Source organism: Danaus plexippus, chromosome Z (assembly GCF_018135715.1).
Source record: "Danaus plexippus chromosome Z, MEX_DaPlex, whole genome shotgun sequence".
NCBI lineage: Eukaryota > Metazoa > Arthropoda > Insecta > Lepidoptera > Nymphalidae > Danaus > Danaus plexippus.
In genome coordinates this window covers 14411004-14629909 of record NC_083559.1, presented here as the reverse complement: position 1 = coordinate 14629909, position 218906 = coordinate 14411004, and the positions used below count along the sequence as shown (strand labels likewise).

At 32.0% G+C, this 218906-nt stretch overlaps 21 protein-coding genes and 2 long non-coding RNA genes across 30 annotated transcripts; 11 read left to right on the top strand and 12 right to left on the bottom strand.

Moving 5' to 3' along the window:
- The first annotated feature begins 568 nt into the window (after positions 1–568).
- Positions 569–21911, top strand: LOC116777421 (protein spinster homolog 1). Its single transcript, XM_032670955.2, has 11 exons — positions 569–774; positions 11357–11473; positions 13072–13195; positions 17440–17583; positions 17837–18119; positions 18482–18587; positions 19217–19348; positions 19655–19793; positions 20288–20427; positions 20635–20832; positions 21068–21911. The coding sequence occupies exons 2-11, from the start codon at positions 11365–11367 to the stop codon at positions 21211–21213; spliced, it is 1521 nt and encodes a 506-aa protein (XP_032526846.2). The 5' UTR covers positions 569–774; positions 11357–11364; the 3' UTR covers positions 21214–21911.
- On the bottom strand, positions 19141–20289 carry LOC133319904 (uncharacterized). Its single transcript, XR_009753364.1, has 3 exons — positions 20021–20289; positions 19614–19876; positions 19141–19412 (listed from the first exon to the last, which is right to left on the bottom strand). It is a non-coding gene; the product is annotated as an uncharacterized LOC133319904 (long non-coding RNA).
- Positions 21912–22174: 263 nt separating the features above from the next.
- On the bottom strand, positions 22175–23499 carry LOC116777422 (uncharacterized). The gene is made up of 4 exons (XM_032670956.2): positions 23342–23499; positions 23127–23277; positions 22756–22925; positions 22175–22332 (listed from the first exon to the last, which is right to left on the bottom strand). Exons 1-4 carry the CDS (start codon positions 23454–23456, stop codon positions 22193–22195), a joined length of 576 nt encoding a protein of 191 aa, XP_032526847.1. The 5' UTR covers positions 23457–23499; the 3' UTR covers positions 22175–22192.
- Positions 23500–23971: 472 nt separating this feature from the next.
- LOC116777983 (mitochondrial import inner membrane translocase subunit Tim22) lies at positions 23972–25160 on the top strand. The gene is made up of 3 exons (XM_032671816.2): positions 23972–24419; positions 24496–24759; positions 25013–25160. Exons 1-3 carry the CDS (start codon positions 24191–24193, stop codon positions 25093–25095), a joined length of 576 nt encoding a protein of 191 aa, XP_032527707.1. The 5' UTR covers positions 23972–24190; the 3' UTR covers positions 25096–25160.
- Positions 25161–26148: 988 nt separating this feature from the next.
- On the top strand, positions 26149–28495 carry LOC116778098 (uncharacterized). The gene is made up of 4 exons (XM_032671971.2): positions 26149–26729; positions 26907–26999; positions 27180–27286; positions 27823–28495. Exons 1-4 carry the CDS (start codon positions 26532–26534, stop codon positions 27902–27904), a joined length of 480 nt encoding a protein of 159 aa, XP_032527862.1. The 5' UTR covers positions 26149–26531; the 3' UTR covers positions 27905–28495.
- A 1063-nt stretch (positions 28496–29558) lies between these two features.
- Positions 29559–34976, bottom strand: LOC116777364 (uncharacterized). Its single transcript, XM_032670871.2, has 7 exons — positions 34581–34976; positions 34419–34496; positions 34068–34316; positions 33218–33298; positions 30964–33146; positions 30647–30844; positions 29559–30164 (listed from the first exon to the last, which is right to left on the bottom strand). Exons 1-7 carry the CDS (start codon positions 34687–34689, stop codon positions 30117–30119), a joined length of 2946 nt encoding a protein of 981 aa, XP_032526762.2. The 5' UTR covers positions 34690–34976; the 3' UTR covers positions 29559–30116.
- Positions 34977–36265: 1289 nt separating this feature from the next.
- Positions 36266–38377, top strand: LOC116777791 (phosphoglycerate mutase 1). Its single transcript, XM_032671508.2, has 5 exons — positions 36266–36461; positions 36545–36777; positions 36965–37156; positions 37991–38063; positions 38138–38377. The coding sequence occupies exons 1-5, from the start codon at positions 36359–36361 to the stop codon at positions 38302–38304; spliced, it is 768 nt and encodes a 255-aa protein (XP_032527399.1). The 5' UTR covers positions 36266–36358; the 3' UTR covers positions 38305–38377.
- A 4238-nt stretch (positions 38378–42615) lies between these two features.
- LOC116777497 (protein lethal(2)k10201) lies at positions 42616–47203 on the bottom strand. Its single transcript, XM_032671079.2, has 4 exons — positions 46945–47203; positions 43742–43884; positions 43159–43357; positions 42616–43031 (listed from the first exon to the last, which is right to left on the bottom strand). The coding sequence occupies exons 1-4, from the start codon at positions 46966–46968 to the stop codon at positions 42708–42710; spliced, it is 690 nt and encodes a 229-aa protein (XP_032526970.2). The 5' UTR covers positions 46969–47203; the 3' UTR covers positions 42616–42707.
- On the top strand, positions 46539–57503 carry LOC116777496 (nucleoside diphosphate phosphatase ENTPD5). Of its 3 annotated transcripts, none has more exons than XM_032671075.2 (11): positions 46539–46884; positions 47910–48033; positions 51239–51382; positions 52119–52207; positions 52764–52927; positions 53472–53563; positions 53868–54024; positions 54270–54416; positions 54606–54778; positions 55196–55359; positions 56039–57503. In XM_032671075.2, the coding sequence occupies exons 1-11, from the start codon at positions 46861–46863 to the stop codon at positions 56123–56125; spliced, it is 1365 nt and encodes a 454-aa protein (XP_032526966.2). In that variant the 5' UTR covers positions 46539–46860; the 3' UTR covers positions 56126–57503. The 3 variants fall into 3 exon arrangements, with proteins under 3 accessions (XP_032526966.2, XP_032526965.2, XP_061382186.1); XM_032671074.2 differs by lacking the exon at positions 46539–46884 and adding an exon at positions 47560–47754; XM_061526202.1 differs by lacking the exons at positions 46539–46884; positions 47910–48033 and adding an exon at positions 49037–49130.
- An 818-nt stretch (positions 57504–58321) lies between these two features.
- On the bottom strand, positions 58322–107562 carry LOC116777319 (uncharacterized protein CG3556). Of its 5 annotated transcripts, none has more exons than XM_032670799.2 (10): positions 107387–107562; positions 64236–64310; positions 63815–64002; positions 62263–62372; positions 61128–61375; positions 60853–61013; positions 60345–60561; positions 59859–60006; positions 59458–59669; positions 58322–59095 (listed from the first exon to the last, which is right to left on the bottom strand). In XM_032670799.2, exons 2-10 carry the CDS (start codon positions 64303–64305, stop codon positions 59034–59036), a joined length of 1416 nt encoding a protein of 471 aa, XP_032526690.1. In that variant the 5' UTR covers positions 64306–64310; positions 107387–107562; the 3' UTR covers positions 58322–59033. The 5 variants fall into 5 exon arrangements, with proteins under 5 accessions (XP_032526690.1, XP_032526691.1, XP_061382218.1 ...); XM_032670800.2 differs by having other exon boundaries at positions 62263–62360; positions 107387–107561; XM_061526234.1 differs by lacking the exon at positions 107387–107562 and adding an exon at positions 64435–64482.
- Positions 107563–113291: 5729 nt separating this feature from the next.
- LOC116777320 (gustatory receptor for sugar taste 43a-like) lies at positions 113292–117185 on the bottom strand. 2 transcript variants are annotated; one of them, XM_032670802.2, is made up of 9 exons: positions 117076–117185; positions 116810–117003; positions 116306–116453; positions 116079–116234; positions 115762–115860; positions 115489–115674; positions 114660–114769; positions 114135–114296; positions 113292–113789 (listed from the first exon to the last, which is right to left on the bottom strand). In XM_032670802.2, exons 1-9 carry the CDS (start codon positions 117122–117124, stop codon positions 113727–113729), a joined length of 1167 nt encoding a protein of 388 aa, XP_032526693.2. In that variant the 5' UTR covers positions 117125–117185; the 3' UTR covers positions 113292–113726. The 2 variants fall into 2 exon arrangements, with proteins under 2 accessions (XP_032526693.2, XP_061382220.1); XM_061526236.1 differs by having other exon boundaries at positions 115762–115863; positions 116810–117180.
- Positions 117186–129835: 12650 nt separating this feature from the next.
- LOC116778087 (protein ABHD11-like) lies at positions 129836–131286 on the top strand. Its single transcript, XM_032671955.2, has 3 exons — positions 129836–130312; positions 130467–130834; positions 130929–131286. The coding sequence occupies exons 1-3, from the start codon at positions 129875–129877 to the stop codon at positions 131065–131067; spliced, it is 945 nt and encodes a 314-aa protein (XP_032527846.2). The 5' UTR covers positions 129836–129874; the 3' UTR covers positions 131068–131286.
- A 4646-nt stretch (positions 131287–135932) lies between these two features.
- On the bottom strand, positions 135933–137768 carry LOC116778085 (2-(3-amino-3-carboxypropyl)histidine synthase subunit 1). The gene is made up of 2 exons (XM_032671953.2): positions 137410–137768; positions 135933–137316 (listed from the first exon to the last, which is right to left on the bottom strand). Exons 1-2 carry the CDS (start codon positions 137648–137650, stop codon positions 136298–136300), a joined length of 1260 nt encoding a protein of 419 aa, XP_032527844.2. The 5' UTR covers positions 137651–137768; the 3' UTR covers positions 135933–136297.
- A 3678-nt stretch (positions 137769–141446) lies between these two features.
- Positions 141447–146590, top strand: LOC116778086 (phenoloxidase subunit 2-like). Its single transcript, XM_061526625.1, has 12 exons — positions 141447–141636; positions 142596–142791; positions 142884–142992; positions 143063–143183; positions 143466–143674; positions 143763–144015; positions 144152–144304; positions 144450–144584; positions 144705–144886; positions 145192–145334; positions 145727–145959; positions 146137–146590. The coding sequence occupies exons 1-12, from the start codon at positions 141526–141528 to the stop codon at positions 146365–146367; spliced, it is 2076 nt and encodes a 691-aa protein (XP_061382609.1). The 5' UTR covers positions 141447–141525; the 3' UTR covers positions 146368–146590.
- Positions 146591–150436: 3846 nt separating this feature from the next.
- Positions 150437–156264, top strand: LOC116778083 (phenoloxidase subunit 2-like). Its single transcript, XM_032671952.2, has 12 exons — positions 150437–150625; positions 151434–151626; positions 152174–152282; positions 152355–152475; positions 152693–152901; positions 153024–153276; positions 153663–153815; positions 153993–154127; positions 154217–154401; positions 154995–155137; positions 155369–155604; positions 155884–156264. Exons 1-12 carry the CDS (start codon positions 150515–150517, stop codon positions 156112–156114), a joined length of 2079 nt encoding a protein of 692 aa, XP_032527843.1. The 5' UTR covers positions 150437–150514; the 3' UTR covers positions 156115–156264.
- A 255-nt stretch (positions 156265–156519) lies between these two features.
- On the bottom strand, positions 156520–158358 carry LOC116778088 (uncharacterized). The gene is made up of 4 exons (XR_004354103.2): positions 158267–158358; positions 157363–157521; positions 156897–156931; positions 156520–156705 (listed from the first exon to the last, which is right to left on the bottom strand). It is a non-coding gene; the product is annotated as an uncharacterized LOC116778088 (long non-coding RNA).
- A 2243-nt stretch (positions 158359–160601) lies between these two features.
- LOC116777427 (MOG interacting and ectopic P-granules protein 1-like) lies at positions 160602–165155 on the bottom strand. The gene is made up of 2 exons (XM_032670963.2): positions 164905–165155; positions 160602–164129 (listed from the first exon to the last, which is right to left on the bottom strand). Exons 1-2 carry the CDS (start codon positions 164924–164926, stop codon positions 161488–161490), a joined length of 2664 nt encoding a protein of 887 aa, XP_032526854.2. The 5' UTR covers positions 164927–165155; the 3' UTR covers positions 160602–161487.
- Positions 165156–165830: 675 nt separating this feature from the next.
- LOC116778135 (protein unc-45 homolog B) lies at positions 165831–168895 on the bottom strand. The gene has a single exon (XM_032672040.2). The coding sequence runs from the start codon at positions 168740–168742 to the stop codon at positions 165938–165940; it is 2805 nt and encodes a 934-aa protein (XP_032527931.2). The 5' UTR covers positions 168743–168895; the 3' UTR covers positions 165831–165937.
- Positions 168896–169665: 770 nt separating this feature from the next.
- LOC116778136 (T-complex protein 1 subunit zeta) lies at positions 169666–172063 on the top strand. The gene is made up of 6 exons (XM_032672041.2): positions 169666–169885; positions 170065–170264; positions 170349–170488; positions 170558–170705; positions 170860–171053; positions 171149–172063. The coding sequence occupies exons 1-6, from the start codon at positions 169749–169751 to the stop codon at positions 171923–171925; spliced, it is 1596 nt and encodes a 531-aa protein (XP_032527932.1). The 5' UTR covers positions 169666–169748; the 3' UTR covers positions 171926–172063.
- On the bottom strand, positions 172061–175182 carry LOC116778137 (CDP-diacylglycerol--inositol 3-phosphatidyltransferase). Its single transcript, XM_032672042.2, has 4 exons — positions 175018–175182; positions 174806–174940; positions 173081–173398; positions 172061–172843 (listed from the first exon to the last, which is right to left on the bottom strand). Exons 1-4 carry the CDS (start codon positions 175064–175066, stop codon positions 172686–172688), a joined length of 660 nt encoding a protein of 219 aa, XP_032527933.2. The 5' UTR covers positions 175067–175182; the 3' UTR covers positions 172061–172685.
- Positions 175183–175914: 732 nt separating this feature from the next.
- On the top strand, positions 175915–195297 carry LOC116777695 (uncharacterized). The gene is made up of 10 exons (XM_061525992.1): positions 175915–176310; positions 186331–186441; positions 186877–186993; positions 187243–187378; positions 187705–187846; positions 187938–189459; positions 189683–189781; positions 189942–190007; positions 190259–191498; positions 191578–195297. Exons 1-10 carry the CDS (start codon positions 176143–176145, stop codon positions 191631–191633), a joined length of 3657 nt encoding a protein of 1218 aa, XP_061381976.1. The 5' UTR covers positions 175915–176142; the 3' UTR covers positions 191634–195297.
- Positions 195298–195765: 468 nt separating this feature from the next.
- Positions 195766–208464, bottom strand: LOC116777118 (oxysterol-binding protein 1). Its single transcript, XM_032670486.2, has 13 exons — positions 208222–208464; positions 206704–206892; positions 205192–205462; positions 204954–205122; positions 202022–202143; positions 201871–201948; positions 201263–201370; positions 200796–200907; positions 199868–200054; positions 199231–199318; positions 198739–198912; positions 197796–198124; positions 195766–197716 (listed from the first exon to the last, which is right to left on the bottom strand). Exons 1-13 carry the CDS (start codon positions 208362–208364, stop codon positions 197368–197370), a joined length of 2319 nt encoding a protein of 772 aa, XP_032526377.2. The 5' UTR covers positions 208365–208464; the 3' UTR covers positions 195766–197367.
- Positions 208465–209973: 1509 nt separating this feature from the next.
- LOC116777509 (apoptosis-inducing factor 3) lies at positions 209974–218230 on the top strand. The gene is made up of 4 exons (XM_032671103.2): positions 209974–210048; positions 210222–210308; positions 210452–210783; positions 215354–218230. The coding sequence occupies exons 1-4, from the start codon at positions 209991–209993 to the stop codon at positions 216650–216652; spliced, it is 1776 nt and encodes a 591-aa protein (XP_032526994.2). The 5' UTR covers positions 209974–209990; the 3' UTR covers positions 216653–218230.
- Positions 218231–218906: the final 676 nt, after the last annotated feature.

Here is a 218906-nt window from a genome sequence, read left to right as displayed (position 1 = left end):
GTCGTAGTCTACTAGTTTCACAATTTCAGCAGTTGTAAAAATGACATCGGACAAAGAGTTTGCCGATGGTAACTGATAAAAGAAAAAAGAAAGTTGTTTACATTTTTGTATCAAAATGTTTGTAAACAACCGTAAAATAATGAGAGGTAGTTATTTTGATGTCAGACTAAGAATTCATATTCGTTTGATTTTGTACATTTTATATAAATGCTGTTTAATTTGTGCAGACAATAAAAAAATATATCAACCAAACTACTATTAAATATCGAATTTCGGTGTAAAATGTTAATTTTGTTTGTTTATTCATCAAAAATAATCAAAATTATATTTTTTTAACATGACATAATGGAATAACCATTCCGTCATTAATTATTTTAAAAATGTCCCCTTCAGTAACGTAAAACTCAATAAACAGCAAAAAAAAAGTAATGTTTTTTTTTTACTGCCACCGACAGAAAATAGGTTATATACTTTTTGCAGCCAATGAGACAGAATTTTTTTTTTTGTATACCAATTGAAATAAGGAATGTAAGGCTTAAAGCTTCAAGGTTCGTAAGATCAGAATCCCAGTTAGTAGCCGCCGTGCGAACCAGCTCTGCGCACGCGCCAGCGACCTAGTATAAAAAAATATAGAGGTTGCTGAAGAGATAATTTTTCAAATAAGTTATCTATTTTCTTATCTGTAACATTAAAATCCCGCGCGCTTTTTTTGGCGGGTTTTTTTTAAGTGTTGCATACAGAATATATTTGTGTTTTGACATACGCAATCTAAGGGTGAGTTTTTTTAATGTTTATTTATAAACACATTTTAACACAATAATAAAACCTTGTATGGACGTAAATGAAAGTTTTCGACCTAGTTTCACAAATAACAATACAACAAAATACAAATGTTTTTAATTTTCATACAAATATATCAAAATATTATACCATATTGATATTATATATAAATAATAAAACTATTAAATTTACACAGCGTATTCTAACTAACTTATATATCTCGCCTTCATTTCTAGTTGTCAAACATTTTTTTACTCGTATATATAGTAGACGCAAGTTAAAGAAAAAAATAGATTAAACTATTGAAATATATAGATAATTCAATCAATAAATCTGAAGTTAACTAGATTCAATGTGATCGTTTTACATGAGGCGACAAAAAAAATATAACCTTAAAAAACATATAGTACTAGGTAGCTTATATTTCAATAAATTTAATGCGAAACCGTATCAATCTATTTTTTTTTTTTGTTATCATTTTTCCGCTTGTCAATCCCTTTTACCTTAATACTGTTGACGATTTTTTTACATAAAAAAAAAATTAAATCGCAGTACGATTTGTGATATCCAATATTTTTAAAATCCCTAACGGTCGAATGGATTTAAAATACATATTTTTTTATTATATATGCTTTGTAGCGAACTATTTGTGTTACGAGCTAATTATTTTTTATACAAAATGAGCTGTGCGACTTACTTGAAAAATATTATATATATATATATATATACATATTAGTTCTATTCAAATCATATATGCGAAAGTTATGTATGTTTGTTTGATACTCCACTGCTCAAAAAACTACTAAACTGTTTAGATATTACAAAGAAAATCCAAATACCAAAGATCGCAGTAAGCCTAAGTGACACAGAATTAAAATTAATTGATAAATTTCTTAAATACTTTATTCCTTTGTTGTATATACACGAGTATATTCCTATATGTTTTTATATTTCATGAGATAGCATTTTTTAATAATTTGTTAACAATAAACAGTAATTTCTGATTATAAATATTAATGTTCCGCTAACACTTAGTTTCAATGTTTCTTTAAAACAATGCCAACGTTGTAGTCTCTAGATATGTAGCACACTGTACAGGTTACAGGTATACCTACAACAACTAGTCATTACGCTATTAATTTATGCGCTTAAAATAACTTCAGATTACTATAATATTATATTTTCCTTATAAATATAATTAAAGGATATTAAAAAATAATATAAAATTCATATTTGACATAAGATAGATAAAATTATCTATCATATGTCAAATATGAATTTAATTGTTGTATAAAAACAAATTATTTAAATTTCGAATGTTTAGATCTGTTTGCTCAGAAAATATGACATCGCATGAAAGAAGAAATCATTTTTAAATATATTAAAAATAATAATAAATAATAATTTCTATACTAACTGATTTATAATTTAAAAAAATGGGAATCCCGTTGTTTTGGAATTAAATTAATGATGAAATATTCATTTTAAAAATCATTCATTTTCTATGAGGTCACCATGAACGACTTTAATAAATCGAAAAATAAAATGAATGTTTTCAATAATTTTCAAGGTTGATTTTTAAGTATAAATATTGATTAAATTTTATTTAAATTTATTTACATCACTGCCGGGTATTATTGTATTAATTCTGGCTGAGCGGAGCAAACCCTCTGCTCCAATGGAGGGCAAATAAACAAAAGGTTTAGTCGTGTGGACAAAACGACCTTCGGCTTTTAAAATAAGAAGCGCCTATGCGTGAATTATGATATATATTTTTTTAATCTGAATATTGTCAATGACACTATTTGACACTATTTTTTTTATTTAAAAATTAGCGCCGCGACCCATATTATAAGGCATCACATACATCAAAAGATATCTCGTAAAAGTCAGCGTAATGAGAACTTGAACTTTACTCCTAAATTTAAAAGAAAAAGTAACTTTAATTTAGAATGTTATTTGAATTAAAAGAAGAACATCAAAAATATGTTCTCCGCTCGCCAAAGGACGCAGTCGGCCATGTCAGTTTTAATAGCATTTGAGTTGTGTATACTGTATAGTGAAACGAAGAGCCAGTCGTCCCTGGAATCTAGACTTGGCGTGACCCTGAATGAGACGTAAAAAAAACGAATTAAACTTGTTCTATAACGTATCCTATGGTTGCTAAAAATTAAATAAAACTATAACACTTTCAGTTCAAAACTAGTAACCGATTTACAGTTTGCATTTAAACGAGTATAATATATAGGTAATGCATTTAATTAAATATTTCTATGATGGTAATTTGTAAATATAAATTATTTTTGATTTAAATGAATTTCTTTTTAGTAATATTTTCTTAATATTGATTTGCCAAGGAGTTAGCTCATTGGGGTAAGGTAGCTTTTTACGGAAGGCCTTTGTCCGACAGTGGACTGATTGATCTTGCAATTTTCTATTTTAATCATATGGCATCTACCATTAAATGTAATATTGCATACGATTTTAAGCCAACATTGTAATTTCTTTCTAATTTCGTTTGCTTTTTAAACTTCACCATTGTATGCTTAGTCCAAGTTTCCTCCTCACGCTACACACGGAGCTTTAACAGTTTTTCACTATATAAACTCGGACTATGAACTGATAATATCAAAAGTTTTCAATATATTTTAATATTCAACTAGTATTGACAACTAGTAAGTAAGATAATAAAGAGAAACCTACAGTTCATAAAGATTAATAAAATACAGTAAGACCTCTTCCGTCTAAGTTGCCATCAAAAACCGAATTGTAAAAATCTTTGCCATGTTATAAAACGGTAGAATTATATCCCAATAACTGATGGCTTATACATCCCTATGTTAAGTTAGTTTGTAACTTACTTTCTCATTAACATAAATAACGTTAAACTTATAATATAATATCAGAACTTTATCAATGATCTTAAATGTATTTAATATAGTTTTTATTGGAAGTTTTGGCATTGAGGAGGTGAGAGGTTTTGCAATGGAACGCCAGCACTCGGGTCAATATCCGTAACAAAGATATAGATCTGGACGACGTTATGCAGTAATATAAAATAATTTAAAAAAAAATGAAGCAATATATTCCTTTGAGAAATTAAATATAACTATTGCTATTTAATTGTAATTGTTATGAATTATGGTGAATGGAAGTACGGAGTACAGTATCCCTTACAGACATTGTCATTCATATTAGTTCGCCACTATGTCAATCAAAATTTCTTTAAATCTGACAACATATTCCACAATTATTTAAAGATAATTCATAAAAAAAAAACAGTAGCAGAAAAGTTAATTATATTATTAATTAATTGAATCTTCTAAACATAAAAATATTACTTGTAATATTTTTAGCAAATAAAAAATTAAAGTCTTATCTCAATTCAATCAAATAAAATATTTTAAACAAAGTTTACTTTTTTATTATTTTATGAGAAAATTATTCAGATTATTCACTTCAATTGAAACTGTGATAAATTTTTTGTTTATGTTAGAATAGTGACGTGTTGCATAACGCCATCAATTCCTTTCACTCGGAGCGTTGAAGTTCAGGATCACTCGTAATGCTTAGTTTGCGGCAGTCGTTTTAATATAACTATAAAAATATTATATTCAAACCATTATTTTAGTGAAATACGTTAAATGTATAATATCGATTCACAATATCGTAAACCGTGGCCGTATTTTTGATTTCAGAATAAAATATTTATATAACAAAACTTTTTTGATTTTATATCGTAATATGTTATTTACCTTTGCCTAATAAGGAGCAATGGCGGTAAATGAGAGTATAATTTTATCATACAATCAGACGTTTAGAAATAAATAAGTAAAACCGTCCGGGTTTTCCGCTGGTTAAATGACAGTATACGTCATATATAAAGATTTTTTTTATACATATATTATGATATTAATTATACATATATATGTTACTGTAAAAGTTCGAAATACCAGAAATATTAAGATTTTTCTGTAAAGCTCAGGATTTACCGATATGAGTTGGTAAATGCTGAAAATAGGAAGATTTTTTAAATTTTTGACCTTTAGAATTCAGTATATGCTAGATTTTACTGCTGCCAGCTGGTAGATGTTGTTTTTAGGAATAAAACAAAAAAGAATTCTTAATGATTTACTTCAATAAACCTGACCTACCCTAAACTGATACATCTTTCGGACTTTCGCTGATAAGAATTGGTAAATCTTAGGCTTTACTGGATAATCTTGGGGTTCACCGTAGTTCGAACTTTGACAGTAACATATGTATTGTTTTTTATATAGTGTCGTATTAATAGTCTCCAAGAAATATTTTATATATATGTCATAGTATCTGATACAACCTTAATGGAAGTACCTACTGGTCTCTTAAGACTCTATTCTGTCTGCTCTTTATTGTCTGTTTGTATTATTAAAATAACCGCTTTTGAAGTCGCACTTATTGTACACGCGTGGATAAAAATTTTTCAATGAAATTTTTTTCAAATTTTGTCCGTTCGTTTGCTGCGACTAATCTCTGAAACGTCTGTATCGATTTTGTTTGATTTTCAATTTTCAGCTAACTTAGTAATAAGGACTTGAAGAATGTCATTTTATTATAATATAAAAACGAAAAATCCATCGAATTCGCGGTCTCGGCTACTGTTTGATAAAAAAACCCTAGTAAAACCTCCTTTTTATATCGATTGATATTTTATACTCTGTATTTAAACAAAAACTATAGAATAAATACTTTTTTCTACGTAAGATAGATAAAAAAATGCGTTTACAGCGATGACTAATGTCTCATAAACTAATGATTGACTAATACGCAGTTGCTTTGAAATGTTGTAGGTAAGTACGATGTTAATTATACAAAATTATTCTATGAAATTTCAATCTCAATTATATTGCACTGATCAATTTATCTAATAATTAATACTAAAATGATTATACGCTTAGATTTGAAATGAAACTAGTATTATTCGGATTTACTACGTGAATTTTATTATTTAAAAACTACATAATCACTACAGACGAGGTGTCTGCCCGTGATCACGGTTGCTGCAAAAGTAACACAAACGTAGTTTTTAAATAATAAAATCCGCGTAGTAAATCCGAATAATACTAGTTTCATTTAAATGAATACTCGCGAAAATCTTAGATCTCATTACGCTTAGATTTTTTTTAATGAATCAAGAGAAACGTCAGAAAAACGGTCAAAACTTGGAAACTAGTCATCAATTTAAATTGTAGCTAACGAATTATACACTATAGATACAATATTAAAACATTGAGAAAATAATATAAAAAAAGCTTGTGTTCCAACGGCTACAGATTATTTACAATATATTTTGATATTACATTTGCCTCTGGGTAATATACACAGCAAGGTAATCAAGCGTTCTGATGAAGCAAAACAATTTAATCCAACAAGCAGTAATCGTGTTGATTTTACTACACGGTGGATAAGCATAACTTTGTTTACCGCGAGGATAGCTTAACGATTCTCTCAGTAAACAGAATACGGAAACGATAACAGCTATTTTAATATAAAATTCATATAAATATTATGCAAAAGTTCGTTTATCAATTGCAATACAGAATCGGAATATGAGATACAAATAAATCGATTTATTTCCTATAAATAAAACGCGTTGTGTTATTATAATTATTATAAAATATCCTTGATACATACCGATACTATTTGTATTTAATTAAAATACCAATACTTTGCAAGTAATCGAAACAATTAGGATATAAACATGTCGATTATCTTCACGTAATACGTCTTAATGTACCCGTTCGTGCGTCACGATAAAAGATGTTTTTCTAGCTGAGAATATTCAGATATTTAATAAACGGTAACCATAGTAACGGTAAAACAATTTATGGTCGATATATAACTAAGAGTTTCATTGAGTCTTGACCTCTCGAATTTGTGACGAAACCCAGTCTTACTACAATCCGCCACAAGTATATCGTCACTAATCACAACACGAAGTTACCTTGTCTATACTAACAAGAGTGAATATTTATGAATGAAAGACTGAGAACGCTACGTATGTAGTATGTTGGAAACTCGTGTTCAGGATACAAACGATGACGCAGTATTAATGAAAAGTGTTCAAGATTACCTACAGATTTATTACTGAAAATTTTTCATCACGTTAGAACTGGTTGTTTTATGGGTTCAGAACGTTACACCGTCCGTGTTTAAGTAGTATATGAACTGTTAATAAAAATGCTACGCCATTCTTATTACGCAGAGACTTATAATAAAATTTCTTGAAAAATAATCAAACAAAAGTTATTGAGAATCACTATGTATTCCTTTTACAAATAACTAAAAAATACTGGCAACAATACCTACAATTCGTTTCATAGAAATTGATTCATTGTTCTGGATAATAAAAACATTCAATATTTGTATGGATTCGTTTTCACTTTGATCATACGTAATAAAATAAAAATAAAATAACCATAACAATGAACACTCGCAAACTATTTGATTATACACTTTAATGATTTATGTATTAAAATTAATTTATAATAATATATTCATAGTGAAAATCATATGTAGATTAATGCACATTTTCCCGCGTGCACCGAGTCTATCATAAGGTGAACAGTGGCAACCCTGACCGAGTTATTCAGCTCAGTAGTGGTGACCCACGGGCATTGTTCGTTGTCTATGATATTAAGTGACGTGTGTAGTGTTCTTAAATAACATGATGTTACAATTTGTTTTACAACTTAATAATTACTATTATTTATTACATAAATCCAATAAAAGTAGAGTTGATTTTATTGCGGTTATTTTATTTTATAGACTGTAAATTGTCTTTTGTTCGCTTGGATTGTGAAATTTGTATCGCAAAGAATGTACTTATTCAATTCCCCTTACTTATGTCTTTGTTAGAATAACATACGCTTTTAGAATACGACACTTCTTGTTTTTATCTAACTCAAATATTTTATTATGTTGTTAGAATATTAAATGTTCCTTATTTCATTCGACCTAATCTGTACCAATGTTAGAATGTGGGTTTCGTAATTACGCACTGTCCAAAATTTTAATTCCGCTTGGTTTTAACATTTGTGATGACCTTCAGAAAATTAAGTATACATAAGTACATATAAATGTCGATTTGTATACTACAACGTATTTAATGTTGCTTGAATTACTGAACGGAATTTTAAATAGTTTTAGACGACCTTTGTATGACTAGACAGTTGACACAATATATTGTAAGTAAAATATGACTAAGGAAAAACATTATGATAAGAAAGCTTTCTTAGAACGAAGTGATTTTTTTTTAATATAAATCAATCAAAGGTAGTATTATGTACGGAACAAGAGATCTATCAATAAATACGCATATATAATGACAGGTATATGCTAATATTGCAACTAACATAGAGATACTGGCGGAAAACATTATTTCACAAGGTTATGCAAACAATGAATTGACCTATATTTAAAATAAAAACCATATAAATCAATACAAGAACGACGGTCAGCTTGGACGTAAATCTTGTTGTAATAAAACTTAAAAAAATAAATAAATACGAAAACAATTTCATATTGTTACGCAATTTACAACAAATGAATTGTTGTTGTCGAAGATTTTGTAGATTTTTTTTTTTCATTTACATCTACCAAAGAGGTTTATATTCTGACTGTAGTTAATTGAAACGCGAAACACGTTTCCCATAACTCATTCTACAGCCTATGATAATATAATGTGTGTAGTATCATGAATGAGAAACTACTGACGCAGCGTGTGTAGTGTTGTTATACAAACTTAGTGTAAGCACACAATATCCATAAAACATGCGCACTCATTACTAGACGTGAGCCGTTCTCGACAGCCATATACACCTATATGTTATTGTGTCAGAAATGTTCAAGCGTATATGTTAATAGTTCACAAATAACTTTAATAGTAACATTCAAGGTTACAATACATTTCCGCGTACAGAATCGATTTCATAAAAACACACGCATGTCCAATGTACGTACTTAATAATTGGTTGGATATTAAAAAAAAAAAAAATAGATTATCATAAAAAAATATGGGCGACAATATTCTTCATGGTTTTGGGGACATTGGTGAATATGACCTATATTACTTAATAGTATATTTTCTGCTGCAACTACCGAAAATATTTTTGTTTTATTATTAATCACCTACTTCCTTTAGTACCTAACTATATACATATGTATATAATTTACGTACGCGGACTCGAACCTAGACCTTTAGCAGGATATTGTCAAGTGCAAACTTATTTTATATCATAGCTTAACAACCACTCACGGTGTTTTTATTAATTGATACTTTGAAAAATCCTTGTATTTATATCATTCAAAAGTATATATTAAAAATAAAATGGTAATTTTATTACCCAATTATATTTGATTTCAAAACATGACCTTAAACAGATGCAAAATATTGTCCTTCGTATTTTGATTTTGGAGACGGTCGAATAAATAATGTTGATTAAATTTATAGCATATTATTAGAAGTAAGCACATCTTTCAGCGGCTTTAGCCGCTTTAAAAAAACGCATGCCAAAATCACATAGATAATCGTGTGTATAGTCAAGGCTTTAAGCCCTTAAAAATATATTTTTAGAAATAACCAAGTTAAAAATAATGTTATCTGTCTACGGATCCGGCGTTAAATTGTTTCTTTCCGTCCCTGGCGTGTTTTTAAAGTGTTTTTCGTGACTTGTTTATTTCAGAGACAAATATTTAGTTATTCCTTAATTCGCATAAACGCAACATCGACGGAACGCCCGTTACTAATTCAATTTATAATAAAAAGCCGTTTACAACCACCAAAGAGGTCAAACATATAGAAACTATTTCGAATATACATACACTTATTGATCGGTTTAATTTTGGAATACCCGGCTTCTAAAGAAATAAGAATGACTCTTAACGCTAATAGTGTAGTTAGTTATTCATGATATAAATAAACCTTACCTATGTAGTGTCTTTATTTCAATACAGAGTTAATTATACCGATTTAATTGATTTATAACTCGCAATCAGTTCCGTTTATTTAAAAATTCTCATTAGTCAAACAGTTGTGTATCGAATAAGGAAGTGTAATTAATCTGAACATAATTACGCCTTGCGATGATCCAACATTTAAAAGCCAAGTTCAAGGGCTTGTTGTATTTTATTTATTCTAATAAATTTAAACAGGCATATAATTTTATAAGTAATTGATTATCTTTATAAAAATGTGATTTACATCATAATGAAAGACATATTAATTTATGTGTGTGGAAATACACAATAACAGCAAAAAAATTGTTAGAAAAAGGTTAAGTGCTGGTGAAACAGATAACATATTTATTATAAGTATAGAAAATGTCTGGTCTATTCTATATTTAAATCGGAAAGCGTAGAGTTTAGAAAAATCTCGATGTATACAACAGAGGTCCCTATAATTAATACTGAGTGAGTAGTTCTTAGTTTAACTGATATTACGTAATACGAGATTCTATCTTGCAAAATTTATGATACAGCGCAAATGGCTAGCAGCACGAAGCTTGCATTTATTAATAATATCAAGATAATCATTATTAATATACAGCGTTATTTTTATGATAATGAACACTTTAAAGATTCTGGACGTCTAAAAATATGTCAAGAACCCGAGTTCTTCCAAACTGATTAAAGTGAACTGAAACGAAATCTTATATTCATTATTTATTACTTGAACGAAATTTCTTGTGAACGTGCAGTATTTTGAATGGATTTTTTTTTCGCTGTGTGAATTCCAGACACCTATTTTTTTTTACATCCTATGACATAGACGATGAGGAATCCCAAAAAGCGTAATTTGTTATGACTTGCTACAAACATTTTCAACTCTCATGTCCATGAAGCTGCCGTGGGCGGCAATAATTACGGTATTAACTATTAACGTCAAATAGTTTTCCGCATTTTCGTGTCTTTTCAAAGTCATTCACTGTCAAACTTGACGCTGCATATTATTTTTTTTTGTAAATGTTGCCATGAGTATTATATCAAAAATAAATTATAATCATATCCTGAGATCTAAGACTTTCGCGAGTCATTTAAATAAAACTAATATATTTTCGGTTTTTGGCTAAATTAATTTTTATTGCTTTAAACTACATAATCCCGACGTTTCGGTTACTTTTCAGCAACCGTGATCACGGGCAGACGAGATGTGTTATGTAGTCGACGGATTATGTAGTTTAAAATAGTAAAAATTCGCGTAGTAAATCCGAAAAATTATTCGTTTTATTAAATTACATCCGTTCAATCTATTAGAATCGGCTGTCAAATCGTTTCCCAATTTAAATTAAATATCGATTATACTTTTCCTAAACCGTTGAACGTCAAGATTTATTTTCGTTAATATAATGGAAATAAAATTAAACATTACCATGTTTATCTAATTGTTCAGACCAATGATTTTATTACAAATATGAAAAATTTAAAGAAAAAAAAGGAAAAGCAAGGAAAAAACCATCGAGGTTAAAAAAAAATTAATCATAAATGGTGAGGTGATTATATAAATTAATGGATAAATATATCCTTTGAATAATTCCAGGATAAACAATGTTCCACGGAGGCATATTGACCAAACTGAAGAGCTTTTACAAGTGGTACGTGCTAGGACTGGTGTCGGTTGGCTACATTCTTGGAGAACTGGGACACTATCTCATTGGTAAGACAATTCATGCACTACACCTTCCAAACAAATATATATTATTTAGATACTAGAAACGTATACATTTTCGTATTGTTTGTTTCCATTGACGGCATTCATCGGTGTATAAAATGTACTAGTTATATCCTGCCATCCTTGAAATATATTAATTTTTTTTTTGTACGCTAATCTTAAGATTTAAAAAATATCACCATACAAATAGACGACCAACTCATCTTTGCATCGCAGTATATTCGATATCACCTTAATTAAAAATTTAAAACTAATTAACAGTTACATTACTTCTGTAGTTTATGTTCATGTACATTTGTAGCTCTATTTAATTATGAATAAATTATATATACATATAATTATTTAATTGATATAAATACGTACAAACGCTTTTTGTTTATTATATAATGTTATCAAGTATTTTTTTACCACGTTAGGATTAAAGGAGATAAGTTAAAAAAGTTAAAAAAAAAAAAATAACCAGACGTGTTACGTGACCTCGACATGTCTTGCTCTGAATCTCATGGTCTCTCATGTACTTAGTGTGGACTTAACACAAGTTTCAAGTTTGCGTGATAAACCAAACACGTCCGCGTTTAAAGTTACCTTTGTGAATAACTTTACTTGAATACAAATAAACATAAATAATAATTACTTAACTATCAGAGTATGTTTAAAGAAACTCGTTATATGTATCTCATTTATAACTTCCAAGTATAGGTACATTATAAGTTGAAACTATAGTTTAATTCGATCCGGTGTAACCTTTTTCATTGCCATTAATAATAATATATTTTTATTCTATATAGTCATTGTAAATGATATTCAAACAGTCATTGTGGTTATTAAAACTTAACTCTATACAACGGATACACGTCCATATTGCTATCGAAGCAACGAAGAGTTTGACGATGAAAACTCACTTTGCAAGCGTGATAACTATGGGTTGCCATAAAAGAAGAGTGGAATTGTATTTTGTTTTTAATAGTTTATTTACCAACAATTGCGACTGCACTATAAACTTGTCATTATATAAATTGTACTCAAAGATTCTGTTACGAAAGTATCTTAAATAATTAAAACCTATTACATCAACTTTATTATTTTGTTCCACAGAAATAATTGTTCCAACTAATTAATGACAGATGATAATAGTTTTTTTAAATAATATTTTTATGTTATAATCTAGAGACGAGACTTTGACCTTCGGTTTTTATTAGGATAATAAATATTATTATTAATTATTTCGGCCAATTAAAATATTAAAGCCCTATCGTGGCCCCATTTTAACCTAAATTGGCCTTTCCGTAATAAATTTGTTTTGATTATTCATTGGTGACTTCGATTCCATCTTATTGATATTAATCATTTATGAGATTTTAACACTATCGAAAATTAGACATTGACAGCTAGATTATATTTTTAAATTTTTAAAGTTAAGTGTAGCCACAACAAAAAATATGAAATGACTCCTCAAATAATGTCAATTACTTTTTTTTATGCTACGGCTTCATTCGCACTAGTATCGTTGAATATTCTGCCAATGTGATAACTTCTTTTTAATTTATCATTCAATCTAATCTAACTTTCACATTTTTATCCAGGTACCACGTCGAAGGTGACAGCGGATGACTTGCATTATGGTGACAAGTCGTGTATGCTGAACGCGACACATTTATCACTAAGTCAACTCCCTGTCATATGTGAGAAAGTCAACTCGAGCGAAATGTTAGTACAATAATACAATTTACTGTAAAACATCGTTAGTAGAATTGCACTATAAAACTGAATTGCATTGTGGCTGCTATGATTGCAATTATGACTTAGCTTGAGGTTTATTCGAATTCCTGATAATTTCTTTCGTTCTTTCTCTGTCCTATTCTTCGTTTTCCGTTCTCTTCAATGTTTTATTTGTTTCGTATTTATATTTATCGCCATCAATCTGATGGTTACCATAAAAAAAGGTTCTATAATAGCACATCTTGAATCGGAATTAACATATAAAACCTTTTTTTATTTTAATTATGTTTAACGAATCTTTTTTTCATGCTTTTGCACCTTAAACAGAGAATGAGTAAAAAATTGAAACTTCTCATTCCTCGACACACTATGTTACATGATATAAAAAAATAATTTAAGAATCCTTCTAGTTTAATACGACTTTATATTAAGTACCTATACCTAAACACTGTAAGTATAAAGTTTTTCATTCAAATATGATTCATAATCTTGGTAATTCCTTCAAACTGGCCAGTCGTATGTAATGTACCAAAAATATATTATAGACAAATCAAAACTTATGTAGTTAAATCAGGTATATGAACTTATTTAACAAATAAAAACATTTCGTGACTGACTGACTTTTAGACAGAAAGTCAACGATTTAATTCATACCATATCCAGCCTTAAAATGTTTATTATTTAAAACATACTTACATATTATTGCAAGAAAAATAATATAATGGCGTAATACTTCGAAAAAATTTAAGCGAATTTAAGCAAAAACAGTTTCATATTTCAGTTTCAATAAAAACAATTATTAAATACGTTTATAATACCATACTAAGAACATACATATATTAATTTCGTCGAAATAAAAAAAAATGTCCCGCAGCCCATATTCAGATATTAGTTATTTAAATGGTTGCAATATCAAACAAGCAATTATTAAGTAACCCATTATATTCGTAAAACGACGAACGAAAACAGATTGCTACATTTATAATGAAGAGAGGTAATACAACACTTAAACCGGGTAGAAATTATTAATTAATTTGTCCCTGAAATGTCACACGCATTGTATATAGAAGCTAGAAAATTTAATAAAAACGACTCAAATTAAATACGGCTGTTCCACTAAATATGACGATTTCATCAAATAAATTTCTCGTATTAATTAATAACAACATCCATCTTTATTAAGCCGACGATAAATAATGAAATATTAAAGATGACAGAATGATGCCATGCGACAATTAAAAGCAGTCATTTAGATGTCTTTATTTAATGTCATCTTGGGAGAATTTGCTCTGATATAGTTATTGTTCGCAAAAAATTTTTAATAAATTTATGTCTATATAAAATCTCGTTATCCCAAAGAACTATATAAACACTATAAATTGCAGCTTCCTTTTGCATCATGAAAAAATGCCAACTCTCTCATAATAAAACGTATTTCCAAACAGTAATGGCATCCCAAATATACTTCCTAAGGAGAGCATTGCCACCTCATGAACTTTGTTCTTGTTCCAATTTCCAGACCCAGAAACCGGTAGCACCTAAAATGTAGACAATTTAATATTTAAAAAAATAATTCCATTTTCAAATTGAATGCTTTTTTTTCTTACCCTTTGATTTTATGAATTTTTTTTTTCGTCCAGTAATCTTTACCACGAATCAGACGTTGCTACAAGCAAAACACATGATCGATAAAAAATATTTAAATTAATGGCAACCATAATGATTTAAAAGTTAAATTATTTTTGACATGTTGTATTTAGTTTAAAAAAAATCCTTTATTTATATCCTGGATTTTAATACGTTATTACTTATATAGATAAGGCTATTGGAAAATTGCATTTTTAAGTGATCATGTCACTATGCAACTTAATGAATTACAAATGCTTTATGCATAATATTACAAGTAAGTGGTTGTCTCGTGTGACTTAGTCTGTACAGCCGGATGTAGCAATATTACATCCTGTTCAGTGAATTATTTTCCCCTCTTGCTAGTAAAAGCAATTATATGTTTTTGCGTAACTTACCAGCATCCATAGATCAATAAAATCGCAAAAACACGACTCAGTTTCCATATAATAAAGACTATCAGTATAGAAATTAAATAAATTTTAGAATACGATAAAATAGCTCTGTGCTCTAAAATAAATATTTTTAATTTTCTATAATCTCTCTAGTCATATGCAGCGTGCTTATAACCGGCCAGCAACTTATCTGATTAGAAAATTAAAAAAAAAAAAACAATAAATAAACAATAAAAAAAAAATATTGCAATTTATCAGAGACAACATTAAGCTCGGCCTTGTAAAACGTCAAGTTCAATATATCGATGACTAAGCTCTCTACAGAACTCATTTTACGGCCAGCAGAGCGACCTTGATCACGTTGATTGTCATTTCAATTAAACACAGCCCAGAGTTTAAAGTTTATACAAAACAAGAACATAAAGAAATCAATTATCTACTCATTACTTAATTTATAATTACACACGTAGTTTTTATAGTGTTAATGAGATACTAATTTTTATCTCTATATTTATCATAAATTTGTTTTCTCAAACAATAATCTAAAATAATACTATGTGTGAATATGTATACATATAAAACAGTCAACGCTCCGTGTGTAGTGTGATCAAAACTCGGTGTAAGCATGTTGATCGATTTTTGACCGTCCGTTGGTATTTATTAGCGACTGAGCGAACTTTTAAAACGGATTTCTATTGAAAATTATGATCTCTTTACAATAAATATTGTTAAAAACAAAATATGACAAATTATTAAATTTTTGAGTACGTCATTGATATTACTACAGAATTAGCTATTACCTGCGTAAAAAAATTACAATGAAAAAATTTTCAAGCGCTGTATGATATACCTCCCATTCGCGAGTGATAATCTTTAATTTCGGGAACGGGATTCGAGATCAGGATAAAAAGTAGTCTATGTTACTCCTTATTGTATAGTTAAGTCGGAAAAAATAGACGGCCAGACAGACGAAAAAATTAAATAAAAAATATTTTGGTGTATGTACCATATATATGTATATGCGGTAATTTCAATTTTACAAACGGACACTCGAATTCTATTTATATGTATAGATATTCTCTCAAAATGACGAAAGTGATTCTGTCAGAAAATCATAATTGAAAAGGCTACGTATTACACTAATACATATCTCTACTTTGTTTTATAGACTTCGTTGCAGTAACAATAAAAAAATAAGCTTCAATTACAACATTAGCTTAATAAGACGAAAATTACAACACACCTATATCTATATACTTAAAGAAAAGTCGTGTCAGTTACACCATTTATGACTCAAGAACAGATGTTTAAATTTAACTGAAAGTTGGTCGGGAGGTAGCTTGGAACAAACAGACGGACCTAATATACATTTTCATACCGTGGGATCGATAAAGAAGAAAAGATATAAGTCAATAAAATCCAAAATCTGGTTATTTACTGACTCCAAAATAGAAAAGAGTTCGTCCGGACAACCATACATTGCTAAGTCTGAAGTTGACGCGGACGAAGTCGCAGTCGAAGGAGTGTCTGTATGAAAGCTGAACTAAAAAAAAATATATCATGACAATGAAAACCACATCGTCAAGTTGTCAATGTCTTGATAGCAACACGTAGCCATTATTCATAGTTTGGTTCGTGAACGTACGACCTTGTCTTGCAAGACATAGACTTAATAAAACACTCATTACATATCCGTTCATAAAATGTTGACACTGGTTTATTATTTAAAAAAAAAACATAAAATAACCCAAATAATCGAAAGCATATATTTTTTTCTATTATAACTTGGGCGTCTTCAAGAAAAGGTTGAATAGGCTGAGACTGATATCGTGCGTTCACTGCCTACGGCTTAATTTCCACCTTCCAAAGGGTGGAAAGTCAGTCACTAACTATCCAGTAGAAGATAAAAAAGACTGAATAAAAGTGTACCATTTTATATATGTTAGTGTACGTGAAAGTAACATTATTTTGTACGAGTGGAATTTGTACAAATAATAATTGCAATATCATAGAAAATAACAAGCAAAGATCACTATAACAAAATATCTAAGACTTCTAACATATAGCGCTGGAAATATCTCTAATAATATCTACAAAATAAACTACATAAAGAATTAAATCTAGATTGATTCTCTGCAGCACATTCCACTTTTAATTTCATCTTAAAATTCTTTTGTAAGGAGCAATTTTAATCTGATAATATTCTTCCAGATGCGAATCTCTGACCCTGAACGGCACGAAGTATTGCGAATGGGGCTACAATGGGCTGGGGCTCGACTATCAGATCCTCGCTGGACCAGCTTACATGGCTGTCTTCACAGTTGTAGGAGTCATTCTTGGCGTCGCAGCTGATAGGTCAGAAAACATTTTTAAACATTGACTATAACCTCAATTCACAGATCTTCAGGGAGAGGCTGAAGAACTTAAGACCGCGTGTTATAACTAAAAATTTACACACAACCGATTTAAATAATTTCAATCAACCGATTTTCTTCATTTAACATTCATCTAAACAAAAACGATACTCATCTCACTGTATTATGGGATAATCAAGATATGGCAAAAAAAAAAGGGAAACTTTAATATGAAAATGTATATAATGTTTCAGATTTAACCGAGCTCGTATACTCAGCGTTTGTACCATAATATACGTGTTGGCGATCCTCGTTATGGGCGGGGTGAAGGAGTACTGGCATCTGGTGCTGCTGCGAATGATTATGGCCGCGGGGGAATCTGGATGCAATCCTCTAGCTACAGGGATCCTTACAGACCTGTTCCCAGAACACCAAAGGGCGTTGGTGCTGTCGATTTTCAATTGGGGAATTTACGGAGGCTATGGTATTGCGTTCCCCGTCGGACGCTACGTCCCACTGGTTGACGCTTGGGGACTTGTGAGTTGTATAAGTCTTTTATTATATACTACTTATTGTCGGTCATTCTGTTCGAGTTTTACTCTCTCTCTCTCTCTCTCTCTCTCTCTCTGTCTTTTAGTTAGTGGCGTTTCCTTACAGACTTCGCCAATGTCACGCGTCGATATCAGTCTGAACTATGTGAAGAGGGAAAATTTTTACAATATTCTCAATATCAGCCAACTAACTATCTAAATCAAAATACGTTCGTGTAATAAGTGACACATGGATAGCCAAAAACGTTGATGTTTTTTCCTCTATACATTTTATATTAAAAACTGTCGTTACATATTATTAATTGATTTCAATTTAATAGATTTATATTTATTTATTTATATAATTAGAGTTGGCGTGTCTGCTATTATGGAGTGGGTGTGGTTGGCATTGTTATTTCAATTCTCACATTCCTGACACTCCGCGAGCCTGCAAGAACTACGATCGGTGAAGAAGGTACTAATATATATATATATATATATATAATTCCATGTATATGTATGTTTATATATATAGTTAAGATCTCTGACCTGCCTATTATGAAACCTCGTTTAAACTTTGCTACCCACAATACCTACTTATATTTTTGATCGATTGAGGAGAGCCTCATTGATCCTTGGACGATTCCAACATAAGAGCGATTACGCTTCCTTTTCTTTGACCTTTATTTAGAGGGTTATTTTTTTATATTATTCAGTAAATACTGAAAAGATTTAATGTCCGTTGAGTTTTGTTGTTTGTCGTCGTTTTTACGTAAGTTTATAGTCTGTATAAAATAACTGTATATAGGTATACATTTTTATTAAGATTGCTACAAAAAATTTACTAAAAACAAAGAACAGCTTCTATTTTATAGGGAGAATAACAACAAAAGAAGTCTATCTCACTATCGAAGTGCAATTTAAAATAATTGCCAACGTAACAAACAATAATGTTGTATCAGATTTCACTAAAGGACTAGTTAAAATCGCTAATACTAATACATATCTAAACAGGACAAGTTGCACTGTTCTCTATAAAAGAGACTTCTTAGCACACGTGAAAGTTGCCCTAAACTGGTGTCACAATGGTAAATTTTACAACAGGTACGGGGACCAACAAAGGTGGTGACGCAACATTGGAAGCTGGCAAGAAAATGCCTCAAGTCACCATCTGGCACGTGATTTGCCAACCGAGGATATTGCTGTTATGCCTTGCAGCCTCTATCAGACACTGCGGTAAGTTGGACCACTTAATCACAGTTCGAGGACCCATGTTAAGTGGACATAGTGTTGTAACAACCTACAAATATCATTTGATTTCATTTAATTTAAAGTCACTACACACTCAGCGTTTCCAATTTTCATTGACAACCCTGAATTCATACTGTAATCTGCTAACTTTTATTAATAAAAATAGAACTATGTATATCCTTAGACTATGCAAGATCGTGACAAAAGGTTGTGTTGCCTTGTCTTTTGCGATATTGAAGGCATTACTTACCTGACCTTAGTGTAGCTATTAAATACCGAATTTTCCACCAGGTGGTATGACCTTCGCTTACAACTCCGACCTGTACTATCGCGACTATTTCCCGGACGTGGACCTAGGCTGGTGGCTCTTCGCCGTCACAGTCGTCATCGGCTCTGTGGGAGTGGTTGTGGGGGGCGTTGTGTCTGATAAGTGAGTTCATAGAAACTATTTACTATTTTTATATCCCAACAACATCAACATACATCTCTCATTAGTCTAAACAGTTAGTTGTTCTGAAATAGGAACAATTTTACACGTTATTGTTGCTTATAGTTCTGTAAATTTAAATTAATTAATATAATATATTCAATAAACACATTCAAAACTACAATTTAGTGTTATCTGATATGATTATAGGGTTATATTTTTTTACTAACATAGTAACATCCATAACAGGACATAGCACTCAAAGCTTCAAATAGTTCCCATGTTTAGAAAGTAGTGCAATATTTTGGTAGTATTGAATTGATTTAAGATTTCACTTATACTTCTTTCTTGTAATGCTCAATTTAATTTTTTAATCCTTTATTATGATGCTATCATTAATTGTACATATTTTTTTGATATATCCGTATGTACAAAAGTTTACTCCACATAACGTACTGTAAATATTTCATTCAATTATGAACTGTGATCGTTCTAAGGTTTGTCTCTCGTATGGGAGTTCGATCTCGCGTGCTGGTGTTGGCTCTGTCCCAATTGGTGGCCACGCTGCCTGCCTTTGGCTCCGTAGCATTCGGACCTCTATGGGCCATGATCACCCTCGCCATATCCTACTTCTTTGGTAACGTTCAATACAGTTATTCGTAGTCTTAAACGTTTTTGATTTAAATTTACTTAACGTCATTGCGATATTTCCTCATCTGTTTGGAAAACTTACATAACTTCAGTTATATATATATATTTTTAACAACTAACTATAAATGTCCCAAGATGATCAAGCAAATGTCTTTTCTATTGTGCCAAAATAATTATTAATATCTTTTTACAGCTGAGATGTGGTTTGGCATAGTTTTCGCTATCTTGGTGGAGATAGTTCCTCTATCAGTGCGCTCCACCACCGTGGGCGTGTTCCTCTTCGTGATGAATAATGTTGGGGGTAATCTGCCCATATTGGTAGACCCCGTATCCAAAGCTATCGGTTATAGGGGGGCCATTATGATCTTTTACGCTGGATTTTATGGCATAAGTAAGTGAATTTTTTGGATGACATTAGTTTTATATATATTAAGTATTGTCATTCTTAAACTATTTACTTTTTTTTACCAATAAACGCCTGAAAGTATTTTCTTCGGATACATCTAGTATTGTAGAAACGAATGATGACTGTTAAAATAACATATTATTACTATTATATTTTAAATTAAAAGAATTTGAAGTAGGTTACTAGCTAGTTATTCTAACTTTTATGTAATCATCAACAGGTAGTATACTATTCTTCCTTACAATGTTCCTCATGGACGGTCCGGTGGAGAGTAACGAGAATAACCCCACGGGCCTCGACAATAAAGCATACAGCCACGACGAGCTTCGAAGCAATAGGAATTTACAAGAAAATACCGGACTGTAATAAAATATTCGGAATTATTAAAACTTTTTCGATCAGATTTTTAACGGAATTGTAATCATTTTAGATCAAGAAAATGAAGAGCTCTTTGACAAGTGTGATAATTTTCTAGAAGACATTCATATTTCAATCAATTCATAAAATCTCTATGTATTTACCCGACGAAAAGCATTTGTCACATTTAATGTTATAGAAGTTCCTAACATTAATAGTTATTTACCTTTAATTTGTATTTGGAACAATTCTGCTATATCACTCTTGCCGCGACGTAAAGCTGCTGTTTTATACAATTCCTTTGTATTTTCATACGTAATTAAATGTACAAATTTTTTATGTGGCAACCCTTCCAGATGACATTTGATTCATTTTTTTTCTTCTCCTAGAAAATCAATATAGGCCATATGTAATAAAAAGATTTTCGGTCTCACTCGAAATACGTACGAGTGAAAAAGATAACAATCGGTATGAAAAATCAGTATAGGGTCCACATCAATATTCGCCAGCCACGTAGTTAAATTGTTGTTAATGAAACACTACAATCTTAGTTGTTTTGTATTTATTTAAGTTATTAATGTAAGTGTAAACCTTATGTTGTTTATAAACGAACAAAAATACAAAAAAAAAACATTAAGTACATAGTACTAAAGCAGTGATTTGTGATAAAAATATTGTAAATAATAAAATTTTCATTATATATTCAATGTGTGTTTTTCTAAATGTTCCTTATATTTGAAACAAGAAGTAATTTGGTGAGATAGAGAGATAAGCTTAGCCGTTAGAGGTGAGCCTTTAACGAGCGTTAGATAGGGCCGTTTAACCCTACATGTGGGTCCCAGCAAGTCCCAGGCACTGTTGAAGCTCCTCTCCCTGCAACAAAGGACTCGGCACCCACATGGTTCACCCATGAAATACTGAGAGGTTTCTTCTCATGTAATAATCAATTGTAATTAAAATAAATGAAAAATTAAATTGTTTTATATTTTTATTCAATGGCTGTTACAACATTACTTTTGCCGTCGGATCTATATCTGAAAAGTTTCTCCTTCCGCCTAGATTTCCACATCTTTGTATCTGCCTTTGACAACACATACTCCCCGCTCAACACAGCCATCTTGAACTTATCTGGTACATGAAAAAACATTTGTAAAAATTATTATGACTGAACAAAAATATACATTTCCGTTACATTAATAATTACTGTAATTTTCATTTAATTCTTATATTTACTATTTCTTATTGAGTGCTGGTAGTACAAATTCACAGCCGCATGTAATTCCTCTACAAATCCTTATACATTACCAACTTGGACAAAATGTAAGTGCAATGAAGTTGTTCACAAAACTTTTAGAAATATGACAATTGTTGTGGAGCAGAATATGACATGAGTGTGAACACACATGATATACCTATCATCTTTTATTGATAAGCTGATCAGAGCAACATTTAGTGATCCTCTTAAGATCCGTAATAGACACTGCAACCAAATAACTGTGCTGCTAATATGTAACAAGCCTGAATAAGTACTAATGGCCAACTTCAACTCACCACTTTCACTTGGATCCAGATGTTCACAAAGATCATGTTTTCTCATTTCTTTCTTTATTTTCTTATATCTAATGTTGTGTAATGCTGTGTATGTGTCTTCAGCATCCACGGATGCTAAAAATTGTTCTGAGTTGTTGAACAATTTAACACAACTATCCATTATTTCTTTTCTAAAATAAACAAAAAGAAAAGTACTTATAAAAACAACACTACATAACATAGAAGCAGCACATCTCAAAAATCGTTAAATTTTCAAAATAATATTGTTTTCTTTCGTCTTAATACGGTATAATAAATCAGAAAATCGGCAATCTGATCGAAAACAAAAAGAGACTGAGAGGAAAATCTATTGAATGAATATAAAATTTTACCTCGTATTGTCACTAAGGACATCGACAAATTTCTGCTGTTTATTGATTATTGCAGACACTCTGTTACCGACACGTTTTTGAAGCTCTTCCGGTACCTTTACATCATTGTAGTGTGCGGATTCGTCTAGGTACCGAACATCGGAAGGTTTGTCTAGAATATTTATATAAAAGTTTAAGTGTCATTTCCATTTTCTGATAACAAATAATTTACGTACCGTTTTTAATATGGTTTTTTAATTCAATCCATGTTTTATTTATTATATTTAAAAAAGAAATGTCAACTGCTTCTTTAAAACGTGAAAGGTCTTCGTCTTCGGATGAATCGGACATTTTATTTGTTTCATAAGAATAAAATGTTTATGACATTTACTTATTTGTTTATTAACCTTAAAATTATTTAAACAATATGGTGAAATATTTACATTAATATATTACAAATATTTTTGAAAACAAATTATTCCGACTTTCCGAAAATTTAAATCAAGCGAAATAAATTTTGCTAAAAACAATAAAACATTTCTATTTAACTATTATACTTTTAGTTCTTACGCTTCTAAACAGTAATGAAAATAAAAGTAAAACTTTTAAAAAATGGCCCCATATCTAAGATTTTTTTTGTTATTACTCTTTTAATAAAAAAAAATTTGAAACATATTGTTAATTTTTTTAAATGAAACTAATATTTTTCGGATGAACTACGCGTGATTTATTTTTGTAAAAAACTACATACTCCCGACGTTTCGGTTACTTTTCAGCAACCGTCATCATGGGGCAGACGAGATGTGATGTGATGATATTTCATGTAAATGAATAAAACTCGCGTAAATCTTAGATCTCATTATATAGTTAATTACTTAATTTGCGATTCTTTACTTTAAATGAAATTAAAAGTATTTTTGTTTTCAAACATAACAGAACAAAGTTACTGTCGATGTCACCCGTCTCAATGAATGTCACTTGTACGAAAACATTGAGGTTATGGTTTTACATAGATCCGGATGTCATATAAATTTTGAAACATTGAAATCATTAACTAACGAAATTAAATATTATAAAAGAACAATATGACTGAATATAGGAAACCTCCCGTCGACCCCGATTTAATTAAATTCTCAGAGAAAGATGACTACGACTCCCTTGCAAAATATTTAGTCGGTAACATATACCGATATCGTGAAAACATAATCATACCCAGAGTATTGGGTCCTGTTATCATTAAAACAAATGAAGAGAAGATGATCGAGGCCACTGTTGAAAGTTGCCCATTTAAATCTTTCACCAGTTGTGTTATAGGTGAGTTGCTAATATTATAATTTCTTCTATATATGAAATAACAGAAGAAATTTTTATAATCAATTACCATTTACAGGTTATGGTTTGGGAGCTGCTGTAGGCTTATTCACTTCATCGCTTATGCCTAATATGAGTGACCCAATGGCACAACAAAATCAAACAGCGAGGGAGATCTTGAGAGAAATGAAAAACTCAATGTTAAGCTATGCCAAGAACTTTGCTATACTCGGTGCAGTCTTTTCCGGGGTCGAATGTTGTATAGAAAGCGCAAGGGGCAAATCAGATTGGAAGAATGGGACATACGCTGGTGGCGTTACCGGTGGGCTTATAGGTTTAAGAGGTAAATATTCTCTAAGTAAAGTAATTTAATATACCATGGTAAATTATCTTACATCTCTAAATACTGAAAATTGATATGGGCAAAGATTAATTGATTTAGTCAATGTATTTAATATGTTGCAGCATTCTTTGTTGAATTTTAATGACACAATAACGAAATATAAATAATTTACAAATATATGTTGTTCATACTTCTTTATATTTATTGAAGAGTAAATACTCCTTTCTAATGCAAAAATTTTTTTTTTTTTCAGGTGGTTTAAAAGCTGGTGTATTTGGTGCTGCAGGTTTTGCTGCATTTTCAACTGTCATTGATTACTATATGCATCAACGCTAGTAATTAATAAATTATTGATACTTTAATTTAATGTTAGTTAATAAATGTAGAAGTGTTATGTTTAATTCTTTTGTGTCCAATAATCAATTAGCTCCATCAATCAATAATAAATGGCTGTTTGTTGCAAACCCTATGTGTTAATACTGAAAAAAAAAAAAAAATTCAAACCAGTGTAATATGTGTACATAATAAATTGAATTTGCTTTATTCATTGTTCTTCATAAACTAATATGTATTTATCAATAGACAAATAAATGAAAAGTCCTAAAATACTTAAAATAAAATCAAGACTTAAGAGCAGACAATATTTTATAAAAATACTTTACTAAACAATTTTTTTGTAATTAAGCTTAGTCTGTTGCATACTGAGAATAATTGAAACAGAACATCAAATATCTGATACAAAATGGTGGCTAACAATATTTGGGTTAATAGCCGTTTATGACAGCATTGTTTGTGGTGTAACTTGCCTGATCAGTATACATCAAAGTCCACACATGTAACAACATCTATATGATATTTAAATAATATTTGTGATACATAAATATTCCTGTGATTTTTATCAATAGCCTGTTATTCCATTGAATTATAAAGGTTGCATTTGTAGCAACAATGAAATGAAAAACGGATGACAATTTTTTTTTAGCTAAATAATGTCAAAGACTGCTAACTTAAATGCTGAGAATAATTTTAATAAGATTAATTAGTTCAGAATATGGAGAATAACTTTTTTACCAATTAAAGGTAAAGCCTTATTTGTGGCAAATGTATGGTTATACAAAATAGACAATGAGATATAAATTTCCATATATTATGATAGTTATTTAGTAGTTCGATTTCTAAATATATTTAATTTTATGTCTTTAACACTGTCAGTTACCATATTCATTGGCTTTAATTAATGATTTAATTAACAATTATTAAATAATATGGAATTTTTCGTTTAAAACTGCTAATATTCATAAAAATATATAATATATTTATAAACAAGGAAAGCTTTAATAAAAGAGTATCCCATAAAATGAATTGAAACTTAATTTTTTATCCAACAAATATGTTGGATAAAAAATTAAAAGTGAAGGGTTTAAATGTATAAATAAATTTTAATAGCACCTCACACATTAAGTGGTAGTTGTAAATCTTATTTATTTTTCTAATAAAACTTTAAATGAGTAATATTCAACCCGTCAAAATAGTATGGCAACACTAAACACAACAAAAAAAAATAACGACCGAAAACGGAATAACCAGTAAGTCCAGTAACCACCAACATAGTCTAGAAAAGCGAAGCGCGTAACGTTTTGCTTCATTGATTTTTATTAAAATATTACAAATAATGTATTAATACGTCCCGTTTTTCTATATCATATTTAAGAAGTTAATATAAGGTACAAGTTGTAGTTAGTGAATTAGAAGTTTGGTGCAAGATTAACAAAATGAAAGATCCTTTTGTAAACGACTCCGGTATCGATTCTCCCGCACGGGATAGTATGAGAAATATTGAAGGATGTTACAATAAAAACATTTTTAAGGGTAAATCTTTTGCTAATTCACGTCGTGCCTTGCAATCTGGAGCAGAGAAGATTACGAGGACGTTCAAGAGCGTTAGAAACACCTTCGGAAATTTATCGCAGGTATACATTTACGTGAATTTAATTTGGCTATTTCTTAATAACGTATATTATAAATTGATGTTATTATTTTTGCTAACGTTGTCATATATAATTTTAATATACTTATCATTTAAAATCAAACTCAACTCAACTGTTTATTTATTTCATCCGTATTGAATTTTTTTTTTTTTTAATCAGCATTTTAGACTAAGCGGTCGTAGAAGACATCGTCTAACTGAAGTTGGATCTCCATGCCGTATGCCGACTACACCAGTTACTAAAAAGAAACAAGTGTGTAAAATTTTCATACATGTAATAGTAAAACAAAGCAACTGTGATAATTGAAATGTTTTGCAAACATTCCCTTTTAATCCAATATCTTTTATTCTCTAAGGTTTTTCCTTCACAAGCAAATAATTTTGATTATATTTAGAACATACATATGTTTAAAATAATTTTTCCCTTATAAAGTTTTCAGGACGTAGCCCGACCAAGCTATACAGTCCGTTCGGAATCGAGACTCCCCACAACAGAGACTTCAGAATGTCTCCATACATGCCTGATACTCCTGAAAATGGGTAATTATCTTTATTAACTTAAATAAAATACTAATCCATATAAAGATTTAAGATTTTGCAATTTATTAACACACATTGACTTACAATACAATGCTTTTCTAACTCAATCAGAGCTCTCGTGCTAGATTATATCGTAATTTATACTTTTATATTGAAATTTTTAATACTATAAGTACACAATATAATATGTACACAAATTCCAGGACCCTATTATGACCGAACTGTGATATTTGATCAGACGGACAGATATTTATGGAAGTATTGATTTAATCATATGCATTTTACTATTGAACCATCAAAATATTCCTTTAAAGTTTTTAAATTAAACAAATTGCTTTGTGATTTGTATGATTGGAATATCAAACTAATGTAAAAAAATAATATTTTTTGATTATTCTCAATAAGACAGTGACAAAATATATATTAATAGATATTATGAACAACAGGAAGTATTGTTTAAACCAGTTAAAAAATTGCTAACTAACAAAGTTGTTTTGTGTATATGCTATATATATGTGTATGTTTTCACGTTTCAGGCTATCTCCAAAGCATCATAAGGGCATGACACACTCCTGGCATATCCTGGCCAAGAAACGTCCGAGAGTGCTTTTCCATTAACATTATTATTAAATTACCCAAAAATATATAATAATACCCACCGCTTATGTCGTTAGTAACAGCATTTTTACTGCATTTATTAATGTATTCTAATGTCGTTTTGTTATACATTATAAGTTTGTCTTACACTTACTTAGCTAGTGTGTAATATTATTGTAACGATAAAAATGTATGTCCTGCTATAAATGACCGCAGAGCCTCCTTTGTCCAATTCTGTAAGTGATACAGATTTCTGACATGTATATGAAATGATCTACAGTTATATTGATTCACAAGTTTTTATTGTGGACAAAACTCACCGTACAATTGTAAAATGTAACTAACTAATGCTCAAGTAAACAAACATTAGATTTTTTAATGTTTTGTTACTGATTTAGGTTTGATTCTACTCTAAAATACGTCTCCTCGTGCAAAACTATGGATTTTACAACATTTTTCATCACTAAATATATTGATGATGTCCAAAACATTTGTTTCGGGACGGTAGGGAAATAATTTTTACATGAAGTGAAAAGTTACGGCGGCTATGATAACAGTATTATAGTTATATTATAAAAATATGTACGTTTTATTAAAAATATATAGCTATTTCTTACGTCTCAATATATTTGCTGCATTCCACCGTCTTAATTGGCTACGATCATATTTAAAATATATCATATGATTGGTGCTACGCTGGCTTTGTAATAATCGTGTTGTGTATTTATATATATTATTTACATATATGCAACAATTTTATTGCATTTTTGATATATAATAACAATTTTTATTGAGCTTTTTTGATTAGTAATAAATAACATCCAGTATTAAATAGGCAAAAATTTTTTATACATTTATTATAGATTTTTTACACTCGTGACAATATCCATCACTCGTTTAGGCTAAGACCGACAATATTTTTTCAATTTCTATGGAATTGTCCCCAAAAAAACCCACACCCAACTTAGTGACTTAAACAATAACATCATTTTCTCTATATAGTAAGTGTATATGAGGCTTAGGTGTTTGTAATTTTTACAATATAAAAGTTTTTATCTTTGAATTGAACTTTTCCTAGTTATAAATATTATAAGACTGAATGTCTACCATTGACTTTAATTTTATTCATTCACATTACTTATAATTCGTGTTTTTTTCATGTTATTCTCAATACGTTGACCATTCCGATGTAAGGTTAACTTTTTAAGGACAAAAAAATAATATTGTATAATTTTTATTATTGTGTACCTAGAACTCCTCCGCGGCTATGCTTATTGTATTGTGTATAAAATGCTACACATATAAAATTTTTTTTACATACCTATTATTCTCGTTTTATTTTTATGAGTGACGACATAAATTTGAATAGATCTTTTATCCAATACCTAAAAATTTCCTATATAAAAAAAAAGTTTTTTAAAGGAAATTTTTGATATATTTTTCGAGATAACCGGTGAAAGTTTTCACATTCAAGGCATAACTCTTACCTTGGTAATAATAAAATATTTAATTCACTAATATTTAAATGTGCATTGTCTGCCCGTCTATTTTATGGGTTTTGTACTGAAATATATAAAGACACCTTAACATAGCAAGATTTACTATAATAACAACATTAGATTAGATGAATTTGAAAAGCAAGAAAAAAAAACAGGTTATAATTAAAACAAAAATATAATCAATCATATTTTTTTTATTTAAACATAATCTTTTTTAAGTTGAAAAAAGAACAACTGAGACACAGTAAAAATTTTCTCATAAAACTACTTCCAGAAGTACAATGACTTGTATCGAATACAATCACTGCCATCTACTCATAGTTTGGCATTGTAGCTGCAAATTAAGTAAAGTATATAAAAAAAAATATATACTAGCACTAAAAAAAAGCGCCTGTCTAGATAAATGATCTTAGTAAGGACCTTTCAAGTTTTACGTAGAATTAAATTACATTTTCGGGTCCTTATATTTAAATTTTATTATAATAGTTACATGAATGTCACATCGCAAATAATAACAGTACACTATGTCAAATATTATATAATCCTAACGACGAAAGCAAAATTATTACAGATTTTAAACCTCTATTAAAATGAGCTCAAAATTTTATGTCCGAACTATAAATAAACACAAGTGAAGAGGTTAACAGAGACACAACAAAATAACAAAATTTATTCTGATAACAAAAGTTTGAGTAAAGCTAAGAAATAAAGTACATGGTAACAGATAAACACATTCAATAATAATCTTGAAAGTATTTAGACGCAGGCGTTCTTTGACATTTCTGAAACAAAATAGTGAGACCATTAATACGTGAGGCGGGAAATTTGTATTCCTTTACAGTTTTTTGTTTTACACAGTCAAAGTTTACAAAGAGAATAAGTGTAAAAAGCTACAGCTGCGTATTGCAAAAACATTTAATTATTTAAAATAAACATCACATAATACGCAATACGTGAAGATTTCTAAACGTGTGTATTGTAACTAAATTTCAAACAATGACGTTTCTGTTCTATTATTGAACATGAAATAATCGATTCCAACAACTAAGAGAGATGGAAATAATCGATTAATTATGATCAAGTGCGAGCGTTTAACGATAAAATATTTAAAAGTTAAATGTATATATCAAACGAAATATGTGTTAAAATTTACTAACAATTAAATAGCTTATATGGACGATGTCTATTTTGGATTTTTTCTCACTTTTCTTTTATATGAATGTTTTTTTTTTCTACTATAAAGCATTATAAACATAGTTCTTACACTCGGTCCCGCTTTTGGAAACTGCTCCAATCTGTATTTTGATCCTAGCCAGCGAGGTGTCGTCACTGACTGGTCGAAGCGTCTCTGGCTGATATTGTCGAAAACAGACATGTTTGCTTTTGCCGCTTGAAGTCTTAAGTAGAGTCCTAATTGATTTAAATCAACAGTCCTCATTAGCATTGGTTGCGACGCATTATTCTGAAATGTTAAATGTATTAAAATAATATAATCCTATATTAAAAATTTGAATTAGGAATCAGTTAAGGAACGATGAACCTGTAACATTCATCTCTCATAAACTTCTCAAAATCACTTACCAGTATTTTCGTGGCTATTGGAGATCCGATAATTTTATTCAACTTAATGCTATTAATTTGCGTTTGGCCGGAAACTTCTGTATGTGCTTTGTTGTTAGTGCGTTCAAATTTCTCGGAGTTGGCTAGGGCATTGTTTTTGAGTCTGATGAGCTCGTTATATAAGTTTAAATTCGAAAATCTCAACTGTGTCTCAAAATAACGCATCAGAGGACTGGAGAATATAATTTCATCCGTTTTTTTGATGACCTTTATCATTCCCAACGCCAAACCTTCATCGTACGGCAGAATACTGATCCTTTCAAGCAAGAGAGTAGCGGCGTCCTGGTCGAACACCCTTTGTAAATGGGACATAAAATCCGCCAGTTTTATAAAAACAGCCTTGAAACGGGAAAAGTTCTGCGACTTCGATATAGTCGACAGGAAGAATTCATATAACAAAACGCCGCTGTACTCCACCTTGTATGTTAGTAAATCAGTGAAACGTGCGAGTTCTATATCGTTCAAGTAAAGCAACACTTTCTCGGCGACCTCAGTTTTCAAACGTTCGTCGTCTGTGGAACTGCAATTGGCTTTGATGACGAAGTCTATGGACATTTCTACCAGCATCCTTGACAAGTCTCTGTTTATGCATTCGTCTACGAAGCACTGGCCGTATCTCCGTCTCAGATGCGGCCAACTTTTAACCAATATATATTCCTCCAAGAACAGATCCTCGCTGAGGACTGACAGTTTCTTTCTGATATCATCTATTTCAATGAAGATGTGAGGAAATTTACAGTAGTTATTCTTACAGCTTGATATCAAATGGAAGAAGCAGACGCCTCTAAACACCACGCTCTTGACGCCCTGTATCGGCTTATATATCGAGGATATTAATATTGGTTGTGACATGACATTTCCACTGCACGTGGCTTCCTTGTTGAGGATCCTATTCTGATTGCCATACGCTCTGTTACCATATGTTATTTTCCTGTCCTTGCAGAAGGATGTGGAAACTGTGTTTTGTATAGGACTATTCAGGTTAGAGATCAGGTTAGGTTCAGCTGCTTTTGTGTTGGAAATAACAGTCGGTTGGTATCTTACTTCTGGTGTTTTGAATGGACATTTGCTTATAGGTTCCGGGATATATTCTTCTGTAACATTTAAATCGTCACCAGCCCCCGAATCGTTCAATTTCGGTGTGTCTAAATCAGTTATGCTTTCAGCGAACAATGATATTGTGTCTTCATCATCAGAGTCTGCGGGAGACAGGTTAGCGTTATCATTCTCCGCAAGTGTACAACACGGTAATACATTTGTTTCTTTTGTATTTATATCCTCTCCTGTTTCAATTACTTCATCAGATTTTTCTTCACAATCATTCCCTTCAGCTGTTTCTGTATCTGCTAAATTCTCATTCGTCGTAACCTCTTTGGGTTCCAGTAAGACACGATTTATTTCTCTGCATGTCACTAGAACGTCTCCCTCGTCTGTCAAGAAAATGCTTTGGATTTTTTCGTTATTCAATAAATCACTATCATGACTCGCATCCTCATCCGCAGTATCCGTCCAGCTTACCATCTCAAGTTCAAGCGATTCCAGGTTAGACGATATTTTCTTTAACGTCTCACCAAACTTATCAACAGGTTCCGAAGTATTTTCTGAATTATTCGTGGAACACGTATCAGAGGATGAGGTGCTGAGATTCAATGATGGCAAGGAAATGTCAATGTTTGTGTCATCATCGCTTCCTTGTAAATCACCCTTATTCATCCCACTTGTAGCACTATCACTATCAGTATCACTAATACTTTTTCCTTGATTTACTTGATTAATATTAACTGGATCCTTAACGGCCCAGTCAATACTTATTAATCTGACAAGCGGAACTTTATTATCGATTGCGAAAAAATCATTAGGAGACACTGTTATACAGCTCGTTGTGGCGGAACTAGAAATATTTTTCGTCCACGACAATTCTGATGAACGGGAATTACTCCTCAATATCAAGGAACTCTTAGAACTGCTCTTATCCATGTCAATAACATCAATTTTTTCTTTCAGGGCCGGTTCGCTGATGTTATCATCGAGTTTGTTCTCACATGTTTCTTCGGGTTTATGCTTCATTTGTAACTTCCTTCTGGCAGCCCTTGATTTTGTCTGCTTTTTCTGTGGTTGAAGTTGTTTTTTGTGATTATCTTTAGCTGAAATACAAATGTTGAATATATAAAATGGCTATAATCGGTCATCCATATTAAGGGCAGAATATAATTACCTTGAGCCGATTTGTTTGCTGTCCGTCTACTTCTGAGTCTATTTGGTATAGATGTTTCTTCTTTAACTTGTACAGACTCATCTGTAAGAGAAATATGGCTTTTAAGCACCACAATATCTCTCTTATTTTTCTATTTTGTTATACAACTTGACCGTTCCTAACTATTGATGGGAAATGAAGCCATCTTGGTAAATAAATTATCTCATCAAGAGTCTGTTCAATCTAGGATGGAAGACATCCAAATTATAGTAAAAAGGACACAGAGGCAGGCAAAAATACAAATCTTTGCTTGTAAAATGAGGTATTAGAAAGTATAGTTTTGTCAGAATGCGACAAAGGTCTACAATCAAAAGCCGAGGGCATGAAATGCGTCAAGATGTCTAATGAGAAATGTGGTCACAATCATATAACAGAGAAAGATCAGAATAACAGACATAAGTTAAATCATATCTGTATACTTATTTTTAATTTAATTATTAAGTAATAGGCAATGAATATAAAAATTGTAACAATTTCTTAACTAAAGCCTAAATATTATTTCATTTTAATTATAAAATGTTCCCAACACACTATTCAATAGAGTTATTTAAATGTGTACCTATATGTAGTAAAAATAATTTTTTGGTAAGATAACTACAACTTAGCGATGTTAAGTTATGATCGTATATATTAAGTATTACTGAATAATTAATATATTGGCTATTACAACTTAAAACTAAAGTGACAAGTTTTATATAAAATAAGAGTTCTTTATACCATGAAACTATTATGAAGAGGTTTTTTAGAATACGCACTTATTGTAAAGATAAGTATATGAATTACTTATACAGTGATGAGCAAATAAACAAACCCTTTGATGTTGTACAAGTTGTGTTGATTCCAACGATTTCATTTTCCTGTCTTTTTAACATTTTACTGCCTTTCTTTGTATCAATTGCTGTCTTACTGCAATCTACTTCGCAGTCCTTAGCATGTTGAACATTATCTGTTTTATTTACTCGTCTTCTGTTCGTAGTTCTCGTGTTTGTTTTTTTAGGTACATCAATTTTTGAAGTATTACCAGTCCATGTTCGTTTTTGAGGGAACTGAGCTCTAACAACTATATTAAAGGGACATCTTGTAAGTATATGATTTATAAGAATGTTCCTTATCAATTATGCATTTTATTTAACCGTAATGAAGAATTTAATAATGATCTTACCTTCATTGGCTAACATTATTTTAATATCATTTTTGGTGAGTTTGGCTCGTCTGACCCGGGCATTTTCAGCAAGAGCACCTTCGAAATAAAATTGAACATAACTCACAAGCCTAAATTACCATGCCATACAATCTATTTAAAATTGTAATAGAATATATTTACTTCTCGTTTTTTTCTGCGGTATTGTATCTTTTACTACACTTGGAGTTTTTCGTAAACCTTTTTGATTTTTTGGATGACCTTTTATTTTTTGCGTCGTAGTTTTAGTCATTTTAAAATTTATTATTCAAGTCGAATAGTTAATTTCAATCCAGATAAATTTCAGCCGACACAGTTTTAAGTCCCTATTACGGGGTTAATATCGTAATAATGAAACATATCTAATTCTAAGAAACTCAATAATAAAAAAAAAACTTAGATTATTATATTACAACAATGATTAGAAATAGTCAATAACTCAAAATTTTACTTAAATACTAGTGCTTAAATTTTAATAGTCTTTAAATATCCACAAAACAATGAAAAACTATTATTTTATCTCCCACAAGTATTTACTGTTTCAATAAATTCACAAATAATTTATACTAGAAATGGGCGAATATGAGACATCCTAACGAAATCATTCGATTATGAAAATGTCTCGAGATAGCTCGATTATAGCAGTTAGTAGTCAGTCAAAAGTCGAAAGTGGATTCACATTTCATACTATTTATTAATTAATTAGTATTTACTTTATTTGCGACGCCACGCCATACATAATAGTGTTCTTGTATTATGTTGGATCAGACTATTTTTTTTTATATAAGCAAATTCTAATACAATAAAGTGTAATAACAATAACACTAGTAATATTTAAAATGTTTTATTTGTTGCTTTAGTGTTTGGGTTTATGGAGCAGGAATATAATAATATATGAGAGAACTGTTTAAATAAATAAATTGATATATGGACTGTTGCATCACAACATATTTTTGCAAATATTCATTTACATGTAAAATACTGATATTTAATGTCATTAATTTGTTTTCTACATGTTTAAACCATTTTTTAGTACATTGAAGATTATTTTATGTAAACTTTTATTAAGAAACAGGCTGACTTTGCGGGTCAAACTTGATAGCTCAGTTGGTTAGTTAGAGCATCGGCGCTGATCGCTCAGGTCGTGGGTTCAAACCCCAACCGGTTTCTGCAGTTGATTTTTGAATTTCTCATGAAATATTTAGACATTAATAATTTGGTTGGTCTTTATCACAGCTATATTAATTCAAGCTCAATATGTACCTATTCTGTTGCGTTGTTCTAACAGCTCAAGTAATGTTTAATTAATAGCGATAGGCTAATAATAGGTAATTGCAAGACTTGAAAGACTCTAGATACAATAACAAGACCATACCAAGACTGGCCATGTCTCATCTTGTTATAGCATTTGAGTAACACTACATATAATATAAATGATAAAACTGAAAACACGATTAGTCGTTCTTGTTACTTATATCATTCGATTATGAAAACATATTAGTTACTAATCCCATAATCGATTATCAACATTTGTAAGACAAAATAAATCGATAATGCCAATATCTCATAATCGCCCACCTCTAAGTCTTTTACTGTTACTTGGAGTAAGGGACTTTAATCCTATTTACAAAGCTCAAGTCCATGTGTTACGTTATCATAAAATTTTTAAATGTTTTGTTAATATATTTATTTCAGATATATAAAGTACTATCACATATTTCAAATAAGTATTTATATTATAAATGGTAGGTATATATGAAAAGTGCAATATTTTGACTCATGTAGACATTAAAGATGTCCTATATCGGAGCTGGCAACTCCGACCTTTTCTTTCTTGAAGGTCGTTGAGGTTGCTAATGTCAAAGAAAAGGTCGAAGTTATTGAATTACTCCGGCAACTAAGTACCGTATTACTTTGTCAAGATGCCTGCTAAATATAAAATTGTTATGATCCGTCATGGAGAAAGTGAATGGAATCAGAAAAACCTCTTCTGTGGCTGGTACGACGCTGACCTAAGCGACAAGGGTAAGTTCTTATTTAATTCATTACTTAATAAATTTTGCATTCCATATAAAAATGTTAAGCTATATGTATCGAATGAATTTCAGGACGTGAGGAAGCTGTGTCAGCCGGTAAGGCTTTAAAGGCAGAAGGCTATCAGTTCGATGTAGCTCATACATCGGTTCTTAAGCGTGCCCAAATTACTTTGAATAGTATTCTGCAAGAGCTTAATCAAACTGATATTCCTGTTAACAAGACGTGGCGTCTTAACGAGAGACACTATGGTGGACTGACTGGTCTCAATAAAGCTGAGACGGCCGCAAAATATGGTGAAGCACAGGTAGGAGTTGTAATTATATAAAAATATTATAACTTATGTTGGTTGGTGTAGTGTAGAAACAATATAACTCACACATGTATTTTACCCCCCATAATCAATGTTCAATTAAACAGGACAATAGCTTAAACATTAACTTAGCCTGAACTTAATACTATTAAGTCCAGTTAAAAGGAGTATTATTTCACAGGTGCAAATTTGGCGCCGTAGTTTTGATATTCCACCACCAGCTATGGAGAAAAACCATCCCTATTATGAGACAATTGTGAATGATCCTCGCTACGCTGGTGATCCAAAACCAGACGAATTTCCGATGTTTGAGAGTTTGAAACTGACTATTGAAAGAACATTGCCATACTGGAACAATGTTATCGTTCCTCAGGTAAACTAATATATATAATACATACATATATCCACAACTTCATATATAAAAGATAATCATCTATATAATTTATATCAGTGGGTATAAATAAAATTTTTCATACATAAGTAGCCAAAATTACTTCTTGTACGACCTTTTTGCTAAAGGGTCTTTGATATCAGTGTAGTTGTATCTGAGGTCAGATAGAATACGAGGACAGGCTGACAGTAAAATTGCAGAAAAAAATATTTAGTACATCTGTCACAAATACATCCATGGTTTTACCCACAGATACTTCCGGTTCATTTATATTATAGCTTAGTAATATTTAACAAGGCACAATCAGTGTATTACCAAATTAAAGCATCATTAAATTTAATTGCACATTAATTTTTGTAATATTTTGACTCCCTATTTGAATACTGTGCGCCTGGAACCCTGTGATTTCAACAGATTATATATTGCCATAAAATAAAATGCTAGTGAATAATCTTTTTAAATATATAGTATCTTTAAAAATATATATATATATAGTAATATTTTTAATTCTGTCATCTAAGTGACCTTAACAAGGCAAAGATTATATATGTTCACCTATACTTTTTTTTATGTATGATAGCATATATATACTTTTTCTATACAAGTTACCTAAATAGAAATATCTATTTAATTTTAGTTGACCTTATCATATAATAATTCTGTTCTCCTTTGATTTTATGTTTCAATATAAAAAGTCACTTTACCCTTTAAGATGTTATATCTGTTCATTATTTTCTCATTATTATAGTACATTTGCTTAAAGTATATGTCATTAACATTTGTATTGTGATAACAAAAATAGTTTTTAACTTTCAGATAAAGGAAGGTAAGAAAATCATCATAGCTGCTCACGGGAACAGTCTGAGAGGCATTGTCAAGCATTTAGATGGTAAATTCAATATAATGCATGATCATTCATATCAGTAAGTAGATGTTTTTATTTAAAATGTATGTATTACAAAGGTTTGTCCGATGCTGCTATAATGGAGTTGAATCTGCCGACTGGTATTCCGTTTGTTTATGAGCTGGATGAGGATATGAAGCCCGTCGATTCTATGGTCTTCCTTGGGGACGAGGAAACTGTTAAGAAAGCTATGGCCGCCGTAGCCGCCCAGGGCAAAGCTAAATAGACAAAGCTACAAATAGATTTGTTTGAAATTTGGATTAAATGTATGTGAAATAAAGATTAATTTATTGAGTGTTGCCAGTCTTTTTTTTTTGTGTGTTATGTATAATTTCTATGTTATTAAAAAATATTTTTTTTTTAATTTCTAAAGATATAATGTCCCAAGGGTGATGTGTGTAAATTATTTATTATATATTTTTTTTAATGGTTCACATAACTTTCTACAATGCGAATGGGATTTTCGGCATAGAAATAAAATTATAACTTGCAAATCAAAAAGTAACATTGGGTATATAAAATGTTTGCGAAATTAAAGGCTATCATCGTTTCCACAAGCAGCGCTTTGAAAAGCTAGTTGATGTAAAAATTTGCACATGATTATTACGCAGTTTTACATAAAAATTCACAATTATTATTTATTTATAAAATTTTGATTGTCGTTTCAAACTTGATCCGACATGTTTGTCTTATAAAGTGTGAAAGAACGTATAATGCTCTTGCAATGTAATTATAAACTAGCTTTGCCCGCGAATTCGTCCGCGCCGAATGTGTATTTATTATCATCTATATAAATGAAAAATATTTATGTCGAAAATAAAGGAAACTATTTCTCCACATTACTCCAGCCATCTGAAGTCTCATCAAAATCAGTCCAACCGTTTCATAGATTGGCCAGTGCGAACAAAAAATAACTTCGAAATTTTATTTTAGTACTTGAACAGTGCAGATATCCATATATTATATGTATTTTTTTAAATAGTTTATGTTAATATTACATACAGAACAAAAAATTTATGCATCAAGATGATTCAAGAGCCCCTGAAACATCTCGCGAAGGACTTGGCGAACGTGGATATAAAAAAATTAAATAAATATGTAATAAAATGCATAATTTGTGTAAAATAAAACTACATTATGTGATGGCATTTACCTCGAATCCAATCAAAAGGTAAATTTATATTTGTGTCACTTCTGTATTCTATATTTAAAAAAAAAAACGACTGCAACTTTTTTCATACGGTTTGTAATTATATTGTATTGTTGTTTAGTCCCTATAAAAACGAACCGTAGAATATTATTATTAGTAGCTGTGCCCGCGACTCCGTCAGCCTGCAACTCCTTTTTTGTTATTAATTTAATGTATTGCTAATATTGTTTAGATCATTTTCACAGGCTGAAGTACGTATATACGAAAATAATTCAAAGCAAGGCTTCCGGGTCAACTATGTTGAAAGTTGACCCGTCCAGCACGTGAACATAAAGATTTCTAGAACTGCTAACCCGGGAAAGAGCGACGTATAAGTGACCATGCGTAAACAACTGACACCGAGATCTACTCCAGCAACACGAGAAGTCGCTCTTGAGCCTTATTAATTGTCACCGGAAATTGCTTTCTTTTAAAATTGGAACGGAAAATTATTTGGTATTATGGGAATTCTGGGAATAAAGACGGTTTCTCGTGCACCGTAACCTGCTAAAATTTGAGCCTCGATTACATTTTGTTGCAACTGGGCTACTTTTAGGCGAGTTCCGTTGCAAAGTTGGGGTGGTCTTAAATTTCGGAGCAGAATAATCGGAATGCCAATTTCTAAACAAATTTCACGAGAAGGAGGTCCGAGCATATTAAACGAATTTAAAAATTCTACCGTGTAATTACCCTGTGGAAACGGTCTCATAAATTCTCATAACTGATAGATTCTTATATAAATCTGTATCAGAAATTTTTTTCAATATTATAAATATTTTTTTAACTGATATATTCTGATACCCAGTTAGCTGTTTTGTATCAGAATTTATAAGACTTTTTCCACAGGGTAGTGGCTTCTTGTTCATCGGCCATTTTATTTATTGTAATATAAACCTTGCTTTTCTCCTGTTTATTTGACAGTATTTTATTATTAATCACAGATGCCTGGTCATTGCGAGGAGTTGAAATGTACCTTTCGCATAGCCAAGAATTGTCCCTATTTAATATATTTGCACCATACAACATAACTCAGGCGTTAGAATAAGTTTTTCTTGGTGTAGTTGTGGATACGTATCAACAGCAATATTTAATAATATATCAGAAAATAGTAAATCAAAGGATATCGCAAACTGTCTAAGCCCTGTGGGTTTCGAAAATACGTTGCAAACGACTGTCTCTGGAACAGATAACGATATCACGCCTATCACATTCCTGGCTGAATAATACTACAGCAACTTCATTCGTGCAAGGAACTTTATGACGCCCAGGTGTTCCTGAGTTGGACGCCTATCGGCATTTAGAACAATTTTATAATTGTTATCACCATCTTGAGGAAAAGCTTCTAATTCCGATTTAAATCTACATACTTACAAATTAACCTGATGCAACATGTTCTGAAGTTGGGAAATGAGTTCAGTATTTAAATTTGGAAAATATTGATTTACATTCCACTGTTCTTTGTAGTCAGATACAAAATATATTTGAATAAGTTTAGGTTGGTCTTCAGGCAAAAGGGACCCTATAAAATGGTAAATCTGACCTTGTATCTTAAAAGTGGGCATTAAAGAACCTTCTTTGATTTATTGAGCACCAAAGGATGTCATTTGAATTCACTATTATAAGTTCGAATATTGTCGAAGAACTTTTTAGATTGCACATGTTCCCCTAATACTATAAGTAATTTCAAAGGTTCTGGTGGGTCGAACGAAGGCAAATTTATTTTACCTCCAGAACAACAGAAACCAGCAGACTCTTCACTCCACTTTGAAGCTACAAAAAGACCATACTACGTTCATATCGCCTATTACAGAAGATGATTTATAATCAATTGAGACGTTATAAGCAAACCCACTTTTATATTTGTTGGACCACTCCACCGAATTTGTAGATTGATTTCCTATGTGTACATCTATCATGAAGTCTATGTCGAAATCTGTCTGCAGTCAGACGTGTCTCTTACTGTTCGTCTGTTTCAAGAGACCGAATATTTTCAATTCTTAATCTTTCAGTAGACAAAATTATTAATCGTTCTTGTCTCAAAGAGTTGTTCATGCTCATGTTCATCTTCAAGAGATCGAATATTGTTATGATGCACCCTATCATTTGTCCAACGGTCTTCATATTGACTAAAAAATTTAGATTCTCGAGATAAAATATGATCAGCTGAAAGCCGTAATTCCCTCTCAGTCAAGGTTTCGGACTAGCGAGATAAAGTATGAAGTTCGCAGTCAGCCGTGAGCCGCAATTCTCATTGTTTCAGTTTCAGCTTCTCCTGATAACGCATGTTGTTCTCGGTCAATGGTACGCCTTAGTTCTCGTTGAGAAAAGCTTTGATACGCCCGTGATGTAGCTCGTCCCGCACTGTCAGCTGATAATCGCATCTCTCTCTCTGGAGAGCTTTCATTGGCTCGCGAAGTTGAGGCACTAACTCTCATAGAGTTTAACCGATGTGCTCTTTCCTTTGCCGATTCTGGAGAACGCGTAATTCTCATCCTTAGCTTGACTCGAAGTTCGAGATAAAGGTAGTCGTTTTTTAGGTGGCATTGTGTATTTTATTTTTAATCGACGGTAACTAAAAGGCTGTCAGTTCCCTTACAAAATAAGTTACGTTAGAGGTCCTAACTATAGCTACCATACACTTAAAATCTAAGTGCCTATTTAAAATAAAATTTTCTTATAGAATTAAACCCAGAAATATATACAACTTACAACAGAAAAAGAAACGCCTGCGCAATACTATCTACCTATATCCACTTCACTTAAAAATAAATACCTATAAATATTAGTACTATAGGTAAGTAATAAAAGTACCTACTAAGTAATTTCTCTTGTTTTCTCAACATTTCCCCTCACAGCTCTGCTCCTATTATTTGTAGTGTGATGAAAACCATACTATAACCTGCCCAGGAGTATGAAGAATAATTGCACCAAGATTCGTTAAAATCCGCCGACTAGTTTTTGTTTCTATAAAGAACATACAGACAGACACAGATTTTACTGATAGCATTTTTGGCACCAGTATCGATCACTTATCACCCCCTGACAGTTATTTTGAAAATATATTTCATGTACAGAATTGTCCTCTCAACAGATGTATTATATATATATATATATATATATATATATATATATATATATATATATATATAGTATATAAATGTAGTTATTTTTATAAGGAGTTAAATTAATTATTAAGTTGTTGAAATAAACATTGTAATTAATAAAAAAAATTAATGTTTTAGTCTAAATATGAAAAAAAAAATTGTGTGCCAGTAACATCTCTACGATCGAGTGAAGGCCCAGTTACATGCGGTTCTAACTTTCAAAACGTGTAGAACAAAAAAGATATAATTAAAAATCTGATTATTTATTTATGTCAAGTAAATAATAGTATGATAATGTTTATTAATTAAATTAATTAGATTCACAATAAGTATTTACTAAGAGGGTAGACTCTCCTTCAGATCTGCCATAGCTGCATCCATATTTATAGAAGCTGTGGAATTTTGCACATCCTTAGTGAATTTATTTCCTGTAAATTTTATAAAACCTTTTTGCTTGCTATTATTAAACCTAAACTTTGTATCTTTTTGGCTCGTCTGTTCGTTGTCTATGACCATAGCATTGTCTGCTTTTTTATTTTTTTTCTGCGACTTTTGGTGATATCGAAAATCTTTGGGTAATTTATGCACTTTCGTACAATGGTCCATTCTATCCTCCGCATTTATGAATTTTTCCTTGCATTCTTCAATATAACAGCAGTACTGAAAACAAAAGATTATATAGAAAAAAAAAATTACGAAAATAAAAAAAAGCTTTATTTCCTTGAGCTGGTAGGATAAAGGAGAAAAAAAAAAGTATTCGATAATTAATAATTTTTTTCTTACATACCGACGGCTTTTTAAGCGCCATAACAGCGAAGAACGAATCGTGTTTCTCTTGTATATGAAGGTCTAGCAGATGTGGTGACGGCAAAACCTTCTTGCACTGGCTACACGAGTATCTGTGAGTCGCATTGTAATGATTCTCGAAGTCTAGCAGCGAGTCCGTAGAAAACTTGCATCCGGGAACAGCGCAAGATGTTTGTATACTGAAATTTATTAAAATAAAAAAACTTCCATATAAGTCGTAGATCCAGTTAAAAATACATACTATAATGATTATAAAATTTGCACTTAGTCGAGATGTATGCATAGAAGCACCACTTTTTCTAAAACACATTATATTTATTATTTAATTGTTTTCGTTATTTAATAATATGGATTAATTTATTTAATTATCTTCTTTTTTTTATATCATAATTATTGTTTCAGAACTATCAAATGAATGTAATGTAATTTTTTTTATTTTTCAGTCCTATAATTTTTTTTAAACTGAATATTATGTTGTCTATGGTTACTATTTGGATGAATGTGATTAAACCTTTGAAGGTTAGAAGTAAGAAAATAAAAATTATATATTGGTTATTACTAACACAGAATGACATAATTCTTCATCGTCTACGTCATAGACGCCGAGTCGTGAAGGTGGTTTGTCTTTATTGAACATCACGTCATCAACTTTCCGACGACCGACGCCATACTGTTTTAAAAGTTCTAGCAACTCCATATTGATTATCTGAAACAAAATTACGATAATTAATTGAATTATTAATGAAATGATAACGTTATTTATACATGTCACAATATACATTAATTCCGTTTCTGTTAAAGAATTATATGGATATAGAAATAATAATATAAAAATAATCTTTTGACTGAATATTTGGTTGCTATGATTCGATATCTTCTAATATATAAAATTCTCGTGTCGCGGTGTTTGTGGTTGTCCACCGAAACGGCTTTCCCGATTCTCATGAAATTTTGTGTGCATATTGGGTAGGTCTGAGAATCGGCCAACATCTATTCTTCATACCCCTTAGTGATAAGGGTTGTTCACCCTTAAACTGTTTTTTTTAATTTTTGAACGAAATTTTTTGTTTTTATTTTTTTATAATGTGGCATCAAAAAAATACATACAACCCCAAAATTTTTGCCTTTTTATCACCAACCCCTATTTTTTTATATATATGTAAACACAATACGAGTGTGTGTTTGTTTCGGCTAATATCTAAAATGGCTGTACCGCGTTTAACGGGACTTATTGGCAGGTAGCTGATGTAATAAAAAGTAACCTAGGATACTTTTTTCAAGATCCCGAATGACCATCCCGAAATTATAAGGCGCGAGTGGGAGGCAGGGCGCATACGGGGCTTTAAAGTTGAAAGTTTAGGGTAGTTGAAATTATGAGGTGTCACCCGCATAACCACCAGCGGAGCCGCCTGTGCTAGTGTAGTCACAACAATGAGTGTCAATTGGTATAAATAGAGGCGAGAGTACAGATTACGGGGATTCATCCGATGTCATCCTCCACTCCAACGACGTCCTAAGCTGAGGTCCGGCTTCTTAGAGGCACCCTTGGGACGGGCGTATACCCCGTCGTGCCCTTCGGGCCCGAATTAAAATGGGTTGGCCCCATCGGGCCACCCACCCCTTCCCGTGACGGTGTAACAGCCATTAGGGCTAACAGCAATAGACAATTCGAAAAAAAAAAGATTACAGGGAATCTCGCTCAAGCCATTGCAGGGTACGGACCTCTTCGAAGTAAGGGATTCGTCATACCAGCTATGGAGTTACCTTCAATAGCCTTACGAGCCTGACTGATATTTAAGAAAAGTCATTGGTGACGTCAGTTATGCTGACGTCACTCTTTTTAAAAATGACAAACTGTTCCTACTCTGAGATATACATTCAGTTTAAATCAAAGTTTCGGACGACATGTAAAAAAAAAATTACTAAAGAATTATTTTCTATAAATCTTCGAAACTAACGCAATTCTATTTCTAAAAACTATGTATATATTGTTGGAAATATAATGAAGGTTAAAATTTTAGGTCGAGAGAAGGTATTTCATAGCTACACACCCTTTGAAGTTTGAACCATGATTTTTAACTTTGTACGAGAAAAACAATCGGGTTGTTTTTAAACGTGGTACAAAATAGTGTCCATTTTTAAACTTTCGGCAATCGAATAAACATGTGGTAATGAACTGTAATTATTTTTAAGCAATAAAACATGAAGTTGCTGATAAAATGCTCATATTATTTTGCATATAGATATAAAGCACTAATTTTAAACGGTATAAAGAACAATTTCAGTAACGAACAATAAAAGGACTATTAAAGTTTAATGTAGTGACCTGTGATCTGTGATCAGGTCATTGTGTGTAGAAATAATAGTATGAGATGATTTTTTTTTTTTAATGCCAGACAACAGGTGATACGTTCAGCTTATTCGGTTTTATAGTGGCTGTCATCAAAAATAGGTTGTATATATATTTAGAAACAGTTGTTAAATGTCGGCACAGTTTGAAATGAAGGTAAGATATATATTACGTTTTTTTTTTGTTATAAAACCTTTTTAAATTATCAATTTTAAAATTTAATACATTATATGGACAATAATTGCTGTATTCTTTGTATTGCTATTGTTAAAAAATCTATTATGACGCATAGTCAAAATCAAGGATATCGTGACAGGCACAATAGACGTATTAATATAAACAAATGTATTTACCTTAATTATATAGCGTATCGTATATGGTACTTAATATTTATAATACAACAGACCGATTCCTCAAATTTAATATTTCAATGGAAATTGACATATTTGAATAATATAAGAAAAAAATATAAAGAGACCAACTACATAAAATTTATATATCTTCATACTTATATGTGTATTTTAATCAGTCCCGCTCGCGTGTTCTAGTTTACAGTATCTCCGTTTCAGAGATCGATATAAATTTGCAAATTTTTATTGAAATCGGTTCACTACAATGTATATGGGCAAATGAGTTTGTATAAAATAAAAAGACTTAGATTCACATAATGTTAGTTTAACATAACTGAAAAAAGGAACCGAGTTTTTTATAAAGAAAACGAGTTCCAAACAATCACTCAGAATCGTCTTGGTAGTTGTAATAAAGAGAATTTGATAATAAATTCTATGTTTAATATATATATTTAAGATTTTATATATATTGTGTAAATTTAATTGTCATCCTTACGTTTAAATTTTATAACCTACTCTTATGTCTTATCACTTAGAACGTTACAACAGTTGATATAAAATTGATGTAACAAGGTCATTATTATACACTCTGCGTCACATTACTTTTAAATAACGAGTCCTAAATTATAAAATACTCAATTATTTTGAGATCCAACACGACTCTGCATGTAACAAGTCTTTTTTAATCATCATTACCTTGGATGATAAATCTAATTGCTATTAAAAATTATTACAATAAAAAGTCGTCTACGATATTATTCTTTATCTTAGATACTTAGGTCTCAAGGTGACCACGCTATACCCATCAGTGGAGTTTGCACCGCAGATCAAATATATTATGTCGTATTAGCAGGCAACCGTAACAATATAAATCCAAATAAATCCTTTTAATATATTATAGATACATTTTTCAGTTAAAAACTCGCGAGTGTATGTGCCATAATAAATTAGTGTGAATAGTGGTAATATATTAATCATCACCATGTCGGAAATAAGGCAAAGAAAGGTAATTTATAATAATTATAACCTCAAAATAAGTCAAAATAAATACAAACTAAGTACTAACCTGTTCAAAGCAATTTAAATCCATTTGTGTAGTGTCTTAAGTTTCTGTCTGTTCTTGTATGTAAATATGTGTTATTTCTAAGTTTCTTAACGTTGTACATTCATGTGAATAATAAGAAAGAATAGTTTTATAAATCAATTTTGTTGTCAAGATAACCAATTGTTTTAGAACTTTTTATTTACGAGTGTTTAAACATTAAAACAATAAAAAAAGAAGCTTTTCGTATGTTATCGAATTTAGAAGTACTTGTAAGAACTTCACACTTCAATCGATAAACTGAAGTTCTTAAGAGACAATTATAATAATTATCAATAATCCAATGAAAAAATTTACTCAAGATTTTTTTTCCTATTTTAACCAGTGAATGGCAATAACTAATTCACATTTACGATTCATTTGTGAATAGTTGATGAATCATTATCTACGATCGTGAAAAAATTACACTTTTTAATAAATTATAAACTATCATAGATATAAAGAAATATATTTATAAATCAATTTTTTATAAACTTAATTTCAAAAACAAAATTATGTGTTTCGATCTGAGAATGGTTATACATATGTAGTTTTGAAATTAATCACTCTATCAATTTCACGAACATAAACGTCAACTGTCACTATTTTGACTCTTTATAAAATCGTTTTAACTTTTTCCCTGAGAGAGTTTTTCCATCTTTGTTTATACAGAAAACAAAGAGAAATAAGAAAAATTGTTCTCAGGTGCACAAAAATTCATACTTATAGTAATTAAGGTTGTGATGTTTATTATAGCCCGATATGGGCAAATTCAGTACGTACAGATATTTAGAGGTGAGGGTTTGTTTTCATAATATATTATTTTTTGTCGCTAACATAAATTAATGCATATAAATACTTTTTTTACTTGTCGACGCTTTTATTAGTAGGGCTTTTTAATATGTACATTGGTAAGTTTTTAATTGGTATATATTTTAATATAATTACAGTTAAAAGATGAAACACCATCTCCACATATCAACGTAAGGAGCCGTTCTGTGCCACAGCCACGCCGGTTTAAGAAAATATTTATTGTGTTGCTTGTTTTAGTGTTATGTGTCACATATTTTTTGGGTGAGTTTAAAATCATGTATGAATTTTATAACATAACGAAAATTTTCCTGCAATTTTATTTTATAAAAAATAAGTGGTTTCCCTGATGATGGTTAGAAATCTAAACAGTATTGCAACAAGTATATCAGATGTAAATGGTTCTTAGCTGACATCATAGACACACTTTAATTCTATCTCAATGGTCGTTGCTAAAAATCCAACATGTGGTAGTGAATAATTTTAATGTATAAAATATCTAACAAAGTTTACAATAGGTTATGAAACGTAAATTAAATGTGCCTACTAAGTAGTTTACTTTGTTAAGTGCAAACGAAACGACTATACAAAGCATATATTTACATCAACTCCTGAATATAGTTCTAACAGAGTGAGACTCACATAAAAAATATTACATTATTTTTTCATCAATTTTTATGTCTTACATACCATTCTTAATAAAAATAATAAGGTAATTAAAAATTTATTTCTCTTCACACATTCTCGACTGTAAATAATTTCTCATTTAAAACAATGCATTGTAAATTTTTTATTGATCTTATCCTAAATGGATGTAGGGTTATACATACAGATATATATTTTTATATTATTATATATTATTCTTTATGGAGACTAAATATGTATTTTTAACCTATTTCCCATTATGTGAACAATTAAATTAGATTCTCACTGTCATATATAGATATAACATCTCTAAATAAATATTATCTCATGCTGATAAATGCTTGCAAAATTTTTCATACTACTAAAATTATGTGAACTAAATGTCAATGTATGTTTGTATAATAGTTTTGTGTAGCTCCTAAAGCGTCGAGTATTTCATATACAGCATTATATTTGCCCTTTATAAACAAGTTTTTAATTTCATAGTTTCCTTAAAATAATACATATCTAATCTCCAATTCAAATCCTACGATAGTGGTGTGTTTTTTTTTCCGGTTACCAGTTTTCATGAGAAATACTCGTTTTGGCGACCTTGATTTTATTTCCTCCATCTTAAAACATATCAAAATGAGTGTGAAATGTCATAGTTCCGTGTCTCGATATGTTGTAATATTGTTTGATTTGCGTTCAAATGAGGTTTTTGATTTTGATACTTTGTGAGTATTTTAAATCTACTTTGAAAAAAGAGGAGGTTGTAAATTTTTATGTTGTTTTTTTCATGTAACCTCTTAACACCTGATTGATAGTATAATATTTAAGGTTATTTGCACATTCATAACTCTAGCAGTAGTATATATATATATATTGTTGGTATGTTTATAGATTTTTTCAGGTCAGTACCTAATCTTTGAACATAAATATTTTATTTTGATTCCATAGAGTATTTAACAATTTTTTACCATAATAATTATTAAAATCATACAAAATTATTTATGTACTTTTTTTTCTAAAGACATTGTGTAATAGTAATTCAAGTGCGGATTAATCATGAACCACCATGTATTATGTTACTTTTACTGTCTATTTTATTGTAATTTTTTTATTAACTATGATATACTGATGTTTGTTATCTAGTCACCTAGCCATGATTTTGTAGACAGACAGACATACATACATACCTACACACATATATATAGTGTCTTTCTATTAATATTACATCTGTAGAAGTGTTAGCAGTTTTTAAAATCCTCGTCTCAAAAACAAATATTATTTTTTTGATCCTGCATATATATGGCCTTCAAAGTCATTAGTACTATAACAAAAGTGATCTTTTGCATCATTTTTATGATATGATGCTTACATTTCTAAAATTTTATATTTTTATGATTCAGAACTCAAAGGTTTTGTTAATATTAGAGGCAAATTATGCATTGATTTAACACAATTTATGAAACAAAATTTTTAAATATGGAACAGATTTAAAAACAATTTTTCAAAAATTTATAAAACCTATTTTTATTGCATTCCATTCCATTTTTGAAATTGTGAAGGATTATTGAATTATAACAAACGTAGGTTATATAAGCGGAATCTGTGAATTTATCAAAGGCTGTTTAATTTTAGATAATATTATTAACATAATAATAATTGTAAACTCTTAATGTTATATTTTTTAAACAGACAGGCTTTACATTGCTATGAATAAGATCAATTTTATTTAATGTTTACTTTATATTTTCATACAAAATTATAGAATTAAAATAAATAAAGATGGCAGCTTCTTTGATTATGTAAAATATATACACATCATGCAGGCACTTAAATGACTCGCACTACTTCAGATGATTAAGATAACGTCTTAAAAAAGATTTGCTTTTACATATATGTCTTTACTTGAGTTAATTTTTATTAAATAATAATCAAATAAAAATTAATAAATTATTCTTTTTTTTAATAAATAAGTATTAAAAAAATCTTTATTATTATATCTGTCGACATTTGCCAAGTCACTGATTTATCTATTAATAGTTATTCAAATTGTATAACAATAGAGAATTGTATGAAGAAAGTTTTTTCATAACATCTGTCGTATTAAATAACGTATTTCTATCACTGTATACGTGCCCCAACAATTTTAACAATACTCAATTATTCTTATACTTTACGACCATTAAATTAAAGTTGATTTTACAACGATGCATAAAATATGTCAGACAGAACCTCTCCAGACATATATAAAGTTTTGTTACAGATACAAAAATTACAAATAACAGAGGTACAGTTAGCAATGAACGTTACAGTTGTTCGTACATTACCATTACTCGTCACAGGTATTGAGATAGTTGTATAGAGTTCTGCCGCCATTTTAGATATGAATAAAAAAAAATTAACAAAGGAGGTTGTGTATGTTAATGAAACTTTGTGGTCACTTCATAGTGTTTTATAAGTAGTCTTGGTTTGTAATAATTTTTGGTATGAATGATTACAATTGTTTCCTATTTTTAAGCATTGTTCTTTGCTCGTTTTAGGGTTGACTGGACTGCCTATCAGTTTTTTTGTGATGTAAAATTTTTTAGAAATATGCCTTTAATTTAAGGCTTAAACGTTCATAGTTGGCATTTGTTGTTAGTCATTGTGGGATTCGCTTAGTGAGAAACCAACAGCTTATTTCAGTTTATACTTAGTTTTTTTTTTTTTAGTATTCATAATCTATTTTATAGAAATTATAAACGAATGAGAGAAAAAAACTACGTCGATCACAAGCAGTTGATATTGAGAATGTTATTTTTTTTCTTGAATGCGTATATAAAAGTGTGGCTTTTAGGTCTTTTCGCGGGCCAGACACAGTGGTTCGATGGGATCGCGAAGAGTTTGGGATATGAGAGCGTCTACCACCACGCCGTCATCATTGACGCTGGCTCCTCCGGTACGAGGGTCCTAGCTTACAAATTCAGAGTACCCTTCACAGGTGAGTGGTACAATATAGTTAAATAGTCACAGTTCGATTTAAAAATAAAACCTTCACCGTTAAATATGATTGAATGTTCTTAAGAAAGAAAAAGGAGGATTTATAAATTAGACGTTGGTTTTTTTTTTTTTGTAAATGAAATTCGATTTCGTCGATGTTATTTTTATTTAATTTGCAAATTTCTGTAATTTTTTTTAAATATATGTATATATTTTTTTTTATTAAAGAAACTTTTTTTATATTGTCCCCATGTTACTGATCGGCTGAATATTTATAAACTGTATCGCATTGTTGATGAATAGAAATAAAAAAAAAATTGTCTTTCTAAACGACTTTCACAAATAGGTTCGATCTGAGATTATATAATGTCTGAGATTGTTGAAAAAATGTGCTTGAGAATGTATCGACTGTATACGAACGTAGTAATCATTATTGAAATAGAAATTGACAAGCCATTATTTAAATTTATTAAATAGTTAAAAAAAAAACAATATATATATATATATATATATATATATATATATATATATATATATATATATAATAGTATAATAAAAGTCATTTCGCACGCCGATGTTAAAAAAAATATATATTTGTCTGTTATCATTGTTTAAGATAAAATACAATCGGACATAATGCTAGGGTTACTCACGACGAGAATATTTAGGAGAAAATTGTCACAGATAATGTAAGATTTTGTTATCTGTGTTTTTAAACGAGATTATTTTTTTTTTAGTTTTCGGCCAAATCAACTTGGATCTCGTGGACGAGTATTTCGAGGAGACTAAACCGGGGCTCTCGTCGTATGTCGACGAACCGGAAAAGGTAACGTGTTGTTCAGTGACGTAACTCGTATTTAAACGTCCGATCTAACTAGACCCATGACGGTAGATAACGATTTTACACTCACAGTTCAATGTAACGGCAATTTTATACCTCGTGCATGAGTACAATACTATTTTATCTTAATTTGAAAAATTATTTTCGTAATGCCTATTTCGTGATTGATTATTACGCTCGTAATTTACTTTGTCTCGTAAGCTTACGAGAAGTTTGCATCGTTACACTAAATACGGCGCGTTTATAGTTTTTCGTTAATAAATATTTGTACATTGTAGCGTTTGCGTATGTTGTTGAATGAAAAACTAAAAACTCTCCGTATGTGATGTGCTCATACAAACTTGGAGTAAGTATGTTTATTGTAAGATATTGACGATGTATGTGGAAGTTTTAAGAATTAAAATGCCATGTATATGTCACACACATGAACACACACACAGGTGCGATATCATTGTATTTGTACAAAATAATCTGTGCCTATCAATTAGACGTTTAGGTTATTTTTACGTTGAGATAGTTCAATGGAAATATTACTTTAAAGGGTGCTGAGACAATAGTCCATCTTGTGAAACGAGCCGGTCATTTGATACCAGCGGACCGTCGCTCACAAACACCTCTAATAGTCCGAGCTACAGCGGGCCTGAGACTGTTGCCGCGGGATAAAGCTCAAAGACTCATCGACGAGGTCGCCAAGGCTATATCTGGGTCAGTGCTAAAGATGTTTACGTACGGTAACACATTTTACGAATGGGAACGCCTGGTAACGAGATTTAGCTGCAAGCGGCAACACAATGATCGACCTACAAATTAAAATTTAACATTTAACAAGCGTAGAGTCCATCAAATGCTGCGCTATTATATTGCCCAGTATATTCTGAGCTGATCTGTGACGTGTCCTTGAACAAATATATCCGAGTCTCTTCCTATGAAATCATTCGACTAATAAAAAATAAATTATTGGAATTATTTTATAATTAAAATGCTGCTGGATGCTGCTAGCGATATATATTTTTTAAATTCAACTGTTTTCATATATATCAATGCTATAGCCATTGCTTGCTCTTTGCGACTAATGTATTTATAAATGTTAAATACGCTGGATTTGTGCGAACTTCATTACAGACTTGATCAAAGCTCTAACTTCATTATGCTCGCGGCTCGCGGTCAAATCAGAAACCGTGCTAATGACATTTTATTTAAATGATTTTTAATATATATATATATATATATATTTTTTTTTAATTTGCAGCTCGGGTTACGATGTCGGTCCGAACAGCGTTGAGATCATGGATGGTTCAGACGAGGGTATCTTCATTTGGTATTCGGTTAATTTATTGCACGGTTAGTTATTTATGTTTTTAATATAACTAGTATGTTAAAAATATCCTCTTATAATTTAAATTAATAAAAATCAGTTTAGTGGTTACGGCGTAACATTGAGACAAACAATCAAATAAAAATGTACCGTGTTAAACGAATGCAATAAAATATTTAAATATTTTTTTATACAATTTTATAAGAAAAATAGTTGAGGATTAATATTTGACTAAATCGTATTTTAATGGTTTGATATCATGTCACAGTAAAACTCAATAAATTAATGTATTTATTAAATTAATATAATGCAATTATTTGTATGTTTCAGATTTGATGGGTGGCGAGACTATGGCGGCGTTGGATCTCGGCGGCGGCTCCACACAGATCACATACCAGTTAAACGAGAAAGACACCAAGTTGTATCCCTCAAACGACCAATATTTGGTACCGGCCGGCAAGAACAACATTTCATTATATACGCACAGGTAAAGCAATAACACACACACACATGCACATACAGTATATATATATATATATATATATATATATATATATATATATATATATATATATATATATTGTAGTGTATATTTAATCTTATAAAAAATATATTGATATTTTTATTGTTATTGGAATATTCATATGAATTTGAATATTTTCTAATGAAAAGAATAATAAAATTATTATTGTATGCATGTATATATGAAAGTAGCTTGTTTTTTTATAATAGCTACCTGAAGCTGGGTCTATTAGCTGCCAGATACGGTGTCTTCAGAATGGAGGCGAACAACGACACGAACCACTTCACGTCGGTGTGTGTCGACCCTATAGTCCAGAAGGAGAAGTGGACATACGCTAACAAACAATACTCTATCGAGTGAGCGAATATTAAATTATTATTACAAAAAATAAAAAACATTAGGTTGCAATTTATAAAATATATTATGGTGACATTGTATGATACATAAAATATTTTCGATTCTGGCAACATCAATTCTATCAATCAAAGTAAACTGTCATTCTCACTGTTACGTTTAATGCTATCTGTCACTGTCACTGTCACCAGCGGCGCGTCACGTCCGTCCAACATGAAGCGGGAGGGTGTATACAGCCGATGTCAGTCGCTGGTGTCTCGGTACACTCGGGCGACTATCGACTGGGAGCCCTCTCAGCCGCCGCGGGGAGCCGTCGCTGCTATGAGCTACTTCTATGATGTGGCCGCTGATGCTGGGATTATAGGTTGGTTGTGAGATGTTTCATAAATCGGAAATAGTTCTGATATATGAACTTTTACACCATTGTTATAGAAAAAGAAAAGATTTTTCATTCGTTCGTTTGCCACAGATAGGTTTCTAAAATACTAAAGTCATTATAATATTTTTTTACAACAGAATGCTAGTTTATCAAAAATAAACATGGGTTAGTTATTAAAATACATTATACATATTTTATAATTAATTTCAAATACCTTGTATATCCCTAACAAACCAATAACTCAGGATGTATTTTGTATGAAGTCACGTGTCAAACACTAGTTGGATACCATATCTATTTTACTTAAGGGCCCAAGCGGACGAAATCGAAGGGTATACTGATTTCAAAAAGTTTTAATAGCGACGCCCCCTATCGGAATTTCATCGAAAGATTCCCTTGCAGATGTGATGCGCGGTGGCACGGTATCTGTGTCTCAGTACAGGGCGAGTGCTCTCCGCGCGTGCTCAGCATCTAACGTGGACCAGCCGTGGGCGTGCATCGACCTGGTGTACGTAGTGACGCTGCTCCAGGAGGTGTACAAGATAAAGGACACCGAGCCAATATCGGTTAGTCGTTCATAGCATCTCTCAATAATTATAAGTCTGTGGCTGTTATCGGTTAGTGGTTCATGGCATCTCTAAATAGTAATAAGTCTGTGGTTGTTATCAGTTTGTAGTTCATGGCATCTCTAAATAGTAATAAGTCTGTGGTTGTCATCAGTTTGTGGTTCATAGCATCTCTAAATAGTAATAAGTCTGTGGTTGTCATCAGTTTGTGGTTCATGGCATATCTAAATAGTAATAAGTCTGTGGTTGTCATCAGTTTGTGGTTCATGGCATATCTAAATAGTAATAAGTCTGTGGTTGTTATCGGTCAGTGGTTCATGGCATCTCTAAAGAGTAATAAATGTGGTTGGTAGGAGAAACTGAACTGATCATTGGCATACTATAACCACTTTATTATCTTAGTGTTTCTTCACATATCTTCTGATAAGTTTCCTAAAATAAACTCTGTTACTCATTATTACATCAGCTATTTGTAAATGAAAGTCCCATTAAAATTGGTACACCCGTTTCGTCAATTAGCCGGAGCAAATATACAGACAAATATTGTAGTAAATGTCACTATTAATATTATATACATCCATAGGGAATATGAATTTAGTGTAAAGCGATATTTTTATTTATTGATAAAATCAAGATACTTTTTGTACAGTTTTAATATATAAATGTATTTTATTTTCAGTTGTTTAAGAAAGTGAACGGTCACGAGGTATCCTGGGCTTTGGGACTCGCATATACAACTGTAATGAACAGGCTGGCCCGAGCATAAGCTTATATACATATATATATATATGTATGTATATATATAAAATAGTTATTAAGATTTTCTGCCTGTTTTATATACAAGTTACAAATTATTATGATTTATGATGTGTTTCGAAGGACAGATATATTTTTTTGTTTGCAAAAATTTTAAATATTACACATATATATATATACATATATATTATTTGTGACTGTGAAAATTATTATATAATATTATTGGTACATCAAATATAATTATACTGTGGTTGTATAGAATTTCAGCGCAGTGCGAAATACAAGTGATCCCGGGTCGGTTTAATGATACTATTTTTAAATAGCAATTAATTAATATGACATTATCAAGACATTTTACATTCCGTTTAGTATATGTATGTGTATAGTAAAATTATTACCACCAGAAAAGTGCCGCAAAAGAGCGAGATGTGTTTTAAAATATATAATTATTGTATATTTTTTTTCCTATACGAATTAATTAATTTTAATCATGATATCTGACCTACCATACTGTATCGTTGCGCTGAAACAGATTGTTGTGTAGTGGTGAATTTAAAAAAAAATATTTTTGTCTGCGTAAGTTTATATATCTATACTAAGTAATGTGTAATTTTTTTGGGGTTATATATATATGTTGAAAGGTCCTAATATGATGTCTCAATGTCCGTTTCATTTGTATGAAGTCGGTTTAATTAAATCATTTATTGAACAATCTTGACACCAATGATATGACAATAACAAACAAGATGCACCTTGCATTATTATAATTGTATCTTTTCAAATTATATCTCGGGTTATATGTAAATGTTTTATCAGATGTATTATTTTGAAACTCTTCCTATATATATATATCTTGATATATCTTTATATGTCTTTACATATCTTTTACATGTAATTTCAATGAGCCGTTTGATTTTTTTTTTCTTCTCACATCGACTGTGGTTGTTCAATAATATAAATATCTATATATATAGAGGTAAATCTACAGAATAAATGTATACATATATATACATCTATATATATGTAATTTTCTTTTATATTGTGTATACTGTTATGATTAATGATATGTGTCACTGACATATGTCCGAATGAAATTCTAAAATATATAACTAGTTTGATGTATTCCGTGTTTAATGTTTACATAAACTTTGAATATGATTGTATTTTGTAATGTTTATGGATAACATATATTATTTTTTACATACAACACGTACGAGGGTATCCAGTATTATTTACACCGCACATGTTTTGTATGGTGATATTTTTATGAATCTATACCGACTCAACTTTGGACGTTCATGTTTTGCATAGGCTTTCTTCGCACTGTATGTATAAATTATAGTTAAGATACATTATTATATATAAATTATTAAATGTTGAGTACATTTTATCGTTTTTTTATTTAATTTCTATCTTTTTTTGTTTCTTATATATGCCAGCCTTATTATAATATATAAACAAAAAAATAATAATTAAAAAAGCCTCTTATATCTTACAGAAAATACAAGATTCCAAAATTAATTGATTCGTTGGTGCCTTTTTTTTTCAATAAACGTAAACAAATGAGTATATTATTCTGTAGGAACCCTCTGCAGGTAAAGGCCTCCTCCAACTTGAGCTAGTTCTCTCTGGATTTCGCCGTTTGCCTTTTTGGTTGGGACCCGCTATGCGTTTTATTTCGTCCTCCCATCTGTTGCAATGTCTCACCTTCTTTATTTTCCCTCTGGGCACCTCACCCCCTCCATTCTGACACTCTTCTTGTCCATCTTTGATCTTGCAGGCGTGCTGTGTCCTGCCCACTACCATTTTAATTCAGAGCTTGTGCTAACCCATCTGTTGCTTTTGTGATGTCGCTTATTTTATTTAGTAATAATTTGTTATCTGTTAAATTCTAGCTATAGTGTATTGTAGAGGCCTGTGCTCAGCAGTGGGCTCTGATGGGCTGATGATGATGATAGGGTATTATTTGGGCATACCTTCTAAAAACTCACTGTCTAAACTTAGGTTGTCATGCTTTCAACACTTCTAGGATCTCTTATTTTTTTCTCAATTTCCTTCATTGATAAATAAAATAATATTTATATAATAATATTTGTATTATATGGATTTGATCAACAAACCTTTATGTGAAGTTCAAATGTATCTGTAAGCGTTTTGTTACATAAAATAAATGTATGGGAAAATGGGATATTTAAATAAAACATCGTTTTATTAGTCATATTTATTAAGAACGACGTAGTTACAATAAAAATGTTCTACGATAGTCACTTCAGTCTCCTAAAAAGATAATATTAAGGAAATCTATTGATATATGTATTCTTAACTACCGCTATGTTACAAGAATCGACTCAAAGCTGTTGTTGTTAAGGTCTATATCGGTAACGCCGTCAACGAGTTGTTAAAACACAGATGACAGATCTTGTTTAAATCTATTTCATTTCAGATCGAATGCATATTATAAAGAGATTTCTATAAACAATGCAGGAGACAAATAACTATTTTAAACACTACGTCAAAGTTGAAACGTTAATATTTTTAATTGTGTCGACACATTAAATATTGCACGTCAGAAGCTAGAGACAAAAAGAGAGTAAAACTATGCTATTTCTATTCTTTGGTATTATTAGTAAACCTCTGTGCTGTACAGCTAAAATAGAGGTGGCGTTAGCCGTTAAAAGTTCCATTATATTTAAAAACTAATCCTAAGATTATGATTATGTATAGGTTGTTAAACCTCTTTGGAATGAAGAAGGTACCGGTGACAATGTTGCCAACATTAACACCGGTTTACAGTAACGGTATGTCTAGGGAGAATTTATTTTAAAAATTGTTTTAATATTTCATAGGTTAAAAAGTGCATCGAAATTACACGTTTTAAATTAAAATCATAAATTATGCCATTGGGATGTTGAAGCGGTTTACAGCTTCTTGTACCAGAACAAATAATGTTCTCCGTCTTCCACCATCAAGTCGTCCACACCTGGAAACGAGACATAGAACATCAGATTCATACAATTATATTAGAGTAAATCTATCAAGTCCTCGGGGGTTTGAAGATTTTGTATACTTTTTATATATTAACCCTAACTTATAAAGGATTTCCGATTAAAAGTTCTTTTATTGCTAATCTGTATTTTATAATTATTGCTACTTTTAATTGATTCAGCAAATTACTGGTTAATGTTCCTCGGTGTTTCCGAACCGTCTAGCATTAATATATCCGTTCCTTACAATCGGTTGATTTAATGTTTCTAAACGACGGCACCTTTGTGTGTATTTTTTACTTGGTGTTATGTGTTCAACATTGAATTTCTTATTGTGTGTTTGTGTAAATTTCCTTACCGACAGGAGCGACGAGTTGGTTGCCGGGTGGGCTGGCGGGGTCAGGGATTTCTGGCAGACGGTAGAGCAGCCAGTAGTGATATCCCATGGGTTCTTCCTTGTGACCGGCGAGGGTGTGAACGTAGTGACCGTTTGGCCATTCGCTGGCTTCGAATTTGAATTTCGGTTCCTGCTCAGCGGCCATTTGCATCACGTGGTAGAAAGAGATGTTCCTGTTGAATTGTTTTTTTTTTTCAATATTATTCAAGTATAGGACCAAATTTGAATACTCAACAACTTATTTGATTCAAATTTTACTTTTATTTTGTACAGAATTACTGCTCATGCATATAAATTTATAGGATATAAAGTACGCATGTATATGTGAGTTTATTAGGCTGGTACCAGTAACGTCTACTAACCTCGGAGCTACCATATACAGGGTGTAGTTCTCAGTGACATTGGTGCCGAGCCATAGAGTGTAGGTGAAGGAAACATTTCGCGCATCGGAGTCGTTTGTAGAGTGGGATTGGTATGCCAACTTCAGAGTTCCGTCACCGCCGTTGTTGTCTGTTAACGAACATGTTTAACTCAATAATAATTAATTCTTCAATTCGTTGGAATCAAGCTTTATATAATGTCTGTCGACATTTTTTTTTCCTACATTTTTAATACAGGAAAATCTTGTTTAAAATTAATTTATATCAAAATTCAGTGGTCGAAAATTAAACTTCGTAATAATTTCAGTAGATGCTGTCATTCAAAAATTGTATTTGCTGATTCATTTGAAAATCCGCTGTTGATTTCGTTTCAGGAATATTAAAGTCGTTGTATTCTATGAACCAAAACGGAACGTCACGTCTAGTTATGACCGATTTAATTGAATGAAGATCGTTAGTATATCATACCGAGTGGTTCATGGCGGCTGTCTAGGAGTTTGTCGCTGCAATGCGGTGGTCGGACAGCGGCCAGTGATGCTGGCGTGAGAGCGGCTACAGCGGCTGCTGTACTGGAAGCGTCGCCCCAACCTCCGTCCGAAGACTGACACTCCAGAAGCCACTTGCGGGCAGCCGGTAGACTCCAATGTTGATGGGCACCGGGACCTGTGTCGGAATCTTCCAGAGCCTAGAATAATTTGAGCATTTGAGCATGATATGGTTTAATATTTTTTTGGAATGCTATTTTTTTTTAACTAAATACTCCCGACGTTTCGGTTACTTTGCAGCAACCGTGATCACGGGAAGACGAGAAGTTTGGACGGCGTTTCGTCTGCCCGTGAATCCGAAAATATTAGTTTCATGTAGGTATAGACTGACTTAACGAATTGTAACATCAGCTTAAGAGTTGACTGACGTGCAAATACATTGCTGTTGCACGAATGAGTAATGATTTGAGACGAGATTAATCTAAACCTACTTGTATGGCCAACGCGGTGGTGGTCAGCGACCCGAAGCTACCGTCGGGGTGTTGTTGACGAGCCAGGCCGGCCATAGGACGGCGCACGAAATGTATCAGGCTACGGTGACGATGATCTTGAACCACGCAGCGCAAAGCCAGGATCACCATCGATATAGTATCTGATAGATGTAACTTATTACATATCTACACTCGCATTAAAATGTCCACCGAGACATGGGATATATTTGTTTTTATATTTTTTTTTATATTTATAAAATTTATTTAAAACGTACCGAGGCTATGATCGGCTGCAGCGTTGGCGATATCTAGAAGTCTCCTGATGTGGCGGCGTCTTACATGAGCCGCTGAGGAACAGGCTGCTAAAGTGGCGTAAGCGAATTCGAGGTCGTGGGGTGGTTCTCGATGTAGGAGAGCGGCTACCAGGTCCCTTCCGTGGAAAGAACGAGGATCCTTGCATAGCGCTCCCAAGGCAAGCGTGTAGGCAGCGAGACGCCCTAGCGGAGGAGGGGACTCATGGTGCCTGAATAACGGGTTAACAGAAGTGTCACGGACAAACAAAAATTCAATTCGATTTGACGACAAATTCAGAAATTTAGATCGATTCATACATTGGTTCTGATAATACGTTCAAAGTAATCATAAATGTCACAATGTCATGTTTTGTGAACGTTGAGAATTATTGTTTAAACTTAATTAATGAAGCCGCACATTCGCGTAACAACTCAGTAAACAACCGTTTGTACAGCCATTAGTATGTAAATTCTAGTGACCCTATATAATTGTTTCTAAACCTACATCTATAAATATACCATACATTTTACGTCGCTATTTAGCCGGACAAATAATTTTGATTTTCTAAAACAGGACTTAATTTTTGTTCATTAATACAATACGTATATGTTTTAATATTTTTATATCCGCAGTCCAATTGTCTACAATGTATTTAATAAATGATTATCCGAGTAGCTATTTATTTTATCGTTACAACGCCGGAGAAAACTGTTTAGGCGTTGTCTTATCTTAAGTGAAAGGTATCTCTGGGGTGCTGCTATCCGAAACATCTTGTTTTTCTTTCTCCATCCCTCGCTTGTATCATTTTACCCTTTAGTAGATACTTTATATTTTATTGCAAATTTGATTGTGCCAGCGGCTTCCTTCACAATATATTGTGTAGTTATTTTTATAACACTTATACATTTGTACAATGATTTGGATGTTTTTTAGGACTCATAATAATAGCAGATTAATGTGTTTATCTAATCATATATATATATATATTACACTGCCTATAGTTTTAAACTCGTCATTGTGAAGTAGACGAATTGTTTTAGACGAGGGCTTTTAAAATAGTTAACTTACTTAGAGTCAGACCAAATCTATTCAAACAATAGTTTTATTTGTACTTACTTGGACATCATGAGCAGTATTTCAATCTCCATTTGTTTGGCCGACAGCTGCATCTCCAATCCTTGTTGCTCTATTTCCTTCCCGGTATTATTTGCTAACTGTGAATAAAGCTAAGAATGGTTTAAAAAAAAATACAAAACAAAGGAAATATTACACAAAAAACCAGGAGATGTTAATGTATACGAATTAAAATATGTTGGCTAGTATCTATAAAAAATAAGCTTATTTTTTATTCATATTTTCAACATAGTTTTCAATGAAAGAAGGAAAAATAACGGAGAATTGCCAGAGAGATTTGGTATAAATTTAAAATTGGAATCAAATTGAAAGAAAGAATTTTTCATAAAATTGTTCAAAACTTTCCGCCTGAATATGTTATCCAGTGAAAAGGTTAGCATTTTTGAATGGACACATTCTTTTAGTTTCGGTATTTTGCTTCGCTTTCGGAGGGTAAGCGAATTCTTAGTATGCATAATTTCTGATTCGCTGACTCTACATCTAGAACATATATTGTGGGTCGAACTTCAAAGTTTATGTGGTTATTGTAAGCCGCCTCATACAGTGTCTTGCGAGTGGGACCGCTTCCAAATATTATAATCGTAAATTAATCACTTGCAATATTCAATTAATAAGATGAGTTCCGTGTTGTGAAAAAGTCATCGAACCAGTCAGTCCCAGTTACCTATAATGCGGATCATTATACTAGGATTTAACTTATTTGAGGGATTAGAGTGAGTGAATTAAATTATTTCCAATTCTCCTCGACAAAGAACCGTCAAAGGAATAAAGGGATTTAATTTATCTTCGTGACTTCAATATCCAGATGATGAGATAGATACTCATAAGGATTCCCGTATTATTGGAAAGCAAAAATTTAATCTTTTGTATTGAATTTTATTACTTTATTTCCATGAAATAGGTTTGCTCAACTATATGTTCCTAATTACAATTTAAATTTTCTTATCTTATATATATTTTTTTAAATAAGCACGTGCAATCACAGTATATATGAACAAAAATATATTTTATAACCCAGATTTAAATACGGTAGCAAGTTTAATAGTGAATTTATAATAATTTTTACCGTGCATTTAATCTTCGTCTTGCAGGCGCTTTTCGTGTTGGTGTAAATAAAATCTCGTTTTTGAGATTTCATATAAGGCATGTACAAAAATTTTGCACAATATTTTTATTGTGCAATAATATTGAATACTCTCTTTGAATCCAAACGTTCAGTAATGTTTACCGATAAGATTGTCAAACCATTCACGTGACTGAACCCATCACGACCGCTCAAAACAGTGAACTGAAAAGATATTGCGCAATACCAACTCTACACAGTACAAGAAATACTTATTGCCCAATAACGTTTGAGCTCGCTCGAACTTCTGTTCAGTCATTGCGCAATTCTTCAATATCATCCCTACACTGCTAATAATATTGTACAACCAACTATATTGCGCAATATTATTGTAGATGTATGGGCCGCCTGACATAACATTAATTGAAACATCAATATAATGCTTAATATTTACAATTTGAACACTCTCACCTGCAAAGTCAACATAACGTGGTGGGTGTCATTGCCCCAGCCCCAGTCGGACTCGCGATGATTCAGGAGATATTGGAGAGCCTTCTGGATCGCCTGGCCCTCGTTCAAAGTCTCCGACTCCCATGTAGCGGTAGTGGGAGCCACTGTGGTCACAGCCTTAGTGGCCACAGTGGTCGTTGGTTCAGTTTCTAATGACATTTTAAAGATTTAATTCACAGTCTTCCATCAAATAAACTAATAGCAAACAAATGTTGTCTAATAAAAATTAAATTAAATTATATTCACATTTTTTTATTTCGTTAACAGTTTTTTAATCAGTTTCCATCAACATTATTATTTTATAAAGCTACTTAGTAAACTAGTAAATTTTAAGGATTATGGATTAAAGAAATATAGGATTTTTTTAATAAAAGATACATACCAGTCTGTGCTTTTGCGACAGTAAAGTGCAAAAGCACTGCGCACAACACATACAGACGTATAGACATCATGGCTTCTGTAACAAGAGAATTCTATGTATCATTTACACATAACAATTTATTATTACTTACATAATAAGAAGAAAAAATATTCCATAGGAAGTTACGGAGCTATCTGTTAGTAATAATTTTCCACTCTACACTCAATTTGTTTGCATGAGCCATCGTCATCAATGTGTAATACATTAACAGGTTGATTGTCAATTTAAAACGACCTCACACTGATCTCAAACACGGATACATCACGCAAGAAAGGCAGAATTGAAGCGAGATAAGGAGGTGTGTTCACATTGAATATTTATAATGCATGAATATTTATGAGCACGTATCTATAACGTTTGTTCCAGTTTATGTGAAGCCACAAGGCGAGCTTTTATTGCAAAGGTGAAGTATTGCTCTTGAAGAAAAGTAAGCACATAAATAAGTGTTAGCGAAATCAGTTTCAGTAAATATGATATTAAAAAATTATTTTTTTTATAATTTTGACTATTATTATGTCTCTTATTTTTATGAGTTAGAGTGCGTCTTAGATGCGATATCCTTGTGGTATAAATTCTTTTACCTAAATACATTAAAGGTATCGCTAATAATATCAATGCACTCCAGAATTAAAACATGAAAATAAAGCTCTTAATAGCTTTCGTATTACATCTTGTATGATACGTTTCGTAAAATCTGTTAATAACGTCATAATTCTGGTATTATTGTTATAACTAATAAAGAACAAACAAAGGTCAATGCATATACATATATATATATATATATACATTATAAAACAGTCACTTGTTATAATTTAATAAAAAATAGTTAACCATTGTTATCTAACTTTTTGTTTATTTTATTTTTCATTTTTTTTTCTACTGTACTGTTCTGAATCTATCCTCATTAAAAAGGGTATCTGCTTTAGCGTACCGCTTCAAGTATCCTCGCAGCCGGGGAGATTGTAACATCATTAGTTTAAGAGTTGAACTAACTTAAAACACGATAATTTATAGTATTTTTGATTATAAATTACATTTTCATATCATCCAAGTATACTTCAATAACCTCTTCAACGATATATGTACGTGTGTTTTTTTCATTTAATATGAATATACACAATATATGTATCTCAAAAGTGAGCATACATTATTTACGTATGATTGAGTTACAAAGACGTTTTATCCATACGCTAACGTTCCCTAATTCATTCACCTAATTGATGTAACTCCTCAACATGTCTGTCGGCCTGGTACTTTTATTTTATCGAAGAATAAATTTAATAAGGGATTTAATATTTGTTACCAAAATCTTCTAAGCATATTTATTTATTTATATGTTGATAGAATATATACATTTATATTTAAAAAAAGGCAATCTACTAATTAAAGTGTTCAGTCTCAAGATGAGCTCTTTTTCTTTTCAAAAATTTTGTAAGAATTAATTTGTTGAATTATATTAGTTAAACCATGAGCCTTTTAAATAATGATTCTTAAACAGTAAATAAAAAAATAACAGTAAATGTTACTCTAATAGTATCATTTCAAATTACAATTAAATTATTTTTAACAACTTTAGTCATTTTACAATTTTAATTTTTTTCTATTTAACTTTCGATTTCGACGTGTGAGAAATATGAATCGTTGTTATTCAAATATACAAATAAAACTATTCCAATCCTAAGTAATTTCAACGAAAATAGCAATTATGGTGGGATATTAAAAATTAAAGGGTAAAGTGAATCACGCTCGCAATCTAGTTTACCCCCGGGCTAATTTTCCGTCTGGTGCACTAATTGTAAGCTCTGCGCATTCGAGCCTGTCATTTTATTGAATCAGGTAAACATTCTAATGAAGCTATTTAAGTGTGCCATTAACGGTGAAGATCAAATTGATGCTTACTAACTTATGTAAGCTACCGTTTGATTAAGTGTGAGTTTGAACCATGTTATTGCTTGTTACGCAGGCAGTAACATTCAATTTGCAGAAAAATATGTTCGGATTCCGAATCCACTGACATTAACTAACGGCTCAATTGTTTTACTATCACAGATTAAAAATAATGCAACATATTATTTTTAATCTGTGATACTTAAGTATTAAAATAATATTCGCATCAGTTCTTAGAAACTTTTATATTGCTAATGAGAAGCAATGTTTGTAAATCAAATTTAAATTTGAATTTAAAAATTTGCTCTTACATATTTGAATGTTTTTTTTTTTATATATTGCAGTGTTTTTCATCGGAATTACTGTTAAATAAAAATAGTATTTTAATTTTGTTAAACTGATGATATTATATTTAATCTATAGTAATAATAATATTGAAATGTTTTACGAATATCCTTAAGATAATTAACGTTTCATAGCTGTGGTTATTTGTCTCGCTGAATATTGCATCAAAGTTAGGTATTCCGTGCACTTTCTGTACCACAGTATCGACATTATTAGAACCTAAGTTACATATTTTTATATTAGGTTTTAAAATTTTGTACTCACTTTAGTTATAAAATAAGGTACGTGTTATATACAATCTACCTAAAGACAATACATTCAAATCAGACTCACAGATACACACACGCACAGACGCTCATAGCACATACAAAATAATACAGAATATTTTAGAAAATACATAAGTTGACTATATAATTTGCAGTAACAATGAAAATGTTTATCCAGAATTATAGAAGTTACAATAACAAAACGTATAGCATTGTTATTTCACATACAAAATTTACAAAATGATATGCTAACGATACCCATTGAACGATAACATTCCACGTGTTCACGGCGGAAAGCCTCATTAAAGCTCTCAGTGTTCGGTCACGTATCCTAAGCCGGGGTAAGAGAGATTTCGCAATTATATTTTTACCCCACAACAGTCACCCTTTGAATAGTAACGTTCAGCGTTTCAGCAGAAATTGTTTCTACAGGATTAGCTTTGTGTAATTGTCATTTTTCGTTTGGTGTATTTACATTATTCTAGTGGATATGTTTTAAGTAAGGATAATAGATTCAAATAAATTATAAAAATATGTATACTGAACGGTCTATTGCTGTGGCGTTTAAAATTATGACAAGATGTTAGTCTAAAGAGATCATTCTAGAGTTGTAGACGCTAGGCCCTTGTTTGGTAAACGATTTGGGCGTGTAAGTTAAGTACATTACTTATTCATGTCGATTTCAGGTAGGATTTTCCTGTATTACATTTTTTTATGAGTCACGATTTTCATATAATGTTATATAAAATTCAAGATAACACTAGACAAAGCGTCTAATATTCTGATAAAATATTCATGGCCCTCTCCCGACATTTTTATCTCCAGCCTAGAGAACAAGTTCGTTTCAACGCTATTACCTCGAGAATTTTTCGTAACATATGCAAATATGTTTATCGGGATGTGTTATTATGTGGAATATGCATAGTGTTACGCTCAATGGGACTCATGGAGGATAATTTGCATTTTACCGGGACTCATTATCTATGAAAGCTTTTTTTGTAATAATTATCGTTTGTCAGAGTTTAATAACAGCGAATATTGGGAATATTCTTTATTATTCAGAATTGTTTGTGTAGCCAAGCTTTCACTTCATAACTTTGCATATGATAGTTTTGACGTCTCGATGAAACATGAGCATGGGTACACTTTTCATCCAGAAATGAAACGAATCCTGATTTTTTCGCTTTATTTTCATCAAAAAATATAATCAAATAGAAAACTTTATTATTAGTTTTGTGGTATATTACAAGTTAAATACCAAACATCACCCGGGATACTGAATAGTTCTACATCGAAAGATATTTCAAATCCCGCCGCCATGTTGGCTTTTATGGGTCAAGTTTGTGAGTCTTTTGAAGTTTATTTTTCATTTGAATTTCATCAAATTCATTTTATGTTGGTACAACAAATAAAGCTTGATTTTTATTTCGTTATAAATGATTAATTTCATCAATGCTACCAATATAAATATAAATATTTGACAACGAAGAAATTTTCTCATATAATATATTTACTTCGAACCGTCTGTATGAATAATTTAGGTATTGTACAAAGCTTTGACGCTGACTTCTAATACGGGGAAGTTATAAGGTTAAGTGTGCACTTTACTTTATATTACAAACATAAGTCTTTAATGTGTTTGGTCCTTTATGTGAGTTTAGAAAATGAAGAGCATTTAACAAAGAGATGAAGCATTCACCACTATTGATGGAGATCTGTCAATGGATGCTGTTTTGTTTTCGTGAGCTTTATGATCACAACGCCATTTACGCATATGTGATATAAAATATTACATTGATCCTTAGTATCGAAACTGCGATTATTAATTAAATAGATTCAATGTTCAATACAGGCTGGTACTTATCGTTTCATTTCAGTGATTGCATTCGTCCGCACATATGTCCTCTGATATTGACACTCAAGTGTTTGCTGTGTCAGATCGTACATTATATACATAAAGCCTAGAACACACAGTTTGTTGATTAACGTTCACACAATATATGTAAACACATATCATAAATGTGTATATATATATATATATATATATATATATATTATGAATAAACGTCTATTTATTTGTGCACGACGTATTTTATTACGAAATTTCAATTACCTATAGCAATCTTAGTGGGATTGATGCAATTATGCAAATGTAAAAAAAAACTCATAAAAGCGAACTCAAAGACATATTTTTTCATGCCTCCTATATATTTGAAGCGTGGAAACGAAAATGAAATGAGAAATATATAAAAAACAAATACGAGGGAATTAAAATATATGATGTATAGTAATGTCAATGTTGATCATATTATAGTAGAGTTTGAGGAGTCTCTGTCATTACGTATGTGAGGGGTAAGCTGTTCGCTGTTGGAATTCAGCCAGCTCGCACACTATCAGGTTCGAACTGACCTATTTGCTTTGACACATTGCATCATCTATTCCTGGCGTTGATGTATTTAATCATGACTTCTAATTACGTCAATAGCAATTTTTCTGTACCATCTATATTGTTTTAAAATTATTATAATACGTCTATCCAAGTGAAGTGTCTCGTTATAACAAATGGTATATTATAAAGACGTACTTAATTTAATCTAAATTGTTTGTTTTATTTTCTACGTTTCACAAATATTATTCTTGCACAGACATGCAGCTGGCATAATTTATATTGTGCACGAATCCTTGTAAATTTTAGGAGAATACGTATAAATTATACATTGTTTACTGGCACGTGGTAAAACATTAACTTTTTTTTTAATTTCTCGTTAAAGAAGTTTTCACTGTTGGGATGTATTCCCGTGATTAAGTTTGTACTTTAAAAACAATTCTTAATATAAAGCAACGCGAAGAACTGTAAGGATTCACCTAAGAATGATTGTTCCCTTATTAAATTCAAATAATAATTAATATCATATCACAAATGATGATTATTTATATATTTTATTGTATGCTCTGTAACCAATTCATACATATTGAGATGACGAATACGTATTGAGAAGGGAAGAAGTATGATATGATATAATATATATAAGTATATATAGATGTAAGTATCTATATATAGCTGTAAGTTGCGTATGAAATTATTTTTTTTATTATTCTTCACCTGATAGTGCACTTGAAAAAGGTTTTGCTCGAAAATTATTAGGTGCGATTTGAATATCTCAGATAAATCTCCGTCGAAACATTGTATTTACCGAACGAAAAATAATGAAAATTCATTTTATATCGGAATATTTTTTTACAAATCTCTCTATGTATATTAAAATCAAATGATTCACAAAAAGGTACACGCGATTTATATAAAATTCTTTGTAAAAATATGCTTCAAACCAACTTCCATTAAAAATTCCTTTTATATATTTTATGTTACGCTAGTTCTGTTATATTAAATTCATGAAATTTTATGTTTCAAAAATAACATGTACCTATACATATTAGAGCGCCCATTCGCTTCTTGATCCATTCAGTACAAAAACATTACATTGAGAATACATTAGTAGGTGAAAGGCCGAAAAAATTAAATATCGGAATGTATTCCTGTATATTATTTTTTATAATAACTCTGTATTTAATATCAGATAATTATTATAATGAAACTTCAAAGCAATGCTACATACTCGTGTAAGGCTCTATATATTGTACTTTCGAAGTTTCGTTGAGAATGTGGCGTAATTAAATCGTGGGTCAACTTGTTGCTTTGAAGGCTTTACGTATTCGGATTGTGAAACTATTATATATATATATATAATGTTTACTTTAACAAAGGATTATAACGTCAATACATATCATATAATTTATCACTTTATTGAAATTTTAATTATTTTTAATGATAAACTGAATATTATCTTACGCTTATATAAACATTTGTGAATATTAAATATCGTGCCTGCTACATCGCTTTCAGTCCCTTTTCATGTTTCAGAGGCGTACAAGTTACTGGTGGTAAAAATTATTAAATGTAATTCCTACAAAAAAAAAAATGTTTGTATTTTATTAGTAATAGTATTAATATCGTATGTTAACTATTCAACGGCTGAATAACTTTAAATAATATAACCGATTTATAAATATACACGGACTTTTAGTAACGAGAATTTAGACTGTTAGTTTTAGTCTGTTAGTTGTGATGTTGTAAAATTTACATGCGGTGTACATATGGGACGGAGTTGAGATTCAATGATTCAAGTACTCAGAATACCTAATGTATAAATGTCTCTAGAATACGATCTTCATTTCGACTCATTTGATATTGATATTAATATTTTATTGCTATGAAAATACACTTTAAATTTATAATAACCGACTAACACAAACGTCTGTCACTATTGATTATTTCGTTAAGAAATGGTATTAGATTAGGATACACGGACAGTCTGAGAAACTAAGCAGTTTTAAATTTAAACCACATCCACACTAGTCTAGCGAAGGGCCATAAAAGTGTACCTAATAGTTAAAAAAAAACTTCGAAGTAAATTTTAAAGAATAACTATAATGTACTATTTCTATCTTAAATAAACTATACATAGAGGAATTTTATCACCAAGAGCATTGAAATAGATCCATATATTTTACGAGGATTTTATAGGTTTACATAAAATATATAAACATCAATTTTATTGCTCAAGTGCATTCCCGTTTTATGGCTTGCACTAAAAAAATATACCGAATGTGTCTTAAATAGCGGGTACCGCATCCGAACGCAGTCACATTAAAAGTTTTCATTTCTTTGTTATTTTTCAATTCATATGTGAATTTTTATGTTTATTCAGTCCGTTAAAATATGCGCATTACTTCAGTTCCGCTGAATGACGTTGTATGAATGTAATGTTAGTAAGTTATATAGGAAAAGTTGTTGAAATAGCTTCAGTTCTTCGACCGCTGTGTCGTGGGTCGAGAACGGGCTCCGAGTGGTTCAACACTCGACATGCATTCAGCCATATAATGATTGAACTCATCGGAGAGATGGAAATGGAGTTGTTTAGACGATCAACAATAAAACGATATTTGAAATATTTCAATTAATTTTAATGAGTATAAAAAAATTAATGAAATTTAAGTAATAATTTGAATATAATTTTTTTTTATGAATACAATTATCATCTACATATAAACTTACTTGTATGAGTTTATTTCAGTAAATTTTTAAAGATTTTTTTTTTCAATGTTACATAAAATCTCTTTTTAAAATTAGAATTTAAGGTGATCAAAGAATCTATTAGTTGGGAACAAGAAGAATTTTTATCACGAATTAAGTTAAATTATGCGGTATTAAATATATAATATTAAAAACTATTTCCTTAGCTTATTAATTCACTTTAGCTTTAATATCATTTAAAAAAATAAATATCTTTAATGCTTATAATATGAATAAAAATGTTTAAATTACGAAGGATTAATTTACTCAACCCTAACCTATGTAAGATAGTACGATTAAAAAAAAAAACTTTATAAAACAGACACCATCTTGATATAAAAAGCGGTATGTCTATTTGTTTATTTTCCTGAAGACAGCAGTGGTCCTGGTATCAGAAGTGCTCGTTACTCTGAAGTGGGTACACTTAATCTAGTATCTATACTTTACTCTATTTGTTTATTGAAAACAGACGGAGTTTTTTCTTAACACCGCTCGATAATCATTGTGCAGGTAAAATGTATATGGAAACTCAAGCACAGAGTCCTGCAGACCACATGATTTACAATGTCATTATATTAAATTCGACTCATTGTTTCATTGAAAATTAATTTCGATGTATATTCATGTATTTCGTTGCCATCGCTTTAATTTTAGTTCAACATTAAAAGCACTTGTTGACGTCATTGTGACCGAAATTACTATTAATTTTGCCTTCCGTTCTGTAATGTAAATTGTGATACATTCATTGTGACACTTATCGTCTGACAGCTTTATTGATTATACCGCGTCCCTTAGCTTATATATGTAAACAGGCTGCTCGTACGTGTGTATGTCACTGAACTGCTCCGAAACGATCCAGCTCGACCGATTTGAATGATTTTTTTTTGTATACATTTGCGTGGAATCCCCGGTGGTTTGGGTTCACGGATCAATCTGGCAGATGGCGCTGCATTCGGTATCTAGGTTATAGAAAAACAACAGCCTGCGACGTAGGTTACTATAGGTATTGTTTTAAAAACACTCATTGTACGCTTCTCTCGGAGCGCAACTCGGATATTCGCCCGAACGTAGAAGCGAGCAAAAGCTAGTTTATTATATTTTTTTAACATTGAAATAGAATGAAAAAAGCTGTGTATAACAGGTAAATTGGGTTTATATTTAAACCCATTCCTGTTGTACTTAATGTACACTGCTATAATTTTCTAAGATCTATAATTGAAAAGCTGTTTCTATCAACTTTTCCTTTCATGCTCATATCAAAACATATATTTTCTTTTAATTTCAACACTCCTGTAAAGGATAGTTTGAAACTAATTAATTTTATTAAAAATCTTGACTAAATATAAAAGCCGTTTTGTTTTTGCAAGAACGTTCAGATTCTGATATTATTATTGTCATTATTCCCTTAACATTGTCACGTCTATCAAGACCTCTCAAAAGAGGCTGAGTCTTCTTCTTGAATAGGCTCTATGAAGAACGGAAAGCGGAAAGATTACAATAGTTTATTAAACAATCAATCACTGTCAGAACATTTGAATGCGTATTTATAACAAAATAAACTCGTAATAGCATATTTTTAATACAAATTACGTGAAATGATTACTTCTATCCAATTCATTTGCTTTCAATAGTTATATAAATTGTATTTTCAATTCACTTTAAGCTCATTATCGGCGGTACTTCCCATATATACAAATTATAATGCTTTATAATAAATATAAAAGCTACGTAAATTTGTTTTTCATGTTTATGATTAGAGTGTTATATCACAAAGTACTTCGGTAACATTGTTGTATGTTTCGTTGAGAATTCGGCGTAATTAAATCGTGGGTCAACTTGTTGCTTTGAAGGCTCTACGTAGTCGGATTGTGAAACTATTCATGTGGCTTGTATAATGAATATCTCTTTTGAATGTTTACTTAAACAAAGGATTATAACGTAAATGTATAAACATTTTAATGTTACGTAATTCTCGTTTTTTTTTTTTAATTTTTTTTTTAATGATTACACTTACAGATACTTTCTTCTAGATGAATCTCCACAAAGGTTTAATATATTTTTATTTTCCTTATAAAAAATAAAGCGACTCGTCATTAAAAAGGTTAAGGTATAATTTTGGGTTTTACATCTGGTTAGTAAAAAGAAATTTCAAAGCCTTGTTCCATGAACGTTGGCCGATGTCTTATAACAGAAGCGTATTACCTGATACCAAAATATTATGCTATTTTTATCAAATATGTATTATATTTAAACATTTGATTTCCTATACTAATATTTTCATTGAAATTAAAACTTCTCTATTCCATAATGTGTGCTACTTACCATACATATATTTATATAACGTTTATGTACTATCAATATATATTGAATTCTAAATTATTTTCTCAGTATTCTGTGGTTGTGCGCGGCGGGAAAGGGTTTCCGTAGCTAGACGATCCGCATACACAGACCATCGCATGGGAGTGAAGCTAATATCTAAATTCTTCACATAGAATAAGATTTACGTTACCAGTATTTATTGGATTAAAACATTTTCTACAGGAAGTATATATAACATTGTTATTAAAAAAAAATACATAAAACAATATTTTATTAACATTTCATTTATCACTTATCGTTAAAGTAATAAGATATGAAATAGTCAGTTTTTTTTTATTTAAACTGTTATTTTGAGAATGAAATATGTTTTAAAAATGCGTATTTTATTGTTAGATCGATATATTGCCAGCTAGAGCTCGCGAGGATCCTGATACGTCTATAAAACTATTGTTGGTCCGTTATATGTCAAATGTCAGACGGTCATTTTTATTGCAAAAGTGCAATTTCCTGTTGATTCCCTCTCGCAGTATTTTATGGCTAGGCCGGATCGCGAAGTTGAAAGCCATAAGATACGTATATAAGTTGACAGCAATTTTTAAATTCTGTTACGTCTTATGCTTTGCTTGTATAAGACTCGTATAAATATCATGTCTGATTTGCGGAATGTTTATTGGAAATTCATAACCAGGGTCCCGTCTCGTCTGGTCAATCGTAAAACGAAATTTACGAATGTTTTGTCTAGACTTCAGATTCCAGAGCATTTTTTTAAATATATTTAATTTTAAATTTTGGAAAATCATCAAGACTGATGATATTGGTAGTATATTTTTTTTATTAAGAGATATATGTATTTTTTATATTTATTAAAATACAAGCTAATATATGCAATCAAAAATCAATGCTCTTCCTAAGCACGAATAATTTGATCTTTCATTAGTTATTTTAAAAAATTGCTTAGCATAATTGACATGATAGGGTCAGATATTTTTGTTTTAATTCGACAAATGAAAACTTATTCGTTCGAAACACCTCATTTCTTCTAAATGAATATATCGTAAAAAACAACGTGTAGCATGTATAAATTTAAGATAGGTTATATAATTAATATAACAGGTATTCATACTGCCTACAAATGGTTACAAAGCCTTTTTTTTTAAATAACAAAACCAACTGACAAGCCTTCCAAACGTCATGTCGGATAAAATGGAAAATGTGAAAAGAGTTTCATTGAAACAACGGAATAAGCTGAAAAGCAACGAAAATGTATATTTTTATATTTATTCAAATAGTTCAAAGAGATTTCATTTCGTACAGGTTCCATTTAAAATTTTGTTTTCAGAAATATCAAAATACATTTTTGTTTTGTTCGTCTACGAAAATGGCTGTACTGTAATATTCACACTGTATAGATGCAAAATCTGTGAGTGTGTCAGTTCTTCGACCGCTGTGTCGTGGGTCGAGAACGGGCTCCGAGTGGTTCAACACTCGACATGCATTCAGCGATATAATGATCGAACTCATCGGAGAGATGGCAATAGAGCTGTTTAGACGATCAACAGTAAACAAGTTTTTATTATACCTGACACTAACCAATCTATCTTAAAAATTTGAATTTTAGAACCACCTTTGTTCTCGAAAAAAAAAAAACATATTTAGAAAAAATTTACTCATTAAATGAATTTAAAGCACACAATAGTCTTAGTTAAAAATATATATATGTCAGAATCGTTAAAAACTAATGTCAAATGATATTAAAAATATATATAAACGTATAAAAAAAAGTTCTGAAGGTTTAACGAAGCTTAACTTTTTAAATCCGATTAACACAAAAGCTGAAATATTTATAAAATATTCTAGTTAGGTACGGTTTACTCCTGTAGCTTGGTGGTTGTTACGAGAGGGATGTAATTCATAACGTACCTGACGTCCCTGCGGAGTGCTAATCCAATGACCTTTAAAAATATAGACGCCATATTGGACTTTTTCGTGTCTAGCCCGGAATTTCCTCATATTTGTTACTGCTTGCGGCTATGACATCGAAAAAAAATGTATGTTGATTTTTTCATTTCATTTAAAAATTATACAATATTTTAATACTTTTTTTATAATCTTTTAAATTTCATTGATCGAACTCTTGAGCTTAGTTTTTTTTTATTATTTATAGAAAAGAAGTTGTAAAGGACGTGGAGAGTTTGAAGAACAAAGATTATGAAAGGATTAACACATCAATCACTGTCTGGATATCTGAAGGAACAAAAAATATAATAGAATTACAAGAGCTCCGAAAATATGTAAAGTTGCCATAACAATACTATTCTCTAAACAAAGTATTAAAATCGTTGTTACGGAAAAAATATTCGTTCGCGACGAGTCATGAATTGAATTGCATAAAGAAGATAATATAAAGATAAATAAAGGAAAGAAAGAAAGATTATTTTGAATGTATTCGACTGGGGTTTCAACTTATATTCGCATGTGTTCTCACTCGTCGCGATACAAAATGGTTTGCCCGCTTAAATTCCAGTTTCGAAGTGCATAAAGCTGAATTTTCACGAATTCTATTCACGTTATAATACAAGTACGTATATTTCTGTGGGATTTAATGAACCAAAACGATCCACGGACACAAAGGAACTCAGAGGTAGTCTTTATATAAAAATGTATACATAAACTCAGACCTAAACTTATCATATTAAATAAAGCTAAATTGAGGCGAGATCTAACAAAATATATATTTGTTTTATTGATTAAACAAGTAACTATTTACACACACATATATATATATATATTATATAACTACATGTATAAAAATATATATTGTCTATTATTTATTGACAAAAAGGTCACTATCTCCGTTGACTTTTAATTGCAAAGGTTTTATTTTCATAACATATTAATAAAGCGGCTGTCGTTTTAATATATAATATTATGATATATTATATTGAATATAGAACATAGCATGAATTTCTTTTTGTTTTGAAAGATAATTTAACTTATTTTAAATATATTGTTGCTATCACATCAAATTTATCAGTCACAGAACGTACATTTTAACATCAGACGATTTTAAATAGGTACTTGCTTGATTTATCTAAATTATCATTCCTTATATACTTAGATAATATATTTTTATATAAACTAATACATCGCAAACTATGGGTTTTTAATAATAAAAAAATATTAGATTTTTATCGTAATCAGGACTATTAGGATATATTATCTGTTAAATAGCAGTATATTACAGCTGTAACGAAAAAAAAAAAAAAACACTATTGGAGAGCCGTGATTACAATTAATGATATTGTTTTTATAAAAGTTACATAGGAATAAATTACCATTGGTATATTTAAACAGTGAAATAATTAGAGGAAGATATAGTTGAACTATCGATATTCGATCATAATTAATCGATTATATCTAATTCAATAGTAGAACTTAAATGTCATTTTTGACATTAGTTAAAATATACGTTTAGGAATCTCCATAGATTTAGACATTACATGTGCATCTCAAATTGACAGTAGAGTGTGTAATTCGCGTTTTATAATAATCTATGTTTTTCTTACACTCCATTTCTAAAAGAAAATAAAAATTAGCTTTGATCACTTCTTTTCCATTCAACCTTAGTAACTTCCACATTCATCAGTACGTGTAATCCTATTAAAATAATAGAAATTTTCGCTTCACTCATCAATATGATGATAAATGTCCGTACCATTTTCATTTTCGTCATAAAATACATCAATACTAGGTACATAGAAATATCACAGTAGCAATACTTTCAGATTAACCACACCTTACTCATCATTGAATCATTGACAATATTGATTTAAATGAAACTAGTATTATTCGAATATACTAGGCGGATTTTATTATTTAAAAACTACATAATCCCGACGTTTCGGTTACTTTGCAGCAACCGTGATCACGGGCAGACGAGGTGTGTGAATCCGCGTAGTATATCTTAATAATACTAGTTTCATTTAAATGAATAAAACTCGCGAAAATCTTAGATCTCATTATTGACAATATTGTCCTATCACAATATTGTCATACTATTTAAAACACGTTGACTAACTCGTTATATCTAAACGATGCTGGACCGCTGTGTTTGGAATCCAATTTCACGTTTTGTTATGAATGTCAAACACAAAGCTCGCAGCGGCAGTCTTTGTGGCCGTAACGCTTTGTAATCAATCGAGGCTTGCTTTGTACTTGATATCGTTTATATTCAATACGATATAACTCATGTACTATTAACGTTTTAGTCTGAGATGAAAATAAATGTACCTTTTAATTGCGTTCGATCTTTTGGTTGAAATTAATTTATTGTTTTACCGTGATCACGGTTGATGAAAAATAACCGAAACGTCGGGAGTATGTAGTTTTTTACAAACATAAATCAAGCGTAGTTTATCCGAAAAATACTAGTTTCATTTAAATGAATAAAACTCGCGAAAATCTTAGATCTCATTAAGTTAAGGTTTATGTGTTCACCATTTACATTGTATCACATATATAATGTATGTGAATATATTTTTTAAACTTCTGCTACACAGGATCAGTACAGTGAATGTTGTTGATGAAATGAAAAAAGGTTTTATTCACATTCATGGCTTTTCTGTAGCGTATTTTTAAAATATTATTTTTTATTTTGAGTAAAAAAAAACGGATTTAAATTCACAATAGCGGTTTTAAATATAATCAAGCTATATATTATTGTTTCAGATATAAATAAGGCTATAGATGTTTCACTGTGAGTCATAATCATTGGTTAGTGCTTTTTTATATCAAATAAGTTATGCTACATTTAGACTCTATACAGAAATCACATCACAGACATGTTTAAAACACATCACTTCTGATACGACTAATGAGACCTTTCACTGTTCTATTGATGTGGGTTAAGTCTTTATCCTTAGGGGTACCAGAGGGCAACATACGAAGGGGATAAATGAAATAAGCTTAGTTACAAAATCGTCACGACTTGCGAATGTTTTTAACGACTTGATCTTAGTACTTTTTAATGCCTTTCCTTTTTCTTAGCGACCAGATATATTTTTAATTTTATTTATTTAGAATTCAGCCCAACGGAATAGGTTATATATATATATATTTATTAGCTTGGGAAAAATTGTAAAAGTCCATGATTGATTGCATGAAAGGACAATTCGATTTCACAATAAATTCAATCTCTAAAAGCCTGTAGTTTGCATTTATATACGTTAAATTTTAATAGTGTTTTCATCAGTCGCGGGATGACGTAACAAATATTTTTTATCCGATCCCATTGTTATAATCAGCCAGTAGTAATTTGATTTAAAGAATTTATGAAGCTGTATGTTGTTAGTAAAGAGACATTTAAATATAGACGACCGAAATGTTATGAATCTGATTCTTAAAAATTTACTAAGCGAAGACTAAGAAGTTTTTTTTTTAACAGAATCTTTGAAAATTCTAGTGATTTTATTTTAGAGATTTAATTTAATCATTTAAGATGCGGTGATATAATCTTTTTTTTTAATAATATAAAAACATAATGGAAACGTTTTTTTGCTGATTCAATAAAAACAACGAGAAAAATTAAATGAATGAGATGTTTTATGAAATAAATTAATAACAGCGAAAGAATATATTACTTCTTATGCATTTTATATGTAGTAATCATTATAAAAATAAGCTTTCCGTGAACCGTGAGGATTGAGTAACGAACCTCATTACTTCTACCTCCTTCATCGTGTTGCTTTAACATTTCGTTCTGAAATGCGATTTAAATCACCAAAAAGTAATTATAATTTCATAACTATCAGTAATAAACAAAGAATCGACAAATATTTCGGCATAAAATATAATAATTTCTAACGAAACTGTACTTTAGATCGATTGAAACCTTCCGAAATAGAATTGTTAGGGTATCTTTGGATTGGATTCTAAATCTTTTATAAACGATATGTAAATGTATATAAATATATTATAGTCTGTTAGAAATTTTTATAAAATAAATAAAATAAAACATGTGCCTTTAAAATATTGTAATAATAATAAAATTTTGTGCTTCTGTGCTCATCGTAAAAGTAGCCCCAGTCACAGTGACACGGTCCGTGATCAAACAAGCCGGTGACGCGAACATGTCCGAGAGAACAAATAACCCAAGCAAAACTTTCAACCTAAATATATAACGATCGATTTCTATAAAATCATATACAGTTATTTGAATTTATTTAACATATAAAATTATTTTTTAACACAAATAATGTACGTAGAGACTCACTTATTATCTATTACCACTTTCATTTCAAACTGAATAGGCCAAAATATTTGTTCGCATATAAAAATCTAATTAACGAAGTGCTTGACAAACACTTATCAAACGATCAATTTAGTTGATGGCACCAGGTTAACATAATGTTAATCCATATTAATGAACTAGTTGAATCCCAAAAATCATAAACGCCAGCAAAATAACGTGTCACGAAAGTGTACTGAATTAGGCTCAGATTATAATTACACTACTACCACGATAAAAAAAAATCTCTTATATTTCAAAACCAGCTTACGTTAGTTATGTTTGCATTTAGATTTCCCCTTTTTTAGCTAAGGATAGGTCCACTTCAAATATAATGGGACTATCTGGTATGATTTATGCGGAATTATATATCAAATAAATTTGTATAGAACCTTTTTGGTCTTTATATAATAAAATGGACTATCGTGAGAAAACTCTCAGTTAATTATAGAAGATACAGAGATTATTTTATTTCATAATTCTGAAAACGTAAATGTATTATGTAGACGTATCGCGAAAACTTTGTTTAAAGATACTTAATTAATTTGCAGAAACGTTGCGAAATGCGTAAAAAAATAGAGCCATCGAATAAAACACTTTTTTTTAATTAAGCAGTTGGTTGGATTATTTCCATCAAGCCCTTTCTTTGATATCCACATTGTTATGTAGGAGCACTATAATATACGTGCACCGCCATCTTGGACGCTGTAATATCGGATCTAGGCTGACGTCACCTACCTAACGAAGCGTTATCACCGAAACCTAACGTATGTACAAAATTTCTGCTCAATCGGTGGAATGGATTGGATATCTGCTTCGAAAATTGAGTTACAAGATTTCATCCGAACCAACCTAGTTACGTACATATATATACATAGCTACGTTGATATTTAAATAAAAGCTCGCTTTAATGTATAAAAAAAAATGTTCTTATTATATTTTAAATCAATTATCATTACAATAATTACAAATAAACAAGAGTAATATATGTATATATGTATATTTATATATATATAAATAGTTTTAATTATGAATTAATATTATTACTTTATATAAAACGTGCCCCTCGGTCAGTTGATTGACTCGTACGCCCCACTGCGTTGTTTGACTACAGAGCGTATAATATTGATAAGTCACTGTTATTTTCTTTGGAAGCACGGTATCGGAAAAATGTACGTATTGTTTACATGAGAAATATATTTTTAATTGCATTACATACGTTTAAACATTAGTCATAACGATATTTGTTCAATTTTAGTCAATATTGATTAATTGTTTAGTTAGAATGAACATGACATGTTATATTTTTATTGTTTTTTTGTATTGTATCTTAAATTTGATGTATATATAATAAAGGTGAAATCAAGGTCAAATGCGCACCGCTATCATGACCAATAGTATTTACATCTCCCCTCATGAAATCTATTGAAAGTTTCCTTAAACGGCTTGCCAGTTTCGTTTTGTTGCCAGAGGTTAATGAAAGCTCATAACAAAGTTTAATATGTTTTTGACCTGCCTGCTCGTGATATTGCTTGGCACACAGCTCTCAGCCACACTAAAATGTAAGTACGCCAAATGTTACATTATAAAAACAGAAATTGAAACATTTTTAGAGCAAATCCTAGGTAGATTTTTTTTGATCTGTCACTAACTTTCGTTCTGAATTTGACGAGACGAGATCGGGATTTTACTTTCAAAGCAATATTTATTTTAACTTTCATTCTGAAATTTTTATGTTATTGCGGAAAAGTTTAGTTTGAAATAAAATGTTTATACGGTTGTGAAGCTGGAGGTATATTTTAGAAGAACTAGGAACTGGAATACTTTAAAGTCATAGCAATAAGGTTCATTTTCCATTTGAAAAACAATTATAATTCCATTTTTCTCATTGTAAATAGTTTACGAACCTCGCTCTAGTTTTCTTGAATACTTTAACAGAGTATGCTTTACGAGAATAATCTCGAGTGGCAAGAAACTGTCTGGACTTTAAGATTGTTTTATCTACCTCAGCTCCGACAGTACTAAGGTTTTTGTATTATAAATATTAGGATATAGTGTAAACTATTTAAATCTTTAACGAGTATTTACATAAACTTTCTCTTTTACAAACTCATAAAACATTCGTGCTCTTGATGAAGTCGTTTTACAATCATGGTATTGTAATTGTAGGATTATTTGAAAGGGTTTCAGAAACAGTCAGTATGTCTAAAGATATTTTTAGAGTTTCTTCTCATCCAGTCACTCAGTGAAAGAATGGCTTCCGACACATTTGTATCCAAATGGCCGGAGAGATGGAAGGCATTTTTCTGCATCAAAAGCTAAGATTAACTAAAATATACACCATGTTCATGCAGAATGTGTCATAATTCTTATTTATTTCAACCAAAAAAACTTTATATTAAATAAAATATAATATTCGTGAGTTTTTTTTTATATAGAAGATATTATGGCACAAGTCAAGTATAATTGGAGAATCAAAGACTTGTGCTTGTGAAATAGTGGCCGTATACGGAAAGCAAAAAAACTAGTCCGAATTGAGAGAAGGTTCGAGAGATATGAGTAAATCTATTGTATTAAGCGAAGTTATCACAGCTAAATACAGACACCCTTTTTAACATTCCTATTTAAAAATATTATTCCTTCCCTATCACAAAAACACGAAAATCTATCCAGCACTTTTAGCTACTTTGACATAAACTGTGCTAAGCAAACTCGCAAATTTGACTGATGAATTAATTATTTTCGACACATAGTTATGATAAATATTTAATAGGAAAAATTATTTTTAAATGACAGAACATATAATTCTATTTTAGTTGCCTCGTTGTTGACAAGCTACTGGACTAATTAAATATAGGCACTTCGCGTCACACGCGACACTGATGTAATGAACCGCTTTTTAGTCGCGTTATTCTTATTATAATATTTATAACTGTGTTGCCTAACACCATAAAACAAAACTGTAAATAGGCCAACAGTATTCAATACTTATGGTATTTTACCTTATTGATCCGTTAATTATCTTTAATTTCACTGCTGCTGTCCTTGTTACAAAGGCTACTGTTTCTCCGAAACCTTTGACCAGAATACCAATGAGGAGTACGAAGCAGTTTAAACATGGTCAATGACTGATAATTACACAGTACGCTTCTAATCATGGAACGGCATTTTACTAGCCGTCTTTAATAGTCTACAAAAGACACAAAAATGGCGCAGGTTGCTTAGAAAGGAAACTAAAAATAAAATGTGACAGGAATAATACGTATATAAAATGATACTTCTTAATGCGAAGAGATAAAATATCTTACTGTCACGTATATTCTTCAGAGCTTAATGAGGAGTCGGTCATTGTCACACTTGCGCTAATGGGTCGCGTTATGGCTCGGAAGCCAAAATGTGATGACAGAGCTATTCTGTTTGATCGTTAAAATATGTATCCCTGAAATATGCCATATAAGTCCACCGATACATTGACAAGAAAAAAATATAGTGTTAAAGATAAATAATGATTATTATACTGTCATTCTAAAGACAAGACAGATCTTCCCAAGGGAGGCAGGAACGGGGTTCAGTACAGGAATATATTCAGGCGTTCCCGTTTTAATTAAAGGTGCTTTAGTTTCTGGAATCTGCTCGGTGGGTATTTTTAAAGGTATTTCTAGAATCCTATACTGTGCTGTATACATTTCGTTTAATTGGATTTTATACTTGCATCCGTTGAAGAATATGTTTAATTAATTAAATTTCAAACACACTGCAGTCCCTTTCAAGCTAATTGTATTTAAAGTAAAAGCAATGTTTGTAACAAAAGAATTATTGGTTGAGCCGTTGTTTTTATTTCGTTATTATTTTAACATGTATGTAAGTCATAACTTTTAATCCTGTTAAGATTATTAATGTAAAATCTGTATGCGTGTGCGTGTGCGTGTGTTTACATGTGTGGGTAGTTTCTATTGTTACTATTAGACGAAAGTGACTTAAGTTACTGTTAAAAACAAGTCTTTTATTATACAAGTTACAATATTTAATACGAGTTCTCAATTCCTACTTCACAATTGCATTTAGTCGTTCATTCCTGTCATTTCTTTCCGGATATTGGACCCTAATTCATCCGGTGAAATAGATTTGCCGCTGTTACTGGGTATAATGGAGATACTCGCACAATGACAAGAATATACCGACTTACATCTATTATAAAGCTCAACAAATTGTTATCGTAATGTATTAAAGTTAGGACGGCATTAGCTAGCGTTCTCGAATTATGTGATCACAAATAACATTACATACAAATTTAAAAGAGAAATTTATGATCTTTAATATCGTTGGTCAAGAGGAAAAAGGACGGAAAGACAATTTATTTGTTTGAATGGAAGTATAAATAATAGGTCAATAGAAGTAGGTAATAAATAATGAAAACAATGAAAATTATACGATTCATGTAACAATTCGATTCCCTTTTAACCGATACAGTTAAAAGTTAATCATACTATAAAAATGAACTTTTGTTTACTAAAGAAACATTATTGTATCAAATCATTCAGTTTCCTTGGCTGTTGTTGTTGAAGCCTATATTTCATACACACGTTAACATATAACTCAGAGCTATACGCCTACACGTTGGACGTGAAATCTTAGACACGGGAAAGTTTTTTTTCGTAAACACACTTTTTTACATTATTTAAGAATAAGACGGAAGGAAAATTATCACAAACGCTGAGGGTTTTCCACGGAGAACAGATAAATTATCCACACAAGATGGATACGTCGCATGATGAATCTCCGTACATCCGGTGACATAAGATTGGGTACTTTATTAATTAAATTCTCAAAAACTGAAAGCGGATAAATATATTTGTTATACACATGTGTCAGTCACATTATAAAGATAGAATTTCTTTTTTGACTCTACTTAAAAGCAATAACCAGTAACGATAAACATACGAATGTTAAAAATGGTGTAGAGCTTGAAAAGAATTTATCGAAATTGTTGGTGCTATTAAAGTTATATTAAAACATTGTAATATCGATTAAGATTAAGATATAAGACGTGTTGACGGACGCGCGGATCACTATTAAGCTACACTAGTTAAAACATGTTTTAATAAATCATATATAATGTTAAAAGTATTTTTCGTAAAGAATGAAGGTGTGCAGGATCAAATTTTATATTAAAAAAAAGTATTTCTCTCACTCAGGTGGTGGATACGTAATCGATATCGCTGGGTACATTTCATGTAATGCCTGACGAAGGTTATATTACGTGTCAAATAATATAATGTCGTAATTTATTGAGTGGGAAATCGAAATAAACGAAATCGTTTGATATTGTGTCACTATTTTTTTGTACAGATTTTCCATTCTTATATACGGTACCGATAAATTGTTATAGGTAAATATTGTATTTACAGGTATCCGTCTAACTTTGACATTAAAAATAATATTTTGACATAACTAATATTCGATGTTGCTATATGAAAAAAATTGCTTATTCAAGACACAATACCTATTCAAGATGACGAATCGTTCGAAAATGTGAGCTGTCATATATTTTTCATTAAATACAGTCTTTAATTCAATCCTAAATTAAATATATTTATTTACAGTTAATATTATCACATTATTAATGTTTGTTATGTTTTAATTCTTAATTAATATCATGCAGAATAAACACAGCTTCTATATAACGTTATACACAGATAAAAAATTAAATATTATCATCCCGTGATATTTTTTCATATCATAACACAATTTCTAAATGGATTTTTAGAAAAATAAGTATAAAATACATTCAACTGAGTACATACATTTTAATTAAACCGGTTTCTGTTGAAGGTTTTGAATTAAAAATGCAATACGCTACTCAAGTAGACACTACCTACCCAACTTTAAATTTATAAACCGTTGAAATGCATTAAAGGAGAATTATTTAAAATCTATTAGCGTTATAAAACACTAAGATATAACGTGTTATTGTTGTTATAAAGATGTTGTTCAATGAATATGATGTTAATAAAATATATATATATATTTTTTTTTTATTAATTTTTATTACTGAATTTTAAAATATACCATTTTAAGGCAATGGACTATTTTCGAACTTCATTAATAGAAGAACAATGCAATCAACATTGCAATTTCTTTTTAATCTTTAATCTAGTACTGATATATATTTTTTTTTTATTATGTGGAATAATTTGATGCTAACGAGATGTTTTTAATTATATATTTTCTACATTCATTTGTATCCGCAACATCTCGGCTCAGTCGTGGTTAATTCTGGATTATCTTGTGGCACACCAAGATTAATGAGATACAGGTTTCTCATACAGGACTTAAATATATTTGTGGGAGAAGCTTTTTCTTGTCGTAGCAAAGCTTACATGATTATAAACATCGAGAGCAGGCGTAAACAAACTTCCCATAATGAGTGTTGAATAGTTTTTTTTTTAAATACGTTACCTCTTAAACAGCATTGATTTAGCATATTTTTGTTCTATCTTTTAATAAACTAAATATACATATATAGGCAAGCAAGATGGCGGACACGTATTTGACACCGGCCAGTTATATCTCATATAAATATTGACTTGACGAAGGTTATATTACGTGTGAAATAATACAATACAATACTTTATTGAGAGGGACTCGAAATGAACGAAATATTGTTTTCGTTTCATATTTATTAATTCCATTCCAACATACAATAATATTTATGTAATCATTATATATAGAGTATATTATGGTAGTGTAAAGAATAGCATAGAATAAAAATTAAAAAGTAATAGAGGACAGAAATAGTTTGTGGTTCATTATAAAACTCTTTAGGAGAAAGCGGGAGTCATGATGGAAAACCCTCCACACAATTTAATTAAAAATGTTTTCCTTGAAGAGGTAACACTCGAGCATGAATAATTTTATTGTTAATACAATAGAGCCTTTGGAATATGTTTTGAACATCACATTTTATATGAAACACAAGGGAATAGAATGAATATATCGACAAATATCTCTTTGTCAATATTAACGTTTCATATTGCTATAAGTTTAGAACGTACTGAAATTTAAATTGCAGCATTTTGCATAACAGCAGATGTTTGCTTTTGTCTCTGTAGAATTTTTCTAACAATTTCAATATACTTTAATATCATTCTACCATATGAGTTTTAATAAAATATTTTGTTTCGCTGTCGTTAAGGTTATTTTTAATCTACATATGTGTTTTATTTTTTATCTGTTTTCAAAATATGAAATCGGTTAGTTAAATAAAAAATATATATATGACGTGTGTGTGCTACGTTTTATAATATGGGATGCGGAATTCATCTTCGCAAGCAGTAATCCAACCTAGGCTTCCGAGTTATCCCCTTGGTTTCCCTATTACAGACTCCTTCGTGTACGTAAGATGATTTTTCTTTCATTATATATTATACAGACTATTTCGTGAATCAAATAATATACTCATAATGTGTAATAGTTCCTTTCTATATTTAAATTATGTAATACTTATATAAACTATTTTTAATATTCGTGTCTTAATAACATTGTGATAACTAAGAACAGTAACTGTACGACATTTACACTGCTTAGATCCCGTGCTCACAGAGAGCGGTCAGGAGTTCCGTGTTCCGAGTTCCGCGTTCAGCTTTCAACGCACACAGAGGGCAGCTGACCGCTCTCTGTGTGCGCGGGCTCTTAATAATTGTACTGAAAAATTATCATGTACCTAAGTTTTCAATATTCTATCGAGAGACACGTAATCACCTTACCACGGGTGGAATGACAGTCACCACTATTCATCAGGAAGTAAAAAGAAAAAAATATATTATTTGTCTGACCAAGTGATAGCATTGAAAAATAAAGATCGCTGATCCGGTTTGTATGTGACTAGGAAACTTATATATTTCGTGATTAAATCTTTGATGTCTTTTTTTTGTATCCCGATAAATATTAGCAAAATTATTATATAAAAAATGGGTTATGAAAAAAGAAGCATTAACATATTAAAATGTTACAAAAAATTATAACCATACAATTTTTATTATAAAAATAATGTTATTGCGCATTTGAAATAATAAATCAATAGCGGGTATGAGTTAGGTGTAAGCGTAGTTAAAAGGAGGTATGACCATGACTTATTCGTGCGTGATGATATGGCCGTCTGATGCGTGTTCCGCACACAAAAGTAAAAAAAAATATATAAAATTATTATCAATTAATTTATTCGTGATCTCCCCGTCTTAGTGCAAACATTCTTTTAATTAATTTCTCTTAACCGAACCCTTAATCTAATGCAATATTAATATAATCGCGTCCTTGTACCTTCCTTTGTATCTACATAGTTCAAACAAAATGAGCTTAGAAATTCTTATATCATTTAATAAAATGCAAAACATAAAGTATAAGAGGGTGTTAATTATAAAGTAAATCGCATAAAAACAAATTAAAGTGCTCTCACGAAACTTTAAAACTTTCTTACGCTACTTTAAGTTGACTGTTTTTTATTAATTTTGTAAAACAATTTCGCTCTGAGACGTTAATTTTTTATTGAATTAATTAGAGTTTAATTATTAATTTATTTGATATGGCAATGAATTTTGTTACGTACAATGAATATAACCGAACGAAACACACGTAATTTTTTTTTTAATTTTATTCTTTATTCAGGTATTACGAGATTTGGAATTATGAAATAATGTCAAAATAAAGTTCTTACTAGGATTTTTTATTTAATATTTGACTTTATCATTGTACACATTTGAAAAAACCTCATAGCCGTATGAATTATTAATAAATTACGTTCCAGAAGTTATTTATGGTCACCTGTTTTGTTGGATTCATCCACTCCAGTGAGCCGTTTGATCGCTTACCGTGTGATTGTAATGACTCTCTCTACTCGTTAGATGATAATATATTTTTATTTATTAACAAGAAAATATAATAAAATCACCTAAATGATTTTAATTAAATACTTTGTCGTATAAACGCTAAGTAATTTATATTTATCTCTTTATATGTAGTTCTATTTTACGTGTTATGTCACTGAATTTATACGAAGCGGCTGGATCGATTTGAGTTAATCTTTTTTGCACTCATATAGGTTAGCCCCAGACGGTTTCGATTCACAAATTAGACCGGCAGATGTCGCTGCAGTCGATATCAATGTCATTTAAAATGAAAGGGCTGAAACGTAGGTTTTGTTTTAAGACACTATACATTTCTCGCTGAGGGCAACTCTTATGCATATACAGATATATGTGTATATATATATGCTATGTCTTATATTACTGTTTTTAAACCCTGGTGGTTCATAGCGAGAGCTTTCTTTCTTATTTGGACATCGACGTTATTCGTGTGTAGTGATTATATTTGGTCTACCTTTGTCTAAGTTTTACGGCGTGTAATCTTTCAGCACCGAGGATCACGCCAACGTTATGTTTAAACGTATTCGTTTTAACCTCATACCTTTGCAAATGACACGATATATTTTGAAACCCATTTGCCTTTGATGTAATAATTATGATAAATACAAGTGATTCATAATAACGAGGGTTTTCATAAATTGATATGGGTGTTTTGTTATAATTGGGTGTATTTGACCATATTTCTATCTAACGAGATTCAGTTTAACAGAACGTATTGTTATATAGTATTTTTGTGGCCGTTTTAAATTTCAATATATTATTTTATATAACTATTTATACGAGAACTACACAGTGGTCATTGTAACGATCCTTCAGACGTCGAGATTAATGCAGAACTCAAAATTGCGGAGTTAAATGTAGTGGATTTGAATCTATTGAAATTATTTCTATTATAAAATATAGGTTTAAGTTAAAAATTTATGTTGTTACATATATATATATATATGTGGATTTTCAGTACTAGAGTATAAAACACAAAAAAAAAGTTCCGAGCGGCATTACGTACGTGCATTTTTAATCCGTTGACTAAGAAGATTAAGCGATAGAGTTTTTTTATAACCAGGGTGGAGTTTATGGTACTGCACTGTTGCTGCGAATCGCAATGTTTATAGGAGTCTGATAGAAGGTAATGATCTCAAAGGAAATTAGCTTAAAAAAGCTAACTCGATGCCATTACGTCGGGTAAGAGGAAAATCCTGAAGTCTTAAATCCTTAATCCAATTGTTTCGTTCATTTTTTTTTAAATCACAATGGAAAATAGGTTGAGATGACAGCTTCTTTTATTATGTTCCATGTAAATATTTCGTAAATTAATAATCAAATATGGCTGCTATGATCGTTTGTTTAACTAAGTAAATCAAATGTCTCGTCAAATATAAGATATTATATAATGTTAACTACAATGTGTGATTCCTGTATCAATATCCACTTTATACTGACTCACTAGACGTAAAACTAGCAAGACGGGAGCCGTGTTAAAGTTTATATAAGGTTTTTTCAACGTTACCAAAAGATATGTTATCTTCACGTAACATAGTTTATGGCGTTTTTTATGAGTGCTACAAGCATGATCAAGACTGAGATAAAGGGATTTATCTTATAATATGTATAACATGTCAGAATTCATCCGTTCTGCTTTATAACCATTGAATCATATCAAAACTCAAATAAGATGTGTGTATAATTTTTATTTACACAAAACAAATCCAACAGCATCGGATAAAGAAATAAAAGCATAAATTCGAGCTAATTATGTTGTATGTGAATGATGCTCAGTAATGAGGTAATTCTTCAAGTCCGTCGAGAGGATTCAGGAACAAAACTCACTAATTAGTTTCAAGTGTATTGTTAATATTTTATATATGTGTGGTACATTTGGAGTTTTTAGATTTATTTTCAACAGAAACCCTGAACCGGACCCGATTTTTATATTTCTATTATTTTCTAACAATAAGACATTTCGGAGCGTTAAGCAATTTTCTGAGTCTTCGGTAACGTCAGTGCCAGATGCTTTTCCTTGTATAAAGTCATTTCGGAGATTCCCTTTGAAACGCATATTGTTGACGTTGGACATATAAAATATGGGAGATGGTCTAACATTGTGGTTATATATAGGCAAAAATATGTACAAAATATGAAACTCAAAGCCATGATACAATTGAATCCTTTTCGTGTATGCAATGTCCTCTTTAGAATATAAATTTTCGGCTTCGTTAGAGAACTTTTACTTCTGACAAAAAAATTTTTTTTTTTTTAAATATGTGTCATTTAGCAATAAAAGAAAATGAGGGAATCATCAAATATCAAACCGTTATAACGAAAACGATGCCGTAATGAATAGGCAGAGACTGGCCAACGAATTAACATCCCACTGCCAAACGCCCACAGCGACTTTAATTGGTAATGCGAAAATTTTAACCTTTTCTGCCCATCAATTAAATATAAAATAAAGTTAATTATTTAAATAGATTTAATTAAAGCTACGCTTAAAAGTTTTTGGGTACGCCGCAGATAAATAGCTTTGTAACGTTAAATTTTAATTACTATTATGTTGTTTACAACGAATCATCTTAGACAACATATTGGTGAAACAAAAACCTGGAATAACCGGCTATAATGAATCCCGTAACAGAATCGCGTGTGACATTGACAAGTCAAACACACACACTATTCTTTAAGAAAACAATGCTTGACGTAAGTTCCGAAATTTTAATTCAAATCTCCATAATAAGAACATCCGTTTTTATTATACTCAAAAATATATTATGTTAGAAGTATTAAAATATTTCCAACAAACATCCAATATATGTTGAACAAAGACTAGATTGGATTGGAATTTGATAACATTAAAAGCCTTTCAAACATCATGAACCGTAAAACATAATATGAATGCGTTTGTATTTATGGATAAATTAAAATGAAATCTGAATAGTAATATAGATTTATAGTTATATAACACAAAAATATTTTTAAAATTCAATTATCGAAATTCCATAGCATATTTTCTTTTTTTATTTAATAAGTGTACTCTGAAGGGCGTCTTTAGATTTACGATCAATTCTAAGGAATCTTCTCGATTCTTGGTGACGTCATCCCCAGATGTCCTTTATAAGTGATTCCAGGGATGTGACTCTGAGAGCATATTGAAAAGAACGTTCGCTAGAGATAAGAATAGGTCTCCAACAAGGATTTAATGAAAATTTTCGCCTGGTAAAACTATTTCAATAATAAAATTCCTGTTAAATGAAAAAAATATAATAGAGGCTGGTGTAAATTATTTCTAATACTAAAAAATTCAGTTTCGGTAAGATTCGTTCAAGTTTTCAAAAAGAAAATGGGTCGATTATTAGAACAGATATCAAAGAATCTATTCTTGCTAACTAGGTTAGAACATACTTTTGCTTTTGCATTCAAACACTAGAGATGTACGAAAATACGTGAAACTATTTTCGGTAATGGAGAAAGATGAAAATTTAATCGGTTCAAATATAAACAAACTAATTGACATTGTTTTATACAGTTTTGTCATAACCGATATATGGTTAGCGGGAACGGTCTGTTCTGAGGATATCGTGTAACAAAAAAAAACGTTGTTTCATATTGGTCAAGGAAATTCAACTTGTTTAATCCACATAAATAATTTTAGAAATAAAAAGCTAGTTTTGTGTACAAAAATAATGTTTAAAAATACTTATATATAAGAATTCATTCGTTTAACTTTCTAAAAATCTGTGCGGTTCTCAAATAGGTTTGATTGAGATCTCTATTATATTATATCTGTATTTCTTGCTGTTCGTCGAATTAGAGTCCGTTTCGTATACCTCAAGTTCACCTACGAACTAACAGCAGGTAGAAATCAAATAGCGCTCGCTTAAATTAATTTTAATTAATACAAATTGCATTGATAGTTCGAACAAGCAGGACTTAAGAAAACACTCCGACCAGAATGCAATTAAACCAGTCCGCGTAAAGTTGAAAGCACAAAAATACTCCACACAGCATTGTTAACAACTGCTTTTGAAAAAAAAAAGAAAAAAAAAAAAACCAACTAGTCCAGTATGTACAATGGAAATTAATTATGCGTTTCAATTAATTTGATTATTATTTTTTTAAAGTTTCTTAACGAACTCTCCTCCCGTTAAAGTCCTTCGGGTAATTAATTTGTCAATTTGATATAATACTCTTTGTAATCCGACCCCGTGGAGATAATTTAATATAAGGACACATTAATGATTCGACAGTTAAGTGTGCTGAAATTAATGACCACTTAACATTTTAATAGATTAATCGAGGCGACGTGTCCGTTCGTTTCCGTGAAGTACTTCATTATTACGATATTCTTTTAATATGAAATATTAAAGCAGACTAGTTTAATATAAACGACGTGGATTGATCTGTTTGCGCCCGTGGTTCTCCATTAGGGACGGCAGATGATCACCAAGCCATTCTTGACACCAATATAAAGAAACATCTCCTTAATTAGTTGCAGTTTTCGTAAGGACTAATACATTTACGTCATAACGCTGATAAATGATAGAATTAACGGAGTGCTACACGTGAATTGATTTTAAATTAAGAATTTCGTGTACATACATCATGAAATTATTTATGACATTGCATTGTTTTTCCTACTATAATCTATAATTGGAATGTACTCGTTCTGTATGCACGAATTTTTTTTTATTGTTAACGCGATTAATTATTAAACGCATTGATTAAAATATGGCCTGGAGGTTAAGGCCACGACTTCATTTAACATAATATTATCCGATAATCATCATTGGATCGATTTAATATATTTTTCATCAATCAAGGACCAAAAAGATATTGATCGGGGGCCAGTGACAAGGCGTAGACATTGTCATGATAACTAACAATGATTCAATAATATACAATGACAAAAAAATTAACCCTTATTACTCAAAAATAATATGTATTCACTCAAACATAACATGCTGACCAGGATTGGTTAACAAATACATATAAAGTGACCAATACTCAGATGTCCCTTATTTATCATTTTCTAAAACCATTTCTTTTAAATAGCTTCACACGTGAAAGTCAATATCTTACATATATCCATGTATAAGTTTTGTTATACAAATAATAATCTACTAAACTGAGGGATAAGAACAAATATTTTGATCACAAAGTTCATAAATAGGCAATAAACGTACCCCATACATTCGTGCTTTAAGATTAGTTTCCCACTGCATCGGATACAAGCTGGCTAGTGTGTTTAAACTCAAAGCAAAACTTCGTCTAGACTATGTATTACACGGCACATGTAGCTATGCACGCAAATAAATGGCAACGAATATGAAAATTTTATGTTGACGCTACGTAAATACATTAAAAATGCATGCACATTGCTTATGCAGTTTTCTTAGATCAAAACAGCGAGGGAAGAAAATCTTTCTGTTTCTTTTTCCGTTCCCACTTGAAGCTGATTCAAAGGATAGAACTTGGATACAAATAACTTTAGTTTAACCACTTAATCACCGAGAGCGGAAGCGACGGAACCAGTGAAAAAAAAATGCACAGTTTCAAAAAGAAATGTGGAGGTTATTTAAACTTAACGAGTACGATTCGCGTCAGCATCGTTGCAAAAAAGACCTTTACGTTCCTAACTACTTGTCTAATATCGATTTCGTTCCGTTTTATTTGATTTAAATACAATCGGACCTAAATACTATATAAAACTAATACGAGTAAACATGACAAGTGATAAAATTAAATTAATTGCATCTCTTGAATGCCTTTATTTCAGTTACACAAAAAGAAAATCCCCGGCCTCTTTATTATCTTCCGTTCTGTTTAAAATTGTCTTTCCTAACAATTGAACATGTGGAATTCGAAGGCTGTATTTTTCACGAACGTACATTATGTAGATGACGCAGCCATAATAACATTAGCACTCAGTCTTGCTTTGGTCCACGAATATTAAATTTTTCGAGGCACATTCATAAAGCGCTTATAAGAGCATGTTTGTTATTGCCCCGATTTACTAAGACACAGTATGTCATCTAAAAATTAGCCGGGCGTTACTATGCATTGTTATGTTCACACTAGTTTTAGCTTGTGGTTTTTCTTGATATTTTCAATTGGGAGCAGTTAATAGGTTAAATTATTTTCTAATCAAACGTATGTTATTCTATTTTTTATACGAATTATCATTCAGAGCAAAAGCTTATGTTATGCTATAGAATCTGGAGTTTTTGCTTTACTAGAAAACTATAATGCATGTAGGACCTACATTCAAAACATTTCAAGAGCTTTTCATTTAATAAAATACTTCGAATGGAATTCATTTAATTTTTATGTGAATTAAATCTGAGATAACGTTAAGATTGATAACTTTGCACACGTCATGTATACGAAAGCATTGAATTTAAAAGCCTCTTAACGCTCAGGGCTACGTCATATTTCAGGCAGCCATCTTGGATGCATTTCCCAAGTAATTCCAACTTCACACTATCCGTCATAGTTATGGGATCACATTATGAACTTATTAAAATAACAATCACGCCTTTGTGTTAAAAGCTTTGTCTACTATTTTGTGGATAAAGTCTTAAATACTGAAATATTATTTAAATTAATAGTTCAAATTTTAAATATAATAATAATAGTTGAATATGAACTAAATCTAATTAATAATGAAATAAAATTTTCAACGATCAAATTATTATAAACAAAAACAAGAAATTAATTACAGGCAGTAATTATTTTAATTTGTATTATGAAAACGGCGAGCAATTTTAATATAAGCCTTACTTATAATATTCTTTGTAATAAATTACACTTTAAAAATTAATATCTGAGGTATTCCAGCCTTTGTTGCCTCAACTTTACTGTAGATAAGAAATATAATGAAAGGTTTACTCTACCTGCGGACGTTACTCGGGACAGCATAATTTAAACTCGTGCAAGTTTTTCGTTTTGTGTTTGTTAACATGATTAATATCCAAGTTTGTTTTATGCAAAAGAAAATAATATGTGGATTATTCTCTGTAATTTATTTCTATATATAAAAATTGAGGAATCATACACATATAGTTATACATAGACATATATAACGATATGGAATTCTTCACATAGTTATTTATATCTAACGATATCGTGGAAGTGAACTTTGTAGGTGCCCTTAAAAATATAAGTACTTACCAAAACCTTTTTTTCCCGACAACTTAATAACCCAGATAACAGCTTTAGATAAATATACTTCGGCTAACATTAAAATAGGGTTATACGCGGGAGAAATGAGGTAAGTTTTTCTATTGTACCATTAAAATACATTTACATTTATAAAAAGATTTTGATGAAATATTATAATAATAAATTTTATAAATTAAGTTTTTTCCGATTTATCCACGGTAAAAGTTTTAATGATGAAAAATAACAATGTCGGAAGGGGAGATATTGAAAAGCAAAATCCATGTATGTAACGAGTAAAAAAGGCAAAAAAAAAAATGAATTGTGAACGTTATATCCCGGTACATGACCGATAACATCTTCAGCGGGCCATTATTTTAAATAAAACACCACGAGCCGCTGGATATCCGGAAACACCTGCATCGTTTATGCTCTCCCGGTATCCGGTATCAAAGCAATAATTTTCAATATTTTCACTATTACCTCACAGGTCAAAAGTCAACTCACAGCTGATAATAAAATAAATAATTACTTAAACGTTCATTTATTTTTATTATTGAACATTATCAGCGAATTATCGGTAGAATTCCGATCAAGGGAATCGTATTTGGTTGCAGATAGCTGCGTTTAATGCACTCACGATTTGTCTATTAGAAAATCTGAAATACGGATTCGTTGGCTCGTTGCCATACTTGTGAATTCATGGGCGGCTAACTTGTATAGTCGGCAGAAGAGACAATATTATTTTAAGTTATATATTCAGCTGTTATGTGCAGTTAAAAGTTATTTAAATGATATTATAATTAATTTGTAAACGGTATGAAACATTTTGCTTAGGCTAAAGTTTTAGAAGTTGTTTCGTATAGGCATGAAACTTATTCGCGCCTACATTAATTGAGTTACTGAGAATGTGGGCACATCGAACAAATGAATTGTAAAGAATCCGTTGATAAAGTTATGGAATAAAGGTTTTATAAAAATCGTAATAAGGAATAGTTAATATAGGATAAGAGATTTTTGTGTATGGTTTTTAAAAAGTGACATTTTCTGAATCGAAATATTGCTGAGACAGCGAAATAGTGTAGTATTTGCTTCTCTCAGTGCCAGAAACCCTAATAACACTGTAACTTACTTTATATCAATATAAAGTTCTTTCCCCAACTGTCCATAATCTTTACCTTTTAACTATCTAGTAGCTAAACCCCATAAGACGCACTATCAGATAATATATCACTTAAATGTAACGAAAGCAATGGTAAAATTATACTAATTTTATGACAGAATATATGCATATTAAAATGGCCATTCCAGTAAATAGCTAAGGCTAACCAAAGTCCCATATATTTATATGTTAACGCTACCATCCACTTGTCATGAGCGTAGGTTGTATGTGAGTCTCAAGCGGTCGAACAATAGGCAAATTGCGACTGCGCCATACTGGAATACGGATTTAAAGTAAGTTTTATACCCAGAACATTTAGATCGCGAATATGCAAAATGGCTAACGGACTATTTTTCGTTACCTGAATGTGACAGGATATGAAAAGTTATACAATAAATCCAATACGAAAATGCTGGAATAGTTTACGATCAGATCAAATCCCTTGAAGATTTTCAGACTAACCTGCAAAGGCTGCAATATCATCGTCATCAAATCAACTCTATCGTTACCTGAACATTAACACAGACGTCCATGATGCAAAACGCTTAATTCACCTAGTTTGAATCTATTAATTTTAAATTTGAATAGTGCCGTTTTAATGTTTCACAGCTCCACTTTACGAACGTAATTCTCGTATAATTTAGTTAGTTAACTGAGTGCATAATACCCTCAAAGAGAATTGAGAATTAATGGAATTTTGAGTTTAATTTTGTAAAGGGATTGCAGCCGTAAGTAAGATTCCCAGTGGCCAGTGATTGGCGCAAATTATACGAGCTGGCGCGACGGTATAAATTTATAATGTATATTTATGGCGTACTGTGTGACTGTGTAAGTGTTTTGGATGTGGAAATTAAAAATTCTATACGAACATATACATAAAATTTTCGTTAAATTAATTATTCAAAGTCATATATATTTATTTATAAAACTGTGAAACCAAAGACAAATAAATGTAAACGTCACATTATATTTCGTACCATAGACAAAACAGAACATCGTTATCTCTTGCATTTCATACCATAGACAATAGCACAGACGTAGATAAACTGTTAATTGGGTGGAACTGCTACATCCTTGCATTGTTCTATCTACATTGTTACAGGCTTCTAATTTCAACTCCTAAATACTAATAACGGTTTTAGTTTGTCATGGACACATGCCAAATATACTTAAAGTTCGATAGAAACGTAATAAGCCGTGTTTGCGAATTATTGAAGTGTTGCAGCCAATTCTTAACCGAAAAATAAAACCAATAAATATAGCCATGTAATTGGTTTACTATTTAAAAACATCTTATTATTATTATAATATCAATAATTTATGTTATTTTTAATAAAATCACAATCTAATACAGCCCAATAACCGTCCCCCTTATAAATGGCGGGCAGGTAATCCAGAGTACGGCACCAACGTAATATAATTCAAATATTATCACGTGGGTGGAATGAACGAGATAGAGGGAGATAGAGAAAGTTAGAGGGGGATAGAACAAGGGACTCAGATATATTTATGCCAGTGACGTATTGCATATAAATTGAGCAATCTTGTCATATTTATACATATATGCTCAGTTGACTACTGATATCCACCGAGGCAACATCCCCTCCACGTATTTGTATATATATATATATATAAAAGTAGCTTTTAGATAAGCTGTATAGAATAGCATAGAATATATCCTTTGCATATAAGGTGGTTTTGATAGCTAGATTTTAAGCTTGAGATGATACCGCTTTGTAGTTAATTTATAGAATTTACATTCATGTTAAATGTACATGTAATGTTTGTTTCGAACAAATTATGCAATCATAACTTATAAATAATACTTATCATCGCAATCAATTATTAAGAACGTTCTGTAATAACGTTTCCATTTTCATGGGATGTGTTTTCATTTGCTGATGATAATATTCCATGGAGAATCTTACTTCAAGTCTATATGTCCAGAGTCCAAAATAAACACATAATACTTTCCCCTAAATCCTGTATTTCCCCCTGAAGTGTTCACATAGAACATAATGCTGCAATCCTTTCAGCTGCCTATAGAAACCATGAAGTGCGTCGAAAACAGGTCACCGTTCAAAGTGCTAGCAAACTTCAAAGAAACAATGGCGTGTGTATATTTTCCCATAAACCGTATAGGTCTTAGTTATATAAAAATAAAGGCTATAATCCAACAGTACCAAATAATAACAAAGGTGCCAAGCCATTAAAGTCTTTAGGGTGTTAAAGTTAAGTCCCACTTAAATGAAATGGCATTTGAAAACTGGAATAATTATACTCGATATATCTATGAGCATTCCATAATAAATTTTATATTAATGGAATAGAGCTTAGAATAGAACAAAAGAGATGTATTATTGTCCTGGGAGCAATATCAGTTCCCATTAAGATAGGTTTATGATCGTGGATATTATTATAAGTAAATGTATTTCTATATAAACTCACTTATATTTCTGAACTTAAACTGTATATCGCCTGTAATCACCGTTCAGAAATCAGTTAAGACAATTTTATTGTCTATAGTTCATTTCTCATAAGCTAATATAATTTATTTTGAGAACATAAAAAAAAATACATCAAATAATGATTAGAATTTGTTTTTTACACACAATAGAATTGAACGCTCTCAATAATAAAACGATTAATAAATTCCTTTGTTTTTCATTTGTTGAGTTTTAAACCTAACAGACGTTTTGAAAATTAACGATGGAAGTGTAATAACATTATTTAGGCTTTCAAATTATTGATCAATCTATATCACGCTGTGTTAACAAGAAATAACTTTCAATTAGTTAATTCATTCACGTTTTAGATAGCACGAATTATAGCTAACTAATTTTCAATACTAAGTGGGAGTGGGATTTTTAATAGCTTTATTTTCACTCCAATGCATTGTTGCAAACGAATGAAGTCAACTAACTGTCTTATGATTGGTTGCCTGCCAGAAGTGGTATCGGGCAATAAAAGATTTTAAGTTCCTTATTGCTGACGACTTGATCACTTATGTATTAATTCTATATGAAACTATTTATAATGTATTGAATGAAAAAATGTCTTTTTGTTTCACCTGGCCAAATCGGACACACAAACTTGTGTTTAATACGATTTAACGTGTGCTCGAACATTCGTTATAAGTCACGCTCTAAGGCTGGATGTACACTATACATAAAAGTGTCCCTAACACGTGTTCGCATTATCAAATTAAAAAAAAACTGTTTTCTATATTTCTTTATAAAATTATTATTATTTAATAAACATCCAGACATCTAAATTACGCTCATAATGTTTTGAAATATAAGCCCTTGAGCTGTTTTTCATGAAAACATCGTATTATATACAGCAGTAACCGTGTATTTAATAAAGCCTTCATTCAGGAGAGGCGGATGAAGTTAGAAACGAGAAAGAGCTTTTTAAGGTATTAATTAATATTATGTCCAGGCTGTAAAATAAACTTAATCAATACCAAGAGTTTACTTAATAAATAATAAATATATGGCATATGTATATATCTGTTTTGAATCAGGAGAAGTACAATACATTTGCTTATTTATTATTTAAAAATTATTGAATTTTATAATTCATATCTAAGTAAAAAAAAAAAAACAATCTTTAGGAATCAAAGAAAACTGTGGCAGCAACGAAATAAATAAATATTTAAAACTATTAAACCGTTATAAAAACATTATAACGGTCCTAGTTTATTAAAACAAAGGCCACTGGACAAAATGTAACAAAAAAAAAATGCTATAAAATAATAATGCCAACTGAAAAATCCGTTTACAGGCACGATTGAAAAAACCAACAGAAAAATATTTAAATTAAATTGAAAATTGCTCCGATTCATTGTACAAGCAATCATCGTCCGGGTTAAGAGTTTGAAATGAAAGGTTTACCATTACTGATTACATTGAAATAAAAAAAATATACTTAAAAACACGAAAAAAAATTAAGTTTTACTAATATATTTATTTCCTGAATATGACCATGGTTCGAAATAATTTCACAGCACCATCACGTTATTTAGCTTGAGAATGATTTGTTATAACGAAAAATGTTGCCATAAATTCATATTTAAATACAATAAATTGTTGTAACAATGCTATTAAACCTCAGTAAAAATTTACTCGACGCCCGCTAAGCTCCATGCTTTTTTATAAATTCTGACATTACGTACGTTCGGACAAACAAAATGGCGGTGAGTCATTATTATTTGCATAACCTGGTTATAACGTTCGTTAATAATATCGCTATTACAAAAATATGTAATGAATTAAATTCCCATAAACTTACAAGCGCCTACGACATGTCTTTGTTGAAGACAAAGAAACTAAGTTATCGTACTGATTTGTTAGAACCGCACAAATGAATACAGAATCAAACGATTTAAAAAATAATATACGCGTAACACTGGACTTAAAAACTTTTAAACAGATTCATGTTATAGGAAAAGCTTTAAGTATGTTTATCCTCGAGGCTTCAATTATTAACCATCTCGCCGCGGCCGCTGTCTCTGGAACTAGTTAGCACCCTTAATTTATTAAAATTAAAAGCCAAACGACGGACAAGGTACATTTTTAAATAAGGACGAAAGTTTGCAGTAATTCATTTTAAATTAACTGCTTTATTTCATTTACGTTATACAATTTATAAAGTTAGAATTTTAATACTGTTTAAGTAGAAATATATATTTTTTGTGATAATTTAATAATAAATTTGCGAGCGGAATCACATTTTTAAAGAAAATCGACATATTTTTTTTAGACTACGTCAGGTTTATAAAATGTTGGTAAAATTCCCCATCGCATTTTGTAGCGTTTTATTAGATTATAAACCAGTCGTGCATTTTTTTACGAAAACGGCAAACATTAAAAAATCCCGACTGCTTTTTTTTTTAAATAATTCTTTAATATTAACGTATGAATAATAATAAACCTTATTTTCTAAATCATAGAGTTCTTTCAGACTTGTAAAAAAAAGCATACATTAGTATAGGAATACTTAAATCCTTAACCTTATTTTAATTAACAAAGCAATGTTTTCATTTTAATATATATGAATAGACTCGAACAAAGCATTTATATAGGAGAATATATTTCGTATTTACTTTGAACTTCAATCCATTATTATAACTACATTATCCGTTACACCGCAGATAAAAAAAAGCCACAATTTTCTAAGAGACAAATCTTTAAGAACTATTAAATATTGACATTTGCTGTGAAACAAATAGAGTCGCTTTTTCTATAGTCCGTATTTTCTCGGATCACAAAACGTCTAGAGGAAAGCGGCTGAAGTTAAATTGAGTTGTGAAAATTAATGCATTGTTTCTTGCGGGTCAGACAACAGAGTAAAAATATATATATTTAGTTCTCAACATGTAAACATTTATTACGAGAGGAATTCCATATGAAAAGATCGTGAAATTATTGCCGTAACTTCATCCATACTATTCATAGACAGTTGCTCATAAGTAAAAACGGATAAATTTTGTTAAACAAATCTTTTATATATACAAAGGAGATTAAAAATTTATATTATTTGTAAAACAAATAACAAGATGAAGTAATTTTTTAGCTCGAGATAAAAAAATACATAATTCAGCCATTTTGTAGTTTAGTGATAGATGGGGGTAAGGGGTCATAATATCTAAAATACCCAACTGTCAACGTCACCTGCACGCGCCGCAAGGCAACAGTTACTAAGTAGAAACTGTGGTGCCCCCTGCTAGATAACTGGCGAGGCTCTGGCGACCGATCATGAGCGGTATATCTATCACTCCCAACCGGTGACTCGTTATCGGCTGGAAGAGGTTTCAGCGGCCGTGGTTGTTAAATACGCCCAAAAATGTCTGGTGCAGAAGGAAACGGGAGACCACTGCATTATTATCCCATGAGAGTCATTATGGTAAACGGAAATAACAAAGCGATTTTGTCATGCGATCCGGCTGACGCCCGGCGCCACCAATCCGGGTATGGTGGTGTAAAATATACTACCGGCCATGTGCATGTGAATCAGGCATCACATGGACCCTATGCTACTGATAAAAACAAGTCAGCTCGACAGCCTCATCGCATCAGGACTTGAAATGTACGTGGCTTAAACCAACCTGGAAAACTGCATACGGTGGAAAATGAGATGGAGCGAAAAGACATCTAGATATTGAGAAACAGCCAATGTGATCCTTCGAAGGAGAGAATTAAAGAAGCGAGGTATAACTCTAGCACAAGATATAGAAGCGTATGGCCAACTTAGTAGTGAAGTGCAAAGTCTTTGTCGGAAAGATATCATAAGACCAGTATATCAATAACATATGCTCTGAGCTAGAGGAAAACTCAAACAGGCATGAAACGAAGGATCTTTTTAGGAAAGTCAAAGAGCTGACTAAATGTCGCAATATAAAAACATATGCTATTGCAGACGAAACTGGTTATTGCGAACACCTTTATGACACCGGAGAGCCCATCAAAAATGCCTCGCAAAGAACAGAGGTTACACAACTGGAACCAAATATACTACTGTCAGAAGTGCAATATGCTATAAACAGCCTTAAATGTTGCAAATCCCCAGGTAAAGACGGAATTCCCGCAAAATTACTTAAGAACTTGGGCATGAACACACGGGAACAAATTTTGAATGTCCGCCAAGTTATCGAGAAAAGCCGAGAGTTCAATAGACCCGTCATTTTATGCTTTATTGACTACGATAAGGCATGCATGCATTGCTTGTGTGCAATCGGAAAACCTATGGGAGTTCCTTGGTGATACGGGTATCCCGGAACACTTAATAGACCTTATCCGCAACCTCTACGTCAGGGCTGTATTTTATCTGCCCTGCTTTTTAATATATATGGAGAACACATCATAAGGAAATCCCTTGAGAACTGGAATAAAGGTTTTTCAATTGGTGGTAAACGCCTGTCCAACTTACGCTACGCAGATGACACAGTTCTTCTATCTACAAACATTCAAGACATTATCACCATATTAAATAGGTTAGAGGTGGAGAGAGGAAAATGAGGTCTAAGAATAAATCGTCAGAAAATAAACTCATGATAGTTGACCGCGCTTTCAAACTATCAAATGCTCAAACTATCCAGGGCATTAAGAAGGTTGACAATTTTGTTTATCTGGGCTCAAAAATCTGTAACGATGGCAGCTGTGTTCCAGAGATCCAACGACGCATCAGAATGGGAAAAGTTGCCAAAACGCGTCTCCAAAAAATCTGGAGAAACCGCGGAATAGGCTTCAATACAAAATCTCGCCTAGTGAGAGCATTAGTCTGTCCCATCTTTATTTTCTTTCGGGGCAGAATAGTAGACGGTACGAGCTAGAGAGAAATAGAGAATTGGTCCATTTGAGATGTAGTGCTGGAGGCGTATGCTTAAAATACCATGGACCGCAAAACGCACAAATGACTCTATTTTCTCTCAACTCTCAATCAAACATCGGCTATCCACTACCTGTTGTCAACGCGTATTGACATACATACTTTGGCCATATTATGCGAAAAGGAGGTGAAAACCTTTAGAGTTGGTCGTAGTGGGTAACATAGAGGGCAAAAGAGCCGGAGGTCGTCCACCTACTCGATGGGCTGACCAAGTTAGGGAAGCCACCTCAAAAACTTTTTACCAGGCTGTAAGGGCGACAGCGGACCGGAACAAATGGCTTCAGATTGTTCGTTTCGGGATGCCACATGACCACAATCCTCAGTAATGAGGGACCGACAAGAGAGAGAGTAATATATGAAAATATTTCATATTAAATAAATCCCATATCGAATTAGACGGTAAGTATTTTATTACGTCCGAATAAATAAAAGAATAACTCAAATGGGAAGCAATTTCCTGGATGCGAATGAAAGAAGCTGATGCACACGCGTGTTATGGATTTCCAGTTAAATAATATATATGTTATATTACACTTGATGGTTTTCATATAACATAACGTTTGAGCTCGTTTTTACCACAGATACCACAAATATTTTCTGACATATATTTAAAGTATTCACAGAGAGACGTAGCAATCAGGTTTTATTTGGTAAGTATTTTTACCGTGATACTAAGGAGTTTTTACTGATTTACTCATGTCTAGAAACCAAGCGTTATAATAATATTTTATTTATAACCTGTACTTATAATATCATATCATAATAGATCCCGCAACTTTAATTTATTAATCGTTTAAACGATTTATTGTTTAAAAAAAAAAAATTCGTTATCTGTGTTAACAAATAAATTCTTTTGCAATAAAATAAAGATAATTAATTTAAATTATTTAAATAATTAGTAAAACAGTATCAGAATTATTTCATGTGAAATGATTTTAAAAAGAAGTCACTAGCTTGTATGTTTTAAACAACAAGGTATGTGGTTTATCACTCAAGATGAAGTAATGATAGCGGGACGGATGTGCGTTATTGTCTCGGCTGCTAGCTCTTGTAAACTTATTGAGAGTCTTACCATAAATATTACGTACAGTATAAAACATAAATCACATACGAATAAGCCCACAATGAATTTGAAGCGACCATTGGCCGTCGGTTAAACCAAGATAAGTACAACAATCGTACTTAATTTAAAGATTTATACTCATTAAATATAAGTTGAATTTGCTTTCCGACCGCATCATTTAATAAATTGTTTTGCTATTCGTTATCATTAAATAGTTTGTATAAAAACTTTTTCGTTTCTAAAAACATGAAAAAAAAAAAACAAGCTATTCCATTTTCAATATTATAATAATTGAGTATGTATGTAATTTTATTGGTCACTATGATTTTTTTTTATTAATGGCAGTTGGTATTAATTAACATTTTATTTCATAATGCAGTATTTTTTAAATAAAGCTTTATTTTTTTATCGAAGAAACAAATCAAAAAGCAATGTTGTACTTTCAAAACCTAGCGGTCTTTTGTTAAATGTTATAAATACATAATGTATTCTATTTATACGATTAATGTGTTTCTATTAAATCGAATATTTAGAATAAAACTATTTAAGACGAAAGAAATACATATCTGTTAGGCTAGCGAAGATGCCAGAGATCGTAGCAAGTAGTCGAAGCGTCGAGAGAATTTATATCACTAACTAATATGTTCATATTTTGTAACATCATCGATGTTACTCGTTAATCCAGTAAAAATCCGCTTGACAAAATCAGACCGAATGCCATATTAGCCTGCCTCGCGAATAACCAACGGCTTTACGCCGTTTAAATACCGTGCTTGAAACTTTTTTAATAACGAACCCCAGTAAATAAAGCATTAAAGTTTAAGGAAAGAAACGGCATTAGAATTAAAATTAAAGTCGTCTGTAATAACTTTTCATGTGATTTAGTTTGTTACAAGAATATATTTTTCATTTTTCATTTTATATATCAAGTTTGGAAAATATGTAACTAGCCACAGCGCAATATCAATAAGAGTTTATTTATTATTTTACATAAATAATGTTGTGTTAAAAAAATAATTAAGAAGTTCAATTCAAAAGTAAACATATTTTCTATCGTAATTCAATAGAAATAAATGTGTGTAATTACGTTTTTAGATGCATCGTTTCCGTATAAATACAGTCGCATATCGGCTCATTTAAATATCTGGCAGTCGCATTGTGAAAAAAAATACGAATAATTTTACTTACCGTTCAGTTTGTCACTCGGCTTGTACAGGCTGGGCTGCTTCACCCGTCGGGACTACCGCTCTCGTCGGCTTCGGAACGACGACTGTGTTTCTGGAGGGTTGTTGCCGTTACCCCCGGTGCAGGAACAACGCCATGCACATATCCATTCGTCATTAACTGAGCACACTACAGTCCACAGTTTTGACCTTCTTGGTACTGATTCAGAACGTTTTATAAATTACCATGTTTACTATAGCAAGTCAATATCAACTCAATATATAGGTGACAAGGTGTTAAATAGAACAAACATTTTATTTTTCAAACTCTCGCATTCTGTTTTATCCTGGCGTAGGCGTGACAAATGAATATATGAATAGCTTACACGGTATATGACAATATTGGTTATACTTTCCAGCGATCCTTTGTTGTGTATTGATCGTGACAGCAGTTATTGTCGCAGTATAAAAAAAAAGTTAAATCATTTAAAATATCCAGGTTTAGACTTAAGTGAAGCGAAATAATGTAAGTAATGTTTATGGAGACATTGATCTTTAAACAATATCCTATATGATTTGGTAGCGGTGCTTCCTTTGTTTTAGGTTATTTCTCAACACTCATGTATAGACATACATATAAAGAAAAAAATAATATTGTTGTTATATAATGTCTAGATCAATTTTATAATAAAGTACTGCTGTTTGTTTGATACGTTCTACCAACAATAAACATTTAAACAATCAACGTGATGCGGTGGCGGAGAAAATTTGTGACAAAAGCTGCCCGCATCTGAAACTCATTGTCACTGAAACTATACAAAGCAGTTTATACAGCGACTGGCTTCGTACAGGATTTATCTGTTCGTCAAAAATACAATAATATTTTTTCGATGTACATATATGTTTTATAAAACAATAAAATAAAGTTTCAGAATTATTAAAGCATAAATTTATATAGAGCAATATAATTTTATTAAGTGCACAATAGCTTCAGGTTATTTTGAGCGAGTGGCCACAACATTGTTACTGTTATTAATTATTTCGGTGTTTTACTAATGTTTCAGTATATGGCGTCGTAACATGGGAACCATTTTGCAAATAAGTACGTGAGATACTAGTGATGTGATATGTTATCGATATATCAAGACAAGTTTTATAATATAATCGTATATTAATGCATCTTTTTTTTTTTAAATATCTATTACATGTCGCATTACAGACGGCAGCATAGTAGGGTTAAAATGAGAAGCACACAACAGCAAAACTTTTTTGACAATTACTTATATCTGTACTATATTAGAGTTTTGAAGGTGGTAGAGTCTGGCTGTGGTCAAGTAATTAAAGCTCGAACATAGCCTGGCCGGAGCAGCACCACCCTCTCACAGAAGATCGGCGCGAAGTAGTCTTTTATGGCTGCGTTTTTTCCGATGAGGGAGAAAGCCGGTTGCTCCTTTCATTTGCCCACCCTTTCCTGTCCCGGGATGTTGATGTGCATAATGACCTTCTGTACTGCTTGAGTCTAAATATTTTTGAGATGTTAAGAGTGTCTCATTGGAATGAGGTCCCGGAAAACCCTGTTACTGCAGTTCAGATCGGGGGCAAATCCGTACCACTTGCGAACGACACAAAAACTCGACTCTCAATTCAGACATAGGGCAAAACTCTTTGACAGGATGGTTATTGGACCATTAGCGTTTTTCCATCCTCCCCGTCACCTTAAGACTGGCGACGCATCCGCAACACTGAAATGCAGATGACCATGGGCGAAGATAACTATCTCCCATCTCCTCCAAAAAAAAGTATATACATATATCCTTACTCGTTTGTGCAAGTGCTTTTATGTATTTCTATGTTTCGAGGGTTTTAAAAAACAGTGAATTTTTTTTACAACTATTATTATGAATTGCCGAAATTGTTCAGTACAGTGCTTACGATCTCAAAAATTTAGGAGTTATTTCCAGTAAATCGATATAATTCACTTATTTTTATATTTTAAAGTTGATCCGACCGTAAAACATATGACTTAGAGCTTAAAAAATATATACATTCAGGAGATAAAAATTTAAATCTGCTTCCTATCGATATATTTCAATCTCTAATGTAACCGTGCAGGTTTAACGACGTGCTGTCTGCGATTGTGTCAACGCACGCGATTTACAGCCACAGGACAACGTTGTACATGGCAGCAATGTCAGACTGAGATAGGGCTTTACACTTAATTTTTTTTAAAAACATTCCCAACCAACAGTAATGGATGCTCAATGGAATTTCTAATAAGGACAACTATTTAAAATCTCTATCCAATTACATCGGTGATTTAATTTAAAATATATGAAATAAATAAAATGATCTTTTAGATTGTGAGCTAGCAACACTACTCATAATGTATTTTTTGTTAACGGTAATAATATTACTATATGATTAGCGATGTACGTAGCTTGTATGTATGAAGCGAGATAGTTCCCAGTTCGTTGTCGTAAATAGATTACCTTTGTGCTTGCACGTAAGCCTTTAAGTCGTAAGACGCTTTTATCGGCTGTAAGTTAATTAATGGCTTTGTGATAAAATTGCACTAGTCTACATAGTACGGAAGTGGGGGAACAGCGAGGGTCGTGATTTATGCAAAAATTGCTGAAGCTACTTAAAACCACAGGCCGCAGGCGATTTAGACTTTTCTTTTTTCAGAAGAATATATAAAAAGAACTATTCGTCTTTCACTCTAGGTTCTTTTCAAATCTGATTAATATATTATGAAATGGTTGTGTAGGAATGCGTCGGATCTAATTTAGGCAAGACTAATGTGAATACAGCCGCAGCAGAATAAAAATTAATAGACAAAAAAAAACTGACATTTTGCAATATTATTTTTCTTATATGAAGCTATTGAAGAACTAATGTGTTCCAATTAAATTCGTGGCTTGAGACACAATCACAGACAGTGTTATTAGAAGATGACTTTAACAAAGTCAGAATTTATGCCCATTTTAGGTGATAAAATTTTGTTCACAAACGCAGCCTATCTATAAGCTTCCTACATGACTTTGAACTTATATTGACTGTTAAACGTATCAAAGAGCGTGATAATCTACGCGTGTAATCTCCCGTATGTAGTACATTGAGTAATCTATATCCCACATTCGTCATTATAACTTTCATACATGCAATTACATTGTTGTAATAGGTAATGTGCTACACAATATCGATTGGTCTTTGATCCGGATGCTCTCTCACACCAACTATCCCGGTAGCTCGACTTGATGTACAGCCGCAAATGGCTAAAACGTTCCTAAGAGATACTCAGTGCTGTGAAGATTTTTTATGCATTAATGCATATTGTATTATAATAATCATTGATGTGTTTCTATGAAAAAAACCACTCGTACTTCTGTTCGGACGCGGTGCGTTACTATGGTCACATTGTACAAGTATTTTTTAAGTTATTTCCAATAAAATAATGACTATGTTATGAGAGAAAATAATATGTTTAGTTACTTCACAGCGGTTTGAATTATATTTTGTTTAAATAACTGTATATGTATTTCAGTATGTTATTAAAATGAAACAAAATTTTAATATTAATATTTTGACAGATTTTACCGTGTTACTGTAAATAAGAAACATATATCTCTGTAAAGATATGAACAAATATTACTTACTTCGCTTTACCACCTTAAAATAGGTTTCTCCGTAGAGGTTATATATATTTTGTTACGGTGCTAAAGTCATTCGCATTAGCTCATATTTTTCAGAGCAGATGAGACATTCGATGCTTGTAACAGCTAATGTGAAAATCTCCTAACGGGATTACGTCACTCGATATTTCTGGTTTCCAATTTTCCTTGACGTAATAACCGTCTATAAGATTCATCTACTCATAGTTGAAAAGAAAAAAACAGTAAATTGAACACATAATTATCTATATCTTGTCGGTTTTAATATCAAAAATATTATGAAAAAGATCAATGAAATACTTTCAGTTAAAATTCAATAAATATCACATTTAGCGTTTGTTATAAATACGTAGTATAAAATACGTATTAAGAGTCGCTTTGCCCAGTACCCAAAAATATTAATATTCCCAACGAGTGCGTCCAATTTACCTTGTCTGTCCCTTCTCTACATCCCGAGCCATTTTCCATACTAAATCTTACCTAATATAAATTATTGTTATTCAAACCTAATTCACTATAAACATAAGGCAGTTAAATTTAAGATGATATAATATTAAAAAAAAAATTAATTCCTTTAGTCAAATACTACAAAATTTTTATTTCATTTCTTACTAGCCGTGTGTTGTACAAATTAAACTTACATCTAGCAGGTGGTGTTTGAGACGGTAAGAGTAACGGTAGTTACTTTACACTTTTAATTTATGTCGTTCTCTATCAACCATTTGCATACAAAATCGGAAAGTATTTTCACCCGATTACACAGTACGCTAAAAACTCTAAAGTATTTCTATAATTTTAAACACTCATAGTACGATTAAATGTATTTAATCAAAGAATTAATTTTTAAATTAGACTTAAAGGTATTATGAAAATGTTTTATGAAGACATAAACATAAATGTACATTTAGATTCCGACAGCCTTAGAAATATAAATGTTTTAAACGTTCGAATTTTAAATTAAAAATTAAAATTCGATTTAAAAAAAAAAATAATGAATGCGAGAGAAGAATTTATGTGCAAAAAGTTTATTAAAGGAGACTCGTAAAAAAAAAACAATCGCAAAGAGACGCCTCGGACTGTGAATTTTTTTTAAAAACTATACACTCCAATAAAAGTAATGCATTTACAATTTTCGAATGGAACCAGATCTCGAATTGAATGATGGAAATTTTAAATAAATATATGCGTTTAATTCAGTCTGTATAAAAAAAAGATACTACGTTCATGATTCTTTATTTCCACGGTCTTCAACAGTATAGTAAAATTATATTGTAATATTGAAAAATTGCTATGTTAAACAACGAATATATCGTAAACCTTTTTAATAAATAACTTACAACATCGATGTCGAGGAAGACATATATAATATATAACCTCGTAACTATAACTATATTTCTACGTAATACATATACGCTAACTCTATAAAAATAAACACAGCATAACAAGTGTCATACCATCAATCAACTATACACTGAGATGCGTACATACCCCGTAGATTCTAGGGCGGATATTAGTTTTCTTCACAAAACACTATCTAACCAAAATCACCCAAGAATTACACGAACTCCAATTCAAATCCAATAACCAAGTTTCAGAGACCGTGGCAATATACTAGCTAGCTGGTTAGTACTAAACTTGGTTAGGTTATACTCGTTTCCGTCTTTGATTTAAACGTTTCAGTTACTCTAGCTGCTGGCTGTTAGCACTTATTTGGGTTGTTCGTCTGTTTATAACCGGTTATCAGTTATATTAAAAAAAAATTGCTTTTCATCTATGACGTATTTTACACCTCGTATTCTTTATCTATGTCACTTTTTGTTTAGTTTTGTTTAGAAATCAAACATTTAGCTCTATCAATGGGCTAGTTGAATTTATATGTAAATTTTAATTTAATGAAATTTAATTATTTTTCTCATTGTCGACATAAGGAATCGATAGGTGTATTTAATTTAGTATTTATATGAAGATACGATTATACTTAGGATATTTTAAATAATCATTTAGTAAATACAAAATCCCGGTTAAGATACAGTACGTATCTTCATCTGGGATTACATCCCTTAAGCCACATTCAATTTAGTCGTGATAACATGAAGGTGTAATCGTTTCTTTTAACTACAAACGCTACTCCGTTGTAAATGATAGTCAATTTATTTCTATAATGTATTAATTTATTAAAATTAATTATATCTAAGTAATAGTTAAATAAATAATCCTTAATATATATAACATTAGTTTCTACAAACAGTGTTCGTGTGTTACTATAAATTTGTTTGCTAATTAAATAAATAAAGTTACTTACAGCGATACTTTTACTTAATATAATATTTAAATATATATATAATTTAGTGGTAATATCGAAGGCATAAAGTAATTAAATAGTCTCTTTAATAAATATTCTTTTAAAGGGATTATAGCTTTAAAATGGGAGCTTTAAAATGATAATTGATAATCCTCACTAAACCCTTTTGAATCAGATATAATATAGTTGTATTTTCATTTTGTCTTATATTTATATAATAATAAGATTTTGTTTCATTTAAAATTAATTTCTCTTACAATCTTAATATTCGGATTAATTCAGTATTAAAAGTAATCGTTAATTATTATTTCTTTTTCTAATATTTCTGAGATCCAATCGCGAGTGATATGTTTTCAATATTTTGTTTAAATTGAAACGGCTATAATAAAATTTTATGTATCGTATCTCTGAAACTGTATTAATATTACTAAGTAAGTTGTCACAGCTCCGAGCACCTGAAAATTAATAACGACAAAAATGACAAGTAAAATACATTTTACATTATAGATTAATTAAAAATATTATATAAATATTATTTTGTATGACATTTCAACTGACCTACCTTAGACATCACGATAACTATAGGTTATAGTTTAATTAGAAGTCCCGTAACATAAAGAACATATCACGAAAATTGTGTTTATATAAAGTGGCGTGTCTAAACATTATTCATTACCTTTTGTTATATAGATTCTACATCTAACGTTAATGTATTGAAAAAAAAACAAGACCAGAATTGATGGTTTTATGAAGTCATATATACATATATATATCAGATGACAATGAATATCTGAACGTACCGAAGCGACGAGCGGTCGATCGAGAGTGCACATTCCCATTGGAGTGTAACTGATGGATTGCAGCATGAGCTGTCTCGAGAACAGCTCCAATCTCGATGGTAGCATCCCAGTGGACGGAGTGGACGTCATCAGCCGACACACCAGCACTTCGGTTCTTCGACTCTGATTGTTGACAATGAAATACTTATAAAGTCATATATCACGAGACTAAAACATATATATATATATATAGTAAGGATGCATCTTCGAAAGGATTTTTAATACATATCCACGTAATGTTTTGTCTCGTAAATATAGATCCTCAGAGCACTGACAGAGGCAGATTAAGCGGAAATTATTACGTCCTTATCACTGCTTTTCCTTTTCTCCTCGCAATTTCCGCTTTTACCATAGCGTTTTTCCTTCCACGACTATAAATAAAACATGTAGATCCATATGGAGATTTGAATAGTTTTGGTGGAATCCGTTGGTCACTACGTGTTTTGTATGTTATATGGAAATCATACAAATCTTCTCGATTCCTACCTCCGTGATGGTGTAATGACAGGGCTCCACCACGACGAACATCCGTATGAGATGGGTCATGCACCAAAGGAATTGTAACACCAGAAAATGTATTCTATGTGCTGATACGACTGCGAAAAAATTTAGCATTATTAAGTGATTTGTAAAATTTCGAAGTCTTATAAAATATAAGGTGTGAACCGGAAATGGTTTGAAAGGTTGTCAGTGGTACATAGTTATACATCATTTTGAAAATTTCAATGATTTTATCGTTCCCATTGAATTAAACATTGGAAACTAAGATAGCATTATCCTATAACGCTCCCTAGTAGAAGTTTCTAAGACTACAGAAATATTGGTGGATTGGATGAGCGCCATCTCTCGGAAATCTATAGAACTGGGAAGTAACATGATATATGAGCCATGAGGGATCGAGTCAAAAATAGCAACTAATCTTATATATATATGTTAAGTTGGTTTGTGTCTGCTTCGAAGACTTAAAATGTTAAAGTGATACACCGTTTCAATTTTAAAGATGGCGTTTTCAATTAGATTGATGTTCGCAGTCATAATAAACAAAACTCAAGCTCGATCTTCAGAAACGTGTTGTCTAGATTTGGATGTGGAGCGCTTCCCGCATGGACAGACGTCTGTTGCGTGTTCCCGTGTTGGAAAACCAGATAGCCTCTACATCCTCACAAACAACGGGGAAACAAAAAATATTGTATACCCACAGCGAAGCGTGCCAGGGCACAGCCATTTATATAATATTGATAAAACTATTTTAATTACGATAACTTCCTTAGCTTTTTAGGTACATAGGTAATTTAAAAAATATATAATTGCTTACTAATTTCCATGATTAAAAAATACGGTGTGACAATCAAGTGCAGCAACGTCGATATGAGAATCACTATCAGCGGTAGACCATAGCTGTTGTCGATACGGTGCACCACATTACACAGAGATCCGTGGAGGCTGGCTAGACGTCTGATCGCCTCACACGGTGGAACTATTAACTTCGGCTCTCCGCTCACTAGGATCAAAGGGAAACATAGCACAAGACATGTCTTAAAGACAGTTCTTTCTATGATATATTTTTAATGCTCGTCATGGGACGAACCTGTATTCCTAACAATGACAGGATGTGACTGCGGCTGCTCGCGACGCTCTCCAACTTGGATCGCAAACATGTTCATCGGAGTTTGTTCCTTCACCTTCTCTACTAAGAATATATAGAACATTATTATTCCCAATGAGCAATTTTTTTAATATAGTAAGTTTGAAGTAGACAAAAAGATATCGCTTGTGAATATTCGGTTTAGTCTTCCTATTTGCTAAATATTCTTAACATAAAAATTCGTTGGTCAATAGTTGTAATAGCTAAACATTAAACAGTTCTGTTGTTGTAAATACTGACGGATAGACCTAGCGACCTACCAGAGATGGACACGTGCCTCGCGGTCAGAGCAAGCGCGTCGTTCACGGCTTGGAATCTCGCTCGCACTGAAAGCGCTGTGAACGCAAACTGCAACTCCAGAATCATCACCACATACCACAGCAAGTAGAAACCTATGTAGTTGGTGACGACCTCCCCTGAAATTTACATTTTTATGTGAATCTACTTTTACACCACACAAGTTTCAATAATATTTCAGTCTACGCACACTGTCTGTCAAATTTTTTTGCCTGCAGCGCATAAAAACAGAAGTCATCGGCGATAAGTACGGAGAAAAATATGAGTATGGCGAGCAGGACCGCACACAACTTCCTCTCAGCGACCAAAGAGTAATGTGCTCCGATACTTGTATCTACCTGTTCATAACAAAACTTAGGACTGAATAGTCTGAATTGAAATACATGGAAGAATCAATTTGGACTCGATTTTTCTTAGTGAGTTCGAGATCCTCCTATACATCTTTAAAGATATCCTATAATGATGAGGAAATAAAAATTATTTTCGCAACTTATTTGGTTAAAATCTTATATAAAAAAAGTGATTTAGGATCCTAGAAAACGTGAACTTGGCAATAGAGAATTTTGTTCCTCTATTACCTGCAAGGTCTCAAAATATAATAAAAAAATATTATTTTCAACAAACAAATATTCCAATTTGTTCTTAAATCTTTCTTTAATAGGATGATATCATCAATTAACCTAGATATACTAACAGAAGCGACACTCTCCATGAATTTTAACATATTTCTCATTCTCTTAGGAGCACCGTAGACTCCCGCTCCAGCCGTAATCACCACGACTAAAACGTCGCAAGTCGACACAAACTGCGACATCGTAGATGACATACGTACAGACATCTCGACGCCGACGTTTATTTCAGCCACTAAACCGAACACAGTGCATATTACTGAAAGGAAAAATCAAAAACATCAAAATCATGCCTTAATTTAAATGAAAAGAATGTCCGTCATCTTTTTACCCAAGACAGTCACCAGTATGTAACTGTATATGCACATCGGGTTCGACATTCTCACGGAGAAGCCATGACTCCTCGACTCGAACCTCAAGGGAGCGAGCCCGAAGAAACTGGATATCTGGTTATAAAAAAATACTATTGATGTACCATCCAAGACGACTTTAATGTCCAAATAATTTAAGGAAGTGGTAAAATAATATATATATATATGTCGAAGCGTCAGAATTAATTATGATTTTATTTCCATTTTATTTTACAAATTATTACGAATTAGCTGGCAACGTCAAGCAGTTAGCTTGAGTGAGGTCACCCCGGTGTCGGTTTTGACGTTGGACAACTGACAGAGAAAAAAGGGAACGTCACCGACATTTTTTGGAGTGGATGAACTCGCTGCGTTACCAACTAAATCTTGTTCCATCGTTCACTAAGTCTGATAACGAGCTATCTTCTGATCTTCCGTTATATATATATATATATATATATATATATATATATATATATATATAAATGAATATAGAAAAAACATGAAGCAGTGTACTCAACATTGCATGTCTGTGTTAGGAGTAACGTCAGTACAATATTGGAAGATAACAAAACCTGGATTCAGGGCTTCGCCTTGTTTTAAATTATTAACAAATCTCACATGTGATACATTATCTTATCTCATCTTCTTTTATATAAATCGTATTGTTAAAGATAGCTTAACTGTCTCATTCACTATAAATATAAGCTAATGTTATCCGTTAAGAGACTAAGAAATTAAAAGATAAATAAATATAACCAAGTAAGTTTCACGTCTATCGATTGAAAAGTGTCTTCTTCATTTCAAAAAAATCAACTTTTGACCAACAGATAAAACTAATATTTTCTGATAACTACACGTTGTTTCATTATTTTAAAACTACATAAAAAAAACCTCTCGTCCGCCCGTGATCACGTTTGCTGCAAAGTAACTTAGAGTTCGGTAGTGTGTTGTTTTAATATAATAATATAATGCGTAGAAATCCGAAAATATATATATATTTTTAATTAACACTCGAATAAGTCATAGATCACATTTTGACTTACAGTTTGATTAAACATTATTCCGAATTCGTATAATACCGCACACCTACAAGAAACCAGCAATAACCTCGCTGACATATTATTTCTACGCGTCAGCTGTACTAATACTGTGTGGACGCACGACGCTTCCCCGGCTCTCTGATTTGTTTTTACACCAGCCTTGCGTTACAAGTCAACTCGATTTAGAACTAACTTAAACACGAAGGTGCAATGATAGCAAACAAATTGTAACGGTAATTTAATTTAAGATAGCCTTTGACCTTTTTTCAGTTTCACGAGGAAATTCATTAGAGATTTTTGGGTTCACCGAATGCAGAGGATAAATATTATCATTATGTTTTTACCGTTAAGTTCGATTATTTTGTTGAAAAAAGAGAAGAAGACTGATTCGATGTAATATTGAGTAACGTACACAATTAAACCTATATTTATGGGAGCTTTGTATACTCGCCCTTAGAATGAAAGCATGGGCGCCGCCCACGACGCAATACATGACTTTTCCGTTCTGGCCGCTCTCACCATCTGCTGCCACAGCAGCGTTTTCTACTTTTGCCGTTTCCGCACCTGTAAAAAATAAATCAAATACGTAATTCAATCAATAATCTAGTACTCATTATGTATATTGAAATAGTATTCTTTTACTTTTATTAATCGTTACGATTTAAGTCAGTATCCGATAGAGAGAACTCCACAAAAAACTTACTTATTACTATAACATATTACAAAGTACTTACTATGTCCAAAAACAAAGAAGCCTGTGTTCACTATTTATTTGTCATGAAAGAAATCTGGATCACTGAATTTTGTTCAAAACACACATTTTAATTTTAACCTATAAATTTTATAAATGCCACTTACCGTGAACCAAAGCTTCCTAATTTACGGACTTTTACACAAACAGAACTAACGTCACAAAATTTTAAAACAAATAAAAAAAAACAATAATAGGAACCTTATTAATCATTACTTTTAAAGCATGGATGCGTTTAAAAATATACTATATATAATCCTAAACACAAAATATGAATGAATCGCAAAATTTACCCAAAAATATTTACCTTATTATATTTTAAATTAATATTCATCGGTCATTATACTATTAACAGATCTCTTATATCCAGATAAGTTGAATTTAAACAAGCTACAAGAATTAAAATGGCCGAAAACTTCCCGCGTTATATCTTCATAGACTGGCTTAGAACGTTTCATAAAATGTAATTTATATCTTATCTGTTACTCCTATTAGTTTTACAAGCAATAAAAACTTTTAAATTGCAGCCCTGGGAAGTGTGTCAGGTGTTGCTAACGAATCCTGTACACAGATTAAACATGAAGATACAGCTGATATTTTAATGTATTATAAATTCTGAATATCACGTCTAGTTGTTAAGCTGTGATATTAAATAAACGTCTTTTAATTTATTCGTTGATATATTAATATACTATATACTTGGCTTGTACCATTCGTTTAAGGTTGTTCAAAAATATAATGATTAATAAGTAATTTATCAGTAGATATTTCAACAATTTCGACTTAATATAATTGTTATTTTATGTGACTTAAATTATATTCAAATCAAATTCAAATACTGAAAAGACGACACAGCTGTAACGACATTTCGTTTTGTATGTCCAAAATAAATGACAAATATTTCTATAACGTTCGAAACAATTTAAAAACTTATAATAACATCAGAGCACTAATTCAATTTCTTTTTTTTTCCATTATCTGTCAATTACCTGCCATTTATTAAGTTGAAATTGGTGGACATCAGAAAGGAATTAGTGTCTAAAGCTTTTGGATACAATATCATTACATCTCATTATTATAATAATATATAAAAATATAGAAACAAACAAGTAAATGATCAGATTAATTGAAGTTTAAATATATTTTTCTAAATTCTGACTTAACAAAAACAAAGAATACATTATAATGTCTCATATATATTTTATTGATTGTAATTAAAACTCTTTTGTTATTAAATAAATGATTACAAATTCATATTCAATGGAAATAAAATTAAAGGAAAGGAAATGGAAATTTCAACCGACTCTACCAGTACAACCTCCTTGTGAGTCACGAGCATTAATCTTAAAAAAAAAATATGCTTCTATTTCAAGACAGCTGAAAATCATACTACGCGCTGAAATAATCTCTTAGCTCATAGCGTTAAAATCGTTCAACAGAAACAATTGAATTTCTGAAGTTAAAAAATTTTACAAAAGTAAAAAATACCTTATATGCCGATACAAATTAAATAAATATAGAGAGAATAAACAACATTGCATTTCATTTATATATATAAATACATTTTGATGCCATTCGAATTAATAATTATAATGGGAACCATCACCATATGTAATTTTTTCAATTTAATATTAATATTTTATTAATTAACTACTAGAGCTTCTTTGCCACAAACTTATTCATTGATAGATTAATGTATATGTTGTAAACTAATGATATCCTCTTAAAAAAAGCCTACAAACTTTCAAAGTTTTTTAACTGGTTACATTCTTGAATACACGATTTACGGAGCTTCTCCAGTTACCATTCATTATGCTTAGTCTGAGTCAACAACAAAATACTACATACGGATCGTTTACAGTATTTTTTTATAAGTCATTGCAGTTATTGAGTGAGAAACTGGAAACGCTCTGTATGTAGCAAGTCGATGCAAATTACGAGGTAAGAATGATTTTTAATCTGTTGGTAATTTTATTCGATAATTTACAGGATACATTCACATTGCATGCATCACACGATAAATAGAAATATAGTTGTGTTCGTGCGGCGTTTGATTATATTGAACCGTGATTATCACATAATGTGACAGTGGCTTGAGTTTATAAAAGGTGATCAGATAAAATAGAACGTATTTCAATATTGTATGTTAATGAAAATTAACAAACAAAATCATCATCATCATGGTGTCTGACTTTCGCGTGTATTGATTTTAATAAAACTAATATTTTCGGATGTACTGTCGCTTTTTTTTTATATTATAATCTACACAATCCCGACGTTACTTCCGGCTGACGGTTGCTCCAAACTCCGAAGTAACCGAAACGTCAGGAGCACATAGTTTAAGATTTAAAAAAAAAAAAACGAGTAGTAAATCCGAAAATATTAGTTTTATTTAAATAATGAGCATCTACGAAACTATCAAATTTGGATTTTTCTATCAATAAAGAACCTCTTGAGGTTTATTTTGTGATCAGACGAAAAGAAACAAGTAAATAGATCTAGGTTTCCGACCTGACGTGCAAAACATTTGATTTTTTAGTTCTATTTCGGACTTAAAATCTCTTAGAAGTAATTATTTGTATCAATTAATTTATTTAAAATACCTACAACAAAAGCTTTATTTAAAATATTTGAAAGTTACCAAAACGAACAACTTGATTTATCTTGTAATTCCCACCTTTCACTTGTTGTTAGCTTTTGTTACCTGTCTCATAAACCTCGGAAAAATTATTATAACCTTTTATTATTAAGTTATTTTATAAAGCGTACATAATTTTTGATAAAGGTGAAATAGAATCTAGAAATTCTGTTGAAAAATTATATATACACGTAATGTGACATTTGAATCTATACAGAATATGATTGCTTCTATTAAAAAAAAATAATCAACGCTTTTCAATTCACCCCTAGGTGTATAAACTTAGCTATGTATAACATTATAGGATATTACAAGCTTCGCGATACGCTACGGTTAGTTACCATATAATACTTATATATAAAAATAATACTTGAACCAGAAAAATCTATTAATCTATTAAAAAATTAATAATAGTAAAAAAAAATAAGTTTGAAAATATGCTTAAATAAATATAGAGAGAAGCTTAGCTTTTATTAGGAATTAGTAATGGAGATTTTATTTTATTTTTTTTTTGCTAATTATACGGTTTTAATATATACACACCCATAAAGGAGGTTGGTTTCAATTCAATCGACCATTATATATATTTTTTCATTTCATTGAATTTAGGAGGTCAAGTCAGCAAAGCGGCGCGTCAGTGAGCCTCGCGCGCGGAATGTGCACTGGCAAGTTCTAACAAATATTCTCATTTAAACATCCCAATAAAATGTTTATTAGGAAATTACAATGTACCTTGTTTTTTTGTTACTATTTATTCCAATACATATCGTTTACTTGTTTATAAAATAGACATGTTCTCTCTATAATGACTTTATAAACAACGGGTTGAATGTTAAATAAATTATAGATAATAAAACAATGCCCGTCAAATATTTTTTTTCAAATGATATTTTAATTTATCTGTTGAAGCTTTTTATAATGAATTAGTGTACAGAAATTAAAAAAAAAATGGAACTACTCATCACCGTGTCCTAGTATGGATTATTATTTATTTTGCATGGCTGTATTCAAAATGCTTTGATAACAGTGACGTCATAACTGTCGTGTCATAAAAAAAATAATGTTCGATAGCATTCATTTTTATTATTGCGGCTTCTTGGGCTTTTTGTGGGAAGTAATAGAGTTTTGAAAAAGACATTAGTTACATTTGATGCTATTAAAAGGTATACGTAAAAATATATATTAAAATAACGAAAATGCTCTAAATCATTTTAAACGAAGATGTTACCTAGATTATTTTTTTTTTTGTTCAGGCTCAAGTTTAGCATTATATCGTATATAAAAAGAACATTGTGATGTTTTATTAAACTAACGTAAATAATTCTAGGATCATTTGGATGTACAAATTAATGTTTTTTCCTTTACTAACTGATGCTATGAACTAAATTATAAATAGGCATTCAATTTTCAAGCCGTTGAAATGATGCGAACAGTTTGTGTTTATAACAACTGGATTAATGGAGACTTTGGCACATCTCCGCTCACAAGAGAAGAAATCAATGTCTTCTTAAAACTTCAATAATATGAATACTCTACGAAGGTTTAAATTTAAAAAAAAATATGATTTAAACTCTTTTATTCAAATACCTATTCCTGTACATGACAGCTACACCTAAAACTTAAAAATCCTTTCTTGGATGAAACATCCAGTATCCACATTAGTTTCGATTAAAGAACATCTTTAAAGTCCTTTAGAGAAATAGCAAATATCCTATTTACATGGCCCACTGAAACACTCGCACTTCTGGATGCGACAGTCCTTTATTTCTGTTGAATCGATTGCTCTTATGTCTATTAAATTTTGTTAGTAATCCAACTTACTAAGCAAAACATTGTCTAGACATTGCCAACGTGTTCGGCCAACAAGCCTTTGTCTAAAATTAATTATCGTAGAGCAAAAAAACTACGCATTGAACTTAAAGCAGATGCTGAAAACATAACGAATACAAGGGAAATGTCTGATTAAGAAAAAACAAGACATTCCGTTGGTCCCAATAATAAAGGCCTTGGTAGAAATTTTCTTGGGATGATGCTATTGGATACGAATTTTGTGTACACGGGTTTTGTGTGGTCAGCACATTGTCACTCTTGTCTTCACCGTTATACTGTGTATGACAGAACATATTTCGGAATAATTATTTTGATTTATAATTACGGGAAGAAGTATTTTTGAATAATAAACAAATTATTTAACACTCCGTTGAGCTGAATGATTGGTTTATATACAATAGAATTGTTATAAATATATAATTTGGCTGACTTAAATACCTGACATTGATTAAAAAAAAAAGCCTTTTCACAGTTCGGTGACTATTTGTATAGAAAATATGAATTAAATTAGATACCTATAGATATGTCGTGGTAGGTTTTATTTTAATTATCGATACTTTTGAAAAATAATGTTAATATTAATATTTTAAATATTTGAATTTATGTTGCAAAGTAAATAATATGTCCGTTTATATTATCATAATAAACTTGTTTTTCTATAGTCTATAATATTAAAGTTGATTTTCAAATTTCGAACTGTTTGTATTTACGTGTGATACATAAAATTAAGATGGGTACATGTCTAAAATGCATTTTGTGGTATTTTAAAAATTCTACTTTGTTTTTACTTATATTTTTCAAAATTGTTCAATTTTCATCACTGACACGGAACCCCAAATGACCTTTATCAATTAAATTACATCTCATAGATAGCGTTATACATTAATTTTATCATATCATTGTTTTAATCAAATCAAATATAAATTTATATGAACTATTTACTACATATATTTGACTTTACGATTTAAAAGGGACGTCTTATTTGTAAACAATTTTATAAACAGTAAAGACTTTAATATGTCGCGTGTGGATGCGTTCACTTTTAAGAATATTATATTCCACGCATTTTATTTAATTATTTTTAGTATATTTATATTTCCGAGGACACACTGTGAAAAGGTTGTTTATTTATAAAATAGCACAAACCCAACCAATACATTACACGCCATCGATAGAGGAAACTCCAAAGGCTGTGGAAAATAAAAAAAAAATTTAATCTTTGTCGTTTTACAGAAACAGTATTTCAGTTTAGAACATCCGAAGATTTTAGTCTGCGATCCGGAATACTTTGAAGGATTGGTTTTTAAATCATGGCGGAAATCAAGAGTGAACCCCGTCCACTACGTCGACATGAATGTTACCATACTAAAGACATTAGACAGCAAGTTCAAGGTGACCTAATTTAATAATTTATCGATATAAAATTCAATTCCATCCAAACCATCGATATATACCTAACTTCAATTTAAAATTTGCATTTTAAAATTGACTTAATCAGACAAAAATGACAGAATTGCGATAATTAATATTTTGAAAGGACGTCTCTAAAGTCCCACAGGATAAAAAAAAATTGTATAATCAAAGTTGTTCTCTATATAAGAAACATTTATTATTTCAGCTCATTTTATCTTTCTATCAACTTTTATCTAATGTGTATAAACCGAGTTTTGTTGAAATCAATATGACGCTTTGTGATGTACTGAAAAAGGATGTCCTAGTTGCCCCGGCTTTTATAGAGGGTTTCAGACGAATGCCCAAAGAAATAAGACCTATACCGGATTTACAATGTCCCTTATTGCCAGTAAGTAAAATTTTTAAATAACTTCCTTCAATGACGTGATGAAATCAAAAAAAAAAGTTATTTATAATTTAGTTTTAATGTTATTAAAAAAAATATATTACTTTTTTAGGGCCTGTATTCGTTTCTAAACATGTATATACCATTAGACAATATACCAACAACATTTCCCTTTAAAACTGGAAGACTATATGGCAACATGACGATAAACAAATTGATTATTGGAAGTGTGTACATCGATTTCCAACTGAAAACCATAAATGTTTAAAGTTCATATTTAAATAACTATTATAATTTTGTCTTGTATTAATTTCTTGATTATCTTCTATATATGAAAAGCTACAGTTCCTTTTTGTTTTATTTCAGCTATATTTTTTTTATTTTTGTTAAGAAGGTCAATAAGTCTAGGATTTTACATTTAACTCACCGATAATGTAAAATCCTAGACTTATTGACCTAAGTCTAGGATTTTACGTACATTTTAGTGTGGCCTTTCTCTGTACGAATTTACGACGTGAAAGAAGAATATTGTCATTTTCTACGTCAAAGATTTTTATTTAAATATCTTACTTAATTCATATAATTATTTTTTGTTATTAAAATTCATATACACTCATAAAATACGATTCGAAATTTTTTAATTCATAAAAAGAAGCACAAAAAAATATCATCTCCTTTTACATTTTCTGTGCACTTGTGTTAAAACCTTTTATTACTGAAAAAAAAAAAAATATTTTACTTTGTGTATTGTCTGTGTGAAATGAAACCTGCATAAAATGTAAGGATTAAGAAATATAATTTAAATAATAAATTAATTTAGGTTTTCCTCTTTTTTCCATGACTATTTCATATTACTCGTTTCTTTTTTATTATAGAACGACACTATGTTTGGTCAAACAAGCAGACCTGAATCTAATTTATACTGCTATCATTATATGTGCCATTTACTTTGAATTTTTGTTGCGAATGTCTGTCATTAGCAGTTTACATATTTTCATATTATTTGTAATATCCTCATAATTATATTATTTCTCTCTGAAGCGAAGAGTAGATTAAATTAACATTCGTTTAAAATCGATATTTTGCATTTTCGTTACTATCTGACAAGCTTAATTCACACGCTTAACGTTTATAGCGATAACTAATTTTTTTTTTCAAATTGGGAGCCGTATTCATAAAATTTAATTGTACAGGTAACCTGTAATACCAATCTCTTGTGATCACTCGCTTAAAATAATAAAAATTAAATGACCTAATATCGAATTTAGGTACTTTTTTATTTTTTAGATATAAATTTTTTTTATATACAAAAATCAAGTAACATAGACTCAAAAAAAATTTGTTAGTCACAATTAGAAACTTATAAAACTATGTTAATATTGTTATTGCTGCTGCATCCCACTAGAGATGGCTCAGCAATGATTTATGTAAGCACAATCAAGCCTACTACATATCATATTTAAGATGCTGTTGGTGCTGCCCCGTAGTATTTGTATTAAAGCACCACACTGCATATTCACCCTCGCCGACAACGCCCTCCGTTCTTTCTCAATATCGGCATCGTCCTTAAGGCCGGGTGTCAACGCATGCCCAAGACATTTAAATTGGTACACTCTTTCGAGTCCATTGCCATTGAGCAAAATTAACGGTGTTATGTTTAGTGCTTTACCCCATGCCTCAAAGAGCATCACTACACTGTTTCTTTCATTATAGATACGACCGTGCCCTCCCGCATAAGCTTCACCTATCGTTATCAGCTTCCTAAGATCAAAAATTGAGGCACTTAATAGAACCACATCGTCAGCATAACTTAGGTTATTAACACAAATGCCATCTATATGATAACCTAACGTAATGCCACTAAGCCAATTAAATCATTTACGTACAAGTTAAAGAGGGTTGGTTAGCTTAAACCCCCCTGTCTCACCCCGCATTCCAATCCGTGCGGACCTGATAAAATTCCCGCCCAACGAACATAGTTGACTTGTCTACTGTACCAGTACTTAAAAAATGTTTACAAGTTCGGATGGCATATTGGCTTGCTCCATTTTACCCCATAATACGTCATAAGACACTAAGTCAAATGCCTTCGAAAGGTCCATAAAACAGGCGTAGATTGGAGTCTTCCTCGTTGTATAGTATGTGACAGCATGCTTAAGGCTCAAGACGGCACTTTCCGTAGACAATTCAGGCCGAAATCCAAATTGGTTGTCGAGCAAGCTGATGTATTTATTAAATTGATTATTTAGCATACTATCCAATACCTTCGAGGTAACTGTAGTTAGAGAGATTGGCCGACAGTTGTCCTTATCAGATAAATCACCGGTTTTGTTTTTCGCAATAGGCACAACGATCGTCCGCAAATTCGCGGCAGAAGAATCCGAGGCAGAAATGGGCCAGCATACTTGAGATGCTCAACGCTGAGACCATCATGTCCTAGGGATATACTTTTCGTCATACATGTAATGATTGGCGCGACTTCAAGTGATTTAAACTCCATTTCCCTGTTGGCCTCAGCATTAAGCAACGAAATAGAAGGCCCCCGCAGCGATCTTAAATGGTTCATAAAAAAATTAGAAATTCGTTCCGGTTCACACACGCCACTGACGCTCACGGGAAGGGAAGATCGAACATTCATCCTGCTCGTAGCTTTCCAAAATACGCAGAAGTTATTTTTAGAATGATATGAGGCCAGAGTGTCAATTTTTATTTGCTCTTCTTGGTTTTGACACCATTTAAAACGAGACTTGAAAAAATTTCTAACCTCACACTTTCATTATAAACCTTACCTACGGTAGGTTTACCCGACTCAAGCCATGACAAAAACTTTTGCCTTGTCCTCCCGTGCGCCCCAGCCACGTGCTTGTTCCATTCCAAACGACTTTCTTTTCTTAGCACAATTATTGCTTCTACGAGTCACCACGGTGTACTTCCCCAACGCTTGGACTATATTATTATACATTTTAGTAATGATATCTTAATGTTACGAGTCGTTACAAGTACGACCGTAACAATCGCAAAGCTCATGCGGGAAGTCGATCACAGTTAAACGTTCATGACATTCCCTACGGTATATGTTATTTTCCTTATCACTTCTCTCTCCCCAACAAAACAGACTTTAAGAAGAATTTGGAATAGATGTCTTTAACACTAATGTATTTAAACTGCATTCCACAACCAAAGGAAAATGATCTGACCACAATACACCTTTTAAAACAAAAACGTTACAAACAGAGTCCTAAGCGGCCTTAGTAACTATACAATGATCCAGCCAACGTTTTGAACCGTAAAAAAGCAAAAGTGCCCGATTATAAGCCGAGCATATCCGTATCGATACAACATTTCTGTTCTGTGAAAACTGACAAAGTTCGTGAAAAAAACCGTTCCGACGGGTGGTCATTATAGTCTCCCAATATATAAGCACAAGTCTCTCCATAAGAGTTTATAATTGCACTACCGAGCTGAGCACGTCCGAAAAATCCCTCAAATTAGCCACTGCATCCGTAGGCATATACACACTAAAGATTAAAAATGATTTACCGTGTAATACCGCACATATATAAGAGTTATTACACTCAACCACAGACACATTTTGAAATACACTACGCCTCCATAGCAGTGCGACACCCCCATATGGTCTTCCACGTAGAATACCTACAGACGTATCTATTGCAGCCACTCCTATGGAGCTGAAGTCGCTGCGTAACGTGTCAAGAAATGACATCTGTTCCTGCATAAGCCACGTCTCCTGTAAAGCTATTATATCACAACTTTTACATGGTTCTTGATTATGTTGTGCGGAGCGTTTGACACTTTTGAAGTTAAGGGAAACTAATTTACATATATTTATATTCATTATTAATTTGCTAGTTTGTCGCTCGTAACCTCAACCGTAACCGGTGTTTCAGTAGATTTCTTCGGCTTAAAATGCACAAATTTTCGAAAAATAGTTCCCGGGAGCCATAGATTTTCATCTAGGTATAAGAGCAGCTTGCTTAGAGAAACAAGAAGTTTGTATGTATCGTATTGACAAAGTCGCTTAATAAGGATTTTTTCTAAACTGACGTCTTCTTTGGTTTATTTTTTTATATGCGTAATTATATCAATTTCCGATGTGTCTTTATGAACATTTGTTATAAACAATGGCCACTTACGGTCGGCAGCTCTAAACTTTTCTTCCAATTCTTCCAATACGTTTCGCATTTTACCTATTAAACCGTTTTTAAATGTCTTCGACTTTTTACGTTCTACAGTCCAATGCTCATTAGCATTATCGCTCTTAACCTTTGACGGATAAGTCTGCTTTTATAATATCATGGAATGTTAACCGCTCATCTTATTTATTAACAACGATGACTAATTCTCGTCGACAGTTTTTTGCTGCAGCCGGTGTTAACATTGTATCGTTCAGGTTATTGTTGAAATGCGTTGCATCGTATCTTTATCTGACTACCCTCTAGATTGTTTATATTTAAATCTCTGTAATTTAATAAATTCTTCGTTGGCGATGATGTCTCACACTACCACACACACCAAGTATTCCGTTGGTGACCACAAACGGCTGAAAAGAAACATTGTAATTTATTGCAGTGTTTTACTATAGTTTTAATTATTGAAATTACTTTAGAAAATATTTTTATACACATTTTTGAACGTTACAATGCCAATTGTCAAAAATGTCAGCTACTGATTAAAAAAAACTAAATTATACAACGTAATAATGTTAAATATTTTAACGATGATGAAATATAAAATGTTTAGTAGATTATTTACAAAAACATGCTTAATAACACCGCCGACTCAAATAACAACGTACTCTACAACATCTGGTGCGGAAACAGTTGATTTAGCATATTCTTCTTACGAAAATACTTCAGACGAGAATAGTAAAACTCCTCCTGTTATTATTCTACATGGTTTATTAGGTTCAAAGAACAACTGGAATAGTATGAGTAAAGCTATACATAAAACGACGGGAAGAAAAGTCATCAGTATAGATGCTAGAAATCATGGAGACAGCAAACATTCATCTCAACATTCTTATCTGCATATGGCTCACGATGTCATGAAGCTTCTTAAAAGCTTGGATATAACGAAAGTTTCACTATTAGGGCACAGTATGGGCGGACGTACTGCAATGGTCCTTTCACTGCTATGTGTGAGTGCACAATAATGTTAAAATTATAGATAAAAAGAAGTAAATAAATTAAGCATTGTTTGAAAAGAATAATTACTTAGTAACAATTCAAATCTTAATTATATTCCCTAGCTTCTCAACATTGTTGGAAAATAACGATTTTACTTGATTTCAGTCTGATCTTGTGTCTAGTATGATTGTGGTTGACATTTCTCCAGTGAAAATAAGCCCCCAGATATTTTCTATGATAAACCTCTTAGATGCCATGGCAGCTGTGTCCATACGTTCAGGAATAGCTATGTCCAAAGCAAGAAAACTTGCAGATGAACAGCTCAAATCAATTACGCCGGATGTCAATTTGAGAAATTTCCTCCTTACAAATTTAGTACAAACGAACACCGGATCATATACTTGGAGAGTAAATTTACCGGCCTTAAAAGAAAACTTTCAACAAAATATATCGTGTTTTCCCGCCAGTTTGAAAGGTCTTCAATATTGCGGACCGACATTGTTTATAGGAGGTACTCTTTCAGATTTTATAGGGTGGGTAATTTTGTCTCTATTAAAAATTTAAATTTTATCCTGTATGATAGAAATACATGACAAATAATGATTAAAAAAAATTATTTGCCGTCAGGAAAAAAGATCTACCCGCAATCCAGGAATATTTTCCACTAGCTGAATTGAAATTTGTTGAGGGCGCTGGCCACTGGGTCCACAGTCAGAAACCGGAGAAATTTCTAGAACTTGTTTGCGGTTTTCTTAAAGATACTTAAATAATATAGATTTAAGAAACATATCTGTGATCATGTCTACAAGTTGACATTCTGTAATCAAAATTTAGCTCACTTTTGTTCGTGTTTATATAAAATAAAAAAAAATTAAAAGAAGCTATACATTTGTTAAATAATATATCTAGTTTATTATTTATTTATTTTTGATGAATTATTTTGATGTTCCTTTTTGTTAGTAAATAACATGTTGAAAAAAATCAACGGCAGTTTTATTATTTTTGTATGTAGAAAATTAGACTACGAAGAAAAAACTACTAATATAATGAAATGGAATTTTGTTATAAGTCATTAAAATTATAATAACATTAGCATTTATAGTGCATCGACAAGTAAAAAATTGCATAATTGTGTGTTGGTAATTTTATTATTGCCTGAACACAAGTCTCAGTTGTGTATTGGCTCTTGGTTATCTATTTTAATAGAATTATAAAACAACTTTATTGTAAAGAGAGCACAATTATATGCAAATTTACCTTTTCTCACAAGAATTTAATGTCCTCAAATACTTCAAGGTTGCCTATTATCATAAAAATCTGTTTACATATCATTATGCGCATGCAAAATTTTTAATTACGTAAGTACAGCTTATTTTATTCTCTTATCAAAAATTACTTCAGTAGGTACGTGTCTCGTTTATACAAACATTTGAAAGAAAAAAAATTGATTAAATTGCTGTTGTTTTTTTTTGGTAGCTAAAGTACGTAAACGTGATCCTGAAATATGATAATCATTTATACAAAAACATTGAAATTTTTAAACTGATAACCTCTAATTTTATTGGTATTTTAAAGAACAATTCTTAATAACACAATGTAAAATAAGATTCAGGTGAACTTATTTTTATTGTTATTATTGTACATATAAATTTATTGTTTTTATTTTTGTTTTTTTTTTACCTTTATAAATGATTGTTGTAGTAAATTGTATGTTTGTTAGTACTTGCTGTTAATGTTCCTGCTATAATAATGTTTTATTATTATTATTATTTCTAATGTAAGGTGTAAAACACTCCATGTCAAAATAACTGTGGAAACTGTTCTGGCGTATTTTTTCCCTACCGAGACAATTTATTGTATTATAAGGTGTATGTTTTCCCATAAATATATAATAATCGTGAACATATTTATTTAGGTATGTAAGTTTAGGTATAACTGGAAAAAGAATGGAGTATTCGTAAGATGGGAGACTTAAGGATGTCAGTATTTATTTTTCGCCTTGTGATTGTTAATTTTTTTTACTAACACATCTTATAATTTAAATTTTTATACGTCCGTAACATCCGCGGTAGCCATGATTGTGGTGAATTACCGAACATTTATAATCTACTAAAACAGATGACAAAATGTCAAAAAAAAATTCTGCAGGTATATAGGTAATATTTCTTAAGGTGAATTTGTATCTTTTCTGCTTTCATAATAAACTTCAAGTTTGCAATAGGATTTAAAATAGGCTAATGTGTTTAACGCTCACTTTATTATCTTAACTTTCGCAGACAAATATATATTATATTAGTAACTACATAGAAGTTATAGAAAATTTTAAGGAATTCACTTGATTGAAAACTATTCTTAACATGGTCAATAGTATCAATTTTAAATTGAAAAGTCATCTATTTATCTATATATCTATGACAATTTTACACCTTGTAGTATTCCTATCAAGTATCAATTAAAAGTAAGATTCAGTCACCACAGTTTTTTTTCTCGAGTTTCTTGGGCTACTTGTAGTTGGTAAATAATTCGATTGGGCATAAGAAAGTACTTCTTTCTAAAACGATCACTTCGTTCCAGAAACATATTGCATCCCTTAACTATAAAGTCTATGAATTTGAAGAGGTACTTTTAATTATCTTATACGAAAATATTTCATAGATACTAACAATAAGTTAGTATATACTTCCATTTAAGAAGATCATACTTAGAGTTACTTTCTTGAGTTAGTTAATACTCACAATAGGAATAGAAATGCATTATAAATATTAATTGTGCCACCTTGACTGTTCGACTGCCTTAGATCCAGTATAAAATCAGTTTTCTTGCATTGTCATACAAACTTAATGTCTTTAGCAGAGCCCACTCAGCTTAATATATCTATGAGAATAAAAAACTTGCTAGATTCTCCCGCACAAAACTTTAACCTACCAATAACGTACGTTAAAAAATGTGAAAAAATTATTGCAGCACCTAATTTATATATTACTGTTTATACTCAATGTTTATTTGCATTTCCAAGATTTATATAAATATATTAAAGATAATTTATTTTACAAACAAAAATATAGGTAGGTACGGTAAATGACAAACATATGTACAATATTTTCCTGTTTATATTTTCCTATTACATTTCAATAACCACTTCCTCCCTGTGTTTAGAATATTTACATAATTATAATCAAAATATTTTGACAATAAAAAGATTGTGGTTTTGAACAAAATTTTACGTTGCACAGCGAACTAATTTTCGGGTATCTTTATAAAACCTCCAGTTAAAAGAAGACATTGTTATTAATGCTTCACTAGTTATTCCATGAAGTCGATTTGTATTTAATACATTAATTTAAATAGAAGTAAAAATGGAACAGGTTTTAAGAAGCTTTGACTTACTTTTTGACCGTCCCAGCGAACCGCTGATAACTCCGAAGGGAAGCTAAAGCGGTGTTCCAGTTGCAAAAGAGATTTTGATGAATTTAAAATTAATGTTATTTACATCTATACAAATAAATAACATTAGAGTGTCTGATTAGTGATTATAATATTAGAATAATCCTCTTTTGACAATTACATGTGGTTTTATACAAGATATATAAATTTTAGATTTTTTTTTATTCACTGTAACCACTGGACCGGTTTTGACAACCCTTAACTGGCCAATAGCTAATGTAATAAGAAGAGCTTCTATTATCTCAGAAAATTATAATTTTATTATAAAAATGATTCCACGCATGATGTCCCGGGAACAAACAATGGGGAATTGAACTGTTTTCTATTAAGAAAAACCATATAATAAGCAATTGCTATTCGCCCGTTTATTACTTTAATTCTATGTCACATCTTTGTCGTTATGAGGAAACAAAATATTATTTGACAACATTCTACGACCCGGATTGCAGCTTCATAGAACGATAGACTGCAAGCCCATGGGAAAAAAATACCTGTGAAATGAACCAACGTGAATAACGCTTAGAAGCTCAGAAACCGAATAAGGCTTTTCAGAGATGGGGTCGAGAACTAGTGGTCGCAACCCTTATCTCTGACTAGCATAAACGAAGGTGATGATGATATAGAACGATATAAAATTAAAAAATCTGCAGAGTACTTCATGAGTGGACAATATTTTCCAACATGTCGTAAAATTTTTGTGGGACAAATACATGCATGTGAAAATTACTACCGTCCAAAAAGACTGCCTTTCCGGTGCATTTTTCTGTACTGCAATAACATAGGTTTCTAACTCTTTAGAAAATCCACGATAAAAGATAAATGCCTTTTGCCAGTTTTGACAGTCTGAAAATATATACGGCGTTCATGGGATAAGTATGAAGTATTGTTTAATGGGATATGTATACAAAAAGATTTACACAAATGCCGTACCGTAATAAATTACCTATAATTGCTTCTACAATTATCGGCGAACTAAAAATTTTGCACTAACTTCCTGTGCCACCACTTCCGTACGGCGCTAGGTTTTTCGATATTTATTTTTAATAAGCTATAAAAAAAAGTCGTACAATAAAACTTAGTATAAATTCGTCCCTTATTCCTGAGAAATTCCATTTACCCACTTACTCACCTGTAATGCTCAAAAAGCACGGCATAGCACTCAGATATTTTATATAGAGTACCTAACAGACTTCTAAGGGTCATTCACATTTCACATTGTTTCATTTCACGGGTAAATTTTTTCCATGGGCTTGCAGACTGAGTTTAATTGGAAATTTTATTAAGATACCTCGTGACTTTCTAATTAAAAATTCACAAATTCAAAATGTGCTCGCATATTATTTTTCACTCTAGACTATTCCTTGCAATTGCGACTAAAATTTTATTAAAATTTAATCATTTTAAGCAAGTATAACTTACATTTGAAAGATTTATTAGACCAATATATATACCGAAAGTATTTCTCTAAATTATACATAAGAGCTATTTTGCAATGACTGAATACTCAAAAAAGATATTTTTCCTTGACCCGTATGGTCGCCACAAATTGGGATAATACATACGATGTACAGTAGCAGTTTCCGTCTCATTGTTACATGAAATAAATCGTAGAAGGTAAATGGTTAAGAATGTTAACCATCTTATTTAAAAGCTACGTTATTAAAACTTTCCACTAATGAATGATCACAACAATACATCTCCACTTAACAGTTGACACATTAATAATTTTAAGTGAACAATTACAATATATTTTACGTCACAGCTTCACGGTGCTTCGAAGTTACGAAACCATTGGGCTATTTTTATTTTTCACGTACAAATAAAAAAATTATCAGTTAGTATTAAGGTATTAAAAATTTTAATTTTAAAGGTGTTTTATATCTCCTTACTAGTATTGAATTTTGATTATTTATATATCATAAATATAATGTATGTGGGTGTAAGGTAGTTTCATAAACTGTTTTCTGTATAAAAGGATAAAGATTATCAGAACAATGGCATTGAGATCAACAACCGTTTTGGAGAAAAAGCTACTGACTTGATACCGCTGAAGAACTTGAACAAACTACCAGATTTCCCCAAAGCCAGCAAACTACCAAAAGATTCTGAATTATCATTGTTCCTACCGAGCCACCAGGAAATGGCAAAGGAGGTGATGGAAGCACTACAAGGTAAATGAACTCACAATTAATCTTTCAATAATTTTATTATATAACATTTCAAATATAATATAATGATAAATTAAATTATCTACATTCCACAGCCATCCCCGAGAATCAATTGCAGAACCTTCTGTCGACTTGTGCCTATTCAAGAATACATTTGAACCCCCAACTCTTCAACTACTGCTTTTCTTTCGCTCTAATGCATAGGTCGATATAAAAATACATTTTATACTAGATTAAATAATTGTTTATTCATTACAGACAAGATACTAAGAATGTCCAACTTCAGAAACATGTTGAGACTTTCCCGTCAAAATTCATGAACTCCCAGGTTTTTGGTCAAGCAAGAGAAACTGCAGCCTTACAAGCGAAGGGATCGCCGGTAAATTATTTTATAGATTTTTCTTTACCACCGCAACAGTTTTCACATTTTTTGTCGGTTGCTGAACATAAAACTGGTTTATAATTTGGTGTCCAAGGCCCTAGACTATCATTAGCATAAAAATCCATAGGATATGTGCCATCGTCTTTAAGCCACTTACTATTGCCTAGTGCCACTGAAAATTCATATGGAGTTAGCAATGGCCTTGCAAAAGCTGTGCCCCAGTCAATTGATAGTCTCGGGCAGGCTATTTGGACATAGGCATCTAAATCGAATAACGCCAATTTACTAGGAAATATCTCGGATAACAGTATCTTAACATAGCTTTTATCAGCATTTTGTATTTGCTTTTCCAAGTTAGCTAAAACCTTTGTACTACCTTGTCTTCCCAAAGTGCCAAGAATGAGTCCAAAACTTGCGGCATTTTCTGCGGTCTTTATTTGATTCCTCCTGTTTGTTTGCATTAATTCATGCTCGTAAGTTTCCAACGTAAATTTCTTGTCATAAGGATCATATTTATAAGCGGGAACGGTTGGGTTTGCTATCATTATAGACTCTAAATGAAATCTTCCGTCGCCAAGGTATACGATGACATCAGCATTCAATTTAGGTGCAGTACAACCAAGAATTTCACCAGGTGACAGCGGCTTACTCTGAGGAACTGAGACTGTATAACCCTCATTTCTCAAACTTTTAGCAACAGAATGTAGCGTCGTCACAAACTGAATCGTACTAATGATAGCCAAATGTGTTGGTTTAGACAAATTTAACTTTATAGTTTCTATGAAATGAGATGGATCTATTTTTATGTCTACAAATATGTATAAAACCTTTATGTTGCTTGTTTGATCAATGGGTATAAGGCACGAGTGTCCATAGTGAATTAATAAATCAGCATCCAAGGAAATTGCAGTGAAATCGTCAATACAACATGCACCATACGTCACATCACCCATAATTATAGTCTCGGCTTCAGTAAATGCCTCAATTATATCACACAATGTAGTCGCAAACATCGTCAAACCTGCAAAAAAAAGTAGAACATTCTCTGTCAAAACATATCACTTCCTGTATGTAATGTTTTGACTATTTTAACAATTTACGATTTCTTACATACCTTCAGGTAGCTGTAGAGCTACTACTTTAGAACCAAGAGATCTGATCCTCCATATCGTCTTGTGTATCTCAAAATTATAATTCTGAGGTAATGCTTCACATGCTCTGTTTAAAAGCGGGTCATTGAGTAACTCATCGGGAATTTTATTTATCGAACGAATGTTTGGTTTAAATGTTTTCCGCTGTCCTTCAGGCTTAGCACGGACTACTACGACACTATGGTTTGTTTCAAGAATCTCCATTTTTAGAAAATCATAGTAATTATAATATAAATACAATTTTCCACAGGTTATTTATTTTGTTGAAAACAAACACGCGCGAGCCGCGAAGTTTGGCCTACGTGACTTTTGCCTGGAAATACGTTCCGTTCTAACAATACGAATAATAGCATTTTTACGTTACAGAGTACATACAATACATAAAAAAATTACTTATTATAATGAAACAAAGATTCAATTTTTATTTATACTCATAATACATATAAGAAATACCAGCAAAACAAAAAATATTTAAAGATACTATATGATAGGACTGACTTCCGCTCCAATTTTTTTTCTAAAATTGACTGTTGTTCTTCCTTTCTATAGTACATATATTGTTAAAATGTTTTGTTTTGTTCGTAAAGGTTTCCTAAAGTTTAAAAAAACTTAGAAATCTGATCGTTTTATATTTTAATCCATTTGCGAATACATATTCGTACCAATATAAATTTTTAATTAATTTTGGATACAATGTATTTATCTTGTGTTTATTTCCTCAATAAACACCGGAAGGCATATTTTCTTATAATTGGGTCAAAAATTTTTTTCATTATTTCTATTAAATATTAAAAAGAATAGTCTTTATTGTAGTGAAATTATATACGTCACGCTCAAAGATCGAAAACGCTCAGGGAAAGGAAAAATAGCTCTAAACGCGTTGTGGTCACAGTAAAACATCCACATGGCGAATTCGTGTTATGGCTCTAAAGAAAACGCGCACGACGCATTGTGACAATCACAGAAAGACAAAATAGCGAAATTCGTATCGTAGCTGACACGCTGTTCGATCTAAACGCGTTGTGGCAATGAACTGGTATAATATACTTCTACAATGGACAATATATATATTTTATCATTACCTTTAATTTTTTTTTATTATATGCTTTATTATAAACATATCATTCCGTTTAGCAAACTTATTGTTTTCAATACGCCATTCTAAATGTATGCATGCATTTTCATTACTTATGAATATGATAGCATTTTTAAAAACGTTTAAAATTTTATAACGCATTAGTTAGAGTTCCTGAAGTTGATGGAGGACGTGAACTCGTGTTGTTATGAGTATTAATGAACTTACACTTTCAGAAAACAACTTTTTTTACATTTATGTACCCTCAACTACGTCATTAGCACTTCGCTCATAATCTACATATTTTATTTTCTAGAAGTAAGCAAGGGTTAATAATATGCCACTCCAAAAGGTACTGTATTCATAAAAAAGTGTTAGTGTAAAAATAAATAGCTTTGAAATACGTACATATTTTTCATGATTATAGCAATTTCTAATATAAGTTCATTGTTGTTGTTTTTTGGTGATCAATAAACATATATGTTTGTCTTAATCTCCTGACTACATAAAATTGGATTTATGGAATTTCTTTCAAATTTTTTTATTGTTTGCTACTTAGTTTCCTAGCATACATGGAAAATTGTATATAAAAAATTATGTCGTTAGAATTTCGATTTCCTCTACGTTCTTTGTATAGGACAAATTGATTGTAATAGGCTTGTACTATTCAAAGAACATAAAAGGATGTTACTTTTTATATACCAAATTTAATTTAATTTTAAAGGGAAAAATAAAATAAACGGATATAGGAAACGGAAAGATATTCCTCTATTTCAAAAAATAAAAGGTCAATTTATATTTAATTGAGTTCAGCTAGCAATTACTGCAAAAAAATTACAAGTTACATAATAATTACGTAAATTAAATGTGATTGAACTTACTTCTGCTCGAGCGCATGTTGACAATTTTGTTCTTTGACGCCATTTTGCAAAAAACAATCAACTATCATCGTGTCAGTTGATTCATGTTTACTTTCTTAAAAACGAATACCAAAACCAGAATAATATCGTATAATTAATTCAATGTATTTCAAGAATTTCCTTATTTTTTAGATTTAAGTAGCAAAATTGTGAAAGCCTGATATACTAAGACTTATCTGAATGTGTACATATGTTGTTGTATCTAAAACTAGTTGTATTATAGTGACCTTCTAGTGTTAATAAATTGATTAAGAAGCATATTCACACGTCTTTCATTGTCTTCTTATTGATTTATTCGTATTGATAAATAATGAGTATGTTAAAAGGCAAAGTTTTGTATATAGAACCTCGTCGCCTTATCAAATTTGACAACTTTAAAAAAATATTAGTGGACATGCTCTTCAACCTTTCCTTCTTTATAACAATAATAAAGTTTCTCTGTTTACAATCAATAAATAAATAAATTACGATACAGTTGAGTCATTTCTCTTTAAATTTGTAATTAATTAATATATAATACTTGTTTATTATTCAACATGTTAAATAATAATTTTTGTCATATTTTACCTCATCACCCGATAGTTGGAGGTCTGCTCTTGGACCTACCGTCTTTGAAGTTCTGGCCTAAAGTGTCCCGTCGTTGCAACATACCAAAGTGGGGCAAAAGGAAGACCTCGGAGCAGAGAATATACAAAATAATCTTTTTTCTCATCTATGGACGATATAATATGGACAATAGCGTCATCCTAATGACTACTACGGCCTTGTATACCCTTCTTTCTATAGTATAGAATAGCCCTCGAGGTGTACTATTCTACCATACTTTATTCGGTTACCTTCCCGGGTTAAGCTACCCACCCCTGAGAATTGTTTACAGATATGACAGTTTAACAAAAATATTATTTATTCTTAATTTACTACCTATATAAATTGACAACTACTTAACAAAATTCTTTCGTATATCATATACTCGTATATATATACATAAAATAACGTAGGATACAAAATGGAAATTAATAGTAGACAATTTTATATTAATAATGAAGGTAAAGAAGGGAGAAAGTTTGGAAAAACGAAAACTTTTAGAATTTTCTTTAAAACGTTTAGACAAGGCACTCTTTAAGCGAGAGGCTTGAGCAGTTAAGGAGTTGGCATAGAAAGAAGTTCTTGGAAAAACGAAAAGAACGGACATGGGAGTCCTTGAGAACCTCAAACCGATACCTCAGTTAGTGGGAAGTTACTTCAGTTAGTGTGTTCAGATAGTGGGAAGGAGAGAGAGAATAGGCAAATGGATTACACGAAAAGTAGACATATATACGTAAAATAAGTAAAGTGACTAAATATTAACAAAGAAAATATAAGAACGTGCAGTTTCCTAACAATATAACGACATAAAACTTTATCATTACACTGTACAAATTAAAACAGTTAGTTATGTATATTTCTAACTTCCTTAAACACTAAACTTCAGATATTCGGATTACTTAAATTTGAAGTTTTGATGATTTAGAAGAGGTGCTTTTAATTATCTTATACAAAAATATTGTATTGACACTAACAATAGTATTTTGTTTTCTTATAATATAACCATACTTCCTTTTATTCATTTGTTTCATCAGACCTATGCTAACGCTGTCTTTAAATTAGTATGTCATGTGAAATCTAGAAGCAAAAGTTTGAAGCAATGCCTAACATGACTGTATACACTCAGCTTAGTATTGATTTGCATTACCAAAATTTATACAAACATATTAAACATAATTTATTTTAAAATTAAAATCTAAGTACGATATCAAATACACGTGCAATCATTTCCCGTTTATAGTTTCCTGTCCCATTTTAATAACCACTTCTTCTCTACGTTTAGATAATTAACGTAGTCATAATCAAAATGTTATGACAATAGATATACCCGTGGAATAATTGTGGTTTTCCACACATTTCGATTTTGCACTCGGAACTAATTTTAGGGAATCGGTATAAAACTGACCGATATGACAAGGTTACGTCACTGAAGCTTCACAATTCCGTGAGGTCGTTTGGTATTTAATATTTTAAGTATAACAATTTCTAATATATTCAAAATGGCAAACGTTTTTAGAAGCCTAAACTTGCTGTTTGACCGTCCTAATGAACCTCTGATATATCCTAAGGGGGAAACCGAAACAGTGTTCCAAGTTTCAGAACAGTTTTTGGTGAGTAATATGTATATATAATTATTATTATTTCTGCGTATCTATACTTTTGTTCCGGCTAGTCTCTGAAACCGCTGGACCGGTTTTGTTAAGCCTTTGGTTGGTAGATTGCTAATTTTATAAGGAATAACAAAAGATCCCTTCATTTTAGAAAATAAAACTAAAACTATTCCGCGTATGATTTGGCGGGAACAATTAATGGGGAAGCGACCTATTTATATTAATCAAAACTGTAAAAAAAATCTATTTCAAATGCTTAAGAAAGCTAGTTATTACTTTTAATCATTTCCTATTCAGCCATCTATATCATATTTTCATTATTACGAAGTCATAAAATAACATTGACAACATTCTAAGACATGTAAATTGTAATGCAGCTTGACACGAATGAATTTTATAGCGAAATTTTATTTAGAAACCTCATTTTTTTTTTGCTATTAGACGAAAAAATATATATTTAAAATATGTAAAATGTGCTCGCATTTTATTTTTCTATCTTGACTTTTCCTTGCGATTGCGACTAAAAAATTAAAAACCCAAGGTGTTACTGTAAATTATATATAAGAGCGACTTTTCTATGTATATATATATACATGCAATCTTAATAGACTTAGTTTTAGAGTCAATAGCATTTAAAAAGATGCTTTTGATTGACCAGTACATATGTTTCCCACAAATTTTTATTGTCACTCGTAATTCTACATACGAAACATTTAACTTTTCGAAATCAATGACCTCGTAACAAAATAATATTCAAAGATTTTTGAAAGAAGATTAATAAATTATTTTATTTTACACCATAACTTCATGGTGCTTCGAAGTTACGAAAACTCTGCGTTATTATTAATATTTTTCAAATTATTTAAAACATGTTTACTGCTTTTGATTTTTGAATTATAAATCATAGATGTGAATATGTGGGTGTACGTGTGTTTCATAAACTGTTTTCTGTATAAAAGGATAAAGATTATCAGAACAATGGCATCGAGATCAATAACCGTTTTGGAGAAAAAGCTACTGACTTGATACCACTGAAGAACTTGAACAAACTACCAGAATTCCCCAAAGCCAGCAAACTACCAAAAGATTCTGAATTCTCATTGTTCCTACCGAGCCACCAGGAAATGGCAAAGGAGGTGATGGAAGTACTCCTAGGTAAATGAACTCACAATTAATCTTTCAATAATTTTATTATATAACATTGCAAATATAATATAATGATAAATTAAATTATCTACATTCCACAGCCGTCCCCGAGAATCAATTGCAGGACCTTCTGTCGACTTGTGCCTATTCAAGAATGCATTTGAACCCCCAACTCTTCAACTACTGCTTTTCTGTCGCTCTGATGCATAGGTCGGTATAAAATATATTTTATACTTAATCAAATGTAATGATATGATAAATAATTGTTTATTCATTACAGACAAGATACTAAGAATGTCCAACTTCAGAACCATGTTGAGACTTTCCCTTCAAAATTCATGAACTCTCAAGTTTTTGGCCAAGCAAGAGAAACTGCAGCCTTACAAGCTAAGGGATCGCCGGTAAATTATTTTATAGATTTTACTTTACCACCGCAACAGTTTTCACATTTCTTGTCATAAAACTGGTTCCTGAACCTAAAACTGGTTTACAATTTAGTATCCTAGGCCCTAAACTATCATTAAAGAAGAAATCCATAGGATATGTGCCGTCACCTTATAGCCAGTTACTATTGCATAGTGTAACAGATAACGGGTATTGGACCCTATTTTTTCTTTCAGTGTAAAGAGGAAACTAAACATTTTTAATATGATGTATCACTAAATTTAATGAATTCTTTTTAGCGTATACCAATCATCATTCCAAGAGATTTCACTGCTACGGATTTGGATGTTGAGCATCGTTTGGCGTACTTCCGTGAAGACATCGGCGTCAATCTACACCACTGGCACTGGCATCTTGTTTATCCATTCTCTGCTCCCCGGAGAGAAATGGTTGCCAAGGATCGTCGCGGAGAATTGTTCCTCTACATGCACCAGCAGATAATAGCTCGGTAAATTATAATTTGAGTACATTGATTCTTAACCCTAATACACACGAACATAAACATTTGTGTGTTAACTGTGTTAAATCTCCATCAGATACAACGGCGAGCGTCTCAATAACATGCTACCAAGAGTTAAGAAATTCAGTAACTGGTCGGAGGCCATACCCGAAGCTTACTATCCGAAACTTGACAATCTAACAACCTCACGAGGCTGGCCGCCGCGGCAAGCGGGTATGAAGTGGCAAGACCTGGATAGACCGGTGGACAATCTGAAGCTGACCGTTGGAGATATGATGCGTTGGAGGCGAAACGTGGAGGATGCTATCTCCACCGGCTTCGTGATTCTAGTACGCTATTAGAATTCTTATTAAGTGGTGAAAGTTAAAGTCAATTAAATTTAATACATGGCTAGACTACAGAACATACTGTATTTGAGAAAAAAATACTTGAAATCTAAAATAAATAGTATTTGTATGATATCAGCCGGACGGTAGTACTCAGCCTCTGGATGCGGACACTCTCGGTAACATGGTGGAGGCGAGCATTCTGTCTCCCAACCCAGAACTATACGGAGCGCTTCACAACAACGGACACAACTTCACAGCTTACATTCACGACCCACAACACAGATACTTGGTAAGTATGACTGAACTAGGTTGGAACTAAAACATGTTCCATTAATTTCCTTCAGTAGATTTCTAAAAGTAGGTGTAGAATGTAGACACTACAATTATATGGAAAAATATCTCAACTGGTATTGTATATAGTATAATCTTTATAGGAATCCACGAGCGTCATGGCTGATGAAGCTACCACGATGAGGGATCCTTTCTTCTACCGCTGGCACGCCTTCGTCGATGATCTCTACCAGAAGTTCAAGGAGTCTGAATCTGTGACTAGATACACGCGCAGTCAGGTGATGATAATTTTCAAATTTATTTCGCATACTATTCTTGGCTGCTCGGTACTATTGTACATTTATTTTGCTGTTTATTTATGACTAAGTAAATCTTAAACTATTTCTTTCTCACACCAGTTGGATAACCCCGGTGTACAAATAGCAAACGTCCGTGTAGTCAGCGACTCTGGTCCTGATAACACACTGAACACTTTCTGGATGCAGAGCGACGTTGAGCTCTCGAAAGGTCTCGACTTCTCCGAAAGAGGATCAGTTCTCGCGAGATTCACTCATCTGAACCACAGAAATTTTAGATACGAGTAAGAAATTGATATGAAGATAAATGATAAGCAAAATAAAAAAACAAAGTTACTTTTGTAACTGTTGTTATATAATATATAATAACATATTATTTAAGAAAAGAGAATTCTGAAACGTATTTCAAGGACTGTTGTTGATAAATATAACTATGATTATCATATTTATTTATAATATTGACCTGACGTTTGGATTACTTTACAGCATCCGTGATCGATGTCACACGAGATGAAAGAAACTTTTTTCGCAGAATTCTTGGATATTATTATTTTGTTGATAACTTAATTTAAACATAATTTGTTATTAGAATCGACGTCATGAATTCTGGTGAAGCTCGTCTCACAACCGTGAGAATCTTCATGGCTCCCTCAGTCGATGAACGAAACTTGCCGTGGATATTAAACGACCAAAGGAAAATGTTCATAGAAATGGACAAATTCGTTACCACTCGTAAGTCAGCTACTGAGAAAACTAACTGTACTAAACATATTATATACCTGTTAGCTTCAAAAGCTAATATCACTCTCTGACTTTCTTCACTACATAAAGAATCCCGAAAGAAATAGTTTTATTTACGAAACCAATCCCAACACAACTGTGACATTCGAAATTCAAAATCAAATCTCTTTACAGTTGTGGGATTCAAATATAAATCAAATCTCTCCACAACTGTGACATTCAAAATTCAAAATCAAATCTCTTTACAGTTGTGGGATTCAAAATTTAAAATCAAATCTCTTTACAACTGTGAAATTCGAAATTCAAAATTAGATCAAATGTGGCAATCACATTTAGAAATTCCATCCCTTAATATAGTTAGTAACACTTGTAATTCAAACCAGTGAACGCCGGGCCGAACAAGATCATTCGGTCATCCATGGAGTCGTCGGTAACAATCCCGTTCGAGCAGACGTTCCGCGACCTGTCCCGCCCGAATGACCAGACCACTGGGGAACTTACATCCACCAGCTTCTGCGGCTGCGGATGGCCCCAGCATATGCTGGTTCCCAAAGGGACGGAGGCCGGCGCGCAACACGACCTCTTTGTCATGCTCTCCAACTACGATTTGGATAGTGTTAGTACACATTATTTAGATGACGGATTTTCTCATTCATTGCTCAAACCCAAATACAGAGACAACTTTTCTTACAAGAACATATGCGACCTCGAATCATGATTTTATTAATTAATATGAACTCCTTTGATATTATTCTCTAAGCTCATCCAATATATAAATATTGGTGTGTTTCAGGTGAACAATCCAGATGGTTCACAAATGACCTGCAAAGAGGCTTCCAGCTACTGCGGTCTCAAAGACCGGCTCTATCCTGACAGACGCAGCATGGGCTTCCCCTTCGACAGACCATCCCGCAATGCCGCCAACCTTCAGGACTTCCTCCTACCCAACATGTTCAAGCAGGACATAAGAATCGTATTGCAGAACACCCCCGTCGAGATCAATCCGAGAAACCCTAGGAATTAAGCGATGTGTACCGAGACGTGTTAATTAAATATAACCAGGATAATATCGTATAATTAATTCAATGTATTTCAAGAATTTCCTTATTGTTTAGATTTAAGTAGCAAAATTGTGAAAGCCTGATATATTAAGACTTATCTGAATGTGTACATATGTATGTTGTTGTATCTAAAACTAGTTGTATTATAGTGACCTTCTAGTGTTAATAAATTGATTAAGAAGCATATTCACACGTCTTTCATTGTCTTCTTATTGATTTATTCGTATTGATCAATAACTATTAATGAGACGAAACCTCTCAGCATGCCATGGATTCTCCGTGCGGGTGCCGGGTCCATCGCGTTGCAGGGAGAGGAGCTTCAACAGTGCCTGGGATTTGCGACCCAGGTGTAGGTTTAAGGGGCCCCTATCTAACCAACGTTAAACGCTCACCACCACTGTCGAAACTCCTCTCTCTACCTAACCAAATTTAATTAATATACCTCAAGCTAAATGCTGATCAATTTATAAAACTCAGGGACAAGGAGATTGTTAAAAGACAAAAGTTTTATTTATAGAACCTCCTCGCCATATAAAATTAAACAACTTTAAAAAAATATTAGGATCTTGCAAATCATATAGTGGACTTGCTGTTTAACCAACAAAAAAGTTTTTCTGCTTACAGTCATAAACAATAATAGTTAAATAATTGTATACAGTTGTGTATATAAAAATTGTTAGAATTTAACACATTACATTGTGTTTATTTTTCAATATTTTAATTACTAATTTTTAGCTTTACGTTACCGTATCACCGGAGGTAGTTGTAAGTCTGCTCTTAGACCTATCTTTGAAGGTCTGGCCTGAAGGGTCTCGGGAAGAACATACCAAAAGTGACTTATTTGACGTTTTTCACAATAATTTTAATATGCATATCATCGCTAACGGTACCAAACTATGGACTGCTACGTTTTCGTAAACACAACCACCGGAAGCGTGCAAAAGCTCAAGATGTGGGATATTTTGCCACACTTAATTCGGTTTCCATCCAAATTTAGAAACCCAATTCTAATGAACACGGTCTACAAATTGAAGTAAAACAACACGATGCTACTATCGATAAAATTTACATTCAAAAACACAAATGTTTAAACAACAATATACCTATAACAAAATACAAAGTATTATATAGTTGGTTTCCAAATAATTAAAATGAAAAAACTAACTAATACTTACCTAAGAGCAATATAGTATATATAGTAATGGCACATTTCAGCTCAGACCAGTCGAAAAATTGCTGGTTTTTGATCAATTTACTAACATCTTCAGGAATGCAGTTAAACTTTATGATGTTAGCAAGACATCAGTTTAGTTTCACACGTGCCATGTAATGCTGGTTACTTAAATAGAAAATGGTTTATTCCTTTCACTCAATTGTATCTTCAAAAGAAATATCACAATACTTTAAAGCTGAACCGTCCCGATTCTGAATGGAAATGAAGCTGTGGGTTTCAATATATCTCATAGACCAACGACAAAACTGCCCGTGTTTAGTGAACCAAGCCAACTAGTAAGAAGCGTGTTGATCGAGTTCCTTAGAATCTCTTAATGTTGAAAAATAATTAAAACAATAACAATAATAAGAAACAAGACAGAATTTATTAAAATGCATCAGAGTAATTTAATCGTATACACATAATTTAATGTATGTATGCACCGCTTTGAGCACGAATAGTGTATCTATTTTCAAACATTATCACATGTTTACAGCAATAAGATTTACATGTTTGCTTTGACATTATTGACAAAAAAAAAAACATTTCTGGCAAGATAACAACACTTAACCAACACCTTCGGGAGAGAGAATGAATACTCGTGTCAGCTCTGTATATGTATATCTCTTTATCGGCAAAGAGATCAATCCGAATAACTTAAACTGTTTGCTGTTTTTTGAGTAAGATTTTAAGAAAAATTAAAAGTTTCCACTGTATTAACACCTACGGTATGAAGTTTACTCCACGGAGTATTTGATTAGTTACATGTTCAATCTTTTATAGAAATATAACACCAAATGTAAATATTACAATAAAAATTTAAAAGTATAAAAAACTTTTGACTTAAAATTAATAATAAATTTCATTATTTTTACCACTATATACATAAAGAAAACAATCACATTATAATAGTGAATATGATAAATTATACAAAATATAGTGCTTTCAACCCCCGTCGCAAATAGAGGGGTGTCATAAAGTTTGACTGTCTGTAGCATCCATTGGAACTGCTCCTCTGATGCGGTTTTTTACATTTAAAAACCGGTTTTCTCATGGTAGTTCTTAGCTTTAGTTTGTTTAATATCATTCCAGCACTATAAGGGTGTCAGCTCGTTTCTGGCAAGTGATAACTAAATTGAGTGTTATATGTACTCAATTTATCGACAGTTTAGTTATCTGTATGTATCTATACAAAAACAAATCGAACGCTTCGTACGTAACGTGACGATGTCAACTTGGACTTAGCATAATTCTTTAGAATTATAAATATTTTTAGACTACAGCAACATCTTTATCGTTTTTCTTTTAAAAGTTGACCGTGAAATGACCGTGATCATCCGGTTTTTGATAAACGGAAAGCTATTTCGATATGTTACTAACTAAATGTACCACAACATAGATAACATGTCGTGCATTTATCGTGGTAACTGCAATTTACGTGGGCGTCTCATCAATTTCTGTTTTTATTATTTTTATTTTCATATAATTTACTCGAGACTGAAATCTCTGATTTAATATGATCTCCAAATAAGACGAATGTGTATGGGAATTAATATTCCGCGGGTATCAAAATAGTCTTATCTAACTTTTTGTACTAATTTGACTTATAAAGACATTAAACACTTCTGAAAAATGAAAAACTCATTTCAATGCTGTAATTGTAAAGGATCTGTCCTTGGATATAATTTACTTTCAAATATTTTTCAGGACAGCAAATGCAATAAATAGAGGAACAGTATTCTTTATTTTAAAAATAACAGCAACTCGCATTTTTAAGTGCTTTAAAAATGTCATATCTATGCTCTCAAATGATAGTAAATATTCAGTAACAAAGGCGCATTGCTTGCTAGGGTAACGATTTTCAGTTATTAAATAGATGGCATATGACCTCTATTAAAAAATAAACGACTTGAATTAAAAAATCTAGTTCTTAAATAGCCTATACGAAATTCAAAAATCAATTTAACTTTGAACCAGTCACTGAACAAAATGGCCGGCTTTATCATTTTTTATCGATCGGCAATCTATTAAAATAACTTAATTACTATATAATCCTACTAAGTATATCCGAATCTTACTGATATATTCGAATTTTTTATAATCTTAAATATCTTCCCACGTTTTTGTAATAGAAACTCCATATATGTATAATATAATGTAAAATTAATATTGTACATGAGTGTGTTACTAAGTCGCCTTCACTTTAGTGTTATTAAACCATAACAGTTACTGAGACGAGATCTGAGTGAAAATACTTTAGACAGAATTCATCTCAGATTATCCATTAGTATATTGCGTGGGGAGTCTATACGTTTGCACATATTGTTTTTTAATTACTATCTATAGGAAACATTATACGAATATGGAGTATAATAAAGAAGCTTATTTAGAGGTAACAGAAGTACCTAAAACGTAAAAAAAGATGAATACAAGACTTCTTCTATAAGATAACTTAGATTTCTCTAAATTAAATAACTTTGAACTGAAATAATCAATAAAGAAGTAGATTTTCAGTTCAGAAACCTTCTAATTTATGCTAATGAAATTTTATAATTATAAACAAGACAAATAAGAAATTTTATTGACTTTCTCTAGCAAATTTTCTTTAACCGCGGAAGTATCCTATCTTTGTCAAATCCATTCGAAAAAGATCGGGTAAACCTACAAAATAGTTTGTGATTTATATGCAATGCAATAAACAAAGAATAATTTTATTAAAATAACTTTTTATCGCTATGCGGTTTTGCACACTACAGACGCTATGTAGTTTTGCACCCGTGCAAAATGTATGGTATTAACTAAGTATAAATATTGTGACATTTTAGAACAGCCAGGATTCACTGCACATCAGTCGTGTGGTAACCGTTATTTAAAATTGTAATAGATCAAATCTAAAAATGGCGAACATTGTTACAGCTTTGAAGTTGTTGTTTGACCGTCCTAATGAACCCATGGTTTCACCCAAGGGTGACAATCAAGTTGTCTTTCAACTCACAGAACAGCATCTCGTAAGTAACTTAACATATATATCTGTAATACATCAGTTTCATAAAAAGTGTCAAAGAAATCGCAAAAAAAATTGCCTAGCAGCTACTCGTTAATTTAGAAATTGATTATTCTATGTGCAACGCCATGTTCCAGTTTACGCTAAGGTTATTTCGTCATTTAATTCAAATTAAAAATATTGTCTATGCCCAGATAAACTATTTTATATGCTTCTTATATGCACACAATAATAGATCTTGGACTTAGTCAATGTTTTGTTTCTTAATCTTTCTGCGATCATTAGCCTGCTACGTTCTTTTAATTTATGGCAACACTTGCTTACCTTATTTTTTGACATGATTTATTTATTTATTTTTATATAAGAACTTATACATGAGGCGAATGCTTATAAAAAAATCTTATTTAAGATCTGTTGAGTCATATTTATCTTTTTTTTTATTTTTTCTATATTTGTTTTTTTTTTATCATATTTAATTTGTTACACTATTCACAATTACTTACTATGGTAATTTTTTGGCTTGTTGACGGTTTCCATTTTTAACTGTATATAAGATAATTATATTTAGTAAGTAGGTAGTCAATCACGTAATTTAGTGTCTCGAGTATAGGAAAAGGTCATAACAAGGTAATATTTGTAATAAGCGAACAATTGCACTTGAAAGGAAAACAATATATTTAATTATACTTCGACTAGGATAATGTAATTGTAGGTATATTAGATACTAATTTCCTTAATGTATATCATGTTGTGTTTTTCTATTTAAATATTTTTTATGGTTGTCTGAATTATAATTATTTTTTATCTGTAAGGACGATAAATACAAGAGCAATGGCATCGAGATCAATAATCGTTTTGGGAAGGACAAACCAATTATCCCGTTAAAGGAACTAAAGACACTTCCTCAGTTTCCAAAAGCTAAACGGCTGCCAAGCGATGCCGATTTCTCTATTCTTCTGCCTGCCCACCAGGAGATGGCTGATGAGGTCATTGATGCCCTTCTAGGTATTTAAATACATACCAGTTATTGTCGTTTATGTTTATATTGGTTTCAGATCATATCAGACCTTTAGTACCTATAGGACGTCTTTTTGAAATATGCTATTTTGATTTATTACAACGCTATTGAATTATTCTTGTCATATCTGCGATAACGTTGCGAAATAATCAGTGTTTTATGACTATATTGAGAACCGGAAATGCGCTTTTGGATTTACGCGCGTTTTCCTTGATCAGCCCTGGATCAATTACAATAATCAAAATTAGTTTAATTTGATTTTATATTAAGTAACATACTTTTAAAATTCTTGCTTCACACACAAAACATGGAATATTGTATAATTGTTACCATTACGAGCATATATATCTAAATTTGTCCAATAAATCAAAACTATTACCAATAAGCGAGTAGTAAGAAGCCCACGTGACAGTTTTATTATCGGTAAACAAGCTAGAATTAATAGTCAAAAACCTCTTCCTCGTTTGAAATGGACATTTCTTATCCTTTTAACTTAACTTATATATTATGATATTTACCGCTTACTTGTTTCAGCGGTGCCTGAAAACCAACTACCCGAATTTCTATCGACATGCGTTTATGCGCGTGTGAATCTGAATCCTCAGCTATTTAACTACTGCTACTCTGTGGCTTTGTTGCACAGGTAATGAAATTAATGTGAGTGAACATGACGAGATACAACTGCAGACTAAGAACATATTAACATAATTTTCAGGAAGGACACTAAAAATGTTCCACTTCAAAACTTCGCTGAGACCTTCCCGTCTAAGTTCGTTGATTCGAAGTTTTTCAGTCAAGCACGCGAATCCGCCGCCCTTGCCAAACAAGGAGCTCCGGTAAGAAAAAATATCATAAAATATGGTAATATGTATAGGTTAGGTTAGGCTTTTTTTAAAATCTTAATTAAAATAAACAATAATACATATCACATGCTCTCTTTATTCTGGGAGAAACATTATTTTGTATCTTTGTAATTTTTAAGACCATCCAAGTAAATATTTTCATTAGCATTACAAATTATAATCTATATCTCTATGTCCAAATCTCTTACAGCGTGTGCCAATAATAATCCCGCGCGACTTTACCGCAAACGACTTAGACATTGAACACAGACTCGCTTACTGGCGCGAAGACATCGGAATCAACCTTCACCACTGGCATTGGCATCTGGTGTACCCATTCAGCGCAACTAAAAGAGAAATTGTGGCTAAGGACCGTCGTGGCGAACTGTTCTTCTACATGCACCAGCAAGTCATAGCCCGGTAAATCATTGGATGATTAAGATCGACAATTCTTCTACTCGCATTTCAATTATTACCATGATATTTCTGAGTCTAGAGCACACTGCTGGATCTAATACAATATATATTTTTATTAATACTAGATACAACACGGAACGCCTGGCTAACCAGCTCGCACGTGCTAAGAAGTTCAGTGACTTCACGGAACCGACTCCTGAGCCGTACTATCCTAAATTGGACAGTCTCACATCATCCCGCAGCTACCCGCCGCGGCAGGCCAACATGAGGTGGTCGGATCTCAACAGGCCCGTCGATGGTCTCGTGGTCACCATCGCCGATATGAACCGCTGGAAGAGGAACCTCGAAGAGGCCATCGCCACGGGCATGGTCAAACTGGTAGCCAAATAAATTTATAGTCTTAAATAAACTAACAATGATGTCCCTTATTTGCACACAAATATTTTATATATACACATATATATATATTTTTTTTTTAACTTGAGACTTAATTACAAAGACATTGAAACCTTAATTTTCACGTTTTACTTTTTATGCTACAGTTAACTTTTGGTATTCAATAAATAATGAATTTAAACGATTCACTGGAACCGTTAAAATATAAAAGTATATATTTATTTTAATTTTCTCTGAGGATTCGATTACAGCTGAACCGAAGTTCCAGAAACTATCGTTTTCTTAATTCAATAGTTATATTATTGACAGCGCTAATTCAGATATAGGTATTATTGTACTAAATAATAAAAAAATATGAATTGTTACAGCCAAACGGCTCGACCCAGCCCCTGGACATAGACACTCTGGGGAACATGGTGGAGTCGAGCATACTGTCACCGAACAGAGATTACTACGGAACCTTGCACAACAACGGACACAGCTTCGCTGGATACTTGCACGATCCTGACCACAGATATCTGGTATATTACTGCCAAAATATTCTTCTATACACTTATATGAACTTTATCATATTCAGAGCAGATGAGATTTTAAAATTATTTCTTTATTAAAAAATAATAATAATAATAATTTGTTTATTTTGAGGGACTGTTTTTGTAATAACTTTTGCCATACTATTTACATTTGAATGGTAACAGGAATCCTTCAACGTAATAGCTGACGAGGCGGTGAATATGCGAGACCCCTTCTTCTACCGCTGGCACGCGTTCATTGACGACCTTTTCCAGAAGTTCAAAGAGAGCAACAACGTGAGACGATACACGAGATCGGAGGTGCTCATTCAACTAATGAATTAAAAAAAATATCATATTATTAGCCAGAGTATGAATCTTAGCTTAACTTATATTTTATTTGTTTCCAGCTTTCGAACCCGGGGGTGCAAATCACGAATGCCAAGATCGTGAACAGCAATGGCGCCGCGGACAACACTCTACACACGTACTGGATGCAAAGCGACGTCGATCTGTCGCGCGGACTCGACTTCTCGGACCGCGGGCCGGTGTACGCGAGGTTCACTCACCTCAACTACAGGCCGTTCAGATATGTGTGAGTGTTAATAATTTAGAATATTAACACTGGCCAGTGTACATATTCTAAATTTAAAAAAAAAAAACATTAGCTCGCTAGCCACAGGATGAAGAGATTTATTCTGTCTGGCCTAGTTCAAGAACTGGAAGACTTGCTATTTTTGAAAGCTAGACATTTATTTCTTTTGTGCTTGTTGACATGTAGGATATAACTGCAACACGAACGGGTCTAAATCTTACACATCTTGAGCAAAAAATACAATCTATATGAAAAAAATATTGGGTTACTTTATCCACATCCTCGTGTACTTAGGAACTGTTTTTCTTATATTTCCCCAACTCAGCAAATTATTTAAAAAAAAAAACCTGAATGTGGTTTACATTACCATCGATCGATAAACATTAAATAATTTATCCTATCTAATACACTTTTTTTTGTTAATATTCTACGTTTCATCATCATCATCAACTTTATCCCTTTCAAAATTAGAATTTGCTTGTTCTGAAACAAACGAAACTAATCTTTTTTTTTTTTTCATTAAACCAAAGAACGAAGTTGGTTATTGCCTCAGTAGAGTAGGTACTTAGACATTCAACAAATTGGTTCCATAGCATCGACGTAGACAACACGGGCAGCGCTCGCCGGACAACGGTCCGCATCTTCATAGCCCCCAAGTTTGATGAACGTGGCTTGCCGTGGATACTATCCGACCAACGCAAAATGTTCATCGAGATGGACAGATTCGTTGTGCCCTGTAAGTGATTTTATAAAAATCCCTAAATATTCCACCCCAAAACTACGCTATGAGCGGGTTTTGTGAATATCGATCATAGATAATTTACAACATCGTTGACCAGTATGCAAAGAGAATTTTTTTATTCACTATTATCGTCAAGACTGTCTTTGTTAAGACCAAAGTTTTGAATATAAAATTCACATCTTATATTTTGTAACAAACAGCAAACAAAAATTTACTTTCTTTCAGTGAACGCGGGCAAGAATGTCATAACACGCGAGTCTACCGAATCCTCGCTGACTATACCCTTCGAGCAGACCTTCCGCGACCTCTCCAGCCAGGGAAGCGACCCTCGTCGTGAGGACCTCGCTAGCTTCAATTTCTGCGGCTGTGGGTGGCCTCAACACATGCTTGTACCACGTGGCACTGAGAGCGGCATGCTGTTTGACTTTTTCGTTATGCTGTCAAACTACGACCTTGACGCCGTAAGTATTTATTACCTCATTGCTGAACATTTTTGTCTATACAGAAACTCTGCCGCAAGACACAACGATACAAATGTTCACAACCTCCTTACGTATTTAACTATGAGCAATTAATAAATAAAATGCTTTATGACATAAATTAATTTAAATTAATAGCTTAGATGTAAGTCCTAGAACAGTTTCTAGTCCCTTCTCATTCATGTGACAAAAAGTCAATAATTATCTAACATAAGACTGAATTAGATTAGATTATTAAAATATATTTTCTTTTATTTAAAGATAACTCAACCAGAAGGTGTTGCACCGCTGTCCTGTACAGAAGCTTCTAGCTTCTGTGGTCTGAAGGATCGTCTTTACCCCGACAAGCGCAACATGGGCTTCCCATTTGACAGACCTTCCAGCAGTGCTGCAAACATCCAGGACTTCATTCTGCCTAACATGTTCCTTGCTGATGTTAGCATTCGTCTACAAAACACCGTGGAAATAAATCCCAGAAATGCTAAAAACTAAACTGTTCAAAAATCCACTAATCACTATGTAACATTTATAATCTAAAATTTAAAAGAAAGACTAATAGATTAAGTTTATTTAATTAGAATGTACATAATTTAATGATAGTTTTAAGTTGACCCATGCTAGTTTTAATAAAGCATCAATGTATATAGCGGTTTTATTTCAACAAATTATTACAGATAAAAAATAATCATGAGGCATTTCTACATAGAAATATTTTAATATCGCTTAAGTAAAAAAAAAAAACAAATCTTTATAAACATTTTTTTATTAAAAAATAATTAAACACTTTTTATATGAAGACAATTATGCGATAAGTGTTCTTAATCTATTATAAGGTACAAGGAAATTGAAGGTTCCACAAATATAGGACATGGAATGACTTTGTATAAGAAAGAGACATTATAATACAGACACTTTATTTTAACAAATGAAAAAACATTTATTAATTAAAATCTATTGTTCCTTATTCCATTAAAGTTTATTCCGTTCCATTAAAGCATTCCATTTGAAGTAAAAATATGAAAACCTAACACGTTTTAACAAGAATTACTTACAGTATCCTTCCAGCATATTATTTCTTGGGTCCTGCAAAAAATTTTCAAATATTAATCAAAGAATTAAAACAGAGTACAAATTATTATTAGGATATATATCAGACCTATCATTCAATATCACTTAGTTATCAAAAATAACACATTTCGGCTCGTGTTTTATTTCATCATTTTCAGTAATATATTTTAATAACGTAATGAAATTAATAGTAATAAAATATTCACCTTTGTAACAACCGGCGTGTACACCTGAAGTTCAGCTGAAAATTAAGGATCAAATTTTAAAAAATGGTTATTTAAAACTAACTAGGATGTTAGAATTTGGAATGATCAGTCCTATCATTAAAATATCACGTGTTTATCATAGATTACACATTTCGGCTCGTGTTCTTTTATCATCATTCAAGCTTCAGCCTACCTACCACTAATTCCGCTATTTCATGACTTATCTAATCTTTAATAAAAAGCAAATAAGAGAATTATTGAATATCGCAATTTTATTTGTCAATCAAATGACAGTACGCAATTCAAATAAAATAAAATATTCCTTGCAGATTGTGTTACCACGTGGTTATCTTGTCTTAAGTAGTGGTCATTAATAGCATTAGTTTACAACAACAACAAAATACGTGAAAATTGCGACATTTTAGAAATAGAATTCGACTTTTATCATAGTGTTTTTTCTACTAACCTAAAGAAACTTGAAGTCGTTAACTGGCTGCACGCGCTGCGCCTGTCGAGTGTTCGCCGAGTCCATTGTCAAATGGCTTTGGGCTCTGAGCCAAGTATTAAGAACTCGAATACGCCACGTGCTTGATAAGCGTCTAATTCAGGGCGTTGGAGGGAGGTGCTATATAAGTCGTGCCAACAAATCAACAGACTATAAAGTACATACAATTATTAAAATGGCAAGTAATATTAATATTATAATTTAATAAAAAAGAACATATTTTAATAATTATTATAACTAATTAAAATTAAATAATAAAAAATATTTATATTTTTTAATATTTGGCTATCGCTCAATATTCGAGAAAGAAAATTTAAAAATATATGTAAAACTAATAAAATCAGTTATGTGCATTTATTTCAATTCTCTAGTTTAATTTTTTTCACAACAATATTATATTCTTTCAAAAGTTATGTTATTGATAATAATCCGATAGTTATAATAATCTACAAAAATATGATAATAAAAATTTGTTAACTGAAAAGGAAACATGATTGATTTTCTATGATCAAATTAATTGAAATTGTGGAATCAATTATTAATGATTAATAGAGTTAAATGACTTACATAGTATTTACGACAAAAAAGAATTGCATCATAGAAAAAAATTGTCATGAAAATCTAAATATTTAAGTTATATTATTTTTTTATAACTAAATGTATTGTAGTAAAGACATTATCAAAGTTTGCAATCATTATTCCGTCTTAAAAAAAAACAGTTATCTTGCACTATATTTATCGATTATCGACTAAAGTGCTAAATAAGTTATTAGAAAATATAAGAAGATGAAACCTCAGCCTCTATTTGAAGCAATTGCGTCTAGTAAATCGGAAATTTAATGTTTTTTATATCACAAGAACTTACATGTCAAAGAGAAAAATATTTAGCCAACATCACTAACCGAACTTCTTCTCTCTGGTAATACTAAAAATACTTATTTTTAGACAAGCATATAGGGGTGACAACACTAAAAGTAAAAAAAGACAAACTCTATACTTTCCAAGCATATATATATAAACGTCTCGAAGCCAAACAAACCAGCCATGTTGGGAAATAGAGGCATACTTACGATTGGTGTTTTATGTTAGCCAATGACCACTTCAATAATTCGGGAGCGGCAAATTTGAATGTAATTTTGGAGCATTCAATTGTTTCACTGAGATTAAATTCTGGATTTACCTTATGCACAACAATATTAATAAGAATATTTGAAATTAATTTTAAATTAGCAGCTTATACTTGTAGTTTTTCCATCTCACTACTATATTATAATGTTAAATACTACAAATAACGGCTCGCAAATTTTACTTAAGCCGCGTCTATAAAGTTAAAATGTTCCCTTTAACAATGGGTAGGGTTTTGGGATCCATACTTATTCCAGAGGTTTATAGAGAGCTATGAACAAATATACCTGTAATTTGATGAGGTCTTCATACTGGGTCAGGCTGAAAAATCTATAAGGCGTCAGGGTATGCTTCATATCTAAAAGTCTCATATTGTTGTCAGCGCTGTTAATCCGATGGATTTGTTGCTTTAATATGAGAATGAATGAATGAGAATATAATGCCGTGGGATTTGTGCATTTCGTTAGAAAGTAAATTCCTAGTGCATAGGAATAGTCCAATGGGGTTCTTGATTTTTTAATAAATAATAAGTTAAATGTAGTGAATTAGTAAGTTATGTTACCTTGTTTTACTACGGAACACAACCAACGAATTCAATCTTATCTTTTCAATAACAAACAGTTTTCCTATTGTATGCATTTCTTACTAATAATTAACGTCACGAATTTTGGATATTGAAAAAGGTTTTAACTTTCGCTAAGTTTTATATTTAGAATTACTAATTATTTCATCAAAAGATCTACGGATATTTTTTTACGAGCCCTAGTTAGCTTTTCGTAATCGACCTTAGGTCAGTTACCGAAAGGACAAATGCTAGTGATTAATACGGTTTTAAAGCGAAGCTGACGATTTATTTCATTTTTTATTTCAATTTAATTTTTTTCCTCTGCCCACTTTGTCATTTTTGAGTCAGATAAATTATGGTATAAAGTCTTTCTAGTGGACCCAGTCTAATTACACATGAGACTTCGGTTTTTTAATTGACAAAACACTTTAGCCTAAATAAGACCGACGATCAGTCGTTGCCAAATACCTATTTAAATTTCTTACAAGTAATAATAATTACAGAATGAATTGTTATTTTCAAGGACTAGTTAGGGTTTGACAAGGCTCCTAATAAAGTCAGTAACACATAAATACGTGACGTATTTACGTGATATTATAAATAAGAATATTTACGGTTTTGCATAAGGAACAGTGAATCACAACGCTGACCTCCTCGTGCGACATTACGTCATTTCTTTTCCCATAGTTGATTATGAAAAATGTAATGGCGTCGCCGGTACTTCGCTCCCCGCACCATTATTTACTATGAAGCACAAATTCGCCTGTGCGATAATCATAGAAATACATAGTACATACACATAGTAATCTCGTAAAGCGGCTATTTCTTATAAACTAAAATATCCCATAATACTATCTGTTCTTCAATAGCATCAGTCACCCACATACGCAAACCTATATGTTAGAATTACTTATAGACCATACCGTCTATTTATCCCATGTCTACACTAGACGTTAAGTTTGTTTAAGTGTTGAAGTCTTTTCCACACTAACCTTGATCTATAACAGACTACAATCAAATGAAAAACATCTCGTTATATAGCAAGGCTCGCTGTTTTTACGATGTGGAAAATTTTAGCAGCCAAGATGAATATAAAAAATATTTTACGTCTAATAATTAGAACAGTTTTCTGTAACCCACGGTCACATGTTGCATTAAGGCTTTCATTTATGAACAGTCATGTAATACCATTAGTCGAACTAGATAATCTTTGCAATTTAAGTTTTCATAAGTCTAAGTCAAAAGTTATAAGTAGAGAACACTTGAAATCAACTTTTTTATATAAAGTTTATATAAATAGCAACTAAATGTTCACAAATATTCAATAACTGCGTTGTTGATATTACGTAATAATATTAATATATTAGTATATTTTTTATATTCCATGATTTTCTTTCCATCCACAGAATAATGCAATTACTTTCGTATAAAAATTAATTTTAAAACCTAATACTCTTTCGATATGTCAGATTATTGTTTAATTGAAAACCGATGAAATAAAAAAATCATAATACTTACAGTGGTCTTTTTTATTAAATAAAAAAAAATACATCATTCTCAGTTCTATAAGTACGTTAACAATTTAGTAAACTTTTACCAAATCAACACTCCAGTCTAGCCTGAGATCAGAATGAAATGTCTAATGTGTCTTGTAGGTGTATATGGCTAGTGCAGGCGTTTGGGAGTGGAAACATCATGGGGTCAATACATTGTAACCTTAATATTATACCTACCGTTAACTTAACTAACACCTTACATTATACATCATAATTGATTTACATTTAACATTAATGTCTACCTATAATATATTATAATACATCCTGAAAATAATCCGGATTATAACAAGTATTAAAAATAAAATAAAATAGGCAGACAGTAATCTATAATTGTCACAGATTATACAAGAGAAAGGTATTTTTTTTTTTTTGCAAATAAATTACTTATCAATGATTAATGAAAACTAACGGCTAACTTGCGCATTCAAACTTTCACCAACTATTATACAGTGAAGATGCGTATCTTACTTTGTTATATAATTTGTGACAGAAACACAGCACACACAGGTCACAATTACACAAGGGGCTAACACATAGAATGGTTACAAAAATTTATATTTTAATGATTATTCATGTTTTATACACTGAATTTACAACTTACAGATACTTTGAATTTATTTAACTTCCATCATTAATAAAAATAACACATTTGCTTGGTTAATGAAAATAGTCAGATTACTTATCGACCTCCTACTACAATATTGGTAATAAGATTGGTTTTACATGATTTATAATAATGTACAGAATACTGCAACTACTACCTTGGAAGTGCATCACTGACAAAGCAATTCGGGGTTAATATTGTGAGTCCAACTGCAGCAACACTTCCAGGCTTTATTGTTATTTACCCTTGGCGGTGATGGTTACTGACGATTTAGCAGGCTGAGGTATTATTGTGATCTCATCGCTTATTTTGAGTGGCTTAAGAAGTGGATCGCTCTCTGAGGGCTTGGCTGTAGGTGGGGTTGTTTTATTTTTATCGATCACACGTTTTGCAACGACGCTGTGAGCAGAATATACATGATTCTCAAACTGTTTGTACATACCAAATGTTGCTGTACAAACTGTACATTTATATGAGAGGTGGGCAGGCTTGAGGGTCATGTTGTGATCTCTGGACACATGATTGAGCAACTTCCATTGATAAACCCTACCACAGACTGGGCATCGGCCAGCATCCTTACCCTTATTAGCTGCTTCTTGCATAGAACTCGTAACCAGACCATGAGACCCAAGCAAGTGTCTTTCAAGCCCTTGGTCTGTGAAGAACCTGAATTGACACTTTTGGCAATTCAGGGGAGGTCTATTGTATATCATCTTAGGATGAATTTTAACTTTATGTATCCATTGCATATGGTTCCTTAACTGTTCCAAGTCTTTGATGTAGCCATCACATATTTCACATATCACAAAGGTCGCTTTAGAATTGTGAGTAGAATTCGACGATGAAGGCTGTGGAGCCCGTGGCAAAGGTGTAATCGATATCTTAGGTGTAGCTGATTGATTGCCTTGATTATTTTGCATGATAGGATAGTTTGAGATAGTTGTTCCACTTGGAGGATTGTTGTGCATGATCATGACACCACTTCTAATGATAGGAACTCCTGCGACCGGAGCCCGAGCCGGAGCAGATAAAGGCGGGCGCCCTCTCGGTCTGCCAAGTACAGGCATACTGGGAATGACAGAATTTGGCAGATTCAAAGGAGGTCGGCCGAGAGGGCTCATTCCAACTTGAGATCTATTGAAATTAGATTGATATGGTGCCACAGCATTATTACGTGCTCTTGTAAGCTTCGGTATTTTCGCTGGCGGCTCCCACTCGATAGGCGGTCCCAGATTGTACTCAGGCTTAAACTTTTTAGCGCACGCTATAAGATGGCGGGCGAGTTTCGTTTTGCTGTTATCCTCAAAGTGACAGCTGGGACATTGCTGATAGGCTGGTGCTCTCTCTAATCTGCCTCGTATGTTGTGCTCGGCTTCCATATGGTATAATATGTCATGTGGACTTCGGATTTCGAAAGGACATGTATTACATTTGTAAATATTGTTCTTCATGTGAGGTGCTTCTAAATGATGGGCCATTACTAGAATTGATTCTGTTTTAAAACTACAAAATTCGCATCGTTTCTGTTCAAGAGCGTAAGGAGCGTTAAGTTTTTTACTGTAGGCCAAATTCTGTGTAAGTGACGCTATAGCACTTTCAGTCGCTTTAGTGCTGCGTCCAGATTTCTTTTCTTTGTAGAGTTTTCGATTTTGTGTTTTTAACAAATCCGTCTGAACATACTCTTGAACCAAATTTATACCAATATTTATGAAGAACTGGCCTAAGGAACAATCAAAATAACTATCAGTTTTGCCAGACTTCTTCATGATGTAACTTACAGGATCATACACTTCTTCTACTGTGTCATCCTTATCCTTTATGACCACAGTATCATCATCACTCATCCCTTCTTCTTCAGACTCAGTTGATGACTCCCCATCCCAGGAATCATCATCGTCTTCAGTCCTACGTTTCTTCTTCTGTTTCTTCTCCAGCTTCTTCTCCTTAGCTGCTTCTTCAGCCAACTTTTTAGCTTCATTTTCACTTCCCATCTCATCCTCAACCTCCTCACCCCTGGCGATTCTTTCTTGCCTCAATTTATCCCGCTTATCTTTCTCTACTTTCTCCTTTTCCACCTTTTCTTGGTCTTCTTTCATTTTTATCTCCTCCAGCTCCTTGCCCAATTTGTCTACAAACTCTCTGAAGGGTTTTACAGAAGGCTTTTCATATACATAGGGTACAATAAATGATGGGGCCTCCACAACAAACATGTCATCCGTCAAGGAAGGAAGTATATTGGGTTGGGAAGTGACTATGCTACTGTTCTGTATTTGTTTAGAAGAGCTATTACTTTTACTACTAATGGGAGTGATTGTTGTTCCTCTAGCGGCAATACTCTGACACAAATTCTGAGCATCTATAGCACTAGAGTTTATTTTATTCGGCATTTGTGTAGAAGTCTTCCCAGATAAAATTGAATTTGTGTCAATAATAACAACAGTTGGTTCCTTGTTTTGTTCACCATCATTTAGATCTGATTTATTTCCCAGCTCTGCCAAACTTTTAGTGTCATTGATAACAATTGATTTATTTTTATTTTGCTGGCATTGATTCAATGGATCCTCGATTGTCACTTCTTCAATATCAGATTCCTCTCCTCCATTTTCACAGGGCTGTTCCTGCTTATCTTTCTCCCTATCTTTATTGCTCTGCTGTGAAGCATCAGAACTGTCATTAGAGTCACTACTAGAATTAGATGATTCATCATCATTAGTCACAACACAGTCATCCTCATCACTGGTTATCTCGTGGACTTCGGGGCTCATGGAGCCCCCGTTTTGGTTCTGTGAGTCATTTTCATTTTCGTTTTCAGAGTCACTGCTTTCTTCCTTTGGTTGGCTTCCCTGTGATGTATCATCATCTCCTTCGGTGCGCTCATCTGTAATTTCAAAATTTACTTTAAATATAAAACAATTCTAAATTGTTTAATTAAATATATAATCCTGATATTTGTGACACAAATATAATTTTGAAATAGCAAATTCAGTCATGTAGCTTTTGGTTATTAGGTTAATTATGTTTATTTGTTGAAAGCCACTAAAAACCTGCACTTTATTCTGCATTTAAACTCACAAATTCTTAACTAATTATTTATTATTAATTGTAATGTTTGTTAGTATTTAATTAAGGCCTACAAGAGTTTTACAAAATAAAATCATTTGTTAAATATCAAATTATCGTTTACCCTTTAAAGATGAAATATAATATAACATTACATAAAAAACAAATTTAAAATGAAATACAAATAATATTGATTAAAAGCAAACAATAAGCAAACGCGAAAAGACGATGCTTGAACGAAATTTAAGTTGAAAGTAAGTTCTATACGCTGACTATGTCTGGCGTCAGCGTTCACCAGACGCCAGAAAGCAAAAAAAAAAGTAGTACATAATATTAACCTAACGTAATTTAAGGTATACATTTAACCTAAAAATCGGTGTATTACGAAAGGAATTATAAAGTTTTCTATATTAGACCTGCTAATCATATACTTTCGTAAGTTATGTAGCGTCATTAAATCATGTGGAGTAAGGACCGCCATATGGGATTCCATGGCATTACTCCGAAAACATAGTTCCTCAAGTTTGATCACAAATATATTATAACACACGAAAAAGTTAGTAATTATTAACGTATTTATAATAATTCTGTACCTGTAGCAGTAGATATAGACATTTTCCAGAGATTTTAAACGAAAAACCAAAAAAATAGCACAATAGCACAGTAGCGGAAACCAAACCAAATCAAGCTGTCAATTTAAAAGGTTCTTAACAACGTCATTTTCTGGCCATAGAAGAGACGCGGTGTTTGATTATTTTATTCTATGATCAAAATATTATGAAACTAATATTACATTACAATGACCATAACTTTCTGTTGTAATTTTTTTCTGATTTTTAATGCGATTTACTAAAAATTTGTTTTAAATAAAATATAATTTTGTTTCGAAAACCGACACAAAAAAGACCTTTCTTAAAAAAGTAGAAGCGAAAGAGATCTCAGAGGGGAAAGGACGCGGAATTCTAATGAATAGATTATATATGAAAAATAACGATAGAGAATAGTGAATCGTTAGACATGTTAAAAAAATATTATATTGACAAAACTTTTATAATAATATTGTATACATTTAATATATTTATTTTTATTAATATATTTATTACTTTTTTAAATATTGGAACGTTTATATTTTTGCTAATCAGCTAAATATCGAATGTTGCAGGTATTCATATAATAGTAAATTTAAAAAATCATTTTATTGTCATATATGTATATTTATTTGTAATGAGTTGAGAATCTCATCTTGAAAAATGTTATTTAAATCTATATTTCAAAATATTATATGATTAAAGAGAGTATATTTAATCTAATTTATTTATATATTTTGAATTTCCTGAACTTTAAGGATCTAGTTTAATTTTTGAGAAATAATTTGAGAATATATATTTTTAAATATTCGAATCTATGGTAAGCAAACCGAAGTATAAATGATATATACCTTTACTCCTCAGACATATTATAATGAGTATGTTGGAAAGGGACAGCCTTACAATTCAACTGAGGGTTTAATAAAAAAGCATTAAATTGATAAAAATATATTTAATTATTAACGATGTTAATTAAAACAATAAATATAAAATGAAAGTATTGTTTACATAAATATTGATTAGTCACACACATATAATATTAATCTTCTTCTTCGACAATCTCTTCAATGAGAGCTGAGTCAGGTTTTCTAATAACTCCCATCACCTCTGCCTCTGCCAAACATTTTTCTGCCAACTCTTTAGTTCTCTGTTGCTCGACTTCAGTTAATTTTGTTAAGGCCATCAATATTTCCATGATATCCGTTTCAAATATTCTACTCGAAGTATCTACATCATCTTTAATGATATTGTGCAGCATATAAGTACCTCTATATTGTATTTCATTATTAGGATTGGCTAGTAAACATCTCAATGTTTCCAACCAAGACTGTACATCAAGCAATTTCCTGCAGCATATTTTACTCACAGTTGTCAAAATACATAATGCACCGACCGCTGCCATCACTGTGTCCACATCTTCCTCTTGACAAAGTACATACAGATACTTTGTTTTATCGTTTTTGCCCTCATAAGTCTTCACAACTTCCTCTGATTGGACCAAATTACACACACATTGTGTTGCAGCTCTTTGCAACATCATATGATCTTCAAATAAGTAATGTTCTATTTTCGAGAGACCACCCTCTTTCAATATTCTATTTCTTGTTGTTTCATTCATACCTGCTAGATTACAAAGGGCCATGAGTGCTTCAAAGTTTTCTAAAGCTGTGCAATCTGGATGTAGTAGGGCTATTAATGGTCTAACTACCTCCAAATTCCTCTGTCCAGGATAAGCAACTTCTGGGTTTATTGTTATTCCGATTCTTGCCAATGCCTGGGCTGCTTGTTTCTTTCCATTGTTAGTTCCTTCTAATGCCATTGGTATTAATACTTTAGCACCACCTTGCTGTACTACAATACCCCTTAACTCTTGCAAGCTGCATAAAGCATTAAACACCCTTGCTATCAGCTCTCTTGAATTGTGACTCTCGGTTTTTGATAATGCTACCAGTCCACTTGTTACGCCGGCTTTGCAAAGTATTGTTAATCTCTTGTTGACGAAATCAGGATCATCTAGTTCATGTTGTTCAGGAATGTGATGTTTAGCAAATTTAGCAAGTTCCAACATTTCCGGCATCACTTCCTGTTTTTCATATGCGTTGCATAAGTTGACTAAGGTTGTTACTACACCATATAAACAGGATTGATCCCCGGACTTTGCCAATTCAATGAGTGCTTGAATTGCTGGTTTGTCATCTACAAGTTTTTCTTTTACATCTGCATCCAATGTCAAGTATGAGAGCCCTTCGGCTGCCCACTTTCTCATATCTTTATCTTTTGCAGGGTTAACCAGAAACTTCCTACAGGCTTCTGCCAATTTTTTTGTAGATCCGTCAGCAAACGGGCGAATAGATGCATCATCACCACCAAAACTGCCGATCTTGCATAGACCAACCAGGGCTCTGACTCTAACAGCATCATTTTTACAGGAATATAATTTTTTCAAAATATCAACCCCTTTGTTTATAATGGTCCGTGCTTTGTCCTTCTTTGAGGCAGCGGCTATCAGACACTCGCAGGCAACCTTTTGCTGTAATGGATCTTCAGTTTGTGCCATCACCAAAATCATATCTATTATGCCTTCTTTGGAGATAACATAATTACCAACATCCAGTGGTCCTCTTAATAGTGATGTAATGGCCACAGTTACTCTTACTTTAGACTCAAGGTCAGGAGAAAGAAGTTTATCCTTTATAAATTCATCAACATGGCCATTGAAGTTGTCTCTTGCTTGATCATAATACATATTTTCATATACCCTGGCTAAGCACGCTGCTGCTATAGTTCTTGATGAATCAGTGATATTCATGGCAGATTCATATTTATAGTCTTCCAATTCACTACAAACTTCAAGAAGCCGCTGTAAGCCTCTTATTTCCACAAACCGTTCAGCCCAATTAAGAGTTGTGAAGTGACAGTTTCTCATAATTAGCTCTATAATTGCATCTCTGGCCTGTCCTGTAATTACTCTATTAGTGATAGAGTAGGTGAGGCATGTTAATAATGTGTCTATCTCACTCTTGTACTGCTCACATAAACTAGGGTCGGGTTTAGTTTCTTTCTTTGTGTCCATACCAGAAAATGTATTTAATATAACTTGTAGACAGTACTGACCAGCATTCACTCTCTCGTCGTAATCACTATCTATGATTTCTAAGAACCAGGGTATACCAACTGTTTTGATTATATCAGTAGTTCTATCAACACTTCTCTTACAGAGCTGACCAATCACTCTTATGCAATTAACATAAATTTCTTGATTCTTTTCAATCTTCAGAAGCTTTTGTATTTTATGTACAACACCATTTTTCATCATGATGTCAGCGCCTGTAGATTCCTTTGCCAAAACTATTAAGTTTGCTACAGCTTTTTCACGTTTGCTCTTATCTTCACTAATATCAAAAGCTAGTTTGAACATTTGCTCTACTTTATTACTTGTTTGAGCAGCACTTTTTGCTCTTTCTTGAACTACAGTGTATAGACGACCTAACATGGGTTGAATTGCTTTATTAGATGGATCAACAGTTAGTATAGTTTTAGCATCTCTATATGCCTCTTCAAAACGTTCAAGGCTTTCCAACGCCTGAGCGCGCCGAAACAGAGCCTTGGGATCTTCAGGCACAATTTGTAAAGCTTCATCGCAATCCTTCATTACCATTTTATAATCTTTTAACTTGAGATAAGCCGCCGCTCGGTTTTTCAGGTAGGTGGATAAATCTCGAGAATCTTTTTCAGCTAAATTAATAGCTTTGCTATAAAGAGATATGGCTTCTTCATACTTTTCACTCTTAAAGGCTTCATTACCTTGATTTTTAAAACTCTCCGCCTCTTTGGAATTAATCATCGTTTAGTTTTCAATGACAATTTATATTGCACTAAAGTTTGGCTCGAATCACATTAGTTTTTATATTATTAGTGAATTTTCTAGCAAAACCTCGCACATGCTCGAAGATCCAATTTAAAATAGAACATTTATTTATAACTGGGCTACTGAAGAATACGTCTCATGTTATATACGAATAAAGACATTGAAGTAAATATGACACTGACAAAAAAACGTCAGTGTCTTGTTTATTATTAATAATGTTTATATATAATTTTGTACTTACTATTGTTAAATTATAAAAAATAATATTATATAATTAAACTACCAATTTTTTATTTATAATTTTCTAGTAAGGTATGACTACATTCTATAGACATTTCTGGCTAAAAACAATCCAAATCTTACTCATTGTGCAAAGAATTTCATACGTTTAAGTTTACAATAGGAAGACAAAAAAAGAATTACTTATTTTACTTACTAGGAAACTTAGTTATTTAGTCAAAGTTTTTATAATCTCATATTTAAAACCAGCCATCATCTTAAGTATGCGCCTCTAAAGTATTGAACATAATTTACTTTTACAATTTTTTGTAATTCTTTTTTTAATTACAAAATATGCTCACTCTTATAAACATATCATGAGATTTTCTATATATTTAGTTCAGAGGACTATTTATCTTACATTTTAAGCAAATGTGCAAATATTTTTATTTTTTTTTTCTATATAGATTTTTTAATACATAAAGTATAGTAAATATGGAATAGTTCTGAAAATGGGATATATATTATTAAAAAACTCAAACAACAAAATGTTTAGTTTTATTCATGTATTAGAAATAATTCTAAAATGATGTTCCATGAAACAATACATCACTGATAGTCTAATCTATGGGTATAGCTTTATTGTACCAGGATTGTCTATTACTTTTTATTCTTTTAGTTTTATAATCTATAGTAGAAAACATATTACCGTGTGATCCCTTGCTGTATTCTTAGAAATATTTCATAAAATACAAACTATAAAATGTCAGCAATAAGCTTATTAAATCCTAAAGCTGAATTCGCTCGCGCCGCCCAAGCTTTAGCTGTAAACATCACAGCTGCGAAAGGAATTCAAGATGTAATGAAAACTAACCTCGGGCCGAAAGGTACCATGAAAATGTAAGTTACTATAAAAAATGCTACCATTCTAGATGTTTCTACATAAAACTTAACATTTTTACTGTTACCTATCTTTTCAACTATAAATATGAGGCTTTACTTTTGTAGTTCCATAAATAGCGACGTTTTAAAAATCATGTGTTTCGGACCGGATGCGTAATTTTTTTTAATTTGTACAGGTTGGTGTCGGGGGCGGGGGATATCAAGATAACTAAGGATGGGAACGTTCTGCTTCATGAAATGCAGATCCAGCATCCTACCGCGTCTCTGATAGCTCGCGCTTCCACAGCTCAGGACGACGCCACAGGCGACGGCACAACTTCCACCGTGCTCCTCATTGGAGAACTGTTGAAGCAGGCTGATATTTATATCAGTGAAGGTTAGTGGAAAAGATTTACTTACCATTAATAAGACATGAGACTTTCCTGTAGACTTAATATATGTATAAAAATATTATTTTTAGGACTCCATCCAAGAATAATTACTGAAGGTTTTGATGTAGCCAGAAACAAGGCTCTTGAAGTTTTGGAATCCATGAAAATTCCTATTGAGATCAAAAGAGAAAACCTCATTGATATAACCCGTACAGCTTTAAAAACTAAGGTATATATTTAAATTTTGTACAATATAAGATTTGTTCCTTCTTAATTACAATATTTATGATATCATCAGGTACATCCAAGTCTGGCTGAAGTTTTGACTGATGCTTGTGTGGATTCAGTACTGGCTATTAGAGTTGAGGGTAAACCAGTTGATCTTCACATGGTGGAGCTGATGGAAATGCAGCACAAAACCGCTACAGAGACTATACTTATAAAAGGTATACTTAATGATACATCACATTTATTGTTATTATTATCACATTAGCACATTATCTTTACAAAAAAATCTCTAGGACACAGTAATCTACAATTTCCAGGAATGTAAAGGAAATGGTATATAAATTGTTATAATATTCCAACAATCTTTTCCAGGTCTGGTAATGGATCATGGAGCTCGTCATCCTGATATGCCGAAACGTGTAGAAAATGCATACATCCTGACTTGCAATGTTTCACTGGAGTATGAAAAGACTGAGGTCAATTCTGGCTTCTTCTACAAGTCTGCTGAAGATAGGGAGAAGCTTATTGCAGCTGAGAGAGAATTTATTGACCAACGAGTCAAGAAGGTATGCAAATATAAAAATTTTGCAAAATCTTATGCTAAATTTGTACATTGTGTGCTGTACATTATTATATATTTATCAAATAACTATTTTCTCAGATTGTAGCTCTGAAGAAGAAACTATGTGACGGCACTAAAAAATCATTTGTGGTCATCAACCAGAAGGGTATTGATCCCCTTTCATTGGATGTACTTGCAAAAGAAGGTATCATTGCTCTGCGTAGGGCTAAGAGACGTAACATGGAGCGTCTAGCGTTGGCCTGCGGAGGCATTGCTATGAACTCTGTCGATGATTTGAGTGAAGAGTGCCTCGGCTATGCTGGTCTTGTGTATGAACATATTCTTGGAGAAGAGAAATACACTTTTGTAGAAGAATGCAAGAATCCACAGTCTGTAACCATCCTAATCAAAGGCCCTAACAAACACACACTCGCACAAATTAAGGATGCCGTAAGAGATGGCCTTAGAGCAATCAACAATGCCATTGAAGACAAATGTCTCGTACCTGGAGCTGCTGCTTTTGAAGTGAAGGCTAACAACGAATTATTGAAGTTCAAGGACACGGTTAAGGGAAAGTTGCGTTTAGGCATACAGGCTTATGCCGAAGCATTGTTGGTGATTCCAAAAACTTTGGCCGTGAACTCTGGATATGACGCCCAGGACACCATTGTGAAGCTACAAGAGGAATCTCGTTTGAACCCTGACCTTATTGGATTGGATCTTAGCACTGGTGAAGCGATAAAGCCAATTGATTTAGGCATTTACGACAACTATATTGTTAAGAAACAGATCCTTAACTCTTGTTCAGTTATCGCTAGCAACCTCCTCCTTGTGGATGAAATCATGAGAGCTGGGATGTCCAGCCTTAAGGGCTAGAACATGGCATTATAATTAACATATTTCATTTTCTTTCATCATTAATTTTAGTATAAAACTTGTTTAAATTGTATTCCAATAATACACACTAATTCTAAATGTAACCGCTTTGAAAGCTTAATAAAATGAACCACACTAGTTTAATATTTTATTTATATCCTTACATAACAACATGGTAAATATATTTTTTTCTTAACAAAGTTATACAAAAGAAATTTAAAAAAGTTCATTAAATGCTGTTAAACATACAGCCACTGACTAGACATTTCATTGAAGTAAACAAATTTCAAGAAATAATTTATCACATTATGGAACAGAAAATACATTATTAAAAAACAATCATTTTTGTGATGAGAAATATAATAAAAACATTAATTAATGAAGCGGTATTTTTTTTTTTTTTATTCTCGTAATATAACAGGAACGACTCCTACCACATATACTTTTTCACTATGACACTAAGTCATACATCTAATAATTATAATGAGTAAATGCTTTAAGAACAACACCAAAACAGTGCAGAATAACATTACATAGACTTGAAAGCCTACAAATCTACCGTGACACCTACATACACTAATAAAATTTTGGCAAACATTTCAAAACGGACAAATAATCTGGAACTTCTATTAAGGTAAAAGAGAAGTAAACGTAAACATTACGTGTTTATAATCTACACCAACAAATGCGTTAAATTCATACAAAATAAAAATTCGAGCCACGGAAGCTTTGACAGTGAGGACAGAGACAGGTACATGAACTATTCATCCTTCTTAACGAGGGCGGCTCGTTCATTCATGTCAATGATTGACAGGTTGACGGAAGCCACAATGCCGTGGAGAACGGATATGGCCGCCTTCACTACAGCCACCGGCATTGATACCAAAGCCAGTAGTTTGAACAAACCGATACCAAACACTGAAACAAAAGTATCATTTAAATAACATACATTCCATTGAGAACTGAAACTTTTAGAACCAAAGAAAGAATATATTAAGATATAATTATTATAATATATAGAGTATTTCTGAATGGCATTAAAGTTTTTCCGTCATCTGATTGTAAAGAAAATTATAACATATCAATGTAATGGCCATCATAAGTTGAAAATATATTATATATACATTAAGGCTACATTTTAAAGCATACACTCACCTATTGGACCAGAATAAAAGTGCATGACATAGAGGGCAGCATAGAACATTTCGTTTCCGGCACACATGAAGAATAGTACATTTTTGTTTGTATAATACAAGTGCATGATGGGATTCTCCGACATATCAACAAACTTGTGGGACGTCCTCCCTTGCAGAGTTACAGTGTGGAGGTAGAGCCAGTGGCAGGTGATGTCAATGGCCAAGGAAATTTGAAACCAGAAGGTATACTTTGGATACAAGGTAGCCAGTGTCATCATAAGCCCGGCAGTTCCCGCTCTGTCTGTTAGCTGATCGAGCATTGCTCCAAATTTAGTACCTGGTGGAATTCATTAACATCATCAAAAGCTAAACAAACTAGTACTGCAGTCATATTAAGCGAATAAATCAATATTGTTGTGTAGTACAGTTTGGAAAAACATTATCAACATTCAGTTCAACGTCATAAAATGATATTTCAGGGATAGTGCTAAAAAAATTAAGGATAGTGCAAAAAAATATTATTCCCCCTACCCATTTCCCAGTCCCCCCTACACATTTTAGAAAGAAAACTAACTAGAAAAAATTTCTATTACTATATAAAATATATAAAGCCGGTTTAAGTATTGCATTGTAAGCAAACAGGACTTCAAGCTAGTGTGTTTTAATATCATTACCTTTCTTTTTCAATACTAACAACTTTAGTTACTAATTACTTTGAATTATTCCAAATTGAGTCTTAACTTTGTGTTGAAAATTTTAAAAGTGTCCGTTTAGTAAGTCATTATGATTATCAATATTAAGACTTAACATATAATTTTATTATTGTTCCATACTCGTTTTTGTGTCAAAAGTATTTAATTTATTTATACTAAGACAATATATATATGTGTGTGTGTATTCAATTTACAATTGTCATAAATGACATAATATATAAATATTCTTCAAACATTCTAAGAATTATTAAATTTTCAATAGCATATTGGAGGCATATTTTTAAATTGGCGTTTGAAATTAAAATCAAATACATGAGTATTAAGTGGTACATCATTTTCAGTTTGTGGCAATTTCTGTGCTTGAACCATTGCAACTAAGATATCCGATCAAGTTTTCTTTGAAGGCAAATTATCTCAGTATGCGACTTCATTTATAAGTCGCTTGTGGGTCCGATTTTGCTTTATACTAACGATAGTCCTACTTATAAAGGATACAACAGGTGTAGCTATAGTATTTTTATATAAGTAAATATTAAACGGAAAATAGAAATAAAATATAATTTTGTTAAAATCTAATTATTGATAATAAAATGACTGTGCTATAGATCTTAACAAAAAATATACATACATAGTAATCCAAATAATCTTTATTAAATTAATATATAGATTTATATTGAATCTACACGGAGAAGTGAAGCTAGAGGTGAGCAGTCAACAGTAGTAACCTACTGGTTGGAGGTTTTTAAAATATTTATTGTACCCATTATTTAAGTAAGACGCAATTAATGTTATAGAAAGATTTATTCAACTGCTCTTATTAATAATGTTATATACTTACGCCTAACAAGAAAACAATATCATCAAATTATTTAATATCTGCTATATAGATTTTTTTTATATTGTAAAAAGTTCTGAAGAAGTTAGGGACTTTTAAAAATAAGTAGTAGTAAAATGTACGCTTATAATCTCGGTCAATAAGTAATTGGGCGTTTACCTAATTAAATTATGCGAAAGATACACCATTTACTTACTTTGATTAAAGTATCGGGCAGCATGTCCGTCGAAAGCATCAAGTAAAGCTGATGTAACGTAGCAAGTACACGCCAAGATGCAGTGTGTCGGCATAAAATAGAAAGATATAATTGCAAGGATTACTCTCGCAAAGCCTGAAATAAATTAAGTAAACAATGAAATGACGTCTCTCACTAAAAAGTCAATACATTAAATCATTATTTATATCTACCGATCAAGTTAGGAACGAAAAGAAATATGTTTTCCTTGGTTTCGGACATTTTAAAGTTAAATTAAACACAAATACACTAAACTTATAATGAGAAATTTAAATGAGTGAGTGAATTAAATTTGTCTAAAACACTCTTCTATCAACTTCAATGAACGATGATAATGGATTACGCCAAATGAAAACATTGTTACCATCTCTAAAAATACGTTTTCTCCTAGAGCCAAAGTTAAAGGTATCTAGAAAGGCCATAGTTACTTCGAAATCCACTTTTTGCAAGTAAGACTAATTAAAAAAAAAAAAACAATTACAATTAAAACAATAAAGCTCCCTGTCCTATCTCTTTGCGAATCTTAATAGATTTAAGTGATGGAGTACACAGAACATAGTTAAGGAAAGGAAAAAGAATATTTTCTTTGAAAAGACATTGTAATAAAACTTCGAAAATTGTTAAATTCCTAATAAAAACCTAGATGAAGTAAATTTCATCTTATTTAAGGGAAAACCTCAAAAGTTGGGAACCCTGTACGTAAATTGTAAACTAATTTTATCTGTAGACGGTAAAATAATTAGAATGCTAGATTATATTCATTTAAGATATTTATATATACATAAACAAGACACATGATGTATAATAAATAGTAGTAATAAGTATTTAATATTTATAAAAAAATTGATATTATGTACATACTCATCACAGGCAGTGATATGACTAAAAATTATATTAGTGTTAATTATAACTTATCAAATGCAAAAATTTATGAAATATATATTTGTAACAGTATATGAACTGCAAAATGGTAATCACGAATAATGTATATAAAAAGTAAGTTGTTAAAAAAAACTTTCCAGCAAATGTTGCTGGCTGAAAAAATAGACAAAAATACTGGTCTTTTATCTTTTCCGTGCGAGGGCGTGAGTGAAGCGAATTTAAAGACATCTTATTGTAGAAATGTGTCGAAAATGAAGAATCCAGTTATGCCAAAGTTCATAACTGTAGATATATCTAAGATAGATTCTTAAAAATGGCATAAAAATCAATTTATTTCATATATTTACACCGGTAGAAAGTAATTGTAGTGTTTAAAAGTCATAAGACTTGTGTCATCTGTCTGCTCTTCCTCCAAGATGGCTCCTCCACCGGAGTATGATAAGGAACCGAAAGCCCCGGATAAAAGTGTCACAACTTTGTCGACTGACGATTCGAAAATTCTTTACAATCACCTGAAAGATCAGCCTGCGAATACAGACTCTAAAACCTCGACAACCACTGGGGGAGCCATCACCGAAGTTGAGGTAAGTTGACCTTTTTTCCTATTTATTGTTGCAATTATTAAATGTTTATGGTAATTAACATTCAGTAATCTCCATAATTACTCTACGTGTTGATATTTAATAATTATGTATCAAAGAATTAAAGAACAATAATGATGCAAATGTAATAAAAATGGCGAATGATGAACGATAAAAATAACGAAATGATTATTATGAGATGCCACTGAGACTGCAATAAGTGCAGTTATTGACACGATTACAGTTATTAATACCTCTTCAAGTAGAAATGCGACTAATGTGTATAAGTTATGATTAAAGTATGGGAAATAAATCATGCTCTTAATTAACAGGATATCAAATACCATGAATGATCAATAATTCATTAGGGACAAATTATAATTTAATGCTCTGCTAAAGTTGTGAAACCTATATAATACAGACACATGTTACACATTTCTATATAAATAGCTGTTCCGCTTTATATTGATACTGAAGTTGCAAAACATTTCATTCACTGCCTTTTAAATTGCTCATGAAAATGTAAAATTGCTTGCGTTAATTTTTATGTACATGACAAAAAATATTATTATTGCATGTTGTTTCATAAATTTTTTAAGCTGTGTGACTGTTCCCAACCATTATGCCATTGTGGTGCATTGTAAAAAATAATATGAAGCTTTTAAATTATTGGCTGAAATACGATGAAGAATTTCTTTGTTTCCAAAATTGTTTGACTATAAAGAGTCCTAGTTTGTTACATTATGAGATATGAGAGAGTTATTTAAGAGGATTATCCCTAACATACTAATTTATTCCTTTTAACGGGATTATTGTAAGACATAATTTATGAAAAACAAATGAAAAATTGGAATGAACAAAAATAATCTCTCCGAGCCCCCAAGGACTCGAACAGTGCTTAATAATGAGTATCATAATTAATTTGAGAATCAAAATTATAAAAAATGGCTCAATATTAATGTTAGTGTTTTTATAATTTGCCTTTTTCCATTACATTCACACCTTCCTTCTATTCTTAATTTTATATTTAGATTACATTCAACGTGAACTTATGTTGTACCACAGATTGTAGATCCCAAGTACAGATACATAATTTAAAATCTGTGTTGAAGCTAAAATATGAATATATGCAAGTTAAAACTTTGAATATACTATGATTTATTCTTTTATACAACTGGAACGAAACTAAGGAATATTTACACAAAAAAAAGTATTAAGGTCGTACGACCAAACATTTTAGTATTTTTATATATGTAAAGTATATTTTTTATGTAACATTACACAAAGTAAAGTCGTATATAACTTAAAATTCTCCATATCATAACTTGTGATTTTTTAAGTCTATAGACAACAATTCTTTTTTTTTTTTTTTTTGATATTGGCTTATAGCAATGGAATAAATTAAATGTCACCTAAATACATAAAATCTGTACATAAATATAAGTAGATGAACATTTACATCATTGTTTATGATACAATTATATAAAATGTTATCACAACCACATTAAAAACATATTATATAATATAAATACGTATTTTATGATAAATATGAAAAATTAAAATTAGAAACTTGATCCATACTAGCAAAGTCGTTCTATATTGATATTTTAATACGGTAGAAGATTACAAAAAGGTTATCCCGTCTCTTAAAATAAACTGCACGCCATTATTCCGTTTCATTGTCATGGTAAACTGAGATTAGATTCATATTGTTTGGAAAAACAACTCTGTATACAGGCATAGATTGTTATGTATGAGTTTTTAATAATGTTTTTAAATTATTTTCAAAGTATAGTTAGGTATGTCGAATGCATACAAATTTTATAAAGTAGAGATTTGATCTTAAGCATTGATCTTGAAAAAAAATTTTAGTTGTTAGTCACTGATTTTCTTTCTCGTCGGTTACCTTCAAAGATTAGATTCAGGGAGGCAAAAAATTCATCTAAAAAGTTGTGTTTGTCGTCAAAACATAAAAGAAGTGAATCACGCTATTATTCTTCATTTAAAACCAATATTTTTAAATTCACTACAGCATTTGCTAGATAAATATACTTTCAAAGGCTTAATTTTCATCAAAATACTAATTAATTAAAGTCTCTTGTATATAAAAACTTTAGTTAGGTACCTCAAATGATATATTGCTCTTTGAAACATTTGTGTGACATGTAAAGGTTAGGTATAGGTAACACATTCCTGGAGATGTATTCATATTTTTTGTAGTAATATATATATATATATATATACACATACATACATATATACAAAAAGCGACTGTGAAGCAAGTTGATGTAAACAGTATACAAAGCACTTTTGCTTAATGAAAATTTTTTTGTTTACGAATTTTTATTACAATGTACATTATAATATTAACAAGGTTTTTCTGTGAATCGGATAAGCTATGTTACATTATTTGCTTACTTAGACAATGCCCTATTGTGACAGTGCTTTTAAAATATTTCAAATATTCTCTTATCTAATTGCCATTATAGTCCTGTTGTTGTCTGACAATTTTTTTTTTTCATTTCTGGCATAGATTTTATAGTTTCACAGAATTGGGTTCAATGCACGTCACCAATAAATATCACAATAAAAAAAGTATTTATTTGTAAATACGAAATATTGTGTAATTTTTTTTTTTTATAGTTCTTATCATAAATTCAAATCGGTTTATAATAATTAAGTAATTAACAGACACTGATCTCATAAATTGGCAACAAAACACGAAATAAATATTAAATTTTTATAAATATTTCAAAAGCATATTTTAAAAATGGAATTGAAAAACAACCTTTCTTATTATCGTGCTTTAAAAAAACAATTAGTGTGGTTTCTTTTTCCGGTTGGTGGTTGCGACATAGATAGAGGCCTGTGGTGGACAGCGAACGAAAAATACGTAGTGTCGGTTTACATTGAAACAGAAGCTTTTCATTTGTCTAGAATTATGTGGTAGATTGGCATCCTTAATTGACAAACAATTGCAAATACACGTAATTAAACCCTCATAATATAAAAACTTCATGGTTGAATAAAATAATAAGAAAAACCTTTGCGATAAATGATTTAGAATAGAATCTTCATTGAAATAAATTAAGTGAAAGTCTGAACACGACACCGTATGTTTGTTACACTTTTATTTTATTTTAAATTAATTTTACGGTTTCTCTATAGTTAGAATTCTGAACGCGATACAACTGAATAAATCTCATTTGACTGATATACGTGTAATAAAAGGCGACGAATAGGAACGGCGTGAAATCTAATCATATATTTGTGCACTGATAGTATAAATTCAATTTCGCGATAATATTGATTATTTTTGTATAACCCCCGGTTGCTAACTAACAATATGATATTTAAATTTATTGTTTGTATTTGCCGCGTGAAATAATGTGGGTCGCCATGTTGTTTTCCTTTTTTTTTTTTTAGACGTAAGCAAGACACGTCAAAATAGTCGATTTATTATTTAATGACTCAGCCAATGAGTAGGAAGATAGTGATGTATTTTTAACGTCCGCGAGCGTGATCATTGTAACGCATGCATTCAATGACTCGTTATGTTGGAAAATTGTAAAGGTGTACGTAAAATAATATCACAGATAGATTTTTATTTTTTTGTTAAAAATAAAACAGCCGATCTCTTTGAATTGTGTTTTGTTATTTAAATTACAATTATTATTCTCTGACCTTTCTAGTGTTATTTTTATATAATGAGCATTATTTCTTATGGCTACGGTTTTGTGTGTAATAATAATGATGTGACAAATATCAACACCTTGCATCATTAGTTTTTTTTTTGTTATTGAGGGTAGATGCAGATGATATTACATTTGGCTCGAGTCCAACACTGCACGTTATCGCAAACGTATCTAGCGCATCTTTTCGTTACAAAATTTCAAAATATATCTTAAAATAAATTGCCAATTACGCTGACTTTAAATTGTGATATATAAGATGGATCATTATAATATTGGAGGTATGAATATTGATATTATTTTTAGTTGCTACGTGAGTATTTTTCTTTTTTTGGATTTTTATGAGTTTTGTTATTGAATTCAAATTTTTTATTAACGTTCTTTTGTTTGAATTCAAAGTGATTACGTGAATTTCATTGGTACAAGTAATGTATTTGGTGATATTTCGCTCGAATGGATTTGATTATCCAAATAATACAATCAAATAAGGTATGCAGTTACGAATTTGATTAATTGTAATGTACATGTACATGCAAGGCTTCATCATAGAACATTTCAAAGTGACATCACAGTATGACCGTTACTTATATATTAAAATATATATTCATTATGTAAAGTTTTAAAGGCTGCGGAACATTTATGTGTTTATATACTTTTATTAAAATATGTGCAATCTCTTCCGTTACCGCGACCCTTCTCGGAAATTCAATTTTGTCGTAATGCAATAATCGTGTTCGACCTATAAAGCAAGTTGAGGGTATGTCCTTAGAAGAAGTAATAATAAATCTATATATAATAAAGGCATTAGCTTCGATACTGACATAAGATTTCTTAATACTATCCGATGATATTAATAATGATATATGTAATTTCTTTTATAAATTAAATATTATTTTATGGCAAAGCCATGATGTAATGTAAACTGGAGCAACGCTGAATTTTTAATTATTTTCTTTATGTATACTAATGCTGTTTTGTTATTAACATTAAATCAGCAAAAACGCGCGTTCTATAAAAGAGACAATAGTTTGAAAACAGTATACGTATTGCGGTGGTGATGTTATTTCATATACAAAATATAGGTTATTAGATTCGGCTGACTATTCAATTGTATTTGTAAAATAAAATAATAAATACCGTACAAACAGTCGGTTAGAGATTATATTTAGTTGTGAATATTGTACGTTGCATGCAATACACAAGTACGCGAATAGTCGCTTCGCAAACAAGACAATGACAATCGATCCACGTAATTCCCGGACGTCCTCCCGCGCCTGGCTCGACCCTGACCCAGGCTTCCACACCAACCCCGTGCCAGGGGCATGGTGACGAATCGATGACGGAATTTTCCATCAGCGTGATGTCATTATAAAACAATCAGTTGTATGTATAAGTTAAAATTACTTGATGTCTATCGGCAATAAAAATAACGAATGTAATAGATTTTTTTTCATATAGTAGAAAATAAAAATATCGATATATTATAGATATTTTATGATAGTTAAAAATATTAGGATGCTAACTAGGTGTAATGAAAAAAATGTATCTACACGACGTCGCGAGACAGTGTGTCGCGTAAACGTTATGGAATTTGGCTCGCATCCACTCATCAGGTCGCTGAGACCTGAGCCGGCGGTCGGACTGCGAAGAGACAAAATAAAATGGCGTCCAATCAAAAGCACGCTCTCTGAACTCGGAAGATCCGTTATCAGACAGAAGAATTTTTACCGTTTTATTTTTGCAGCGATTTGAGAATGCTCTTTGCGTGATTTTAGTAAATTCGTTTTGAGAATTATTTTTTTACCGTCTGTCGGTCGATTACATCGAGTCTCTTAGTTTTTATGAGAACATCCCATACAAGTCTGTTGGTTGAGAACCAATGAGATGTATGAAAGATTTTAAAGCAATGGTTTCAAGCTTGATGAATGGTTGCAATAACCAAATATTGCATGGTTACTCAAGGTAAATTATTGTTGTTTTCTCATTGAATTACAGTCCCGAGTGTTACACACTTAAAACATTCATGGTATCTAATAAATGCTTAATTACGTAAATTTATGTTAATATAATTACTTTTAAGTCTCGCGATCAAATTTATATTCAAATTTATATTTGACTTACTCAAACGCGATATCATCTGATGTTAAAATTTTAAGAATAATCTATAGTTCATTTCATTATATTTCGTCAATCTTGTAAACAAAGCAATTGGCCACGATTACACCGCTCTTACGTTCAATTGAATGTCAGCCCTGATAATAATTACATCTCAATGAACCCACCAACGTTTTCAACAAACTTTTCATCATTGCAACTGTGTATATATGGTATATTTTATAAAATAATTTTGAACACGAAAATTTATTGCGTTTGCCAAACTGACAGGATCATGTTTTACTCATCAAAGTGAGTGTTGTACATGATAAATATATAATGAACTGGGTTTTGCCCACGGCTTCGTCTGGGTTATTTTCAAAATCACAAAATGTATAGCTGACCGGTCGAACTCTGTTCTTCCTTGAAGCTAATAAATAAGAAAATTTTGGATTATATATATATATATTTCCGATCGTATGAAAAGTATCCTACGTTATTTCCCTTGATCTTAACTATCTATTGTCCAATTTTCAGCATAACCCGTTAATCGGATCTTGAGTTATAAATAGCGTAACTAACACGACTTTCTTTTATATATAAAGATATTTATTATCATTGTTATTTGAACTTTAACCAACTCACAAATATTAAAAAGATCAGATTATAACAAACACTACAGTGTATTCAACGGGCTGTGATGAAAATAAGCTAAAATTGAGCAGCAAAATTGTATATTTTTTTTCTGGTACTTAGCAGGCGGAACTGAATATAGATACCGCTAAAAAGTGCTAAATAAACATTTTTTAAATGGTTAGTGAGCTCGTAATATTTATTGACATTGATGGCATGGTCTTTGGGGATGTTAGTTTACCAAGGAACCCTCAGCTCCAGTAACACAACGTGCTTTAAAATTCTCAAATACAGAAATATGTCTGGTCCCGACGTCACCGCACGAATATCCTCTGGTATTTTATATTGTTTCTCATACGTTTCAATCATGATTGTCCAATCCAAAGAGTAAGTCTTAATGTTTGATTTTATAGCCACAGTGCCTTTTTTCACGAAACCTATTTATCGTTCGTTTGTGGTTACTTCTTTTTGCGCTCTGGCTTTCGAAAGACTTAGCGCTTTACGCGAGTATTGACCGTTATCCACGAGTACCTTACATCACACTAGCAAATGCTTAGCAGTTCCCACTGCCTCCCCGCAGATAGAGCAAGTTTTTTTTTAAACTTACCCCTTCTTACTAAATTACTCTGATATGGGAGATTCAGTTGGAACGCATTGAGATAGAATTTTAATAATGCTTGCGACCAATAATTAATTAAAGTGGGCAATTTTAGTGCTATTGGTAAGCAAGAATCTCTGTGTAACCACTCGTTCTGCATATCTAAACTCATTAAAAAAAGTTCACTAATAAAAACTTAAATAAATTTTAGTATTTTTTTTATTTAAATACTTTAATATAATAATTAAGATTATAGTATCTTGAACAGTACTCACAACGCTAGGGGATAGACAGGTCTCTGTCAATATCAGCTGATCACGTTTGTTTACAACATTGTTAAGTTCTATTGAAATGTACTATAAATACCTCCGGGCGTTGATTACATATTCTTTTAATTTTCGAATCATAAAATATCAGTTTAAAACTTTTTATGTTTTTATGTAGCTGTATGTCCGACAATCAGCGTATTAACATAACGTTGTTAAAAATTACGTATATAATTATAGAATGTAAACATGTGTACGGGAAACTAGTCATGTCGTGTTGTTGATTTTGAGTTTACTTTCAATCAAATTGGTCATAAATGCCTCGGTCCAACAATACCTATAATGAGTGCACGGACGCAGGTTACGTCTTCCATAAAGAAACAAGATGACCGTATAATATAGGAACGTTGTTATTGTAACGGAATGCTAGCAGAAAATATGCTTCTTTATTTATAACATTGATCTGGTCTATCGTAACCAACCGCTTGTCTAGCATACTAGCATACGGTGTGACCAGTTCAAACTTCAAGGTTTATACATAAGTACAGCTACTACCACAGATTATAAAGAACCCGTCAGACGTTTTGTTTGTAATGAGATATCAAAAAAAGAAAGCATAAATTATCTGATTAAATGCAATGAGGTTTTATTGTGTGTAATTTAAATGTCATTGGAATAATGAGTGAAGTGTTTGCCGTGACAATGATGAGCAGCTTTTGTAATGATAACGATTTTAGATCTGTGGCCTTGTCGCGTCACTGATACCTATTATCGTACCGCTAATTCTACACCATGTAATTGGATTACGTAACGCTCCTGACTTTATTTGTTGCTATTGAAACATATATATATATCTTCTTGGACGGAAATATTCGAACATTGCAACCCTGTTGTAGACTAATTTGATATTTTTTTTCGCAGGATTTCATTGTAACTGTTGCTGAATCATTTGTTTCGTACGAATATTGTAATCAGCGCAGAGATAATAAATAACAAAAAGAAAATGGTGATGTGCAAAAATATGTATAGGTGTGACAGATGTTATGCGAAAATTTTGTTAAATGTAATGGAAAATGTCTGTCGCGGTGCTAATTGTACGAGCGACATTAAATTAAAATAGTATATACGTGTACATATGAAATATCAAGTTATTTTAAATGAACAGTCCAGTTTTGTACCAAGTGACACCTTGTTAGTTTCCCTAAGTGACACTGACACGGATGACAGCCAAACTATGAAGGTTAATTTCGTTCATCCTAAATATTCAATCGACAAAATTGAGGCTAAGGTTTTAAATAAACTGAATTTTGAATCTAGTTTTAGTTGAATCATTCATATATTCTGAGAATATAATTAAAAATGATGCTGATGTATTTAATCAAAACTTCTGTGCGCTGTGAGTTCATTTTTTATTAATAAAATCATTTTAACGATCCCGACTAACAAGTGGAATAAGAGAAAAGTTTTTGGATAATTCCGTAGTTAATCTGAAAATGCTCAGCCTTTGTTAATAACTAGTTAATCTTTCAAGCTGCCTGCAGTTTTTGTTAGTTTCGTAATTCATTTTACTTCGGAATTATGCTCCGCGTTTGCTCACCATATAAGATGGCTGCCATGTTCTTAACCGGGTCATGCGATATAATGGAAAAACATAATGCGGTTTTAATATTAACCGACATTGAAGGTACCTATTGTTCGTGTCACATTTTTCATACGAAAATCATAGATTGATATGAATTTTGAAAGGCAATTGTTGTGGAATAAGTTTGACGGGGTTGGACGCACAATATAATGCTTTTGATAAGCCAAGTTGTTTTTAAGGTCACAGAAATTGGAACTTCACATTGAACCGGTATATACCAGTGAGTTGGAAATATCGGGAATGTCTTGTAGGGAAAGTAGGCCTGGCTTTGAATTTTTAACTTAATGTATGGCGAGGCTTGGAATGAGAAATTTTGTGGGTAGATGATTTATTTTATATGCACACATTTCCACTAGGTGCAATGTTTTCGGGTGACCTTGTCAACACTAATATTTTTCGTAGCGATTTAGAGTTGTCATTTGTTTCATAAATTCTGGTGTTCCAATATAAAAAGAAAATAAATTAAATAAATTGGACAGTGGGAAAAATATTTATTCCTATCCTGATAACAATTACCATAATACAACATTTTGGATATTGTTTTGTAAGATATAAAATCTCCATAAGGGGATGACCATGCCGATAACGTTCTATTCAATTCGTTCTTCCTTTTATTTACAATAATTCTATATTGAAAACTGTATATAATGAAATTTGGCCCAACATAATGTCACGTTATAACCTAGCCATCGAGGCACTAACCTATTTTCCTATATAAATGTTCAATATCCTGGCGTGGGCGGAGTAAACTCTATTATACTCAACTCTGAGCGTAGGATGTCTATTGGAAATTAATAAAATTGTGTCTTGAAGCATTCAAATAGCAAACTAATGGAAAATAAAGTCAGAGTAGCAATTGTTTTTGCATGCATAAAAATAAAATAATTTTGTTATAATTATAATACATATGAAATATAAATGTATTTATATTATATATATATATGAAAAAAATATTATTAAGAAACTCTACATTTGCTAATAGCGAGCAGGATTTTATAGGTACACAGTTTACAAAGTGGAGTATAACAGTTGTCTAATCAATTTTGAAATAATAGCATCTCATTTATAGCACTAAGACGTTTTCTCTTTTACTTCTAGAACAATAAACACGTTGAGACTTTGGACGACGGGCAGCTTAGGGCCTTGCTAGATGAGGCCATCACATACAAGTGTCCCAAAGACAGAGAAGGAAAGAGCAATCTGTTTAAGGTATTAAAAAAATCTATTACAATAATGAACCTTACAATAAAATGATTAGATAGTCCAAGAGATCTTCCGTTACGATTATAGTGACCAAACAATCAAATGGGCCTTTTTAGTATTACTAATTATTATAGTGCTGGCTTATATAATATTTATAAAATGGAATAGTAATCTTTATGTAAATGTCAATGTACTTGTAACGATAATATCGCAGGATATATGCTTTGTCTGGTTACATTCGTAAAGGTTTGCTGACAAACGGTATCACATCAACAGGTGTCCCATATATATAATATGTCGCAAGCAAGCTTGTTCTTATCGAGATTAAGTTATATTAATGATATATCCCATTAAGATTTTAAAATATAACAGGTGCTAAGTCAGTTGGAATGTCATGTCTGGTGGGGTGATTTAGACGTGCATGATTGTTGTGTGGTTTAGGAGTTGTTGGAGGAGGTCGAGCAGGACGAGCAGGCGTGCGAGGCGGCCGCTAGGAGCGCTGGAGGTGGTCGCGCTGGGAGAAGAGACAGGCGCAGGGAACATCACTCCAGTCTGCAGGTGATAGAACATTAACATCTTCAACATCAATAGTTTGTGACTATCATGGCTGTCAGGCCCATCCCTTTATATCTTCTGGTAAATCCATGATTCATGCCAGCAGACGATATTCATCAGATGTAACTATCACTGTTTGTTGACCAAAAAGGAATAAAATAATCTTAACGGAAATATTTTGTCAATCAAGATTCTCAGGTCCTTTTCCACCATTTTGAGCTATATCAATTATCAATGGTGTCTCTTTACCAGGACCTGGTGGCAGCGATGGCGTGTGAGCCGGCCCCGCGGCGGGGTCGAGCGCCCGCTGCATCCCACGCCCCGCCCTCAGCAAGTGTATCAACACGGACACATCACGGTGGAAGTCTGCCGTCGGGAGTCGACACATGTATGTGTATATCAGTAACCTTGATTACCTACCTACCCCCCTACCCACCTCTCAAAGACACGTTAGAGCTGGTGGTATCATGTGTGATTCAATTTCATATCAAATAGAATATCTTGTTTTAAGAGGAAGGATATTAATTACTGTACTAGTAAATGTTTACTAATACAATAGTAGTCGAAGACGCAGTTAGGATAGTAAATAAATATATATATATATATATAGGGCCCAAAGAAACCTGCGAAAATTCTTATTATACTAGCATACGTCCAATGGAAAGCTTTATATAAAACGATTCTCTTAATATATCTTATAATATTATGTTTCAGCTTTCCTATTAAGTGAGGAGGGCTGCGGTCGCGGCTCGTATCTGGCCACCGTGCACGTGGTGAACCCCCCGCCACTAGGAGAACGTCGTGTATCTGCTAGCGACGCTCATCCTCCGATCACAGACAACGAACAAGTCTCCAGGTACACTGCCGAAGCCTGTAACTAGGCAATAACATTGTAACTATAACATTAGTTTGTATATATAATGTTGTTTTGTAATGTTTGTCGTTAGGAGGAGCAAGCCAATGTTCCCGATGACGTACACCGCGCGCGCTACCCTCGAGATCGGCAGCGGCAGCGTGGGCTCGGGCCGTGCGGTCACCACCACCACCGCCTCCAATCAGGTGCGTACAGAACGATCCGCGCCTAGACACCGGCCGCCTGAACCGCACACTCCCACCAACCCGCAAATATCAACCAATAGCATGCGAGCTGACGGCTCATCACCTCAGACGGCAGATGTGGTAGCCAATCAGAGCAGGCCGTTGGATGATATCGGTATCAAAGGCGGTGGTGATGTAAGTGTACCGTGCGGCCCTAAGTTTAGTGGTGCTTACACTAAAAATATAAAAAGCTGTGAACTAGCCGGCGATGGATGCCACAGAAATGATGTCGATCAAGGATACGTTGTCAAAGATTTAGGTAATGCGATTAGTTTAGATAGAGATATAGTCGAGAAAGTTTTTGATAATATAGACGCATTATCTAAAGCGAATGTGTCTAATGTTAACAAATGCGAGAATATAACGATAAGAAATCAAACTTTCAATAAAGTTGAAATCGAAATGATAAGAGAGTATAGACGGAGGATCGGCGACAATTTGGTCGCGCCCAATCTGACGTCACTGAATCCTAAAAACTTTAGATCTTGCGGTTACAACAGTCATGATAGAGAAGCCTACAGGAAAATCAGAAAAGAAAGCGGTGACTGTAACAATAAGGACAAATATAAAAAACAAAATGATACAGACAAAACAGACTTGGACAAAAAGATGGACAAGTCTGGCGTTGCGGAACTCAATCAATGTAACGTTAAGAGCAAGAAGAGCGAGAAGTACATATTCAACAACTTTAAATATGACGTCAGCGACAAAAAGAGGGAGAGGGAGATACCCATGCCGAATATGAATGTGAAGAAATTCAAAAACATGTACAAGAAAACCGATAATATAGAAATATCGGAAGAACTCAAAATGGTGACGGAGATGGTGAAGCAACAGAATCATACTAGTGCACACAGTAACGAAGAACGTCCGGGCGACATTATCAACACGGACGGACCGGTGTCGCAGACAGCTGATGAGAATGTCGATGTCGTCAAGGATGACTCGGACACGGAGCTCATAGAAGTGTCCTCAGCTGACAGAGAGAGCCCAATAACCTTCTCGGATTTTGTCCTTAGCCAACAAAATCTGCTGAAGCGAATAGGAGGCTTCACCGACAAAGAAAACTATAACTTCCCAGTGGCAAGCACATCTGGAGCTCTCGAATTGGACTGCGTGTCGCGTGAATTGAACGAGATGACCAGTGTATCGAAGCTCAGCGAGAATCCCTTACTAACAAAAATCCCAAATAACGCTTTCGTGTTCCTCACGCTACCAAAGAACTTTAACAATACACGAACTAACCAACAGGAGATAGATTACAAAGGGAAAAATAAAAAGAAAAGCAAAGTAAAAATACCAAAAACAGAAAGCTTGCACAAAAGAGCCGTCAAGTTGCTACTATATAGCGACGCGGATAGTACGAATAAGGTAGGCATACGGGAAGTGAATCGGTATGATGATTATCACCGACTCTTCACGGGCGACACAAGTATGATGTGTGCTTAGTGCGAGTTTGTATCGTCCGCCTGAAAACGGAGCGTTTGTAGTTTGGCAGTGATAATATTACCATCTCACGGAGTTCAGGTCGACGATAAAATCTCGTAGTGAGCGCATATGAAAGATATGACCTACTTACGTTGGTGTGTTGCAGGTGGATTCGGCGATACCGTTCGGTTGCATCACGAGCCCGGAGGTGGTCGGCTGTAGTACTGTCGCCACCAGCTCACAACCAGCGACCGTTGACCCCAAGGTACCACCAGCAATACATGACACAGTTACAGCTAGTCTGATCACCATGCATTAGTCACCGACCTGCATCATTATTAATAACGATATAATAACGTGTCAATGTTAATGTAACAAGATTGATGTGTATGTCTATATGTATGAAAATATGTCATGTTTTTCAGCCACGTAGCATCCTATCGAGCAGCTTCAACGGTCTACCGCTGACACGTCCCGTTGACGATTATAAGGTACACAGATATACATACGTACACAACACCGGCTTTGACTAACTCATATGTATACATATATCTATATATATATATTTATATATATGTATATATATATGTAGCATCTCACACCACGCGTTGCTGTACAGTCCACAGAGCTGGGCCACCTCGCCCCTCAACAACATACTACATCAGAGTGTCCCTAACGAGCTAACGATTGATTTTTCCTTTCTATTCAGGTGCCTATACTCACTGTGCACTACCGTTTACAGAAATCACTCGATGAAAACGGCAACGCGGTCCAAGGATTAAACTCACCCGTCTCGGGACCGAGTCAGCCGAAGAAGACGAGGAGGAAGAAGGTGTTGAAGAACGAGACGGTGATCACGTCGCACCAGATAGACGGATACCAGGGGAACAAGGATCTCAAGGAACTGCTGCGCTTCATAGAGTCCAACGACGACGGCGGACGAGCCAAGTTGAGGGCCAAGCATAAGGACGACTGTGACGACAAGGCAGCCAAGAAGAGATCCAGCGAGCGACGCAAAGACAAAGACGCCAAGCCCAAGAGGGCCTCGTCCTTAGAGGAGCTCAGCAGGACAACGCTCGAGGATCTCACGGACAAGCCCGCCAACAGGGACGGGCGGCGAGCGGCACACGCACCCTCCAAGCCGGAGAGACGCTCCTGGGGAGACGACGCTCGGGCGCTACTGTACAGAGCTCCGGCACACGTGTTGCCGCCCGCTGACGGAGAGACGCCCCTCGAGCTCACAGAGTTCCAGACCGTCACCAAGAAGAAGAAGCCGCGCAAGAAAACCGACGACGGAGAGCGTGACTCGGAGCACGCGCCGCGTCGAGCACGAGCCGTGACGCCGGAGGGACGGCAGCGGCAAGCCCCGCCCTCCGCCCCGCCCTCGGACCGCAGCAACGACTCCAACGACGACATGGACTCTGTACACTCACTGCCGGCAGCGGCACCACCACCGCCACCACCGCCGCCGCCGCCACCGCCCCCGCCTCTGCCGCCACCGCCGCATGCCTCGTACGCGGATATCGCTCGCACCAGACACAACATCCCGGACCTCATCGAATCGTGCAACTTCTACTCGGAGGGAGAGTCCGAGTCGAGCGGCGCGATCGGTGGCACGGCGGCCGGGGACACGGACCAGTACCCGGCACTGGAACCGCGGCGGACTCGCGACAAGAGAGTCGCGCCGCCACAGACTAGAGACAAACGGAAGGAGCCGGACGTGGTAGCGGACCGCAGGCCACCGGTCGTGCTGCTCGACACTGAGGCGCGGCCGCGGGACATGGACGGGGTAACCTTCGGGTTCGACATCAACGAGCAGCTGCTGGGCGGCACGCGGCGAGTCCGCTGCGACCTGCTCAGGGACGCCCCGGAACACACCCGGCCTGCTACAGCACACACGCCGTGTTCACTGCGGTACGTGGAGCCCGAGCAGCCCCACGACACGACAAACCTGCACCGGATCATAGACTATGTCAGCAACGGTACGATACTCTATTCCTATTGAATTAACTTGAACAACGTCTATCTATCTCATATTGACATTTTATTTTATGTTCTCAGCCTGGGACGACGTGATGCGGTGCGGAGCTGGCAATGTGCTTTATTACAGCGAGTGAATTTAAACGGTCATTAAAAAAATTAAAATAAAATGAATAGTTGTTAAACAAAAAAATTATATATATATTTAAAAAAAAAACGAACTCGTGCCGTGTATACATGATTGTAATGAGAATATAACGACTGCGTGGTGACCGCGATCTGAAGTGTGGAGTGAAGTTTAGGGATGTTGAAGTGAAGCGAAGTGGGAGCTGGTGTTGAAATTGTATGGGACAAACTTGGTAGCGGTTCACCTCATGAGGTCGTACGGATCGCTTCAGTTTAATCGATGTTATAAATGATTACGTAGGTAATATAATCGATTCACCATCTGTATTTGATAATTTAGGTCTCCAGTAGGTTTATTATTAATCATGTAGTATTAAAGGGGGATGTGTATGTTGGCGCAATACAGAGCTTCCGCCCTCGATGTTAAGAACGCTTCACACTGGCCCCGCGCGCCAGTTGTTACTAATTTTTTGTCCTCATCGCATTACACAAGCTACACGATGGAGCATTTAATTAATTTAATAAAATCTTCAATCTGAAAGATGTTTTATATTGATTGAGTTATGTCCTCTTTGTATAATTATATAAGCATGGCATGGTATGAAGTTTGAGTTTTGCAGGTGCTAACAAATTATAGAATTAAATATTTATTTAAAAAAAAAAAATAATAAAAATAAATTAAAACGTAGGTCTGATCTTAGTGAGGGGTGCGAGATATTAATGTGACAGCCTTGCCGGGTGTGAAATTTATCACCACGCATTAGTTTCACTTTGATGTTGGAAGTGTTTCAGTTTTGTTACATTAAAACTTATTATATTATTATTATTATTTTTTAATTCTCTCTAACTATTTTAGGTAATTGTTATGTATTTTTTAAGTTTTACTATTTGTAAATAATTATAAATGTAGTAAGCTGTAACTGGCCATGAGTGAAAAATGGGTCTATAATATTTTTTGTTTATAACAAAATATCATTTATGTTCCGGCTGAGCCTCCCAATGACCAGTTCGTTACATACCCATATATTATATAACTGTTCGCATACCTGTGCGTATATACATGTATATTGTCCATAAGCCGAAGCCTAGTACTATTGAAATGGTTAAAATTGTTAACTCTACACAGGAATTGACCGTATGAGGCATAATAAACTTTTATTTTTTCTGTAATGAAAAAAGTCTTACTATGTGTAAATGATGTATACTTTTGTTTTGTAATAAACGATGATTTGTTATATGTAATATTATTGTATGTGTTGGAGGTTGGATGAGATTATGACACATTGATTCCGACCGTATTCATGTTACAGACAGATGTCACCGTACTATTTGAGAACAAGTTGAACACCATGTATACAATGTTTTTAGTTTCGTTTACATGTAATCTGCTATGAATCATGTTTGCCTTAACTCTCATCTCATCTTTATATTATTGATGCGGCATATGATTGTTTAAATATATATCGGGCTCAAATCGTGGTGTATCCGCATTGATTGTGTGTACCTTTCTTATGTGTAGCCTCTTTGATTATAACTTTTTGTTTGTTTTTTTTCTTTTTCATTATAATATATCTAAAACCTTAAATGACTGAATTTATACGACCCAAAACTAGTCCAGATATAAAACAATATTTTTTTTTTTGTGAGTGTAGGGTTTGATTATTAGTGAAATGTTTAGTATATAAGAATTGTATGATTAGTATAATAAAATTGTCTATATGTCATATAAATTCTAATACATTAGTACATATGCGGCGTTTAACATGCGATAGTTTTGAATGTAATTGTGTTACAAATGTTTTTATTATCCGGCTCAGTCACCTGTGGAGGGAGGCACTGTACGGACTGCTTCCACATGTTTTGTATAAACGATCATGTATTTGTAAGGAACAGAACATGCATACTTTCTTTTTTGTCACTCTGTCCGTACTCATGATACAATTCTACGTATTTAATTGGAATTCAAAAGTCATTCATTGTACTTTAAAATCATTAGTCGTTTTTATTTAATATAAAATAAAGAACTTCATATTCTTACCTGTCTTGGATGATCATATCTATTGAAGGAGTTTAAGTATTAATATGTAAATTTGACTCGCGTGTTACCAGAGTGGGGGCCAATAGGCTGTTTTGTACTGGCTAGGGAACGTCAATGTCACGCCGCTAGTGGGCCGTCATTAGATGCGATGTTTACAAATAACAGTGTCATCTGTAATGTTAAAAAATACGTAGACACTTACATAAATGTTAAGAAATTAAAATGTATAAATACAAAAAAAAGTGTATGTAGTCTATGGATGTGGTTTTTTTTTTTCGTTTCTGGTGATATATATAGTATATATCTATGATAACGAACGCTATACTCTGTTGTCGTCTGTATTGTAAAAACGCTCATATCAAAGGTATAGAAATATTATTTATTATTTCTTTCCCTTGTAAAATATGTAAATAAGAATGTCGAAGAATTGGTTTATGGTCGGTTAAGTGTGTTCCAGGTGTCGCATTCGGCTTGATTCAAATATCTTAAACTGTTTATAATCATAGCTTGTGGTAAATTGAAAGACGTCTTTAAATATATTTTCTTTGTTATTTTATAGCTGGGAGTCGCTAATTCGTTGAATGTCTTTGAACTTGTGTTCTAAATGAGAATCTAAATTTACTATATTATTATTATTACTATTATTATATTATTTTTTTTATTTCGTGAGCCTGTCTCTTTCTTGGACTTTGAATGGTAGAGTATTCCTTAATACGCTAGTGCAGATAATAAAATCTTAGATATGTAAAATTTGTAATTTATTAGGAAATCACAAAGAATTCTATATTTTTAAGCAGAGAGAAGCAATTTGTTAATTGTAGTTACTGTGGAATGTGAATTTGCGGATGCCGTCTAATCTCAAGGCTACCGTGTTCGGTTCGTCTCTGCTCCGGTGATGATGAAAGTGAATGATTTTAATTTATATGTTACTTACTCCATGTCAGAGTATCGCGAGTCGCACGTCGGGAGGGATTTAATACTAGCTTTGCCCTTCGGGCTCTCTTTTCCTCTTTGACTTCCCCAGAGGAGCGATATATAGGCATCGACTTGCACGAGTACTGTTTCATCTGCGATCGCTATCGTTTCGTTTCGTAAGTGATGACGATTTTACTTATTGCTTTGATGAAATCGGTAAAGTGTAATTATATGTAATAAACCAGGATTTGGGTATAATTGTCTCTTTTTCTGTATTTAATCCCAGGAAAGAAATTAAATAAGATCTTATTGATTTATTATTATACTTCAGTTTTTATATTGATTGAATGGGTCTCGTATTTATTTCAGGCAGAAATGGAGACAATTGTCATCTATAATTATTATAATAATTGTCAATATTAAATATATTTATCTGCTTAAAATCTAACTTCGCTAAACTATATTTTTACTCTGTTATTTCTTGTTTGTACGTGAATGTTTGTATAAACATTCTCCAAAAGAGCTCCAGTGTTTTTTTTTTAAATACAATGCGAGTTTTTATTGCTTTGTGCAGCGATTTTTAATTGTGAAAGGAACAGAGTAAAAATGTAGCCAAAGCTTTACTGTAAATGTCTATGTAAAAACAAAATGTAACCAACTGCAATTTACAGTTATGTACTTTTTCACTGTTTCCGTTTTCTTAATAAAAATATTGAAACAAACTTAATCTTTTATTTCACTATCTAATCTCGATTATATTTTAAGCAATGGCTTGGCGGCACATTCGAACCTTCATAAACAGTCCAAAACATTAGCCTCGGTGTTTTTCTTCATGTACTTACTATATGCATTCCTCAACAAAGATATTATATGTCATAAATTTTATATTTATATTTAATAAATATACGAACATTATTTTTACGTGAATTAAATACACGCCTCGCCTAAAACAGTTGTATTGGATAAGCCATAAACAGACTGTCTAATAGTATTATATGAACTATTTAATTCCTTTATATATAACTGGCGTTAGTTCGTCGAGGGTTCGTAGTACAAAACAGATTAGTGAACACTGAACATATTAACTTTCTTACAAGACTCATCGCAGCAATTATTTCTTTGTGATGAATAGTTTTTTTTTTATCTTGTTTCAGCATTTTGGAGATACGAAATAGGGATGAATTGATACATTGTTTATATGCGACATATTTATTTTTTAATTAACATGATACAGATGTTATGGCTTTGTATTCAAATATCTTCTAATATAATAAAATATTAACAAAATTATCTTACATACACTTGAAAATGTACAATTTGTAATACATCTTAAAAAATACTCTAGTCTCACATATGTTTATCAACAGCATTAGGTTATTTAAATTTTTAAAATTATTGCTTCGATATTAATGTGAATTATAACCTACTAAAGTTATTTAAACATTGCTCCTACGCGAAGGCTAAGGTAGAGACCGTTATTTAAAATAGTTAATAACATTTTTTTTTATAGCATTATTATGAAGACATTAATTAGAAGCGCAAAGGATTCCCACGTATCCGCTCTACCTATCAAGTGAACGAACGCAAGAGCAATATTATTATGTCGGTAAATTGTCACAAGATACAGCCGTCCCAGGTTCAATTTCGGATAACGTCACAACAATAAATAAACAGACGTCAATAAACCTCCGTTATTCCACGCGTTTTTATTTCAATACAAAAGTTTAAAAGATTAAATATAACATCGATTAAATATATAAATTAAGCGAGTTGAAGGACCAAAATTATAAAACCGATGATCGTTAAAAAAAAAAAAAAATAGCAGTAAACATCTATGACAGCCATGTTTGTTATTGTTCACGTTCATTAAAATATAACAAAAGCTTGACCGTTAATTTTATGAAACTACAATTAAATTAATCATAACTTCCCTTGAGACGTGGCGTCCGTCGTTTGGTTCTACGTTCAATTCGTCTATGATAATATTTCTATATATTATTTTTTTAATGGAAGCGTGACAAGCGTGCCAGTTTGTTTAAAATAGCACCTGGTTATACATTAGATTCTCTAATAACTTGAAACACTATTCAGCTGAAAGTTACAAGGTAATAATATGACCTATTATAAGAGCACGAGGTCTTCGCGATCTCTGTATTTACAGACCTAATGCTTATTAGACGAACCAAAGCGTTCTGAATGAGATTTGGGGCTCTACCACCACCAGAGGCAGAGGTCGCTAACCGCACGAGGGATAGATGGCGCTGACAGGTCCCTTTATAATTTTGTATCATCAACAATCAACCAAAAAATCGCCTAAACACGTAAAATAAATTTAATACATTAAATCATGATTATGAAAACAATATACAGATCATTGTTTATTTATCTAGGTATCAAAAGACATTAGTACGACATCTGATCAACGAACGCATTGTACGGGGAACGGGTGAGTGAGACCGTTGAGAAATTATTTTATTTTTAGGACAGAGTTGAGTCGGCTGAAAACTTAACTTACACTCAGAGACTAAAGACCACCGTTCCAACGCTTAAACCGATATAATAAAATTTAAATTAAAAAAATAAACAATGCTCACGCGACAGGAGCAGTGAGCTCACCACGAGTGTCAATGGTCACACTGCACTCGGAGCGTTCAAGGTTTTGATAATCTATTTGAAAAATTGGGACCGCTCCGTGTGCAGTGTGACCATGGACACTCATGGTGAGCTCACTGTACGGGAGATCGTTTTCATGACGAAGCGTTATCCGTATGGTCGCGTGACTATATATAGTACTAGAAGATGTCGGGGCAGACGGACCAGTCCTGGCGCCGCTTGCAGTCCCAGTAGCGATCGTTGTAGAGATGCGGCAGTCGCGGCTGGCCGGGGGCGGGCTGGCGCGTGAACCAGGCGGGCGCGCGGGCGGGGGCCGACTCCCCCCGCGCCGCCGCCTCCTCCGCCTCCGCCTCCAGCTGCCTCCGCACCGCGCGCTGCTTCTCCTCCAGCCGGAGCTTCTCGGCGTTCGCTTCGTCCCAGAGCCCCTCCTCCATGAGTCGCTGGTCCGGCCTCAGTCTCGAGTCGGTGGGCGCCACGCCCGTCTCCGGCTCGTTCAGCTGGGCCGCCAGCAGCGTGAAGTTGTACCATCTGATACATCATTTCATCATATTCACATACATTTGTTCGTACACAAGTTAAATCATCATGTTATGTAATAATATCTCACTTCTCAGAGTCAGCGGGCGCGGGGACTCGTTCCCAGGCCACTACGAACTTGCCGGTCTTGCAGACGGTGTTGTCGGCGGAGGCGGAGGTCACGGGCGCGACTTCGACGCGGGTGTCCCAGTGACCTTGCAGCACGTACCGCGGGACGCCCTGCGGATCCTTGATGACGCCGGTGACCTTGCGCTGGGCGTCTTTGCTGAAGTACCCGTACGGCAGGTACTTGAGGTGCGCCACGTACCCGGCGGCCGAACCCTCGCCTACTATATCCATGTCTCCGTGGTTGTCCACCCACAGCTTGCCGACTATTATATTGTGAACCGTCGTCGTCACCTGCAATATTAAGTCGAGTACACTTCACGCTTCCTGATTATGAACATTGTTCCAAAATCTGATTCAGCTTATGGAATAGAATTTCTACAGTTGACGTTTTATAGTATAGGACCGACAGAAGCAGACGAACTTGCGCTACGGAATTGGTACCGAAGAAATAATCCCTGTTAGAGAATTCTGCAAAGAGTATAATATAACAAAGGCACAGCTGCAAAATTACTGGACCTACTTTTATAACTAATAAATTTCTCTATCGTGATACCTTATTCCACCAGAACGAGGTTTCTGTGGTGGGAAATGTAACGTTAGCAGCTCCATTGGGTATGTTTGAAATGAATTGACCCCTGAAGCGGCTGCTGACCGACAGCGTCTGCTCCGAGCACCACGTCTCGCCGGTGCAGTGCAGCGCCGAGGTCGGCGGCGCGTGCACCACCTGCGGCGACCGCAGGCCGACTGTCCTAAGATCATTGGACAATGCCTGACCTCACACCCCCACCCCCGAACCTCTCTCCCGTCAGCTGTACCGTCCGATCACGTGACAAAACTCTCCCATCACAGATCCTCCTGATATCCTACCTTCAGGCCGTCCGGCTGTTAAGGCCACCGATTCTCACCTTTCTCCAGGTGTACTTGTTGCCGGAGTCGGTGAATTGAGCGTAAGCGCCGCCCAGCGGTACCACCTGCAGGTACTTCCCCCGGAACTTGGTGGTCATGGTGAACTCCTGCCAGCACTGCCAGCCGGCCGCACCCTCGCAGAACTGCGCCACCATAGGCGGATGGTGGGACACCTGACCACAACGCGCGGTTACCACTTGTCTCTCAACCGCCGCAAACGTCAGACATAACGCTTCAGATTGGACATGTCTATTCCATATATTTTATAACGATTGTCGGATGTTTGCGGCAATAGAACATTCTGGAACGAAGGAACGGCTTGGAAAGTGCTGGTAGGATCTGTCGGCTTGAAGGTAGGAAGGAGGAGGATCAGGGAGGTGGATGTAGTGCTAAGACTTTAACATGACATTATTGTTTATATTTACGAAGGTAGGAATCAAAATAATCAAAATAATCTAATTAGCTCCGACAATAATATATATATTAGTTGCCTGTTCTGATATGGAACGCCATCCCAGGTCGGCCATGCGGTCACATTCAAACGTCTCGCCGAGGAGCGGATTGAAGGGCTTCGTAGTTCTGAAACAAATATATATATATTTATATATGTATTTTATATAAATTTGAATCTTTCAAATTTAACGAATGATTTCTACGTGTCTAGACGGGACACAGGTCAAGTGGCGTAACCTAATTCATTTAAGAACGCGTTGATGTCAATTGATTGTTCTCAAGAAGCGATCATTGATCTGTTCTGGCAAAAATGTATGTCGATATTTGAGTCTCCTTGAAGCCACACGTTAGTGTGCGAAAAAGCCGCCTCATGGTATGATTTAAAGTTCATTAACTTGAGACGCCTTCACCATGGAATATCCAGGTCTGAGGTCTAGCTCGTCTACCGGCATTTTTAGTTAATAATAAATACAAGTATATCGTAAAAAAAGTTAAGGCATGAGGTTATACTTTATTAACATAAGAAAGATTCATTTTGCAAAAATTTAACAACAAAAGTATTACCTAATTATCACCTTATCCAATGATATGGACAAAAAAAATCAAATTAATGATCTCAAGGCCCACATAGTGACTTTAATGTTATTATATGTGTGTGTATGTGTCCGTGATCACCTGCATGCCGTGGTGGCGTACGAGCTGACAGTGAATGCTGCCACGTAAGCCAGCTGGTGTGCTGGGTCAGTGAAGGTAGCGGCCTGGTCCAGTATGGACGAGTACTCGTAGTCCTCAGTCAGACGCTGCAGCATTGAGAGCGGCTCGCTGAAGTTCACAGGTATCGGGATCTTGGATAGCTCCTTACCTAGGGACCATTGAAGGTCAGATAGCCAAGGTAAATTCGTGAACATATATGGCAAAGATAAGTTACAGACGCGACATGTATTTAAACATATCATTTAGGGTAGTTCAGGATACTAGAATGTGTATTGTTGTCATATAATATATAATTTTATTGATATAACCTCAATATTTATACTTTTCTTTGAATAAAATACATCACTACATATATAGTTAGTTGGTAAACACATTAGAATTAACTTTAAGACATATATATGTATATATATATCAATTTCAACAAGACAATGACGGGTTCATAACATAAATTTTATCATCTGTAAATACTACAGAAAAATAAAATCAAAAACAAAATGGCTGACTGGTGTCATCCTGTGACAGTTTATACAGAACATAAAAGAAGTACCAAACATGTAACATGGTAAATTTAAAATAAATATTGAATATCGGCATCAACCAATCAATATGCATCGCTTCATTACATCAAGTGGCCGTTACATGTACTAATAATACTGTCACAACCTGTCAAGGTCGGACACTTTTTGGCTTCGTACATATAATTCGTTGGGTCACGACCCCAACTAATTGATTAACGAGATGTCACAGACGGTTATACGTAACACCTTCGTTGTAAAAAAAAAAGTCGCCAAAAATAATCACTTATTTCTTTAGTATTAATTAATTGTCATATTATTTTGTGTGTGCTTGTGTGTGTGTACCTCTGTGAGTATGTGTGTGTGTTACCTACCGATACAATTTTTCATGATGGACCATAGCGAGAGAGGGTAGTTGGGTTTGTCCGGTACCCTCTGACGACGCGCGTGTCCGTCAACTAGGCTTACTGCTTGGGTCACATGGGGCTGCAATACATCGCGATTATTACAAGCACTATACATGTTAAACGTATGAAGATTTAATACACAATCATATACACGTGACAGAAGATTATTTTTTCATACATTAACATATTTTAACGAACACACTGAATTGACGCTAACCACCATCCCTGTTATACATAGATAATATACAATGATGTAATATTATTTTTAATAATTTAAACATTGGTTCTTTGGAGGTCAATTGTGACTTGTTCTGATAGAAACCAGTTATGTAGTACCAATATATTTCCACGACCGGTGGTCTGTTAGCGTATTGTTCGTGAATTAATTAGTTTGGACCTATAATGCGTATGAATTTTGAAAAAACAATACTCACCCAAATCTTGATGGGCTCATGCTGTACTTGCTCGTCCTTGGGGACAACGGGGAGTTCTGCCCCACCCATCGCGTTTTCAGGACGTTCTTTGTCTTCCACGAATATAACCTACAGATGAATCAAGTTTTCATATATCCTAGGCAGATTCCATCAGATTTGACTATTCATTAAGTTAGACAAACCCGGTATATATGGCTTCGATAGCTTCAATTTCTTTAATTACTATCTAATGTATATAATTATTTTTTTTGAGGTTAGTTTTTTTATGCCATTAAAAGTTTTTTGTTCTATCATCAACTTTAAATATCAACAATCATGAAAATATATTTTATAAGACAAAAAACTATTGAAACAAACACACAGGCGCTTTATTCGTGAATTTGTAATTAACGAAGTCCTATACATAGCAATGCAAATATTCATAACTACTATCTAAATACTAGAAGAAAAAAAAATAACTTCCTACTGCTTTTCTTTGCTAAGCTAAAAATCACTAAACTAAAAAAAAAAAGAGAGTCGTGGGCAGAAGATAGTTTAAAATAGAGTTCATTGCAAGAGATAACTCAAGATCCATATAAAATGATATTTTATTGTCACGTGTTACAAACCTTTTGTGTCTCAGTTACTGTCTCCCCTTCAGATTCGTCGGAGCTTTCACCGCTTTTAACTTTATTTTTTCTATTTACCTGTAACAGAAAATTAATATACAACACGTAAACAACATACTCATTTTCAATATTAACAATAGCAATAACTCACAGGCACTTTAATTACAAAAGAAGTTTTGTCGTCCATAGCCGAGGAGACACCCTCTTCCATCGCATCAAAGAATTCATGATCCTCATCCTCTGTATCGTTACCCTGCCCAGAACCGTTCCCTCCTACACAAAAACATATATATATATATACATTACATATATATATATTTCATACAGAATATAACATACAATGTCCAAAAACACCATATTGATAACACTAAGAAATACATTACACAATCTCGAGTGTAACAAGTATGTTACTCGGATGTAGATAACATTATAATAGCATGTGCTTACACGACTTCACCGAGATATAGCCATATCATCGCTGAGAACAACAAGCAAATTAATGACAGACAAGTTCCAATCACAGGTGTTACTCTAGATCGGATGTATGTCTTATTGTTCCCATAAAAGCAATGATTCTTTGTCAATTCATTTGTTTTATTATACGAGTAGTCACATTATTTCAAACAAACGGAATAACATTCATTCTAGTTTTTGTAACATGTTCCTTTCGTAGATTTCAACAATTCAAAAATTATATACAAAAACATTGATGAAACAAATTAAATTTAATCGCAAGCAAAACAGAATCATAACATTGATATAAAAAAAAAAATACCCGTTTAAATGCAAACAGTTTGCTTTGAATATGAGATGAATTAAGTGTCGTATTTGATAAGCTGTGATTTAAAGAAATTCGCATAAGTTAATAGTGATCGTTAAGTAGTGGATAACGTACCATTCAAAAATATACAGTGAAACAGATATATTTGCAAGTAAATTACTCCTTACATATTATATCTGGTTTCAAACAATGTAACTACAATGTTTAGCACAAAGTAATTAATGGTAACGACAATAAATTAATGGTAACAACATAGGAATAAATGAACCGTGTAAAATCACCTAATAAATTTAATGGGTATTGTAACAAAAATGAAAAGATAGATGAAAAATATCATAGATATAAAGTTCCTGAGATGGATGAATGAGTGAATGAACAAATAAAATACTGATTGAATGAAAAATAAAATCATAATTTGGAGTATTACTTGGAGGGTAAATTAATTCGTACAGGTAATTTATACACCATTGGATGGTACTTGTCATTTCTCTCTAGAACACAATAATAGATTTTAAAAACATAATATGATATTAAACCCATGTTATATACAAATTTACATAGTTTTTAAAGACCTTAACAATATAACATGAAATCCAATCACATCTTCATTCTCATAAACGTATCCATAACCTTTTAGGCGTGCTGAAATTGCGTGAAAACGTATTAGCAATAACCAAAGAATATTAAAATGGGCACAGCAAACGTTTGATGTAAATTCATCATACATGCATTGTGATTTCTATGATAATAATATCTAAACACGAAATCCCACCCATCACTTACCGCCCATGACGTAGGCTATGGCGCTATGAACTTGTCATTGCAAAATAACCCAAAGTACAATAAATATATTGGCAAGCCACTAGAAACACAAGGCCAGGAACACTATGCACGAAATATTCACTGTTATAACTATATGTATAGTATAGCTCCGCAACTCGGCAACGACTGAATGAAGACACTTGCAGAGCTGACAGTAATTAAATAAAACAACAACGAAGACGCCACAACTGATATTGTATCAATTAATGCAATGGGTACGTTGGTAATCGAGTACAACCTTGAGGCGGACCAAAAAAGACGTGTATTACAGAATAAAACATACTAATGAGAGACCAAACTTTGAGTTACCTACCGAAATGAATTTGTTTAAAATGTTTCGAAAATCTTTTTTTAGAACTGTAAAACACTTAAAGATTTAATTTTAATGGAGGTGTACACAAATCTAAATTTTTAATTAACAATTTGTTCAGATTTCCTGTCACCAGCGTCATGCGTCACATCGTCATTCATTTTTAGAACGTTCCATTACACGCCTGTGCAATGTTAGTGATTCCGTTTTATAAAGTAGCGATACAGATTAACATGGAGTAATAGCATTAGTACAAACGTAAAAAATATGTTTTGATAAATAATTAAAATATGGAGTTTTTATATATAAATTAAAATGAGTAAATACTCTGTTTTACAAATTTCTTGGTAGTAGAGTATATTATAAAATTATTGGCTAGTTCGATTGCTTTTTCAATTAAATCAGAACTCGCTTCCTAGCTCAAGTTGTTATGTACGTTGTCATTTAAGCGTCAGAAATAATTTATTACTGATGAAGTTAACGAGTAAAACAATAACAAATACGTACATTGATTTTATCTAAACTATTTTGATGAATTTATTTTATTATTTAAAACATAAATCAGGCCTTATTTTTAAATATACACATCTGTGTATATTTAAATATAACACTTTGTCGAATCTAATCAAAACGAGATAGACTTCTATATAAAACTATACAAGAAGCATGTGTATGAAAATAACAGTAAATGTTTGCTTTAGTCAGTGAGTATTATAAATTGTACAAGTGGCTATAATTTATAAAAAAGCTGTAGAATATTACAGTTTAACCAAATAAATAGACAAATGTATGTATCTTTCCATACAATATGGTGACATTGTATCTCCAACACCAATAAACTGATTCAGTTCAGTAACTTTAATCCTGTTCATTATTTAAGTTTTTTGTTGGTAATTTTAGACTTTTTCTTTTTCTAGCAGACAGAAGTTGGAGTTTACATACCTTCCGCACCATGTGTGCCAAATGTATGGTAAATACATTACACTCAACATTCAAATCAACCCGCAGAACATTACCAACTGGCAACAAGTGTATAGTTTAAAGTTGTAATGATCCTCTGATCTTCAATAATAGATGAGAATATGAAGGACAACACTTACCTGCATCCTTGAGGAAGTTTTGAACCAACAGATGTTCTACTATCTCCCACAGACTCCAATTTATACTCACCAGTGTGCGGAGTACTTCTAGCAGTGACAGTCTTCTCAAGATTATCGTGTTGCCTGGCCAGCTGTTCCACGACCTCCTGCAACCTCATCTTCTGATCACGCTCGTGCTGTAAAGCTCGATTCATTCGAGCACTGGAAGTTGCAACTGCGCTCATGAACTCCGAACACGCCTAGAGACAGGATAAATATTAAAATAGTTTGAAATGCAAATTTATTACTATACATTGAAATGATATTACATTCATCATTGCGTTACAAGATATCCTGAACAACGTGGCCCTTTCGGAGACTTGTTTGGTGGTATCCGTGGGTGGTATTTCGAGATCCACCAGAGATCGTTGTAACGCCGCGCCATACCTCGCAACCAGCTCAGAACATGTGTTAAGGTCGTGGAATCTGGCCGCCAATTCCCTGGCTATACCACCAGGATCCTCACTCTCATCAGACCCCGGTATCGCAACAGGACCTGATGTCATTTGATCTTCGTCGTCATCTGATTCTTGCGCTCGTCTAGGACAGTAACTTTCAAGTATATTATTTAGGTTCAAAAATATATATTGAAAAATTTGATAGACAGGTAATTTTTTTACGTAGCAAAGTTGAATTATAAAAGTATTAATTATATAGACAATGAACATATAAGAAAAGACATCACCTTGGGAAATACAAAACCTTATTAATAAAGACAGTGTCCAAATGTATTTATTTTTAAAATGAAAATACTAACTAATTAGAATTAGGGATGTGGTCACATATGTACTTCCCCTATGTATTGCTACTTTAAACCTTCAATTATTTACTATCTTTTAAAGCAAATATTTTTTTTTATTGAATTGACTTTAAATATGTTATATTTTCACATTATTAACACTAGAAAATGATTCTTTATTTTGTTGAGGCACCCATTCAATAAGAAGTATCTAATGAAGAAAAATTTGTTGACCTGGATTTCATTTTCAATTTATAAAAATAAAGAGCACTCTATATGTAAATATGATGGCTATTCTTTGTTTTTGCTTGTTGTTGGATAAAATATAATTTTAATTAAAATACTTAATCTTTTAATATTCAATAATAAAGGAAACTTTTGACTCACAATAAATATATATGTATGTATATATATATATATATATATACATATAACATTTAAAATGTACATAAAAACTTCAAAGAAATTGCATACTTATTACATGAGCTATAACAACTAAATCTGAATGAGGTAACAGGGCTGCTTCATAGGAAAATAAATTTAGATAATAAACACCCACATACAAAATCCTGATATGAGATTGTTACAAATTATAATATATTTTAATATATAAAAAAACTATAGATGTGCCTACATCAAAAATTAGGTGTCTGTCATAAACAAAAGTAGAATAAAGAAGTATTTTTGATTTAATTTTAGTCCCAAAAGAACACATCCATTCATAAAGGCTTTGCATATTGTCACACTCTTATTGTTATATGAAAGAAAGCATCATGGAAATGAAATTTTTCTCACATAAATCTAATATATTTTTCATTTTCTGCAATTATTTCAGTAAGTTCATATAAATTACTATTTTAAGCATTTCACAGTCAATACATGTGAGTTTAGGCACTGGTCTACTGATTAGAAACTAGTAATAATCCTATGTAAGATCCAAAAACATATATATTATGTGTATGTATGTGTGTTAGCTTGTGTGTATGCATGTCAAGGATAGGTACGCTATACATGTATTTGAAAACAAATAACTCATACTAACATAGCTTTGGCTTTAGCCAGCTCCAGAGCGGTAACCCAGCTCTGTCTCTCAACCTCGTCATGGGCTCGTATATGAAAAGTCTGTGTGCCTCCATTACTGATGACGAAAGTGCAAGAATCCACTGAGTGGATCAATGCACCCAGAAGGGATATATTTCCTCGGCAAGTGTGACTCATCTCAGCTTGATTCCTGCAACAGTTTACAAAAGTTATACAACTAAATTTAATTTGTAATAGTTTGTAATTGAAATTCCTGAAGTATTTTCAATCAGTAATATTTTTGGTATGGGTATGAATATTTTTAAGTGTTGCAACATTAAAGAAACAGTTGTGGCACGGTAATGGCATTCACCATAATGTTAATGTGTGTATATACAGTATAATCGGTTTGTATATGTAGTTAGCAGAACACCTAGAGTCTATTTTTGTTTGTCATATTATATCAAAATACTTTTACCCATTTTTCTGTGGGGTCACTAAACTGAATTTTCTTATAGTAATGTCATATATGAGGCTTTGATTTTCAGAAGTACTGCATGATTTTTTTGATATTATTACACATTTATACTGCTTTGTAGTTACTTTACTGTAGTGGTGAACCAGGGGTAGATGAGGTAGATGAGGGGTAGATGATTTCAGTTGCTTAATGTTAATAAGACTCTATTCAAAAATCATAGTTTTATTTGAATGTGTAAAACATATTAGATGTGTTGGATATAATTTATGATTTCAAACAGTTTGTGTTAGATTCAATATAAGTTTTAATAAATAATAATTTTCACTAATTCAGTGACAAAACAAAACAAAGTGAGCACTTTGAGCAACATTTAGCAATAGAATATTAATAAATTAAGTATCTAGTACATTAACTGCAATTTGGAATCAATAAAGGGTTACATTTTAAATTATGAATCTACTACAGTAATTAAGATAACATTTTTCTTAATTACACATATCTATAGCTTCCTGAGTTTCATTTAGAAAGTGTCTTATATATCTATGACATCACTTGAATATTACCTGAGGAAATACCTATATCATATGTCAACTAAATGGCAAAAAACATTTTTACTTTTTAAACAATTAATATGCTGAATAAAGAATTTGAAACTCATTTAGTTTTAAGACTTAATTTATACAAGTTACAAATTATGAAGTAACAAAATACATGTAGTATATACAGCAGAAAAAAACTTCTTAGATAAAACAATTAGCAGTGTACTAACATTACTCTAATTAGAACATTATCTATATAGAATCGTACTTTGCTCAGTCACAGTAATGAAAAGAAAGCATCATATTACTTTGACTAAATCTAAACTTTTATAAAATAATAACATTATAAATATTATAACATATATCACCAAACAGTTCGTATGACAAATTGACACACATGTAACATAGTGTAGTTATAATAATACAACACCAATAAGATGAACAGTAAGAAGATAGGTTTGTATGTATATGCTGCATCGAAATTATTTATACATGATTATTTTTAAGTATTATATGGGACTACCTGTAATAAGACAGCACTCCATTCGACAACATGAACCATCTCCTCTGATATCCTTTCAAATAATTCGTCCACTTAAATAACCATCCCTTTTTTTCTGGGTCCCCAGAAACTGGTTGACCCTTGGGCACAATTACGTCGGACATTTTTTATAATTTTATAGTTCACAAAAATATAAAAATCATAATACACCATAGGCCACGTTCATCATCTACTATAATCAAAGTGGCAGCTGTGTTGCTATTATACAATTACATAACATTTGCCATTACGATAAACTTACTTGACATTTCTAAATAAACTTTGGGTAGAAACTAAAAGTAGAGCTTTTACCCTCGACAAAAAAACAATGTTGTTTTAAAACTTTTTCAAAATTAAAAACTTGGCCCCTTTTAGACATAGAATTTTATATCCAATTGTGACTAATTTATATATGTAAACAGATTGGTGAATTCCTGTAAGGAATGTCATCATTACAACTTTTTTGTAATTTATACACGAAAAACGTGTTACTTACATGAAAAACTTTGTATTAAATGTGATTACATGTAATTGAATAAGGAATATAATAAAAGAAGCCAAAATGTTCGCATTGAGGAGAGACCTTATTGACATCTTATTGTGAAAACTTGATATAAAATTATTACAATCTGATCTTCTATTTGTAGAGTAGTACTGGTGGTTAGGCATGTTGAAAGAAACAAAGTTTTCTAGCATTATTCGCATTTTTACATGTGAATAAAACTATCAACGTATAGGGCATTAACTGATAGGTCTACAAAATGTAGGATGTAAAATGGTAAACTGGGAAATGATAACATCGACAATCTTGAAATAGGAAAATCTTTATAGAAACATAACGTTTCGGTAGAAAATGACAACTAAGTAAATTTCCTTCATTATAGTAGTTTATAAGCTTTACGCAAAAGAAAAATGGGTTTTAATGGGGAAATTTTCGTCAGTTTAAGTTTTTGCCGTTTTTGCTCCATTTCGCAAATATATACTAAGAAGGGTCTCAGACGAAAAAACTGTTTTCCCTATAATGTCAGCCTTCTCTCCATGTAATTCTGGTCCTACAACTAATTATATTTTGCTTCTTATTACTAGGTTCGCAATATGTACTCAATAGTTAGATATTCATAGGTTATATCTCTTTGCGTCCATACTTGTCATCGGTAATCACTTATACATTTAACCTATTCTAAAAAGGATAGTTTTACTTAATATTATGATTACAGATTCAGTAGTAAATGAGATGTATGACTCTTCTTTAGTTTTCGTGCTTAACAACCAAAGGAATAAAGTAATCCTGAAAGGTAAATTATCCTCCTCTGAATATCTTTAACATACTCAAAACTTCTTAATCTTGCTTACGTCCAAATTATTCATCCCTTACCGGTATCGATAGAATAACATAAACATTTTAAGGAATTTTATGTTTCTGAAATTGTTATATACTTTAACTAAAAATTATGTCATTTTATTTGTATTTCCTGAAGATACTTGCGAATTTAAAATAGTTTTATATAAATATTTTTTAAGTCTCATATTAAAATAAATCTAAGTTTCGCCCCTTTCTATGAAGAATACACTTAAGAAATCCATGAAAGAAGTTTTTTCAGACAAATAATTAAAAAAATAGAAATCTTTAAAAACTATTAAAGTTATAAAAAAAAATGTATTTCAATTAGGAAATAATTCTCTAAGTAGCTTTATCTTGGGTTTTTAATAACCACGGTGTAGTTTATATGGCAATACTGGTTCTCAGAGCAATGTTTTTATTTAACAGCTGTAAACTTCTGAACAGTACTGTTCGGCGAATTGTTCAAGGTAATACATTCTCTCTAGAACTCAATTTCAAAATCAATGATTACTTATAATCTAATCTTTATCTAGTTTATTTTATCTTAGTGAACATTCAATTATATAATATTAAAACCTTCAAACAGATGATGTTGTCATAGATTTCTCTACAAAAAATACTTTTTGTACATATTATTCAGGTCCAAAATATTTCAACGGTCCAATTATGGGGAGTTCATGTTCAAGATCATTTTCACCCAACAGTGGACAGCCAAAAAATAGAAATGGTACGTAAGTTGAATGGTAATAATTTTGTAAACTTAAACATTATTATCATGTTTTGTTTATGATCTTTAGTAAGACGAATTATATTATATTATAATTATTCCCTAATTCGGAATATCATACACATTTTTATTCTTTTGAACAGGTGCTGTAACCTCTGTTGAACCAAACAGTGAATATGTAGAAGAGGTTGTGTGTAAAGTGAATGACATCAATGAAAATGAAATGAAGGTATTCGATATTGGAGAGGATGGGAAAGTATTGGTAGTGAAACAGAAGGGTGAGATCAATGCTTTGGGTACTAAGTGTACTCATTATGGGGCTCCATTATCCCAGGGGGCTCTTGGTGACGGGAGAATTAGGTGCCAATGGCATGGCGCTTGCTTCAACTTGAAGACTGGAGATATTGAAGATTTCCCCGGTTTTGATTCATTGCCCTGTTATCAAGTTACAATCACTAAAAAAGGAGAGGTCAAGGTCAGTAATCTTATTAAATCTTTTGAATTACATACTTTTTTCAAAACTATTGAAAAAAAAAGATTATTAATTGATGCCATCAATCCATAATAAGTTCTCAATAACTGAAGAATTTACATTACTACATTTATTTATTACAATGATAAATTAACATAAATTCCTCTTGTAATATTTATATTCTATAAAAAAGTAAATTAAACAAGCCATAAAACTAAATGAGTCATTATAAGAAGTATGTATGTCATATTGGTCAATGGTCTGTGGTTACGTTGTAGTATTATCAACCTTGATATAAAATATTTGACTGTGCAACCTTGGAAGTTCATGGATTGATCTATTTTATATTTCAACTACCACACCTCAAATATAGATAAAAAATAATAATAATAATAGTTAAAATATGTACTTTGCTCTCAAAGAATAAACTTATATATTCTCAACAGCAATACATTACTTACTTCATTTTCATTTAAATCAGGTTTATCAGTTATAATAAAAAAAAGTTTTTATATATATGTAAATGAAATTAATCGTGATTATTCATTATCATTTCCATATAGTTCATTATGGCATTTTATAGGTTTTTGTTATTTCATTAGGCTGGTCTCAAGGCCAAGACTAGTTTCGAATTCCGACAGTGGCGTAAGAAAGACGCCTTTTATGTGTCAATTGCCAATGCATACCTTGATGATATACGTTTAAAAAATGTACTGAGTTCATGCCGTCAGGAAATATAAAAGGAAAAAAACTTTACTATTATACATTATTTATACTAGAATTTTTTATACGTTAAAATCATCTACTTAGTCGTTTTTTCAATTGACGGTACTACGTAAATTGTAATGTAACATATATATATTATATATATGGGGCAGTCCCGCAGTTGTTGAGCAGATCTTGATAAAAGAAATTAACTTTTATTTCTAAGACAACCGGACCATATCTAGAAAGTATTAAGAAACAAATATTTGTTCAATGACGTGTTTTTTCCAGTACATAAATAAAAAAGCTTTATTAATATATCAAACAACGCGGAAGAATTAATGGGTAACAGTCATGTTTTCTCATATTAGATTCAGCAGAACACAATTCCGACGGAACCATTGTAAGAAAGACTACTTTTATTATCTGTTAATTATTTGTATTTTTTCATTATCTGTAGATTTTTGTATTGGTACGTGATTCATAATATACATTAAAGATAATAAATACTAACACACTTGATTTAGTGAACAATAAAACCTTATACATATTTAATATTTTTGATGAACGAAAATCATATTTAATACGATGGTATTATATACGGAAAATATTAAATATGTTTTATTGTTAATACTGGTTCACATAATGAGATCTTACACTTTCGCGAGTATTCATTTAAATAAAACTAATATTTTTTGAATTACTACAAGTATTTTATTATTTTAAAAACTAAATACTTCCTGCGTTTCGATTACTTTGCAGCAACCGTGATCACGGACAGACGAAACGTCGAGAGTATGTTGTTACTTTTGATTCTTTTTTTAAATTAATTTTTAAATTTTTTTTTTTATTGCTTTCAAATGATTACTGTTTAGAAAGTACATTATATATAGAACTAAATTGAATTGTATTAAATATTCACAGATTGTTCGTAATATAACCAAAATACAAACTTTTCTTTTAAACTTCATGATAAACTTGTAATAATGAAATTAACAAGCTATACATTGTATAAAAAGGTGTAGTAAATATAAAAATTCCGCAATATCCGGCTCTATCAGGATTCATATTTCCTAGGAAACGTGACAGAAATTGAATCATGAATATTTTATTTACCAAGTCGCATATTTTTCTTTGCTTTCAATAAAATATCAGACTAGGCTGTATTTTATTGCACACTTATCTATAGCCATGCCTAGAACGACTGATTGTTGTTCTATAGATAAGACATATATAAAAATCTTAAATTGCCCATACAATAAACTCTTTGATATTTCAATAATTTCGCAAATGGATATAACTTGACAAATGGCTGTATATATAGCAAACTCATTATACATAATAGTTCTTGAAAGTATTCCAAGCTTATTTTAGTTGAGGACGGTTCTTTTTCTGATTTCAATTTTAATAAAATTGTAATATGTAATAGCTGCGATAATTTTTTATAATAATCATTAAATTCTTTCTAAATTTAAACTATCATTAAAATCATTTCAGTTCTGTTTAAATGTGATTATATTTTAAATATATACATGAATGTTTTTATTAAAATGTTAATCACTTACACCACTTATAACTAATAACACTTCCAACAATAGCTTACCTCAAGCTAATTTTATTTGTTAGTACTTAAAGATTTACATAATTATGTGTGTAATATATACAATACACATGCACACAATAAATCCCAGATTTCTATCAATATATTGCTGTTGTAAACGAAAAGGCATTGCTTCATAATAAGTACCTATTATTTTATTATTATATTATATAACTAGTAAGTAGGAACTATTTTAGTGAATTTAAATGAAACTAGTATTATTCGGATATACTACGCGGATTTTATTATTTAAAAAACTACATAATCCCGACGTTTCGGTTACTTTGCAGCAACCGTTTTTAAATAATAAAATCTGCGTAGTATATCCGAATAATACTAGTTTCATTTAAATGAATAAAACTCGCGAAAAAATTAGATCTCATTATTTTAGTGAATATTATGATAAATATGTGTATGAATTTCTTATAGTTTAGAGGATTATTTATGATTTTTTTTTATGTGAAACAAATATGTAATGGTGAGATCTAAGACTTTCGCGAGTTTTATTCATTTAAATGAAACTAAAATATTTCGGATATACTACGCGGATTTTATTATTTTAAAACTACGTAATCCCGTTGGTTCGGTTACTTTTCAGAAACCGTGATCACGGTAAGGTTAAATATGTAAAATACGGTTAAATGTGTAATGATAAAAATAGATAGATAGATGAAAATATTATTTTTTTTTACTAAAATGTAAGCATATAACCTATCTATACATTTTTTTGAATAGTAGTTTTACATTGTATCTCACAATTATTCTTAAATATTCACTTTAGGTTTCTCAGCATTCAGCCTTGTACAATAGCCTAGAACCATTGATATAACCTTAAACCCATTCGAGTTGCTTTATTGCTTATAAAATTAATTTTTGCGATTATATCATAAAGCAAAGAATAAAATATGATTATCGAAACGGAATGTTTGTAATAATTTTTTTCTTAATAGCTTTCATATTGTATGCCGTAAAATATTTTCTATGGCACATATTAAAAGTAGTTCTTACAGTTAAAAAATTTTTAGCAACCGTTTTAAACGGACGTCGAAGGTTTTTTGAAGTCATCGGGGTTTTTTGGAAAGTAATTAGACAAGAAACTGAATTTTGTTTTAACCAAAATAAACTTATTTTACATATTTGAATGCCTCGTGGAAGAAGGCATTCATAATTTTGAATAAAGAATGCTATGTTTTTCAAAACGTGTTTCGGTTATTTAACAAGTGGTAGGAATAATTTTGCTATGTATATATTAAAAATATATAATGATTCAAATATATATTTTTTTAATTAAATATTTCGTGACGAATGATTATTATTATTTTTTCGTTTTTATCTGACATTTTAATTGATAGTTTTTTTATGCTTGTAAAATGTTTATCATTCGGCATTGGGTTGTTTTAAATAAATTGTAGCAAAAGATTCAATTATCCCTTAGTAATATCATCATCATCGTCGCAAGAGTCTTTGCAGACTCGTCGTGGTCATCACGTATCAGTGATCCGTATACATGATGACTTTCTCGGGAAGATAGTTGCAGTGGTTTCCCCTTGCCTTCTGCACCAGCACATTCTTTGGGGGTATTTAGATCCCAAAGCTTGCTGTATAGTCTGTTCTAACCAGTGGTGTCTAAATAATCTTAGAAAGTACATATGACTCGGAAAAGATCACATTGGTACTTCCCAGGTTTCAAACTCGCGCCCTCACGTATGAGAGGCGGGTCTTTTAACCTCCAGGCCACCACGACTTAGTTATATATTAAAATATAATTGACATACATAAAGGAATACGATTTTTTCAATATATTTCATTGCAATTTATTTTTAATAGTAATAGTTCTCCATATAATAAGATATACAATTATTAATATTCGTTATATCAGATTATAGCACATTCGTTTCGAATAAGAAGTGTAAAAATAAATGTCGCGATAATGAAAGCAAAAATATCAACAAGTTCTTAAATTTTAAAATTTGTAATAATAGTTAATAAGTTCAATTTTTTTTTTAAATTAGTAATACGTCAAAAAATCTTTTTAATTATATTACGAATTTGACAAGTGATATAATTTAATACATTTGCGTTTTGTCCTTGCTCGTTGTAATTACAATCAATGGAAATGTGTTTTGGCATTGTGCTAAATTTTCGCAGCGACTTTTTATAATTTGCGAATAACACTGAAACGCTAATTTCTTTAGTCTTTTGCTCATAAAGTCGACTTATATTTTTAATTGGACGCAATATTCACTGATTGAATAATTAAATTTCCAGGTAAGGGCAAAGAAGAGTGATTTGAAGACGAACAAGCGGACAAAGGAATTGGTGGAGGTGACGGAATTGGAGGATACCTCCGTGGTGATAGTGGGTGGTGGTCCATCGGGCGGCACCTGCGCAGAAACACTGAGGAGCGAGGGCTTTAAAGGAAGAATCACGCTTATATGCAAAGAGAAATACTTGCCGTATGACAGAGTTAAAGTCTCGAAGGTAAGTCAGATCCCGGAAGTATCTAAACTAGAGGCCCGCACCGACGATTACTACAGCAAAGCGAAGATCGATGTCCTTAAAAACAATGAAGTAACTAAAGTTAATACAGAGGAAAATTATGTCCAATGTAAAGATGGTACAAAAGTTCCCTATAAATACTTATATCTCGCCAGCGGGACCAAAGCCCGTGTCCCGGACGTTCCAGGCGTAGGTATGAAAAATATTTTCACTGTTAGGGATTACGACGATTCTGTTAGTATCTTCACCGCTCTGGGCGATCAAAAAGATAAAAATGTTGTTGTTCTGGGCTTTGGATTCATCGGTCTGGAAATAGCGTCTACATGTGTCGCCAAGGCGGAATCCATGACTGTCGTCGGTAAAGACACCGCCCCGCTCGCAAATATATTTGGAACGAGTGTCGGTCAAAATATACAAAAACTATTCGAAGATAACGGTATCAAGTTTGTTTTTGAAACCACTATCGTGAAATGCGACGGTGAGAACGGTTATATCAAATCTGTGGAATTGGCCAATGGTGCTGTACTTCCGGCTGATATACTTGTTTTGGGTGTGGGAACCACATATTACACCGATTACCTAAAAGGCAGCGGTGTCGATATGCGACCGGACGGTTCCATAGAAGTCAACGAAATGTTAGAAACAAATGTTAAGAACGTTTATGCCGGTGGAGATATCGCTTATGCCCCTGTGTTTGCTTTGAACAACGCTAAATCGACGATCGGACACATAGGTTTGGCCCAATATCACGGTCTGAATGTTGCAAAAACGATAGCGGGTAAAGGGTCACCGATTCGCGCCGTGCCGTTCTTTTGGACGATGCTATTCGGGAAATCAATCCGTTATGCTGGTTGTGGCAGACCTGTCAGCTCGCAGATTGTTGGCGATGTATCTGAACTAAAGTTCGTCATATTTTTCTTCGATGAAGCGGAAAAAGTAATCGCGGTGGCGTCATGTATGAGAGATCCAATTGTATCACAGTTCGCTGAACTCTTGTCCCAGGGCAAATCGCTCCACAAGAAGGATCTCGCCGAAGATCCGTTTGTTTGGACAAAATGGATTAATTAAATCTCACATTATCAAAGTACCAACACGTACAAAATACGCTATTATCTTTGTATAATTTATTATATAAACTTAACTATCATTAAAACATTTAAATAATCTATGCAGGTACTAAAATAGTTTCTGTTGTGGCTATATACTGGCTAAATAGTCGTACTGGATATTTGTTTAACAAAAATGTTAATATGTCACTTATAAAATGTGATTATAAAGAATTAGTTCTGCTATTATTTATTTATTGCTGTAAGAAGAGTACTTTAGACGCATTTAAATTAAGTATTGATACTTGTGGAGTATTAGCAACTGATATTTACTTATTTTTTTTCGGGCACAATTAGTAATAATATTATTTATTAAAATAACACAAATGTCAAGTATTTTTCATTCTGTGCAGTTGTTTTGTAATAGAAAAGAAATTGTCTAAGTAATATATCTATAATTACTGACACTTGCGTCAGGAATCTGTGAATATTACTTTTTTTTTTAAATATGCTATGGCTTCATACACTCTACTAATTACCTCTCTGTTTACAAATACGTCAAAACATGACAGTTATTATGATCATTTTTTACGAAGATACTTCGTGGTGTTTTAAGTACTGGTTAAAATATAACTAGACTTTTCATACAAAAAAAAAAAAAATGGCCTTTGTGATAGGTATGGCCTTTATCCTCGTGTTTTCTCCACACAGTATTCAAAATTATAATTCGATGATAAAATAAAAACGTTGATATTTGCAAAATATTCACAATTCCAGTGTGAACGAAGCCATAGCTTAATAAAACATATATTTAGATTTAGAATAATGCAGTATTCTTAAGAGATTTTGCATTGTCACAGTGGATACGGAGCGTTGATAGAGTTTCATTATAAATGTTAGCATATATTATTTTCGTAGGTTATGAGATACGGAAAATGCTTAGTATGCAATATCCGGTTAGCATAATGGTGCTTATAGTAAGTCGCTCTCCTTGTCTAAAAAATATATTTTTAAATCCAATATATCTGTGATAACTCTATGCCCACAGAATCCTTTAACCCCAGTAGATTACGTGAGATATTAAATATTTTTTATCTATCAATATTGTTTCATTGTGGTACCATATGTTTGTCTTTTATATTCTGTATTTAAAGTCCACAAGTCCGTGTATTAAAAATGTATTATTACTGAAGTATTATGGTATTTTATCAGCGGTTATGGTGGTAGTATTAATTCAGATTTTTAAATGTATACATATTTTACCTTATTTGTAAGTGTCTACGTATTGTGCCCGTTTGGTATTTATATAGTTACCCTGAAAGATGTATGTTTACCCTAAAAGTTGGTAAACCCAAAAGCTGGGATACTAAATATTTGTATAACTTCTATAAGCTTGCTTATTGTAATAACAATACAACTGTTAGCAGATTACCCAAAACCATCCATAGTTATTATAGTCTATTTTCTACTTTTTAAATTTATTTAAATTTATATAACAACATATATGTCTTCAAATGTTTAAACCACTGATTGGTAATTAATTTAACACTTTTTCTATGTATTTCCTTAAAAACAAAATAATAAAGTATTTGTTATGAAATTATTACATTTTATTTTGTTCATCCAAAAAGTATAAACTAAATTATTAAAAATTTAGAAGTTTCAATGATGACAAATTAATATGGTCATAAGTAATTTGTTACAATTCTCTGTGATAAAAACTAGTATATATTTTTGTTAACAATAAATTTTTTTACAAACTGCTTTTATGACACCATATAAAAAGATTGTCTAAATTTTTTTTCAATGACACACACACATTGATTTAAAATTTAAAAGTAGCTTCTTAAAAAAAACCTTTGTGTTAGCAATAGGAAGTGAATGTTAGGCACAAAACGGCGAAATGGTGTTTATTACTTGTGACATTACATAAGCTCAACAAAACTAACTTCTCATTTCAATTTAGTATGGGCTATAGAATAACTTGAGTTCACTCATAGATAAATACTCTGAAAATTTATGGCCATGAGCTTAATATGCTACATTGTTATATGTGTCTATTAACTATGAACAGCCAAATTAATATATATATATATTTTGCATTAATTTTCTCCTTTATTCCTTGAGTGGATGAGTTCGTTGGATATTTGTACATGGTAGAAGTGGGAGTGAATGGTATGACAGCTAGATCTCCCTACAACCTACTGGAAGACTTGGGCCTGTCCAGAACTAACTTCAAATTATCCTTAGAATTTACTTTAAAGGCGGTCCTAGCA

Coding starts and splice junctions, on each gene's coding strand:
- LOC116777983 (XM_032671816.2), top strand. CDS start 24,191: ATGACTGAATATAGGAAACCTCCCGTCGACCCCGATTTAATTAAATTC. Junction 24,420..24,495: donor TTTCACCAGTTGTGTTATAG/GTGAGTTGCTAA, acceptor TACCATTTACAG/GTTATGGTTTGGGAGCTGCT. Junction 24,760..25,012: donor TGGGCTTATAGGTTTAAGAG/GTAAATATTCTC, acceptor TTTTTTTTTCAG/GTGGTTTAAAAGCTGGTGTA.
- LOC116777320 (XM_032670802.2), bottom strand. CDS start 117,124: ATGTCGAACCCGATGTGCATATACAGTTACATACTGGTGACTGTCTTG. Junction 114,770..115,488: donor TTTTTTAATCATGGAAATTA/GTAAGCAATTAT, acceptor ATTTTTTCGCAG/TCGTATCAGCACATAGAATA. Junction 114,297..114,659: donor GTCATTACACCATCACGGAG/GTAGGAATCGAG, acceptor GTCAACAATCAG/AGTCGAAGAACCGAAGTGCT.
- LOC116777364 (XM_032670871.2), bottom strand. CDS start 34,689: ATGACTAAAACTACGACGCAAAAAATAAAAGGTCATCCAAAAAATCAA. Junction 34,497..34,580: donor ACCGCAGAAAAAAACGAGAA/GTAAATATATTC, acceptor TTTATTTCGAAG/GTGCTCTTGCTGAAAATGCC. Junction 30,845..30,963: donor CAATAGCCACGAAAATACTG/GTAAGTGATTTT, acceptor TTAACATTTCAG/AATAATGCGTCGCAACCAAT.
- LOC116778098 (XM_032671971.2), top strand. CDS start 26,532: ATGAAAGATCCTTTTGTAAACGACTCCGGTATCGATTCTCCCGCACGG. Junction 27,000..27,179: donor CAGTTACTAAAAAGAAACAA/GTGTGTAAAATT, acceptor TCCCTTATAAAG/TTTTCAGGACGTAGCCCGAC. Junction 27,287..27,822: donor CCTGATACTCCTGAAAATGG/GTAATTATCTTT, acceptor TTCACGTTTCAG/GCTATCTCCAAAGCATCATA.
- LOC116777695 (XM_061525992.1), top strand. CDS start 176,143: ATGGCTCCTCCACCGGAGTATGATAAGGAACCGAAAGCCCCGGATAAA. Junction 190,008..190,258: donor GTCCCGTTGACGATTATAAG/GTACACAGATAT, acceptor TACCGTTTACAG/AAATCACTCGATGAAAACGG. Junction 191,499..191,577: donor CATAGACTATGTCAGCAACG/GTACGATACTCT, acceptor TTATGTTCTCAG/CCTGGGACGACGTGATGCGG.
- LOC116777118 (XM_032670486.2), bottom strand. CDS start 208,364: ATGTCCGACGTAATTGTGCCCAAGGGTCAACCAGTTTCTGGGGACCCA. Junction 202,144..204,953: donor TAGAAGTACTCCGCACACTG/GTGAGTATAAAT, acceptor GTTTTTGTGTAG/GAGGGAACGGTTCTGGGCAG. Junction 200,908..201,262: donor ATGAGCCCATCAAGATTTGG/GTGAGTATTGTT, acceptor GATGTATTGCAG/CCCCATGTGACCCAAGCAGT.
- LOC116777497 (XM_032671079.2), bottom strand. CDS start 46,968: ATGGATTTAAATTGCTTTGAACAG. Junction 43,885..46,944: donor ATTTAAATTGCTTTGAACAG/GTTAGTACTTAG, acceptor ATTTTGTTTCAG/ATAATCAATATGGAGTTGCT. Junction 43,032..43,158: donor TGGCGCTTAAAAAGCCGTCG/GTATGTAAGAAA, acceptor TTTTGTTTTCAG/TACTGCTGTTATATTGAAGA.
- LOC116777319 (XM_032670799.2), bottom strand. CDS start 64,305: ATGATGTCTATACGTCTGTATGTGTTGTGCGCAGTGCTTTTGCACTTT. Junction 60,562..60,852: donor CCACCGCGTTGGCCATACAA/GTAGGTTTAGAT, acceptor AAATTATTCTAG/GCTCTGGAAGATTCCGACAC. Junction 60,007..60,344: donor CAGCCGCCATGAACCACTCG/GTATGATATACT, acceptor GTTCGTTAACAG/ACAACAACGGCGGTGACGGA.
- LOC116777422 (XM_032670956.2), bottom strand. CDS start 23,456: ATGTCCGATTCATCCGAAGACGAAGACCTTTCACGTTTTAAAGAAGCA. Junction 22,926..23,126: donor GTCCTTAGTGACAATACGAG/GTAAAATTTTAT, acceptor TGTTTATTTTAG/AAAAGAAATAATGGATAGTT. Junction 22,333..22,755: donor TCTGGATCCAAGTGAAAGTG/GTGAGTTGAAGT, acceptor TTCATGTACCAG/ATAAGTTCAAGATGGCTGTG.
- LOC116777791 (XM_032671508.2), top strand. CDS start 36,359: ATGCCTGCTAAATATAAAATTGTTATGATCCGTCATGGAGAAAGTGAA. Junction 36,778..36,964: donor CAAAATATGGTGAAGCACAG/GTAGGAGTTGTA, acceptor ATTATTTCACAG/GTGCAAATTTGGCGCCGTAG. Junction 38,064..38,137: donor CATTGTCAAGCATTTAGATG/GTAAATTCAATA, acceptor TGTATTACAAAG/GTTTGTCCGATGCTGCTATA.
- LOC116777496 (XM_032671074.2), top strand. CDS start 47,722: ATGGGCAAATTCAGTACGTACAGATATTTAGAG. Junction 52,208..52,763: donor ATGTCGACGAACCGGAAAAG/GTAACGTGTTGT, acceptor ATTACTTTAAAG/GGTGCTGAGACAATAGTCCA. Junction 54,417..54,605: donor AACAAACAATACTCTATCGA/GTGAGCGAATAT, acceptor CACTGTCACCAG/CGGCGCGTCACGTCCGTCCA.
- LOC116778135 (XM_032672040.2), bottom strand. CDS start 168,742: ATGATTAATTCCAAAGAGGCGGAGAGTTTTAAAAATCAAGGTAATGAA.
- LOC116777421 (XM_032670955.2), top strand. CDS start 11,365: ATGTTCCACGGAGGCATATTGACCAAACTGAAGAGCTTTTACAAGTGG. Junction 13,196..17,439: donor AAAGTCAACTCGAGCGAAAT/GTTAGTACAATA, acceptor ATATTCTTCCAG/ATGCGAATCTCTGACCCTGA. Junction 20,833..21,067: donor CGCTGGATTTTATGGCATAA/GTAAGTGAATTT, acceptor AATCATCAACAG/GTAGTATACTATTCTTCCTT.
- LOC116778136 (XM_032672041.2), top strand. CDS start 169,749: ATGTCAGCAATAAGCTTATTAAATCCTAAAGCTGAATTCGCTCGCGCC. Junction 170,706..170,859: donor AGAGACTATACTTATAAAAG/GTATACTTAATG, acceptor AATCTTTTCCAG/GTCTGGTAATGGATCATGGA. Junction 171,054..171,148: donor TTGACCAACGAGTCAAGAAG/GTATGCAAATAT, acceptor CTATTTTCTCAG/ATTGTAGCTCTGAAGAAGAA.
- LOC116778087 (XM_032671955.2), top strand. CDS start 129,875: ATGTTAAATATTTTAACGATGATGAAATATAAAATGTTTAGTAGATTA. Junction 130,313..130,466: donor TGGTCCTTTCACTGCTATGT/GTGAGTGCACAA, acceptor ACTTGATTTCAG/TCTGATCTTGTGTCTAGTAT. Junction 130,835..130,928: donor ACTCTTTCAGATTTTATAGG/GTGGGTAATTTT, acceptor ATTTGCCGTCAG/GAAAAAAGATCTACCCGCAA.
- LOC116778137 (XM_032672042.2), bottom strand. CDS start 175,066: ATGTCCGAAACCAAGGAAAACATATTTCTTTTCGTTCCTAACTTGATC. Junction 174,941..175,017: donor TTTCGTTCCTAACTTGATCG/GTAGATATAAAT, acceptor AATTTATTTCAG/GCTTTGCGAGAGTAATCCTT. Junction 172,844..173,080: donor CTTTTATTCTGGTCCAATAG/GTGAGTGTATGC, acceptor CTTTTGTTTCAG/TGTTTGGTATCGGTTTGTTC.
- LOC116777509 (XM_032671103.2), top strand. CDS start 209,991: ATGTTTTTATTTAACAGCTGTAAACTTCTGAACAGTACTGTTCGGCGA. Junction 210,049..210,221: donor TGTTCGGCGAATTGTTCAAG/GTAATACATTCT, acceptor CATATTATTCAG/GTCCAAAATATTTCAACGGT. Junction 210,309..210,451: donor ACAGCCAAAAAATAGAAATG/GTACGTAAGTTG, acceptor TCTTTTGAACAG/GTGCTGTAACCTCTGTTGAA.
- LOC116778083 (XM_032671952.2), top strand. CDS start 150,515: ATGGCGAACATTGTTACAGCTTTGAAGTTGTTGTTTGACCGTCCTAAT. Junction 150,626..151,433: donor AACTCACAGAACAGCATCTC/GTAAGTAACTTA, acceptor TTTATCTGTAAG/GACGATAAATACAAGAGCAA. Junction 151,627..152,173: donor GGTCATTGATGCCCTTCTAG/GTATTTAAATAC, acceptor TACTTGTTTCAG/CGGTGCCTGAAAACCAACTA.
- LOC116777427 (XM_032670963.2), bottom strand. CDS start 164,926: ATGTCTATATCTACTGCTACAG. Junction 164,130..164,904: donor GTCTATATCTACTGCTACAG/GTACAGAATTAT, acceptor TTGAAATTACAG/ATGAGCGCACCGAAGGAGAT.
- LOC116778085 (XM_032671953.2), bottom strand. CDS start 137,650: ATGGAGATTCTTGAAACAAACCATAGTGTCGTAGTAGTCCGTGCTAAG. Junction 137,317..137,409: donor AGCTCTACAGCTACCTGAAG/GTATGTAAGAAA, acceptor TTTTTTTTGCAG/GTTTGACGATGTTTGCGACT.
- LOC116778086 (XM_061526625.1), top strand. CDS start 141,526: ATGGCAAACGTTTTTAGAAGCCTAAACTTGCTGTTTGACCGTCCTAAT. Junction 144,305..144,449: donor ACCCACAACACAGATACTTG/GTAAGTATGACT, acceptor TAATCTTTATAG/GAATCCACGAGCGTCATGGC. Junction 145,960..146,136: donor CCAACTACGATTTGGATAGT/GTTAGTACACAT, acceptor GGTGTGTTTCAG/GTGAACAATCCAGATGGTTC.